Here is a 231,224-nt window from a genome sequence, read left to right on the forward strand (position 1 = left end):
TCCTTTTTCTTCTTCCACAAATCTAGTAAATTCTTGCTGCATTTTCATTTAATTCAATAGTCCGTAATATACAATAATACTGAGGGATTTACACTGAATCAAACAGTAAAACAACATCAGTTCAGAGACTGACAAAAAAATCAGGGTTTCCCCCACTTTCAGTTCACATCTTTGAACAATTCTGTCAAGCAATTATTTTACAATTAGAATGTTGGAGAAAAGAAGAGTGCATACTAGTTCTGATAAGTCCTTTGATTCAAAGTGTCAAAGTAACAGGATTCAATTTTCCAAATCGAATTTTAAAAAGTATCTATGCTCTGCTACATTATCAAAACAATTCAGATTTGATTCCATTCAGATACTGTACTTCATTGAACTGTCTTCTAATCCAAGACAAGATACTTCTAGAGGTTACAGTATTCAGATATAAAACAGAGATGCTTTGGATTTGGTATGGGCACTTAATTATGCCTGTCATGAGTTCCCTTGGAGAAATGTACCATTCAGACCACAAAAGGCATGGCCTGGGTTGGATCTGATTACTACATTGCTCTATGCTTTCTAAATACAGCTGTTAACTGTTTGCACTAACATAAAATACATTTGATCTTTAAAAACTATTTAGAAAGTGAGCAAACCAGACCACATTTAAGGGAGGCAATGCACATTATAGCTGCATAACAATAAATGTAGATAGCTGAGCCCTCTCTCAGTACTTTTGTAGGTTTGCTTCCAAAAGTTAGTATAAGTAAAGTATCTCTGTAGTGCAGTGGCAACAGAAAAAAAATGAAGGAGCTATTGGCAGATCATTTTATGCAGTTATAACTGCTCATAACTATAGACATACACCTGCTGGAAGTGTAGTGGCATGGGACCCTAACATAATGTAGAGGAAATTCCTTTTGAATATTATTGTTTTGGTATTTAATATTCAATTGGAAGGTTTGGCTACATATTCTCTATTGGATTTTAGTCTGCTGCACATCAACTCCTGTATCCCTGAAAGTTATAATGATACGGGGGTGTACTATCAACAGTCTTATATGGACTGCAGCCTGTGAGAATAAAATTGACATGGTATAGCTAAATGTCTATGGAGATTCTCAGTCACCTAGGTTATTGTTGAAGAACCGAAGAAGCTTCTTGGATGAGAAGAGAAATGTCTTCAAAGAAAAAGAAAAACAAGAAGGTTTACTTGCCTCTTGAAAAAGCAGCTTTGGGACAATTGACATGATAATTTATTTGAACAAATGGCATGTCAGCGACTGCCTTTAGAAGCTGCTCTGTCATTACCACAAGCATTACAGGTAGTCCTCAACGTATCACCACAATTAGAAGAACTTCCATCACTAAGCAATGTGGTTAAGTGAATCATTCTGAATCATTACTTTGTAAACCAACAGGCCATGCCCTCTATGAAGTGCCTTTTTTAGTCCAATGTAGCATCAATCTGTCATATGGTCCTCTGTGGAATGAAGGGCTACTATTGCCTAAGTAGAGAAGCTACGTTGGCTGTATTTCCCTGTGAATAGTGGCAGTATTCTTAAAGCAGCTATCTGGTTGCATAACTCTCATCATTCTCAGGCAATGCTGGAAAGGAATTCTAGGCCAGCTAGGACAATCCTTTGCACAACGGATGAGTACTGGGAAGCACAAGTGGGTGCTAGAGAATGCAATCCAGCAAGTGTTATGGGTGGCAGGAATGAGGATTGTTGGCTTGGCAGCAGCATAAGTAACTATAACCTGAATAATTTATCACATGACCAGGGGATGCTGCAACATTTTTTCAGTAATTTTCACACTTGTAATTTTGAATGGTTGCTGAATAATTGCTGAATAAATGGATGTTAAGCATCCATTAAGGAAGTGTAAAAGGCTTTTTTTCTATAATATGCTACTTTGAATGAATATTAAGATTTTAGTTTTTAATGCATTTCCAAGATCAATTTATGGAGTTGATTGAGTTTTATAGTACCAGATGGAGACCATGACATAAAACAATTTTATTGGTTATGAATTTAAGAAAAGCCTATTGCTAATAATGAGACAAGAAAGGCTAACCTAATGGGAATCAGAAAAGAGAAAGTTACCACTCCACCAACTCCATATTTCAAGGAGCAGAGAAATACAGAAAAGTTGCTCCATTATTGCACTAGCAAGTTGCTCTTTTTTATTCTCTACACATATTTGCATTCTTGTTTCTGCTTATAGTGGTTTCATTCATCTGCAGATTCCGAACTAAAATACTTTTTCACTCTTACACATATTATATGCTACTTCTTTTAGAAAAGCAGCTGAAAAACATTGTTTTAAAAATAAATATTTCTCCATTTCATTAATGGTATATGTTATATTGAACAGCCCTTCAAATATAACATATTGTACCAAACACTTCTGCTCTTATTTTGGAATTTTCGCTCAATTTCTAAAACCCAAATTTTATTTAGCCTTTGATTTCTTAATATTTAATTAAGCAAAGGAACTAATTCTAGTTCTATTCCGAACAATCAGCTCTATGCTTATTCAAAGAAGAAAAGAATCTGGTAATGGAAAATAACGACACACATTATGAAATAATTTTAAAGTAAATGTAGTGATTAAGGCACAATGCTGAGGGAGACTGAGTTGCAGGCAGTGAAGCCAGGTGAGTGACTTTGAACTAGTTACTTTTTGTCAGTCCTGGAAAGAATGATAATTCACTCTGAAAATCTTGCCAATAAAACTCAGTCAGGAATAACTTGGAATCCATCCCGCAAGTTGCTAAGTAATTTATCATTAGAATATTACCATTTGTTATTGTTCTATGGCTTGAAAATATAAACAAAAAAATGTGCGCATAAAGATTTTGTTACTTTATACCATCATGTAAATGTTTCTAGTTTTAACTACTCTATTGCTATGAGAAAATTTTTGAAAAAATACAAAATAAGCAGCAGCTAGACATTAGGAACAGCTGATAAGCATTATATATCAAGGAGACCAGTGGTTTTCAACCTTTTCTATACCACGGACCTCTTTTAAATACCTTTTGTGGCCATGGACCATGGCCACAGACCCCCAAGACTTAACTCAAGATCTAAATCATAACATTTCTTCAAGCCTTTGCAGATCTCCTATGACATCACAGCCGCCCCAGGGGTCCACAGACCATAGGTTGAGAACCACTGGAGTAGACCACTGTAGAGAAAAATACAAATAAAAAACTTGTCTTTCTATATTTATATTTCTTTGAATATTGCAAATCAATTTGCCAATTAAAAAGAGAAGAATACCTGGACAAAAGTGCAAACAAGCATGAACATATTTTAAAAATATACCAAAATGAATGGCATCCACAAATTTGTTTGCAAACTTAAATGGGTTATACAGAACTGAAAATGTGGAAAAACAATTTTAATGAATGCATATTTTTAAAAAACCTAAATATTTACAAAAATGAGAAAAGAAACTTAAAGAACAGGTTCTCAAATCTTAATAATCCACAAATTTTAAGATTTCCATTTATGACAGGTTTTTGTAATGTTGCAGCATCATGTGCAATTTAAATAGGATCAATTCCCCAAAGGAACATATTCTCAAAATGCTGTCTGAGAGTGACTAACAGATCAGAGGAAAGGTACTATTTCATATTAAATATGAAAAAGATTTAAGTAAGTAAGAGGATATTTAAAATATCTATTGATGCTATCATTATATTTCTTCTTCAGCCCAGACAAAATCAACTCAGATTTATAGGCAAAAGAAACACAGATGGGTTTGTGACAGGCGTGCAACTTGCCATGATGACATGCCTGCTTGGAATGGAATCTGCTGTCTGTCTAAAATACCACTGGGCATTGGGCAAGTAAACACCCATAATCAAAAGCCTTCAGCTTCCGAACAGAGTATCCTCTTATGAGAGGGTAAGAGTTCATCATCGGAAACTGGATCTCAGCATATCCTTCTATAAAAACATTTCCCTCAATTTGGAAATTATCTCTTCTTTCTACAAGACTCTCATTCTCTGAGACACTGAGGAAACTACCCTCAGGAGCAGGACAAGTGTCTAAGGAGGTCTTGTCCACACGTCTTGCTGTCTTTATGGGCATCTGCAACCCAACCATCTTGATTTCAGTGGAAGTAGTTTCTTTTTTTAAAGCAGCAGCTCATCAACTGAGCAAGTACTTTTTGTACCTATCAGGCAGACCATTAGTTGTTGAGAATAGGAGAACATACAAGTTTAACAAATATGTGCTATCTTATTAGGCACTCTTCTGAAATAAATCAGAAAATATTATCTTCTCTGTAGATAGTAGATATCTAACTATCATATACCATTTATTGGCAAGTTGGACATTATTTTACCCAAAACCTAGTTTGATCATATTTGGAATGTCCCACAGGTGCTTTTTCAAGGGGCAACTGAACTTTCTGGTTTTTCTTTGAAGATGTTTCACTTTTCATCCAAGAAGCTTCTTCAGCTCATTTGGAATTCTTTGCCTCTGATGGTGAGAGGATAATGTGCTTCTCCCCTCTTCTTTTGCTTAGAAAGTTTCCTTCTTCCTGTTTGTTCACTCTACTTATGAGTGGCTAATTGCTTCCTCTTTTCAGAGTTTTAGCTATAGTGCCAATGCTGAGACCATCAAGTTTAGTTTGAGGAACAGGCTGAAAAACTAAATGCTGCAAATTTCTTTAATAAAGTATATTCCTCTGGGTGAATATGTGCTCATAAAAAATCTTAATACATGTAATTAACTTTTCCTTCAGGACTTACTCAATAATGGTTATGTTGTAAACTCCTCTGCTTGGGGAGAGGAAGGAACTGAAAAGATTAACTTTGGTTCTTATTTATATCAGTACTACATGACACAGCATCAAACTGTGTTTTTTCCCCTCCAATTTTAAACATTGTTGCAGCACTATATGAACAACTTGCATTCAGAATTAAAAGATTAACAGATTTCAAGAGAAGTGTCTGCTTTAAGAAATTGTTGGGAACAATATACGAAGTGGCAAGAAGTTGAAAAATTTAAATATTACTATACTATAATATAGTTGCTTACAGAAACTGGTATGATGGTTCATTTGTGTATGAGAAATATCAAAATAGTATTTTTTAATGCAAAGTATGAAGCAATTTAGGAAGAGCTGTTCTGCTTATTCTAATACAATGAATTGCCAAGTTATAAATTTAATGCAGGGAAGTATTGTTAAAAAATGAAAGATGATTAAAGAGATAATCTTGAAAATATTCATAAGTGGATGAGTTATTGAAGTTTTGGTATGTGACCATTCTACCATATCTATACTTTAGGGAAATACCAATCTTATTTTATGCCTTCTTGTACTGTAATTTCTAAGCTCTTTTACATATCACATCCTAGAAAATGTGAGACTGATACAATTGGCAAATTGCCATGTAAATTTCATAAAATGTTATTGTTTAAGTAAAATGAATGTTATCTTTCAATTGATACAAAATTAAGGTTAGGGTTGGCTACAATTTTCAAATAAGGGTTCTGTTACACACTTAGAAGCATTATATAAAATCAAATAAATGAACAAATGCCTAAAGAACTCTATTAAAAATATATAAAAGTATAAATGTCTGCGTCTATCCATAAACCAAATTTACAAGGAGTGATCTTAGATTTACTGCCTCTAAGTACTATACATACCGCATTTTGCGGAGTATAAGATGCACCTTTTTCCCTCAAAAAAAGAGGCTGAAAATCTGGGTGCGTCTTATACACTGAATACAGCATTTTTTCCCTCCCGAAAATCCATCCCTTCACCAAAATAGCCATGCATCGCTTGTGGGAAGCTTTTAGAGAGCTCCTGGAGGCTGGAGAGGGCAAAAATGAGCAACCCCCCCCCAACCCCCAGGAGCACTCTATAAGCTTCCTAAAGGCTACCCATACCTCCCCCTTTTTTTACGAATGGGCCCGTTTTTGTGAAAAACGGGTCACTTTTTGCTCATTGTTTGGGGGCCCACACCCCAGGAGCACTCTGCAAGCCCCGTAAAGGCTATTCATGTATTTTTGGAGTGGAAAACGGGCCCATTTTCACAGAAAATGGGCCGGTTTGGGGAGGTTTGCTGAGTGCAAAAACTTTTTTTTAAATTTGCCTCTTCAAAACCTTGGTGCGTCTTATACTCTGGTGCGTCTTATACCCCCAAAAATAGTGTAATACATAAAAACACAAGGGTTAACTAACTGTGCTAGAATTTCGTATTTACATATAACATAGTCAATAATCTTGTCCCAAAAGGCTTTAACATATAAAGTACCATTTTGCTGTTCACTCCTATTATGTCAAGGTTAAGACACAGGGCAGAGAAAAACTGTTGTATATTCTAGCAAATGTTTTTAGTGTAGCCAAGGAGTGATATTTGGAATTTTTGAATGTAATCCTTTATTAAAATTATCAATGAAACCCCAAGACAGCTGTGTAATATTGTTTTTTAAATGATTTATCCAATTCTTTCCATAAAGATGGCTAGAGAAATATATTAATCTATGGGCTATGCACAACCCATATTATTCATGATGACCATCCTGCAATTATCTTTGGCATAAAACTCCCACTCTTGAAAACATTTATAGTATTGTGAAAGACAGCTTAAAAATAAGCCTACAAATATTTATTCCTTCATCTGAGTATCCATTTCAGAAAAAATGTTGTGTAATTTGTAAAATTAGAATGAAAAAATAAAATCTGGGAATATAAAAATTTGTAGTGAAAAGTTGGAACTCTTATATAATATTTAATTTTATACATACACCACGTTCTGTTTATTTATTAAATCAGCATATAAATGGCTTCAATGGCTTTTGATAGGGTCCTATCCCAAGTCTGGGATGCTATGATAAAACTCAAGAGACGCTTCAACAAAGTATTAGTTTACCTCTTGCTTTTTCATCAATTTTGGAGAGGCATTCAGTGTTTGGCAATGTCAGTGTTGGGTCATACTGTTGATGACTGTCTTCACTGTTTTCCATGATATATCCAATGCCTTGGAAATATTTTTGTACCATTCTTCTGACTGATACCTTTCAACAATGAGATCCCTTTGATATTTTGTAAGCTCTTTGCAGACCATAGCATTTGCTGTAAGAGGCAACTGAATAAATGTCAGAAAAATCCTAGTAGAACTACTGAAGTATGGGCTTGATCAGATTCTCTTTAATTGATGGCAGGTGTGTATTGACTACTATTTAACTTCAGTTTGAATGAGTGGTTAATTCTGAACACACCTACATTCGTACTTCTAAGAGGGGTGTGCACATCACATTACTGTATTTTTTTATTTCCCCCCCTAAAAGATTTTAGTTTGTTTTTCAATTATATTGTACAAATTATATGTTATATTAGAGGTGTAAAAAATTCTGAAATGATTCATCTTGGTGATTTTTTTACTTCTCAGAAACCTTTTAACAGGTGTGTGTATATGTTTTATATGCACTCTATATAGTACCAAGTAGACAAAATAAATGGTATAAATGAAACAAAAGCAGAAATTTTTTTGTTGGCAGTTAGACTCCCTAAAATGCAGAAAATCTGTAAAGATCTTATTCTAACTCCATAAATGTAAAAGAAAAAAACAGAATGAAGGTTGGGGAAAAAGATACAGAACTCAGGCTGTAATTCTCCCAATCCATAGCATCATTCAGGGATACCTGGGAAAAACAGTCTTGTCAGAAAGTCAAGTGAAACCATTCATTTTGAAAGTCTTCCAACCAAGAATACAGATGAAACTCGAAAAATTAGAATATCGTACAAAAGTTCATTTATTTCAGCAATATAACTTAAAAGGTGAAACTAATATATGAGATAAGACTCATTACATGCAAAGCAAAGTCCAAAGTCTCTTGTCTGATGAGAGCAACTTTTGCATCTATTTGAAAACCAAGGACTCAGAGTATGGAGGAAGAATGGAGAGGCCAATCAAGCACAGTAATCCCACGGTCATTGAACCAGGTTTTTTGATGCTTTTGGCAAAAGTTGCTCTCATCAGAAAAGAGGACTTTGGACCACTGAACAACAAGACTTTGGACCACTGTGCTTCATTAAGAACCAGGGTCAATGCAGCCATCTACCAGGAGATTTTGGAGCACTTCATGCTTCCTTCCGCAGACGAGATTTATGGGGATGCTGACTTCATTTTCCAGCTGCCCACACTGCCAAAAGCACCAAAACCTGGTTCAATGACTTGGATTACTGTGCTTGATTGGCCAACAAACTCGTCTGACCTGAACCCCATATAGAATCTATGGGGCATTGCCAAGAGAAAGATGAGAGACATGAGATCGAACAATGCAGAAGAGCTGAAGGTCGCTATTGAAGCATCCTGGTCTTCCATAACACTTCAGCAGTGCCACAGGCTGATAGCTTCCATGCCACGCCACATTGAGGCAGTAATTGCTGCAAAAGGGGCCCAAACCAAGTACTGAGTACATATGCATTCTTATACTTTTCAGAGGTCCGATATTGTTCTATGTACAATCCTTGTTTTATTGATTGCATGTAATATTCTAATTTTCTGAGATGGTGGATTTGGGGTTTTCATGAGCTGTATGCCATAATCATCACAATTATAACCAATCACGGCTTGAACTACCTTGCTTTGCATGTAATGAGTCTTATCTCATATATTAGTTTCACCTTTTAAGTTGCATTACTGAAATAAATGAACTTTTGCACGATATTCTAATTTTTTGAGTTTCACCTGTATATTGAGAAATTCCATGAGATAATGAGGTTGAAGCTTTCAAACCAGTGTTAAAAATATCCTGTAAAAGGAAGTTCCTCCTGGGATTAGTTTTCTAGTTCTAGAAACTGGAGCTTCAACTTTGCATCCTCAGAAACAAATGAAAGGAAGTCAGCAAAGCCAGACTTGTTTGGTTGTGAGGGATTCTCAATAGAAGGTCTATATACAAATACCTAGAAAGTATTATTAAAACAATTAGAATCAAATTCTTTGCAGATTATTCTGGGGCTAGTCTGTATTTTTATATCAACCATTAAAAACCCAGTAGAAAATTCATATGGATTTGTATAGTAATAACTATTTTGGCATCGTGAACGATGTATCAAGGGGAAAAAATCCTCACCTAAATACTGAAAGTTGCTACAGAAACGTTCAATTGTCCCAGGAGGATAGAGTCTTAAGAGAGCAGAGCATCTATGTTATCCAGCATATTGAATTTGTTAGTTAGACAGCAATTTAGGCATCCAAGAGAATGAAGGCTTTTCCCTTCAAAGCTATTCCAAGATTATTATTTTTTCCATTACATTGCAAGTTATACATCCAAATATTCCTTAGTGAATTAAAAGAATATTTTCTATTTGCTTTGAATTTGAAATAGCTTCTTTTCTCCCTTACATTTTTGTTTTCCTATTTATTGGCCTCATGCATTCACAAAACATAAAAGTTATCCTCACAAATTGTTCCATCATAGTGAAAATATGACTCATAAAAAAGCATTAGCTCAAATCTCCAATTTTAAAATAAAGGGGAAGTACAATAAAATGGTCTAACCAAAATTGTACAAAGGAAAGCCTGTTGTATGTTAGACTTAATCTTCACTGATAGATGGAAGTGACAATTGAGAAGCTGTTCAAGGTATAAGCATGTTTCTTTCTTCATTTAAATCAAGGGGAGTGTGACCATTTGTCTCAGCAAGTGACACCTGGTCAATGTTATCTGAAATCTAAGCTGGGTTAGGCCTGATGAATATCTAATATTTGAACATGTGACCACCAAAAAATACAAGGACTGGAGGCTAAACAGAGAAGTAAAATATAATCTTAGAATAAGGATGTCAAACTTGCAGGGTCACGTTGTCATCACATAACATATTGAGACTTTTCCCCTCTTCGCTAAAACGGGGATAGGCATGGTCAGGGCATGACGTATCCAGCCCGTAAGTTTGACACCCCTGTCTTAGAACATTAAGCCATTTCCATACCATTCCAAGAAACTATATGGATATTAAATTACAGTTAATTCAAAGGATATATTAGTTTGCCTAATCATTTGACTTAAATATATTTCACACATAGCTCAAAAAAGCTGCTACTCCCTTAAGAATCTGTGATCCATCCAGGTCATATTTTACAGACAAATAGATTTTTATTCAGCTTTCCACTGACCACATAGAAAAATCTGCAACAAATATTTATGTTATCAGTATTTTTGTTACTGTTTCATTTCAATGTGTCAAGTTTATAACTAAGAAAAGCTACTTCCATTTGTAACTGAACTTGCAATTCCTATTTGAAATTTTAATAACAATAGGGATACAAATACACACAGTATACCTTTAAAGCTATACTTTAAAACAAGTATTTTGCAATTTGATTTCTGATCATTGAAGACTTTCGAAACAAAAAAAATTATGTAAAACATCAGATATTTTCCCCTTATTTTTAAAATGTACTTGGAAAGGTTGAACATTAACGTTTAGGCTATTATTAAATAACTATTAATTCTTGCTCACTTTAATTGCTATTATTTAACACTCATTTTGGAAGTTTTTCCATTTGTTAATAGTGCCACAGTATGGTATGTTTTTTGATGTTACATGTTTACATTCTATTTTTAACAGATTTTTAAAAATTAACTTTACTAATGCAAAAGCATCTTTTAAACAGAAAATACTGCATAGTGGTCTGTGTAGGGCCAAAGCAGGACAATGACAGAAAGCTGGGCTAATTTACTATCTCTTTATACAAAAAGGGAAGTTCTCATTCCAAATACTGCTTTCTATAGGAGGACTAGAGCCTTCATTCACTGATTCATAATCCAGTATATGCGCAGAGAAGGCGGGCTTTCAGTAACAATAGTCTGGTGGAGCCTGAAGCTTCAGTCAGTCTGCAAACCTTCTCCATTGCAGAGCTACGTACAGCAGCCTACACAGGACACCAAGAACCAAGTTCACATACAGGCTTAATAAAAAAACAGAAGTTTTCTAGATCATCTAATCCAAGGGTGAACAAAGGGGGGGGGGAAATCAGAATTAAAAAGAGGGGGGCATTCAGCCTTTTTCATTTGTGACCATTAAAATGGTTAAGCACCAAAAAGTCAGAGGGGAAAAAGGCAATTACTCCACCTTCCCTCTTTGTGAACATCCTTCCAGCATGCTGCATTATTTCACCACTGTGACAGACAGAGCTATTTCTATAAAATCCTTATTATTTTCTATAACGCTGACATTTGCATTCCTAAAGACTGCATAGGTTATCTCTGGTGAGAAAACTGTTAACAAACTCTAGACACAAAGGAAAAGCTGCCATTTGATGCAAGAATTACAACAGCCTATAACCAGTATACCATAACCAGTATACCTCAAGCAGAACACCAGCAAATCCCCTTGCATCAGACTGCTTTGACAAAGCACAGTGCATGCCCACAAAGTCTCTGCCACACCCATCTTCTCGCTGCAGAATCTCCACAATACAAACCTTAATAGGCTTCCAGCAAATCCTCTATATACCACAAACACCTTACCCAGATCCCAAAATTCCCTTTCAGGAAAGTCTCTTCTCCTTCTCAAAAGTATCCTTCCTAGGCTGATACCAGAGCAGGGTTATGATGACCCACTTCCAAACTTCTACCAGTTCCTTCCATGTTCACAAGTTGAAACCTCATCCCCTCATAAACCACTTGAACCTCAAAACCTTTTTTCACCGGGCAAAAAACATGCTTCCCCGCCTGCTTCTTTCCTTTCGGGATCACTTGTCTTTCTCCACTTCTCAAACCCTTTTCTAAAATCGCACTGCTACCAATCCGCCCCATCCTCATTGCACAAGCTGCTTTGCCCACTTCGGCTGACAATTCCCTCCGCCCCGACAACACAAAAGAAAAACGGGACTTCCAAAGACCACCGCCCCGGCCGTTTGCTTTGAGAAGCCGTTCATTCCCACCGCACGTATTTCAGGGCCTCGGGAAGCCAAGTCAACTTACTTACTTAATGGGTCCCCGCCCTGTACGCGCAAAACACACACACACACACACAATTTTTGGCCTCAAGCGCCTTTTACACGACCATCCCTTCATCACAAAGCCCACCAGCCACGCCCCTCGGACACCTTCCGGGATATGCGTCCCTCCGCCAGCTTTCCACCAACTGGCGCTCCTCCAGATACGTCGGGCTGCCTTCCTCAGCGTACCCGGCTAGCAGGCCGGGCTCTAGACGGCGCTGGGCGATGCCGAAAGGGGCACCGGCGTCCGGAAACCGCCCCCGGACTTCCCGCCCGCCGTCCACTCACCGGGAGAGCCTGGGGCGGCGCCCTCCTTGGCGACCGAGGGCTCCTCTCGCTTGGGGGGCAGCGGGGCGCTCCGGGGAGGGATGGCGGGTGCGCGGGGCTCTTCCCAGTGCGGAGGTGGCAGCGGGGCACTGCGGGGAGGCTCCCTCTCCTTCTCTCCCTTAGGGGCGGCGCCCTCGGGGCTGGTGCTGGTAGAGACGACGGGGGGAGTCGCCCAAGCGGGCTGGGGGAATGGGGGCGGGCTGGGCGGCTGCTCCCCCGAGGCTCCCCGATCCACCAGCGGCGGGGAGGAGGTGGGCGCCGGAGGGGCGGTAGGCGCAGCGGCGGGCTTCCTCTCCCTCACTTCCAGCTGCTCGTCATCCAGCTCTTCATCGTCGTCCTCCTCGTCGTCGTCTTCCTCTTCCTCGTTCTCCGGGTCCCTCACAAACTGGTACTGGAAAAGGGGCGGCTGCGGCTGGCGCCGGTCCTGCTCTGAGGCGGCCGTGGTGGAAGAGATCAAGGGGGATTGGTCCGGGTCATCCATGCTGGTCTCCGGGCTCTTTTCTCAGGAACAATGAGCCAGATAACAACCGCCGAGCGATAAAAAGCAGAGGAGGGAAGAAAAGGGTTGGAGCTTGGCGAGGGGCGGAGGCGAAGGAGGGAGGGAGGGAGCCAGGCAAGACGGACGGCTGCGCAGCCACCGCCGCTGGGAGAGAGAGATGCTGCGATGCCGCGGGAGAACAGAGCAGCCACGCCAAGCCCGCCGCCGCCGCCTCCACGCCCTACTGAGTCACCGAAGGCGGTTACTGGCGCGCGCGCAAAGTTGCAAGTTCTGGGCGAGGCGCGGAGACGGCGGTTCCCCTTCGCCCCGCCCTCTCCATCGCCAGCCTATCCGAGCAGAAAAAGATAGCCAGTGGGCCAATGGAGAAACGGGGGAGAGCTGCAGTTCCCGGAGGAAGGAAGCCCTGCCCGCTTTTCTTCTCTACTGTATTCTTCGGCAAAGAAGAACGGTTGGGCTGGGCCAGATGAGGGTAGTGTTGCTGGTGGCGTACAGCGGTAAAGGGGAAAGACGGAAGTTGGGCGACAGGCTCGGAAGGGCTCTACGCGCTCACAATTGCACGCGGGGTGGGGGTGGGCAGGAAGAATTGGGAGACTGCACGTGCAACCCACGGCCAGCTGTAGTTATTTGCAATTTTGCCTTCGCTGCCGAGTGCTTTTACGGGGTGCCATAAAGCTAAAGGATCTCGTAGATAATATATGCACGTTAAACAGCTAACCTCAAAGTCATGCTTGAACAAAAAAAAAAAATCACCACTCAGAAGTAACCCCTTATGTATCTTAGTATACAGGTAGTCCTTGAATTAACGACCACAATTGAGCCGGAAATTTAAATCGCTCAGTGAGACGTTTGTTAAGTGAGTTTTGCCCCACTTTACGACTCTTTTTGCCACAGTTAAGTGAAACTGCAGTTAAATTAGTAATAGGGTTAAGTGAATCTGGCTTCCCCATTAACTGCTTGTCAGAAGGCCACAACATGACCCCAGGACATTGCAATGGTCATAAATATGAGTCAGTTGCCAAGCATCTGAATGTTGATCACGTGACCATGGGGGTGCCGCAATATGGGTCATAAAGTGTGAAAAATGGTCACAAGTCCTTTTTTTTCCAGTACCTTGTAACTTCGAATAGCCACTATAATATGAACTGATATAAGTTGACGACTATCAGTAGTCACTTTGTGACTGAGGCTGCATGCTGATGGGCAAATGTGATTACTATTAAAATTTAGGAAAGATAAATATGTGTGAGAGTGGTGGACTCTCCTTAAATTAGTATTTGTCAAATGTGTCAACTTTTAAGATGTGCAATTATGGAAGTTAAAGTTCACACATCTTAAAGTTGCTAAGTTTGAAAAATACAGCTTTAGATTGTGAGGCCTTCCAGAGCTTTCAATCTCATACTTTAACTGGTGAGGTTGAAATTGTACTGAGGCAGAAGTTTTCCTATGAACTGAAGATTTCACCAAAGCAATCTGAATCAAACTCTTAAACCATTCTTTATATTTAAGTAATATTTGTTGTATAACATGAGAAGCTGCATTAAATCAGATGAGCCAAGGTATTAACCTATATTCCAAATTTAGTATATTGATTTTACTGTAATTTGCAAAAATATTACGTAAAAACTACAATAGCATTTGTGCTATTTTCCAATATAGGTTTAGTAGCATCAGAGGCTATGGCATAAAGAGGTGTAAGGAAAGTTGGTTATCTTGCTATTCCAAAGTGGATATTCCACCTTAAAAATATCTGTCACAGGGGACCAAAGAACCTGCATGTTGGAGCTCAACAGTATAAAGCTGCAGATTTATCATAAGGAAGTAAATTCTATTAAACTCAGTGGAACCAACTTTATACATACAAAAATAAAGACGTTTAGGGCCAGCTGCCATTAATATGCTGGCATATTTCTCCATAACATCTGAAATTAATAGCACAGGGATACTGGATACAGTGATAAGTTGCTGATAAATCAAACTTGACAGGATAAAAACCTTATGAGTAGGTGGACCCAACTTACAAGAACTGAGAAATCTGTTCTAAATGAGCTTACTATAATCCCACAGAAGGAGCAGGTACATATTTTAAAATACTCTTAACAGTTATTGTCACGGGCAGTGCAAGTAACCTTTGGACCTATGACTATTACCAGCTTTAACTGGTTGTGTGCACTTTTAAAAGCAGGTTATGTAGCTACAGTTGCCTTTGTGAGTAATTGTAGGTTTGAATTACTGTGATTCTATGTGTTCCTGGTTTTAATGCTTCGCTTCTAGATACCTGCACAATAACTTAATTACTATAATTGAAAATTTTCTGTGAATTCTGTGAACTATTTGGAGAATTGTCACTTCATGGCTACCATAGACTAGCTTCTCAGCAATACTTCCCACTTTTTGACCTATTTTCTCTCCATCCCCCAAAATATATTATTTAGATGCCTACTGAAATTTCATCATTTCACTCAGGCCATTGTAGTATGAATGACGGAGGCATCCTTTTTAATCTTTTAAAAAGATTAAAGATTAACTGCTTTAATTTATGTTTTAAAATTGGTAAACTGAGATCCTTGTGGAAAAAGTATATAAATATTTGAGAATATAAATAAGAATGAAAGTTTGAATGAAGAAACATGAAAAGTCAAGTGTTAACCAGTGGCTTAAAATAATCAGTGCTAAACACATTAATAAATGATACTATACTTCTGTCACATGAGATGAATAAAAATAAATGTCTCTCAAGTTGGAGAAAGAGTAAGATATAAAGCATGTAGATTAGTAATTATAGAAAATAATTTCCTAAAATATCTCAAATTATGCATTTTGATGTTTCAGTTTGTTTAGTGCTTTTACCTATTTCTGAAAATTTAAACTTGGATCTTTCATAAAGAACGTATCTTGCTATTATGTTATAGATTGTAAACTCTTCATGGTATGCAGGCTATTTGAATGCATTGCTGATCTGCCTGTGCCTAATGCTCTTAGAAAATCTGCCACATCATGTTAATGAGTCAGAAGCATTGCTAAGCAATACTTTATTTTATTGGCTTTCCAGCTGCGAGAAATGCTTTAATTAATATTTCAGCATTGTGTACAGTTGGATTTGATAGCATAAATGGTCATATTCTTTGAAACCTAGTTTCCATTTTGGCAGGAACTTGTAAACTAAATATAGTCTTTGAAGTTATAAAATGATTTATCTAGTAGTACCTTTAGGACTGCTAGATATGGGCTGTATAAGTCTGGATTATAATTAGGTGGCAACAAATTGTAACCTAAAGTTGCTATCATCTAATAGTTGCCTACATTTTTCTCACCCAAATCTGATAGGCCTGCCTATGTTTAAATTCAAAGTAGTAAGTAACATTTGGTTGTCAAAACAATCCCAAAAGCTACTGAGATACTCTTGAGTTCTTTTTTAGTGGGACATTGGATTCAATGGATGAACAGTTGACACAAATTTGTATTGCCATGGGAAGTAAAGAGAAGAAAGAGGGCAAGGAAGTAAACTAACATTCTACTCCTGAATCTTTCAGATTGTTTTTTTAAAGCCTCAGCATTTTGATGTTCTGTGAGTAAATGGGACCTTTAGTCTGTCCATAGCTCATACTAATTTCTACAGAAATGTGCTATGAAGAAGATATTTGTTGTGATGCAGATTAGGACAGCTGCTTCTTTAACAATGTTGTTGATACTGAAAATAAATACATTACTACCAGCCAAAATATTCTTCCTTGAAAGTGATAAGAGAAAATGCAACAATGCAACAATACTGACATTTACTCAGCATAATACTCCGGCTTCTGAGTGCATTCATTAGCCTGGGAGAGCTGGGAAACTGTTTAGAAAATGTAGCTTCTGAGTATAGGACCTGGACTGGTTAGCATCTCTGCTACATTTTCTAAACAGTTTGCCAGCTCTCACCAGGCCAATGAATACTTTACTGTTGTTGCTAATAAGTCCTTTTACAGCTCATTTCCCACTATAATCCTGTATTGTTTCTTACGGTTCATGGATGTTTTTATTAAAACAAGCAAATATTCAATGGCCTCGATCCTAAGATAAGGAATTTCTAAAAAGGAAAAATAATCCCATATTCTCTTTCTTGACACACCCATCAGAGTACAGTAAAAATCCTATGCTGAGCTTCAGAGGTCTCTTGTGAGTAAGTAACAATAACAGAGTTGGAAGGAATCTTGGAGGTCACCTAGTCCAACCCCCTGCTCACCCAGGAGACCTGCACTAGGGATTTGAACCGCTGAACTGCCAAGCTTTCTGACTGACAAGCTCAGTGTCTTAGCACTGAGCCACCTAGTCAGGCAATTGGAATTGAACATACAGCAGAAGAAGAATCAGCCCACACAGGACTTGGATCCTAAAATTTTAACTTAAAGAAGGTGATGCCCATCCCTCAGTTTTCAGGATAGCTACTGAAGGAAAAAAGGAAACAAGACAGGATGAAGATTAGGCAATGAGGGAAAATGAAAGAAAAGCCCTGCTTAGGCTTTTTTAAAGGGTTAGAATCAACAGGCAAGCAGCCTTCCCAAGCAATGGCTAATCTTTGCATTCAAGTCTGAGACATTAGCTTTGTGGTCTTTTGCTCCTCAATCTATGATCAATAGCTATTTCTACTCTTCTCAGAAAGTATGAGAATCTCTCCATTTACCCTGCCCCAGAGTCTTTGAGGACTATCCAAGATGTCCATAAGGAGGGAATCAAAGAAGTCAAGTTGGTAGTCATAACTAAGCAGTCAAAGCCCTGCCCTTTTTTACACGTGTCAAGATGTAAAATTGGAACTTTAATTGCTTGGCTGTGGCCACTATCCTGATATTTTGGCACCTCTGCAGACCCTACCCCACCCCCAAGGACCATTACGGCATGTAAGAGAATTATTATGCAATCATATTCATTTCAACATTTTAATTACGATTGCCAACACAATATATGAAATACCATCTATTTACTAGGGTGTAGTAAACATGTCTTTTGATCCGGCAGACTATGTTGCCCATCAACTTGTTATATAAATTGACTCAGTAAGTTGGCTTACATCCACTTTAATTTGTTTTAAAACAGATGTATATCTTCCTAGTATTGTTGCTATTCAAATGTCTTTCTTTTTGTGCTGGCTATTTCAAAAGTAGTATTATCATCTGTAGCTGCAATATCAGAATAGTTTCCCATATAATTTTGCAACAAAAGCTTTCATAAAGAAAGGTGGAGAAAAGATTATAAGAGTATTTAGAGGACATCAGAGAGAAAAAAATTAACATTAAAGAATATAAAAGAGATCGTTGAGATAAATGCTAGCATTTAAGAAGGTATATTTTTATATTATACTTTAATGATTCTGTGTAGTGTTTTGAAAGATTATAAAGTGAACCTGTTTGTACAACTGAAATTATTTAACAATTTTTAAAATATGGTACATCTATAATCATAATTTTTGACACTTCTTCCATTACATGGATGCTCCTTTGGAGGGACAGTTCCTACCTCCAAGCTATAGATTATGACGTGTACAATATTTGGGCCTGAAGGATCTTCTCCACTTTATATCCAAATACTTGGTTATCTGACTCTTTCACCAAAATCAAATTTTGTGATGCCAAATATATTATTTTTCAAGCCCTTAATTTTTTTGTTTTCCCACAGTGATCACCCTATATGTTTTCAGATAACCTCCTCACTTTATACAAGCGCCGCAGATTTTCCTGTTACCATAGAGACAACAGCCAGACTGGGTATGCTCCGTCCATTAACCAATCGGACTGAGTCTACACTTATGATGCCATCAGGCCCTTGTGGCTCCTCCCCAGTTTCAGACACAGTCCAACCTGGACTGGCTGTGAGAATTGATCTCTCCTCCAAATTATTTAATTATAACCTAATTGGTGAATTTTTCCAAAAAAAATTCTTGTTCCTTTAAATTGGTTCCTTAAATAATCCTTTATTCTATAAATTAGAGGGAAATTCGAAACTGATCTCTGGCTGCCTCTCCTCAGCCGTCTGATTGCCTGCGGCCACGAGTTCACTCAGGAAGCCTGCCTTGCAATCAGATCGGCCAGCTCATGAGCTACGGCTCCATGGCTGTTTCCCCGTGGCACTCCTTGATTCTGGGCACTCGGAAGGACGCTCGACCGGCCGTTTCGCGCACAGCGGTTCCAGGCAAGTCCGGTGGCCATTCTGCAGATCACCTTGCCACACATAGTATCGCTGGCCATTTTGTGGGTCGGAAAAGCCCGCGAAGATCACGGAGGCCATTTTGAGGCTCGGAAAAGCCTCAGAGGAAAAAAGTCGGCCATTTTGGATGCTTTAAAAAAGGCTCGAACTCTACAGCAGCCGTTTGGAGTGCCCAGCAATACGGGATCACTCCAGGTGGACCGGATCAGGAGCGCCTGGCCAGCAAACGGGTGAGACCGTTGCCTATCTTATTGGGGTGTTGATTTATGTTGGGGAAATGGCTGATCCAGCTATGGATACGAATGCAGGATTAGAGGAGGCAGGGCCATCAGGGGCAAAGAGAAGTAGGAAGAGCAAGCCAAAGAGGCCCCTTCCTCAGGAGTAAACCCCAAGGTCTCTAAAGTGACTACCAGGGCGGAAGAGCGCAGGCAGAAGGCCCTTAAGAAAGAATTTCAGAGGGCCCAAAAACAAAAGCATACTCTTAACTGCCCAGGCCTCCTTCCATTCCCCCCTTCGAGGATCACCAAGTGGCATCCCCAGTTCCACCTGTCTTGCCTCCCATGGGACCTGACCCCCAACCACCACCACCCCAGCCTATTCAGAAGGGAAATTGTCTTCTTCGGAGTCCTCGTCTTTGATGGAACCTGAGAACAGAGGAAATTTATTTGATGTCCCTCTCAATAGGGAGCGCACCTTTGAACAGGCTTCCCTCCCGGTTACACATGGTTCTGGGGGGCCCCATACCATGTACACCTCTCCTGCTGATATGGCAACCATCATTGCTAAAACCATTAAACAGGTCATGGCTGCTGACCTACAACAGCAACCTCAATCTGCTCCATCACATGGCCATAAGCATAAATCTTCTGCTGCAGCTCAGCAACCTGATCCCTCTGTCTCTACTCAGGCCTCAATTGGCAGGGAGCAAGATAACCTGTGGGACTCAGACCTGTCTGATGACGAGGTGTCACCCCAGATAACCCTGCCTTTACCGGATTATTCAAAACTGATCGATTCAAGTCCCTTCTACTTAAAGCCATTAAAGCTGCTAAGTTACCATCTTCTGCTTCAGCTTCTACTTCACAGGATAAACCGACAGAACTGGCTTCAACTGAGGGTCCCAGTACCCATTCACTGAACCCACAATGGAAAAGTGGTGATCCCTGTTCCCAAGATATTCCTGAACGTCATCCAGAAGCAGCGGGCCCACAGCCGACCAACCTTGACAAACGTCTCTACAACATTGCACCACACCTCACCAAGTTTTTCGAGACTCCCCCAGTGGACGCACCGGTTGCAGCCCTGTCTTCACCTACTGTCATCTCTGGAGCCCCTGAGGAGGTTCTCAAGGCTGAGGAGAAAAGGTCAGATCAAACCTTAGTCAAAAACTATCAGGCTGGGGCCTGGGCTGTTAGGGCCTCTACGGCCACTTCATTTTTCTCCAGGGTGGCCCAGGTTTGGATTGAACAGTTTCAGGAGCGCATCAGTCCTACTGACACTAGATCACATAGGGATCTCAACAAGATCAGGGCAGCGGTTGAATTTGCAGCTGATTCTTCCCTTAATGGTGCTAGGTTCGCTTCTAAAGCCATGGCCTCTTCAGTCACGGCCAGGCGTCTGCTTTGGCTCAAGCCATGGCAGGCGGATGTCCGTACCAAGTGGCACCTAGCAGCCTCCCCATTCAGTGGCACCCAATTATTTGGTAATCCCTTAGACCCATACCTCACGGAATCTAAAGACAAGCGCAAGGTCCTTTCATCCATCTACAAGAAACAGAACAGTTGGCCCGCTCCCTTCTACAAGAGGTCACCCTTTTGGCCGGCAGACGGGGGACCTTCCTTCCCCATCCACAACGCCAATCCTACACTCCCAGACAGGGATCTCACCAGGACAGGTCCAATAGAAACACACAGTGTTTCCCCTCCAAGAAATCTTACCGTGGAGGAGGCAACCACCATTTTTCACGTAGGAAATGACTATCTGGACTCTCTTCCGATCGGAGGCCGCCTGGCGTTCTTTGCCTACTGCTGGGAGGAGACCACAACAGACAATTGGGCACTCAAAACTGTCAAATTTGGTCTCATGCTAGAATTCTTCTCCATCCCCCAGGAACACTTCGTGCCATGCCCGGTCTCTCGGTGTCCTCGCAAGAGGGGGCACTGGTGGAACATGCCATTCAGCACCTGTTGGAGATCCGGGCCATCCAACTGGTTCCTCCCCATCAGGAAGGGCAGGGTTTTTATTCCCGCCTGTTTGTGGTACCGAAGAATTCCAGGGGATGGAGAGCTATATTACATCTAAAAACATTGAACTGCCACATTGTCTATCGGCAGTTCAAAATGCATTCTCTACACACCATCCTCCAAGCGGTCAGGAAAGGCGACTTCCTCACATCGGTAGACTTGACCAAAGCTTACCTTCATATCCCCATCTTCATAGACCACCGAAAATATCTCCGCTTCTCCTATGGGGGGAGGCATTTCCAGTACCGAGCTCTTCCGTTCGGTCTATCCTCTGTCTCCGTTGTATTCACAAAAGTACTGGCAGCACTGGCCGCCCACATCAGGTCATCCCCAGTTTGGATTCTCTGTTACCTGGACAACATCCTCTTGTTGTCCACGTCTCTGGTTCAGGCAGAAAGAGATCTCGCCCTCACCATTCACACCTTGCAGAATCACGGGTTCGGGGTGAATCTCAAAAAGAGTCACTTCGTTCCCAGCACTCGCCTTCTCCACCTCTGGGTCTTGATAGACACCATGGCGGAGAGAGTGTTCCTATCCAACGACCGCATTCTCAGTCTGAGGGAACTTATCAGGAAGGTGCTACGTCTATGCAAGACTTCCCTTCTTTTTTCTCCCAAGTCTTGGGCAAGATGGTATCCTGCTTTGGGATTGTCCTGTGGGCCAGGTTTCAGAGCAGGAGCCTTCAATGGTTCATGCTTCCACATCAAAAGGCCAACAGGGGCAGCTCTCCTCTCAGGGTCCTCCTTCCCAGACAGGTATTACACTCTCTCAGATGGTGGCAGTCCCCGGCGATTTTGCAAGGGACCTTGTTCAGAGATGAAGTTTTTCAAAATCCTTCTGTATCTTTAGCCTATCTTCTGGAGTGTTGGCTATTCCTGCCAGCTTGGTGTCATCTGCAAATTTGATGAGTTCCCCATTTATTACCTCATCCAAATCATTGATGAAGATGTTGAAGAGTACTGGGCCCAAAACAGAGACTTGGGGTCCTCCATTGCATACTTCCCTCCATGTAGATGCAGTTCCATTGAGGACTACACATTGAGTGTGGTTGGTCAGCCAGTTACGAATCCATCTGGTGGTGATGTTATTTAACCCACATTCTTCTACTTTATCTAGTAGTAGATTATGGTCTACTTTATCAAATGCCTTACTGAAGTTCAAGTAAACTATATCGATGGCATCCTCTGGTCCACTAGTTTTGTCACTTTGCTCAAAAGGCAAGGGCTGCTGTTCTGTGCATCTCACTGCAGTGTCCAACAATAGTCAGATTACATTTTATGTATTCCAGTTACTCTGATTTTCCATTGTTTCTTAGTGAATGTTAGACAAATATAGAGCAGAAAATGAATCTTCAGTGACATGTTCTTTGTCATCTTGTATGGTGTAATAAGATGTTTGTCAACCAACTGAATGTAGTTTGGTGCTTTGTAGTTGCCAAGAAAATTCTCAACAACATCCTTCAATGCCTTCCAGGCAATTTTATCTAACCTTACTAACAGATCTTTGAACCTGTTGGTGATGTACCTGATCTGTGGACGCACAAAAATATCTTCCTTAATCTTGGCATCCGTTATTCTTGGAAACATCTGTCTCAAATAACAAAAACCTTCACCTTGTTCATCACTTTCACAGAATTTTTCATCAGTCCGATGATGTGAAGCGGAGGCAAAAAATACCTTTGTTGGGTCAACAAGTGGTTCATATGGCACATTTTCCTGTCCTTGAACCTAATTTTTTTGGCATGGCCATTTCTTTTTAATGTAATGTGACACTCTTGCATGGCTGTCCCATTTGCATATGTAACAACAGTACTTGGTATATCTGAGCTGCGTTCCAAGCAGAAGGGCCACTACTTTTAGATCTCCACAGATATTCCAGTTGCTGTACTGGATATGCTTCAACAACAGTTCCAGATTTTCATGTTTCTGTCATTTGTGCTACATAACCAACAGCTACTGAAGGATATATATTGCCTTTGTGTAAAAACAGATATCTATAAAACAGTGCATGATCAATGAAATTACAGATTATTTTCATGATTAGCAGCCCAAAATCTACTGAATACACCCAGAAGTGTTCAGGAAGCAACATCTTTATTGTCCAACAAAATTGATCAGGAGGGGTTCATTTTCAAACCTGCATCTACGGTAAGTTATAAATGGAACCAAGTCCATTGTGAAATTAAAATTTTTAAATGCCAATTTCAACTTTATCACTGCTTTTTTTGAGAGAGAGAGATATTTCTTAACTTTTCAGACTCACAGTTTTAGGATACACTGCAAGTATATATATCCAGTATAGGCCTTTATAGGCACACTGCATCTCAAAAGCATTTGGGAGAATGTGAAATGAAGCTGATAAATCCTACTACAAACCATTAGGTGCAAAGATATCCTCACTGAATGTTTGAAGTGAACCTTAAACTATTGAAGTGAACCCTAAAGGGATGCATACTTAATATGATGCCCAGGTCAGCATTTTTAAAATAGATCCATTCTGCAACTTTATAAGTAACTCATTTTGAACCCTGTTTAAAATTTATTTATGCATTAGATGAATTCATTAATTATATTTTTACCCTGTCTTCATTACTTTTATAAGTAACTCAAGGCAACAAAAGTACCCAATACTACTACTACTACTTCCTTTTCCCACACAACAACCCTGTGAAGTGAATTGGGTTGGGAGTAAGTGATTGTCCCTAAGTCACCCAACCACCTTTCATGTCTAAGGTGGGACTAGAGCTCATTGTTTCCTGGTTTCTAGGACAGAACCTTAACTATTATACCAAAATTGACCCTCTGAAAAGCAGAAAAAGGACATCTATATAGAAAAAGCAAACTCATGCATACATATACAATAGAAAGCATTCCTTATGTGCTCTGCTACTTTCCAATTCCATCTTGGTTTTGCTGCATTGCCTCACTGTTCTTTTCTGGTTTCTCTCACCTCCCTTCCTTACATATTAGGTTCTACAAGTTCCTGAATTTTATCCAGAAACCAGCACCAGGTGCTCTTTTTAATTATTCTTTTCTCTGCATGAGAGTACTTGTCATGTGCACTTCAAAGCAAAGAGCCGAGTTCAAGTTATCTTTATCTGGAAGCAATGCCACTTTGTATGCTTGGATCTCAGAGGTAATAAAAGGAATTTAGAATGGTGATTGAAAGAATTGCTTCCCTTCAAAGCAATTCCAAGGGCAGTAATTTGAGACAATTAGAATACCCCAGGCGCCTCTCTAGTGCAGCCAACCTAACTTGAAGCCTGAAGGAGCAATCAAAACAAAATTCTATTGGGAAGGAGCTCATATAAAAAAAAAACATGAGGCCTGCAGCAGGAAAAGTTTATTCTTTAATTGTCATACTTCCATTTCATTTTCTGAGGGAAAATGTGTTTCCTGGTGAATTTCATTTTAAATTACATAATACATTCTATCTAGATCCTCAACTCCCAACGTCCCCAAGAGGCATAGCCAGGGATGAGGGATGGAGGAAGTCATAGTTGAATATTATCTATAGTGAAATGAATAATAATGTATTCCATGAGGCTTATTCTTCAAAAAAAATGGGCACGCTGGGACGCTGTTTTGTTATTGCTCAATAGTCATCAACATAATAAAGCAAACAACCAAACCAGTTTGCTCACCATGTCTTGTAAACAGAGGCCTCATTTTGGTTTCTTTCCCTGGATACATTATGGATTTGTAAAGCATCATAAGTAATCCACCTAATTATTAAAACAATGTTAAGACCGCAGAAAGCTGATTCCTGTATGAAGGTTTGATATAGAGCTGATAGGGTGCAACAGCTATTAGAGATTAGATGCCACCAGTGTAGATATATGTGTTTATGAGTAAGTAATATCCTCAGTCAATTGTTAAGCTCATGGCATATGCAGGAGTGAAGGGAAATACTTTATGTAGGCTGCAAAAATTCAGGATCACAGCACAGTTAGAACTGTCTTTCTTTCCTGCCATCTAATGGCACACTGGATTTTTGCATATCGGACACAATAGCCCTAAGTGCAGCAAAATAGAGTTTGTATTTATATGAAAGCAAAAAATAATAATAATGAGTCTCTCATAATGTTCAGCTAATGACCAATACTTCAAGAGATTATCTTAATAAGCTTCTGGAAATACAGTCATAGAATCATAGAATATAAGTGAGGAGTGGCAAAGGACCTTAGAGAGAATCTGCTGAAATTGAGCAGACAGCCATCCCTGAGGTCCACAGATTATGATTTATCAAATTAATATAGCCAAGAACTCCAGTGGATTCTGGAAATAGTTTCCATTGGTTGTGATAGCTCCTTTCAATCTTCCCACTGGAAACAGTAGAATTAGCTGATCGGAGGTTACTCAGGAGTTACCCAGGGCAATAAATCAGACTAGGCTGGGGTTAGGAGCAAACAAGCCTAGTCGTGTTTGAAGGGTTAGGGGATACAAGGCATATCTGTTATAGTTCAAACAAATACTGTATTATAAACAATTCAGCAATTCCTTGAACAACTGCAGAAACAACATGTTTTGATCAGCCTTGTATTTATAACTTTAAGTCCTAGTTGGCAGGAACATTATAATATTGTATGATATTCAAAAATATTTGACTACTATGTCCTAATCAACTTGCACAACCTGTTTTACACAGGAGAGATAAATACATTGAAGCCATGAAATTGGATACTCATACAGTTATAAACTATCAACTCAAATACTGTAAGCTATTAAATAAGTCAGAAAGCCTGCAGATACTAACACTGCAGATACTCCTTTGAAACATTGGTTTAGTAGACCAATCTTTTCCATCCAAGTGCACTTAAGTTTATTTTATCTTCCAGAGTTCTCAGCTACCTAGAAATTGTAACCTCACAAATTTGCAAAGCACTAGATTGTGGAAAATTGGTTTAAGTCTATTGTACGCTAGTACTTCCTTTAAATTGTTCTATTTATATTCCTCAAATGTCTCTGCTATGACACATTTTGTGAATTATTTTAAATAAGGAAGAGTCAGATAGTATCTTAAATATAAACAGACTTGAGGATGTCATGGACTAAAAGTGCCTTCATCAGAGATATAAAATAATATTGTCATAATAAAAGGACTAAAGCAGTATTTAACACAGATGAAATGCATCCACCATTGATTATATAAAAAGGATTGGGAATTAAATGTACAAAATATCTGGTTCAGCAGCACTAGATGTTAGAAAACAAAGACATTACAGAGGTTTATAAAGAGACATGACTGAACAGAATCTGCCACCATAATAGTAAACAAGGGATTGTTTTGAAATGCATCAGCTGAAGACGTATATTAGAAGAGTACTTCTAGCAGAATTAAACTGCTCATGGAAAATTGTGCTGATTGAGCAACACATTTTGAGACAGATGGCTACAAATTAGGGCAAATTCAATAGAATGTTTCATTATACTTACATATGTTAAATACAAAGGTGGTATTCAGCAGGTTCTAACCAGTTCTGGACAACCGGTAGCAGAAATTTTGAGTAGTTAAGAGAACCAGTAAATACCACCTCTGACTGGCCCTGCCCCCACCTGTTTTCTGCCTCCCAAGTCCCAGCTGATCAGCAGGGAATGGGGATTTTGCAGTATCCTTCCCCTGCCATGCCCACCGAGCAACACAATGCCCACCAAGCAACGCCAACAGAACCGATAGTAAAAAAAAATTAATCCCACCACTGGTTAAATATCAAAAAAAACAAAATAAGGTAAAATAAGATAAAACTATTCGGAACAAACCAGCCCCCTTTATTCATTTGACTTGGTACAATTTACGTGACTTTCAGTGGCATTCCAAATGTTTAGTCAGTACTGGCTATGTTGAAGGCATACTCACCAGTGTTACTCCATTAACAGTTTACTGCCACACAGAAATAAGACTGACCTTCCTTAGCTTATCATTAGCCTAGACCAGTGGTGGGCAACCTTTTTTTTCAACTGAGCCAAATCTCGCCAAAACCACGATTGAAATTTACTTTGAGAGCCACATTTTTAAAACCGAAAATACATAGGATGGTACACTGTTTTTAGTTTCAATAAGTTTTTATTGAGAATATTCTGCATGCAAGTATCCACATAGGTCGGGAGGATACAAATAACACAACTAATAAAACAAAAACTTTAGAACGATATTATTTATCAATAACGTTAAATTCCGTAAAATTTGCCTTACAATGTAGAGAAAATTACATCCTGACATTGACTGACAAAGTCACAACCACTAATGTGAACATTGGCCTTGCATTTCCTTGGATAGTTTGAGTAAGTCAGGTTTGTATGTTGTTGTTTTTAATTTCATCTCTCTCTCCCACTTTTTCTTTTTTTCTTTTTCTTTCTCTCTCTCTGGCTCTTTGTCTCTCTCTCCCTCCCTCCCCCATCTCTGTCACTCTGTGTGTGTGTGTGTCTGTCTGTCTCTCACTCACTCTGTGTGTGTGTCTGTCTCTGTCTCTCCCTCTGTCTCTCTCCCCTCCCTTCCTCTCTCTCTGTCACTCTGTGTATGTGGGTGTGTCTGTCTCTCACTCATTCACTTAATCACTCACTCTGTGTGTGTCTCTCTGTCTATCTTTCTCTCCCTCCTCCCCCTCTGTCTCTCTGTGTGTGTGTGTCTGTCTGTCTGTCTGTCAGTCTCTCTCTGATTCCCTCCCTCACTCCCTCTCTCTGTTCCTCTCTCTGTCTGTCTTTCTCACACACACACACACACACACACACACACACACACACACACTGGTCACCTTGTTGAGTGTTCCAATCACATTTGAAACACTCAACAACTGGCCTGCATTTATGGTATTTTGCAGCATTCTGCAGTCATAGGACCAAAATTGGTTGTCACTCGCCCGGGCTTTTGCAGAAGCTTCCCTCCGAAGCCCGAGAGGAGGGAGGGGAGCGGGCACCCGGCACACAGAAGAGCCGCATTAAAGGGTGTAAAGAGCCGCATGTGGCTCCCGAGCCGCGGGTTGCCCACCACTGGCCTAGACCTTCAAATGTTGCTCTTTCAAGATTATTGCTTGCCATTTGGAGTGAATACGAGGATTTAGTTATTTAACTTCCAGTCTACAATTTGATTCATTTGCCTGCAACATATCTTGACTGCAGACAACGCTTCATTTCCTCTCATTAGTAGAAGATGGGAAAAGAAAATGAATTATTGTATTGCAATAAAATTAGAATACCTTGTGCTGCATTAAAGTATAATCTATTTCATACATAGAAAAGCCAAATGTAAAAGAAGACAGAGTTTCCTTTGAATGTTATACAGACGTACAGATTTTAGCCAGGCAAGATTTTATTTGTTCTTGAATTCTTTTCCTCTACAAAAGATGCAGTAAACTTACTCTTATTTCTGTTAGTCATTTGGAAAGATCTTCTTTTGTGTCTGACCATCATAGTGGTAAATGGCAGAATCAAAGAAAAAGAAAAAAAATATTTACTTTATTGTATCTCAAACTGCACTACTATATTTAACTGTAAATAACAGTTAAACAATTATAAGAAAATACCTTGGTTTATCGTATTGCATGAATTAAGCTGATTATGGTTTTTTCAAGAAATCATGATTAAGAAAATCAGGGTTTAGCAACGCCTGAGCTCCTAATAATAGTTTCCTTAGAAATAAAAAAGTAATCAAATTGTTATTTTTAAAGGAAGAATTTTGAACTAAATTACTGGAAATAATCACATTAAGTACATAATACTTAGTTTAAATATAAATGAAATTAAATCAATTATATTTTTTGTGTGATCCATTCCAAACCTCACTTTAAGAAAAGTAATAGTGATTGGGGGTCATACAACATGCTAAGCCATTATGTTCTGTTTACTATTAGAATGGCTATGTTTTTGTAACACATTAAGCTGAAATAGAGCAATCATATTTGACTGCAAAACCTAGAAGCTCTTCGGGGTAGCAAAGAGAAACAGAATATTCTAATCTTTTGCTGCGGCCTAGCATTTGCCTACACTTTTGCAACCAAGATATGGTCACATTGGACAAGAGTGATTAGCCTATTACACAAAATAATTCTCCTTTCAGTGTTTGATTCTTTAACTTTTATATCTATTGTTAGTCAGTAGAGAGTCACTTCCTAATTAATATATTTGTGGAATCAAAATTATTATTGTGCTGTTTGGCTTTTCTCTGTTATTTTTAACACAAATAAAAAAAAATCATGCTAACATTTGTTCCTTTTATATTTTTCCTCGCACAGATCTGGGAAATCTGAAAAATTGCTTAACATTGTATGAAAGTCTGGATGGTCCTAATGAAGATTGTGTCTCATTGTGGATGTGTTTTCGTACTTGTTCATAATGCTTGCTATCTTTTCCAGTATTTAATATTGAATTTAATTTCTAAATCACCAACTTTTGTTTTTGATTAACATAATTCTTCCACACTCATGCTTGATTCCATTTAGATCAGATTTTTTTTCTTTAGTCTTTAGCATATACTCCTCCCCTCCAAATCAGCCATTGATTTGTCATTACTTCAAAAAGTAAAAAAGGATTTTGTCAAGATTCTTGTTTGTAATAGCTATACTAAGATGTAATTCCCTCTCTGGCTCAAACAGTTTCTATAGACCTTCATCAAAGTTTATTTAACTGCAGAATCTTGAATTCCATCAGGTTTTGTATTATTACCATCTGAACCTTGAAATTTTATACAGTGTTGTCCTCTGCAATAACTAGAAGTTAGGTGATTGAATCATCAAATAATTTGGTGTGGCACCTTGTTCTCTAGAATGTAAGAATTGGAAGTGACCTTGGAGATCATCTAGTCCAGTGGTTCTCAACCTGTGGGTCGGGACCCCTTTGGGGGTCGAATGATTCTTTCACGGGGGTCGCCTAAGACCATCGGAAAACACTTTTTTTGATGGTCTTAGGAACCGAGACACCAATTTTATGGTTGGGGGTCACCACAACATGAGGAACTGTATTAAAGGGTCACAGCATTGGGAAGGTTGAGAACCATTGATCTAGTCCTCCTTGTGAATCTATTACTACTACAAGATCAACATCCTTGACAGCATGGAGCCTTTGTTTAGACACATCCAGCAAAGGAGAATCAAGCATCTGAAAGCAGGCAGTTTCTTTCTTTCTGAATAGCTTTCATCGGTTTTTGTCTGAAGTCGGAGTCATTATTGCTCCATGTCCTTTGGTCATTCTTTTTTAATCAGCAACATAGTAATAGGTAGGTTCATTGTGTCATTCCAAGATTTGTTTAACTGTAGTTTGCTGATAGTCATTTATCCAATTTCTTTTAGCTCAAGGACTGCCCTGGATTTTGTACAGGTCCAAGGGCATGCTGGACCTGGGCTTGGCTTTGAATGGGGTGAGGTGTCTATTTGAAGTACCAGCAAGATTCAAAGGCAGCTAAATTTTTTCTGCTAATGAAAAAAAATCCAAGTGGAAAAAAATGAAAAATGTTTAGCTTATCCAACCCAAGGAGAACTGAGAGCTGTAAAAGAGATGCTGGCCAACATTGTATAAAGCCTTTTCATCTTACTTTTTGTACTAAAAATTTAAAAAACTGCACTACTGCACTAAATCATGAATGGCAATAGCTGGAGTTGGTTTGTTCCCAGTGCTGTTTGATTTCAATCATCTCTTTTTTCTCCAACACAATTATTGCTATCCTCACTAGCTCAATTTCAATTGTCCATTTAACTATACCAAATGAACCATTAAGTTTCTCTCTTAGCCAATTAATTCCTATTATCAGAAATGTTCTTTTCCAGTTCTGCTGGAATCTCTTGTTTCTCATGTCTCCTCATCACAGAAGATAGTTTCATTGGGGCAATATAGTGATATTGATTGGAAATGAATCTCAAAAGGAGCAGAAGCTACAAAGGAGATCATGTAAAAATTGTTGTTGCACCACAGAGTAAAACTAGTTGCTAGCAATCACACAGAAATGCTCAGTAGGATGTGATATAATTTTATTTGTCAGGTTCCAGTGTTTTGTTCTTTGCAATGTTAAGAAGCTCTACAGGATATGTATTTTTAGGGATGTGTTGCCTTTAAGCTGTCATATTTCAAGGATGAGGTCATTTGTGTAAACTGGCCTAATGCAAAAAAAAAATGCCAATATGGTCAGTCAGACTCTGCAAGATAAGAAGAGCTGCATGAAAGCTGCTCCAGTTGCTCTCCACATTTATCAAAGGAATGCAGAGTGCAAAGGCAGTGCTTGAAAGCCAGAATTTCCTATTCGAAAGCTGTATTCCCTACAAAGAGGTATTCTGATGGTTTTGGCCAAGGTTCAGCTTCAGGAAAAAAAAGCAACTCAATACAATTAGTTTGCCAAGTAAAAGTAGTTACATAGAAATAATGCTTTGACTGGAGTTGAATTTCACTGTCGGGAATACAATCTCAGGATGAAAAAGGTAAACAAAGAGACATTGGAAATGTTATTCATAGCAGTATTTCTCCACCTTACCAACTTTAAGATTTGGGCCTCAACACATGTGACTGGGGAATTCTGGGAGTTGAAGTCCAGACATCTTAGAGTTTGAGAAATATAGATTTAGAGCAGGGGTGTCAAACTCACAGCCCACGAGCCGGATGCATCACACACTGGCCACGCTCACCCCATTTTAGCGAAGGAAAAAAGTCACAATACGTGATGTGATGACAACATGATAATGTGAGTTTGACCCCCCCTGATTTAGAGTTTCTCCTTAAGGAAGATTACTAGTTCGACAGCTCTGAATTTCATCAAGTTGTTATTACAATAAATAAATACAAATTACAGTCAATTCTTAAAGAGGCACGTTATTCCAGTTTTTTAAAATTCCAATTGAAACTTCCAATATATTGAAATGAAGGCCTTAATCCATCTATAATCATGCTCTGATTCTTTAAATGGGGAAATTTTAAGAGTTCCTCGGCTTCTTAGGGAGTTGCTTTCTGAAGATATAAATAGTGCAGAGGGAATTTCATTTTTAATATTTCGCTTTATTTAAATATGTTCAATTAAATACTTAAAAGTCTGTCATTAGTGTTCTAGCAAATACTCTTTATTTGCTCATCAGCCATATTCTGCCCTGTGAGCCTCATCCTTTCACAGTACCTTCCTGGCAGAATTTTGTCCTAATACAATATTATTAGCTTCCTGAGGTCCATAGCTGTAATAACAATTTCTATTTGTGACCTGCGAAGTCTGAATAGCATGCTGTGGCAGGTAACTCTTTTCAATTTGTTTATCAGCACTGTAGTACATGCTTCATAGACATACCGCATGTTTATTTTCTCTTTCACTAATTCTTCCCTTTAACCTTTAGTCTTTATATTTCAAATAGCAAGTTCCATATACCATGGTAGTGACCAGATGGGCCCACAGACTGGCCTTGTCACCCATTATGACTATGGTGAACTCAAGCCTCAATGTAATGCTTTTTAATACAATAGGGAAAGACTAGGTTATCAACCTTAGGTGCATTTGTGCCACACAAGCATTCCCTGATAATGGTAAGAACAGTACCAGTGGGTTTTGGGACATCTGGCCCAATTTCCACACGTACAAGCAAACCCAGTTTGCCTCAAGCAGACTCACACCAATCGTCATAAGTGTTAAAAAATGGTCATAAGTCACTTTTTCAGTGCTGTTGTAATGTTAAATGGTCACTAAATGAACTGTTGTAAGTTGAGGACTACCTGGAGTTGAAGGTCTTCACCAGAAGGCCTAGCTCAGCTTTGTCTAAGTGTGCCAGTTGAGGGTCTTTTTGATTTGAGAAGCCCTTGAAACAGTGATTCATGCCTTCTTCTCACAGTTAGACTACTGCAATGTACTCTATATGGTATTGGCTTCAGAGGTGGTATGCTGCTCGTTCGCACCAGTTCAGGTGAACCGGTAGTGGTGGCAGTGCGAGGCTCCACCTACCCACCCTGACATCATCAGGGACCTTCTGTGCATGCCCAGACATGCCACGTGCAAGAAAAGCGAGCATGGGGGCGCTCCCGCTCCTGAACATGTAGTGAAGAAAATAGAATACCATCTCTGATTGGCTTTCAAGACAATGTGGAAATTCCAGTAATCTAAAATACATAACTATTGAAAGGAAGGCAAGGTTCATCAGTGGAACTCATATATTGCAAGTGCTACATCATTTGCCAGTGGATTTTTGAGTCCAATTCAAGGTGCTGGTTTTAACCATTAAAGCCCTACAAGGCCGCATACCCAAGTACTTACAGGATTGTCTGACACTAAAAGTCAGGTGACTGTTCACCTTAGCTTTCTTGAAACAACCGATAGCCCAATAGCATCTGGATAACATTGAAATAACAGTGAAAAGCCCACTGGAATGTTTCTCTTTGAGCTATTCATAGAACTTCTTTGTTGCTGGCATTCCTCTTCTGTCGGAAAACCCACGGGAGAGTGGTGATGTCAAGCTTTAACAACAGCTCCAAAACGGCTGCTGGGTATTGTTGGGAATGATTCAGCATTATCATGAAAACCCTCCTGGGTTATTTATACTGTCCTCCCACCTTATATGCCAAGATGTCTTGCTTTTACATTTGCCAAGGGATAATTCTTCCTATTTATAATTTCTGCTTTTCTTTTGTAGTCCATTAGTAGCAATTGGATTGCATATTTCAGGGTATAATTCTTGATGCTTTCATGATGTTTTGACTCTTTAGTTGCAAAATACTTGATTATTGGCTGCCCATTGATCTGGCTCAAAGTTATCAAATTAGGAAAACTTCTCATACATTTCTTCTTTTTGATGGAAAAAAATGCAGACGTCGAAATCTAAATGTCAAATTCCAATCTCTCTCTTTCTCTCTTAACTAGAATACAAAGAGATAAGATATTTTTTTGGTTGCATGATTCTCCTTTCTTGGCATTAACAAATATCTTTTCTTTAATCACTGGAGACTAGACAAGTCAGGAGTGAGTCAGGAGCTCAAGCCGAATATTTTAGGAAGTGATTTGTCATTTTCACCCCCAGTGCTACTGACATTGAGATAATCAAGCTAGCAGATCATTTTCTGTCTCGGTATCCTTCTTTCTAACCTTTAAGGCTACAAGCCCATGCAAATCAATCAACCAGAAAAAAATAATTGAGAAAAATCCTTTGGAAATAAAGTATTGAAATTTGCATCTCATGAAAAGGGAAAACATTAAATTGAATGAACATTTTAAGCAAAATAAAATGGAATAAAATAAAGTTTAAAAGAACATAAGACATTCTGGATGATGGTTAAAAAAAAAGAGAGAGATTAAAAGTCCAGCCTTTGAAGGCAATCTCTGGGAAGAACAATAAAAATGTTCCTAAAAGCCAGACTTGTTTTTAAGTGAGAAAAATAGAAATAAATGATAAAAAGCTGATCTAATGGACTCACAAAGGTCACGTATCCTGAGCTGCATCTATTCTGAAACAGAAAGTTTATTTTGTTTTTTGCACAAAGGAATGTAGCCCAGTCTTTCCTTTGGCAGCTGGAAGACATACTACAAATTCTTCACAAATCTTGAAGCTGGAACTTTCTTTTTCTCTGCTAGACATGTCAGGCAGTTCAATGTGAAAATGAGCGCAGGAAAGAAAATTAGGATCATTTTGACTTTGTATCACCGGATGTTGTGTTCACCTTCCTGCAGATTATGCAAGGCTGTCAGAAGGGATCAAAAATTTGTAGGCATTTGAATATTTCTGCAAGGAATATGAACACTTATTTTGCTAATTGAGGGGCAATTTGCACATTGCAAGCAGTGGTTTGAATTTCTTCTCACGTCTTTAACTGAAAAGTAGCTTCAAAAACTGCATAGCCTATGTTGTTTCCCATGAATGGTGTACAGGATAAAAAGTAGTGAAAGCTAACAACCCATACTCCATAACTGAATAAATATTGAATAAACTTGTATATTCTTCATAGTGAGCAGAATTGGTTTAGATGCTTTTCAGATGTGTTGAATTACAGGTGCTATCTTCCGGTGTCAGCCATTTTAATGGGATATTTTGAAATCTTTGGTCTCCCTACTGTTGGTTCTTATGCCAAGTAATAGAAATGAACTTGAATTGCTCCCCAGATACTGCTTTTTGTAAAGTAAAACTCATGGGCAGAGTTTGCAAAAATGCTAAATTCATAACTTGGTGTAAACAAACATGTAACATGTTTATGCCCTGACAATTAAAATCAGCCAGCAGTTTCTACATCAAACCCCAGTGATGCCAGAATGACAACCTGCATGATGATACCATCATACAAATTCTGCACTTTGATTGCATCTGTCTGCCTGATACAGGTATGTCAAATCATGGCATTGGTGCGATTACATCATCATTAATGTATCATCACTTGCCTTCACCTGATTCCCACCTGTGGATGCTGGGGATTATAGTGTAAAGGGATGCCTTGGTTAATACTGCATGCTTAGAATCCAAGGGCTAGATTCTTATGACATATTAAATCAAACCCACAAATGCAAGCAAATGTACGCGTTCCAAGATAATGTTGCAGGATCCAATCTGGGTTGGTCACCAGGACCAAAGATTTAGTTTTCCAAGCTTTTGGACTCATGCTGGGGCCCATCCTCAAGTAACTTCTCTCTCACCATAATGTTCTCTATACATTCTGGCAGAGAGAAGTTCCCTGAGTATGGGCTCCAACACGAGCCTGAAACTTCGGAAAAACTAAACCTCTGGTCCCGGTGACCAAACCAGATTGGATCCTAAACCAAATCTTTTAACTTAGTCTAGCATGTGGTAGGGACCTACCCATGGTCTTTTAATGGCAGCTGAGGGGGGAGCTGAAGGGAGCATCAACAAAAAGGTCAAAAGGAAATTAAATAAATGCCATAAATGAGACTGATGGTATTTTTATGCAGCACTGAAATGCTTGTGACAGGTATTCCATTGTTGTCCAACTCTAAGAAGTGGGAAAAGTCTTGAAACAGCCTCCTGTTAACAAGAGAGGAAGAAAAGTTGGCATTCAGCTATCAAGTCAACCAGATGAAGTCATACGCTGGCATAACAGCAGCCAATGTTGACAGTTTTCAATAGCCATCTGTGAACAGCCAACTTGTTAGAAAAATATGCAAGCAGACATAATGGGCTTGTGCATTAGATTCTCCCTGATATTCAAAGAAAAGAAGCTTCCTTCCTGAATGGAAAAATAATACAAAGGACATATTCTTTAACAGACACTACTGATTTAATAAATGTTTATTTAAAAGTGAGCTTAAATAAACAATTGTTGTTGTTTAGAAAGAAGGAAAATCAGTTTTTTTTCTCTCTTTTTCTTTTGCAGCATGCAAGCACCACTAAATTAAGTGCTATAATCCAGTCAGATAAGAAGTTTTCATTTCAGTTTAAAATTTAAATTCAGCCATCTGGCATACCGAAAATATCCTTTTTCCTCCAACACTTGTTTTACTTAATATTTCATTTTCTCTAGCAGCAAAATTAAATGAAAATAAATAAAAATGAATTATGATAAAGTAGGCATAGAAATAATAGAAATCTGATCATAAAATTGGGGTTTTCCAACTATTAAAAAGTTCACACATTGTTACTATTTACTAATCGAATTGCTGAAGATTGAACAGCTGCACGAGGGTCTCTCAAGTTCAAATATTGTTGGAAGACACCTTCACCAATATATTATTATCCATGACAAAAGAGAGTATAATGGTAGGCTTCTATTGATTCTTGCAGCCAGCAATTAATCTACTAACGGGTCATCTAAAGGGGCAGGATAAAGAACAATGAAGAAGGGGGAGGGGGGAATTCTTGGGATCCGTGCCTAGCACTGATGCAAACAAACATGTACCACAATCAGTTCATTCATAACTGGATTTTTTTCCTCTTGGAGCCAACAAAAACAGCTTCTCCTCTCTTGTTCCTTTTAAATGTATGATAACCGAAGAGAATTACAAAACAACAACTTTTTAGTTGGCAGCTACAGAAGATGATCCTTTGAATATTCTTTTTTATATTTTAGAGAACCAAAGTGCATTCCACAAGCATTAAACAGCATAACTTTTGTTATACAGCTCTGTTAAATCAGCATTTTAAAATTTTCAGCTCAACACAAAGTTAGTGCTTTGTCATCAGCATGCCAATGAAGAAAAGATGGCCACAAGAAATGGTTGAACAGGAATACATGTTTTAATATTGTGGTTATTATTACAGGTAAGCTTCAACTTATGATAGTTCATTCGAAATGCACAGGTACAGTATACGTGGTACCTTGCTCAATAGTAGTAACTGTGAGAGGGATCTTGGGAGTCCTAGTGGACAACCATTTAAATATGAGCCAGCAGTGTGCAGCAGCTGCCAAAAAAGCCAACACAGTTCTAGGCTACATAAACAGAGGGATAGAATCAAGATCACGTGAAGTGTTAATACCACTTTATAATGCCTTGGTAAGGCCACACTTGGAATACTGCATTCAGTTTTGGTTGCCACAATGTAGAAAAGATGTGGAGACTCTAGAAAGAGTGCAGAGAAGAGCATCAAAAATGATTAGGGGACTGGAGACTAAAACATATGAAGAACGGTTGCAGGAACTGGGTATATCTAGTTTAATAGAAAGAAGGACTAGGGGAGACATGATAGCAGTGTTCCAATATCTCAGGGGTTGCCACAAAGAAGAGGGAGTCAAACTATTTTCCAAGGCACCTGAGGGTAGAACAAGAAGCAATGGGTGGAAACTAATCAAGGAGAGAAGCAACTTAGAACTGAGGAGAAATTTTCTGACAGTTCGAACAATTAATCAGTGGAACAACTTGCCTCCAGAGATTGTGAATGCCTCAACACTGGAAGTCTTTAAGAAGATGTTGAATAGCCATTTTTCTGAAACGGTATAGGGTTTCCTGCCTAGGCAGGGGGTTGGACTAGAAGACCTCCAAGGTCCCTTCCAACTCTGCTATTGTATTGTTTTGTATTATTTAATGACCATTCAAAGTTAAGATAACACTGAAAAAGATAACTTAGGACCTGCCTATGTCAATGGTCACCTATGACCATTGTAGCATCTCCGCAGTAACGTGATCAAAAATTGGGTGCTTGGCAACCAGTATGTATTTATGATAGTTGCAGTGTCTTGGGGTGAGGTGATCTCTATTTACATCTTCTCAGAATATTTCTAACGAATCAATGGGAAACGCTAGATTTGCTTAAAAACTACGTGAGTCGCTTAATGACTATGACAAAAAGGATTGTGAAATTCAGCATGCCTCATGTAATGACCTCATCATTTAGTAACAGGAGTTCCAGTTCCAATTGTGGTCATAAGATTGCCAATAAATGAAACCATATATATTTAGATATGCTAGCACATGAAGACTTATTATAAGATTTGTTTTAGAGTTCAATCTATCTTATATCCCTGCCTCTATAAACTGTTGGAGGGTCCTATTGGAGTGAGAGATGTAACTAGTGGTAGGATTCAGCTGGTTTGCACTGGTTCAGGCGAACCGGTTGTTAAATTACCACCACCATCACCCCCCGCTATCAAAGTGGATCCTGGGTGCTGCACTGCAATGGAGAAATGGGCAATGGAGCAGCCGGCACAAGGGAAGGAGAAGGCTGCTTTCCCTCTTTCTTCTCCCTCCTCCTCTGTATATTCTTTGTATAACCTTTGTATACTCTACTATTTTGTTGCTGGAGGTGTTTCAACAGTAGAAACAGCAGTAATAGAACAAATTCGTTGCAGAACTTTCTACAAATTTGATACTGTATAGCACATGTTGGTATCGCTACATCTATATTTAAAATAATAGCAGTTCTGCAATAGAACTTTTACTTTTATATAGGAGGTCCTAATACAATTCTGAACTTCATTATTTCAAAAAGGATTACAGGACCAAAGAGCTGTAATGTCAAGCACAAAGAATCAGGACCATACATTAAATTGCAGTCAAGAAGATTTATTGCTGTTATAGAGACTAATTTGATTTTGAACCTAATGATGGCACCAAGATTGTTGGTGGCGCAATATTGGAAGAAGGAAGAGTTGCCTACTATCCAAGAATGTTATAGAGACTAATTTGATTTTGAACCTAATGATGGCACCAAGATTGTTGGTGGCGCAATATTGGAAGAAGGAAAAGTTGCCTACTATCCAAGAATGGACGTTAAAAGTAGTAAACTTAGCAGAGATGGCCAAAATTTCAGCGTATCTGAAGGACCACTCAGATGAGAAGTACAAGCTGGACTGGAGAAGATGGATTGACTATATTCAAAACAAATACTGGACTAAAAAAATTCAGTTAGCTTATGAATGAAGGCATAAGGAATGCTACAATTTATTTAAACTTAGTTTAATAAAGGGGGAGTTAAAGCACAAGAATGGTTGCATGTTAAAATTAGTTAGCTTATGTTAGCGTATGGTTGTTAAATGTTTATACCCTGTATTTTGCTCTGGGAGGTCGGGGGGGAGGGAGAGAGGGAAGAGGGGTAGGGATGGGGGAAGAGGGAAGGGTAAGGGGGGTAATAATTGTAAAACTTATTAAAAAATTTAAATAAAAAAAATAAGAAAAATAAGAAGATTTATTGCTGAAGCCTACACACAAAAATCTAGTCAACTAATGTTTAATGTTAAATTGGCAATAGATAAGTGTCAATGGAATTCAAGAGCGGTTGGACTTAAAGCGTTTGTGGAACATAATGACTCGGCTGCTGACCATCTTAACTCTGCCCCTTGTCTCTGTCCTACATTGAAGAACAATCTAAGATTTTAGAGAACTGTTACCAAAACAGATTATAGTCACTCAATCAGGCCATGGCCTTTCTCCATAAGGTGATAGTAACATTCATGAATTCTTGTTTATTAGTGAAGATCAACTTGATTGATGGAGGGGTGGCAGAGAATTCACATTCTGGCTGAAAATCTAAATCTAAATCAAACATGGTTTGACAAAAATACATTTCTTACAAAAACATAAAATGACAAATAACATTAATGATCACCAACCCCTGGTAGTAAGCAATGCTAAAAGAAGAATCAGCACTCTGTAACTGCCTTTCCCAATCTGGTGTATTTGTGATGCAATGGATATCCCACAACTAGAGAGCGGCAGACTGAGAAAATGAATCTGCTACATCAGTAATTTATTACTGGTAATTTATTAAGCCTTTCTAGTTCAGCACTGTCTATGCTGATGATGGTGACTCTCCGTGATCCCCACCCCCACCCCTACGGCCAAATATTTTCTGGAGACGCTATTAATTGAAAAAAACACGATTCTATTAAAAGCTACCATTTCTTCTCCAACCATAGAGCTATTTTTAAATTAGTTCACAATTCTAACTGCAGAGGATATTTAAAGACAAATGCAATCCTACATTCCTTCCATTCCTACATTATATGTAAAATTGGTTTAAGGGAGCCATTGATTGTTTCAAAAATACATGCTGAACTTAAATTACCTCATCTGAAGTTTAATGGTCTACTTGCAATTGTTTCCTATTATGTTGGTGCATCACAGGAGAATGCATTCCAGAATTCTAAACCCACTTTTTACCATTCAGCACAGGGCTGCCCACATTACTGAAGCAGAAGGTGAAGAAAAGGAGGCAAGTAAAGAGGAAAGGAAAAAAGAAAGTGTGGAAGGAAGGAAGGAAGGAAGGGGGGAGGGAGGGAGGGAGGGAAGGAAGGAAGTCTTCTGAAGCTCCTTCCTCATTTTCCCCACAAGGAAATTTGATGGGGAAACCAGCAGGAAGTCAGAGGTTGCTCTTGCTCCCACTACCTTTTTGGCCATCCACTGTTATTCTGTTTCTATTTAGGCAAGGAAATAAATCCGAAATGATGATCCAATGGGACACAGGTCGTCTGCTATTGTCTCTGAAATTGCTCTCCTCTCTTTATGGAGCAGCTCTAGTTGAGCACATCTCTGAAGACTATAAAAATATTTAATCGGCACCCAAGAGAAAAGACTTTTTTTCATACAGATCAAATCATGTCCTTATGGAGTCTTTGCAACAAGTTAGAATCTGTTTTCAACCTATCTGATCTTAGGATATCAACGGTATCTAGGAGCCAAGTTGATTTATTTCTGGCTCAGCTGCATTACATCTAAAATAGCAACAAAGCTTGTCTTTTTGGTTGAACTGTTATAGCTCTGCCAAAATAGTGAACTGTCAGTTCTCTCATTGGTGGGAAACTCTTGCCTGATTTCCACATGAAATTCCAGCTACTGAAACACGGTTGTCAGCATTTCAAGGTTGATAGAAGTGAAGATAATGAATTGGCTTCAACCTACTTTTGAAAGACTGGAAGGTACAAGGTGGTATGAAAGTGCCAGAAATTTTTAGACATTATTTATCATATTTTATACTACATTATTATACATCTAGATCTTGGGGAGGACTTTTCTCAAAATCCTTATTCCATCTATAAATCAGGTCACTCATTTTTGTATAATTTTACTTTGCTTCCCCTGAAGCTACAATTAATAAGAGTCCCCTCCACCCCCAAAGGATATTGGTGATAAACAAGTGGAGAATTATCAGTCATAAAAAAATGTGCTGAATTTGACTTTTAACTCCTTGGGACCAAAGACCACCTTCTCTAAGAGGTTTTGACCTGTCATATACAAGTAGTCCTTGACCTATGATCACAATTGAGCCCCAAATTTCTGTTGCTAAGTGAGATATTTGTTAAGTGAATTTGCCCCATTTTACAACCTTTCTTGCTTAGCTTGTTAAGTGAATCACTGCAGTTGTTAAGTTAGTAACCTGGTTGTTAAATGAATCTGGCTTCCCCATTGACTTTACTCATCAGATGGTCTCAGCAGCTAATCACATGACCTTGGGACATTGCAACCATCATAAATATGAACTAGCTGCTAAGCATCCAAATTTTGATCATGTGACCACGGAGATGCTGCAAGTGTTGTAAGTGTGAAAAATGACCGTAAGTCACAACAGGGCGGTCACTAAATGAACTGTTGTAAATTGAGGACAACCTGTATAGGGGTTTTAAGAGAATCTGTTAGCAGTTTCTTACTTTTTGTAGTAAATGGATAGAAGCTCAGAGGATATTTATTTTCAAATTAATGAATTCCTTCCCCGTGGAGTGCCTTTGTCCATCAGCAACCCCTTGCAAATGTAGCAGTTGAAATGCAGATGTTGAAGGAGATGGTACAGATTCCATGATAGTGTCAAAGACTTGTAGGGCCACCCAGAGATTTCTGAGACTTCATAAAAATAATGTTATCAGTCGTCCTTGCCTTCATGTGTCACACTTTAGCCAGTCATGTGTTGGGTCATGGCCATAGCAGAGGATCTGAATAAATGTGACATCTAATATTCATTTTGCATAATATTTTTCTGTCTAACTTTGGATTTTGTTGCTAAATAAAGGAATGATGTAGTACATATACATTAAACATAATTACCATATGTGTACTTCTATAAGGGCAAATGCCATCTTAGTATCAACTGACATGATCTAGATTTCATAGTTTTAGCAGATGGGATCTATTTTAGCAAACCAGCTGCCTTATTCTTTGTTAGTGCTTTGACAGGCTCAAGCTATAAAAGAGAATGAGATATCTTTATTCATTTACTTCTCTGGCATTTTGCTTTTTTACTTCAAAACCTCATGAGCTGTTTTAGTTTGAGAGAAAGAATCTTTATGATTGAATTGAGATTTGGATTTAGGATGCCAGAGTTGAAGTCTGATATTCTAAACTTTTGAACAAGAATGAGAATGTCTCTAGCATTTTAGTAATGCATTAACTGTCTACAGAAATGGCATATGAAAGATGTGGCATCTGTTTTAGAAATAATACCCCCATTAGAAGTATCTAGCAGTTTGAAATATAGGCAGCCAGGCAGCAGGCAAGAGCCGTGGTGGCACAATGGTTAGAATACAGTATTGCAGACAAACTCTGTCCCCAATAGGAGTTTGATTTTGACCCACTCAAGGTTGACTCAGCCTTCCACCCTTCCGAGGTCCAGGATGGCCCAGTTTTGAACAGCTTAACAGCCTGGTAGTGGGTTGTGGACCAGGGGTCGTGGACCCCTACCCGAAAGTATCATAGAACTAAACCATATAGCTGTCATACAGGTCAAAACTACCATTTTGAATTAGATTTGCTGCAGTGATTACAGAATAGAGATTAAGTACATAGCCTTCACTTTCTAGCAACCTGGTTATGATGCTTTGGACTAACTGTAGCTTCCAGATTGTTTTCATAGGCAACACCATATCAATGCATCATAATAATCTAAGCGAGTAGTGATAAGGGCATAGGTTGCTGTCAGGAAAGCCTTTCTGTCCAAATAGGGCTACAACTAGTGCATCAACCTCAGCTGGTCCAAGTACCTCTGTCTCATAACTTCCTCCTGCTGTTCCAGCAGAAACTCTTTTTCCAAGAGAACCTCTAAAGTAAGGGCTTCTCCACCAGGTAAGCCCAGTGATAATATTCAATTTTTTTTACTACCCATTCTGTGGGTGTGGCTTGGTGGGTGTGGCAGGGGAAGGATACTGGAAAAAATCTCCATTCCCTCCCCAATCCTGGGGGAAGGATATTGCAAAATCTCCATTCCCAGCCAGTGGTGGTATTTGCCAGTTCTCCAAACTACTCAAAATTTCCACCACCGGTTCTCCAGAACCCATCACAACCTGGTGAATTTCACCCCTGGGTGAACCCCTTTTCATAGCACATACTAGGACTGTTTATGGACAAACAGCTCTATGTTGCTAGGATTTAATTTGAGTTTGTTAATCTATCCAGACATTAGGTGAAGACTTCCACAGCATTCCAGCTCAATTATAGGTGACAATGTACTGTTTACCTTGTGAATTGCTTCATCCACTGAGATCTTGCCTTGATAACATAATTTTTTCCATTTCCTAGATATATTATCTAAATTAGGGAGTAACATTTCCCTGAAATGATGAGGTGGGGAAAGCTAAGTGGCAGCTCCCCACAGCAGAGGAGGTATTGTCCACTCTCCAGTGTGGCTTTCCAGATAATGTGGATGACAGTATCTTCCTGTTTAGTCCTCAAAAGTTTCTGCATTAATATTGTCAGGTGTCTTTGCTGGGGAAGTGCCACTCTCCTTATTGTTCTATGAAGTCGTTTGTCTCTCTGTACCTTCCTGTTTCTGAGGAAATACTTGACATTTGAAGTTTTGCCTGTATCATTCAAAATAACTTCAGTACCATATCCTTGATGAGGCATTTATCTAATCCTGTATATCTAAAAAAAATAAGCTGCTGGAGGGATGTTCTTCCACTATGAAAGGATATATTATATGTTTATGTTGCACTGTGCATATTTCATTTTTATATATAGAATTTCAATTCACTATGATGACATTTCCCAGTGAATGGCAAAGAAAGCAATCTTTTTTTTTGGCAGTAATCTTTTCATTTCCCCCAATTTAACTACTCTCTGGGTAAAACAAAATAGCATTTACTTCAATTGTTTTATTAAAGTCTCAAAAGCTGATTCATCAAGAGTTGATGTTGATAAGTAAAATGGCTGATAAATGGCCAAGTTCAATTAGAACCCCATAAATCCATTCTTTTATTCATTCCTATGTGCTGAATTTTAAATTATAAGCTTCTTGCAGCAATCATGTGGCCTTTGTTCTCTGTAAAGCATTACGCACACTGATAGCAATAAATAATTAAGAATGGTAATCTGAATTGTTCAAATTCTTTCTTTAATGACATCCGAAAACAGGAATAAAAATTTAAATCTTAATATTCATGTAAAATCTATGGTCTTAATTTCAGGTTGAAAACAATAGGGATGGATATAAGCAAAGCACATGGCAAAGAAAACTCATACAAATTTACCACTGTTCACACATGAAACAATATATGTACCAGCATATTTTAAAAATTTATCAGGATGTATAATTTATTAACAAGGATCGGCTGATGCTGGGCTAATAAAAGAACCTGAATTGAAAAATCAATATCAGTTCTAGAAGAGAAAGCAGCTAATATACGTTAAACAAAGATAGATAGACAGACAGACAAATAGGCAGACAGTTCTTGAAAGGAAACCTGATTTAAAAAATGGCCTTTTCTGGTTTATATGAAATTTTTCAGTCATAAAATAGACTAGAGAGAAAGAGACACACAGACAGAGAGACAGCCCAAACCATCTCTGCATTGGAAGCAAAATGATTGCTCTGACTTGTATTTCTAAATAAAAAGGTACAGCATGCTGTTTAGCTTCCTGGAAAAAAATAAAGAAACTAAAATAAAATGTTGTATTCAATGAACTTTGTTGGATGATCCAGCACTTTAGTTTTTGAAGAAAAACAGAACATCTCTCTCTCCCTCCCTTCCTCTCCATATTATTACATAATAAATTCCATTATAGATATGGAGACTATATTTTCCTTAGAAAAAATAAAGGACCAATCTGAAAAAAGGGGAAAATTGCTGTTTATAGCTTTCTTTACAAAGGAAAATTCAAGAGAAAAACCAAGAAAATACATTGAATACATCTGAAAGATAGCTTTCTGAAATAAAGAATTGTCTTTTTTAATAAGAACATGTAGTCACTATAATTATAGACCATGTAGGTAGGAGGTCCAAAGGAGTCTGATTTTTTTCTGTCTGATTGAATTCAAGTGCTGTAGATTTTCATGGATATCCACCTTGTATCCACCACCACCCTGTCCCATCCATGTACACTGCAAATGCAGCAGACATTTCTCGCAACTGAGGACAGAGCAGTAACCCAGGACAGAGGTCAACTGTAAGAGTCCAAGGACCTCAAAGCTGTCTTTGGTTGCTGTGATAATTCAGCCTTTAGCCAAGCAGCCAAAGCAACCTTCCAGCTAGCCTTCACCCCAGATATTGCATTGCATTTAGACTTAGCCAATAATAAAGTAAGTAAACAGGCAAACCAGTTCAACAATCCAGGCTGCATGGGAGTTGTTGGACTCCGGCGGGAGACTTAACTAATAAAACCTTTACAAGCTGAAAAAAAAATGGGGAAATTTCCTCAGCCGTACAGAAGCCAGCATTAGAACTGCAGCTATCAAGATGCTTTCTACTTTTTGTAGTAATGTGGATGTGGGAAAGGGAGGGCAGGGCAGGGCGTATGTGTGAGAAAGGAAACTTGGCTCCTACAAAGATATTCTTAAATTAGTTTCCATTTAAAGAGAAGATTAGCACACACAAATTACAGAGATTTAAAAGAAAATGTAAGCCTGCTTTACTCAGTTACTCCCCCACCTTCAAAACCCAGGGTCAGACATACCATTAAAGCTGTTATTTCTGGTGGCAAACTCACTGCCTCTTCTATCTTTATGACAAGTTATTTCCTTACTAGTGATCTATTGTGCCTTCTAGCATCAATCCACCATTACTGGGCTGGTATGATAATGAGGCCTGGCTCTTCGGGTAGCCTTCAACTCACAATGGCAATTGGGACCAGAGTTTCCATTGCTAAACCATGTAGTCATAACATGTGATCACATCACTTAGTGACAGCAATGCTGCAATCGTGGTTATTAATTGAATCCCATTATGGTAATCCCTATAGTCCTGATTGCCATTGCTAACTTAATCTCATGGTTGTTAGATGAGGCAACTTCCAGCCAGCTTATCATAACCAGGTTAATGTGGGCATATCTTGGAGGGTGTATGAGGGTGTGTAGGATGTGCAGAAAGGGTCAAGGAGGGTGTGCAAGGAAGTGTGAAGGAGGTGCAGCGAGATTTAGGGAACGTCCTCAGGGGTACGCAGAGATGTAAGGGAAGAAGCGAGAGGATGCGGGGCATACAATGGTGTGACGGTACTCAAGGGTGCGAGGGGGGCATGATAAGGGTCCAATAGGGTACATGGGAAAGTCCCCAGTGACTTTCAACCCTCCCTGCCAGTTTCCCCACTGACTTTCTGGGGAAGCTAGCAGAGAAGGTCCCGAATGGCAATCATGTGATCATGGGGTATGGCAACTGATCGTAAATGTGTTAATTACGAGCGTTCAGATCATGATTATGTCAGGTTGTTGGGACATTCAGAACTCCAAGTACAGGTCATAACATAATTCACTCAGCACCATTGCAACTTCAAACAGTTGCTGAATGTCCGTAAGTCAAAGACTATGTGTATCGCCTTACTGATGGCTGAGTGAGCCTATATAGATGCTATAAATCTTTAATGAGGAAGAGTAGCTGCTTGCTTCTTGCTTTTCTGGCCTGGCTGCCAGAAAGTGCTGGCTGAACAGCCATCGTATTCCAGAGGGCACAGTGCAGCAGCATGAATTGCTCTGCTTTTAAGGTGCACTGGTGCTCTCACTGCTGCGTTGCATCAATTATTTTGGGTGAGAAACAAGCAGCATGAAAGCTGTGACGGTTGAGCAACTTTGAGGGCTTGAAGGATAGATCAAAGTGTGCCGTGTGGTTCATGTCCTTACTTAGAGCCAGACTAAGACAGTTTCCCTTCCCTCCCAAAACCAAGGTGGATATAAGTCAAATCGGTTTTGATATGTCAGACTAGTGTCTCTTTGAACCTTGGCAATTTTAAGATGTGTGGCCTTCATGGTCAGTTGAGGCATTTTAAGAATGCTGCCTCAGATAAAAGATTCCACTAACAATTCCTGAGCAATAATATATTCACTATTGCAAATTGCTTCCTTTTCACAATCTTCTATAAATCACTTGAAACCATCAATATTCTTTATACATTCAACTGGGCTTCTTTTCATATAGATACATTTGGAATATCACTTCAAAATTGTCTTTTTGTTTTGATTTGTGCTGATTTTCTCAGGCCATCTGCAATGGAAGATTCCAGAACTGCCTCTATTTCTCCTCTTCCCTGATTCTGTAGCTGCGAAATTGTTCAGCATCTTGCCTTACTTGCAATTAGAGGAGAAGCTGCTTCCTGTGGCTTAAGCCCACAAATCATGTCCCAAAGTTTGGGTAGAAGAAAGAAAGAAATTCTTTGACAGAAAAAAGACAGAAAAAACAAAAGGAGAAGGCAAGTAATAGAAGCATATTATATAATGAAAAGAAAATCTTTCACCCTAATAAAACACTATTAACCCTTGACCACGTGGTATAACATTCATCAATATTTCCATTTGTTATCAATAGCTCATAAACAAAAAGTGAACATTTATCCATGATCGAAGAAGATAAATTTGAGGTTGCATTTTTAAAATGAAACAGCCTCCTTAGAATGCAATGGCAGAGTTTAAGTGAAGTCACTGAGGCCTTCTTTTTAGCTTGCTGAAAAAGGTGGGAGCCAAGGCCAAGCGAGCCTTTAGCCAGTTGTAACAGGTCCACCCTTGCACCTATTCCTGGACCAGGAGGTGCTGAAAACAGTGACTCATGCCTTTGTCATCTCTCAGTTGATTATTGCGGTTTATCCTATGTTGGACTGCCCTTAGCACAAGTGTAGCTGTTTGCTTGCTGATTGGTGTTAGCCAGCTCAGCAACATACCTATTGTGTGAGATACACTGGTTGTCCCTAGGGCTCACTAACTGAATTCAAGGTGCTGATTGTCACCTACAGAACACTAAAAAGGCTTAGGCTCTTGTTATTTTTTAAACTATTATTTTCCAAATAAAATCTGCCTGGAGCAGCTTGTTTTCTGAGGTCAGGCTATGTCAGCCCACTAGATACAGAAAGACCAGGAAATCAACTGCAAAGGAAAGCTAAGACTATTTTTATCGAGAATGGCTGTAATAAAATCTTGAGAGCCTCACTGTACTGCACCTCCTCATTCTTATTATACCTTAGTGAATGAGGAGGGAGTTTGTCTGACCTGCTTCCAAATGTTACTAGGAAGTTCTAGGCAATAGAGACTGTATATCTCCATCAAGGTCATCTTTCTTACTCTCCTCAGGCTAGCCACTACCCTTTTATCCTTTAGGAAGCAGTCAAAACTACGTCTTCCCCTAGGCATTTGGAAGATTTTAATGGAAGGCAGCAACAGACTTTGAAGGGTTTAATATTTTATGATTTTATGGATGTAGTAAAAGCACTGCAACCCTGTACACATTTTCCTAGGAGCAATATTAAATTCAATGCAAAATCCTATTAATGATTATCTTTTCTTTCCACTACGGGGGTGTTATATAAGTATCTTGTGTGTTCCTTCTAAAATATTATTTTAAATTGACTCCCATCAATGGGCAACATTCTGAACTTAGGAAATCAGTTGTAAAGGGGAGTTTTTCTTTGTATTAGCGCTGTATTTTTCACTTCCACATTCTTGCTTTGCAAAGATTTTGCCAAGACAAGCCCAAATGTATCTCATGAGAAATGCTATGTTTGAATGCTTTTCTTGTTTCCAAGATTACAGTGCCTTGTATATAAACCAGTAGCACAAGCCAAGGAGACTCCCACACAGTTGCTTCACAAGCTGTAATTCTGTAATCATATATGCAGGGACCATTCTTGCTATGTGTATGCAAAGCTGTAACACTGCCATGCATTTTTACAAAATGACAGAAAGCATTTGAAAATATTACCGCATTTTTCGGAGTATAACACACACCTTTTTCCCCCAGAAAAGAGGGTGAAAATTTGGGTGCGTCTTATACATTGAATACAGCATTTTTGGTCTCCCGAAACCCTGCCCCCTTCACAAAAATGGACGTGCAGAGAGTTTGGGAGGCCTGCAAAGGGCTCCTGGGGGCTGGGGAGGGCAAAAACAAGCAAAAACCGGGCCGTTTTTTGCTCGTTTATGCCCCCCCTCCAGCCCTCAGGAGCACTTTGGAGGCCTCTCAAACTCTCTGCATGTTCCATTTTTCACAAAAAATGAGGTGTGCAGAGAGTTTGGGAGTTCTGCAGAGTGCAAATTTTTTTTATTTACCTTCTCAAAATCTTGGTGCGTCTTATACTCTGAAAAATATGGTAAGTTTATTTGCCATGTATGTATGAATGTATTGTATACACAACCCCTGGTATGCCCAAATATGGGAGGGAGCATATTGCTTCCCTTTTCTGTCTTTCGGCTCACCCTAGGAGCCATCCAGGCAGAAAGCCATTTTTTTAAATGTTGCCTTTGTTACATTTGTGCTGATAAATAAATAAAGGGAGACTAGTATAAATCTATTTCAAGATATTTAGCTCTCATCAGCTAGCCATACCCTTACTGGGAATTGAACTTGGGCTGTATTACATATCAGGCAGATGTGTTAGCCACTAAGCCACAGGCTCTCCTCCTTTATCAGCTAAGCCAGGGAAATAAGTATGTATTGTGTCACAACCCCTGGTATGCCCAAATATGGGAGGGAGCATACTGCTTCCCTTTTCTGTCTTTCGGCTCACCGCAGGAGCCATCCAGGCAGAAAGCCATTTTTTAATGTTGCCTTTTTTAGCTGACAAACGAGGCGAGCCTGTGGCTTAGTGCCTAACACATTTTCCTAATATGTAATACATCCCAGGTTCAATTCCCAGTAAGGGTATGGCTGAAACGTTGCCAAGACAATCTCAATCTTACACGGGAAAAGGCCCAAATACAACAAGACCAGCATGTATGTGTGTGTATGTATGTATGTACTGTATGTCTCTCTCTATCTATCTACACACACACACACACCGGTATATCATGCATATAGTATGTTATATTCTTAAATAAATGATCCAGGCTATATTTTCTTAAGAAAGGGTCCTTTAAGAAATTAGGGGTCTGTAACTATATAGTTTAAACCCAGTTATTATTCAATTCATTAACAGGATTATATGTGAATTCCTGGTGACACAGGATTCCAACAGTGATTTTCTGAGCCAAGGAAACAGGGAATCTGTGGCTGGGTGGTGTTTAGCAAAGCTCCCTAAAGTTAACATGATGTCTAGAGACAATACAGTAAACTAGAGAGCTGGCAATTTATAGTATCTGGAATTTGGGTGAGGTCCCATACTATGATCAAAATTCAGCATCTTGAAGCAAATTATGGGACCATCTGTGCTTGATGTGGCTTTTTTAATTTTTTAATTTTCCACTGCCATTAAGAACTTAATTTGCCTTGAGATTCTCTCTCCCTCCCTCCACACACAAACACAACTTCAATGCCCTCCTCCAAGAATCATTACTGCATATATGATTACAGAGTTACAGCTTTCCAGAGTGAGAACGTCCTTGGCTTGTACTGCAATCTTGGGAACTAAAAAGACATTCAAGTATAGCACAGCATATCTCACAACATACATTTGGGCTTCTGCTGGCCAAATCTTTGAAAAGAAATAAAGGGGGAGGGGTAGAAAAAAAAAGTAAATGTTGGACCATGCTGCCATAATTGCTGATACTCAGCCTTTTGTCACAAAATCCGTGTCTAACTCTTAACTGTTCCGTATCAACCTACTTAATACACATTACGGCAGGGGTGTCCAAACTTGAGAACTTTAAGACTTGTGGACTTCAACTCCCAGAATTCTGGGAATTGAAGTCCACAAGTCTTAAAGTTCTCAAGTTTGGACACCCCTGCATTATGGTGAACAGTAGATACACTGATAAACATGTATTTTTTTTCTTGGTTTGTTTCTATCACAAAATCCCTGTGAAATATAATTGGATGTGAGTGCAAGAAAATCTTCATTAACCAATTCACATCACCTTCAAGCTATGGCCTTTCCCTGCTTATGTGGCAGGTTTATGGGGTGAAAGAAATGATCTGCTTGCTGTAAAGGAAGGAACATAAAGATGAAAATATATCTTCAAATACAATCATTTTAGAAATATGATTTTAGTAACTTGCTTAATTTGTTAGAAATCCAGAGTCTGTGGTATAACGAAATGTTTCACGATTGGATGGACTTTCTAAATAACTTAGTTATAGCTTAAATATAAATTAATGCTGAATTTAAGTGGCTTAAACACCACCTGGTACATTGGGACTATACCTTTCATAATCCAACAATCATGCCAGGAAAGACTACAAAAGTTACATAACCATCCAAAAAATATTGATTCCATTACAGAAACCAGGAATTATTCCAGTTTCATTCCAGTTCATAGAATGGAAAGAATAACTGTGTAGCTAAGTTGTGAGTATCCTATCCATGTGTATATTAGAGATAATTTCTAATTTTGCCACTAAATGTATTCACGTAAGAGCAACATGATTTAAAAAATTAAACAAATGTGACTACTTGGGAGATGAAAGACTGTGTCTCCAACAATTGATTCAACTTCCTGTCCATAGGAAGAAAAAATAGGAGAAAACAAATTACTGAAAAATGGAAGAAAACTCACAAGTGATCTGGTGTAAACATAGCTAAATTACTTCAGAAAGCAACCCCATTTTAAAAGTAAAACAAGGGCAAATGATCGAGCATGAGCAGCAACTGTAGCACAATCAAATCAGATTCATGGTATTAAATATATTATGTTTTAAAAACAGAAATAACACGAAGAAGTTGTGTTGTTATTTGTGCAGCCAATATAAACAACTCCTAAGACAAAGAGCTCCTCCACGTGCCTTGTGTAAAAATTACAAGAACACGTGTTCCATTAATTTGGCATCCTCTGCATCATCTGCTTGAATTTCAAACACTCCTTCCAGGCCAGCAAGGATAGAGATGATAAGTTTGTATAAATTTTCCTTTTTGACACTGAGGCATGTTTCAGCTATCTCCTTCCATACTTCAACATTGGAGGCATCTTTTACAATAATCTGTTCCAATGTATCTACAAATATGTTGAGAAAGAAGACAGACAAAGAATATTTGGTTGTTCTCATCTCTGAATCAGTAATGCTTTAAAAATGCATACTTTTTTGGTATGATCATTCAGCAGGTGTTACTGTCAAGAAAATGTTTAAAGCAGATAAATTTTAATTTGAAGGGGAACTAGGTCCAACTTTGGAATTATGATTGAAGTTAAGGAGAATCTAACCCTTTCCTCTCTCCATTTTGTAATTAAAATCTCTCCCCTACACTTTATCTAGTCAGATAATTACAAGCAAAGAAATTTATATTGCATAGATGTCATAGGGCATGGCCTTGAGTGGAGGAGGAAAAGAGGTACCATGACAACAGTCGGGACTGAGTTCAGGTCAAGAAAATATCTTGAGAAAATATCTCAGACAAGCCCCTTCCTAGTTCACATGAAGATAAAGGGAGGGATGGGGAAGCACATTCAGACTTGCAAGATTCTGTTACTAAAGCTGTTACAATAAAATAAGTTTCTTAGCCTGGTCCACTTCTAGGGTTGCCACATTCCCACTGGAAAAAGTCAAGCTATATTTACCTTTGCCCTTTTTGGTAATATCCTCCAACAAGCGTATGCCATGTATTTGATGTTCTGTTCCAATGAGAGAAAGGATGGTTTCCCCAAGGGACATGATTGGTGGTTTCCCATCCCATTCTTGAGTAAGGAAACGGATGAAATCTATACGAGGACAGTGCTTCAGTAGAAAGATATAATCCTCTGAAATCAAACAGCACAGAGGTTAGAAAACAAAAAACAAAAAAAAGATCAGATATTTTTATATTTCCAGCTCGAAAAGCGTGTCTGTCATTTTTACTTTCCAGCATAAAATGAGCAGAAGTGTACCACCTTTGAAAACTCAATACTGTATGGAATTATTGCATTTTTAGATATATAACCTCAGAGCTCTTTTTCATTTGTTAATCATTTAAAGCAAAGATTAAAAAAACAATGAAATAAACAGCATTTTCTGTCTCTCAACTGTGGCCTCTGTCATGTATGTTTGTATGTGAACAATATCAACATCAAAGGCATGATTAGATGATGATAATAATAATAATAATAATAATAATAATAATAATAATAATAATAATAATAATAATAATAATAATAATAATAATAATAATAATAATAATAATAAATATTTATTTCTTAGCCGCACCCTCTCCCGAAGGACTCGGGGCGATAAATGTCCCACTGCTTTTTGTTGTGTACGACATGCATGTAAAAACAGGTAGAACTTTGATAGCACTGGTTGGTGTTGGCAATGCCACAGACATCCTTGATCTCAACCTTGCTTTGGCAATGACCAAGAAATACAGTGCTTTGTTCAGCACACAAATGCTTGATTCAATTAGCTAACTCCTGGAGGACCGGTTCATTAACACTGTCAGTCTTGATAAGGTGGACCTGCAATAAAATGTTTCTTCTTCAAAAATGAATTCCGGCAGAATAAATACATGGAAAGAAGACATTATATCATTTTTAAAGATGGCTGGGGATGTTACAAGTATGCTAAAATTTGCTGGAGAGAAAATGGTCATATATTAAAAACCATAGTAGCCATTTCATATCTGCTCAACTTATTCAAAGTTCAGTGGATTGTTTGAGGAGAAAATGTTGTCCTTAATTGAATGGGGCCAAATTTCTGTTTTCCCCCCAGGGGAAGAACAGAAACATACACACACTCACATTTGCAAAACATTTACATCGAATTAGATTTATTCATTCCATCCTTTTCTCACATACACATACTATAGGCCAGTGTTTTTCAACCTTGGCAACTTGAAGATGTCCGGACTTCAACTCCCAGAATTCCCCAGCCAGCAAATGCTGGCTGGGGAATTCTGGGAGTTGAAGTCCGGACATCTTCAAGTTGCCAAGGTTGAAAAACACTGCTATAGGCAAACACATGCATACATCCTGATAGCACTGAAAGCCACCCGAACATCATTATAACACTATCAGATATAATTTAAAAGAGAGACATAAATACAATGTAGCTCTGAAATGTACCTGTGGAAAGAAGTTTGAAATGATGTAGATAATCCATGGCTCCATAAATCTGGCCCTGTTTGCACAAGCATAAAACAGCTTTTTTGTGTGCCCCACACGCACTGTATGCAATTTGAGCCAAAGCTAGACACTGGGACCTGTTGTGCGTATCCACATCTGCATACTTAAAGATTGCATCACCGGCAGCCTCAGAGAATTCCAATCTGGGAGAAACAAAGCAAACAAAACATCGTTAGATAATATACGAATTCTGGACATTGTAAAGAAAAGTGGAATAATGATGATGATGATGATGATAATAATAATAATAATAATAATAATAATAATAATAATAATAATAATAATAATAATAATAATAATAATAATAATAATATCTTATTCTTTTAAAGGATAACATAAAAGCAAAGAGTTAGGATAAATAACAGAAAAAGTTATGGGGAAAAGAAAACAAGCACATTTGACGAATTCACAACCCAATTTTTTGTTCTCATACATTTCTCCTTTTGGAAAATAGGGTATACTTTACCAAAGCCCACCTTTCTACACCTTAAAAGTCTCTACTGTCTTTTAAGACCATATCTTAGTCCATATCAAGAGCAAGATCAGAATATGCACCAGAAAATATTCATCAGGAATAAAAATGAGAGAAGTGCCACCATGCCTTATAGCGATCCCTAATTTCATAAACCTCATTGGAGTGCATTTATAGGCTTGGTAGATGTTGCAGAGGGAATCATGAGCCCCAATAGATTTGCCTGAAAGGTGATACCTCTTTCCCATTCAGGTGATTATTATTATTTTTTACTTCTTAAACCAACCCTGGATTCTCTATGCTTTTCAGGGATTTCAACTGCAACTGGAATTTGAGACTGAGCTACAGGTTGGCTGTTGTGTCCAGAAACTTCTGGAGATGGACCCTGTTCAAGTTCCACTTCAGATATTATCTTAAAAATGGAAGATGAGCTGTAAACCATAAACCTCATTCTCTTATTAAATTGGACGCTTTCTCCTATAGCCTTTCTGAAACAAACTGTCATTGGGCTAGCTGGTTTTGTCCATAATAATTTTTATGCAAAATTTGCATATAATAAATATTCTATTTTTGCTGGTTTCTCCTAACTTTAAATATCCTGCTCTCCTTCTGAAAGATTCCTTATTCTACCCTGCCTTCAGCTCGCATGAATTGAGTTTGATGGAGATGGGCTAATTCAGTTTGAAAATAATGCCTGGTATCCTTTAAGAATTGTTGTCTAGAATGTACTGATAATTGATTTATCAGAAATAATAGTATTCTTCAGCACCTGCTTTCCTGAAAATATGTCATTTAGTTTATAAGTGAATATTCTGGCAGCCAATGCCCATGATCCTGCTATTCTTGAATATTTGTCATAGTTACCTGGAATTCCCACAGAATGACCTATAGACTACTTGTACATAATGTATATCTTCTGCTCCTGAGCCAGAATTCTGAATGACCACTTACTTGAACAAAGTGATCCAATGCATCACCAAGTCTAACCGTTTCTCAGCTAAGGCACATTTGATGGCTTCAACTGTCAACTTTGCAGGAAGATCCTTCTTAATAGCAATGGTTGTAGTTATAAGTGCATCACAATACAAAAGCAGAGGGAGGATCTTCCCTTTAACATGACCAACAGCTGAAGGGGAAAAGCAATATTTTTAAAACAATTGCTTGTTGCAGTTTGTTTTCTATGTCAGCAATTTTTCTCAAGCTCAGACCTTCTATCTAAGGAGGATTTGAACTCAGAATACTATAAATTAAGAAAATGAGCATATATTTCTCTATTTAACATCATTTGAAAAGTTTTATAAAGAACCATAGAAAGGTGTGAAACTAGGAAACATGTGTGGAATGATTAAAAATACTTTTTGGCTATCAATTGCAATTAATTCACATTCATTATGGTAGCAATCACATTAATAGAAACTAATTAAATATATGCCTCCAGTTCCCTTAAATCACAAAGCCAGAGAATTGTCAAAAAATATTCATACTTTTGACTATGGTTTACTGATATTCAAGACTATATACAAAAGAGGAAGATTGCATCTCATGGTTCATACCCCTAAATTTCTCCAAGGTTTCTTCATTGCGTAGGATTCCTCTAGGACAGTTTGCTGCATATGTTGCTGCAGCCTCATACTGACAACGGGAAAACAGTTCATTGAACCTAGCACAAGTCAAAGAATATAACATTATAAGTGATAGAAAATGGATGCAAAAACGCCTTTATTACTGGCAAAGCCATAGCTAACAAAGCTACAGAGGAAAGACCGTCTAAATGAAGTTAAATGTGTAAGGTCACTTGATATTCAGCCCTTGTGTGAAAAATTGGGAAATGAAAGGAATTAAAAATACATGTTTCAACTTTGTGAAAACTTCCCCATTGGAACAGATGAATCACCCTTCAGGTTTCATTACTTTTTCAAGTTCTCTTTTTCCAGAATAAATCCTTGTCCAAACTATCTCTAGCTTCTTATCATCTTGGTCTCTATCTGCCTAGGTAAGTTTTCACTAGTGATACCAATCCCTGATTTTGTCCTCTTGTCAGTCCAACTATAAATAGCAGAACTCTAGGATAGTAGCATATATCTTCTTGTTATTCTATCCAATACTGTATGAATATCTAATGCTTTCCCAAATAATTTTTCTTCATTATTAAGAGCAAAAGGAGCAGCAGTTATATTCTGCATTGGCTGAATAAAGGGGTATGGTCTGAAAGTCTTTGCTCCAAATCTTCTCTTCTGTTTTGTTTTGCCGAGAACAAAACAATACTTTTCACTGACATTTTTTGCCTGGGCAAGATATCATCTTCCTACTTAGCCTCTATGCTGCAGGTCTCATGAAAAGTCTGTATTTCTGTTTTCACTTCCTGTTACTCACTACAGTGCACTGTGCTCTTGTGGAGTGGATCCAATGTGTTATGACAAAGGGGATGTGATGATATTACAACCAAGTGTGCTTCAAAGATGATTTGAAGAAATGCTTCACACTTCGAGGGAGTACGACAACTCTTCGCTCTACAGTAAAGTAGACTGCCACTTTTCAGACTTCTTACAAAAATGTGGCTGCTGCAAGAATGACTACTGAAGCAATTTTTAAATCACTGCTTCTTTCAAGATTCTATAGTTATTTTAGTGAAGAACCAAGAAGTGTTGCATTTGTGTAAAGCATTTTTCACATCATTTTCGAACTGGGAGTTTGTGTACTCGATGTACTAAACAATTTCATTCATTGCCTAAATAAAGAGACAAGATCAGAAGACATACCTTTCAATATATTCAATCAGATCTTCTGCCTCTTTGCTTTTAGCAGGATCACGTTCAAATACACTTGAGACACTAGAAGCAATTGAACCTGAAAAGTCAGATCCATCCGCAAGAGGTTAATATTTTACACACTTAGAAAACAAAGAATACATTTTAACCAAATCAAGAACTGCAAGGGACACATTTGCAGTAGAAACATACTTTCTTTCACTATTTCAAACTGTGGCTTACATTTCAAAAGGCTTGCTGTAGCCTCTGGAGCTCTCCTTACCCTGCTGTTAAATCAAAGATAAGGAAGAAGCAGGATACATGTACGTCAGTTTATGATCATAATAGCGTCTAACCATTCTGGTTGTAAGTCATGACGATTATAAAGTGGGTCAGTTACATGACCAACCTAATTTTATAGCCTTTTCTATGGAGATCATTATGCAAAGACCATGGTTGTTAAGCAAGCCAATGCTTCTCTATGGGGCCTTTTTTTTGCAAAAACCAGAAATAATTGCCACATTTTGGCAAAACCATCATGTGACTGCAGGACAATGCAAATGACCATAAATGCAATCCAGCTATAGAGTGCCCTAAGTGTGGTCCTGTGACTGCGTGGATAGGGACCATAGGAATTTTGAATCTGGCTTGTAAGTAACCCCAGGTAGGTCCATCAGAACTTCAAATGGGAGATTGACAATCTCAACCTTACACGGGAAAAGACCCGAATACAACAAAACCAGCATATATATATCATGCTGTGTGGTCTTTGGTTGTTCGGGTTTTCTCCCGCGTAGAATTGGAAGTATCTTCACGACGTTTCGATGAAGTCTCATTCATCATCTTCAGGCTGGTGCTTCTGGCTTGGTGCTTCCGGCTTGGTGCTTCCAGGAGCAATGTGAGATCTCAGCCGGTTCCTCCTTTTAACTGCCAGTGGGGGTTTGTGCTGATTGGGTGGGAGCTTGGCTGCATTCTGATTGGGTGGAGGTGTATTCTGATTGGTAGGGGGCTTGGCTGTGCTCTTATTGGATGGGAATTTGGCTGTGCTCTGATTGGATGGGGGCGTGTTCTGTTTGGGTGGGGGCCTGGTTGTGCTTGTGTTAGTCTGAGTTGCAGAGGGATTTGAGCTGGTGAGCTGCTTTACTGTTGTTTGGCTTCGCGTTTGTGGTCGTGCCACATCTCCGTGGTGGGCATCAGTTTGCTTAATGTATGGATCGGAGGGGTTTAAAGTGGCTAATAATGCAGCTGTGGTCTGGCTTCTGGTTTGTGGTCCGGCTTCTGGTTTGTGGTCATTATCGGTGTGGGTTTGGGCTTGCTTTTGGCGTGGATGTGTGATAGTGACATCCTGTGTGGTTTTCGTGAGTGTGGGTCTGGTATCTTTCTTTGTGTTAGGGACTCGTTTGTCAGTGAGGGCGGGTTTCCAAATGGCTGGTAGGCGGGAGGTATCATCTCGTTTATTCATGCTGTGTGGTCGTTTTTCTATCTCAATAGCTTCTCTGATTATTCTGTTGTTAAAGTGTTCAATTTTGGCAATAGTTCTGGTCTTTTTAAAGTCTATATCATGTCCTGTGGCTTTGAGGTGTTGGACCAGGGAAGAAGTTAGTTCCTCCTTTCTGACTGAGTTTTTGTGTTCTTCAATGCGTGCCTTTATTCTTCTGTTGGTTTGTCCGATGTATGTGGTGGGGCAGGTGGTGCATGGGATTTCATATACTCCTTGATTTTCTAACTCTATTTTGTCTTTGGGGTTTCTTAGGATGGTGGATATTTTTCGGTTTGTGTAGAATGCTGTCTTGATGTTGTGTTTGTGGAGGATCTTGCTGATTCTGTCTGTGGTGCCTTTTATGTATGGGAGGAGGGCTTTGCCGTTTTCTTGTTCACTGTCTTGGATTTTAGTGGGGTTTTCTTTTTGGATTAGGTTAGTGATATTGTTTCTTTGGAATCCGTTGGATGTTAGTACGTTGGTGAGAGTGTGTAGTTCGGTTTTGAGGTGTTGTTCGTCTGCTAAGCATTTTGTTCTGGAGATGAGTGTCTTGGCTACAGAGTTGATCTGTGCTGGGTGGTGGTGTGAGAGTGCGTGCAAATAGCGGTTTGTGTGTGTTTTCTTCTGGTAGATGGTGTGTCCTAGGGATCCATTGGATTTCTTATAGACTAAGACATCCATATATATATAAACAAATTGTGAAACATAACATCAAGAAAGTTAATGTAAGTCCACATCATAAAATGTAAGCACTGAATGATATAATATAGCCACTGATGATATAGCGACTTTCATTTCAAAAGCTTGGTGGAAAAGATGATCTTCACCAGAGGGGGTATTCTGCTAGTCCACCCCGGTTCAGGCGAACCGGTAGTGGCGGTGGTGGGAGGCTCCACCCACCTGCTCAGATGTCATCACGGATGCTCTGCGCATGCACAGAAGGTTCTGCGCATGCGCAGAAGCGCCATGCCCGCACACTCTCGGTTCTGAACCGATAGCGAAGATAAGAGGATTTCATGCCTGATCTTGCATCCTGCAAAGTAAATGGGCAAGAACCAATCTTAGCTGGAGAGGTCCCAGAGAAAGGCCTGCGTCTATTCTCACTTCCCTTTGACTTCTTGAAGAGAGGGAACCAGAAGCAAATCTTCTTAGTCAGAATGCACGGGGTGGGCAGTTCCTAATTGGAAAAAACAGTTGCAGGCTTTAAATGTGCTCTGACTGATTAAATATGTCGCTGCAGACAAGCTGAGACGATGACCATTGTGTAAAATAAAAGACCAGTGAGTACACCAGTCCTTCATGACATTGAGAGATTACCCACTTATGCTCTGAATGACAGCTCCTTGCAAGGAGACCATAAAACAGTTTGAGTTGAGTGCTAGGAGCCAAGGGAGAAGACATCTTTACACTCAGCAGTGGCAAGGCCTTTTATACAGACATAAAGACAATAGAAATGAATCATTTTGGAAATGTTCAAATTAACTATTTTATGGATATTAGAGACCTTTGAAATGACAAGCTTAATTTTACACTTTGAATTTTAAAAAAAGTTTTCAACATTTAAAACAATATACAAATTCCAAAAAACATGAAAAAAGAAATTTTGATTAAAATTTTTTTTAACAGATTTGAAGACCAGAGATGTGGTATATTGGTTATTTGTTATGTAACCTACAAAAACCAAATATATAATTAAATAATATAAGAATGACTGGCATGGAACCAAACCCATTTTAACAGTTGAGGTTTGATGAAAGTTGCAAGTGGACACTAGAGGGAACTAAAGCACCAGAGAGAAAGGAGTTAAAATGGCTAAGCCAAGTATAAACTTTTCCTATGCTACAGTTTTTTTGAAATTCAGCCTGAAATATTTATTAATAAATATTTATCTCAGAAAGAATACAGATTTTAATGGATAACTGTTTAGAGGACGCAAGAAAAAATAAATTAAAAAAACCCTCTACCTGAAATAGACCTTATAGTTTGAAAACATGAAAGACAACAAAATTAAAATTACTAAAATGGGAATACAAAAGATGAACTAATAAAAGAATCTGGTTATGTAACAGCTACAACAAAAGAAAGTCTGGATTATGCCTCTTTATGGGAAGAAAAGGATCTGGATCTGGAGCAGCTCTGACAAGAAATCCTGGATGATGCCTCTTTATGCAATTTACAAAAAAAAAGGCTGGGGAAACTAAAGAAGTGATAAAAGATCAAATCTTTAGGAAGGATTTAAAGGTCAGATTGCGCAGAGCAAAAACAATATAAAGGACTATTTAACCAGGGATAAACTATTTCATATTTCTAGTAATGCCTAATGGGCTTTTTGCTGAACCTAGATTGAAAATATTGGTTTTCATATAGATAAAAGGCAATGAGGAGCGTTGTTTTTTTTATTTGAAGAGATAGTGAAAAGTTAGTATCTTATGTGTATTCAGTGTAATTAAGAGTGGAAGCAACTTCTTTAGCCTTTGTCTTCTTTTCCTATTACTTTTTTCTTTTTTTCTGCATTTTGATTTTTCTTTTCATTTAGTTTGTATTAATTTTTACTATGTTTATTAAAATTTTAATGACTTTTTAAAGGAAAGGACAGTCCCATAGATAACAAGGACCTATGCCATAAACGGTTTTATAGGTTACAATCAGCACACTACAAAATGCATCCAGAAACCTATTGGCAGCCATTGCAGTTCTCCCACAATTTAGGTATAAATCAAAAATCCCAAGAAACAATGGTAAAAACAATATAAGCCCTATTTCTGTAAATAAATGGCACAGTGTTTTTTCAGCATAACAGAAACACACTGACCTTAATGCACCACCAGAAACATGTATTTTTTCTGATTTTTTGCAAAAAGATGAAGTCTGATGTGTTTTTACCTTTTGCAAGTTTCTCACTTTCTATCATTTGATGAATGAGGTGCTGCAGTGTGTCAATACTCTTGTCTGAATTCTCCCAGATAGTGATCACATTTGCAAACAGAGTTAGCCGATAATAACTATAAAAATCAGAATATTGGTTAAAATGTGACTATGTCAGAATCAACTGTAGTTTGAATTCTCCAGGGTTTTCTGTACCACATTATTTTATTCCCTTGTATCAAAACACAGGACAAAACTTTCTGAGAAAAAGAATTTCTCCAATGTCTTAATTTGTCAGTGGCATGTAATATACACATACATAAACTACACTACAATCATGATTGCAAATAGTATTAACTGAATTAAAGCATTTCCTATACTGGCAAATCTCAATGCTAAAAATAGGTTTCATATGCATATTATGATAAAGTCCCTTGCTAGACTGTATTTGCGTCTATTTGATTAAGTGGGTTCATCCACAATCTTAACTTTAGCTCCACATTTAGTTAAAAAGAACAATGGTGGAAAAAATATTGTTTTTCTTTCTGTTTTCTCTTTGCAAACATTCAAAAGAATTTAATTGTCAACTGTGAAAAAAAAAATACTGGGCATTGGCCTGATTCAGCAGGCTTTTCTGATATTTTATGGACCATACAATCATGATATAATACATGAATAAGCTCTTACCCTATACATAGTAATTAAATTTATTTTTAATTATCAAAGTTATTAATATTACATCATATCATAGATCTATTAATTGAATACTAGTTATTCTGAGTGACTGGCTTTCTCAGATTTCATGTGGGAATATTTTGTACTGTATTGTGTGTTGCCAATACACTTCAACTGGTTGTTTCATAATAATCTATTACTGTAAATTGTTATTATGCCATTTAATAGTACTAGGAATTCCAGGAACTGAGCTTTACATATGCAAAATATTTATTTATTTGACCACCCTTCTCACAACGGTCACTTTGGATGGCAAAGAACTCCTGGCATCATGGAAAAAATAATAACTCCATTTTAGAGAAATACATAGAGAAATACAGTAATAGCAGCAGAGCTACCTAACATTCTGAACCAAATGTCTGGAATTAATATGTCTTTGATGCATTGATTTCCCCCATTAAACCTATTAATGGCTGCTATGTTTCAGTTGAGGTTTGTTGAGTTTTCTGTTGGTGCTTATCTAACCACAGTTGCTAAGACAGAACATACAATTTTAGAAATTACAATTCTAGGATCTATTCTAAGTCATTGCTCTAATCCAGGGGTGTCAAACTTGATTTCATTGAGGGCCGCATCGGGGTTGTGTTTGACCTCGGGGGCCTGTGGTAGGCATGGCCAGGGTGGGCATGGCCAGCTCAATGTCACTTGTGTCAGGGGTGCCTGTGGTGGCCCAAGTACTCTACCAGCAAAAATGGGCTCCCGAGCTCCATTTTCAGCTTCAACGGCTTCCTGAAACCCTCTGCCAGCCAAAACGGAACTCACAAGGGCTGCCCGCGGCCTTTGCAAGCACCATTTCCAGCTACAACGGAGCGCTGTTTTCGCTGGCAGAGGCACCACAGGCCGATCCTGTACTGTTTCCAGGGCTGCCCTGCGGGCCAGATCCAAGCACCCTGCAGGCCAGATCCTTTAGTTTGACACCCCTGCTCTAATCTGATGAAAATAAAGTGAGCAATGTTATTACAGCTATTCTCACTATTCAAAAAATGAAGAAAAGAGAAAATACTTCAAATAAGTTAGTGCATATTGCAAAAGGGACCTTTATACCAAAACTTCAGTCTTTCATTATTTTTTTCAGCTACATTTCGCTTTTGAAGAGCTTGATTCATGTCTCCTTCAACATTGGCTATGTTTTCTATGGGAATGTATTTTGTCAGCATGTCTTCTTTCAATTCCTTAAACCTTTTTTGTAGATGAGTTAAGTGATTAGAAAGGACATCTACATCAAGAGAGTCTTTCAAATTAAGACCTAATGAAAAAAGGAGGAAAGTTTCCATCAGTGATCATACTGACAGACTATAATTTCAAACTGTTCACATTCTGTTATAACAAAAAAGCATTCTGTTATTATTAGCCAAACTTCAAAGTCATCAGAGAGGTCTGCTTTTTTGGAAAGTATAACTAAAAAAAAGCTACAATTTTCAAGTAGAATGCATACTTTGCATGGCAGATTCAATTCTATTCTTTCATATATTGCACGTGATAGTTAATTTCAATTTTATCCTCAGTACTCATCTGTTTAAAAAAAATAGAAAGGGCACCATCCAACTGTCCATTTAGGCTTGGCCTTCAATCTTGGCTCAGCTAAGATTTAGAATGTAATGGAGAACATATAATTATTCAAAACAATCTTAGATATTAACATTGCAGTATAATACAAAAGCTGGTTAGTGCTCCTGGTGTCAGACAAAATTGATTTTTTAAAATTATAAACAACTCCATCTTACCTGGAATTTTTTTAGCAGGATTAACTTTCTTGACTGGGGATAAATCTTCTTTTAATAAGAGTGTTAACCTTAAACTTTTTAGTTTCTGTATTAAGCTCTCAGTTCTTTCAGAATTCTTCTCGATTCTTTTCACTCTTAAAAAGAAAAACAATTCAAATAACACATTACCTATTGACAATTGCATATAATTTCAATAACTGGAGAAGAATTATAAATGCCTTTTAGATATTTAAGTTTTAAGTATTCCCTTAAAAATTATGCTATTAATGAAAGTTATTTAGCTTTGTGTAACTTCATTGGGAATTTGGGGACAAAGTAAATGAAGGAAGATGGGGGGGGGGGGAATAAGTAAACCTTCAGTTAAAAGAAAGAATAGTTTGTGTTCATCTTCCATAATTCCTTAACTAGCAGTCTATCGGGATGATTAGTACAAGTAATCCTTGATTTATGACCAGAATTGAGCCCAAAATTCCTGTTATGAAGTGAAACAGTTAAGTGAATCTTGCCTCATTTTACAACCTTACTTTATATATTGTTAAGTGAATCATTGCAGTTCTTAAATTAGTAAATCTGGCTTCCCCATTGACTTTACTTATCAGAAGGTCAAAAAATATAATCATATGACCCTGATACACTTCAGCGGTAATTAATGAGTCAGTTGCCAAGCGCCTGGATTACACATAATTGTATCTTTTGCTCTTTTTATAGATCATCTATATATTTAGAACCTAATCTCTGTATATAAAAGTGTGTGTGTGTGTGTCTGTGTGTGTTCCAGCATAACTCTGGAACTCCTCAAGCAATTTCAGCCAAACTTGGTACACAGATGACTTACTCTCTAGAAACAAATACTGTGGGGGTAAGACACCTTGTGCATGTTCTGTTATGATACAGCCTGTTGTGCCTTAAAATGGCTTCCACCGTACTGCCATAAAATGTCTTCTACTGTGCAGCGCAGTGAAGTTGCCATAATAGCTTCATAGTACTCCCCAAGGGGGCTACCTCTTAGGTAAGGGGGGAAATCCAACATTAGAAATTACATTTGGTCCAGACATTTTCAACAAGGTTATTGATTATTTTTGGGGACAAATGTATGGCTTCTGGGGGCACAGGGAAAACATTTGTAACTAATTTATTTGTTGCCGAAATCAGGGCTTTTCCTGTCTAATACAATATTAGGATAAATAAATACCTGGGCAATGTCGGATTATCAGCTAGTTAGTCTATAAAATGAATAATTTTCTGTAGAGAATTTTCAAAAAACCTTCCTAAAATTATGCTCACATTTGGCCATCATAGCTCCCTCTAGTGGCCAAAGGATATTTATTGTTTGCTTGCTTGCTTGCCAATCAGAATTCATAAAAATCTGGGAATTTCAGCCCCCCACAACAAAGCAATCCAGGTTACAGGTTATTTAAAAATAATAAAATAAAACAACAGCTTTCTATTCTATGTTTCTCCATCAGAATTAAAAAGAAAAAATACTCCAGCTTCCTTATTTTAGCTTGTCTCCAGCAAACCTCTTCCTTGTCATTTAATAAAGAAGTCTCAAAAATGCTGCAGAGCTTCAAAAAGGGGTGACACGCTGTGACTGAAGAGAGCCTCTTTTAGTGAATACAGATAATAATGTCATATGTTGATTAAGAAATGAAAGATACGACTTATTGTCAATTTGAAAAATAAATTCCAAAATGGCTGCTTTTCTAACAATGAGGTGATTGCAGTCCTGCCCCAACCCCCAGCTGAATGGCTCACCAGCTGCTCCGAAGCACAGTTCCTGAAGCTTCTGGCAAAGCACTGCTGTATAGAGGATCCTGTGGAGTGATTCTAGAACTTTCCCTAACCCAGAAGAGTCACATAAAACAGATGCCTCTTTTTTCTGTTAGTAAATTGGAAAAAATGGCAATCCAGAGAAAGAAGCCTTTCTGGGCATGTCAACCATTGGCCATGTTCACAGGAAGTCTCCTGATTTGCAATCTTTCAGACTATTGCAGTTTTCCCCCAAATCAACCTCTGATTCTTCCATTATCATCATTCAATGGAGTATAACACTTAACTTTACCCAACCAAAGGTGCCATGGAAAAATTCTGCATATTGTGGTACACTAATATGCTGTAGATACGTCCCTTTCATGTCAAATTTGCTAGCTATCATTATCTGCTAGCGTCCAAACTCCAATGTAGTTCTACTTGGTCATCTGCGGTAGTGTCAGAATTTGTGACATATAAAAATAGCATTTCTTGCTTATTTGCCTTTCTTTTCGTAAATCTAACTTTTGTTAGAGAGAATATTCATTCTGTAAGCATTTACAAAGGCATAAGACACAAACACTTTTTTAAAAATGAAAAAACACCATATAGTATTAGCAATTTCAAATCACATCATGTCACTTTATGAGAGACTAGTTCAAAATTGTGCCCTGAACACCCCACCCCTGCAAAAGAGTGAAAGAGGTTCTTACTTTTCTTCCAGCTGAGTTATTCTTTTCTTACAATATGTTAAAGTTGAAGATTCGCAGGCTAATGTTTTAAATTTTCCATGAAGATAAAATGCATCATGCTGGCCCTTTTTTATTACTTCTATAAAAGCATCATATTCTTGCTTGATTGTGGTCAAAATGCTTTTGTATGCATTAACATGCTCAATTATCTGTTTTAACAACACAGAAATTGATTAATGTCAAAATTGTTTAATAGTGATACAATAAATAAATAGTGATATAACAAAAAGAGCTGACCTTACTGCAAGTTTAAAATAAACTCTTTCTGAATCAAACAAAAGAAAATTTTAACATACTATCCTGTTCCCCATCATTGGTAATTAGATACTTCTGGAAAATCCATCAGCAGGAAAGTAATGCAATTAATATTTCCTTTTATTCTTCAAAAACTGCATGCATACTTCTAAATTCAAAGTTTCAAAAAAGTTCATAGTAAAGCTATCTTATATTAGCACTTTGCCTCCTCTTAAAGCACACAAAACATCTTAAAAATCATAGAAGAGGATGGAATAACCAGAATGTCAAGAACATATCAATACTGCCAGAAGGCAGGACAAGATTTGTTTTAGGTGAGAGATTGAAGAAAAAGGAGTGTGTGTCCCGGCCTACAGTATTTATTTTCTATCTTTAGGGGGGATGCCACACTTTTCTAGGCTGGTCCTCAAAGTGAGTGAGATCAAAATAGCAAATACAACAACGATACAGCCTAGGATCAGGGGTGAAATGCTACCGGTTCGCACAAACCGGTAGGGACGATTGTCATTGGTTCAGCGAACCTGTAGTAAAAAACAGCTTCTGACGTTCACACAGATCAGCTGTGAGCCATGTGATCATCGGAAGCTTTTTTTCCACTTTTTAAAGCATTTTTTTCCTGCCAATTCACCGGAACTGGCAGGAAAAAAATGCTTTAAAAAGTGAGGGGAAAAAAGGTTCCATAACAATCAGCTGTGCTGTGTGATTGTAGGAACCTTCCCCCCCACACACACACTTTTAAAAGCATTTTTACTACCTATTTGTCTAAACCAGTAGTAAAAAAATACTTTAAAAAGTGAAAAAAAAGGGTCCCATGATTTGTTTATTTATTTAGAAGGTGACAAGCAACAGGGAGAAAGCAGAATTATTTAACTCATGTTTTGCATCTGCCTTTACACAAAGGGATAAAACAGTCCAATCTGTCAAAAGCAGCACCACAAAAATCAGATTAGGAACACAAATTGAAATAGGGAAGAAAATGGTAAGTGAGCACCTGTCTACCCTAGATGAGTTCAAATCACCAGGACCGGATGGATTACACCCCAGGGTTCTGAAGAAACTAGCAGACGAGATCTCATAACCACTGAATTATATCTTTCAGAGATCCTGGAACACCGGGGAACTACCAGAGGACTGGAAAAGAGCTGATGTGGTTCCCATCAAAAATAGATCCAGGAAACTACAGACCTATCAGCCTGACCTCAATACCAGGAAAGATTCTGGAAAAAATAATCAAGCAACGAATTTGCGAACACCTAGAAGCAAACAAAGTAATAGCCAAAAGTCAACATGGATTTGTCAAAAACAGATCATGACAGACTAATCTTATTGCATTCTTTGATAATGTGACAAAATTAGTGGACCAGAGGAATGCCGTCGATATAGTTTACTTGGACTTCAGTAAGGCTTTTGATAAGGTAGACCATAACCTACTACTAGATAAAGTAGAAGAATGTGGGTTAGACAGCATCACCACCAGATGGATTCGTAACTGGCTGACCAACCGCACTCAACGTGTAGTCCTCAATGGAACTGCATCTACATGGAGGGAAGTATGCAGTGGAGTACCCCAAGGCTCTGTTTTAGGCCCAGTACTCTTCAACATCTTCATCAATGATTTGGATGAGGGAATAAATGGGGAACTCATCAAATTTGCAGATGACACCAAGCTGGCAGGAATAGCCAACACTCCAGAAGATAGGCTTAAGATACAGAAGGATCTTGACAAACTTGAACATTGGGCACTATCTAATAAAATGAAATTCAATGGTGAAAAGAGTAAGGTTCTACATTAGGCAACAAAAACGGAATGCACAGGTACAGTATAGGTGGTACCATGCTCAATAGTAGTAACTGTGAGAGGGATCTTGGAGTTCTAGTGGACAATCATTTAAATATGAGCCAGCAGTGTGCAGCAGCTGCCAAAAAAGCCAACACAGTTCTAGGCTGCATCAATAGAGGGATAGAATCAAGATCACGTGAAGTGTTAATACCACTTTATAATGCCTTGGTAAGGCCACACTTGGAATACTGCATTCAGTTCTGGTCACCACGATGTAAAAAAGATGTGGAGACTCTAGAAAGAGTGCAGAGAAGAGCAACAAAGATGATTAGGGGACTGGAGACTAAAACATATGAAGAACGGTTGCAGGAACTAGGTATGTCTAGCTTAAGAGAAAGAAGGACTAGGGGAGACATGATAGCAGTGTTCCAATATCTCAGGGGTTTGCACAAAGAAGAGGGAGTCAAGCTATTCTCCAAGGCACCTGAGGACAGAACAAGAAGCAATGGGTGGAAACTAATCAAGGAGAGAAGCAACTTAGAACTGAGGAGAAACTTCCTGACAGTTAGAACAATTAATCAGTGGAACAGCTTGCCTCCAGAAGTTGTGAATGCCCCAACACTGGAAGTCTTTAAGAAGATGTTGGATAGCCATTTGTCTGGAACGGTATAGGGTTTCCTGCCTAGGCAGGGGGTTGGACTAGAAGACCTCCAAGGTCCCTTCTAACTCTACTATTGTATTATTATTGTATTGTTTTATTTATTTATTTATTTATTATTTATTTATTTATTTATTTATTTTATTGGATTTGTCAACCGCTCCCTCTCCCCAAGGGGACTCGGGGCGGTGTACAGACAGAATAAAAAACATTATATACAACAATTACAAAATCCCATAAAAACAAATTAAACACAAGTCTGTACAATAGTGCAAAAATTAATTAGTGCTTAAAACCAAATTAAAATACCCCAAAATTTAAAATAACCGGCCAGGAGAGTCAAGGGATTAGATCATAATTGTGATTGGGCCAGGCCTGCTAATTGGAACAGGTGGGTCTTGAGATCAGTAATGATTCTAATGTCAGGGGGGAGGTCGTTCCAGAGGGTCGGGCCCATCACAGAGAAGGCCCTACTCCTGGGCGTCGCCCGGTGGCATTGTTTGGCGGACGGCACCCGGAGGAGTCCCTCTCTGTGAGAGCGAATTGGTCGCAGGGATGTCTGGGGTAGGATGCGATCCCGCAGATAATTGGATCAGATGATTGCACGGCACCTGAACCTTTTCACCCCACTTCTTAAAGCATTTTTACTACCCTTTGAAATGAATAGGTAGTAAAAAATGCTTTAAAAATTAAAAAAAGTTGGCCATGCCCACCCAGTCACATGACGTCCCTCACCAAGCCACACCAAGAGAACCAGTGGCAAAAAAATTTACATTTCACCACTGCCTATGATCCTGTTTGAGCCACACCACAGTGTCCAGCAGAACAGCGTCCTGCTTGGCTGGGGGTGGAGTTGGACTGGATGACCTAGGAAGTCCCTTCCAACTCTGTTAAATCTGTTAAGAACCTCCAGATAATGTACACACCCCAGAAAAGTAGTACCAGCTTAAGGGCTGATCTGACTAAATCTGAAATAATTTAATTCTTGTTGTTTTTCCAACCATAGTTAATGGGCTTTTAAAAAAAGTTTAGGGGAAACAAATAATATAACCCCCTTCTTCTCATGCATTAGTGGAAAAACAAAATCTTTAAAATGGCCAGTTTGCCAAAAGCCTCTTTCATAAGTATATTTATCAAACTAAGATATTAGGCTGTGTAGAATAGCCAGCAAATCCAGATGCCTTGCTTAAGAACTTGTTTCTCAGAGTAACATACTGGTATTGTGGTCTAGTACCTATAGTACACCTGGTGGTCTCTGAGGCTGCCATACATAGAGAAAAGATCACTCAGCGTGAGATAGAAGGCTGTAAATTCATGTGCTGGGTGAAGTCTGTAACCTCTCACCTCAACTTGGTCATCTTACATCAACATTATTGTTATTATGATTTAATCAATTATTATTATTAAACAATTTTATTTATATTTATATAGCTGATCATTTAACAAAATATGATTGTGGGTGGTACACAATTAAAAAAACATTAAGAACATTCTACAACTGAAAAACATCAATCAGCCTTACTATTAACAGACTGCAGAGGATTCAGTGTCGTAAGTAATGAAGTTGCCTCACTAGTTCATGCTAGATATTATTATTGTACTGATTTCAGCATAAGTCAGACAATATACCAAAGCCATAAAGATCACACTCGCTGATCATGAAAATTGGAATATCTTTAAAAGAGTTTAGTTACCATTTCAAACACATTTCTGTATATTATGTAATAATCCTCTGCTGGTCCTTGCTCAGTACAGCCCACTTTTTCAATTTCTGAAATGATATAATTCTGAATGCTCTCCAGAAATTCTTTCTCAGTCTCTGGGATGATGGGAGGAAGTACTGAACGTTTATTTGCTCCAACACTGGCTGATTTCATGGTGCAGAAGACATCTAAATTTCCATTGCCGATAGCAACTAAGGTATCAGGTCCTTACTTTCATCAGAAGACATGCTTCAGTCAAAACCTAAAAATAATGCCACATCAATAAAAGAAATGAAAATTCCCTCTAACACATCGATTTAAGGATGCATTCTACATGGCTTATTCCCAGGTAAACTAAGGACCATAAAGTAAATCAAGCTGCAGTACCCCTAGTGCCATATGAAATTCAATATGGAGGTAGAGGTTGTGCGTAATAGCAAGATTTTGCAGATCTCAAACACCTCTTGTTGAATTAAATGATAATATATTATCAGGTAAGTATGGATTGCTGACTAACAAACTGAACCATAAGTTAGAAACAAAATATTTCCAAGCCTGAATCTTACAAACCTGAAAGGACTTTTAAATTTTATTTAAGGTTAATATAGGACATAATGTAGGTCCCCAGCTCCCCTCAAGGTTAATGTAAAATATAATGTAGAACCTAGGCTGGGGAGATTTTTGATAATAGCATCATGACCTTTGCCTAGCTAGGTCTCAGTAATGCACACCAGATCTGTGTATTCATCCACCACTGACTCATGACTGGATGCAATCTCATTTCAGAGAGACTTGGCATTTACCAGTAGCACACAAAGGTCACATAAGTGAACAGATACAAAATCACCGCCAAATATTTTGTGGTCAATTCTTAGTCTTTGGACTGGCATTGTATTGACGGGAAAACAGGCAGTACGACTACCTACCAATATCATAAGTTTAAAAAATTCAAACGATTTTCTTCTTTAAAAACTGAATTGTAAGAATGAATATAAATAACCGTATTTTGATATGTGGAAAAGTGAAAGTTTCATTTATACTATATTATTGGCAATTTTTGTTATTGGTAATGTGAACCGTATTTATCAGTTTTTTAAAGTGTATTGTTTTAATAATTTAATATATTTATGCTTTATTCTTAATATATATTCTGTTGTTTAGAAACTAAATGGAAATATTTTAAAAAAAACTCTTAGAGGACAGTCTGGAATCAATGTATCTATTTTACTCACTATACATCGTTTAACATTTTAGACCCTCCTTTGGAAACATTTCTTTAACACCATTTTTGACTAATAATACTTATGTCTGTAGAGCTTCAGCATCACAATTAAGGGCTCCGTCTGTCTTTTCCTAGCAGCCTGTGGGCTCTAAGGGAACTATCTCAACGGGAGGTCATCAACTCTTTTTCTCGCTCTGACGAGAGGCCGTTAAGAAAGCGGCCTATTCGTTTCTCTCCCGATGCTGCCAAGGAAGGCCCACCTCTTTCATCCAACTAAACTCTCCCAGTAGCCAACTGTTGGTAACAACAAGGCGGAACTGTTAATCAGGAAGGGAGGGAAAACTAGCGGCCTTCGAGGGACTGGTGGGAAGTGTAGTTTTCCTCCACACTTCCTTTCTCCCACTTCCGGTCTACTTAAAATTCGATTTAGAATCCTGATGATTCTTCCGCGACTTATCCGGACGTAGACTTTCTCCACTAGGCGCCGCCGTTTAACCAAAACTACTACTCCCATCATGCTTTTCAATAATTACGAAAGGAAAGGAGTCTTGGAGATTGTAGTCCTGCCGTGTGGCGACACATGGCCCTCCTTCCTTCTTTCAAGGCTCGGAAACCCCGTGCGCAGCGGAGCGGCCTCTCTTTTCGGCGTCGGCCATTCTGAGAGCGGGTGGTGGGTGAGCGCTTGGCCTAGTTCGATTTTTTTCTCTCTCTTTCAGGTTTGGCGCTGAACGAAGCCTTGATTTTTCGATGTTTTTCCCCTTCTAGGTACAACCATCACTAGGCGCTCTACCGCCGCCATGCAGATCTTCGTGAAGACCCTAACGGGGAAAACCATCACCCTCGAGGTGAGGAAGGCAGGCTGGTTAGTCTGCGGACCTCTGACCGGTGCTCTTTTCAAACCGGTTCCCTTCCCTTTTCAACCTTTCTGTTCCTTTCCTTTGGGGTGGAGGTGGGCATTTTGTCGCGGGAGTAAAAATGGTGCCTCGCTGCAGACTGGACGTTAGAAGGCTCTTCCTCGTGGGCGTTGAAGCGAGGGAATGAGCGGAGAGAATTGGTATTTTCGTCAGTGGAATAATGCTACAAAGAAGTAAATTAATAGGAAGACTAAACTTTTTGCAATGGTTTAAAGGATTAGGGCAAAGATGGCATTGGTTAGAAAATTGGAGGTCTATGCAGGAAATCCAGAAGAATGCAGTTTTCAAATTTCTGCTCCATTTTTTTCAGGCACAAAAGTACCGAAGCAATTGCAGATGTTATTTAGTGCTGTTTCTAGTATGTAGGTAACGTGGGCCAGAGTAAGTAGTTACGGCAAAGGCCTCTTAACATCTCGTGTCCCATAGTTGCCAAGCCGGGAGAAGACATGAGAGCAAACAGTTCCTTTTGTGTAGCGCAAATTAATTTAATCAAGTGAACTCTTGTTCCTTGTGTATTGCTAGAAAAAGCTTTACCTGCTTTTTGCCTGGAATTGTTTACATACTTGATGATATTGATGTTGAAACTAAGCCACTCTGAAAAAAACTTAAGTGAATAGCATTTTAAATTACAAAAATAAATACTAGGAATATACTATTTCTGTAATATTTACTTGTTTCCATGTTTAATTGCTTTTGCTTTTCCTCAACTTCTCTGTATGTGATATGTAATGACGCTTGTTAAAGTATTGTTGGTCATTTTCATTAAAAATATCTTAATAATTCCAAATATAAGGATATAAGTATGGTTTACATTGAATTTTAAACATGATAACTCTTTGGTAGAATTGAAATTATAATGCCAAGGGCAACGTGCTTTTAAACTGAAATAGTAATAAATTATCTAATAGACCTGTTTAATTTGAGCCTATTTTAATAAGCATATAAACCCTGAATTGAGAAATCAGCAATAGCTGTAAGTATTAGAAAATGAAGAATAAAGCAAAAATGCTGTGTAATTCAACACACAAACATCTGCAACACAACACCCCAAACAAAACAATTAATTGTTGATAAAAGTCTGGACAGTGGGCATGCAATAACTGGAGACAGCAGAGTAGAAGAAAACAAACTGGAAAAAGTTGCAAAACACAAACAGCTGAAAATGGAAGTAGAACAATTGTGATGACATATCATTACTATGATAACTATAGTAATAGGCACTTTGAGTGCAATTTCAAAGCATGCAGGACCTTTTGAACATTAGCATTGGCATGTCATGTCCTTTTGGGGCAGCTCGTCCACCTTTGGTCCCCACCTGTCACTTAGCTCTTACCTGTGTCTCCTAGTAGCTGTAGCATGCATGGTGGCTACACCCCGGGCAACAGCTTCGACAGGCTGGCCAAACCAGGTTGAGGATAGCTGTTGGGTCATTGACCTTCGGTGAGATAGACACTTGTCTATCCCAAGCATGTGAAGATAGATTCCGGCAGATTGAGCGAATGAAACCTACTAGAATAGGACAACGGTCATGAAGGTGGTCTCTGCAAGCGATGTGGTATGCTAAGCGCGGCACGGCATGAAAGACGCCCTGGTCAACCACTGCGCCCAGCTTGGCAAATAAACGATGTTCTCGGAGTCGCTGCAAGACCAGACGCAAGATGGAATCTGGGAAGCGAGAGTGAGGCTGACTGTGCACCTCCTCCCTCACTTTAATCCAATTCATGTGCAAGTCTTGACATTCCCTTAATTAGATGTCAAGGTCCTTTTCGAACAGGATGGACAAATATCACAGCATTGACAAAATCACTATCAGTCAATTGCAAAAGGGCAATTTTACTTGGAACAGCTTACATACCTAGGAATAGCTTATATACAATGATACTTTTTAGCACCATGAAACATCCGACTCCCTGGTCATTGGGAAGGGATTAATAGATAAAACTGCCAATATCTGGCTGATTGTGCAACCAACTGTAATATGTATACTATGTATCTATAGCTTGTTTGACTCTATAAGCCTTTAAGTGCAATTTAAAACTTTTACTATAGGTTGAACCATCTGATACTATAGAAAATGTCAAAGCCAAGATCCAGGATAAAGAAGGTGAGTACTATAACTTATTTGAGATTTGAGGATTGCTTGTGTCCTAAATTACTCTGGGCAGTTTACATCCCAAGTAGAAAACAATAAATGGAAACAATAACTAAAACTCATATTTGTAAAATTACACTGGATAAACTTCTTTTATGTTGCAATCCTAAATTCAGTATTTTACGATAATAGATCTGTGCATGAAATGGAAAAATGTTTTATTTTGAACCCAGAACAGACCAGTACATTCCAAAAGTTCTTCATTGTTTCAGACTAGCCATGATTCAATAGAAGCCTAGAATACTTTGGTTATCTGACTTTAGATCAAGTAAAAGCCTTATCCTGTAGGCAAATTTGGCAAGGCTGATGCAAATTGTTCTCTTTCCTTAGGGGCTGTCAGCATGGCATCTCACTGGATTGCCTGCCTGCCAGTTTCCCCTTGTTTCTCAGCCATCACTGCCAGTGTTTATGTTGGCATATCACGTTTGTCCACCTGTTTCCTGATTTTCCCAGCACCTTTCCCTCCTTTCCATAGTCACTGATCTTTCTCTCCAGCACCTTTCTTTCCTCCCTTTGTACAACACACCAGCACCAGCACCAAACACCCCAATGTATGTTAAAAGCATATTGTTGAGCAACGCTTTAGCAGTCTGGTGCTTTCTAGCCATAATAGACTCAACTTCCATCATCCACTAGCCCAGTGGTCAGCAAGCCGCGGCTTGCGAGCCACATGCGGCTCTTTACACACTTTAATGTGGCTCTTCTGTGTGCTGGGCGCCCGCTCCCCTCCCTCCTCTCGGGCACTTCAAAACAAGCGCCTCTTTCCCTTTTTTCTTTTCGACCCACAATGATTAGGGAGGATCCTGAAGTCGGGCGGGGACGAGAAGCAAGGAGGCAGAAAAAGAAACGGAGGCTAAGGAACTTCCCCCCCACCTCCTCCCAGCAAAAATCTAACCGGGGAACCGGGCGGGCAGTAGCAAATTAGCCGATCACGCCGCGTGATCAGCTAATTTGCTACTGCCCGCCGGCTCCCTGATAAGATTTTTGCGGGGGGGGGAAGCTCCTTGCCTCCGTATCTTTTTCTCCCTCCTCGCTTCTTGGGGCTAGAAGGCCTCCAAGGTCCCTTCCAACTCTTATTCTATAAGGTCGTTGCAAATTTGATGCAGGAGAAGTTTCTGACAAGTGGAATGACGAGAAGCGAGGAGGCAGAAAAAGAAACGGAGGCTAAGGAATTCCCCCCCCCCCGCCTCCTCCCAGCAAAAATCTAACCGGGGAGCCGGGCTGGCAGTAGCAAATTAGCCAATCACGCCGCGTGATCAGCTAATTTGCTACTGCCCGCCGGCTCCCTGATAAGATTTTTACGGGGGGGGGGGGAGCTCCTTGCCTCCGTCTCTTTTTCTCCCTCCTCGCTTCCTGGGGCTCCACCAATGGGGGAGCAAGGCCCGCCCAGCGCCAGGCTTTGGGCTAACACAGAGGTCTGCAAAGTTGGCTGTTTTAAGACTGGTGGACTTCAATTCTCAGAATTCTGGGAGTTGAAGTCCACCAGTCTTAAGAGCCAATTTTGCAGATCCCTGGGCTAATATGATTGATGCCCTTGGTGGACTTCAATTCTCAGAATTCTGGGAGTTGAAGTCCACAAGTCTTCAAGCTGTCAGGTTTGAAGACCCTGGTTTTTTTTTTTTCTCTAAAGGGTTAGGGGTGCAAGGGTCTTGCAACTTGACAGCTTTAAGACTTGCATGCTTCAATGCCAGAGTTTCTGAGCCAACATGACTGGAGGAGGAATTCTGGGAGTTGAAGTCCACAAGTCTTCAAGCTGTCAGGTTTGAAGACCCCTTGGGGTTTTTTTCCTAAAGGGTTAGGGATGCAAGGATCTTGTAACTTGACAGCTTTAAGACTTGCGTGCTTCAAATGCCAGAGTTTATTGAAACTAAAAACAGTGTACCATCCTATGTATTTTCGGTTTTAAAAGTGTGGCTCTCAAAATAAATTTCAATCGTGGTTTTGGCGAATTTGGCTCAGTTGAAAAAAAAAGGTTGCCCACCACTGCACTAGCCAGATGGCCCAATTTGGTTATTTCACACATATAAGAGGATTCTAGCCAAGATAATTATGGAAGGCAGTACTGTACCTAAAATCTGACAGTAATTCTTTTCTGTCATTTGAAAAAAAGGAAAAGAAATACAGCAATCATATTGTGACTGTATAAATGAATTGAATGCAGCTTAGGTAATTATTAGAGTAGGGCTGCTTTTATTCAGATCTCAGTCTACGGATCCAGCCATCGCCGGATGAATGGGATTGTCTTCCAGATATATGTGATGTTTAATCTGGAGTGCTCCTTTGTGTTGAAAAAGTGGGGGATCTTTACATGCATAAAACAGAAAGGTGATTTTTCTTCCCATGTGAATATAGAGCATGCTGTAATCTTTAATACATCATGGTTTTAAACTAGCATATGATAATACAATGCTGGAAGTATCACCTTTTAATATTTTTCATTTGCTAAATATTGTAAATCTAGTTTTGCTAAATATATATATATACTTAGTTTTTCTTTGTTTAAAAAATAACTCATAAAAAGGAATTATTAGCAAACAGCAATAGCACATAAAATTAACATTTAAGTTATTTGACCAGCATATTCAATAGTCCGGAGAAATTTATTCATAAAATGCATATGAAGATATTGCAAGTCATAAAAGTATTTGGTTCTGTGTATTATTTAATACATCCTATTGTGTTCACTTTTCGAAATGTATTATTTACTATAGTTTATTTAATCATATGTCAGTGGGGTTGTAGTACAAAGCAGGCGTGAATCTGGCTGCTACTGACAGGATAATGTGTATTTTGATACATTTCTTAAACTAGACTTGGAAAATATTGAATTTCTTTTACAAATTGTTTAGTATGACTGTTGCTAATTACTTCTTATTTCAGAAGAATTTTAAGACAATCCTAAAAAATGTTTCTTTTATCCAGAGCAGGGCTGTCAAACTCACGGCCCGCGGGCCAGATGTGTCATGCGCTGCCCACGCCCGGTTTAGCGGGGGGGGGGATAAGTTATGATATGTCATGTGATGATGAGTTTGACACTCCTAGTCCAGAGACTTAATAATTTGTGGGATATCATTCTGTAAATAAACTTGTACCAAGTTGTTTAGCGCCTGTAAGTAATTCTAAATTCTATTGAGTCTTCTGCTAATTCCAGTTCCAGCAAATGATTTATAATATAATGGCTCATTAGAAGAGAATATACTGTTCGTAGCTCAGGGTTGCACTGTAAAGGCCTTGATGCATTCTGAGCTTGGTTGTTTGCCTGTAGACATATCAGTGCCAAAGTAGTTAGCATCATCAGTGCTAGTAAATGCAGGGTTAGCTCTGTTTAGATACAGTAGCTTAATCTGCCAGTATTGGGGGTGTGGTTTTCTCCTTGGTTATAGATTACCTATGCTGCTTTTGCTTACTTTAAAGGTAATACAAGGTGGCGAACGTACACAACAACCCCGTGAGATCCTTGATTAGGATGTTGCTTTTCTGCTTGATTTTTGTTTAGTGTTAATCCCTGCTTATCTGGGAACAAACTCAACACTCACTAGCAGTAACGATGTTACCTAGTTGGTTTATGAATTGTCTTCAAGCAAACAACCAAGTTTAGAGAACATCAAGCACTCCATAAAAGTCTGTTTAATGCACTTGTATGTTTCAAATTTAAAAGGGGCAATTAAGATTAACAAAAGCTTTATAGTTATTGAGAAATTTCTCAAGAGATATTTGATATATTTAATGTGATATTTTATAAACTGATAGTATTTGAAATGTATCTGCCCTTCACAAAGCAGATAGGATTAACAGTGAAATAAATGAATTGAGAATAATTGCTTACAAACACAACAAAAATCTTTACTTTTTTTTCCAACAAGGAATTCCTCCTGACCAACAGCGTTTAATTTTTGCTGGCAAACAATTGGAGGATGGACGTACTCTGTCTGATTATAACATCCAAAAGGTATTTTAACATTTGAAACCTGTTAATATAATAATTTCATAATATGCCCTTGCCTACTGCATTGTAAATCGTGCAATAGACAAATGGCAAACATTCCATTTTCTTGTGGCAATAGTTATATATTGTATATGAATAGGTCCTGATTCTATTGAAGATACCTTTTCTGGTCAGCACAATTTGCTCTAGATGAGTTCATTTGCCATCAGTATGTATTGCTGACTTGAATATTGCTAAACCCAAAAGTTGTAAATTTATCATACTTTAGCAAGTAGGAGGTTATCTTTGAAGGAATGAGATTTGAAAGGCATAATGATGTATCACAATTATTGTTTTTTCTGCAGCATCTGTAGTAAGTAGGCAATAGTTTCTGGTTACCAGGAATTTTAATAATTTGCGCACCACCACTTCATTTTCAAGTTATAACAAACATAGCTAGATTTTCTCCATAACAATCTGTCCCTAATTTGATCCTTTATGTTTTCCATGGTGTACCAATCATCACTGAAACTTAAGTCCATCCATTTTACTCTCTTTGTCCTCTTCTTCCTTCCAGTTTCTTCAGCATTAGAGTCTTTTCCAGAGTCAAGTCTTCTCATAATGTCCAAAGTTTTAACAGAAGACAAAATTAATTATTTTCCTTTAAATTATTAAATTATCTCCTGGTGCATGATTTACAATGCAGTAGGCAAGGGCCAGGTTTTGCATTTGGTTCAGAGTTACTTTGGATTTTAATAAACAAGGTTTCATAAGTCTCAATTTTACTTATTTTATTGGCATTAGCATTTAAGCACCAGTTATGTTATACTGATTTTCCAAGTATGCTGGTTTTTTTAAGGAAGGGTAAAGCAAGCATACTATTTCAGAATAGCTGCAAAGTGAGCTGAATGACTTGACCAAGCTTCATGACTGCATAGAAAACTATCTTCTGATTTCCTTGTCTAATTCTGAGCTTTTTGCTGCATCACAGAAATGCTCAAATCTGGATGTTTTTCATCCTTAAAAATATTGTTTTCTTTTTTTAAAAAACCAAAATTTAGGAGTCAACACTTCATCTTGTGTTGAGACTTCGTGGTGGGGCAAAGAAAAGAAAGAAGAAGTCTTATACCACTCCTAAGAAGAACAAACATAAGAGAAAGAAGGTGAAACTTGCTGTCCTTAAATACTACAAGGTAAAATCAGCTTCACTGTTGCAAATTGAATTCAGAAGAAAGAGTTGGTAGTAATAAGCTGCAGATTCTTAGAAAAAAATATTTTTAAGCCTGCCTTTTTTAACATAAAGCTCAAGGTGATATATAATCATGTATATGTATGTGTGTATATATATATGTATAAATAATCATAATATATATAATTTATACAGGTTTTTTAGAGTCAGCTTTATATAGTAGTTAAGATTCCAGGTTAGAAAGGAGGAGACCACAAATTCTAATTCCACATTAGGTACAACAACCAGATGGGTGATTTTGAACCTGTCACTTCCTTTTAGCCCTATGAAAAGGAAGCAATGGCAATCATTTCTGAAAAATCTTGCCAAGTAAACTGCAGGGACTTGTCCATATAGAGTTATATTGTAAAATTCAACATATCAATATGAATAACATTCAATATCAATTATTGCTGGTAGTTTATTTTGCTAGAAAGCCATTCTCCTTCAGGTGGCAAATGCAATCTGTTTTGTGTATGCAGAACTAGAACTTTTGGAAGCTACTACCAAACTGAACGAATAGTACTAGTTCAAATATTTAAATTGTTTGTTTTATACTAATTATTAATAATTTATCCTACAACTTCATTCCAAAATTCTAGATTTACAGCAATATAAAATGCAAAAGATAAAACAATAGAAGATATGTTTTATTTGCTGCCTTCTTAGCTTGGGAACCACATAAGTGAAACATCAGCCAAAATCAAACTTTTGGCAGTTCCTATGTCAGGTTCATAACCAGAGAGGCAGTCTCCCAGATATAGGCCCAAATTGCTAGCCCTTTCAACTGTTTGATGGCTAATGCCGGTATGATCATTCATAATCTTGTATTTTATACCAGTTGGCAGCCTGCATGCTGCATTTTGCATCATTTGCAGTTTCTACCTACTACTTAACTTCTTAAGTTGCATGTACAGAACATTGCATTAGTTTAGACCACGTGTGTCAAACTTGTGGCCCACAGGCTGGATGTATCACATACCCATCACGACCAGCCCAGCTCCGCGAAGGGAAAAATCATCACAATGTCACGTGACAGCAACATGACGCCACAAGTTTGACTTCTGTGATTTAAACATACAAAGTCTGATCATTTGGGGAAAGATTGTGCAATTACTGAATGTTCCCCCCAAAAATTAGCAGGCTGTCTCGCCCTCTACTTTCTACTCTCCTCTTACTCAAGAATGGGTAGCTCTATTCAAGTCTTCCTTTCCATCGTGCAGAGTACTGAATCTTTCTAAAGACAGTTGTTCCAAAAACTTTTTATGTGCTAATTATAATTTTATAGATAAGCCTGCTTTTGAAGTAAATGCAGTACTGTACTATTTATTGAGGATTTCTTCTTACAGGTGGATGAGAATGGCAAAATCAGCCGTTTACGCCGTGAGTGTCCCTCTGAAGAATGTGGGGCCGGAGTGTTCATGGCTAGCCACTTTGATAGACATTATTGTGGCAAGTGCTGCTTGACATACTGCTTCAACAAACCAGAAGACAAGTGAATATGTCTGTTTTAATAAAAACCTTTAAACATTGCTGTGCTTACTTCTCATAATTGCAAAAATGTATAAAGCAGGGATTTATAAAAAAAAATTAAAGTGTACTTCTATTGTAGGGACATGATATGCTCATAAGTGAAAAACAGAGGACGGAGGACATTATTTTGCATAAAGTTACCTGCTAACTGTAGCTCAGACAAAACCATACTTGAATTTAAATACACTATAGTTCCAATCCCTTTTTTTAAAATTATAGAACTAGAACAGCTTTTTCAAAAGATGAGGATTTTTAATGCTACTTTTGTTTTGTCGTAGGTATTTTTTTGCCTGCTTTGATAGTTGTTTTAGTTCCTTTTGCAGAAGTTGTGTTAGCAGAAGATTTCTGTCCTTTTACCTACTATCATAAATCGCTTATCTTCTACAGCAGGGGTCCCCAACCTGTGGCTACAGCCCACGACCATGCTGTGGCCTATTGGCCACTGGCTCGTGTAAGTGGCCGGCCAGTATGTGCACATCCACCCCCTTCTCGCTAAGAACATTGCGGGCCCTGTTTGCACACATGCATGGACACATAAAGGCACCTCCCCCTCCCCCCCAAAAAAGAAAAGTTGGGGAATTGTGTTCTATAGTACATATTCTTAGGAAAAGGGGCAGGGTATCTTGCATTTTTAGCATACTTTTATGCCATCATGGCTGCAAAATTATATTCCAGAAATACTGTATTACTATTTGTTTATAGTGTTACTGCACCCTAACTATCGGTATTTTTTCCTTATTCATTTCCATGCAATGCTATAAAAAAGCACAATTACCTAAAAATTACCTACAATTCTAATTTTAATATAAGGCTGATTGGCCGCAACTTTGCAGCTCAAAGTTGGAAAACTATGTTGAACATAGTGTGAGAGATGACAGTCACCCCTCATGTTTCAAATCATTCAATAATGATTGAAGGTTGTAGGTTCTGTAATTTAAACATACACAGGTGTTTGATCCAATAGCTGTTGGTTTGAGTGCTATAGAAAATGTAAAATTTTGATAGCAAAACTACTCATGTAAAATTTTTAATAATGACTGACTGAAAAACAACAATTGCAGTTAACAAATGTGATGTTTTGGTTTTCCTTGTAGTGAACACTTAGGTTTTAAAATGTTATTTCATAACATAAATATACATTTCCTGAAAGGGCAGATTTCTTTTTTCTGTAACCAATTTTACATTAGAAGCAGTAGAAGTCTGAAATATGTTCCTGCTAATTGTACAGTGCAAGACACTATCCCAAAGATTCTATAGTCGATACTGAATGAAGATTCAAGTTTTCTTGCCTTCCATATTTTAGGCAGCCTGATTTAAAATCCTGGGTTCCAAGAAATTATCTGCTTTACTTCCCTTGGACTGAAGCAAACAATTTCATCTCCAACTTCAAACTTCACATTATTATTCAAACTAAGTCCACAGTCCATGCCAGTCTTTGCGACAGCAATATCTTCCTTATGGTGCTTCAAAGACGATAAGCATCCTAAATCAAACAAATGAGTAAAATTTTAGTAATTGCACAATTTATTAGAAATGTCAGTAAATTGAGAATTGGGAATTCTATAAGGGTGGCTCTTTATACATAGCATTCGTACAGAACTGCACACATTTATACTTAAATAATCAGACATAAGTGTATGAAGAAGGAAATGTAGCAGAAATATTAATCAGAATACCTTGAACAAATTAAAAAAACATTTCAACGAAGTAGAATCTGGTAACAAACATAGCTACCAAGTTAGATATGCACTTTACCCACCTGTCCAAATACATTCTCCGTTGCGAATTAATTTAAAGTTCATTTTTTTGTTTAGTTGTCCTTTCTGTACTCTGCAACCAGCCACTGGAACTTTATGTTTTCCTACATCAACCTCAAAGGTGGCTAAAACAGCCGCTTCTCCTGAAATAAGGGGAACATGAGAATCATAGTTAAAATGTAGACTCAAAATCCACATAAACATAACTCACCTGGCCTCTCATGTTAAAATCTGCTATCACCCCCAATTTTACTTTTTTAGTTATATCACAGCAAAAATTTTATTGGTTTGCACAATTTATTTTTGTTTTTCAAGGAAAACAACTAGATTTTTTAAAATCTGGGAACATAGAAAGTTACCTGCTGCTAGATTTCAACTATTGAAATGCAGCTTATAATTTTCTCCACAGTAGGTCTAGAACAGTGATGGTGAACCTTTTTTGGCTCGCTGGGGGAGCGCAGTGGGGGGTTGTGCGTGGGCGTGCCACACCCATAATGCAATGCGCATGCATACATGACGGGCGCAACCCTTTATTTGCATGCTATTTTTGCCCTCCCCAGGCTCCAGAGGCTTTATAGGAGCCTGGGGAGGGCGAAAACAGCCTCCCCCCCCCCCCCCGAGGCCCTCCGGAGGCTTCAGGGAAGCCTCCTGAGGGCTCCTGAATGCTTCGGAGGGCTAAAATCGACCCTACGAGCAACCCAGAAAAATGGGGTGAAAAATGGCTTTAAAAAAGGCTGAACCCAGCTTGCCAGCGCCCCCATCCATGCTGACCAGTTGACAGGGCAACGCCTCACTTGCCATAGGTTCACCATCCCGGGTCTAGAACAATTGGATTTTTAAAAACAAACATCTGCAACTTTCTGTGATTTATTTCCTCTAGTACAGTAATCAAGAATAACCTTAATTTTTCATTTATTTCACAAATACTCTACGTATTCAACCTGTAATAACTGTCCTGGTCCTAGAAGGCAGCCTAAGTTTGAATTCTGCAAGTAGCAGACAAAACTGAAAGCTACTAGCACAGCAAAGTTATGAAACCCAGATTTCTGTCCCCTCCCAGTTATCGACTAGATAACTTCCAGAAGTTCACTTCTGGAATATTTGAGATACCTAGCACATCCTCTTCTACACCAACGGGCAAAGTGTTGCTGAGCTCTTCCTGTAAATCCTCCACAAGCCTGTAGATGATGTTGTGTAGTTTCACCTTTACTTTCTTTTTAGCAGCCATCTGCTGAATAGATTTATGTGCTTTTACATTGAACCCATATATGATACCTGTCAAATAAATAAGAGAACAAATATGACGTACTGTCGCTTCTCTTTTATTAACTTCAGAATGTACCAAGTATCCTAAGACAAAGGTGCAAGAAAGGTTTTTACCTCCCAAAGCTAAACTTTAAAATCCAAGCACATTCCCTCATGCCTGTTTGTATATTCTTTCAAACACAATTTCACACAATTTACTCTTTATTTTTTTAAGAGTGGGAAATATGCTTCAGTTGCTGAAAGATTTACTGGGGTTTTACCAAGCGCTGTGTTCTGAGACTTGGTTCAGACATTTTGTATTGTAATGCCAATATGCTTAACTATTTTGTTGAAAAAGGAAGAATTTGCAATAAAATTCATTCACCCTAGCAAGCCTCACAGCAAAAATTGAACTTAAGCAATAAGCCTGTACATTCCCACTGAAAAATTGGATTTCTATATTCCCAATTTCTTGGCATTTAGGAAAATTAATTAGAGCTCATGGTTAAAATAAACTTTGTAAAGTTCAACAAATCCCAAAGTTTGAAATAGATCTTATTTATAACTGACTGGTTTTTTTCAAACCATTATTTCTGATTAATATGTAACCAGCCAAATCTCACGGAAATGAACTAAAACTGCAGTAGTTCTGGCTTTTTAGACAATTAGGGAAGTACATAAATTCATCATCCAATGAAGATTAGAGCCCTAAGTGGAACAGGAGATGCTAGAAATTGAAACTGGCTTTAGTAACAGTCAAGGAGCATAATCTTTACTGCTAATGAACACTGGATAAATAAGAAAGCCAAGGAATACAAACAAAAAGTATGTGCTTCCTTGACTCAGAAGGGACTTGGATTTCATTGATTATGTGAAGGTATGGGATGTGGGATGTCAAGGTGTAGGAAAATAGGAACCCAGAAAATCTCATTATTCTCATGCAATATCTATACACAGTACAGGTCAGAAAGCCAGAGTATAGACAGAATTTAGCAAAACAGGCAAAAGAGAGACACATATATTCTCCCTTTATTCAACCTAAATATGGAATATGTATACAGGTAATCCTCGAGTTACAAATGTATTAGAACCTGCCAATTACATTCATAACCTGAGGATTCATTAATAGGATCGTATTAAATGAACGTAATCCCTCCCTGCTTTACCCAATGCATTCACTAATTTAATTCACAGGTCATTAAGTGCACATGAGGTATCTCAGAGTAGGGAAGATTATAAGGGGCCTAGTGCTTCCAACCACCCAAGGCCTCTCCCGACCCACTGAGACACCCCCCCCCCCGGCAATCCTGCCTTGCTGGGTTACTTACCTTTCAAAGATCTCAATGATCAAGCAAACTGTCTCCTCTCAACCCTCTCTGCCGTGGTTTCTTCATCTGCTCCCAGTGCTCCAAAAGCCTGCTCAACTTGACTAACTCACCGAGGCTTCCTGTGCAAGATACCCAATCTGCTTTTGAAGCACTGGGCAGCCTCGGTGAGTCTTGCTCCCCAAAGGATTCTCGTCTCCATGCAAAAAGCTTTTGCAAAGGGATGGAAGGCTTAGGGAGAGCAATCTACCGCTGTTTGAAGCCTTCTGTCCCTTCGCAAAAGCTTTTGGTGTGGAGAACAGAAGCCCTTGGTGCACAGTCTCACTCCTTCAAACTCACCGAGGCTGCCTGATGCTCCAAAAGCGAATTGACTGTCCTGCGCAGGCAGCCTCGGTGAGTCAGTCAAGCTGAGCAGGGCATACTCATCTGGTTTTGCCTTTGTTCTCACCATTCCACTTTTGCACTGCCATGCAAACCTTGGAGCAGAGAAGCTGGAGAGGAGATGGCTCATTTGATGACAGAGAAGGAGCAGTCAGCCTGTTCTGGAACTCTGGTTCTTTGAAAAGTAATTGAGCGAAAGATCAGTAATGGGGTAGGGAGGAGAAGGCCCAGCCCGTTAGGTCCCTGTGTGGGATGGGAATAGGCATGGGGAATGTTCCAGTCTCTGCAGTCGGTCATAAGGGTGATCGACCACTGTGGTGCTGCAACATTCATAACTTCAGGACTGTGTTGTAAGTACTTTTGGGGGGGGGGGGTGTTCGTAACTTTGAACTATTGCTAAGTGAACTGTTATAACTTGAGGACTACCTGTAGAGAGAAAGGAGAAGCTGGATTGGAAGATGAGTTCAGGTTAGAGGAATAAATAAAATCATTTCTGCTATGCTGATAATACTAGTCTGATAATTGGAAATTCAAAGCATTGGAAATTCTAGCAATTAAAGTTAAGCAGACAGTAAAAATGGGACTAAGATTAACTACAAGGCCAAACTAACGACAACAGTTATAGCAAGCAGCTTTACAATTGACAATGAACTTATTGAAATAACGGATAGTTTTTGCCTTTTGTGATCAAGGACCACAATTAAGAAATATGCTTCGATTAGCACTTGGTACTGTAACCATGAAGGCCTTTGAAAAAATATTCAGACACTGGGACATTTCTATCCCTATAAAGGTCAGAATCATGTAAGCTGGGGTAGTCCCTGTGGCACTGAAAATTGGACTTTGAGGAAACAAGATAGAGTACTGATGTTTTTAAACTTGGGTATTGGAGAAGGATTCTAAAAATACTATGGATGGCCAAGAAAAAGAACAAATCAATATAAAACAACCCAAAATTCTCACTTAAGGCACAAATAATTATCTTATTTTTCGGAGTAAAAGACGCATGATTGTAAAACGCACCAAGATTTTGAAGAGGCAAATTAAAAAAAAAAAGTTTTTGCACTCTGCAAACCTCCCCAAAACAGTCCGTTTTTTGCGAAAATGGGCCCATTTTTTTAAAAAAATAAGGGCATGAATAGCCTTTACGAGGCTTGTGGAGTGCCCCTGCGGGCTGGGAGGGGGGGCAAAATTGAGCAAAAATTGGTCTGTTTTTCGCTCATTTCTGCCCTCCCCAGCCCCCAGGAGCACTCTGAAAGCCTCCTCAAACCTATGCGTGGCCATTTTGGTGAAAGGGCGGGGCTTCAGGAGCAAAAATGCTATATTCAGTGTATAAGACGCACCCAGATTTTCACCCTTTTTTTGAGGGAAAAAGGTGCTTCTTATACTCTGAAAAATACGGTAAGTTCAAATTATCGGACATTGGACACATTAAACAAGACTTAACTTTCTGGAGAAGTCTAGAATGTTGGGATAAGTGGAAGGAAAGTGAGGAAGAAGACAAACACTGACAAAATAATGTGCTTTAATTAGAGAAGTGCTATATGCACTGTTGGAAGATCTGAATCTCTTTTTTCCACATCACACAGACCTGTACAGACGAAAATTGTGTATGAACGCTGGTAGTATATGAATAGCTTATGCTACGCTCAGAAATTGGTATGCAGCATTATTTCAGTTTCCTGAAAAGGAGCCTTGTGTACCACCCTATAAGAAACATCAGATGTATATATAACTGCAATCAAATTGACACCAAACTTTTAAGGGGTGGAGTAGGAAAGTGCACATAGCAACTGCAAGCCACTCTATGCATTTATGACTGACTACCTAATTTACTTAATTAAACTAAAGAACAAGCCATTAATTCTAATTAGTCCAACAAATAGATAACCTCAGATAACAACTGGTTACCTTTAAACGATTCTGCTAGATTTATGTCATTTTCACTAATATCCCCAATTCCACAATGAATCACATCTAATATACATTCTTCATCAGCATCATAGGTTTTCAGAATATTCAAAATGGTTTCTATAGAGCCATCCACATCACCTTGGTGAAACAAGAAACCTAGTTAATTTCAGTGGAAAGAAGAAAAATCATACTCAAGCAAGTCACATAACTCAGGAACTTTATACTATTGTATTGGGAAGGTGTGCTTATTTTTTTTAAAAAATTAGGCAATTTATATTGCCGCCTATTTGCACATGGCGACTCAAGGCGGCTTACAGAATACAAAACCTCATATAAAAACAATAAAACTAATAAAAGAAGATAAAAAATAAATTTTATAAATTCAGTGTGGGGGGGATTCAGCAAAGGCATCTAATTCTGATCCAATTATACAAATATTTCCAAGGAGCTGCTTTTAATGTGTTAAATTTGTGATTGAAAGTCCATAGTCTGGACTCCTTCAGTGGGCCTAGATGGATGCTGGGGCTGAGTTTAAAAACTCAAACGAGTGTAGAGCTGAGCACAAAGATAAATAAGCAGTAGAAAAATGAGTATACCTTTGATAACGAGAGGCAACATGTTTTTGTCACTCTGAGTAACTTTTTCAGATTGCCTAGTCATGGACTCCTTTTGGCTCTTCTTTATTAAATATACTCTCTGTCTCCAGCTCATGTTCATGAGACCCTCTCGCTTCTTCTTGTAGTCTTCCTGATGAGCCCTTTGCTTCTCTTCTATAACTTTTTGATCTTCCTTTATCTTTTCCTGCTGTTTCACATAGTTTCTCCATTCAACAACTTCGTGTGCCCTTTGCTTGGCAGAACAAAAGTAATTAACCAGTTAATTTGCCAACATAGCTTGGCTCCTATCATTGCTGTTGCATAGTGTGCTCATGGCTCCCAACTCTGAATGTGTTCAGGGATGCCGATGCCACCACATTCCTTTCAATGTGTATTCCCATTGTGTGATTGCTTACTCATTTGTAATTCCTTGCTCTACAATCTCTCTGCTCTACAAGGGGAGCAAAAATCAAGCGAAGCACACAAACACCGATACCAATTATAATAGCAAAAGCACTTAGACTTATATACCGCTTCACATGCTTTACAGCCCTCTGTAAATGGTTTACAGAGTCAGCATATTGCCTCCAACAATCTGGGTCCTCATTTTACAGATCTTGGAAGGATGGAAGGATGAGTCAATCTTGAGCCTGGTGATCAGCAGAAGTAGCCTGCAGTACTGCACTCTAACCACTGCCCCACCACTCTTAATGGTGATCACATGACTGAGTGATGTTTCAAAGCTCACAAAAGTAGGCATTGATCATAAAATTATTTTTTCAGCACTGTGGTAACTTCAAACAATTACTGAACAAGGCAGTCAATAAACAGACCCGCCTGTACTCCAAGATATCAAATTCTCATGAAAGCATAAAATTACATTTTCATTTCTATCATTTGAATAATATCTAAATGTGCTTGGTTACCATCTTCGGCACTGGGAAAATGACTTTTATATAATTCTATATTGTATATAGAATTTCTATGCTATAATTTATACATATTAAATTTCTATATTGTAATTTAAGCATCTTTTTCCGTAGAGGCATGTTATTAACTTATCCCCCAAAAGCCTTAAACATATCCATAGACTATACCCAAATTAGTTGACCCTCTTTTAATTTTAAAAAAAAAAGTATTTATCAAATTTATATTACCACCCGTCTCATAGAAAATGACTGAGTAGCGTACTGTACAACAATGAAAAAACATCATATTGGTACATTTATTGTAACTCAAAAAAAGTGAGCACCTTTCAATAACAATAACATTAAAATGTCATTTCCCCCTATTAAAGATTTTTTTAAAATCCAAACGAAGACATTAATTACTGGTGAATAATCAGAAATTTAAACTGAATCAATATTATCTTTCTCAACTAAATGAACCATCAACAGAGGTACTAAAATATTGCTCCAGTTTTGAGCAAGTGCCACATGGAGTAGATAAAAGCCTGTCTTGCTTGAATTAAACTATTTCCAGATTTTGAAAAGAAAACATGTTCCTTTTCCCTGGTGTTTTACTTCTGCAGAACATTTTCTGGTGCATCTTGGATGAAACTTTGGATAAGCATGGAATAAAGACAATTTTAGGAACATTACACCTGGATACTAAAGCAAGAAATGTACTTACCTCAGATTCAACTTCAAGGATTTCGTCCCCTGCTGCAGGGACCTCCTTCCACCCCACAATCTCCGTGGGCAAACCAGGGGAAGCATTTTCCATGATTTTGCCATTCTCATCAAATATCACTCGCACTTTGGCCCAGGTTTCTCCAGCAACCAAAAAGCAGCCCTTTCTCAGAGTGCCTCTTTGGATAATGGCCGTGGTTACTGGACTGGGGTCAGGTGGAAGGCAAGTAAAAAGAAAAATGACATTTGATTTGATATTCACAATTAATGGTATGTTTTAATGTCTAAGCCTCTTTATAGAGCTTTATTATGTCAATATAGCTATATATATATATATTTCAGTTTGAAATCTACTTTGACACAAATCTATAAAACAGATCAGAATAATATGTTTTTCACCCAAACTATCTTTAGAAACATTTGCCAATAATCAGAAGGCTCAATAATCTACGAATGCTTAGGAAGCTCAAGTAGGGCTTAAAGACTTTCTTGGCAATTAATATGATGTTGAAATCTGGTGCTGCTTTGCTTTGCTGCAGGCTGTCTTGCCATTCATTTTTTTCATTAATATGTCCCCCCTCACTCCCAATTCAGGTGTAGCAGGGAGCCCATTGTGTGTGATTTAGATGGAATCTATGGGAATTGATCACAATAGCTTTTCAATAAGGCAAATTTCACACTAACACATTTTTGGAGTGCTATAGGAGAGATTAAGTCCAAGCGAACAGGTTTTCTGGAAGAATTATCTTCTGTGTAAAATCACATGTTTTAAATCCAGAAAGTTTAATTTAATTTACAAAAGAACTGTTTTTAAATTTAAATTTATTATGCATTATTTAATTGCACTGTTGGAAATTTTAGAGCAGGGGTGTCCAAACTTGGGAACTTTAAGACTTGTGGACTTCAACTCCCAGAATTCCCCAGCCAGCTGGCTGGGGAATTCTGGGAGTTGAAGTCCACAAGTCTTAAAGTTCCCAAGTTTGGACACCCCTGTTTTAGAGCAACTCCCAGCCAAAGATAAAATGGAATGAAAAGATACACACTCACCCTTTTCCTTTATCTGTGCGAGACTCTATTACAATACCTTCCATGAGGCCTGTGCTATCTGCCTTCAGTTCCATCACCTCAGCAAGAGTTACAATTGCCTCTTTTAAGTTCATTAAGTTATGGCTCTAGGTCAAAAAAGTCAAAAGTAATTCAGAAAAGGTAGGACTTAACAATCATTGTAAGTAAATCAGTATGCATAGAAGATTTACTGAAAATCTATTGTCTTAAAATCTAGGATATGCTGGAGGCTGACTATAGCCTCTTTTATCATATTTTCCAAGATCAATACCTAGGATTGAATAGCAAAATAAAGTATTTTTCCCTTATTAGGAAGTTTTCCTGTTCAGTGCTGAGAAAGAACTGCTTTTCTCCAAACAGATGGGTCCTAGAGTAGAGGGTCAAATGAAGGTTTTCCTCTCCTAAAAACTCTACTCGATGTTGTGTCACGTGACTCTTGACAATTCAAATTTTTACTGCTAATAAACAATGTGATACAGATTTACCTTAGGGATGGCACTGAAGCTGATTTGCATTACCTTTAATGCAGAGATAGGAACAGCCTGAACATCCCCTCCATAGTCTTCACAAACAATATCATGAGCCAGCAGTTGTTTCTTTACTTTTTCAGGATCAGCTTCAGATTTGTCACACTTATTGATGGCAACAATGATTGGAACTGAGCAAGAAAAAAATGTGGAGGGACAAGTTTCAGATACATATATAATTTGCTCCAGATGACTAACAAATCTTCAAATAATAAGATATTCAGTAACAGTAATGTCAGTAGTAGTACATATCTCCTCCCTCAACTACCCAAAAGAGAACAAAATCCATGAATACCATTAGCATTTTTAGCATGTTGAATGGATTCCACAGTTTGTGCCATCACACCATCATCGGCAGCTATTACCAGTACAACAATATCAGTGATATGTGTACCTCTTGCCCTCATGGCTGAAAAGGCAGCATGGCCAGGAGTATCCAAGAATGTTGCCTTCTCCCCAGAAGGCAACTGCACTGCAAAAACAATGGGAAACATACACAGTATCGTCTCAACAAGAGTTTAATGCTTCTCATATCACTTTCACTGAACAGCTGCTTTCATGAGATTTGTAATAATTCCTCATATAAATAAAACTCTAACAGAGACATTGCTTAAAATTGACAGTCACTTTTCTATAGTCCATGTTCAGCTGCTAAATCTTCCTGCAAAAAAATGCTTTACTTGGGGCTTTACTCCTAATACTTAAAGTTTACCTTCTTTACTTACTTTACTTTACTTTTATTTAGACTTTTATACCGCCCCCTCTCCCCAAAGGGACTCGGGGCGGTGTACAGTCAGATAAAACACATCAATAGATAGAAAATACAAACATAAAAGAGGAGGCAATAAGAAACTGTACAAAAAGCAAAGCAGTTAAAAACAATATTTAAATAACCCTAAAAATACCCAATTAAAATATCTGCCAAGAGGTAGAATAAGACTATGAATGGGCCAGGCAGGCTAAACGGAACAGGTGAGTTCCGTTCATTTCTCTATTTGCTAACTTTTGCCAAAGTGACATCCTCCTGTTATGTTGGACTATAATTTTCTCATATAACAATCAGCAAGATTGGAAATTACCATATTTTGGGGGGTATAAGACGCACCAAGGTTTTGAAGAGGCAAATTAAAAAAAGAAAGTTTTGCACTCTGCAAACCTCCAAAAATGCTCCGTTTTTCGTGAAAACGGGCCTGTTTAAAAACAAACAAACAAACAAAAAGGCATGATTAGCCCTTAGGAGGCTTGTAAAGTGTTCCTGGGATGGGGTTGGGGGAAATGATCAAAAAATGCCCCATTTTTTGCGAAAACGGGCCCGTTTTTTGTCAAAAAAAAAAGGGCATTAGGAAGCTTATAGAGTGCCCATTTTTTGCTCATTTCTACCATTTTTTTGCTCATTTCTACCCTCCCAAGCCCCCGGGAGCTCTCAGAAAGCCTCCTACAAGCTATGCACGGCCATTTTTGGTGAAGGGGCGGGGTTTCAGGAGGCAAAAAATGCTGTATTCAGTGTATAAGGCGCACCCGGATTTTCAAACTCTTTTTTGAGGAAAAAAGGTGCGTCTTATACTCTGAAAATACGTTATGTGTGTCCAATGCATCTCTCTAAGTCCAATACACCACTTAAAGAGGCTCCTGCTCTATAATCTATAATTGATTTGGCAATGAAACTAGTTAGGATCCATTTTTGGACATCAGTAAATAGACAGGATAACATGTATTTAGTTGCTGCTAAGACCAGACTGAGAAACTTCATATGACTTAGCTAAGACTTGGAACTTGAGTTCTTCAGGCAACTTTACTCCAAGGACAGGAGAGGTGACTTTTGTCATATTTCACACCTAGGTTTGGCAGTAAACCTCCCTGTAGTTAAACCCGAATTTAGCTCTAAGCTGAAGCTGGCAAAAAGCACTCAGGCGTTACAGCTGAATTAGACTGTACTGCACAAACAGTTGATTGCTAATTGCACAGCAAAGAATTCAGGGTCTTTATACTGTATATGATTCCAGCTTTTAAACTGTCTTGTCCTTCTGAATTAACAGATATTTCACAGGTGGCCTTGGGAGGTCATTGAGATACATTAAAATAATGGCTTGTCTTGCCTGGCAAATTCTAGTTTTACCTCACTAATCTCATGGCACTTTAATTTTTGTTTTCTCTTCTACATGCCACCTTCCCTCCTTCCAGCTTGTATTTTGCTCACTTTCAGGTACAGTCTTCTTACAGTCCTTTTATTTGCTATGAACCTTCAGCAAGAAACTACATTGTCATGATGATATCAAAATTGTATTATCATTTTATAGTAATTCAATTTTTGAAATAATGACTATTGCAGATGATTGACAACATTACAAAGTATGATCCAGATGTTGTTGTACTGATTTAAAATATTTAAATTATTTTTAGATTCACAAGATAAAAGCAATGGAACAGTAATGTTTATCTGCTTGTACCAACATATCAATGAGAAATAATGGGAGATGAAGTCCACCACCATTTGGAAAGCAGCAGACTTTTTATCCTTCATCCAAAAACAACTAAGAGTAATACTCAAATAAAACATACCAAGAAAGGCACCAATATGCTGTGTGATACTTCCTGCCTCCATTGCTGCCACATTAGTATTTCGCAGGCTATCAAGCAATGTAGTTTTTCCATGATCAACATGGCCCAATACAGTAATAACAGGAGGCCTGGGGATTAATAAAGCTGGATTTTGAGGAGGCCTGCAACCAAAAGTAACACATTCAATTTTAAATGAAATAAGCCTTTTTATGTTTTGTATTCTATGCTTAACAAAGCTCTTAAAATTCTCAATCTCTGTATTTCAACTTTTTGTAACAACAGTTTGGAACTACTAGTGCGTGCTTTAGATGCAGTTTTTTTTACCTAAGAAGGAAACATGGTTTTCCTGGCTAAATTCTAAATAGGGAACCCGTGAAGGTTTGACCTCCTAACTTTTCCATAAACAACATGTCATATTGGCAACTAGAAGGAAAATTGAAAATCTTGGGCATTTTGGGTGTATGTGTGTGTTTGAAAAGGTACTTTAATCTCTGGATAACTTCTGGGAAGCAAAGTCTCACCTCTAACTGCACCCATCCATGAAAAATGGTCAGAAAATGCTGCCTTTTTGCCATCAGAGGTTTGAGCTGCACTTTCAGGGTACTGGGAAACCCACGTGAGGGTTGGAATCATGCCCTAAGTACAGATTTGGGGTTTCCAGATCAACTGCTTATATAAAACTATGATCAGAATCACTGTAATGAGTTCTATTTAAACTCAGGAATAGAATTCAGACCACTGAACCATAACTCTTTGTAGTGTCACCATTGGAAGTGATTTTCCAGGAATTCAGAGAAATCTGACTCATTTAAGAAGGTGTTTTACCACTTCTCCAAGGAGCAACTTGTTTTGTTACAGTAGTTTCTACAGGATCGATCAGTTCTTAACACTTGTTAACACTAAATAAATTAGCATGTTTTATAAAATCATCAGTTCAAATTTCTTGAAAGTCACAAACTGTGATTTTCTTTCATAGTTCACCTTCTTTCAGCATCTCCCAGCAAGTAGGGGAACAGAGCCACTTTGGTCTATGGGTTAAAATACCGGACTAGAAACTGGGAGACTTTCAATTGTAGTCCCTCCTTAGCTGTGAAAGCCAGCTAGATGATTTTGGAGAGTTTCTCTCTCTCAGCCAACCCACCTCACATGGCTGTTGTTGTGGAGCAAATAGGAGAAGGAAGTGCTTAAAAGGTTATATGAATTCTTTTATTTCATATCAAAATGTAATAAAATGTTTAACATTAGTAGAAGGCAGATAAAAATTCTTGTGGGCTACTATTTATTTTCTATTCATATGAACTGAAGAAGTCATGGTAGTACTTTGGTTCCAATTTTTCGTCTCTCTAAACAGAAGTAGCTTCATTTTGCATACAAATAGAATGACAAAAAAGTGCATGCTAAAAATACAGGGATGTTTGGCAAAATCCTGACTGAAATATGTAAGAGATGATATGAACAATATTTGGGAATTTGAGATGTTAGGCAGTTTATGTGTATAGTTATGATTCTTGGCAGGTCACTGAAAAATGTATGAATGTGAGAAAATATGTTTACAGCACATTGTTGATTTAGAGTAAGATTCTGGTAAAGTAAATAGGTTTTACTTTATGCAAATATGAAAGTGAAGTTTGGCTACTAAATAAAGTAAGAACAATATATAAAGGAAAAATCACATTTAAAAATAAATGGAACACTTACCATTCATCATTGATCAAAGATGTGTGATGTCCTGTGGTTATTTCATGCATTAATGGATAAATGTTTACAGAATGGTTGGGATGATATTAAATGTGTTGTTCAGATAAAATATTAGATAGTATAAATATGGATGTGAAACATGAATGCATCAAAAACCTACCCAACAAGGAAAATTAAGTAAACAAATGCAAATTACATATATATGGCAAAAAGGAAGAATAAGTAAATGCATTTATCTACTTTGATTGAATGTTTACTGAAGATGGGGATATGGATGGAGAAATTTTAAGATAGCTGAAAGGTTGTAATAGTATTATGGTCTAATGAGGGGAAATAATGCTTCCTAAAGACGTTTAAATGGCTGCATATAAAGATGTTTGCTTTGCTGGTTTATAGAAATAAGAATTGGGTATGTCAGAGATACATAAAAAGTTAAATGCAGTGATGGAGTGAAAAATGGATATGGAATTAAAGTGGATTGAATACAAAAGTGAGTGATCAATATAAAAGAAATACATTGAGGGATGAAATTGCAAAAAAATACATGAAATAGAAATAGATGTGATAAGAAGATGGAGTGATAAATAGCTAAAAGGATGCAGGTCTTATGCAAGATAATTCAATACTGAACATACTTTCACAGCGAACATGATTAGTATACTCCAAATAAACATACATTAGAAATATAATTTATGTTACTAATTAAAAGTTCCAATAAATATTTTCATGATTTACTTTTATCTGAAAATTAAATTGTGGCTTTGAGAGAAACAGTACACTGCACATGCTTCCTAGTGATAGGATATGTGGAATAGAATGTTCCTTTAAAGGATTTAACTGCATTATAGATCATAGCTTGCACAGCAGTATGTTTAGATAAAACTGGACTTCGGTTTAGACACTGCTTAACAACAACAAACAGATTAACAACAGTCTCCATGGGCTCTTCATTTTCTGCACTTCACATACACTGGATTACATATATTATACAAGTTATGCTTAAATCCAGCAATAAAAAACCCACGTAAGCATAGACATTACCTTCTAACCACATCTTTATTTTCTTTTTCTTTTTCTTCTTTCAGTTCAGCCCATTTGTACTGCATGCCAGATTTTTTAACAATGTCTTTGATCCAATTTAATTCCAAGATTGAATCTGGTTCTAGTGAATCTAAATCTATATCTGTGTTCAGCAGAGCTTCATACACATGATCTGAGTATAAAAACACAACGTTCATTGAGCAATGATCCAACCAAGGAAGAAGCCTATGATATCGTAGCAGTAACTGGAGAAAATGTTTGTCATGTAATTTCCAGTGTCCAGACAGGATAGGCAGTTCTCAAATACTTTGATGCTTTGTCAGATTTCAATGCTGTTATCATTACCAACACATTGTTAAAATATATTTTATGCAATGAAAAAAGACTAAAAGGGAGACAATTGAAGAACTAGAACAAATTATAGACTAAATTATGTGCCTTAGCAGTCTCTGGTAACACACTAGGCCAGGCCTGTTTCTCAGGCAGTAAGCCACAAAATATGAGAGGAAAATACAAAAAGGACATGAAGGGGCAATGGTTAATCTGAACCACATGTACACAAAAATCAGAAACTATGACCTGATAGAAGGAAGAAACCAGAGATTTTTCTAAAATTGTGGACTGCCAGTGCTCTATGGGTTTTTTGTGTAGTATATACCCCCGTCTTTGAAACTAAATATGTGGGATTCAAAAATGAAGCTGCAACACAAGGATATCAATCAGCTGAAAGGAAGATCAGGAATTGCTCCTTTTGTAATTTCCAGGCATTATTTGAAAGAACCGGCTCACCTATATCTTTATGCATCGCTTTTGCAAGCTCCTCCACAGTCATTGTGCGCTTTATCTCAACCTCTTGCTTCTTTGCTTTCATCTGTACAGGCTTCAATTTCCCTTTGCCCAATTTCTCTCTCTATAACAAAGTTTAAGAAAAATATATTTAGTCACTGGATCAACTCATTTTCTGAGTTTCCACAATACACTTAGCCTTAAACGAAAGGGCTGGATTCTCATGACTCTCATAATCCTCACAAATCTGGGTTCTAACCAATTTTGTGGCCCCTGAAACTCAAATCTAAATACGACCGCTAAAAAAATGGCATAATTTCTTGTCATTCTGGAACAAATGACATACCAGTAAGTTCTAAATAGGCAAATAAGTTTAAAAATAAACAAAGAAATCCCCTACTCCTGAGAGAAAAGATGTGTAAATATATGTGATGTGCCTTTTCACTCATATTTCAACCTTTTGTCTCCCCACTAATGCTAAGGTTGCTTGCTTGGGCTCATGACAATGAAGCTTTGTTAATCCCTCTTCTTCCTTAATTGTTAATTTATTACTAAAGCTGACTGAAGTTTGGCAAAATGATTCCAGATTAAAACTTTTTAATACTTTTCTAATGAAGCCCACATATTCTCCCAGGAAGTTGACACATGCAATAGTATGCGAAGATCTCCCCATGATAATGTTCACTGAATAGAGCACAAATGCTTGAAAGGGGCACAGCATCAAGTGAACTCAGAATTCTTCCTCTTAACTACAATTCAAAACATTTATAAAAAATAAAGAAAGGAATCAATTGGTTGTTCCGCACTGATGCATTTTGGACAGGTTGCTCTTCTTTTTGGAGGCCACAAAAAACATGCACGCAATTGTTTGGAAAGTCTACAATATTTATACTTACCTCTACTGCATCTCTCTATAAACAACATTCTACTGCATCTCTCTATAAACAACATTGTCTTTTATTTCTTAGCTAGAGGCACACAAAAGTCATTCAAGGCAAGAATAAAGTAACTATTAATTACCTCCTTGGTGGTGAAAAGCCTGAATTGTGAGGTGATGTCTGGATGCCAGAGCAGTGGGTACAGCTGAATGGGACACATGGGGTAGGCAGAGGACAGGATAGACTTCCACTGTTTTCGGTAAGTGAGGGAGTGCAGCTGCCTGCAAGCACTAAATAAACGGGCCAATTTCTCTAGTGGCGGCATCCAATTCATGTTTCTCTCTGTACTGTAACCAAGAAAAAAAAATAGAGCTTGAATGAAACAATTTTCAAGTGGACAGTCTAAAAAGAGATACCCCCGAAAGCAAAAGAGGATACAGCTGCTGTAACTTCCTTCCACAATGATTTGGAAGAGAAAATGATGATATTACTCCATGAAACTTTTTCTTGTTAAGCCAGTATTCAAAAATACAGAGGCCAAAGCCAATTTTCTTTACATTAATCATAAAATTAAGACTACCAGTAGCTGGTAGCAAAGTGTTCAAATCTGTATTGTTGTCATTTTGTGGCGATCAGAATTTTTGCAGCCTGTATCCAGAAGTTTTTTGGATGAGAAGCGAAACGTCTTCAAAGAAAAGAACAAGAAAGTCCAGTTGCCTCCTGAAAAAAACCACCTTTGGGACTTCTAAATAAAACAGTAAACTGTCACATCTGGAACCTAGCAATTTAACAATGAAAGGATATGCCTATAAACTGCTGTGGTTGGTAAAACGCATCCCCTAAAAAGACACCACCCAGGAGCATCAGCTTAGGACAGAGGGGCCCTTGTGCCAAAATTACTATTATTATTCTTTTTGGTGATGCAGACCAACAAAGCTAACTTTCAGCAGAAGAGAAGCAAGCAATATTAGAGAAACAGAGAAAGCGCACACGCAGTTCTGAAAGAAGCCACTTTCAGACGTCCAGACGCTGAAATAACAGACAAATCCGCCGAGCCTTCACTGTGTTTTTTTCTTCTTTTAATATCTCACATAGGGTTTACCTTCCGTCTCTTTAAGCGCTTTATTACCGCCCAGCCAGAAGATGGCGCACGCCCCCCTATCAACTAGTCATTCCTCTGCTTCCAGCCGTTTGAGCGCGCCTCCCTCTTGCAAGCAAGGTCCATAAGCATAGCGTTAATATCCGCTACTGACTTTTTTTTTATCGTCCCGCTATTCACCCGTGACCTCTTCGGCTACCTGCTTTTCTAGATGAATCTGTTCAGCAAAAATTTAAAAAGTAGCAGTGCTAAAAAGGTGGACGAAGGAAACAAAATAAACACTAATCCGCCCAGGCAATTGAGCATGCGGAGTTTTCGCACACGCTCAGTATTAATTCCCAAAGACTTTCGTTTGCCCTCAGGTCAGATAAGGGCTGAAACTGGCTCGTAGTTTAAAGCAGGGATCTCCAACAATGGCCACTTTAAGATTTGTGGACTTCCCAGAATAACTCCCAGAATTCATTTGCCAGCAAAGTAAAGCTGGCTGAGGAACTCTGGAAGTTGAAGTCCACAAGTCTTAAAGTAGCCAAGGTTGGAGACCCTTGCTTTAAAGTGATTACGTACCTTTTTGCCAATGAAAAGGTATAAATTAGGACAGCCCCCCAATGAGAAAGATTGCCCGAAGGAAGAAACTTCTGAATGTGGGCTTAAGTGGGATAAACAGTGAGTAAGCCCATTTGTTTCCAGGTTGACTCCTGAGGACAACAGGTGCATTTAGGAACATGTGACTTCTTCCATTTAAAGCAGCTTCATTATTTCTTTAAACAACAATTTAATATTTAACTAATATTTCTTGCACAATACTTGAGTTTGTTCTTTGAGGGTGGGGAGAGTTGCATCTTTTTAAAGTCATAAATTGCATTAACAGATGTCTTTCATATATATATTTCTATTTGAGATTTGGCCTAGCAGGGCACATATTATTGTTAGAACTTAGAATGTTAGACTAATCTGCCGCAAGGAGAAAAGACTTAAAACATTTGCCAAAAATCGTATATTTTCTTGGATATAATAAAGTATTGGTTCTAGGGATGGAAAAGGACTGGAGACAGTCAAGTTCTCCTTTAGACACAGTACACCAGTGTGTGCAGTGCATAACTGCATCCTTAAATGAATCGATGTGGAATAACAATGATGATAATAGGGTTGGGGTCTTCCTCATGGCAGCACTGGAGTCTGTTTGTTATCCAGTGTGAGAGTTGGCAGGAAAGTATACTGACACAAAGAAGTGTTGATTGCATTTCCAAGCTCTATTCTGCCTTGCCAAGGAAGCAGAATAGGGCTCTGTCTGCACAAGACATTGGGGGAAGAGTGAGGTGAGGACTATCATTCATTCCAGCATCTGATAGAAGTTTCAGTTGAGTCCAAAATTTCTGTTGCTAAGGAAGAGATTTGTGGGGTTTTGCCCCATTTATGAACTTTCTTGCCACAGTTGTTAAGTGAATCACTGCAGCTGTTAAGTTAGCAATATGGTTGTTAAGTGAATCTGGCTTCCCCATTAACTTTGCTTGTCAGAAGGTCGCAAAAGGGGATCACATGATCCTGGGACATTTCAACCATCATAAATATGACTCAGTTGCCAAGTGTTTGAGTATTGATCACATGACTATAGGGATGCTGCAACAGTCATAAGTGTGAAATTGTGAAAATTGGTCATGTCACTTTTTTCAAAGATCACTAAATGAACTGTTGTATGTTCACAACCCACTAAATGATAAAATAGCCAACCAATAATGGGTGTTTCCCTTACTGTAAGTTTAATAATGAAATGAAATCATTGATTTATTTAATAAAACACACTAGCTGTTGTCGTTATTCAGTTCAAATGCAATTCATTTTACAACCCAAATAGTCAGTAAGTGCCAAATAAGGGTGAATGCACAATTAAGGCCATTCAGCTTAATATCTATGTTTCTTCAGAATGAATGCAAATTTATTCTGTTTACCATTAAATGACCAAGATTAGAACATTTTGTTGCTCTTAACAAACTCTTCCTGCTGCATACACAAAAAGTAACAGCATTCTAAGAGGATCTTATGCAAAGAGGTTTTCTTATGCAAATTCCATTTAAAGAATGGTAGCTGTATGAATTCATTTTATGAATTCATTTTAACAGAACTTATACAAATGAACCTATATTTTATAATGGCAAACAAAAAATCAAGCATTGAAACATATCCATTTAAGTCTAAATGAAATAACGTTTATTCAGAAATGAATCTCACTGTGTTCTGTGAGCTTCTTAGTAAAAATGTCTCGTATTTGAGTTTCAGAATTTTTTTGGGATGATTAAAATCACTTCTATTATTTGATTTGCTGTTTGGCTAGTTTATAATAAAAGTAATTTAGACTCTACTTGTCGAGAAGTAAGTCTCATTGAACCCTCTGGAAATTATTCACAATATAGGACATACATATGCTTACACATACACACACAAACATATATATGGATCTACATATCTACCAGTTTTGAGAAGCTAGTCCCAAGATTGCATCATAAATATTTCCATATGAAGCCTGAATACAAAATAGATGCAATTTTAAATATTCAGAAGTATGCTTATATTGAAATATTGTAGTATAAAGATGCAACAAAGGAAATTACAAATGATATGTGGGGTTTGAGTAATTTACTTTGTTTTAAAATTAAACTGCCTATTTGTAATAAGTTTTTATTCTAAAATAAAACATTATTTTCATATTTTTATTGCATGGTTAACCCATATGCATGAAATCATAAATTAAACTGATCAATTGTCTTTTGATAACTCACTTGGAAAATTCAATTATCAAGAGGGTGGTTTGGTTTGTACCATTAGGATGGTATATTATATACATATACAGGTAATAATGGAAGTTAATAGAAAAGGTCATTTTGAAAGGAGAAATGTGGCACTCAGTACTGTCTTCCTTCCACGTTGGACTTCAATTCTCATCAAGCCAGGCAAACATTACCAATGGCATTTGGCGAAACAGACTGTGAGGCACCAGTTTTGCAAATTGCAAATAATGACTGAATTCAAGTACAACTCTGAAACAGAACACTCAAACTAAAGTTGTAATGCTTATGGGGATAAGTAGAGAAAAGTAGAGAAGGAAACAAGGGGATCAGCCATACTGGACTTAATTCTCACTAACAGAGAGGAAATGATAGAAGGTGTTGAAGCCATAGGAACCCTGGGGGCAAGTGACCATGCAATATTGGAATTCAACATTATCCAAACACAAGTAGTAGAACAAAGTCAAACTAGAGTCTTGGACTTTAAGAAAGCTAATTTCAATAAACTTAGAGAGAGCTTGGGAAAAATTCCATGGATGAGAATCCTCGAGGGGAAAACAACTCAAGAAGCTTGGGAAATTTTGAAAAATGAGATTAGAAAAGCCCAGTCTAACACAATACCAATGAAGAAGAAAAACAACAGCTCCCAAAAGAAACCAGCATGGCTGCATAAACAACTATCTGACAAACTGAAAGACAAAAAAAGTAAGTATAAAAAGTGGAAGGAGGGGGACATAACTAAGGCAGAATATCAGCAAATAGCCCGAGCCTGTAAAGAAAGTGGCAAGAAGGTGACAAGCAACAGGGAGAAAGCAGAACTATTTAACTCATGTTTTGCATCTGTCTTTACACAAAGGGATAAAACAGTCCAACCTATCAAAAGCAGCACCACAAAATTAGGAACACAAATTGAAATAGGGAAGAAAATGGTAAGTGAGCACCTGTCTACCCTAGATGAGTTCAAATCACCAGGACCAGATGGATTACACCCCAGAGTTCTGAAGGAACTAGCAGACGAGATCTCAGAACCACTGAATTATATCTTTCAGAGATCCTGGAACACCGGGGAACTACCAGAGGACTGGAAAAGAGCTGATGTGGTTCCCATCTTCAAAAAAGGGAAAAAATTAGATCCAGGAAACTACAGACCTATCAGCCTAACCTCAATACCAGGAAAGATTCTGGAAAAAATAATCAAGCAACGAATTTGCGAACACCTAGAAGCAAACAAAGTAATAGCCAAAAGCCAACATGGATTTGTCAAAAACAGATCATGCCAGACTAATCTTATTGCATTCTTTGATAATGTGACAAAATTAGTGGACCAGAGGAATGCCGTTGATATAGTTTACTTGGACTTCAGTAAGGCTTTTGATAAGGTAGACCATAACCTACTACTAGATAAAGTAGAAGAATGTGGGTTAGACAGCATCACCACCAGATGGATTGGTAACTGGCTGACCAACCGCACTCAACGTGTAGTTCTCAATGGAACTGCATCTACATGGAGGGAAGTATGCAGTGGAGTACCCCAAGGCTCTGTTTTAGGCCCAGTACTCTTCAGCATCTTCATCAATGATTTGGATGAGGGAATAAATGCGGAACTCATCAAATTTGCAGATGATACCAAGCTGGCAGGAATAGCCAACACTCCAGAAGATAGGCTTAAGATACAGAAGGATCTTGACAAACTTGAACATTGGGCACTATCTAATAAAATGAAATTCAATGGTGAAAAGAGTAAGGTTCTACATTTAGGCAACAAAAACGGAATGCACAGGTACAGTATAGGTGATACCTTACTCAGTAGTAGTAACTGTGAAAGGGATCTTGGAGTCCTAGTGGACAACCATTTAAATATGAGCCAGCAGTGTGCAGCAGCTGCCAAAAAAGCCAACACAGTTCTAGGCTGCATCAACAGAGGGATAGAATCAAGATCACGTGAAGTGTTAATACCACTTTATAATGCCTTGGTAAGGCCACACTTGGAATACTGCATTCAGTTCTGGTCGCCACGATGTAAAAAAGATGTGGAGACTCTAGAAAGAGTGCAGAGAAGAGCAACAAAGATGATTAGGGGACTGGAGACTAAAACATATGAAGAACGGTTGCAGGAACTGGGTATGTTTAGCTTAAGAGAAAGAAGGACTAGGGGAGACATGATAGCATTATTCCAATATCTCAGAGGTTGCCACAAAGAAGAGGGAGTCAAACTATTCTCCAAAGCACCTGAGGGTAGAACAAGAAGCAATGGGTGGAAACTAATCAAGGAGAGAAGCAACTTAGAACTGAGGAGAAATTTCCTGACAGTGAGAACAATTAATCAGTGGAACAGCTTGCCTCCAGAAGTTGTGAATGCCCCAACACTGGAAGTCTTTAAGATGATGTTGGATAGCTATTTGTCTGAAACGGTATAGGGTTTCCTGCCTAGGCAGGGGGTTGGACTAGAAGACCTCCAAGGTCCCTTCCAACTCTACTATTGTATTGTATTGTATTGTAAGTTCTCTAACCTAAGGGCCCAAAACGTAAGCTTTTTTAAAACAATGACAGAAAAGTTACTTGTGAGTCAAAAATGAAGAATTTGATTATCATATGCCATTAAATAAATGTGTTAAATAAACTTCATAGTGAAGCATTACTGAAAACAGTCATTTAACTTTGGCCACTTAGTTGCTAGTTTTACATTAACGGAAACACCGGTATTTCATTTTATTACTGGATATATAATACTTTTTGGAAGATATATTTAGGAAGGAACTGGGTAGCATCTGCAGTGCCTACAAAATGTTGCAGGGGTAGAAAAGTACTAGAAGTTCTCTATGTGGGCTGCAAGCAGTTTGAGAGGTCCACTCTAAACCAAACGGTCATGGGCTAGTTTGGGCATAAGCATTGTTCAGTACTCATGGTTAAAACTAGCTGTAGCTTTTAATACAGAATGTGAACACAGTTTTAAATCAGCATTCTCCAATCGGATTCCCTTGAAAGGTGTAAAAGAAATACCTTCCTTTAAGACCAGTCTCCAGTAACTATATGGTCACAACTCTGAAATGCTATGCCAGCGTTAAGCAATACAAATCATAAAAATTGGAGACTTACAGATGACAAGGACATTAATCAGGGAAGGCCTATTTATTGATTGATTGAAAGGGGGAGGGACAAGCTAAAGAACAAGATAAAACTATCCCAGTGTCCCAATCCCTACCTGCTTCCAGAGAACCTGCTGGAATCCCAGTAAGGTCACTGGGGATTTATTTTTTAATAAATGCCATTGTTGCCCACAATACAAAGCTATTCCCAGAATACAGATGTTCGCACTCCAATCCAGATCAAACGGCTAGTAACGGCATAGAAACACCGACACATACTAATTTTGGCAAAATATGGAATACCTGTTTCCAGAATGTTTTTCTACTACGGTGTCTAATTTATATCCCTGGAATGTCCTGGTAGTTTTCCGCTTTTTTTAAAACGGGCAAGGTTGGCTAAGCGATGCCATCCAGCAGGCAAACGGGCAGCGCTTCAAGTGTTGACATGTCTTCCGCTTCCGGTGTTTCGGTCGCCGGTGGCCGCGCTAGGATTAAGAAGGAAGCTGTCATTGCTCGAGAGAAAGGCGTCTCCGCCTCCTGCTCAGTGTTCCCGAAAGGCTTGCGGCAAGTACGGTGGGCAAAGCTTGCAATGGCCGAGCCGGCTTCCTCCAGTGAGCGGGCTTCGAGAGGCGCTGGAGGCTCACTTGCAGGGCCTGGGCATCCAAGCACTCAGCGTGGAACATCCCGAAGTGAGTGAAGAAGCGGCGAAATGAAGCGTTCTGGGGAAAGGGCCCCCGGCAACGGCCAATAGAGAAGCCGATGTGCGGGAAAAGGCAGCTGCATCTGGGACGTGGCTGATCAATCCACCCTCCTTTTTAAAAATCACTTCCTTTTTCCAAAAATGGAGAGCAACTTAATACCAAGTCGATGCACGTGAAGCGAGTCGGCCTGAGTTAATGGAATTTCTTGCTTTGAAATAAGTGTAAAATTGCAGGCTTGTTAGTTTTATCCGCACACTAGGCAGAGCGGTATTACTAGAGGCAGCGAAGTGATAAAACATGCCGAGTTTTATGTCCTGGTACAGAAGACCTGCATAACACGTTAAATTCTAAACCATGTTAACATACGGCCATATCTGTGTCACTGATCATGTTGTCCTAGAGCAGGGACCCCCAAACTTGACAACTTTCTGGGAGTTGGAAGTCCACAAGTCTTAAAAGTTGCCAAGTTTGGGGACCCCTGTCCTAAAGTACAATAAACATTAAGATGTTACAAGCTACACACTAAGACATAATAGTTTGTTTGCTGTTTATAAGCCATCCTCTAAGGATTGGCGTCACTGAGGGGTTAGCCATGATGTCAGCTGATTGTCCAAATAAGTCAAATATATTCTTTTTTGATGATCTTCATTATAAACATTTGTTAATGTTATAATAATTAAAACAACAAACCAGATAAATTTAAAGTGCTAAGAAAATTATTTTGGATACGTTCAGAGGCTTCCTGATTTCCTTTGAATGATTGCAATTAATTTATATGTTAAACTATGTGAAATATGTGCCATATTAACCTGAGCAGGGAAAAGGATTTTAGCTTAAAAAAAAACCAATTTAGGTATGTATGTAATTATTCTGCTGAAAGTCACCCCTTAAAAGTGCAGTTATATGCATTTTGCAAAACATGTAGCAGGTATAGTTCAAGGAAATCAGTGTTCTTCATTTCTCTCTCCCAGGTATTTACAGTTGAAGAAATGATGCCTTATGTACAACACTTAAATGGAGCTCACAGCAAAAACCTTTTCCTTAAAGATAAGAAGAAAAAAAGCTTTTGGCTGGTGACAGTTCTGCACGATCGACAAATCAATTTAAATGATTTGGCAAAGAAACTGGGTGTTGGGAGTGGGAACCTGCGTTTTGCTGATGAAGCAGCCATGTTGGACAAGCTGAAAGTTGGCCAAGGATGTGCAACCCCCTTAGCTCTTTTCTGCGATCAGGGAAATGTGAACTTTGTTTTGGATGCTGGCTTTCTGGAAGGAGGTCATGATAGGATTTATTTTCACCCAATGACCAATGCAGCAACTATGGGCCTGCACCCAGATGACTTCCTAAAATTTCTGAAGTCCACAGCACATGAACCCATAATTGTCCATTTTGATGAAAGCCACAAATAGTTTTTTAACCCAATAGAGTAACTAGGTTGGAACTTGCACGTATAACAATATCCTACATTCAGAGAGGTTTTTCTAAAATGGAAGTCAACATTGGAAAATCACAGAGGTAGATCTCCACTCCTTTTAGTGCTGAGATTTATGAATAATTCATTCATGATTTATAAGATTAGAAAAATGTGCTCTTTGTGCACTTTGTATATTTTGTCCTTTAAAAAAATAAATTTAAATTATAATTTTAATGTATTTTATTTTATTGTGTACGTCATTCAGAATCAATATGTGAGATAGGAAACTATAATAAATATGATAAAATAAATAAACCCAGCACTCTTTCCCAAGAGAGAAATTACCCCATTATCGTGTGGTGTTGCTCCACCTACTTTTTGTCATCATTCATTGTGGCTCTAATGTCTCCAAAAGTATAAAGAGTGGTGGTCCTTAAAGGCTTCTATAAGTGTACCAAAGTTATAATAGGTCTTTTTCTAATATAAAGTTTAGGAAAACTCATTAAAGTGCAAAGTATGGAATGTGACTGTTCTTCTGAAGGGCCAAACAAGGTTCGTTCAAAATAAGAGAAAGTTGACAGCTATTTTGTTTCAAATTTTAATAACATAGTGTACAATGGCAAACATTACAAAATTCCTTATTAGGTGTAAGAAAGGAAGTTGCAACTTTAAATAACAATTTCTGTATAACAGTGTTTAGTTTGTGTCACAGCCACATGCTGTTTTTCCTTTTAAGGCAGTTCCATTCTTAACAATGTTTGAGTTATACACAATACAATATAGAGTTTACAAGGAACTTATATTGGCCCCATGTTGGAGCTGTGCCATCTCTCAAAATACAAGAATTTTAAGAAATAATGCATTCTAGAAAGAATGATTGTAGCTTTAGCAATCAGCAGCAACAGAGTGGGAATATTTTCATTGTATTACAGCAAATGTGCAACTTTTATTTTGTAGCTGCTGAATGCTGTTGTGTATAAAGAAAAAAAGCCCTTGCATTTAGTCCTAAAGGTGACTGATTTCAAAGTGACACATTAATTGACACTGCTACAGATTTATATTTTTTAAAAAATATTTTTTATGAACCATATTAATGAAAATTGGGACAAAGAACTATGGCATACATTTTAATTTCTTTAAATTAAAAATTTGTGAAATCTAGAGAGATAAGGAAAGCCAGTTATATTCAAATGTAGTCTGGAAAGGAAAGCTATAAACAAACAAGGCTTTGGTTTTCCTGAAGAATACCTGTATCAAGATTCATTTGTCTTAAGTTATCAGCAGAAAATTATCTGGCTTTTCACAAAATACATTTTTAAAGAGAGCTATGGAGACAAATAACATATAGTTCACAAATCTCAAACTCCCTGTCCAGAAATATCGGTGTTAGGCTTCATTAAAACAAGATGATAATTCATTTTAGCTGTGGATTATGCCTAAATATACATATATAACTTTGCAATACTAAACCAAACCTACTGCCAAAATTGGATAATTAAAAAAGGCATAATCTATTATTAATTTTTCCTAGGCAAACCTCACGTGACTAATATTATGCTTTTGGTCATCTTCATTATACCAAAAGCGTCACTTGTACTACTAAAAACTGTATGTAGAAAAAGTTTGTACCTAAATCTAAATATAAACTGTATGAATCATGTACAAAACTGAAAAATCAAGAAAAATAGGTACAATCAAAAATAAGTGCTTGAAAAACAGGTGTTTCTCAAAACTGCAAATATTTTGAAAGTAATTAATACAAAACAGTAGTTTATTTGATAAATATTCAGATGTACAAGATTAGAATCATAAATCTGCCTAATGTTGAGAGTTTTCAGGTTCCCATATTTCCATATCTGCAGGTAACAATAGTGGTTGCCCAAGATGGCATAGAACAACTGAAGAGGCCCTTCATTTCTGTGCTCTTTATAAAGAGGCTTGCATACAAATCTTTTCGTGCCACACAGCTTTTTATTCATCTAACCTAGATTTAACCTGATTTAGTACAACTGCTTTGGTATTTTCATGGAACTAGTTTTGAAAATTGTTCAATGCTTATTAGATGTATCTCCTCTACTAAATGTTTGATTAATTTTAGCATTAATATGAATTTCTTTTAAGTTTGTATGTTTTTAATGGTAGCTGTCTTAACTTTCTTGAGAAGGCCGAGTATAAATCTAATATATAATAAACAATAATAATGATAGTCAATTTGAGGATCTCTGGATAGACATTTTATCAATAAATAAAAAAGAAGTATCTCTCATTGCTGTGCCCCATATAAAACAGCCACTGCAAATAGTAATGTGATTTGGCTCTTGACCATCTCAAACTACCTATATCAAGTGTAATGCCATTCTTACCTAAATAGACAATGCTATCTAGGAAGCTTAAACTTTAGGATTTATTTATTCAAATTACTTTTTTCCAATAGGTTGAAATTGTATGAACTTATGAAAGACTTCCTGCCCTTTATTTCCATTTTCATATTTCATTCTCTGAGAAATAAAGGTGGCCACAAGTTCATTCTACTCTGGCTACTACGTTCATTCTTCTACAATTGTTTATTAATTTTCAGATTGTTCAATGTACCCAATACTTTATACTTATAAGATCAATTTCAGTGATTTATTTTTTGTCATTGAAGATCTTATATGGGGATAATTATTTTTCTCTCCATACACTCATACTAAATTCACATTTAATACTAAAACAAGAAAAGTTGTGTATTTATAGATATTAGCTAACTTGGATGATAAGATGCTGCCTTAGGTTAAATTGTACAGTACAGTTTGTTGTGAATTTTTCATATATCTTAAGATAATTTTTCCCCACATTAAAATCGGGGAGAGCCTATCATACACCATAAATTTTATGGCTGCAATTGTGCAACATACTAACCCATTTTATTGAATTATTCCAGTTGTTAATGCACCACCAATGCATTAATACTATTACTGGCTGGATGTGTAAATACAGAATCTATACCTTTGTAGGTTGTGTGAACCCAAATATTTTAATTTTTTCCTGTTAAATCCTGATTAGAAATTGATGATGGCTTAATTTGTTACATTAATCAGGAATAAATCTACCCAGGCACAGCTGTTTGAAGATTATACATTGTACTGCTCCCAAATCAGGATGTCTAGTTGTTCTGCTTAACTGACCCATATTGCTCTGTAGGTTGCTTTTCATTTGGCACAGAAAAGGGCAGGATTTATTTTTATCTAATAGAAATAACATTGATTGTCAGCAAAATCCTGTGAGTATAATTATCAATTTTTTAAAAAATATACAATGTATAGGCAATGGATCTGATTCAAACAAGATATTGCAACTCTACTTGTGACTAATTTGGCTGAGATACAAATAATGAAATTAAAGATACACATATATTAAGATTAAATAAATCATTTAAGGTTAAATATGATACATATTATGGAAATATTAATAATTTAGGGCCTTGTAAGAAAATAAACTTTGAAATTTAATAGAAACCAGAAACCCTTGTACATCTGCAAAGATTAACCAAATCTAATTTCCTGTATTGTTCACATATAAATATTAAGTATCAACTATTTTAATCAGCCTTAATGCATATTATAAGAAAGAAATATGTAAGTCATTAAAACAGCTTGAAAAATGTTTGATGGATTTTTCCTATAAACATTTTTTAAGCCATTTATGTCAAAATACCAAATTAAAAATATAGATTAAATACGTAAAATGAGAAAATTTATTTTGGATGGTTTCTATTGAAAATAAAATCAATTTCATCTAACAAAACTTCAGAAATAGTTTTTAGCATCTTTTTGTCCCCTCAAAATGAGTATATTTTTTGTGACACAAAGTATATGGAAAAGTAATTAATTTGAGGGTCTATTAAGTATTCAATTATGTTGTACCTATTCTTCTTGCCATATACATCAAAATAATCAGCAGTTTTGTTTTCCTAAGAGTACCATCATGCACACCAATAAGACTGAAGTGACAAGATGCTTGTGGAGGTATTTTTCCTACCTGTATTTACAACAATTTCCACAATTTACAACAGTCTTTTAAATTCAGATTTACAGAACTAAATGCTAGTAGAGCGGAAGTAGTAAGCAACTGGTGACCATGTTCATGAAGGAACTAGAACACAGTAATTGTGTTCCTGAAGTAATTCTTGAGACTGCACAAACCTTGGTCCTCGGAGGGATGAAAATTCTCTTTTCGAGCATAACAGTGCAATGTGCAATATAGTATTAAAAAAATCAGCAGCTGCTGGTACAGTTCCTTGATTCAAGGAAAGATGATATGCATTTCTTGACTGTTCTATTCATGAAGGACTGTAAAATTTTTGCATTTTTTAAAACCATGACTCCTACAGCCGAATACCTTGTTACTTCAGAAATAAAGGCTTCATACTGAGATACTGAAGGACACTTTTCTCTCTGTTCAATTTAAAAGCAGAAAGAGAAGAGAAAATGAAAGGAAAGATTAGCTATAGAAGAGATCTAAAAATTTGCTACGAGAAGAACTAGCAAGATGCAATAGTAGCAGTTTAAGCAGCAACAAGAAGAAAAAAAGGGGGAAACCTATATAGAAAATATTATATAGCATCACCATCTGGTTGTAATAAAGTACAAATATTGTATTGGGTTAAATTATAGAAATTGAACCATGCTGAATCTGACTTTATATAGGATTGCACCTAAGATGTTTGATTTTCTTTGCCTATACATGTATCATATGCAGAGTTGGACATGCTGCAGTTCTGTCAAAAAATGAGATAACTGGCAATACTAGATGTTTCTAGTCCCTGGAATAGCAGAAACATACTGCAAATATGTTTTTAGGAACCATAATAAGGAATGTCCTAAATATTCCTATCTGCCACTATATAGTACGATTTATATTATGCAAAAAATAAAAACAGCAGACACTTCAAGTAAGAGGCAATCTGCTTACAAAATACTAACTATAGAATCCTGCTGTTCTTGGTACAGAATTTGAGTTGCCCTGATCATAAGTTGCTATCTCACTGAAATGTAATGGGTACCCCAGTATTTACCTTAGACAAAATATAGCATCATCACTCAGAATAGTTGAACATAATAAGCATGAGCCCTGCTCCAAAAAGACTATACCAATGCAATACAGAAAACACAAAAATAAATCAATGTTCAGATAAGGATTAGGTACTATATGTATATAAAATAGAATTTTGGAGAAACACTTTACTTTTTAACAGGAAAAAGAAGATAAACTTAAGAGTGAATATTCCTTGCCTGGCAGGTAAAACTAAATGTGCCACTCTCATTTGGCTTGAGCAGAAGGCAAAATAGCGAGTCACTAAGCACTACTGGCAACTGTTAATGCAGTGTGCATGTGTTCTTATTTATTAATATTAATTTCTTCCCTTTCTTGGTAAATGAAAATGATCTCATTTACACACTGGGCAAAAAACTCACCACGTGGCCCACATCTCATGTTGTAGGGGCAATTGAATTAGGAGCTTTCTTGCCCCTTACAACTGCTTTTTGAATGTCTGTTTTCTGGTTTTGCTTCCACATCTGCAGAAGAAAAGCATTTCGTGTTACTTGTTTAACAGTTAAAATAAAATGTTCTCACATTGCAATAACATTGGCAAGTTTCATTTGTACAATGTTTACAAAAAATAAGGAGAGAAGTTAAAAAAGGGGGGGGGAGGAAAATAAGGAACACAGTTGATATATTTTACAGATTTATTCTGTTAATATTTTTCTTGCAATTAGAACTGAGAATTTATCACTTGGAAAAGAACAGTTCTAAATATAATTCTTCAGTGGAATAACAAGAACATTTATGGAATTATGTCCATCAGAATATGAATATATATATATATATATATATATATATATATATATATATATATATATATATATATATATATATATATATATATATATATATATATATATATATATATATATATATATATATATATATAGAGAGAGAGAGAGAGAGAGAGAGAGAGAGAGAGAGAGAGAGAGAGAGAGAGAGAGAGAGAGAGAGAGAGAGAGAGAGAGAGAGAGAGAGAGAGAGAGAGAGAGAGAGAGAGAGAGAGAGAGGATTTGTTCATTTTATCAAGTATGAAGCTGAAAATCATCCTTACGTGCAGTGATAATGGAACATGCAAAACTCAGTTATCTGAAATTAGTTCTTTACTTAGAAAAGCAACATTGCAATCAAGTATTGCACTGTAAGTAAGACAATTATCCTTTCTCAGCAAATCAACTTAGTAGCTTCTTTTCAAGTCAACAAGTGGATGCCTTTAGTATAAGCTCCAATTGGTATTAAGATAAATGAAGTCTGTGGTGCCAAAGTTATTGGGGTTTTTTTCCACCCAAACTGAGACTAGTTCTAGGCTACTTATTACTATCTCTGAAGAACTTGACTTTTACTAACTATTATTTTTCTCTGTCTGGATCTTCCTTACACCAAATTCTAGATCCTCCTTCCATTTTAAACCTTTATCATTGTTACAAGCGAGGAAGAACAAAGTTTGTTTCCTTTCTGCTTTGTTTAACAATAGAAGAAAATCAAGCTACAAATCTCAGTTAAGAAAATGCCTTTAGCTGTTGAAGTAAAAGAGGATCTGCTATTTCCAGAACAATTAATCAGTGGGACGACTTGTCCCAGAAATTGTGGGTGCACTCCAACACGAAGTTTTTAAGAAGAGATTTGACAACCATTTATCTGAAATGGTATAGGATTTCCTGCTTGTGCAGGGGGTTGGACTAAAAGATCTGCAAAGTCCCTTCCAACTCTGTTATTCTGTTATATATTCAATAAGAAATTTATTTTTTAGTGACTGATGAGAAGAATACTGTATTTTTGGAGTATAAGACGCACAAAGATTTTGAAAAGGTAAATTAAAAAAAAAGTTTTTGCACTCTGCAGATCTCCCAAACCCTCCGTACACGTCATTTTTTGTGAAAAACGGGGCATGCAGAAAGTTTGAGAGGCCTGTAAGTGCTGCTGGGGGCTGGAGCGGGGAGGGCAAAAATGAGCAAAAACCGGCCCGTTTTTCACGAAAACAGGCCCATTTTTTTTGCATAGCCTTTAGGAGGCTTGTAGAGGGCAAAAACGAGTAAAACATGGCCCACTTTTTGCTCATTTTTGCCCTCTCCAGTTCCCAGGAACACTTTGCAGGCCTCCTAAAGGCTATGCACGTCCATTTTTGTCAAAGGGGCGGGGTTTCATGAGGCCAAAAATTCTGTATTCAGTGTATAAGATGCACCCAGATTTTCACCTTTTTTGGGGGGGAAGGTGCGCCTTATACTCCAAAGTTTAGTTTAGTTTAGTTTATTTAATTTATAGACCGCCCCCTCTCCCCGTAGGGACTCGGGGCGGTGTACAGACCATTCGTAATCAAAACAATAAAATGACATAAGACATAAGACATGCAACATAAACAACTCACACACACGGTCTGTTATAAAATCCCAAAACCAATTAAATATTAAGAACAATTTTAAAACCCATTAAAACCCCAATATAAAATTTAAAAATTTAAAAAGCCATCCAGGAAGGTTTGAATAGATGTTAAATGCAGTTACGATTATGGTTGTAATTAAGCCAGACCTGCTACTTGAAACAGGTGGGTCTTGAGTTTCTTGCGGAAGGAGCGGAGATCAGAGGTGGTTCTAATATCGGGGGGGAGGTCGTTCCAGAGGGTTGGGCCCATCACAGAGAAGGCCCTACTCCTAGGCACCGCCCGCCCGCACTGTTTAGCGGATGGTACCCGGAGGAGGCCCTCTCTGTGAGAGCGGATTGGTCGCAGGGATGTATGGGGTAGAATGCGATCCCGCAAATAACTAGGTCCCGAGCCATGGAGCGCTTTGAAGATGACAATCAACACCTTGAAACGCACCCGAAAGGCCACAGCTCGCGCAGGAGAGGTGTTACATGGGAGTACTTAGTACTCCCCATAATAACCCGCGCGGCTGCATTCTGGACCAGCTGGAGCCTTCGGGTGCATCTCAAGGGGAGCCCCATGTAGAGAGCGTTACAGTAATCAAGGCGAGAAGTCACTAGGGCATGAGTGACTGTGCAAAGGGCGTCCCGCTCCAGTAAGGGACGCAATTGGCGCATCAGGCGAACCTGATGGAACGCCCCCCTAGCCACGGCCGTCACATGATCATCTAGCGACAGCCGGGAATCTAGGAGGACGCCCAAATTGCGTACCCTATCCACCGGGGGCAGTTGTACCCCCCCAATGGCCAGAGATGGAACACATTGGCTAAAGCGGGGCGCCGGTAGCCACAGCCACTCCGTCTTGGAAGGGTTGAGTCTGAGTCTGTTGTCGCCCATCCAGACCCGCACGGCTTCCAGACACCGGGACATCACCTCGATGGCTTCGTTGGGGTGGTTCGGGGTAGAAATGTATAACTGAGTGTCATCTGCATACAGATGGCACTCAACCCCGAATCCTCGAATGATCTCACCCAGCGGTTTCATGTATGTGTTGAACAGGAGAGGGGAGAGGACCGACCCCTGTGGCACTCCACACATGAGCGGCCTCAGGGTCGATCTCTGCTCTCCCGCCAACACACATTGCGTCCGACCGGAGAGGAAGGAGGAGAACCACCGCAAAACGGTGCCCCTCACCCCCATCCCCTCTAGCCGATGCAACAGGATACCATGGTCGATGGTATCGAAAGCCGCTGAGAGGTCTAACAGGACTAAGATGGAGGAACAACCCCCATCTTTCGCCCTCCAGAGATCATCCACCAACGCGACCAAAGCCGTCTCTGTGCTGTGGCCCGGCCGGAAACCGGACTGGCGCGGATCTAGATAAGTAATTTCCTCCAGGTGTCGAGGGAACTGCTGCGCCACCACACTCTCAACAACCTTTGCTAAAAAGGGAAGGTTGGAGACAGGACGATAATTGGCTAACTCAACTGGGTCTAGGGAAGGCCTCTTAAGTAGGGGCCTCACCACCGCCTCCTTCAAGGAGGCTGGCAGGAACCCCTCCTCCAGCGAGGCGTTCACCAGACCCAGGAGCCAGTCACGTGTAACCTCCCAGGTTGCCAGTACAAGCCAGGAGGGACACGGGTCCAATAAACATGTGGTGGCCCGCAGTCGCCCGCGTAGCCTGTCCATATCCTCGGCGGCAACAGAGTCAAACTCCTCCCAGATAGGTACCTCAAGACTCGCCTCCGGTGTCTCCTCACGATCACTGAAGGGGACCCATTCGCTCCGGATCTGAGCGATTTTGTCCTGCAGATATTCCCCAAATTCCTCTGCCCTCCCCTGTAAAGGGGCTTCCCGCGACCTCTGTGATAGGAGGGAGCGGGTCACCCGAAACAGGGCGGCAGGGCGGTTTTCTGCATACGCAATAAGGGTGGCATAATATTGACGTTTAGCCACCCTTAGTGCCACAAGGTAGGTCCGTAAATGGGCTCTTACCTGTGTTCGGTCAGATTCGGCCCGAGAGGATCTCCATCTGCTCTCTAGGCGTCTCTTGTGGCGCTTCATCACCCTCAGCTCCTCGGAAAACCAAGGGGCCAGGGTGGTTCGCTGCCACCGGAGAGGCCGCAAGGGCGCTACCCAGTCCAAGGCCCCGGCCGCCGCACTGTTCCATGCAGCCGCCAGGTCCTCCGTCCGGGAGCGGGTCAGGGCAACAGGAGGTGGCCCAAGCTCCGTCTGGAACCTGTCTGGTTCCATCAGTCGCCTGGGGCGGAACCATCTAAGATCCTCTGGTTCCGCCTCCCCGCGATGGGGGGTGGCGTCAGGGAAGTCCAGCCGGAGAAGCGAGTGATCTGACCATGACAGGGGAGTGATCACCTGATCCCCTATTCCCAGATCGCTCTTCCATCGACCAGAGATAAAAACAAGGTCCAGCATGTGTCCTCCTTCGTGTGTGGAGCCCTGAATTATTTGGGTCAGGTCCAAGGCTGTCATGGAAGCCATGAACTCCTGAGCGACCTCGGATGATTCACCCGTCGATGGCAAGTTGAAGTCCCCCATGACTAATAGTCTAGGGGTCTCAACTGCCACCTCCGCAATCACCTCGAGGAGCTCAGGCAGGGCCGCTGAAGCATAGCGAGGAGCCAAGTATGCAATCAGCAGGCCCAACTGACTCCCTAGGCCCCATCTCACACCTAGAGTCTCACATCCGGATATCTGAGGTACGATGAATTCTCTCGGTGTCAAGGCTTCCCGTATAATGACCGCTACCCCACCACCCCTACCCCGGGCACGAGGCTGATGGAATACACGGTATCCTGGTGGGCACATTTCCACGAGGGGCACACCCCCCTCGTGGCCCAACCAGGTTTCCATGATCCCTGCAAGGTCCGGCTCCCCCTCAGAAACCAGATCATGGATGAGGGGGGCCTTATTAACAACGGACCTTGCGTTACATAACATCAGTCTCATGCCACGGCTCTGTAAACCCTGACCACCTAGGATGCGGGGGTTGGTACAAACGACCGGGCGTAACCAACGCCCCCGGTCTCCCAACCGACTGCAGGATCTTCTTCTGTCCTCGCATCTACCCCTTCCTGCGACCGTTGGAATATAGGAACCCTCTAAAGGAACGTTATACTGACTCCCCTCCCCCGCTCCGCTCCCTTCCTCCTCAGCCCCACCTGTTCGTCTGGCTCTACTCCTATTCCTGGTCTGGCTAGACCCACCCCCCGCCCTGGATCCCATTAAAACATTTAAAAAACATTTACACAAAAACCCCCGGAGCCTCCTCTTCTTCCACCTCTCTGGATTAATACATCCATCATCCAGGTGGGCCCTTGAAAGGGCAGAGGGCCATATTTGCGAGAGGGGGGACTCCCGCAATAAAATCAGGTCTACCCTAGAGTAAAAATAAACCATGGTTCAGCAGGGCCTCAGATCGAATTGAATATGGTAATCAAAAAAGATGGGCGGGTTAATTTAATACTTTGTTATATGTGCCTCATTTTTCTCTCTCTCCCCCAACGTCTGTAAGCAGGAATGATCTTAATGATTCTGAAGCCCCAATTCTGACCAAAAATATACCATGTAAGAGAGCAGGTTTCAACTTGTGGTTAAGGCAACAGACTAAAAAGCAGGAGACCCTGAGTTCAAATTCTGCCTTAGCCATGAAAGTCAGCTGGGTGACTTTGGGTCAATCAATCTCTCTCAGCCCAACCCACCTCACAGGATTTTTGTTGTGGAGAAAATAGGAGGAAGATGTGTTGGATATGTTTGCCATCTTGAATTATTTGTAATAATAATAATTTAAAAATATAGTGTTTCCTCGAAAATAAGATAGGGTCTTATTTTCTTTTGACCTCCAAAATAAATGCTTGGCCTTATTTTTGGGGAGGTCTTATATTTTTGAGGTGCAGGAGGCGGCAAGCGTGGTCACCTCATGGCTGCTGCTGTGTTGCAGTATTTTCAGGGAGGGCTTATTTTAGTGCATGCACTCAAAAGCCCGATTGGGCTTATTATCCGGGGAGGTCTTATTTTCAGGGAAACAGGGTAACAAGTGTAGAAGGTATTTATTCAAGGAATTACAGGCAAGCCCATGAAAAGTTTTGGGAGCTAGCAGCTGGTCTGTTAAAAGTAGCAGGAGATGTAAAATAATAGCTGACATAACTTGGGGCAGTAGAGAGATAAATGTGATACAAATAAAATATATGAGAAGCGGGTCATAGAAAGTTTTTTTTATTGTTAATAGAAGAGGAATAGGTCTGATTCTATTCTGCAAGAATAATTCTGGAGGAAATTAGCCACTACAATGATAAATTGTTGTTTTCTTAGATTAATAATGTATTCCACCAAGGCACAACCTTTACTCAAGCAAAGAATAATATTCTTGGTGATTTAATTGAACCTATCAGCAAACGTATAGAGCAAGACAATAATCTCATCTCTTATTCATCTTTTACATTAAGAATATTGTTGAGATGTATAAGCCTCCCTCTTACTGCTCCATCTCTAATTTATTTTATCTGATTATGCAGCCATACTGTCTGTAACGCAAGTAGGCCTTAAGATGCCTTAAAGCTATGCCATGTTACTGCTGTAGAGAACACATCTTGTTCTGAATTACTCCCAAACAAAAATACTGGCATTCTCTAGGTAATGCTTTAAGGCCCAATTAGATGGACAATTAATAGCAAACCCATCAAGCAGGTAAAATCCTTTAAATATCTAGATCTTTATTTGTATTCTTCTAACTCCTAGTTTATTCAAACAAGAAAGCTTCAAATAAAAGCCCCCAAAGCATCCTTTTGCAACCACTAAATTTGTAGGTCAACTAGTGACAATTATGTTCCTGGAGCTATTAACTATTTAAAGCCAAAGTTCTGTGTATAATGCTTATATGGTGCTCAGTTGTGTATTTATAAGAACTCTTCTAGTTTAGAAGCATTCCAATAAAAAGTCCTTGAAAATCTTACCAGTACCATATTCACATTCCAGTGTGTTAACACCACTAGAAATAGACTGCTTTTTATTTGAAAATTAATTATGACTTCATTGTCTTACATTCTGGCTGAAGCAAGACTACTGAGAAATTTCTTAGTTCATCTCACCTTGCTGAATAAATTGTCTTCCAGCCTAAGGAGACAAATTAATGATGATTTTGCATATTGTGATATTACCTTGTCAGCACTACCTGCTTTGAAATTTGATTAAAACAGAGCATTTGGGATGCTTTGGGATATCCACAGTGACGGAGCCAAAGTCTCCTATCTCTTGTAGCATGATCATTCCTCCCTGTTTGATCCCTAAATGTTCTTCTAACATCTTTTATCTCCACATAAGAGATTATTTGCTTTGGCCTGAATTGGGGCAACAATGATAGGTTGATAACCTCACCATACGAAAGCCAAACTTGCTTTTGTTCAGACTAGGAGATAGAATTTATTTCATATGTGCTATTAAAATGTTCAACGTAGACCAATGGTGATCATTCTTAATACTTCCAATTACGAGGCGTCCTTGATGCTTTCTGAGCTTGGTTGTTTTCTTGCAGCCATTTCATTACCCAAACTAAGTAACATCATCAGTAATAAATGAAATGGTTGCAAGAAAACAACCACGCTCAGAAAGCATCAAGGACCTTTCATTTCAACCCTAAGCTGCAAATATTCTCCTTTATTGGTACTTTCAATAACTGTAATTGCCACTATGACCAGGAGGCTGTTAGGTTCCCCTGGGTGATTGTTTTTTTAGAAATCTCTAAGAAGATTGCACAATGCTTATCAACAGCTGCAACTTCATGTATTTATTCAATTTATGTAGCTGCCCATCTCACTTTTATGTGACTCTAGGTGGCTGGTTCTTCCCTCATGCTATTGTTAGCTCCTAGTTGCTTTAAGATGTTCTTGCAATTTTCTAACTTTATAATTATTACATTGTATTATATGCTGTTTTTTAATGTGTTTGATCTTAGATTGTAATTGTTTTTACTTGACTTATAGATCTAATTGTTTCTTCTCTGCCCAGAGAAGAGAAAGGGATTAGAAAGTAAGTAACTGTGATACATCCTATAGAGAGTTAGTTGGGTGTAATTAAGATGTTGGATTAGAAATCGGTAAATGAGAGCTCTAGTTCAACCTTAGGCATAAAGTGTCTATGGGTCAGTTACATTTTCCCAGCTCTAGGAAAAAGTAATGGCAAGATATTAAAAAAAAGTCATGAAAACTGCAGAGGCACGCACACATACCAAACAGTCTACCACGGAGGAAGACGGGGTCGCATTCAAAATTATTTATCTTTGCCTGCTGTCTCATCAGTTCCATATATCGTCACCCTGCCCTCTGCCCCACTAACCCCAGGAAACACTAGCTGAGTTACAAATATATTCCTATCTTGTTACAATTTAGAAGGGAGATTGAAACTTATTTACTTGGGCTTTTAAACATTTTAATAGTAATGTTTCTATATGTTATATCTTTTAATGTTATTTTGATTACATCTTTGTAAGCTTCCCCACATCATGAAATGAATACTTATATGTAAGTGCTGAAATAAATAAATAACAATATGGATGTATTGAAAACTAATCACACATTCTTGTTTCAAGTGTGAATTGTTGCAGCACAGTTCTTTTTGCAGTACAATTTCTCTTAAAAATTAGCTAGCTTTTCAAAAGGATTCCACCCCCACCCCCTTTGTATCTAAGCACAAGATGAACTTTTTTGTTATTATTTATCCAATTTATATAGCTGCTCATCTGAACAAATGACTGTGTGGAGAACAGTTAAAATAAAATACAAACAATTACTAATGGGACAAAAGTTAAAATACATAGTAGCTGAGCAATCACTAACCAAGTAGTGGATCCCCGCCAGTGGTGGGTTGCGGATTCTGTTCCAACCGTTACGGTTGGAACGGGCTTGCCAGCGTCCACCTGGACGCGTGCAGTGCAAGCATCCGTCTTGGTGCTTCTGTGAGCCTCCGCGATGCTCCAGTTGCTCAGCGGAACGTCGCGCAGACGCTGTATGTGATGTGCGCGGAAGCGCTGAAAACATAAAAGGACGGTAAACGAGGGCAGGTGGGTGGGCCCTCCAGAGAACCGTACTGGAACGGTATCCGGTGCTCCGGGCTGGCTCCGGTACGCCCGTACCTGGACGTATCGCCTGCAACCCACCACTGATATTCGCACAATTTTGGAGTCCCAGGTCCAGGCCTAGAACCAGGGCTTCGGGACCTTATGAAAGGCGGGGCCATTCTCCAGAGGAAGAATGTTTCATAAGCCAGGCACTACTGCAGAAAAGGCATGTCTAGTAAGCCCTACCAGCTGACATTCTTTGGCTGATGGGACCTGATCTGTCAGGTGAAAACAGCTAGGGAGATGGTCCCTCAAGTAACCTTGTCCTTTAAAAGTGACAATCAGCACCCAGAATTGTATCTGGAAGCACTCCGGCAATCAATGCAACTCATGGAGTAGTTGTGTTACAAGTGCCAAATAACTGGTACCATTTACTATCCGTACTGCTTCATTCTGCACCAGTTGAAGTTTTTTGAATGCTCCTCAAGGGCACACCTACATTCAGTGCATTATAGTAGTCCAGACAAGAGATCATGAGGGTATAATGACAAGTAAGCACCGTTGGTCCAGGAATGGATGCAGCTAGCACACAACTTGAAGATGTGCAAAGGTCTTCAGAACCACAGTTGTTACCTACTCTTTGAGCAGGAGCCATGAGTCCAGAAGGATCCCCAGATTACACACTGGGTGTTTTTGCAGCAGTGCCGTCCCATCCAAGATCAATGATAGAAGTCTCCTGGCACCAGTAAATCCAAACACCCAATGTCACTCAAGTGTTGTTTGAATTGAGTCGAAGCCTGCTGTACCTCATCTAGTTCCCTACAGCTTCCAGACACTGGGAAAGTGCATCTATGGTATCACTCACTCAAGCCATCCGATGGCTACTCACTCAGGGGCCTCATCTATATGTTAAACAAGACAGGAAAAAGGATTGAGTTGTGAGACACTCCACAAAATAGGGGCTATATACTGGATCTCTCCCCCATTAATAGCAACTGGAATCATCCCAAAGGAAGAAGAACCAGCACAACACTGTGCCACCCACATCGAACTGTAAGAACTGGTACAGAAGGATACCATGATCAAAAGCTGCTGAAAGGTCAAGAAGATGGATGCTCTATTCTCATCCCACGCTTGCCAGATTTCATTCAAGACTTGACTAATGCTGTTTCCATCCCATTTTTTTTTCTTTTTACAACCCTTTAATCCCAGGGTGATTAATATTCAGGGTGAGTTGGGGCAACCGAATGGGCCTGAACATTTACTGGCCAGATGCCCTTCCTGTCACCTATGCGGCGTTCGCAGGAGATATTTTCTCTTTGCATCCTAATAAATAAACATCTGCCTCTCCTTAGGATTGAACTCTCAACCTTCTGAGTGGGAGGTGAGCATCTTCACCCCTAGGCCACTGTGCTGTTCCCACTGTTTTCATCCCATAGGCCAGACTAAATCCTAATTGAGCCTAGGCCAAGGTCTTGATAACCTGTTTCATTCAGAGCCAATTGAAACTGCACTTCGACCATCATCTCAACAATCTTCCCTAAAAAGGGAAGGTTGGAAATCAGATTAAAAGTATCCAGGCTGGTTGGGTTTGAGCAATGGACCCCTAAAGAGCTCATGGAACGCCTCTCTCTCAAGAAATAATTAACCACCACCAGAACCCAATCACACATCCCCTCGACAACCTTGACCAGCCAGAAGGGCATGGATCTAATACAGGCAAAAACTCCACCCATTTCCTCAGGCTCAATAGATAACCATACAAGACCTTGCCTCCATAGGCATCACTGGCTCTGCTTCAAAGCAGAGTCCACCACAGAGAGAATCTGAGCAACTTTATCAGATTCCTAGCATATTCTTCACAGAAACATTTTACATTTCTAGCATATTCTTCACAGCAACCTTTTAAATACAGAATTTCTCCTTCCAAGGACGGTCTGGGTTACCCCAAATAGGGCAATCAAACAACTCTGCAGATGCAATAAGGACAGAGAAATATACAGTATTTTGCCATCCTTTCTGTCACAAGGTAGGCTCTAAAACCGTGATGGTGAACCTATGGCACGCGTGCCACAAGTGGCATGCGGAGCCATTTGTCAGGGCACGTGAGGCGCTGCCCTGTCAGCTGGACAGCGCGCATGCGCACGCTGGCCAGCTGAGTTAACCTTTTTAAAAGCTATTTTTCGCCTTCCCCAGGCTCCAGAGGCTTTATAGGAGCCTGGGGAGGGCGAAAAGAGCCTCCCCCGCCCCCCCGGAGGTTTCAGGGACCGTCCCTGAAGCCTTCGGAACGCTTAAAACCACCCTCCGAGCAAACCGGAAGTGACTTCCAGGTTGCTCGGAGGGCCGTTTTAAGCATTCCGAAGGCATCAGGGAAGCCTCGGATGGTCCCTGAAGCCTTCGGAGCGCTTAAAACCACCCTCCGAGCAAACCTGAAGTGACTTCCGGGTTGCTCGGAGGGCCGTTTTAAGCGCTCCAAAGGCATCAGGGAAGCCTCGGACGGTCCATGATGCCTTCGGAGCGCTTAAAACGGCCCTCCGAGCAACCCAGTCACTTCCGGTTTGCTCGGAGGGTGGTTTTAAGCTCTCCGAAGGCTTCAGGGAAGCCTCCGGACAGTCCCTGAAGCCTCCGGAGGGCCTCCGGGGGGTCGGGGGAGGCTCTTTTCGCCCTCCCCAGGCTCCTATAAAGCCCTGGGGAGGGCAAAAAAATATGTAAAAATGGGGGGGGGTCGCACGTTGTGCGTGCATGCGCACTGGGGGGGTTGCGCGTTGCATTATGGGTGCGGCACGCCCACACTCGACCCCCCTGCGCTCCCCCCACTTGTGGCACACGAGCCAAAAAAGGTTCGCCATCACTGCTCTAAAAGTTCTAGCCTGTGTTTGATGAGGTTTGCTCCTTGTCTTCCAGTGGTGCGTTAGCCACCTTTAAGGTGCTTAATCTCTCAGCTCTTCCACACCCAAAATCAGAAAGGAGACACTCTACCCCAAGCCAGATGTCAGTAATACATGATAGGTTGGCCCTCACAATCACAACCCATAACTCCAAGAGTGCCCTGCCCCTATTTCCTATCTCCCCGCACAAGTCACTGCTGAGATGATATATCCCACCCTCATCCTTCCAGAGGCTTCATGTTGCTTTTATCTCATTCCCAATATCTGCTGCAGCTTAAAATCATTTTGGCCATTCCAGTACTGAACAGTACCTGCCTTTTAAAGCAGGTAATAACACTGATTGCCGTGCCAAGGCCATTCCACTTTGGATAGTAGAGAAATCCTGTTCTTTCAAGCCAAGGTTTTCCCTTTTATCTACTAAGTAAAGGGCTTTCATATGAGGATCAGCCTGAAACAAAGCTTAAGCCATGGTGGTGACAAGGGAATTGTACAGTGAAGCAGGACACAGATAACTGTCTCCCTCCCTGCTGTTTTATAGCACAGCTTTATTTGCTCCTGTCAATTGTTGTTTGGGCTACTTCTGAATATGGATGTGGTGTTCTTTAGGAATAGTACTAAACCTATGTCAAAAGGAGCCTATCAGCTCTTAACAAACCGGAGCACTTTGACAGTCCCATCCGCAAACTAAATTAAGGAGTCTAATTGCTGGTTCTCACTGGCTGGTGATATTTGTTGAAGGGGGGAGGAAAATAATGTAAAATGTCATTGACAAGTTAAGAGTTTCTATATATATTGTAAACAGCAATCAATAGTATATGTTGTTGCTATTTTCATTCAATTCTAGATTCCACTTTTAGAAAACATAATGCCATCTCATGCTGAAAATCTCATTTTTAATTTTGATGAAATGGAAGAGAATCATGGCAGCGAATATATGGAATCATATAATTAAGTGAAGAGCACTCAAGTATTTTTCTGATACAGTTGTATGCAAAAGATCCCCTCCCCCCCCGTCAAACTGTACATTCCACCAAATCCCTAAGTGTAGAGAAGACAACATAATCTCTATGTTGTACACAGATAAGCATATTTTACTGATATTTCAATGCATATTTACTCTCTATATACAGGGTATTATTGAAAATCTGTTGGGAAATTTCAAATGCATAGATCATATAAAGATACTAAAGAATATTATAGGCTGTAAGATCTCTACAAGGAAGAGTAGGGTTAGGGTTAGACTCTTAGCAGGGATATAAGAACTTAACGCTGTAAATTGTGCCAAAGAAGATATTACAAAGTACTAAACAGGAGGATGCTTAAAGTGTATCTGTCACCGTGAAAGACCGAAATTGGTGAATGTCGACACATACCAATTTCGGTCTTTCACGGTGACATATATATAATGAGTCAGCGTAACGCTTTACTTTTGCTTTTCAATTCGTGGTCCTGGAAACTACTCGTTCTAACCGCGCAGGATCGCAGGTTTTTTAAAAAAAGAAGTCCGCGAATAGAAGACGCTTAAAAGGAAGCGAGGAGCCGAGGTGTCGAGAGGATAAGGGTATTTAGCAAATATTTCAGACATACACCAAGCGACTATGTGAATGTCGACATTCACCGGTGAATGTCGACATTCACCAGATTTCGGACTTTCACAGTAACATATCCACTGTTTTCTTCTTTTGAATCTGTAAATAACTATACATAAATAATTAACTATGCATTCCAATTTTCAGAAAGAAGTTGCATTTAACTTTGTTATCATATGGAGGCTATGTCAGCTTGTTAATTATGGTGGTCCAATCTTTTGGCTTGCCTGGGCTGCACCGAGTGAAGAGGAATTGTTAATCATGTTAAAAGTTTATGATCTTGTGGAGCCGCATTGCTAGCTGTCCAGGGCCCCATGCAACTTGGAACAATATATCTGAAACTTTGGTTCTCTAATGATGCACAAAAAAAGTAGATCCTTCTAAAATAAGGCAATAGAGATTTAATTTGTTGTAGTGGATAAGGCATCAGGCTAGAAGCTGAAAGACTGTGAATCTTGCCTTAGAAAAAGCCAGCTGGATCATTTTAGAACAGTCAATCTTTCTTAGCCCTAGAAAAGAGGCAATAGCAAACCACTTCCAAAAATTCTTGCCAAAGAAACTGCAAGGATTAATCCAGGCTGTCACCAAAAATCAAATACTGACTTAAAGGGGCCAAAAGAAAAAAAGAAATGTGAGCCAATTATAATGACATGTGCAAAATAGGTAAGCTGTACAATTATTAAGGTCGTACAGAAATGTTTACATTCTTTAATCCTATAGGTTTCAAGTAATTCTGCAAAGACTTTTTAAAGGCTGTGATTCTTAAATAGCATAACACAGGCTGCCTTACAGTAAGGAAGGCCATTAGGCTATCCACCTCATATGTGTCAGTTCATAGTTTTAAGCAGAAGTAGAATTTTTTTCCAGATGTAGAGACAATAGTAGCCATACACAAAATTTCCTGAAATCCTTATTTTATACCATATTAAAAATGTATAGCTTATTGGATGTAGCTTGAAATACAATATATGATTTAATTATACAGTGAAAAACAAATGAATTAAGAATTTGAGCATAACTAAAACAATCTGCTGAGGCCAATTTAAAAGATTTTGACAACATTTTCTAATTAGCTATTGTATTCAATAAGAAGAAAAAAGATAGTGCTTTTCCATTTTATTTTTTATTTTAACATGTCAAAATTTGTGCTATATAATAAAAATTCTAATGTAGGCCTACAGACAACACAACACAGGAGTACATAAGTGCTTCAAGCATGGAATGGAAAAGAACAGAAAAAAACAAAGAAATGCAGCAGGTTTGTCCTTTCAGTGCAGCCTTTCCTGTTATATATTGTTAAACTAAACCAAACACATCATTTAGGCTTTATGCCTTATATTTTATACTGAGTATGAAAATGACAGTTACACTGAATTATTCTGACTATGACATTTCTGTATGATACATTATAAATTAAAAGCTTCAATGCAGACTTCCTTCCACATTTTTTACTACCCTGAGTGGGAAAGAACAGGAAGGGCTCAATTCAGGTCAGGTGACATGAATACAATGAAACATAAAGCACATTTAATTTTTTTTGGAGGGGGGGGGGATCCAAACAAATATTTTGTGGAATTTATTTCTGGGTGTACACACATACAACTGATCTGTAAATTATAAAGCGATAAAGCAAATTCTGGACAACCAAACAATTCTACTTATTTTAAACCAGTCAAAATTTAATGTAGCTGATTTGGGCCTAAAATCTAATCCACATAAAACTGCAGCATCTGAAGAGAAGAGAAACTGTCCAAAAATTAGTAATTGCTGTAAATCTTAATTGCTATACTGTAATTATCTTTTAAAATGTTGTTTCTGGCATGGCACCATGCACCTGGCTAGCATGCATCTAGGAGTGTCCATAACATATTTTTAACAAATACAAGATAAAAAATCAGTTAGCTTGCATTAAGATTTTTGGTGAGGCATGCAGCAATCACACATTGCAGTTAATACTTCATGCAACCTTTAGCATGACTTTAATGTTACATTCCTTCTCATGCTAAGAATTCACATGCTAAGGGAAAAAAAAGGTGAGTTATTCATCCCTACTCAAGGAAATAAAAATCTTAGGTTTTTTCCTATCTAATTAATAAGGCAGGCTCTAAGTTTCAAGTCCACTCCTACTTTGTCGGAGAAAGTTATTTAACTGTATAGCTCAGCGATGGCGAACCTTTTTTGGCTCGCGTGCCATAAGTGGGCGGAGCACAGAGGGGTTGTGTGCGGGCATGCCGCACCCATAATGCAATGCGCGACCCCCAGTGCACATGCGCACACTACAGGCGCCACCCCCCATTTTTGCATGCTTTTTCGCCCTCCCCAGGCTCCAGAGGCTTTATAGGAGCCTGGGGAGGGCGAAAACAGCCTCCCCCACCCCCCCGGATGCCCTCTGGAGGCATCAGGGAAGCCTCCGGACGGTCCCTGAAGCCTTCGGAGCGCTCAAAATGATCCTCCGAGCAAACAGGAGGTGACTTCCGGTTTGCTCGGAGGATTGTTCTGAGCACTCCGAAGGCATCAGGGAAAGTCATGAAGCCTCTGGAGGGCCTCTGGGGGGCAGGGGGGGGACTCTTTTCACCCTCCCCAGGCTCCTATAAAGCCTCTGGAGCCTGGGGAGGGCAAAAACTGGCTTTAAAAAAGGGTGAACTCAGCTGGCCAGTGCGCGCATGTGCACTGGCCAGCTGACAGGGCAGCGCCTTGCGTGCCCTGACAAATGGCTCCGCATGCCACCTATGGCAAGCGTGCCATAGGTTCGCCATCACTGGTATAGCTTATCATACACAACCATATTCATACCAAATAGTTTGGGTATCTTCATCAGCTAATAAAGGGGATTCAGTATCATTAGGATCTGTATGCACAAGGCTTTTAAGTTTATTGCTATTCTGTGTGACATCTACTTTTTCATTATCAGATTTCTGATTTTCATAAGGTTGTTTGTGATCTTTCTGTGGCAATTTCACAAATGAATGAAGTGATTTAGCTGTTCTGGTGATGGATGTTTGAGGTAATCCACTAACATCACAGACTAGTTCAGTATTAAGTGTCAAAAATGGCATGGAAAAATGGCCTGAAGATGATATACCTACTTTATCATTATTTACATTACTGAGAGAAAATGTTTTAGTAATAAATTTGGTCTTTGTTCTGCAATTGCTAAGCCTTTCAGGTACATTCAACTGATTGGGTGTAGTAATATTAGCTAAGTCATTTTCGGGAAAAGTAACTGCATTATCAGGAGCATAATAAAAAATAGAAGATTGTTGTTGAGGATTGTACTCACTCGAAGATGATATAATACTTTGTTCAGCTGTAGTTGGAGTTGGATCAACAAATATTGGCTGCCTAGTGTCCTTAGATAAAAAATCATGGATACTGGTCCTCCGAGTAGTTCCTTCTGCTGTTGAAATCACACTGCTTGCACGAGGTAAAGTAGCATAGGGATTGCAGTCTTTTGATTGTCGCTGTGACTGAACATTTTCTTTAACAGACCTGACCTTTCCCTTAGTCCCTGCAGCATAAGTCTCTGAAAAGTTCAAATCTTTAGAATCTTCTGTTCTGTTTAAATTGAGCCTTGCAAGAGGTTCTTGCTTACCTAACTTTCCATCAAATAATTCTGTTGTGTTTCTCACACTCTGCGATCTGACAATACCACTACTCCCTGATGTCTGTTTGCTTAGTTTTTCTCTTCCTGTTAATTCAGCATTTTCCAAAAAAAAATTCATTACTTCATCTAAAAGATTATCTTTGCTTGAAGACTTTAGCTGCAAAAAAATAGATAGAAAAAGAGAATGAATATAAAAAACACATAGTATCTCCATCAAATTAATACAGATCCAGACTGAACCCATCTGCCTAGTCCCCATCTCTCCCCTTTTGGAAACCCTGCATTTCACCTAACAACCACATTGCCTAGGTCCCAATTAGCTACCTGTACCTGCAAACCTAATTCCAGAAGAACTATGGCATATTATAAAAAATGTTTTCTCTGATGCTGAATTACAAAGTATTGTTGTTGTATTGAGCTGAAAAAATTATTGAGCTTTTACTTTAAGAAACCTGAAAACATAGCATAAAACATTAATTCTAAATTGCCAGTTTATTTATTCTCCAAAATGAAAATATCACAGTTTACTGAGATATATACTGACAGCTGCAAGAACAAAATTGAGACAACAATGAAAAAAAGGATCCTAGTAAATTATGTCAAACTAGGAGACAAAATTGGAGAATATGTAGCAATGGCAAAATTAACATTATATATTCATAATAGATGTCTAACCAGATTTAAGTAATTGTAAAGTATGTTACTGTACTTTTTTGCAGGATCAATCCACAAGCTTAAAAATAAAGAATTGATTATCTATTTAATTATAGCAGCCAAAATAATAATTGTGCAACACTGGAAATCTTTATAGAATATAAAAACTGAATTATGAATAAGTAAAGCCTCTTCAATTGCCTTATTGGAAAAAAACACACAAAGTAATGAGATTTCAGAAGTAGGAATGACAATTTTATCAAACTTAGTTGGATTTTATGATTTACCTCAATAATAGATTAAAGTCCGGTGTACTACTTATATGAGATAAATGTTCAAATGTATAGTACATGACTTTATTTACACAGATAGATAGATATATAGTATTTTCTCTATTTTTAAAAATATATCTTAGAATTATGTTAATGCAGTTAACTTATATTGTAAAAGGAAAAACAAGCAAGAGACTACTTCTCCTTAATAAAGAGAGAGAGAAATGAATGAACTAATGAATAATATTCTGTGGTTGGAAGACACTAGACTGGTGATGAATCACTGAGTAAAATGCCATGCAAGGTTGGTGTTTGGATGCAAGATATGCCTTGAAGGAGCATTAAGCTACTTTAAGTCTATATGCCAGCTGATCATATTTGATGAGGTAGATGCCATAAGGTCCAAAGAAATTGAATACTAGTAGTGAGAAGTTATAGAAAAAACCTGAAATCTGAAGAGAAGCTACAGAAATTATAGTAACTGGGACATTTCCCAAAAGTAATGGGTTTCAATCCAATTTCAATCTCATAATTTTGTGATGGAAATGGTGCAGGGTGCTAATCTGGCCATTCTCTTTGAGCAGCAAGGTGGCTTGGAGAATAAGATTTAAGGGAAGATCTATCAGGAACATTTGTCTCCATAATTGAAGCCTGAAGCTGAGGGGTTGAATGGAGGGATTGAACCTGAGGGGTTGAATGGACAAAGGGAACTTGCTGAAGAAGAAGTGAAAGAGTTTCAGACAAATTCTAGGACATGGGAGGAGTTTGGAAGGAAGTTTAAAATCCTATGATACCTTCTACTTTAACAACTCATTTCTAAAAAGCAGAACATGCCTCAATGAATGATTATGGCAAATCTATTTTACTTAGGCTATAATGTAACAAAGTTGCTGAAAAAATTATTTAGGGCTGGGGAATAACTATTCTGTTGTAGAAAATCTGAGGTTAATTTTGTGTAGGCTTATTCAGGTTTACCATGCATAATGGCATTATCTTCTTTTTATAGCTATGACCATTAATAGAATCTATTTTTTGAACTAAATATCTCAGCTATTACTTTCCTACTCAGTTATCTTCAAATTCTTAATAAATGATGAATGCTGTCTCTCAAATTTAAAATTAGTTGTTTTTCTTTACCTGGATTTCAAATCACATTGTAATGATTTCCTTGAACTCATATTATGTTACGTGGGCTTAAGTTATGTCTCTTAAAATTAAGTACTTTTTAACATACCTCAGCTGAAGTAACTTTATTGCTTTCTTCCAGAAATTGCTGCAGAGTAACCATTTCACTTCCAGGGGATTCAGTTTTAATTCTCCATATTCCTTGTTTATCTATTTTTTCTGACATTGTATGATGAAGCAGGAGACTAGACTTAGTGTGACTTTTCAAATATTGTATGGGGCTGCTGCTACTGCTGGACCATGCTTCATGCTCATGAAGTAGGCTAAATTCTCCACTACTGTGGCTTTGAGGCCTGCTTTGGTTGTTACTTGCACCTGCTTTAGAGTAAACAGCACTGATATTTTTCTTAGGTAAAATAAATGACAAACATTTTGACAAGTACATTTGAAACAAAGTACAATATATTGCTAGATGTTTTAAAAGGACTGAAACATCAATTGCTGTACAGCAGTGTTTCTCAAACTTGGTGACTTTAAGTCCTGTGGACTTCAACTCCCAGAATCCCCCAGCCAGCACAGCTGGCTGGGGGATTCTGGGAGTTGAAGTCCACAGGACTTAAAGTCACCAAGTTTGAGAAACACTGCTGTACAGTAACATGCTTAAACACCTATTGAAATTTGTACAATGTATTTTCTTAATTTTACCCATTATCGCTCTTCATTATGACATCTAATGTTAAATTTTAAAAGTTTCAACTTCAACTCTCTTTTAAAAGTATCACTTTCCAATTTTCTATATACAAACACACACACACATCCAACACACAAACCTTTTCAGCAACCCAGATCACAGAATCATAGTAATAAATATTACCATATGCTATCTTTTATGTGTTATAAAAGTTTTTAAAAAAAGGAAGCATGGAAAAATAGTTTCAAGTTAATCAAGAAATATTTTGCTGAAAAGATTTATGATGTAAAAATATATTGCTCTTTATATAAAGTCTCAATTCCTGTGAATATGATTTGAAGAAGAAACATCACACTGTGCACAAAATAACTGAAGAAATGCCAATTTCTCATTTTGGCGTTTCTTCAGTCCAAAGCAGTTGAAACTATTCTCTGAAATATTTTGAATAACATTTAAAAAAAGCAATATATAATTTTAGAACGCAAGCATACTTAACTGATATAGTATTTATGGAGGGAATAATTTATATTGGAAAAACACAAATGCTCAAAAAGATGCAAAATCCAGTAAAGCTAATGAAAAGAATTCATTGAGGCAGTGATGTTTGTAATTGATCTGCTTTAAACACAGGTATTTTTTTTACAAAAAACAAGCTAAATAGATAGCCTAGTAGTGTGCTTCTGGAGCTTTGAATAGGAGACTTATTTCCTTTGCCTTTTTGTTACCCTTATTTGTATTGATTTCACTCTAGATATGTCTAAACATCTTTATACTCTCCTAATTTTTTTCTCCTTATGTGATATCTTTCCTTTCTTTTTTAATTTTCTCTATCCCCTTATATCTACATTTTTCTTTGCTTCACTCCTATGAATTCTCATTTTTCCTTTTTTTTTTGTCCTGTTATCTTTCTTATTTGCATAAATTCCACTATAGAAATATCTAAATATTTTTATGCTCTCCTTTTCTGAACCCAAGATGCTTTTCCAAAAGGCAACTGGATTTTCTTGGTTTTTTTCCTTGAAAACATTTTGCTTCTCATCCAAGAAGCTTCTTCAGTTCTGACAATTAGAACTAAAAAAGTTTCTTGGATGAGAAGCAGTGGTGGGTTCCTGCCGGATCGCACCGGATCGCGCGCGCTCCCTTTCAGCGCTCCACCTGGCTCGCGCGCTCCCTTTCAGCGCTCCACCTGGCTCGCGCGCTCCCTTTCAGCGCTACACCTGGCTCGCGCGCTCCCTTCCGGCGCTAAAACCGGAAGTACAGTCTTGCCTCGCCCCTGGCGAAGCAACGACGCCTGCCTGCGCTCCACCAGCTCGGCTGGGAACGGAGATGTTTCCTCAGCGGAGCAGAGCGCCTGAAAAGTCTCCGCTCCGCTGAGGAAACATCTCCGTTCCCAGCCGAGCTGGTGGAGCGCAGGCAGGCATCGTTGCTTCGCCAGGGCAAGACTGTACTTCCGGTTTTAGCGCCGGAAGGGAGCGCGCGAGCCAGGTGTAGCGCTGAAAGGGAGCGCGCGAGCCAGGTGTAGCGCTGAAAGGGAGCGCGCGAGCCAGGTGGAGCGCTGAAAGGGAGCGCGCGAGCCAGGTGGAGCGCTGAAAGGGAGCGCGCGAGCCAGGTGGAGCGCTGAAAGGGAGCGCGCACGATCCGGTGCGATCCAGCAGGAACCCACCACTGATGAGAAGTGAAACATTTTCAAAGAAAAAAACCAAGGAAGTTCAATTGCCTTTTGGAAAAGCATCTTTGGGACAACCATGACCTGGATGATTTGAGAATCTGCATAGACATTCCTTTTCTAAACCTTTATTCTCCTAATGAGATACCTTTCCTTTCCTTCTTAGTCATCTCTACCCACTTTAAGTCTGCATTGTCCTTTGCTTCACTCCTATGAATTATTTTCTTTGTTTGATCACTATTAATAGCAATACACATAGAAGTTCAATATTTTCAGCATTATTGTGAATAATTATACTATATTACTAATGATAACTGGGACATCAAATGCCCTCACTGTAGCTATACCTGTAATTTCTGGACTGCACATTTTATTTTTTACCCCTGACCTTTAGGGGGAGGGGGGAGTATCAAGAGTATTTAAAAAACTTTCCCCGTTAGTGATATGTTCAGTATATCATGATGTATTTGAATTCTACTTATATAAAGGAGAGTAGAGCAGTAAATAGAGACTTCAGAAATGCAAGTATTTATTATATTTGTTTGCCACATATTTCTAGCAAAGTCATCTATTTTAAAACTTTAGTTTAAATATAACCAAATGGTCAAAATCATCACAGTAAAAATTCCCTCATCTTTGAATATCACCCATTTTTCTCTGTAATATAAAGAATGAAGCACAGGTTCATTTCTCTAGAAGCATACCTTTGACATCATGGAGTGATGCATTATTATTGCTATTGCTAGTCGATGTTCTGCCACTATCAAGGCTGGCTGGTCTGGAAGCTAAATGTAAAAGAATCAGTAGATAGCATAAAACATCTATCAAATCAGAATATACTTTACATGAGATATTTCATTCACAGAAATGAATAAATTATCTCACAAATAGTTTGGCCCTGTTACTAAAAGGCTATGTAAGTTAGAACTAGTAGTGTGAATTGCATCCAAGAATACTGGTAACAACTGCTTTCTCAAAGAGCAGAGGTATCAACATATACCTGCAACTTATCCAGGTTACTGCATTCTGGATGAGTAATGTTTCCAAGTAGTTACCAAGGACAACTTCATGTAGATTGCACTGGAGCAATTCAAACATAAGGTGGCTAATGTATAAGTGACTGTAAAGCAATGCCTCCCAATCCAGGAGTGGGTGGAACTAACACACAAAATGGATATGTGCAAAGGCTCTCTGAATCACATGTCTAGAAGGACCTCGAAATCATGTACCAGGTAAATGCAACTTCATTTAGAATTTTTTTAAAAATGGAAAATCCCTGGACTTAGGGCATTTTGCACTCCATAGTCACTTCGTCTTATAAGGTTATATCGAAGCCTATTTTCCCTCATTTGGACTCCTCCATCCACCAATACCAAAACATAACTTCAACAGAATCCCTAGGAGGGGCCAGGATTGAGATATATAATTGAGTAGCATCAACATATTGACGGCATCTAATCCTGTGGCAATAGATAACCTCACCTAGTGGTCTCACATAGAAAATAAACAGCAGTGATGAGAGAAATGTTGGAGATGTACAAGCAAGATATGAGAATCTATATCTAACAATCCAGAGAACCAAATGCTTAAGGACAGAAATCAGTGGGTGCAAAATAAACAAAACTTGTTACAGAAGATGATTCTGGGAGACACAAGCCAACATTAGCACTGTGAGACAGTGTTGTTAATTTTAACACAGATGTAATCACTTTAGTATTTACAATACTTGATAAGAAGTTTGTATATGAGGTTGCACTTCGGAAATTCATATAAAAAAGCAATGCACAAAGTTCGTATGTCAAAAATGTAAGTATTTATATCCATTGTCTGGGAATACAACACGATCTTGATTAATCATCTCCTTGCAAAAGCCTCCTCCAATTTTTATCAAATTGGTGGCAGATATGTGTTGATATTAAAATCTCCAAAATTGCACAAACACTAAAATAGTGCACTAATTTACCATTTACTGTAGAAATATGAATATCCCTAAAATAGAAAAATATGTTTATAGGCAACTTTTTAAAAATGCCCTACAGAAATGGTCCCCAACCTTTCCGATTTTCCAAACCGGCAGGTGAGGGGAGAGGGGATAATTTTGCGTGAGCAGTGGGTGAGCACATATATACAGCTCCATTGCATGAGCAGCGGCACACAAGCCCATCACTCACACAAATGGAGCTGCATGCATACATGCACCACTTCCATTGTCCAGTTCCAAACGGGCCACGGGCCAGTACTGTGCTGAAATCTGGGGGTTGGGGACCCCTGCTTTAGAGCAGTAAAATATATATAAAAAGAGCAGTAAAAACAAAAAAATAGAATGTGTGTTTAGAATTGAAAAAAATGGTAAAAATAGCATGTAAAACATGCAGAAAATTAATTTTGTTTCAGGCATTTACAATAGATTCCTCATGGATATGACCTATGCAGAAATGCCACCAATAGAAGAAAAACACTCCTACATTTAACATCATGTACTCTTAAACAATATAAATATAGAGACAGTATTAATATAGTTCAGAATAATGCATTGTTTTGAGTTAAATCAATTTTCAATGATCAATTAAATTTTATAGTTGTAGCTTCTATTTCAGTACTCTTTGGTTATATCTAAATTGAAATTTGATTAAGAAAATAAATTAATGTATAAGTGAATATATTTTGAGAAACAGATTGCCTAACTAATTCTCAATACTGAATGCTGACATTTAGAACTGAAGGAGAACTGAAAAAAATGAACCTTGCACTCAACAAGGTTTTACTTAAACAACTGCATTAGGGAAATGGGGAAGAATTCTATTAGATTAAATGGAAAAAAAGATGACATGAGATGCAAAGTTGAAAGAAGAGAGAAAAACAGCCAAAAATGACAAATGCTCATTTGCAAAACTGTTTTTGGTTAAACTTCATTAATGTTCTCATAACCAGCACTCATTTAAAATACAAATCTTACCTTGAATTCTTGAACCTGTACTAGAATCGTCACTAATTCCTTGTGGACTTACATCTTCAAAAGATGTTGTATCTAGGTAGAAAACAAAAATCAAAAACTTAATATTAGTTTATCATCTAGAAAATACTATGAAGAAGTTTTTGCTGCAATAAATCCATGTTCTCACAAATAATATATCAGAAATATAAACCTTTTCCCCACTACCTAAATTTGTATTATAAATATTTGCTGAAAAATCATATGAAATATTAAGCATGAATAGATTCCAATACCACTAGTGTTGCTAACACAGCCACACCACACCAAAAAGTTTCTACCTATACCTTTATTATTAAGCAACTGCTTGGATCTCAAGCCTGCAGCAGAGTTGACAGTTGCAAAGTTGATGGATGTAGTAGAGAAGGCCATAGATCCCAATTCTTTTCTCCTTTTACCCGTGGATATATCATCAGGACCTTCCAGATGCTCAGAACTACCTATCCATTGTCCTCCTGCTAAGACCATGGACTGCATCAGGTCATTCATTGCTGGGATGCAAATGAAAGCAAATGAATCAGCATGATTCAATGATTTTTTTGCATTGTAAAATGCTTCACATTTATCTCTAATCATCATACTGAAAGCTACATTCCATGTTCATATATGTTACAACATGCATTTGGCTGAATGAATGAAAAATGTTAAAAAGCAAGGCTTTCTTGTGCAGATGATTGTAAATGTTTTTAGCTGCCATGCTTGTGCTGGAATGCTACATAAATATACATTAGGAGCTCTGATGTTGTAATGATAAATGTAATGAACAGGGTAAGATGAGCACAAGTGCTTATATAAAGTCAGTGCTGGCAATGATAAGGGGCCCTTTATTGTATAGGGATAGATAATTGTGCATAACACCAGAGAGAAGGTTCTAAATCAAATGTGCTCTATAATAGCTATCTACATATTGAATCCTTAACTTAAAAATAAAATAATACACTGGCAAAAACTTGCCATCCTGTTCCCCCCTTTTAGAAATTAGTAAAAGATAAACAAGCTACTATTTATGTTTAGACAGGTTTTAGTTTAAAAAAAACAAAGAAAATGGTATCTGAGTTTATAAGACAACAAATTTTAAAAAGGACATTCACTTTGCAAATGTGTGCCTGGTACCTAGTTATCCATATACATTTAATGCACATATGCTCAAATGCACATAGAGGTGTTCCTTGCTTAACCACTCATTCAGTGAACTTTCAAAGTTTCAATGGTGCTGAATAAATGGTACTTATGATCAGTCCTCAAAGTTCCAGCCATCACACTAACTTCTGGGCATCTAGCAATTGAGGTCATGTGATTGTCATTTGCTATCCCTCATTGCCAGGTTCCAACAAGCAAGGGAAAGCTGGCAGGAAGTTGCAAATGGCCGTCATGTGACATTCACTTAACCTGGACACTGGGCTTGATTAACAAAGATAATCAGAAGTACAGGAACTGCATCACTAAGTGGCATGGTCATGTGACATTGTGCTTTATGACCATATTACTTAATGATGGAAATTCCAGTCTCAATTATCATAGCTAATGGGGACTACCTATAATTTCCATAACGTGAGCATATAAATGCATCTTCAATTTGTGTTATTTATAGAGCCCAATAATTATGTATATTTGGTGTCAGTGCTTAGAAACATTGCTTCAGCTCCTTGTATAAAGCAGGACTTGCAGAATAGAAAAAAACAGTGCAGTCCAGGAAAGGGTTAGGAAAGTTAGTAATAGATGCCAGTGTAGCCATTTAAAAAGAAGCTGAACTTTCATAAAGTCTTACACATGGAGCGACGGTAGAAGGCCTTCATTTTGTCTTTTTCCTTCGGTCTGTTCCTCAAAAAGGGCAGTCTTTTCAGTGCAACCACTTTTATGTCATAGCATAAGGAAAAACAGAAACGGTAAATGAAAGATAAGGGGAGAAGAACAGATGTTAAATGTTGAAACTAAGGACAGAAATGAATGTTTGAGTTTCCACTCGGTGCAATTTACTATCAGCTATTAATTTTATGTTGCTGAATGACAATGAAATATGAAACCTCTGTAGTGAAACTTCTAAAATATCCAGAAACCCTGGAAAACCTGTGTGAGGAACAAAAAGAATTTCCATTGTTCAGGATTATTAAATGTCTCAAAAACCAATCTAACAAAACCCAAACAGAACACTAACTTTGAGATGGAAAGAAAGTTAAAAATCACCACATAGGTTTTTTGAGATTGAAAAATGTTTTTAAATGCTAATTTGGTTTATTAAAGATCTTTGAGCTTGCTCTTACTTGCTACTAAATTGTGGCTGTAGTTTTTTTAAAATAATTTAATTGTTCGTTTGAGCCTGTTTTATTTCAGCAAATTGTTGTGTATACCAGTTGCAAGGTTCACTTTTTAATATAATGTCAAGGTTCACACATTGCATTAAGCCATAATCTGCTCTGTTTTTGCCTTAATTAATGCATGGATCAGGGTCAGAGAATAAAAGATATTTTATTCTTGGACAGTAAATTGTTTGAAACTATTTGCTGTTGGCTTCATTCATTATGTTAAGTGTAACATGATTTCATTACGGCTTAGCATGATATATGAATCAAGCTATTGTAGTTTATTTCCTTATTATTTATTTATTAATTTGCTTACTTATTATTAAATAAATATGCTACTGATTCTCAGTGACCTTGGATGGTTCACCAGTAAAAAAAATAGCTTAAGGTGATTTCCCCCCCTATAAATCATGGTTAACAAACTTTGACATAGCATGTTGTATAAACTCAACAACTGCATCTGATAATAATGAACAAATGTGAATATATACTATATAATTTCCTGACTTAGTCCCAATTTTCTTTGTGTTCTATCAAGTATCCATTGCACATGGACACAAGACAAGGACCAATAAAAGTGGGGGGGGGGGGGGAATCAGGAATTGGCCAAATGAGCCAAGATTACTATGTTCATCTGCAAAACAGCCTTTAATATGTCAACCTTTTTCTATTAGTCACAGTTAAAACAAGCTAAGCATGACCACCGTATACTATCAAGAAAGGAAGTATAAAAAATTGTAAACAATCCAATAGGCTGTCATCTTAAATAATAACATTTGCATATTGGGGCAGGGTATGCTATCATTCAGAAAACTGATACCATAACAACAACAAAAATCCCAAGAAAAATATGACAGCGAAGTGATGTTAGAATCAAGCAGAGTGTACATTCAAAAACAATTTTAAATTCAGTGTTACAGAAGGATTTTACATGGATCTCTTATTCCAGACTTGAAATCCTATGCAAGAGGACTTGGTAACTAGAAAATATTTTTTTTCAGTATGGGTTTATTCCAGTCCAAACACAAAGCATATATGTAAATTATTAATCTCAGAAAAATGACAAAAACCAAACTGATGTTCAATAACATTATCTTCTAAGAAATTATATATGATAACCACAATCTTAGAAAATTTAATCTTTAGTTATGACGTGCTTTTTCTATTTTCATATGTACTGCATTTTTCAGAATTTTGCTTGAGTAAAGAGTAGAAAAAATTGCCAGGAGTTAACTACGAATCTTTCCCGTTTACCAATTCCAACTCTAACTGTCTCTCTCTCATCTAAAGAAAACAAGGACTGAATACTTCTAGTTATTATTTTCATCTAGAACTCCATTCTAACACTTCAATTCTGAATATGTGTTTGTAGGCGTACACATCATGTAAGACACATGCATGTCAGTATCAGTCAATGGTTTAGCCAATTTGATGAAGAAAGTGATGTTGCTGCCCTTTGAATTATTATTTTGATCCTTTTTCAGTCTGGATTTATACTTGGATATGACAAGCAGACCATCTTGATTATTCTGGTGAATTCAGTTTTGGGAAATAGGTGGGAAAAGCTACCTTGTTTATAGTTCTGTATATCTTGTCAGCTTTTGATAGCATTAAGTACAGCATCTTGTTGAAATATGTAAGGGAGAGCTAAAATTGGACATACAATTTAGTAGTGGTTCCATTCCTGTTTTCCTAGATCCTATCAGAAAGTGATACTATGAGATTTTGCTTGACCCTTTTGAAATTATCCTTTATGGTACCACAAAGTTCTATCTTCTCACCATCTTATTTAATATGAAGCACTGAGAAGAAAGATCTATAGTTTGGAACTAGATGCCATAAACATGCTGATAACATTCAGCCAACTTGTTTGGATTGCAAGTTTGGATTGCAGTTCTCCAAGGTATATGAAACGGAATGGGAGAAAACAAAGTGTGATTCAGGGCAGACAAGATGGAATTTGTATTGATTCTAGGAACTGGAACTCACAATTCAGCTGCTATACAGCAGTAAAAACTGATAATCTGTAATGGTGAAGCTGATAAGGAGCCTATCTCATCCATTCTACAAATTATATCAAGGAGAGGTAAAAAGTGAAAAAAGTCACTCAAATCTGTATTATAAATATACTGTACCTCATAAGAGAGTACACTCAATCAAGCAGTACATAAAAATGCAGGTCAGAATGTAACAATAAATCACAAGCTAACTATTATGAACCTATTATAAGGTCAAGTATTATTTCAGTTTTGCTGAGATGCACATAGAGTGAAGAGAAGCTTCGGTATTTGTTATCTGAAATACCTAAAATGATCCCAAATTGTCATTAATATAAAACTATAAAACCTAAGAACATTTTCTGTTCATTTAAAAACAAAACATTACTTAAAATGTTTGTATAGAAATATAAAAATTAAAAGGTAGAGGCACTACATTTACAACTTTTGGCAGTAGGTAAAAACTTCAAGCTATTAGTCATATATATATATATATATATATATATATATATATATATATATATATATATATATATATAGTATTTTTCTTACTTTATTAATGAAAAAACTGCTTTTGTGAATTAAATCAACAAAGAGTTATTAAAAACTCATACATTCCAACAATGCAATAATTGAACTGTTTTGGTACAATTCAAATAGCTTGAGAATTGTGAACAATGGCCATCAAAGTGTAATGGTCATAGACTGGGTTGTGAAAATAAACAATACTTAAGCAATGTGTCTCATTCTCCAATTTTATACATCCCACTGAGTTTACTATTTAAAGGTCTTAACATTGGTAAGTCTGAATTTTCTTCCTTTGGGGTTTGTGTGCTAAACAGATCCCATTTGCTACCAATATAACTTAACTTCTAAGATCAATCAAAATCAGCCAGTGTTGCTACTGAGCATATTGTTGTTTTGATGGCAGAGCACAATTAAAAATCTACAAGCAAAATGAATGCCAATTGTTTGTTTCCCTAAGTTTACATAATAAGCACAGATTGTGACTATTCTTAACTTGAAAGGTAGAAAGGTTAACATACTGGACTAGAAATTGGGGGAGCCAAATTGTAGTGCACCCAAGGCCCTGGAAATCTTTGGACCAGTTACTCTTTCTCAGTTCAACTACCTCTCAGTATGAAAAAACAAGAGATAGAATCATTATATACATTGCCATGAGCTCCTGAATGAAAGATGGTATATATGTGTAATAGGTATATACACATAATAGGTATATATAATTTTTATAAAAAGAAATCCCTCATCAATATGCAGCTGAGCTTTGCATATAATATATGTGAACCAAAACATTGTCTCTTCCATGCAATGTTGGGTGCAGGGCTGTACTTTATTAACTTCAGATGGCAGGTAGGTAATGGACATGCAGACAAATAGGATCAACTTTAACTTATAAAAGTTCACAAGGAAGCATTTTGCAGGAAAATCACATGATAAAAATGTCATGAGTGAATGAGAAAAACAATATTAAAAAAAAGAATTCGGGTAAAGGAGGTACAAATTTCATTAGCCAACTCGTTAATTTCATTTTAAATAGCGAACCCCTGAAAAACATTTAGGAGTATACTCTGCTGTAGTGGTTGCTTCTCCACTATCAACTACATAATAAGAATATTAAAATACTTTAAATCTAGTTTCCTCCCCCCACTACATTTTGAACTGGAAACATTACAGCAGATAGTACTCGCTATTTAAATTTAAAAAAATTACTCACTGCTACTTTTTTTAGTTCCCACTGTCTGGCCATCTTCAAGTGAATTTGAGCCCACAGAGGAACTATCTTGACTATCTTGATGTGGCAACTGAAGAAATCCTTCACTAGATTCTGAGCGGGTTGGTGTCAGAGTCAGAGATTTGAGGCGTTCTCGGTTGACATCTTTCTTTGATTTTATCAATTTCCTCATTTTCAGAGTAATCCAGTTGCCTCTCCTTTTGAAAAAGAAAAAGAATATTAAAGGTTTATACAATCTAAACAGAAACCAGTCAACTGAAACTGAAATGCTCTTCATCTGATGAAATTCTGACATTCTGACATCATGTCTGAAATTGGGACATGAACATAGGCCCTAAGTCCGTGATGGAGAACCTGTGGCACACATGGCACGCAGAGCCTTCTCTGTGGGCACGAGTACTGTCGCCCCAGCTCAGTGGCATTTCTTTTGTGAACTTCTGTTTCCCTGCAAACGATGAAACAGAAGCTCACAAAAGAAAAAGATGTCACCTCCGGCAGAGGTGCCGTTGTTGGGATGCCCTGCCTCCCGCTGGCCATCTGGTCTTTGGGTCTCTGCTGCACGTTTGCAGCATGTTTGTTCATGTGCATGCATGCTCTCATATGTGCCTGCATGTGCCTTGCAGTTTGGCCACGCACGCACAGTTTGGGCACTTGGTGCCTAAAAGGTTCACCATCACTGCCTTAAGTAGTGTGCTATGGTTTTGGAAAGCCAATTAACTCTGTCTGACCTATTTAACAATATTTTGGATGTTCTTGAGCAGTAACTTCCCTTTTTTTGAAGTTGGGAATGTATTTAAGCCAAATGATGTCTCCAAATTCAGAAAAATCCTAACTTTGACAACATTAACCCCTTCCAAGGACTATTCTTGAAGAGAAATTTCAAGGTATTCCACTTGAATAAAGGCTTTTGCCTTCATGGTGCGGGAGCTACAGAAGTATTAAACCATGTTTTGTTATATTGCCTTTATTACAAAGTTTACGGTTACAGATAGTAACTCCCAATATTTTTAGCTACTTTAATAATTGTTCAATCAATGTGATTTTATTTCTGATTCTGAATGAGGCATTTTATAATTTTATATTGTACTTGACATACATTGTACTTTAACCACATCGTTGTAACTCTTTATTTTTATTACAATTTTTATTTGCTGTCTCAGAGTTTATCTTTTTTGAATGATAAATAACCAAAATAAATTGATTGACTGATGAAGAAGAATGCTAAATTTAGAATTCATTAACCTTCAAAAATAAATATAACTTTTCACTGAGAATACAACTTAAACAATTCTCATCAGAATGAAAATGATGTCCATTAACTTAGTGGTCACATTACCTTCTAGGGGGAGATGGTTCATAGAATTTATACTGATCCATAATCTTTTCTTCTAATTTTTCTTTTTGTCTTCTCAATTCATTCAACTTGTCACTACAAAAGAATACATTTCAGAAGGATATATTTCTACAAAATTGCTTTCTCTTTTAATTTTGTATCTAAATATCTTAGTACTTTTTCATTACAGATCTCACTTTATAAATACACGTGAAATTGTTTTTTACACAGTTGATCCCGATTACTTCCATGTAGATTTTGCATTATAGAAATATATTTCTGCAAAAGGGAATTGTAGTCAGGGGCCTTTATATTGTATTTTATGTTTTTACTGTAAATCACCCAAAATCACTTATTGAGGTGGGTGGGGTAGAACTGTGATAGACCGACAGGCAGATAAATAGCACCAGGCTAGAAATAAAAAAAACCTGTGAAATCTAGTCCAATTTTAGACATGAAAGAGTGACTTTTGGCCAGTCATTCTCTCACAGTCCAACTTACTTCACAGGGTTGTTGTGGTGTGGAAAATAGGAAAAGAATATATGTTAGATTTGTCACTGAGTTATTTATAAAAATAATAAAGACATGATTAAAAAAATCTAAAAATAAAAATAATGAATCCATAATATGTTTTGTGAAAATATCCCCAGTATAGAACATGGATTCCCCTTTACAACTGTGTGTATAAGAGTTTATGTCTGTGTTTTAACAAAGCAGTAACTCAGCCCCCAAAATTAAATCACTTTTTGAAATGTAATTTTTAAAACATATATTGTTCAAAAATTGATATTACCATGTTTTACATTGACTATTCCCTTTGAAAAAGTATTGTAAATTGGGATTATTCTTTTTCAAAGTAAATACATGTGTATCTCATAATTCCTACTTTTACCCCGTGGTTTTAGTTTTAGTTTGTGTATTTCTCTCTTCGGTATCAAAGGGCGTATCTTAGTTTGACTAAGACGACACCTTCGAGTACAATTCCTTTTGCAGAAAAAGACATGCAGTCATGGATGATAGATGAAATCATGCTAATAATGAAAGGGGTTGGCATGAAAATTCTCTCTAATCCAGAAGTATTTTATTATTACTGGAATATCTTTTATATCTTTAGTCAATTCAATTCAAAAGATGTATTTTAAAGAATCTTATTATTCATTATAATAATACAAACATCAGGGGAAGAAACAGGTCATAAGAAATCTGTCAATTTCTTGAATTGCTTACACAGAATCTGAGTAAGACTCATTCAAATTAATTCAACACTGAATATGCTTTCATAGTAAACGTGACTAAAATCTGATTGGGTGTTAGTTAGACATTTTTCATTAGTTCTTAACAAAATGTCCCAATAACATTTTCATTATTTTTATTTGACAGTTCAACAGCAATTATGATTTTGTAGCTGGCTTTCCTGTATTGATACCCACATATATTGCCTTTGCTCAACATGGAAGAGATCTTTGCTTTCCATATTCTGTTCCAAAAGTGTTCTGTTTTGTAGCATTAAAGTCTGTATTTGGTCCAGTAGATGTCTGTTTTCTTCTTCCAAGTTCCCCTTTAGTTGGCTAAGCAACTGTTAAAATGTCCAAACACAACATTTAGTGCCAATATTGAGCCAATTTTATTTATACAGTGCAGTTAACTAAGACAACTAATGAAATAACAAAAGCTTGCCTTAGAAAATACATTATCTTCAGTTGCTTTTCTTTTAACCAAAAACACTCTACTGGTTCTGTTATCTTTTTTTATTTTTTTGGCTATCAGTGAATATATCTAAAATTACAGTCAGTGGGAATGGTATATGGCAAATTTCTTTTGGGAATATTTCAGGGCATCATTACATTCAGAATGAAACAATGATTATTTGTCATGAAGATTTCTTATTGTTAGGGATAACAGAAGAATCCAATAATGCTAACACATTCTGTTGTCCTAGAAAGAATAGATTGTAAATTGAATAAATTGACAAATGAGATCTTCATTTGTATTTAATTACATCCATATAGTAATCAACAGAGATCTGTTTAATAAAGGACCAAGGAAAACTGGGAAAAGGATGTTTTCTCCTTTTTATTCTCTCCTATTTATGTTATTTCCTCTTTAGGGCAGACATAATTCTTTTCATCGCCTTCCCTAAGAGATTTATTTAACACCTCTTCTGCCATTTTGGCCCCATTTGTTCAAATGGAGCCTATCCTATATAGATCTGGCTTTTCCCCAAAACATTCTCCAATACCTAATAAAGAGGAAATCCTCCTCCTGAAGCAACATCTCATCTGTACATTGAGAATTCCAATTCTACCTGTCTAATTGGTCCTGTGCATGGAAGAGGTAGCATTTTGGGAGAAAGCTACTCTGGTGGTTCTGGCTTTCACCTTGGCTATCTGAATTTAGTTACCAGGACCTCCCATCTATATTATAAGAATGCCATTAGTGTCCACAATAACTGCCTCCTCTCCAGCAAATCTAGCAGTCTATCTAGACAGTGCATAATACCTGCAACCTTCATACAGGCAGTCAAATCACTATGCAGTCAGCAGCAGATACCAGGTAGTTACCACCACCAGACACAGTCATCTAAATTCCTAATGATCAAATCATCTGCCACCAGAAACCACATGACCCTAGGAGAATTGTCAATGAAAGAGGAAACCTGTTCGGACTTTGTGTTTCTTCTAAGAGAGAGCTTCTCTCTTTCTTAGACTGATGTCTTCCTTCCACAGGACCCTTGTTCTCTGAAAAAGCCAAGGAGCTGTTATCCTGTGAATGAGATTGCTATTACATCTCTGAGCCCTTCACCTATATATCTTCCTCTCCCTATATTTTTGTAGAACTATCTTTCTCTCAAAGAGAATTGTTTCCTGAGCACCATGAGCTGCTTGCACCAAGCAGCCACCCATGATCTCTTCCAGTAATCCCTGTTTAACACTCCCCACTTCTCCTCTGTTCTTGTTTCAACAGTTGTGGATTCAAACTTTTACTTTTATTTTTTTAGCCTTAATTTTAATTATTTACTGAGTGCTTCTTCACACACTATTAACAATCTAACATATTCTAATCTAACTTGCTCTCAAGCCTTCAGAGCAAAGATCAGATAAGATAATAAAAAACAGCCACCGAAAATATTCTTTTACCTACAGAATCAAAGTCTAAATTCAGTCCCTAATGAAGTTTCAAACTATGTCCTCCCATAAATGTCCTCATAAAATCCTAAAACAGAATAAATTAAAGCCAAGAAACATAGAGACCATATTTAAAAATGTTAAATTATGAATGTTGTAATTCTAATTTACTCATAAATCCATATAAATATACCATATATTTAATTTCACTATAATAAAGTATTATAAGGATAAAATAAACTTCTTACCTCACACTGATTATTTAATTTTGTGTGAATAATATCCAGTTGTTGATATTGTTCTTTAAGTTTAGAAAATTCAGCCTCCAGTCGTGTTTGCTCTAATTTAGAACTGTTTAGTAAAGTTTTTAAATTCTTGTGATCAACCTGAAGAACTTCATTCTCTTTCAAAAGTTGTATATATGTATGATTTAATCTGTAATTAATAATGGTAAAAATGAAATAATATTACAATAAAATTTACTTTCACAAAGAGTCTGTAAACATTGCTGTTTATATATATATATCTTAAGTTTATTATTTTTATAAATAATTCAAAGCAGCAAGTATACCTAATATTACTTCCTCCTATTTTCCCCATAAAACATTCCTAAGAGATTTGCATCAAAGGTGGTATTCAACAGGCTCTGACCAGTCCTGGAGAATCGGTAGCGGAAAGTTTGAATAGTTCGGAGAACTGATAAGTACCACCTCTGACTGGCCCTGCCCCATCTATTCTCTGCCTCCTGAGTCCCAGCTGATCGGGAGGGAATGGGGATTTTGCAGTATCCTTCCCGTAGAGTGGGGAGGGAATGGGGATTTTGCAGTATCCTTCCCGTAGAGTGGCGAGGGAATGGAGATTTTACAGTATCCATCCCCTGTCATGCCCACCAAGCAACACCATGCCCACCAAGCCATGCCCACAGAACCGGTAGTAAAACTTTTTGAATCCTACCACTGGTATACATGTAGTATTGCTCTCAACAACAGGAAGCAAGCATGATTACTAATGCTATAACCTTTTTCTATATATACAATATTTTCCTCATATCTAAGATTAATTTCTATGAATATATATTAGAGATGGATTGCAATGTTCTTGAAATAACTCAGGTTTTAACAATGCTTTTGCACTGTGCTAAGTAAAATCCAATACTGCACTAATGGAAATGTCCTGTTTTTTCTCCTCTCCGATTCCCCTTTATTCCTCAAAATCTTCTTCACTGATTTTAAAAACAGTTTTTGACATATAAACTTGATTTCAAAGCAAGAGAAAGTTATGTTTCTAGTGGTTTTAACAATGGAAGCAATTACATCAACTGAAAGACTTCACTGTATTTCAGTTATGATCAAGGTCAATTTCAATCTCTATAATACAATATAAACACAGAGTCTAAGGTGACTACCTTACTGGTTAACCAGTTGCTTAAGAGTTGTTTGGAATTACAGGGGACCTGGAGTAACTTGTAAAGCATTTGTGACTGTCATGTGATCACATTTCAGGTACCTTGTAAATGGCTCACATCTATGACTGTTTACAATGTCCTATGATCATATGACTGTGATTTGCAACTCCCCCCCCCCCCCTGATTTCTGGCATTTTTGCCAGTTTCTGGCAAGAAATGTTCATTCAGAATAATGGGCTTGCCCTTATGACAGCGGAGTTCACTTAATGACCATAGTGATTGCCTTAACAATTGCCACATAAAAGGTTGTAAATTAGGCCCATCTCAGCTTATGATTGTAATCACTTACAACTAAAAATCTGGTCCCAAATGCAGTTATAAGTCAAGGACTATCTGTAATTCATTAGTATTGCTTTCTCACCTGTCATTTTCTTCACCAAGTTTTTTGTATTCCACTGCTACCATTTCATGTTTCTTGTTTTGTTGAAGCATCTTTTCTTGCTCCACCTTGAGGCCTTTTTCCAATTCCTCTAATTGTACTTTTTGCTGAAGTAATTGACTATATCTGTCAAGTGAATATAAAATTATAAGAACTATTCTCACATATAAAATTATAAAAATAATTAAGAAAGTATGTTCTTTTTTATTAAACTGTTTTATTTCCTAAATCAATGTAAACAATTCTATGGCTTTCCTAATTTAGCTAGATTTAGCACAATGTGAATTACCTGTCTTCTAAATCCTTATGTTCTACTTCAAGATTCTTATGTACAGATTTAAGGTTTCCATGCTTAGAAATGAGAGATTCATATTCAACTGCTTGCCGCTCATGAAGTTGTTCCAATTTTTCATGATCTTTGATTAGAGAATCATAAAATGATCTCAGGTCTTCCCGTTCCTTTATTATGGATTCATTTTCATTTTCTAAGGTTGATTGTTGAATCAGTAGCTGTGCATTCTGGTTCATAAGTGATGTACTTTGGGAATTAATTGCTGAATTCTCCACCTATAATGAAAAAACTTGTAATTAGCTAATGCATAACGGACTTCTTTTAATGTATGAAAAAATGTTTTCTTTGCCATCTTCTTTCAGCTATTTTGACCTATCAATCTTACTAGATCCAGCTAGCATGGATCCAAATTTGAGAAGATTGAATTTTGACAACAGAACAATTTTGCACCTTGTTTGCATTACAGAAATGATTTATAGAGGAGAAGGGAAGCCAAAGTCAACAAATATAGCAATTGGACTCCTCTGTTCTCAACCCCACAAGCTCATTTTCCCCAATTACTCTGTTAGAAGAATTACAACATTGTGTACATTGTGAATGGAGAAAATATTTATAGATGAAAACAGAACCTGAAGTTTTGCATTTTGGGTTTGCAAGGTTGTATTTTGCTCCTGTAAGGAAACAGTCTGTCTTTGAAGTGCTGTTATCTGAGCTTGCAAATTATTATTCTGTGTCTCAAGTTGCTTTAGCTGTGTTTTCAGGGCTTGCTTCTCTGCCTGCAGAGTTGCATTCTTTAGGAATGAAAAAAACAACCATATTAAATGCATGTACCTTTTCAGTAAAACAAAACAAAACAAAAATCTAAACTTTTAAAATTTTGTATCAAACATTCCAAAATGTGTGAACTTTCAAAAACAGTAAGTTAAAATCACAAAATATAAGCGTAACTTAAAAACAGATAATATTTACACTAAAATCCCACATTTCAATCTATAACTATAGAGGCATATTTGAACAACACAATATATGATTGAGAGCCAGTGATTAAGGAATAAGGGTAGAAACTGGGAAATCATGAGTTGTAGTCCCAACTTAGACACAAAACCAGTTGGGCTGACCTTGAGCAATTCACTTTCTCTTAACCTTAGGAAGGAAGGGAATGGCAAACCACTTCTGAAAAAACTTTGCCACAAAACTACAGGGACTGGTCTGGGGAGTCTCTGAAAATCAGACACAATTGAATGGATAGAAACTAATCAAGGACAGAACCAACCTTAGAACTAAGGAGAAATTTCTTGATAATTAGAACAATTAATCAGAGAAATGACTTTCTTCCAGAAGTTTGTGAGTGGTCCAACACTGGAGGTTTTTAAGAAGAGATTGGACAACCATTTGCCTGAAATGGTGTAGGGTCTCCTGCTTGAGCAGGGTTTTAAACTAGAAGACCTCTAAGGTCCCTTCCGACTCTGTTATTCTAGAAGAAAAAAAAAGTGCAGAAATGTTGACAAAGGTGGAACTGCAACCAGCCTGTTCCAGCCTTGGCAACAGTTCTGCAGTCTTTTTTTTCTGGCCAGCAGAGCTTCTCTGGATTAGAACAGATGAAGGGACTGTATGTTCCGTAAGGCTACTTCTCACTAGGAGGCCTGCAGGACCGAGACCAACTCTGCAAGGAACCTCATGAGTAATGCTGAGAGATTAGGAAAGGAACATCAAGCTTGAAACCTCAGTGGAGCCTTTAATTGACACTGAGTTTGACCAAATCCCACTTTCTAATGCACTTTGACTATAATTATTTAAAGGCTATTAAGAGATCTTTGAACCACCACTTTTATTGAACCACCCCGTCAACATTTGTATGGCCAGTGGTGCAACTAACAGGGGGGAGGGAGAAGAAAACTACAAGAATAAAAAATAATAATTTGCAGCATAAAGCAAAATTAAGAGTTGGGATTTTTTTAATGGAGAAAGTTATCAGAGATATTTTGATGGACTTTGTTTATAGAGTACTATGTTTCTTTAAATTAATTAAATTTAAATTAATTAAATTAATTAAATACTACATACTTCCATGGGGAAGTGTTTTGCTTGGGTTCTCCTAAGAAAATGATTGATGGACTCTTTTAAAGAATGTTTGAGAAATGTGAAAGGCTGTAACATAGAGGAAAGACTGGTGAATTTGGAAGAAAAAATTCAGAGGAACACATACTGCTTATGCAGTAGTCAAAAGGAAAGTGGAAGAACAGGAGGGAACCATGCTTGGACATGCAAACTACATGCCTGCATCTAACTAAAAACAAATTAAACAAAGTCCACACAGCTCTAGAAAATTCTAACATGTAGTCTGTACAAACATATCACCTGTGTAAGATTCACAAAAACCATGAAATGTTTAACAGTTTCTAGTAAAGCAAATGATATACTTACATTTCTTTCAACTTCAATTAATCTATCTTTAACCTTCAAAAGTTCTCTAGTAGTTTCCTGATTATCTCTTTCCCATTTAGTGACAGGATGACTTTCTTCATCAAGTTTTGAAGAATAACTCTGTACCATTTTCTCCTCCTCTTGTCTTTGCTTGAGGGCTTCATAATTCTTTTTCACCTAAAGATAAATTAGTTCAAATTTTAATATAAGAATTCTACATTTCTACTCTATTTTGCCTCAAAAAGTATATATATTTTAACTTCATAAAAACCAGTTAAAGGTTAGGTTGTAAATCAGGGTAAACTGATTGAATGGAGATTTGAACCTAGGTCTCCCCAATTCTAGTCCAATAATCTGATCACTATTAAGGCAGCATGACAATTATTAATTGTCTTTATTTCTATAACAGCCTCTTTGCTGTGAACTGCAAAAATAAACAGGATAAAAATACAAATAACAACCTGATATCAAGATCTGTCACATTATTATAGAAATGTTGAGAATAAGATTTAACACTTCTTGACACTACTTATTGTTGCAGAAAATACTGCATGCAAATATTTAGTATTTATTTAGCCCATATCATGATTTTTTCTAATGATTGCATTGTTAATTATTCTATTATTTCATTTATGATTCATCAAGTACCATACAGATCAATGCATGTTCAGACTACAATCCTATACCCACTATTTGGAATAAGCTCTACTGAACAAAGATACAGAATTTGGCTTTCAAGCACACAAAAGAACTATACACCTAAATATTCTTATATGACTCAATAACTTTTAAACTATATTTTAAATGATCTATAAAATTCAAGAATTAATATTAGTATACTATATATTATATATAGTATAACACTATATATTATATATAGTATTAGAAATGGTATGATGCAAAAATTAATACTACCCATTATTTTTAGAGTAATTGGCAGAGTCAATCAAGTAGAGTGAAACCCTTGCAAGAGAGGCAGAAAGAGTATAGTGAAAGATATTCTAGTAAGCTAAGACTTAACAGCTATTTCCCCTCTTTCCTATTCTGAAAAAAATGAAAAGTTTAACAGTGGAAAAAGTACAGGTTGTGAAAACTCTATTTTAACAACTCTTTTGCTTTCAAATTAGCAGTGTTTGTAAATAGTAGACATTTTAAATTTATGGATTTGCAGTTTAATAAGTGTAAACTTTTTATGAATTTAAAAATAAGTTGGTGTTATTGTATCACAAGACAGATGGGAACACGTCTTAACTTACTATTTTAAGCTCTTGGCGCAGCTGTCGATTGAGATTTGTTGATTCTTCTAATCGAGCTTCCAAAGCAGCAATTTTTTCTTCTTTTATTTCAAGTGATTTCTTCAGTGTGGACTCTAACCTTGACTCCAAAAGTTTGTACTTACTGTTTAATGAAACAATTTTAATGAAGTTCTCATTATCAGTAATTCACTTTTAATAATTCATAACCTTTATGTCAACTTAGTGAATTTGAAAATGCGAAACTGACAGTTTTGGAACATTTATCTGTATGGACAAAAATCACTGTTCCCACATGTCAAGAGTGTGCATATGTTCAAAGCTAGACCTGAACCTAGTAAGAATTTTTTAGTCACAGTCCCAGTGTTAAAGAAATATGAATACCTATTTTCATATTTCATATTTCACAGCAGAGATGGGTTTCTGCCAGTTTGCCCCAGATCAGGCAAATCGGGAGTAGCAGCAGTGCGAGGCTCCACCCACCCGCCCAGACACTTCTGCACATGCGCAGAAGTGTTGCATGAGAACACCGGTAGTAAAATAAATTGAAACAGCTTTTAATCTGCTCTGGTTTTAATATTGTTGGCCTTTTTTTTGTACTATATTTTGTATTACAGTTTGATTACTGTATTTTGTTTGTTTTAAAGGCAACAATTGTTTTATGATGTCTAACATTTTATTTGTTTTATTGTTTTGCATCTGACAGTTGTAAACTGTGACTCATGGTTTTAGAGAGAGCATTGCTGTACATAAATAATAGAATACTTACTGTATATTTGTTGGTGTATATACCAGAATTTAAAAAGTTGTTACATTGTAAAAAATGCAACCATGGCACTAATGTCTTAACTACCATAAAACTATTTCAATGTTAGTAAATTGAACTTCTATTCTTCTAAACAATACACTGTAATTACACTTATCAAATAACAGAAGATTTATTTTAAAATTGGTAAACCACTGGTATTTTCCTTAAAGCTGCATATTGAAAACTTGTTCAAGATATAAAATATAAAGCCATTTAACTTAGAGATAAAATATATTAAACATATATACTATATGTTAATTGCTGCTAATAACCGACTGCAGGACCAATTATTACTCTCAATTGACAGAAGAACTACAGTATTTTTCTGAATATAAGACGCACCAAGATTTTGAATAGGCAATTTTTTTAAAAAAAAAGTTTTTGCAATCTTTCACTTTGTGAAAACGGCCCCATGTTTTGTTTTGTTTTCAAAGAAAGGGCATGAATAGCCTTCAGGTGGCTTATAGTGTGCTCCTGGGGGCTGGGGGACGACAACAAAATTGAGCAAAAACCAGCCCGTTTTCTTACACTCCAAAAAATACGGTAGTCAGAAGCTGAAATTCTGCCTTTCTTAACCACCTTTCCCCCATTTTCACAGGTATATCCTCTAAGCAAAGGATATACCATACAAATATTACATTTGCAGATATAGCAAGCTAAGGATAATCAAATTAATTTCAGAACCGTGCTTCTTTTGCCTGAAACTGAACTGAAAACAGTTTTCTTATTACTACACTCCAGAATCTAAATATCTAAAACCATCACCATTTTTAAAAATGTGATACATTTTTCGTTACCCTTGCACAAACACCACAGAGAAACTTTATTTCTTTATTAATGTACAGCATTTCTTATAATAAAAATCTGATTAGGTGACTGAAAGAAGTGCCTATTTTTTCAGCAAGATATGTGAGCAATAGATCCTTAAAAAAACAACATGGTAGAAATATCATGAAGAGTTTCCATCAATCTAATCCAGAATGTCTTTTACATACTCATACCTGTCATCAGTACTCTGCTCATCATGTAAGAGACGTTCCTTGTTTAAACCTATCTTTTCAAGTTCATGTGTAAGTTTTTCTAAGTCATTATTCATCTGCTGTGTCTTCAGTTTTTCATTCACCAAATCCTTAAAACAAAATAATGGATTGAACTAATGTTTGTTACAATATATAACAAAAGAGACACAGATTTTTAGAAAGTGATTCCTAGAAAGGTTCCTATACAACTCACATTTGTTTTACAAATGTACAAAATCTGTCAAATTTGTTTAGTGTAAACAAAAGATGGATACAGAAAAGAGATAACTGTCTTTCAAACCACTTTCAATTCTCTCCCCCCCCCCCCCCCATTACAGTACTACATTAAGATCTAGTAGATCGATAGTCCCCAATCCCTGGGCCACTGCCTATTTGGAATTGGGCCACACACGTAGCTGGTCAGAGTGCACATGTGGAGCTCAAATTGTGTGAGCAGCCTGCCAGCAAGCACTTATGCGCATACACACGAACCAGTTGCTTATGCAAGTTGAGCTGCATGTGTGTATGCATGCCAGCCCGCGCTCATGCGGCCCAGTTCCCCTCTCCTCCCCCCAGCTGGGCTGCCAAGCCACAAAGGTTAAGGACTGCTAATCTAAACTATGCCTATGCTAAAGAGTTGTTTTCTAGTTTTCCTTGTACTGTATTCCTATATGTTCCTTTAAAATAAAAACCTAGTTCATGTTTTCAAAATAATCCAAACTTCTTTATACATGGAGAATTCCAAGTGAAATCAGCTTATGTTAGATAGAACTAACTTTAAAAAATAACTTATTTCAAATGGAGTTAAGGATATTGCAGTACTACCCTCTTCACTTTGGAAGGACAGTTACTGAAGCTGAAATTCAAATATTTTGGCCACCTAAGGAGAAGCAAGGGCTTATTGGAAAAGACCCTGATGTTGGGAAAGATTGTAGGCAAAAGGAGAAGGGGATAGCAGAGGATGAGATGATTAGATAGTGTCATTGAAGCAATGAATATGAATTTGGCAAACATTGGGTGACAATGGTGTGTGTGTGGCATGTTATGGTTTATAGGGTCGTAAAGAGTCTGGTTCAACTTAGCAACTGAACAACAACAACAAGCCTGTTCACTATGGGCAAAGAAATTACCAGTATGGTTTTCTAATACCACTGTGTTTAATTCAATATGTTGTTTAAAAAAACCTGACTCCATTATTTCTTTTTATTAAGCACAGCAGGATGATGTTTGATTGATTGGTCTCACAATTAAGTAGCTTTTTTGTAATGTCGATCAGAATAGATTACAGTATAATTTTCACTGTTCCTACTGTTGTTTTATAGCAAAATAGCTGTGACTTCAGGATAAAGCAAAGTTGCATATCCTCTTTGTCAATTAACTAAGTGCACAATGTTAGGAAGCAATAAGACCTAACCTAAAAAAGCAAGGAAGAAGCTATTACTTAATTTTGAAGGGAGACAACTTATATATGTCAAAAAGAGCCTTGGAAAAAGTGATTGCTATATGAAAGAAATGTAGTTAAGTATCAATTTATTCCATTAAAAAAATCCTTTCAAGAAATGCCCAATAGCAATAAGAAGCTATGGTGTGGAAAGAACCAAAGTGCAAGTACTCGGAGAATTGACAGATCTAACTAAAGAAAAAATAAATAAAATTATTCTGATTTACATATTATATGGAAGCCCATAAAATAGTACAAACTTAGTGTCTTAAAACATCTGCACAATATTTCTGAATCCGAGTTTATAAAGAGCTTTTAACATTCAGTCTAAATAAATTAAAATACAAAGAATTTCTGATTAGTAAATTATTGTGGAAATAACATTGATATATAACATTATAGCTACATTCCTGTTTATGAGAGCATATCATGCAATAATGAAATTACCTCACGTAATGTGACAAGTGTTTTTTTGTCAATAGTAGCTCTTTTTACGAGCTCTTTATTTTCCTTTTCCACTTCTTTTAGACGAATAGATGCTTCTTTACATAAACCAATTTCTTTAAAGAGTGATTTGTTCTCTTTTTCCAGGTGACCTATTTTCACATTATTTTCTTCTAGTGTGCTATCCATAATATCTGCTTGCTGCCGGAGTCTTTTATTCTCTTTCTCCAGCTGTTTCTTATCTTTTTCTAGCTGGGTTGTCTCTTGCTCCAAAAGTTTGTTCTCTTTTTCTAATTTTTCTAAACGTTTACTGGAGATTTTGAGTTCCTCAAGATTTTTTTGCAGGGTTTGATTTTCTGACTCTAGTTCTTGTAATTCACTTTCTAGATGTTGAATCTTTTTGTTATTGTTTTCTAGTGTTTTCTGCAACCTTTGATTTTCTGTATCCAAGCCTTGATAACTCACTTCTAAACGTTCTGTCTTTTTAAAGGATGTTTTCATAAGATCCAGGCTCTTCTGTAGCTGGCCTTTCTCACTTTCTAGTTCTTTATTTTCTAGTTCTAATTGAGCCATCTTCATGTTGGTACTCTTCAAAGATTCAACAGATCTTCTGAGTTCTAAGTTTTCTTCATCAAGTTGTGCATTCTCTTTCTCTAAGGACTCTAATTGAAAGCTGAGATTTTTCAGGCTGTCTAAAGTCTTTTTTAGCTTTCTGTTTTCAACATCTAGACTGGAATTCTCTTGTTCTAAAGAATCAATTTTTTCACATGTAATTTTTAAGTTAGTAATTCTTTTCTGTAATAGTTCATTTTCTTTTTCAAGATGATGAACTTCTTTCTCCAGCTCATCCACTCTTTCTCCCCTTTCTTTATGATGTTCTAACTCTTTTTTCATTTGCTTCTTTTCAAATTCTATTTTACTCAGTTTGCTGCTTGTCTCCTTGATAGATTCATGGAGAATTTTATTTTCCTTCTCAATATCTTTTACTCTTGCTTCAGCACTGATTTGTGAACGCTGTCGAAGTGAAGTTACAGTTTGATTCAAGTGTTCAATTTCCTGTTCCAGGATTTTAATCTAATTCATTGAAATGAAAAATACAAGTTTAAATCAGCTATGGGTATTTTGTATTTAGATAATATAAGAATTCTAAGAGTTAAGATTTGAAAGGATGCATTTTACAGTCTAAATTATAAAACTAAGTTTTGACCTGTAGTAAGGCAGATATATTATTTTATCACCCTATACCTATTTCAATTCAAACATCTCATTTTCAAATCTGTAGAGGGCAGGCATTTCAAGAAACTAGTGGAGTTCTTCCTTAAGCATTTTATCAGTTTCATCAACAGGAAGGTTTCCTTTCATAAAGAATGAGTGTCAGAGAGCTAAAACATTGGAAGGAGGACTTTTTTGATCAAAGATTGTAAGAGTTTGGCTTAGTCTTTAACTCTTTACACTTTAACGAAAAAGAAAAAAAAGAAAATATCTGGATAAAAATATCATCAACTCAAAATATTTCTTGAATTAGTCAAGGAAAAAGGCTTGAACTTTTCTGTTTGAATAAAAACCCAACAGTCACACACTTTACGGATAGTGAGCAAATTTTCTGGATAGACTGCCTCCCACTTTAGAACAAATTGAATCATCTGTTTCTTCAAGGAATATACATGTATTCTAGTTAATCTGATATCAAAGAGAAGGGTTGCCGGCTCACTGAAAGGCTAATCATTAATGCATATGGTTTAAACACAAAGACATATAAATAATAAAAAGAAATTAAAACTATTCATATAAAAACCACAGTAGGAAAACTAGACCAATATTCACTTATTTTATATAATATATTCTAAAATATATGATTAATATTGCTGATAGAAATCTAAAACCAATGAAATATCTGCTGATTTCTTTAAACTTTAGCATATAGAATCGCAGTCCGAAGCTCTCTCAAATTATTTTAAGGATTTAACTTTTTTAAAACATGAAAGAAAACTCAAGGAAGAATTCTAATTATTCATGACATTTCAGAATGAGTTTGCCCAATCTTAGAAGATTTTGCAATATTGTGAAGTTTAGGGGACAATATTTGTTTTTGTTGTTGAATTCTGAAAATATAGAATGTTGTTGACTGCTGATATTATACAGAAAAGAAGTTGTACAAAAATTATTCTCTTCTACTTATGACAGTTTGTTAGATTAAGAACATTTTATCAAAACTCCAGAGAATATAATCCTTATTATTTAAATGCACAAACCTCAATAAAAGAAATATCTGTGTATATTATGTACCTGTCTCTCTGAATTTTCTCTCAAAGTTTCAATTGTTTTTTCAAGCTGTGCTTTCTCTTTCATGAGATCTTTGCAAAGATTCTGACTACTCTGATGACTTTGTTTCTCTTCAATAAATTCATTCTTCAGTCCTTCCAGCTGTAAGGAAATTAATTAAATTTAAATTTTGAATTGAAAGCATATAGCTTTTTGAAGGAACAGATTAAATAATATTTTCCTATATCAAAATTCTATCAGAAATGAAATTTTAACAAAAGAAAAATTGCATCCAAGATTTTGCGCCATAGGTAATTCCTTCATTAAGAAAAGGTCCTCAAGGAATCTTCCAACAGAAACTGTCCACATCTCACTTTTAATTTCTTTCTTTCACCTTGCAGCCTTCTTTGTATTCAGTCCTCATAAATCTCTATCACAACAAATATTTACACATACTATTACTTAGCTTCACTTTCATTCATTCACCTGCCCCTCCCCTTGTGTTCTCTTCCTTCTCTATTTTCTCTGCAAAATTATATATTAATTGAAAGTCCTAATGAATGCTATTTACTTACAAAAGAATTGATACTAAAATCCCTCCCCCACAAAAATGAAATATTGTTCCACTAAGACATCCAGTAAAATTGACCAGATTTCTACTGACTAGAATATTGTTATACACAATAGAATAAACAGAAACGGCCCACAGGCAGTTAAGTGTATGGTAACACCATTGTTCTTTGGATATATTGACAAAAGCTAAATTTATAGAATATCACTTGTATATAACATCTTTCTAACAGAATCATAAAATAACTGATACCTTTTTATTTAGCCTTTGATTTTCTCTTTCCATTTTCATTAGTTTTGAGTTATTGCCTTCTACAGAACCCATTGCATGTTGTAATTCTTCTACTGTTTTTAATAAAGTTTGGTTTTCCATTTCTAGTTTTAATAATCTACTTGATGTTAGTTCATTCACTTCATGACCAAGTGATTTCTGTGGCACTGTTGAATTAAAATGGAAGATAAAAAGAATAAATTGTTATCTAAACTATTACTTATATATAATTGGAAAAGGACAGAGCTGTATAAAGAACAGAGCTTCAACTACTGTTTACTTTTTTCAAAAACAAATATAAATACTAAACCGAAATAATTACTTTAATAAATGTTTTTCCAACCTGAAATTGAGCCTCAATAGTATGGACCAAGCATCACAACTTTTTATTAATAAAAATATAACTATGAAGATTATCCTGAATGACAAATATTAATATCCATAAAGTATTTTCAAAAATAACTTTACAACCTAAACAAAATCAATAATGTACAATTGGATACTTCATTTCATTTGCTGTGAGATTGCCTGTATCCACTTTCTTCGATTCCATTGCCTTCCACATTTGAAAAAATATTATTTAGAGGCATTTGTTCAAGATGGGCAGATATAAAAATTGAAAGTAATAATTAATAATAATAATAATAATTAATAATAATAATAATAATAATAATAATAATAACAACAACAACAAATAAAATAATAATAAATAAAATAAAAATGCTAATAACAATCAAAATTAGCAGGCAGCAAGTATTCCTCTGAACAAACCAGTCTGGATACTACTTTTTTCAAATAGCAATGTATTTGGGTTCCTTGAAGGAAAATTGAGAAATATTTGAAACAGCCTTTAAAAAATTTGAATGTTAAACTGCTCATATACTAATTGGACAACAAATTAGTATAACTTTAGCTACCTTCAGAAATTTCTGATGATCTGTTTATCTGTTCAAGTTCCCAGCCTAAATGTAGTGATTCATCCATACTTTGCTTCTGAGCCATTTCTAGTGACATATTTTCCTCCATAAGTTCCTCAATTTTCTTCCGATCCATATCACGTTCCTTAAAAAATAGTTTCATATAAGCTTTCTTTAAAACTTCCTCTCAAAAGGCAATCACATATGTTTCAGTAACCAAATTTTAGCCTACTGCTTAAATCTTCAACTTTATTAGGGAAACTACATTAAGTTATCGGCAGCACAAAAACAACATAATTAAATCTAATGCATACATACAATGCTTATACAGATAGTCCTCAATTTAAGACCACAATGGACCCCAAAATTTCTGTTGTTAAGTGAGACATTTGTTAAGTGAGTTTTGCTCCATTTTACAACTTTTCTTGCCACAATTGTTAAGTGAATCACTGCAGTTGTTAACTTAGATTCCCCATTAGCTTTGGGAACTGTTAGATTGGGTAATGAAAGGCACAAAAGGCTAAGATAACAACAGCTCTTTATTTGGTCAAGTACAGGCATCCACTGAGTGAGAGGTCTGGCAGCTCCCTTTTTTAAGGGAAGCTGGCCAGCGCTTCAGCCAATCAGGTCTCTCTCTGTTCCCGCCTGAAAAGAGAGGACCTGACTGGAAACTACTATTGTCCTTGCAACAACTAGAGGGGTGAGTATCTAACAGGAACTATGGGAACTGATATCATAAGTTGGTGTGGTCAATGATGGTATGCCTTATGACCCCATTGCTTAGTGATGGAGTTCCTAGTCCCAATTACCATTGGCAATTGAAGACTAGCTGTAGTTTTATTCTAAAAAATAACTTTTTTCTATCCCATCCTGCATGCTCACCATCTCCATATCGTGGAGTTTAGCTTTTAATTGCAGATTCTCCTTTTCCAATTCATGCAATTTATCAGAACGGGCTCGGGTTCCCTCTAACTGATCTTCCAACATTGTCTTTGTTTCCAGTAATACTTGATTATCTTCTTTTAACTCCTACAGTAATAAGTGAAAAATATAAAACTGACAATCAAATAAGAAACAAAATAGTAAAAGCAATAAAATGGCACAATCAAACAAAATGTAAAAACTATTTGCTATATTTTACATAAATTAATATAACTATTTAAGAAAAATACATGTGACAGAATAAAATACTAAGGACATTATTCTAAATCTAGATGCAAAACTAATCCAATACGTTTGGGATTTTAGAGAACCATATTTAAAAACTGAACTCCAAAATTCCCACAAGTAAAATAAATAAATAGGGAAATGTGGAAAGTAACTGATAATAACTACAGAACAAAGGCACAAAATGTTTCTTGCTTTAAATGCATAGTATATTAACAATACCCTTTGAAATCTGGTTTATAGTTGACCCTTTAGACTGTTTTATATAATAAAAATGAGCTTAAAAGAGACAGAAGAGGATATAACTGTTTTGGCTGTTTTGGTTATGGATTTAAAATTGACAGGTCCTAAGAATAATATAGGTAATCTTTCACTTACGACCACAATTGAGCCCAAAATTTCTGTTCTAAGTGAGACATTTGTTAAATGAACTTTATCCCATTTTATGACCTTTCTTGCCACAGTTTGTTAAGTGCATCACTGCACTTGTTGTGTTAATAGCTTCCCCATTGACTTTGCTTGTAAGAAGATTGCAACGGGATCAAATGACCCTAGGACACTGTAACCATCACAAATATGAATCAGTTGCCATGTGCCTAAATGTTTATCATGACGATGTCATAAAGGTCATAAGTGTGGAAAACAGTCTTAAGTAACGTTTTTCAGTGCTGTTCTAACTTCAGTCACTAAACGAACTGTTGTAAGTCAAGGACTACCTGTAGTGACAAAGAAATTATACGGAACCTGCAAATGAACTTGGCTGAGATTTTAATAGCTAAAAGGGAAACACAAATAATAAACCTAAGATGACTTAGATACGTGGAATTTTTACTCAAGTGACTTGGAAAAATTTCTTTGGATTTACAAAGTCATATGTTATATTTATGAAGGAATTCCTGAGAAAAAATAGAGACATTATCTAAAAAGTACAAACTTCAATATCTTATTTATTAGCTTATAAGTTAGCTTATTTTACCAAGATAAAATGTATATTATTCTTTTTTTCTGATATTAATAGGTTTTCCTTGACTAGCAACGAATGATGATGCTTTAAAGATTTGTTTATAGATAAGACATAGGAAGAAAATAGTTTTTCTTGCTTTTTTAAAGAAAGTGATAAGCTGTAGTATTAATATTGAAGATAAAAAATGATAATAAATTAATTTGTGGGATATCATTTGAAGAAATTAAAAATTAAAATTTTTTAATGTTTCATCTGGCTCCTAATGGAGGTTTTTTTTTGGTAAAATGATGAGGTTTTAAAAGATTTGTTTACAGAATAAAATAAAACATGGCAAGAAGAATTTTTTGCTTTGTATTTTTTAAGAAATGATAAGGTACTTTGTAAAGGAAGGAAATATAAAGTGTTTCATTTTTTAAAAGTTAAAATATATGCAGTGTTATTTTTGATAGACCATTGTTAAAATTGCCTTTTTCTGATTAAAACTGAATGACATGGCTCTATCTGCTCATAGATAAAAGAAGAGATATGGAATTAGACTTTTGACTGAAATATTAGAGAAGATATTCAGTTACTGAAAATGCTTGTACTTGTCTTAATGAATGGAAAAGCTATTTTTTCCTACATTTTTTCAGCTTTTCTTTTCTTTTTTTACATTTTTACATTTTTTCTTCCTCCTTTCTTTACTAATAGGAGGATGCATATTTTTTTAGACCTGTAACATAAAACAAGATCAGCACAAACACAGAATTCTATTAAAATAATATCTTGATTCATGTTAGAAACATAATCAGTAAAAAATGAACATACATATATTTTTAAAATGTTAATTACCTCTATTCTAGCCTTGTAAAATTCAATATCGTGTAGCCTTTCTTTATATCGGCTGAGTTCACTTTCAAGCTTGTCAACCCGGATTGCCTTCTCTCTGAGAGCATCAAGTTCATCCCGATATACTCTGGCAGATCGGGCATCCGAAAGTAAACTCATATTCTAGCAAATAAGACAAAATATATGTTAGTGTTTATGAAAAAAGTGATTGTGCAGAAGGCAAGGATAATATTATCTATTAACATGAAATTGCATAGATATAAGTATGCATGGAAAAGGAAAACTAGTAAACATTAGCATTTATTCAGAATACAAAATCAATAAGTAGCACAATTTATATGTGGATTTGTATAAGCATTCTTCTTTCTAACAACAATATCATTGCATTCATTTTTGTAACCATCTTTTCAAGATCATTAATATTGATATGTTGAGCATTGATTTCATTCTTATAGAATAAATTTCATCAAAACTCTATAACTAGGAATCCTAATTCCCACAGTATGTCTGTAAGGGACATGGGTGGTTCTTAAATATGACAAATATATAAATAAGAATTCATACATGATGAAAAAGATTGGCAGTTATTAAATATAAACTACTTATATAATGTTGAAAATTATGTTTTCCTTAATGTAATTCATTTAGCTATACTATCTCTAGCCCTCCTTGAAATGGGCAATTCAAATATCTAACAAATTAGAGTGTTTTCTTTTAGAGGTCAAATATGTTAACTTTTAAAATATTATATTAGTTCTGATAATGAGGAAAAATATAAATAGAAAATGATCCACTTATAGACAAAAAGAATGTGTATAGAACAATGTCAAGTCATTCTTTTCTAAATTCTTCCAAAGATATAAATAAAAGTGGTTGGAAGCTGCATTCAGCAGATGCCTTCTTTCCTAAATGTAAATTGATTTGCTAAGGTTTAAATATACTACACGAAAAATTTCTAAAACAAAACCAGAATATAACAAATACACTGGTCAATTACCAGTAATTTTATGATTTTAAGTTTAAGATCCTATGGTCATTATTTAGTTGAAATCTGCTTAATTAAGACCCACTTGCTTGAAACATGTATCATTAATAGAACTGATAAAACACAAGCAAGTACATTTCATGTCAACAACACAGTTTAACCCATGATTCACAAACCTCTTGTTGAAGTCGCTTCAATTCAGTTTCATTCTGTTCATATTCTTGCTTACAATCCAGCAACTGTTCAGTCTTTTCCTCACTAAAAACAACAGAAATATTATATTTACAAATATTAAAAGCTTTATTTTAAACTCCAGTTAATAATTAAAGGAAACTGTACCAGCAAGTCATAATAAGTTCACTAAAATGATAAAAGTAAAGCAGTGATTAAGAATGGATTGAAATATTGCTAAATTCCTTCCCTCTGGTGATTTTTGCTCTCCTGATTTCCTCCCGTTACATCAAAATACTTGAAATCTGAAAAAGAGCTTGAGAGCAAGCACACAAGACAAAGAAAGCATATAAATTATGGATTCTCTAAATCTCTGTTCCTGATTATTGCTTTCTCCCAAAGCTGCTTTTTAATTTTGTTTACTTATTTTAAACAATAGTGAAACTTATGTACTTGCTCATTAACAGTTGAATCCCTAATTAATACCACAGGTGGAGAAGATTTATATCCATTATACACATACTTCATTATTCTCTAACAACAGCTCCTCAGTCTATCCTCCCTGCAGATGTACATCATAAATGAGTCAATATACTTCCTTAGAAAAAAACAGTTATATAGAACTTCATTATAGATTCTGACTTTGATTAATTTGAGTAATTTTTGAGTCCTTCAAAAGCAATATTTTCTCTATATTAAGACATTCTCTTTCCCCTTCCAATTATACAGTAATAGTTAACATTAAGCTTACAAATCTTGGATAATTTAGTCTTATTGTTGGATTCAGTTTCACATTTACTCCTGTATTTAATAAAAGTTAGATTAAATATTCAACAAGGAGTGTGCAAAATTAATTAATGTGGGAATTGACTGCTCTGGAGAACTCTGGGACATTTCATATCACTCTAGTCCAGCCCAATCTTTTGGGTACCAGGGATGGTGCCCAACCATGGAGAAAGGTTTTTCCATGGACCAGAGGGCGCAAAATTTTGTGTGCTGTCTACATCCTGCAGGTGGGGTTTTGCTTGTTTGTGTGACCCTGTTTCTGGCATGTCATGGTCCATTGACAGTCCACGAACTGGAGGTTGGGGACCTCTGCTCTAGTCTAGACTCCTGCACTTCCTCCTCTTCTATGCTTTTACTGGGATTTGGTAGTTTTCAGAAAAGTAAAACTTAGAAGTAATTTGATAATGGAAAACTTTTGCATATTTCTAATTCTACAGTTCAGTACCAGAGAGGTCACATATTGTAAAATGATTATGGCGCACAAGATTTAAAATAATATATACAGTTTCAGTTTTGAAACATGAATATCAAAATAGAAAATATTTTGTAATAAACATTCTTTATTATCATTGTTTGATATCAGTGAAGCATTAGAAGAATCTGCAATTGTAAATTAGATAAAACAGAGGACACTAGTAGTACCTTGAAAAAAGCTGCTCATGCAATGGATTTTCATCAACCCCCTCTATTCTAAAGCTTTCCATTTTCCCTCAGAAAGCCTGAAGGGAATCAAAAAAGTTCTGACATGGGGGATATGGGGAAATGAAACATATAGGCATATAAAGATAGTACAAACTCCTTGGGTCTTTCATTTAAGACTCATTAAAAGAAATTTGAGAAAGATTGATTGGGAACAGTTGTGGAGGGTTCAGAAAGCCCCTTTGTACTTTCTTATGACAAGGAAAGAGAAGTTGAAATAGAACCGACCATCACTGAGGAAGAGATCATATAGGCAATGAGCCAACTGCCAAACCACAAGACTCCAGTTGTTGACATCATCCCTGTATCATTCACAGTCATTAGATACCTGTGCCAGAAAATTTAGGAAATCAACACATGGCTGAAAAACGGTGACTCTAAAGATTGTTCCAATTATTGCATAATTGCGATCATCCCTCACATCAGCAAGATTTTGCTTAATATAAAACATGATCTAGTATAAACCATCAAAAGGGAAAGAACGTTGGTCTTACCTGAACGTTTCTTTTAAGGAGAGTAGAGGGAGGGTCACGCAAGGGTTTAACACAGCCTGATTGGTCCATTAGACTGAGAGAAAACTTCTTAACCTTCAGCTTCTCCTGTTGGTTCCCAGTTTCCGCGATGTCGAAGTCTGCATCTATAAGTCACAATAACAAGGACAAGCCCCCACAGGGCCACCCGGTCCTCCCCCTCCCCAGACCCTGTCTTATCTAACTAGGGCGGGATCGTGACCCCTCCCTCTACTCTCCTTAAAAGAAACGTTCAGGTAAGACCAACATTCTTTTTCCAGTAGAGTAGAGGGGTCACGCGAGGGACATACCCACGCTAAGTCCCAGGGAGGGAAGACTGGGGTCCAGGGGGAGGATCGTCTGCCATCCTCTGGAGAACCCTCCGACCGAATGACGCCTCAGGTGAGGCATATACATCCAGCCGGTAATGTCGAATGAAAGGGGTAGGTGAGGCCCAAGTAGCTGCCCGGCAAATATCCTCGAAGGGAGCCCTGGTAGCCCAGGCCGCAGTAGTAGAAGCACTACGGGTAGAATGAGCTGTTATACCCGAGGGAGGGGACCGCCCTGAGGCACCATATGCCTCGCCTATGGCCTGTCTAATCCACCGCCCAATAGTGGAGGAGGACACCTTAGCCCCAAGAGAACCCGGTTGAAAGGAGACGAAGAGCGCCTCAGTTTTACAAATGCCCTCCGTCCGCTTCAGGTAAATGCGAACGGCGCGCTGGACGTCCAACCTGTGCCACAAGTGCTCTTTCTCCCATGATGGATTAGGGCAAAAATTAGGCAGGACTATCTCTTGGGCTCTATGGAAAGGTGTGTTCACCTTTGGAATAAACGAGGGATCCAAGCGAAGGACTACCCTGTCCTGATAGATAAGACAAAGGTCACTACAGGAAGAGAGTGCCCCCAATTCCGATATGCGCCTGGCCGTTGTGATGGCCACTAGAAACGCCACTTTAAGAGTGAGAAGACGCATATGAACTGTCCTAAGGGGCTCAAAGGGGGATCCCGTTAGAGCCTTAAGGACCAGGGTGAGGTCCCAGGTCGGGAACCTATGCACTGGGGGCTGTCTGATATTGGCCGCCCCTTTCAGAAAACGCTTTACCAGAGGGGAGTGGGAAAGAGTATAGGACCCCTCCCCCCTAGGATGGTGGCCAAGGCTGCCACCTGTTGTCAAAGGGTATTGTGGGACAAACCGTCCTCCAACCCCTTCTGCAGGAACTCCAGAATGTCCGGAACCGTGGCCCTAGAGGGATCTAGCCCAAGGGGAGTACACCATTCGGCAAAGGCTGCCCAGGTGGCATTGTAGATTCTGGTGGTAGATGGCCGCCTGGACGCTTCTAAGGTCGCTATGACTCCTGAGGATAGCTTTTTCCCCCTCAGAATGCCCCGCTCAAGAACCAAGCGGTTAGGTGGAGCCCCTGTGGTTCCAGATGCTGCAGGACCCCCTGGTGGAGAGCAATCTCTCCCAGGGGTATTCTCCAAGGATCGTTCACCGACAGTTGGACCAGGTCCGCAAACCACGGCCTCCTTGGCCAGTATGGGGCTAGCATGATGACAAGGGCCCTCTCTGCCACTACCTTCCTGATAGTCCCGGGAATGAGGGGAAGGGGGGGGAGGCGTAAAGGAGGCCTGGAGGCCAACGGCTCCTGAGAGCATCCGTGCCCTCCGCTGTGGGAGTCTGGAACCGGGAAAAGAATCTCGGCAGCTGGGCGTTGCCGGGGGTGGCGAACAGGTCCACTAGTGGTGTGCCGAATCTCCGACAGATCTTCTGAAACAGCTCTGGAGACAGCTGCCACTCGCCATTGTCCAGAGTCGCCCAACTCAGCCAGTCTGCCTGGTGATTGGACACCCCCGAAATATGTTCCGCCACTATTGAGGCCAAGTGTCTCTCCGCCCACAAGCTCAATGTCTGCGCCTCCTGCCAGGGGACGCGGGAGTGGGTCCCCCCTTAGCGGTTTACGTGTGCTTTTGTTGCCACATTGTCCGTGAGCAGGAGGACGTGACGCCCCTGCAGGTGCTGGCGGAATTTCCGGAGGGCGTCTCGCGGCCTCCAGTTCCAGCCAGTTGATGTTGTGGCTGAGATCTGAGGCAGTCCAGCGTCCTTGGGCCATGTTGGTGCCCATTATGGTCCCCCAGCCGAAGAGGCTCGCATCCGTCATGACGGTCACCCTCTCCGGCTCCCAAAATGATCCCCCTTGCTGGAGTGCTGGGGACATCCACCACCTGAGGGACAGTCTCACGTCTGCCGGGAGGCGAATTAGTCGTAAAGAGTTGCTCATCATCTTTTTCTGGGCTGGGATCAATGCCCACTGAAGAGGGCGTAGATGGAGCCGAGCCCAGGGGACTATCCCTATACAGGACACCATCTTCCCTAGCAGTTGGGATAGGGTCAGGGTGGAAACAGACCTTCTTCTTCTGACGGAGGCAACTAACTGGCGTAGGCTGGCCAAGTGATCTGGGGACAGCCGCACCTTCCCTGTCACTGAATTTATAACTGTCCCTAGATGAAGGATCTGCCTGGACGAGGACAGGTGACTTTTGGGAAAATTTACTGAAAACCCCAGGGTCTGGAGCCAGCGGATGGTTAGGCGGAGGTCTGATGTCGCCCTGGGAAGGGACTCTGCCTGGACTAGGACATCGTCCAGATAGCACTGGAGTCTTACCGGGATGGAGCGCAGGTGAGCCGCCAGTGCTGCCAGAACTTTGGTGAATGTGCGGGGTGCTGAGGCCAGACTGAATGGGAGGGCTCGATAATGGTAATGCTTTCCCCCATGGGAGAATCGGAGATAGCGGCGGTGAGCCCGAAGGATGGGGATGTGGAGGTAGGCCTCTGTTAGGTCTACCGAGGCCATATAATCCCCTTTTCTGACGCCCTGTAGGATTGATTTTAGGGATGACATTTTGAACCGCCGGTAGACCAGATAGCGGTTCAGGCGTTTGAGGTCCAGAATTGCCCTCCAACCCCCTGAGGCCTTCGGGACTATGAATAGGTTTGAGTAGTAGCCCTGCCCCCGCTCTGACTCCGGAACGACCTCCACCGCCCGAATTTCCAGGAGATGGGATACGACGAGGTCCATAAGTTGACGGCCTTCCGGACTTCTGGAGGGGGGAAACAATCTGAAGAACCTCGGGGGTTTGGAGAGAAACTCCAACCTCAGCCCATGACGTACTGTGGCTCGGATCCGGGCGTCCGTGGTGACCTTGTCCCATTGGTCTGCGTACAGAGCTAGGCGGCCGCCGATGGGATGACTCGGGTTCGAGTCATTTCCCTCTGCGGAAAGGGCGGTCTCCCCCCCCGTGAAAGGGCCGTTTGGATTGCAGTTGGTAACGGGAACGGTCCTGGTAGGCGGGCCTGTGGAACTGCCTGTCTTGTCTATAAGGTTGGAAGCGCTGTTCCTCATCCCTGTCAGGGGCCCTAAATGAGGGTCTGCGAAATGGGTGGCTACGGGACTCGGTCTTTTTAGAGGTGGAAGGCATGACTTTCTTTTTGTCTTTGTTTTCCACCAATATGGGATCCAAAGCTGCTCCAAACAGGTTAGGCCCGGCGAAGGGAGCCGCTACAAGGTCCCATTTTGCCTTGCTGTCTATTTGCCAGTTCCTAAGCCAAAGGAGCCGGCGGGAGGCGACTGACGTGGCCAGGGTGCTGGAACTGAACTTCACAGGGTCCAGGGTCGCATCAGCGGAGTACTGACAGGCGGCCATGATTTTGGTTATGTCTTGGTGAATGCGGTCGTCTTGGATCGGAATTCGATCCTGTAGCTGGCGGAGCCACATCACCGTCGTGCGGTTAAAATACGAGGCTGAGGCTGCCACCCTGACCGCCCACGCAGAAGTGTTGAAATTCTTCTGCAGCGTCAATTCCGCCCTCTTATCTTCTGGTTTGAGTTTGGCTGCCGCATCCCCTGAGACCACCGGGGAAGAGGAGACCAAGGCAGCTATGGGTTGATCAATGGTGGGGAGCTGGAGAGCCTGCACAAAGGACTTCTCCAGATTATAGGCTCGACGATCGTTGCTGCCTGGTGAAGAGAAGTTTGAAGGGCGAGCCCACTGGTTAGTGACCACCTCCAGGAATAGTGGAGGAGCAGGGATTTCCTCCTTATTAGTGGCCGTGTTGGAGAACATGGCCATGTCAGGGTCTCGGGGGGGGGGAACCGCGGGATCCCCTGTCCCTATCTTAGTGGTCTTCCTGGCCTTTCGGAGTAAAGGCTTGAACATGGCCGGAAGAAATAAGTTGGAAGAAGGAGGGGAGTCAGGCGCCGCCTCCTCGTCTTCAGAGAACCCCAGATCATCCTGTCGGTGTCCCTCCCCCCTGGAGGAAACCTCACTCAGTAATGAAGGAGAGGAGGCCCTGGATCTCGACCTACTGAGGAGTTGGGCCCTGCTATGCTGGGGAACCCTGTCCCTTTGGACAATACCCCGGGAAATGGCTGCAGAAATTAGGCGTTTCAGGCTTTCTGGAATGTGTTCTAAATCAGCTTCATCATAATCTGGATCGTGGGCCCGCGGGGCCAACTTACTAGGCCTCTTGGCACGGAAATTTTCGTCAGAGGGGCCTTCTAATGGGTCAGCCATCTCAACTTCCCCCGCTTCAGGAGAAATAGATAGTGAAGGAGAATCCCCCTGCCTCCCGCTCCTGTCAGACCTGGTCGGGGAGACTGAGGGGGAGGAAGGGCTGAACCCCCTGTTGATTGAGGGTGAAGGGCAAGAGGCCTCTGCCAGAGGGGATCTGGATCTGGGCCCAGAGGCCTGGGCCTTTTTCTCAGCCCTGGCGATGGTCTTTTCCAGGGCCCTAGAACACCTGAGCTCATCTCTCTCCTTGGCTCTGGAGGGCCTGTTAGCCGCAGATGGCCTGGAGACTCAAGGCCTAGCCTGTTCTGTGGGGCCCTCTCTTGCCTCCTGGGCCTGGATGGGTGCGGCCTGTGCCGTTTCAGCCGGCGCCGCCATCGCCCCACTCACGTGCTCCAGTCAAAACTCCTTGCAGGCTTGCTAGGTTCGGGGCCTTCCCAGCTAGCAGGTCTGGCTGGCAGCGGGCCTTGAGCTTTCTCTGTGTAGGCCTGAGGTGGCTTCGGACCTTGCGTTGTATTTGCAGGCCTGGCGCACGTGGTGGCTTCAAAATGGCCGCCGGAGCTTCGCCCATTCTTTTCCACTCTTCAGGCGGCCGCTAGTTCAGCGCTCCACCCCAAGTCACCCCAGTCTCAAAGAAGGGTCCTGCGATCTTTTAGCGTGGCCGCGGCGCAGTCGCAAGTCCAAAAAAACGGCCGGGAGGAACGGCGCGGCTATAAAGTTTCAAGTTTATTTGATTTATAGACCGCCCCCTCTCCCTGAAGGGACTCGGGGCAGTGTACAGGAACCACATTAAAAACCAAATACATAATAAATACACTTAAAACCAGATTAAACCTAGAGCCCTGTACAAGTTATAAAAATTAAAACACGACCTAAAACTGACCCCTCGAATTTAAAAAATACAGGCATGGGGTGGGAAGTTGGAATTAGGCCAGGTCGGCTAAATTGAACAGGTGAGTTTTTAGCTTCTTGCGGAAGGAGCGGAAGTCTGTAGTTGTTCTGATATCAGGGGGAAGGTCATTCCAGAGGGTCGGGCCCATCACAGAGAAGGCCCTTCCCCTGGGCGCCGCCCGCTAGCATAGCCTAGTGGACGGCACCCGGAGAAGTCCCTCTCTGTGTGAGCGGAACGGCCGAAGGGATGTATGGGGCAGGATGCGATCCCGTAAATACCTAGGTCCTGTGCCATGGAGCGCTTTAAAGATGATAATCAGCACCTTGTAACACACCCAGAAGGCCACAGGTAGCCAGTGCAGCCCGCGCAGGAGAGGTGTTACATGGGAGTACCTAAAAGGGTCGAGGGGCCAGTCTTCGCGCCGTTTGTCGCGCTGCGGCTCACCCTTTGCCTGCTGTCTTTCGTTGCGGGCTGCAGGAGGAGGCTATCGTCGCTGCAGGATCGCCCGGCACGCCCGAAGCCCGGGAACCAGTCCGGAGCGTCCGGCCCGCAGGGAGGAGGGAAAACTGCCCCACGGGGCTCCCCCTGCCTGCTGAGGACAGTAACAAGCTGTCCTGCTGGGCGCAGCTTTTAATTTAGATAATTTTGAAAGTCCAATAAGTCAAATTTGCTCTTTAGTTTTAGAAATACTCAAGTCTCACTAAGAACCAAGCACAGTGCTTTGGACCAGACTGAGAGGAAACTGGGAACCAACAGGAGAAGCTGAAGGTTAAGAAATTTTCTCTCAGTCTAATGGACCAATCAGGCTGTGTTAAACCCTCGCGTGACCCCTCCCTCTACTCTACTGGAAAATTACCATATTTCCAAGCTGGCTTCTGAAAGGGTCATAGCACCAAAAGTCATGTTGCAAATCTGCGCAATAGAAGATTTGCAGATCACAGAAGAAATCTTGTGAATATCAAAAGATCATTTACATGTGTTTCGTCAATTACAAGAAAGCCTTCGATTGTGTTAATCATGAGAAGCCACGGAGAGCCCTACAGGACTTGAGTGTACCAGTACGTCTGGTCAAGTTGGTGCACTCACTATATTCAAATCAGGAAGCCACTGTATGAACACCATATGAAAACACTGAATGGTTTAAGATAGAGAAAGTGATGTGTCAAGGTGGCATTCTCTCCCTTTCTTATTCAACCTGTATGCCAAAATGATGATAAGGATAAGCTTGAAGAATCAAAAAATGGGATACAAGTTGTGGAAGAAAGATCAACAATGTTCATGATACAACTCTCCTCTCAGAAACCAAAGAAGGCCGAGAACATCTGATCAAGAAAATCAAAGAAGAAAATGAGAATTTTAGTCTCTTTCTGAACATCAAGAAGACCAAGCTAATGACCACAGCAAGGAATGGAAACATGAAAATAGACAGTGACAGTGAAGAGATAAAATGCATGGAAGAATTCACTTTTCTAGGATTGCAGATCGCTCAAAGCAGTGAATATAATCCCAAAATAAAATGTCAGATTGCACTAGATCATATAGCAATGATAAATGAAGCTGAATATGGAAAAGCGTAAGTTAGTCTGCTCTACTGTGTTCCTTGTAGCTAACTATTGTGAAAGTTGGACCTTAAAAAAGCAAGACAGGAAGAAAATCGACTCATTTGAGCTATGGTGCTAGAGAAGACTTCTGCATATTTCTTGGTAACTAACAAGCAAGTACTGAAATGAGAAAGGTGACCAACAAGCAAGTACTGGAGTGCATAATACCAGACCTATCATTGGAATGCAAAATCTCAAAACTGAATCTCTTACTATCTATGGAGATATTTCTTTTGCATCTTTCTTACTTTGGCCATGTCATGAGGAGAAATTCTCTAGAGAAAGCAAATATGTTTGGAAGAGATAGTGGTAAGAGGAAACTAAGCAGTCAAAGAACAAGCTATCTGAAGAACATCAAAGCTGATACCAGCCAGATCATAGAAAAATTCAAAGTAGCGCAAGATGGAAAGATGTGGAGAGACCTGGCCCGCAGAATAACCACGAGTCAGACAATTACTGAATGAATAACATCAGCAGCACTTTTTGTTATCCCAGCTTTCTGTGTATAACTTAACATGGGGAAGACAAACATTATCCAAATACTTTTAGAGTGATCTGACATTAAAGTGATCAAGCGAAGTCCAAAATCAAGCCAATTAACTTACATTTATGAACTCTCATTTCTTCCCCATACATAAGACTAAGATAGAGAGGTAGGTAGGTAGCTGGAAAAGCAGAGGAAATAACCTATTTTTATTTCCAGTATGAGTTCAATCTGTCAGTAAGGAGATTAAATAGGCATAGATTTTAATATTTATCGAATAGTACTTCAATACAACAGATAGATTATATTGGAAAACAGTGCTTTCATATAAACCAAGACATCTGATTATTATCAAGTAATCCTCTTCAATCCTCCCCACAAAATCATCTGACTGGGGATTTTTTCAGAAAAAAATAATGCAACACAAACAGCAGTATTGCATATGTGAATGTAGAGTATGGAATAGACAACATATGGATAAGAATTTGTGTTATTTCTCTAAAACAAAAATCTTCAGGTTAAGGGAAACTCATTTTTTCCCCAAGAGAATATTATTTTATCACTCAGATTTTTCTTTCTGAGAAGCTTAAAATGGGCAGTGGGATTATTCTTCACTGTCCTCCACAAAGAAAGCTGATTATTAAAACTGAATTCCAATAGGTTAATATGTGTTTGCTTTTCATCAAGTTAACTGAAATATATTCATAACAGTAAACATGTTTATCTGCAAGACATCCTATTTAAATCAGAAATTATAGAAATATTCAGTCAGAAATGTTTGTTTCATTTTCAAATTATAAAAATATAAGTTCCAAACATAAAAAATATTCAACCATTTTATATGTATACATCTATTGCACAACATGTATTTTATGCATAATATCAAAGCTGGAGTTAATGAACTTTTCAATGTAGGGCCTGTTTTAAATAATGACAGTTCTTATGTCAAACCACAGCTTCTCATAAGTATTTACTCAACCACCATGCTTTGTATCCAATTTAAGTGCAATAGAACTAATGGGAAATACTTTAGCATACCAGCACATTGGTTGCTACTGACAATCATTAAAATATATTAACATTTTATAGGCAAAAATGTTATTTGTAAATAAATAAAACATATTGGTAAAATGTAAAAATATTCTCAGAAATATATACACTTTCAAAGAGCTATTCAGTTAAGTGTAATGGGATTGTTTTTAATTATACATTCTACACCAATGTTCACTATTTAGGCTATTACATGTCAGTCAAATTAATAACAGCAATTTGCATTAACTTCCCTAGTGCAGCTGTTTAGAGAATATCTTGGCTAGGCTCATTTCAACAGACACCCAATATCTGAGTCATCAAAAATGTATCTTTTTTTTGTATTTTTGTACTCATCATGACTAATTAAAAAAAACATTATATTCTGTTCAAATAAAAAAGTAATTAAATAGACATAATGATATACTTTGCCCATTTTAGATGATCCAGTTAAAACTCTCTTGTAATAGTCTATTGGTCTTTGTCTGTATGCATGTGTAGGGGGGTAAGGGATGGAGGTGCTGGCTCTATATATAAATGTTCCCATTTTATGCTCCTCTCTCTCTCCCAAAACAATATTTGAAGCCCAGCCTACCATACTGCAGTTCAATACAATTCTAATAGTGAAACATGTCAAATAATATCCAAGTGAAATAATAAAATGCACCTAAGGAAGAGCTTTGAAATTTCAAGGGGCCTAGAAATGTTTCTCAGCACCAAATTTTGACAGGAAATTACAATGGAAAAACCTTATTACCATAAATTACTATGCCATTCTATGTCCAGAACAAATATAGAAAATGTGATCTTAGTATTAGAGGACAAGCATACATTAAGACTCTTCACCTCTGCTGTATTATTCATTCAGCAAGCACCATAATGGCTTAATTAGCCATAAACTTTGCAGCATTTATCTAATGCTTAAAGCATTTCACATGCACAATTGCAGCTAAGGATTGGAAACAGGCCTTTCAGGCAGAGAACAGGTGGCAATCTTAAACTCATTTCATTGCTAGACTGAATTTAACAATGATTCTGAAACTTATATGTTAAACTCCTATTTCACATCACTGTGTAATTAATTTGCCACAGATTTAGAAATCTCAATATACATTGCATTATCAAATCAAAATTAAGACACAACTTTGATAATAATGAAACTTATAGTCTTGGATTATATTAAAAAAGTTATTGTACAAACAATGCAGACTCTTCAAAAATTTTACTGATATGGACATTAGCACCATTTATAATCACTGAGTAACCTTAGGCACTCGTACAAACGCACACTCACCCACTGTTAATGGCAAACATGTCTGTAGCATATGGAACTCATGGGAGCTCACTATTTTTTTCCAAAAAATTTTTTTTTTAAGTACTGTGTTTGATAGTATAAGGCATTGAGTGGCACGGTGGCCTAGAGATGAAGAAGTTTGCCTCCCACTCGGAAGGGTTGAAAATTCAATCCTAGGCAGGAACAGACATTTCTCTACCAGGGCGCAAAGAGAAAATATCTGCTACAAACTCCGCATAATATCAGGAAGGGCACCTGGCCAGTAAATGCTCAGCTCCATTCATTCACCCCTACTCTACGCTGATAAAAAGGATTACACTCTGCATATACAGAGTCATGCAGAAGACTGAGTAGGTATCCCCAACGAGGGCTGCAACATGTTCCGCTAGCTGGCATGCATTCGTAAATAATTCCATTGGCAAAACACAATACTATTTTAACTACAACAAATGATATTAAACAATAGTCTCGTTTTACTTGTAAAGTTTGCAAGTTACAAAGTTACAAATATTCTACATAGAATATTTCAGAAAGAACCTACATAGTTGTTTTACCTATACCCACATCAGAAGTACCACCTAACAAGCGGACAAACAGAAAGTACCGTGTTTCCCCGAAAATACAACCTGTCCTGAAACTAAGGCCTTGCCACATTTTTCTGGTGGGCAAAAATATAAGCCCTCCCCCGCAAATAAGCCCCCTGGACAACCCCCCACCTCCGGCCAGGCAGAACGCCACTCACCAAATTAGCGGTATCCCAAAGGTGCCAAGCCATGAGAACCGGGGGGGGAGGTGATTGCATTGCTTGGCGCCTTCGGGATACCCTAGGTTGGTGAGCGGCTCTGTGCCCAGCTGAAGAGAGAGGTTGCCAGGTGGCTGTTCCTTGCAAGCGGGCTCCCAAAGAGCCGGGCACAGCCTCAGGGGCGAACAGCTGTGTTGCGCTGTCGCAGCAGTGCAGCACAGCAGCCATGAAGCAACCACGCTCACAAGCAGCCACCCGGCAAACCCCCCTTCCAGTCAGGCACAGTGCCATTCACTGACCTAGGGATATCGCCAAGCCACGTGAGCGTCTGTTCGCCGCCACCCAGCTCTTGTGGCTTGGCGCCTTCGAAATGTCAGTGAATGGCGCTCTGCACGGCTGGAGGATGGTTGCACAAGTGGCTGTTCTGCTCCCGCTTGCGCGCCTCCCAGGTTCATGATGCCTTAGCCCAGCTGCAGAGCCAGAGCACTTCCGCTGCTGCCGCCACCATCCCAGCATCGGTTTTTCGGCGGCTTCCAAACCGAGTCTTCTGGCAGTGGCCACTCTGGGCATATGCTCTATGGTTGTATGCTCTGAAAGTAGGCTCTGCCGGCAGCTGGCTCACAGCTGGGGGTGGTGGTCTGCAGGGAGAGTTGGGCCAGGGCATCGTGAGGCTGGGAGGGTAAAAAGAAAATAAGATCCTGTCTTTTTTCAGAGAAACACGGTACTGAATGTGCATAGATGTTCAGTTATAGGTAGAAGAAGAACAGGGAAATTATGGTATACCTATTTTTACTTTACATTTATAATAAAAATGCTTTTAAAATCTGTTCCTTCAGATTTACTTAAATGCATGCTTATACAGCAGTAATCCATAAGATCCAAAATATCTAAAAGGGAGTGTGCACATATGTATTTTACAACAAATATACACATACTTGGGTGGTAGGCCTCTTCTTGCTTATAGGCATTTGCTTAATCTAAAACAGTTACTAACTAGCAAGAGAGCCCACACAAAGTGCCTTAATTCAATTATGTGTTCTGTTTTTTAACCATTTATGTACAATTTAGAATTGTCCACTTCATTTTCCCTATCAAATCTGACTATATTGGCATTCAATATGCTAATTTTCAAGTCAACATTCCAAACTGCACCATATATTTATTGTTCACTGCAAATCATCTGAGACCTCAGCAAACAGCATCAACTGCATATAAAAGTACACACTCATATTCCCAGTCAACACACCTCTAACCTAGGCATATCATAAGAGACATCACACATCCTTATTGTCATATGTATTTTTTATCAGAAGACACAGATTGCAACCAACAATGTTATTCCTTTTGGGGGGAAGTTTTTTTTTTACAATTTTTTTTATTTTACTAATGTTATGGTTTTTTAAATTATCATTAGAGCTAAGGTCTATGTCTATTTCCATTATTTTATTTCTTATTCCTACATTTATACTTTATTCTACATAGTTGGTCTGTTAATCCCAGCCTTATATTTTTGTATCTATAATTTCTGTTCTCATTAGCTACTATTATCTATATTTTTATATTTTTCATTTGCAAATTATCTCAATAAAGAATTATATATCTTCTATGTATTTAGCACATAAGACATGTGAAAAAATCACATAACTATTTCATAAGCAAACAACATCCATATTTTAATATTTCTCTAGTCACGCCTTTTTGAACACCTCATGTTTTAAGGCAGGAAACAAACTGTTCTGTCCCGTGATTCTAATGAATATGTAGACACAGGCTTGGCTGTCTGCCACGACTAATTACGGAGATAAAGCCACCCCTTGGCTAGGAGCCTAGAATGCTATCTTCAAGAAACCAAGATTAGACTTACGGAATGCTTTCTCAACGGCTAGTAAAGTGGACTGTTGTTTCCTGCAAAGATTCCCCTCCCGTCGCTCCACCTATAAGCTCTTTGGGAGGGGCCACAACAGTAGCCAGCTGTCCCTATTTCCTTCTATGACGTCTTCTCCACAGCTGTTCCCTTCTCTTCTCTACGCACACGCATATCAGGGACAACCTCCCTCTGTTCCTCCTCACTGCTCCCTGACTCAGATGTCACCTGGTGGCCAACAGGCCTCTCTAGACCCTGCTCTGACTCCAAACACCCTCCAGAGTCTTCTTCATCCTCCAGAGCAGTTCCATAAGGGTCAATGCTGTCAGAGTCCACCAACAGCTCAGCCGGCCACTGCTGGGCCACAACAGGCATTATCTTCTTTCAGCTTCATTCCATATCATTCCATCACTTTTATTCTTAATTTTATTCATTACACAGAATACTTACATTTCAAGTCTTTTTAAAAATGTTCACTTACAGTGCTTCCAAATAAAATTAACAGGTATATTGAAAAATTATACATGAGTAAGATTATGAACAAATTGTTTATAAAACATGCATTTCAGACTACCTCAATTTGGTAATGTTTAATAATAATCCCCCATGTTTTTATTTTTTTTAAAAAGGTTAAGACAATGAATATACTCCTGTCAATGACAGTTTATAGATAGCCCACAACTTAAGTCCATCCTTAACATCTGTTCAAAGCTATGATTATTACATGTCTTAAGTTACACCACCACCACAATCATGTAATTTCATTTTGGGCACTTGGCAACCGACTAGTAACTAGTTGCAATGATCTATGGTTTGCAACTTTTTTGCCATTTTCCAACAAAAAACATCCACTGGATAAACTGAATTCTGACTTACAACCACAGACCACTGTAAAAGCAGTGGAAAAATCAAGCTGGAGTTAGGACTGCAATAATTTATTCTAGACTCAATTATGATTATAAATAGAGGACTACCTGTACCAAGTTCCTAATAACTTAAATCTTATTTCAGACTAAATTTTATATCATAACTATTACAAAAGTAGAAGGTGCAAAAAGCCAATCATACTAATTCTGTTTCTAAAGGAAAGAATTAATCTGCTGCAACTTGACAGTTTTGTTAAGATCTTACAAATATTTCGCTATTACAAAATAAAGGCAGTATAAAACTCTAATAATAAATTAATAAATAATTCCTGTCAATCCAAGCTGGAGAAAATCTACTTTCTAGTCTAAGGAACAAATGCTTCCTTGCAGGAGGACAACTGCCCTTGGAGTTCTAATAATTATTCTTTATTATGTACTTACAGCTCTTGTCTAAGCCTTCTAATCTTTGCTTTGGCATCTGCTAATTCCACTGATAAGTGTTGTCTGCTTTCAGTGCATTTCATTCCTGGCGATCCACAAGGTGATTGTGCTGCTGATGCATGAGATAGAAAATGAAGAGAGTCTCGTTCTTCAGAAAGCTCTATGATAGTCTGACATAAAAAAAAAATTTCAGTTAAGTATATGGAAGTAGAACCCTTCAGATTTTGCAAATTGTTACTTAACTATTTTATTTCATAGTTAACTATTTCATTTCATTGCTAATCAACAAAATCCTAAATAATAAAAATTTAAAAATTCTGTTAATACCTCAGAATGCTCATCTCGCTCATCTATAAGTCGTTTTAAATGTAATGCCATGTTTTTTAGGAGAGGTTCAATATAATCTTGTGCCAGAGCACTGTCATCCATCCACTGGAGATCAAACACATTTTCCTGATTATGGGTTACCTACAAAGAATAAATAACAATGATGTAAAACTATTGTATTTAAATAATTAGATTGCTAAATTTGGACTAATTAAGTGTAACTAAATGTGAAAAGACATTGGAATTCAAGCTTGTTTTAATGAACAAATTATGTGCATTTTAATTTATTTTAGAAATATTCTGCAATTTAACTTTGAAGGTTATCATTTATCTTATCTTTTCTAAAATTGTATTTTTTCCTTGTCTTTTCTCTAATTAGAAATTAACTCACATCTACTAATGATTTCTCTAATTTCTCTTCCAACTCACTTTGCCAGGGAAAAACAGCCTATGCATTTGAAGTCATATCTTAATCCTGTAGACATTAAAATGCAAACAATAAGTACTGGATAATTATTTTTAATAATTGTTTTCAATTATTATAGAGTGCTCTATTTCTGTTTGGAATATGCTAAAAAATTAATATACTAACCTATTTCCCTGAAAATAAAGCCTCCTGGATAATAATCCCAATCGGGCTTTTGAGCACATGCGCTAAAATTAGCCCTCCCCTGACAATAAGCCCTCCCCGAAAATATTGCATCACAGCAGCAGCCGTGAGATGACCACACTCGCTGCCTCCTGCACCTCAAAAATAATAAGACTTCCCCAAAAGTAATGCCAAGTGCTTATTTCGGGGGTCAAAAGAAAATAAGACCCTGTCTTTATTTTTGGGGAAACATAGTACCTAAAATATATACATTTTTATTTTCATATGTCCTTCAAAGAGCTCATTTCTGGCATGTTATCTTCCTTACCTCTATGCATAAACAGAAAGGACATATCCCAATAAGGGATAAAATTATTCTTGTTTAATCTAATGAACTCACACCTACCATCAACTAGAGAAGAAATAAAGTGTTGTCTTTGCACTATGTTTTCTGATCTTCTACGCAGCCACAACTAGTACATACATCATTAATCTATTTATTTATTTCTATCCCGGCTTTATTGTTTTTTATAATTAGCTTAAAGTGCTGAACATACTTTAATCCTTCCTCTTCCTATTTTCTCCATCACAACAACCCTTTGAAGTTGGTTGGCTGAGAAAGAGAGTCTCAGACACCCAGCCTGTTTTTATGCCTCAGGCAGGATTAGAACTCAGTCTCCTGGTTTCTAGCCTGGTGCCTTAACCACTACATCAAATTGGCTTTTTTTCTGGAGATTGTAAAGGGTGCTGCCTAATCCTTTCAATCTTTCTTCTTTTAATGTATTTTAAATTTATATAATAGAATTATATGGGCTTATCTTGATTTTAGCTAACTGAATTTCAAACAGGACCATATTCAACATCTTCATCAATGACTTGGATGAGGGGGATAGATGGGGAACTCAGATGACACCAAGCTGGCAGGAATAGCCAACACTCCAGAAATTAGGCTTAAGATACAGAAGGATCTTGACAGACTTGAACATTGGGCGCTATCTAACAAAATGAAATTCAATGGTGAAAAAAGTAAGGTTCTACATTTAGGTCCTAGTGGGCAACCATTTAAATATGACCCAGAAGTGTGCAGCAGTTGCCAAAAAGTCAACACAGTTCTAGGTTGCATAAACAGAGGGATAGAATCAAGGTTACGTGAAGTGTTAATACCACTTTATAATGCCTTGGTAAAGCCACACTTGGAATACTGCATTCAGTTTTGCTCGCCACAATATTAAAAAGATGTTTGAGACTCTAAAAAGAGTACAGAGAAGAGCAACAAAGATAATTAGGGGACTGGAGGCTAAAACATATGAAGAATGCTTGCAGGAACCTTTGTCAAGTTTAACAAAAAGAAGGATTAGGGGAGTCATGATAGCAGTGTTCTGATATCTCAGGGGTTGCCACAAAGAAGAGGAAGTCAAGCTATTCTCCAAAGCACCTGAGGTTAGGACAAGAAGGAATGGGTGGAAAATAATCAAGGAAAGAAGCAACTTAGAACTAAGGAAAACTTCCTGACAGTTAGAAGAATTAATCAGTGGAACAACTTGCCTCCAGAAGTTGTGAATGCTCCAACACTGGAAGTTTTTAAGAAAATGTTGGATAAACATTTGTCTGAAGTGGTGTAGGGTTTCCTGCCTAAGCAGAAGATTGGACTAGAAGACCTCCAAGGTCCCTTCCAACTCTTCTATTCTATTCTATTCTATTCTGCTCTGCTCTATGCCAGAAAAAGTAATTCCTAAATTGATTTGTTGCCTTATAGAATTGCTGTCCTATTGAATTTCATGGGATTTAGTTCTAATTACATAATTGCTTATTTTTGTGAAATCACTTTTGAGTTACCATAGAAACTGAATTTTCATTAGTTTTGAATGAGATTTATAATGGAGAACGTAGATATGCTTTATTTACATTTAATCCTTTTAAGAAATTGTTTCAACTAACATCCTTGTTCACAGAATTTAAAATAAAGAAAATATTGTTAATTCACCTCTTTCAATCTTCTCTTCAGGTGAAAACATATCTAGCTTCTTTCATCTTTCCTCAGTTAAATGGACCACTGTTAATTCTGTCGCTTAAGCCTCTAACCACCATTCTTTCTTGTTCCAGGTTAACAATTTATTTATTTACTGAGCGCTTATAGACCGCCCCCTCTCCCGAAAGGGACTCGGGGCGGTGTACAGTCCATACAAGAAATACATCATATAAATAACAAACAATATATTGACAAGACTACTCTTGGTGATATATTCTTATCAAATAAGACTAAAGCAGTGCTACTCAATATCTCACTATAATTAACTCAAACTTCTCAGACTTGATCTAACATATTTAATATTTCAAGATACATACAAACTGGTGGGTTTCATACTAAGAATTCAAATAATGTACAATTTTCTACATTTAAAGAAACAGTTTGGCTTTCTGAGAATATGACATCCAGACAGTTTTATTGATATATAATCTATGATTTCCATAAACTGCTGAAATAATAGGATGACATCCAAATCAACAGGAGACTCCCACAAAAACTTCAGAAAACAATCAGATCCAGGAGATGGACTGTTCTAATAATGCACCAATCATATGAAGCAAGAGCTCCAGAGGAAGGCTATAACTATACTTTATTGAGATAGGCCAAAGTATCAGAATCTTGTAAGTAGGTCTATGTTTTCCCCTCTCTTCCATTTATACCTGTGAAAGTCAGAGGCGAGCCAGTTTGATCTTTCTAAAACAAGTAACTGAGCTTAATGCATATTTCTACAGTTGTTGCCTTAACAACTTTTCAATGGCTTCTCCATGGCTGCATCTCTTTGGCTCCTTGCATAAGCTCATCAATCCTATGAGAAGGAATGGCTGATCTTTTTTATTTAAGTGCCTATATAATTCTTTCAAATACAATAAACATTCTGCAGAATAAATTATTATCAATACGTTTGACTGCCTTTTAAATATTTTTAATAAATTAGGATTTTTGTAATAATAAACAAAATATTTACCTCTTGTATATGGGCAGCAACAGCTGCTCTTACATCAAAATCTAAACTCTGTATTCTTTCAATGAATTCTTCTTTCTTCTGGCACTAAATATAAATTTTAATTAGTATTTACTCTATAGGTAGCTAAACAAAATAAAATAACATCCTTCAGCTTTTTCTTAGTAATGTAATACACCTGAAATACTTAATAAACACACTTCAGCATAAAATAAATATTTACAGGAAGATTTGTGATTTATTTATCCCTGATCATGCATTGTATTTTTTCAACTCCTTTAAATTTGGCATATTGTCTTCCTACTCCCAATAAGCACCAGCCATCATGGCTGTCTGCTAGATTAAAACTGTGATCAATAGATCTATTTAAAAAGTTTCTACTGTACTGCATATATTCTCATTTTATTAAGCTTTGATTCCAAAAACTCATTTCTACATCTTTTATTGAAGGGTCTATCTTTAATTTACTTGAATACCTTTATTTAGAACAGGAATGGGAAATGTGAGACCATTAAGGTGTTGCTAAATTATAACTTTCACATTTTTTTTAGAATTTTTTTTTTATTGGACAAGTGTGATTGGACACACAAGGAACTTGTCTTTGGTACATATGCTCTCAGTGTACATAAAAGTTTACTGCTTACTGGCAATACTGGCTGGTTCTGCTGAATGATACACATTTTCGATCCCTGATTTAGAGGGTATAAATGTCAATCCCTGCCATATGAGGAGATCAATGCCACAGAAATGCTAAACTATTTTTATTAAGATTGGCTATCAAAAATGCTTTAGCCCCTTCGCTCAGGCTACCTTCCTTATAATATCCACTAACTCTGTTTAATTATATATAAGACTAGGAAGATAAGTGTCACTCAAATAAACATTGTAAGTAGTTTTAAAAATTAGCAGACCTTACCTGAACAGCACAACCAAGGAGAAGTAGAAGGAGTTTTTTTACTTCTTCAGTGCCTTGTTCTGAAAATAGTTTTAAAAATATTTTAAAAGAATATACTGGTTTACATTTTCAATAATATTGAACATATTCTGTTTCCCTTTCCCACATTATAGGTTTTTGGGTTAGCAGTGGTTTAGCAGACATATGGCTGCTATTGTAATATGATGTGAGGAAGTTGGAGGATAAGCTACAATCAATGGGCAGAATACAGGTAGTCCTCAACTTACAACCACAGTAGAGCTAAACATTTCTGTTGCTAAGTGAGACAGTTAAGTGAATTTTACCCCATTTTATGACCTTTCTTGCCACAGTTAAGTGAATCACTGCAGTTATTAAGTTAGTAACATAGTTGTTAAAGGAATCTGGCTTCCCCATTTGACTTTGTCAGAAGATCACAAAAGGTAATCATATGACCCCATGACACTACAACTGTCATAAATATGAGTCAGTTGCCAAGTGTCTGAATTTGGATCACAGGGCCATGGGATTATTGCAACGATTGTAAGTGTGAAAAACAGTCTTAAGTCACTTTTTTCAGTGGCATTGTAAATTTTGAACAGTCACTAAATGAACTGTGGTAAATTGAGGATTATCTGCATAAAATAAATATTCCAGTTTTCTATATTTACTATACTATATTTACTATATTAAATAATCAAAATATTCTTTCTAGAGTAGCTCTGCACACTATTTTGTAATCCACGAATAGTTAATTCTTACCCAAATTCAGTTCCACATTAAAAACAAGAGGAATGTTTTGTGAGGGACCTTTTTGGGAAACTTTATTCACCCAGTCACGTTGAGAACAAAAGAACTGTCTGACGGATTGATTTTGTCCCATGTGAGGCGGATTCTCTCTGTCAAGCAGTGCTTTTCCTCTCAAGGCAGCTATTAATATGACAGTCTCTCCAAAAATTGAAGCAGGATTTCCTGCTTGGATTTCATGATGGCTCATTTTCAGCCAGCTCCCAAGAACCAAAGGAAGTCTTTTCAGCAGGTGGCAGCAGCTTGCAATATTCCCTGCTTCTCCATTGACTTTCTAGGGAAGTCATCCGGGAAGAGTGTCCATGGCAATCACATGTTTGCGGGGCGCTTAGCAACCTGTCTTAAGTATCAACAGGTTGCCAAGTATCCAGATTGCAATCCCTTGGCCATAGGAGCTCTGCAATAGCCCTAGGTTTGGGTATGGGTCATAAATTCTTTTTTTTTAGCACCATCATAATTTTGAATAGTTTCTGAACAAATGGTTGTTAAGTGAGGACTACCTGTACAAATATACAATGCATCTAAAGTCAAAAAACATTTGACAGTATTATAAAATATTACTAATACATATTTGTGATTGCCAGATTCAGGGCAGGCACAGAAATAAATTTTGACTAAGTATTTAATTCCATATTCAGAAACCTATTTACATCTAATAAGATCACAGATATAACATAAATTTACTACAAACAATAATAAAGCACAGCTTCTCCAAAGCAGGGCAATAGAAACGTATATATACTACAGGATTTATATTCAAAGTTTTTCTTGTTTCTCTGAATCAAAATATAATTAGCTATTGTTTTAAAGGTGATAAAAAAGATCTAAGATCTAATAGATGTAAGATCTATTTATATAATATTCCTCCCTAACCTGAGAATACCTATTATTTCCTTGCCAACTTCAACAAATAAGAATTACATATTACAGTATGCCTATTTTAAACCAGATGCAATGCTTACCAGAAAAGGGATTTTTTCCAATTATTAAAACATTTGGCAAAGGCATCATGATCAATTGTTGCAATGTCTCCTGTGGAAGAAGATTTAACTTTCATAACTTTTATAACAATTATACAGAGGCTGAACTTTCTATATGTTTCTGGCAACATCTGACCTTAATTGACTATATTAAAATAAGCAATAAAATTATCCCTTATTTACAAGTGTAATATTGAATTAATTTCAAGAAACCATAACTTTACTTCATGGTATTTAAATGGTTCAGGTTTTACTTTTTGTAAAAGATGAAAGGCCTAGAATATTTTACTTATCCTTTTTATTCTGCAAATATTTTTCTTATAAATTGATATTCTTTTTTCTATTAAACAATTGATATGTTGTTTCTGCCTTATTGTAAGGAAAATGAAATTGAAAAATTGCCTGTTCCTAGTTGGTGTTGACAGCCAGTATTTCTAATATACATAACATTTAATTAGTGTTCTTTCTTAAGACTTTTGGACACTTTTATGATCATATTATTGTTTATGTCACATAGAAAATTAATGTTAAAACAAGAAAATCTAGAAAACCTATTAAGGAATGTTAAAGAAAGTTAATGTTAGGGAACATACATATTCAAAACAACCTATGTCAGAAGTGAGCAATATTAGAAATAAGTTCCTCTTTAAGGACTTTAGAAATATATTTTTTTATTTGTACAGAGCAATGATACTGGGAATGAGGTGAAAACAATTTTCATTTTTTCTACTACTAGAGATTCTTGTTTATTAACAGATATACACATATTAATACTTGTAACTTATTTCAAGCATATTGATATTAAATAATTCTTTGAGAGAATGATAAATACCCAGATTCCCATACCTAATTTAATTTAAATTCAAGGAAATTAAGTAAGTTAATTGTAATGAATTACAACCATATATAGCCTAAGTCAGCTGTTCTCAACCTGTGGGTCATGACCCCTTTGGGGGTAGAATGACCCTTTCACAGGGGTTGCCTAGGACACGGGTACACGCTGCCCTCTTCTCTCTGACAGCCGCCTGGTTAAAAAGCCATCTCCCACGGCATTTTTCCCTGGGGGGCTCCACAGAACATCCCAAGACCAATGCCACCACATCTGCCCTCTTTGGAACAGGTCCTCTTCAGAAGGACGAGGCCCCGCTGGTCCCTTTCGCGTTCCTTGCCTTCTAGCCGTGGCCCCACGCCGTGGAAAACATAGGCACGCCTCGCACAATTACAGCCCAGAGCAGTACCAAAGCCCCTCTCCCAACTGGCCTTTCCTCCCTCGGAGGGCTTCGGGGGGAAGCTTCTGCAGAAGCCCGGGTGAGTGAGAACATGTTCCCACCGTTACAAAGTCTCTGAGGCTGTAATTGTATGGGGGGGGGGGTGCGCGCGCCTACGTTTTCCACGGCATGGAGCCACGCCAAGGTTCTGGGCGGCCGGTGATGACTCCGGAGCCCATCCATGGGGGGCAGGGTCCCCCTCGTGTTCGTCTTCCCAGATGGGCTCCGGAATCATTGCCGGCTGCTCAGAGCTTCGGCGAGGCTCCACGCCGTGGAAAACATAGGTGCGTGCACCACCACCCCCGCATAATTACAGTCTCGGAGTCTTCGTTAACTGCACGAACTTGTTCTCACTCGCCTGGGCTTCTGCAGAAGTTTCCCTCCAAAGCCCTCCAAGGGAGGAAGGGCCAGTTGGGAGAGGGGTTTTGGTCCTGCTCCAGGCTGTAATTGCGCAGGGCATGCGCACGCCTATGTTTTCTATGGTGTGGGGCCATGGCCGGAAGATGAAGAACGCGAGGGGGACCAGCGGGGCCTCATCCTTCTGAAGAGGAGCTGTCCCCGAAGAGGGGAGATGTGGTGGCATCAGACTTGGGATGTTCTGCGGAGCCCCCCAGGGAAAAATGCCGCTGCCAGGTACTTTTAACCATATATTTTGGTTCTATGACTGTAGAATGCTGCAAAAAATCATAAATACAGGCCAGTTGTTGAATGTTTCAAATGTGATTGGAACACTCAACAAGGTGACCACAGTATGTGTGTCTGTGTCTGTGTGTGAGTGAGTGAGAGAGTGAGTGAGAGAGAGAGAGACAGAGGGGGAGGGAGGAAGGGAGAGACAGGCACAGAGAGAGAGAGACACACACACACACACAGAGTGAGTGATTAAGTGAGTGAGAGACAGCCAGACACACACACACACACACACAGACAGAGAGAGGGAGAGACACACAGACAGACACACACATACAGTGAGTGAGAAACACACACACAGAGTGACAGAGATGAGGGGAGGGAGGAGAGACAGAATGATACAGAGAGACAGACAGACATACAGAGAGAATGACAGAGAGAGACAGAGAGAGAGAGAGACAAAGAGCCACAGAGAGAGAGAGAGACAGAAGGAGAAAGAGAGAGAAAGAGAAAGGAAGAAAGAAAAAAAAAGAAAAAGAAAGAAAGAAAAAAAAAAGTGGGAGAGAGTTGAAAGAAAAAAAGAAAGAAAAAGAAAGAGAACTTATGACCACAATTGAGGCCAAAATTTTAGTTGCTAAGCAAGAGCGTCGTTAAGTGAGTTTCACTACATTTTGTGCAACTGTGCAACGAGTTGGATGCGCCGAACAATGCTCTGCTATTTCACATTGCGCATACTGCCGCAAAATGTAGCAATGTAGTTTACTGTTGTTATATTAAGACTGTTACCCATGCTACATCATGCTTCAAGACAAAATTTCATTTATTTGTAACTAGAAATAAATATTTCACAATATATAATTACATATTGTTTTTGTGATTAATCACTATGCTTTAATTATATTCAATTTGTAACAGTGAAAATACATCCTGCATATCAGATATGTACACTACGATTTATAACAGTAGCAAAATTACAGTTAGGAAGTAGCAGCAAAAATAATTTTATGGTTGGGGGTCACCACAACATGAGGAACTGTATTAAAGGGTTGCGGCATTGGGAAGGTTGAGAACCATTGGCCTAAATCTTCAGGGTATATAGGTGTTTTAAGTTTTCCTTCTATATGTAGATTCCTAAGATGCATTAAATTAATTGTTATGTAGCAAGCATATTGATTTTTCTCAATATTGTGAAATGTCTTACCTTAAGAAAGAAGACTAATTAAATGCTATGTATTTTGGGAATACTGGCTTTCTACAACAACTAGGAACAGGCAATTTTTCAATTTCATTTTCCTTACAAAGAAAACTACATCTTATATTTTTAAACCATTTTACCATGTCTATAAAATAATTTCTTACACTGACTATGAGAATGTAAAAACCTGTGAAGCTGACATGCAAAGATGATGTTGTACTAAGTTATTCAGGACTGAAACTGAATAAAAGTGGGTTGCAACTAAATAGTATCATTTCTGAGAACTGCCAAATATCCTTTAAAAAGGCAACTATCTATTCTGCAAATTATTTCCCGAAGGTTGCCCTAATAAATTATACCACTACTAGACCCTAATAGTTCTTATAAGGAAAAAAATAGTCTAGAAACCAAAAAAAAAAAGTTGCCATGCATTCTCTCAACATCTGGATAACTAAGAAAAAAAATTGGTGAACATACAGATCTGAGAGACAAGAATACAAATAGTTCTCAATTTATGACCAAAGTTCTGATGGACGATTCAAAAAAGTTACTTGCAACCTGACTTTGAAGTTCCAACTTTGGTTCCTCCAGTCATGTGACTGCATTTTGGGCACTTGGTAACAAACCCAATTTATAATCATTTGCAGCGCTTTTCTATTATGTGACTGTAATTTATATTATATTTTTGACAGAAATTGGTGTTTACTTCCGGTTTCCCCAAAACCCCGTCTATAATGAACAATGGGTTCATTTAACAACCATGGTGTTTGCTTAATGACTGCCATGTTCATTTATTGACTACCACCATGTAATGTACTGCAGGACTGCAAGAGAATCAGGACTGTTTTAGTACACATATAGGTAAACACTATAATGCAGTGATGGCTAACCTTTTTCTAAAGGTGTGCCAAAACTGCGTGCACATACGCATGTGCGAGCGACCCCATCTGCACGAGCGACCCAGGCTCTGGGGGCTTTCCTGAAACCTGGGGAGGGTGAAAACGTCCACCACCGGAGGCTTCCAGGAGAGGCCGTTTTCACCCTCCCTAGGCTTCAGAAAAGCCTCCATAGCCTGGGGAGAACCAAAACGGCCTGCCCAATCCTGTGGAAGGCTGAAAATCAGCTGGTCAGTATGCCGGAGATGAGGGCTGCCGTGCCGGCAAATATGGCTTTGCGTGCCACAGCTATAATGTCTGTATTGCAACATATTATGTTGTTATATTTTAAGATTTGAATGCACATTCAATTATGTGTGGCACAGCTACAGATGATTAGCACATTCTTTTTTAGTATTTTTATCTTTGTTTTTAAATTTATTAAAAGCATTTTGAATTGCATGAACATATAAATTGAAAAAATAAAATAAATTGATTAAAGAACCAAAAACTCTTATTTTATGCTACTCTCAGGAGTGAGCTTCAAAAATTTTAGCAAGGGGTTCTCTGCCCAGTTGCTGGGTGGGCGTGGCCATGGTGGGCAAGGTCTAGCCAGCCTCCTGCACCACGGTGGGGGAGGGATTTTCCCCTCCCTGGGCTCCGGAGGCTTTGATCAAGTCTCCAGGAAAGTGAAAACGGCCTTCCCAGGCTCTGGAGGCCCTCTGGACGCTGGAAATGGGTCCGTTTCCAGCCTTCCTGAACTTATGGTAGGTCTGTTTTTCGCCCTCCCCTAGCCTCCATATGCACACTGCATTTACCTGCATCCAAAACAGTCTGGGTGGGGACTCCCGGGAGGGGAGGGTGGGGCCAGACAGGAGTGGGATTTGGGGGTTCTCTGAACTGTACAGAATCTTAGCTAGAGGTTCTTCCAAACCCTTGCGAACCCCCAACAGCCCACCCCTACTACGCTTCGATTCATAAATTCAACATGGGCTTGAGCAAAAAGCAGTAAAAAATGATCTTGCTCTCAGGTATACAATCTAAAACAAGTAACAGAAAAAAATGGAGTTGGGGGGGAGGAAGTAAACTCTAGTTCTTAATGATATCTCTGATTATCTCTATCCCTGAAATTTTCTAAAACGACTTCAATATTATAATCAATGTAATTAATGTTTCTTTGAATTGCCAAAGCAAAAATATAAATAGATTAACCATTTATACTATGACAAGCTTTAGCTGTCCAGTCATTGTCCCTTCTTCCAGGACAGATAAGTGGATTTAAATATGTTTAAAACATGTTTAAAGGAAATAAATCACACACCTGATAATATGATTTAATTTGTCTTATTAAAATAGACAAATTTTGAATTCGAAGTGATGCATCATTGTTGATCTTCTTATTTATTCTTTGACTTGCTGCTTTAGGATTTCTGAAAAAAAAATGAAATAAATAAGTACTGTCAATTTATTTGAATTTCACAAAGAAAAATGTACAGATCAATAAACAATAAACCCTAAAATACTTAGAGAACTTAATTTATAATTTACATAATGTTGGAACTACACAGCAGGCACATTAAGCTTTGTTTACAATACAGATGCTATGTATTACTGAGTACATCAAGCCTTTTGTTGCTTTGAGTTTCATTTTTTTCAAGAAAGTTACAGGAGGAGAAGCTTAACATGATTTCTACTACAGCTGAATGCCCATAATATATGGAACAAAACATAGGCTAAGAGAAGCAATTTAAAGAAATAAACTTGACTATCTATACAGGGAATACTCAACTTATGACCACAATTGAGCCCAATATGTAGTTAAATGAGAAATTTGTTTTTGTCCTATTTTACGACTTTTCTTGCCACATTTGTTAACTGAATCGCTGCAATTGTTATTTTAGAGTAACACAGCTGGTAAGTGAATCTGGCTTCCCCATTGATTTTGCTTGTCAGAAGATCACAAAAGGGGATCACATGACTCCATCATAACTGTGAGTCAGTTGTCAAGGATCCGAATGTAAATCACATGACCGTGGGGATGCTACAATGGTCATAAGTGTGAGAAATGATCATGTCACTTTTTTCAGTGCCGTTTAACTTCGAACCGTCAATAAATGAACTGTGAAAAAGAAAGTACACTCTCTTTGAGCTTTATGGTTTTATGTAACAGGATATAATAAAAATCATCTGGTAATCATCTGGTCAATGCCTAGAATGCACTACCTGACTCTGTGGTTTCATTTCCAATCCCCATAACTTTAAACTTAGACTGTCTACTGTTGACTTCACCCCATTCCTAAGAGGGGAGTGCATAAGTGCACCAACATGCCTACCGTTCCTGTCCTACTGTCTCCACTTATTCGTATCCATTTCCTGTGTTCATAATCATGTTTATACTTATATCTGTTATCTTATACATGCTTGACAAAATAAATAAAAATAAATAAAATTAAAATTACTTAGCAATTATTAGAAATAGGTAAATACAACCTCAGATAAACACATGACATATTATATCATTTATTTTACAAAAAGAAAGTCAAAAAGGAGACATTAGCAATGATCTTAAAGAAGCAACTGTTATCAATCTGGGAACGGTTATATTTCCAAACAACTTAAAATCCATCATTCTGCAGTGAGGAATATTATTCACAAGTGGAAAACATTCAACACAGTTGCCAACATTCCCAGGAATGGATGTCCCAGAAAATTCACCCAGAACCTGGAATGCTCAGGAAAATTTTAAGAGTTATATCTCAGACTCTATGGACCTCAGTTGGCATGTTAAACATTAAGGTTCATGACAATATGATTAGAGAAAGACTGGATAAATATGGTTTGTTTGGAAGAGTTGCCAGGAGGTGGTCTCTTCTCTCTAAAAAGAATATGGCAGCACAGTTTAGGTTTGCAAAGTTGCATCTGAACAAATTGGAACACTTTTGTAACACTGTCCTTTGGATAGATAAGACCAAAGTGAAAATGTTTGACCATAATGCACATAGAATGAATGAATGAATGAATGAATGAATGAATGAATGAATGAATTAATGTAAGTGCTGCTCCAGGGCTTAAACCCTGAGCTTCTTGGCTCCTGCCATTTTTGTACTATACAGCCATTTCTCACTATAGTACAGTAGACACATTTTTATATAATGGTTCTATTCCAAGAATACAAACTCCATCTCTCACATGTATCATATTTTTCAGAGTAAAAGATGCACCGGAGTATAAGACACATCAAGATTTTGAAGAGGCAAATTTAAAAAAAAAGTTTTTGCACTCTGCAGACCTCCCAAAAACGACTTGTTTTTCGCGAAAACTGGCCTGTTTTTTTCTCTAAAAAAGGGCTGCATAGCCTTTAGGAGGTTTGTAGAGTGTTCCTGGGGGGTGCCCCCCCCAAAACAAGCAAAAAACGGCCCGTTTTTCACTCATTTCTGCCCTCTCCACCCCCCACGAGCACTCTATAAGCCTCCTAAATGCTATGCATGGCCATTTTGGTGAAGGGGGCAGGGTTTCAGGAGGCAAAAATGCTGTGTTCAGTGTATAAGACGCACCCAGATTTTTAGCCTCTTTTTTGAGGGAAAAAGGTGCGTCTTATACTCCGAAAAATGCAGTTCGTACAGTTACCTATAGCGACCATATGTCTTTTATCATGGGACATATAGTATAGTTTTATAGGTATAGAAGTATATTATACATATTTTATTTCAGAAAGCTCTCCTTTAGATTTATTTCTTTTCCTGGGTTTGCTTTTGAATTTTCTTTGTAAATGAAAGTTATAAATAGGAACACATTTTGTATCCTTGGAAACTTCTCTGATTGGCCTTCTTTTCAGGTTTATTCTTTATTTCTTCCAGGATAAAATGATCACTCTAATATTAGAAAGAATTTGAGAATGATCTGTCTATTGGCTCTCTCTCCCACCAGCCCTGCCTGATCCAACCAGGACAACCTGCAGGAATACAGCAGGGACTGTCTTCTTTTAGGACTTGTGGTTGTTGCCTTCTTTTCTTCTGACAAACTCACAAAGCCCAAAGAAGCAAAATGCTATCTCCTTTCCGTTAAAGTGAAAAACAAAAGAACGTCTTCATCCCATTATCTTGTCCATTTGGAGAAAGTTTCTGAGTCAAAACACAATTTACTACGAGAATATTTGTATAAAATGGTATTTGGACTTTGATTAAGAACACCCAACAGCAAAAATAGATAAAGTTAGGCTTATTTGAGCCTAGTATCATCTAGTCAAACTTCCTGCTCAAGGCAGGAAACCTTATACCCATCCCAGACAAATGTTAGTCTCTAGTCTATGCTTGAAAACCTCTAGCGATGGAGAACCCACGACTCTGTAAAGCAATGTGTTCCATTGATTAATCGTTGTCCCTGTCAGGAACTTTCCCCTTTGTTCTAGGTAGAAATTTTCTTTTATGAGCTTCCACCCATTGCTTCTTGTCCTGCCCTCAGGTGCTTTGGAGAGAAGAAGGGGTTGATTTATTCTGCAAAGCTTCTGAGTGCAGGACAAGAAGCAATGAGAGGAAGATCATTAGATCTAATCTAGAACTAAGGAGAAATTTTCTAACAGGGAAAACAATTAATTAGTGGAATGGCTTATCTCCAGAAGGTGTGGGTGTTCCATCACTGGCAGTTGTCAAAGAGACTGGACAGTGATTTATCCTTCTTGAGCAGGGGGTTGCACTAGAAAACCTCCAAGGTCCCTTCCATCCCATTTATTCTATGTCCTATCGTCTTTAAAGTTCTTCATGGCAAGGGGTATTTGAGGGACCCAGGAGATGGGGCTTTTCTCTATAGGACCTGCTTTATGGAATATCTGATACACCTCACTATAGTGTCCATTTTTCCATTGTGGCAACGTTCTGGTGAAAACTTTCACCATGTTCATCACTGACTGCACATAGATTTTCAGGAAAGAAGTCCATGCATGAATGCAGAAAATGTATCTTCATTGACATGTTGTAGTTCATGGTCTTATATGCTGTTAAGATGTTTGTCAACCAGCTGAATGTAGTTTAGTGCTCTGTAATTGCCAAGAAAATTCTCAATAACATCCTTGAATGCCTTCCAGGCAATTTTCTCTGAGTCCACTAACAGATCTTCAAATCGTGTGTCACTGATGCAGTATCTGATCTTTGGACAAAAAAAAATGCCTTCCTTAATCTTAACATTAATTATTCTTAGAAATATCTGTCTGATATACCGTAGCTTTCCATATTGCAAAAGCTAGTTCGTTAGAAAATTTAATAGGAAATTAGGTTAGAATTCCTGGATTCTTTTCAAGAATAAAAGCTGGAAGAATTAACTTTTCCGTCATCCTGTACATGGTGGCTGATTTTGATTTAGAGGCTTTTATTTATGGAAATAGCAGCTAGCCACAACAAATGTGACCAGAGCTCCAGCTAGGAGGAAAAGAACTGGTAATTGCTAAATTATCTTCAGCCTGCAACATGGTAGGTCCCTTACTTATGTTAATGATAAGCTTTGCTTTGTGTAATGAGCATGATCATATTCCTTCTCAGTGATCCATTTTCTGCAAAAGCATCTAGAGATGAGCAGCCGCTACTTTCCCCAAGTAAAATCTACCCTGGATGAGATTGTTCTTTAAATCATTATTAAGTAGTAAGTTTTTCATTTTAAGTTCTTTGGTATCCTGTCCATATAAATGGTGGCAAGCTCAAGAATATACTTCATATGTTTTCCATTAATGTACTACATAATTTCCATCAGAATACAACTTGTTTGTTCATAACATAAGCAAAACTTAGCTGTCTTGAAAAATGTTATTCTGACTTTTTTTCCAAAATACAATGGCATAGTTTAAAAATTGTGGTGTGACAATTACTACCGATGTTGATACTGCACAGGTTTTCTCTCACCGTGTTTGAGCTTCAGATTTAGTCTCATTTTATGTACATGAATTAAAAAATACTCATTTGGGAAATCATTCATAAGCCTTAAACTAACAGCATCCCAGGGTCACATGATCACCCTACACAACCTTTCCAGGAGACTTTCATAAGCAAATGAAGGAAGCCAGATTTGCTTAATGATCATGGTGATTCACTTAATGGCCATGGCAAAAAGGTCATAAAATCGAACATGAAAAACTTAACAAGTTTGTCCATTGCTTAGCAATGGAAGTTCTGGTCAAATTGTGTTGGAAGTTCAGCGCTACCTGTACATTTATTTAAAGAACGAGATCCTTCTTATCAATGGAATGAGTTCCATTAGCAGAAAGAATGTTATTATATCCTCAGCCCTTGTACACCATCTCTTAAAACAGAGGAGCAGAGAGAGGGAAAAGATATTAGATGAGCAAAATTTCACTCATTGACATTACATTTTACTCAACATGTCTAGCAAATGAATGTCAAGGTTAATTAATATATAAGATTATAATTTAAATACAAATTTACATTAATTTAATTTCTGCAAGATTACGATTTTTTAAAAATATATGCAATATTGTACTATATCTCACTTAATTTTTACCTGTTGCTGCCTTAGTTTTAACAATGTATCAACACATGTATATAGGATACTTTCATCATAATAACACAGCATTTATTATTTATAAAAAAAACTAAATAAAATTATTAGAATAACAGAAGTGGAAGATAACTAATATCTGAAACCATATAAAACTACTCCATGGAAGTTAAACAGCGCAGAACCAAATAAGTCAGTGATTTTATGTTTAAAAAATCTTTAAAATTCACTTTGGATAGCAGATATATTTTTCTATGAAATATACCCTGCCCCTTCTCTCTCATATATAGGTATAGGTATATATATATATATTTGTTAGGGCCTTCCAAATGCCAAGAAGACTTTGGGTAACTTACTACATATCCAGTATATGAAGTTAAAAGAACACGACTAAAACAACATTGGATAATATAGCACTAATATTCTAAAAAGTGAACAATAAAACTACTGCTTTGAAAATATTTTAAATACCAACATAAATCCCTTATTTCTGCATTGTATTTAAACAGCAATATGGATGAAATAATTTCTGAACAGTAAATTCAGTAATCAAAATAGATAAGTATTTTAAGGCAATGGTTGCTACATAGTTCAATAATTCATTCTTTAAAGCAGAGAATAGTACAGCAAAATAGGGCAGATTTGTCTAGAAGTCAGTAATTAGCGCAATTGTAAAAGCTAGCCTTAAGCTACTATACTTTTAAAAGCAACCTACATATGACAAGTTACATTAATTTCAATTGGGGAGAAAACAGGCAAGAATACCCAGAATGTTGTTTGTTAAAAAAGAAAAAGTACAAGAAATAGAAGAAAGTCTGTCATTTCTCAAAATCTATCATCGTTACAAGACAGATTCAATCATCGCATAATTAGGGATTGGTTATATTTTCATTCAGCAAAATATCTCAAATAGATATATAGCCATTACACTACCAGATTTCTAAATATAAACAGACCACAAACCCCATTATATTCATTGAAGGTATTTAATAACAAGACATGCTACTTTACCATATGAACTTTTGAACATTTAGTATAACTAAAGAAATATATTTTATATAAATAACATAAACTGTTCTATCATTCATACCTGTTAGACCTACATATATTCCCTCAAAAATTCCAAGTAAAATAGATCCTAAAATAGTCTCTGTTTTGGTTTTTAAATATATTTGAACACAACTTCACAGAATGTGTACAAACACAATATCATTGTTTTATACATATAGAAGATACTAAAATCAATTAACAATCTCACTGGATATATTAGTAGCTTCTTTCTTTTTTCATTAGTTATCTAAGTGCATATACTTTAGGGTGGCGTACATTATTTGAGATCATGAAAGAATTATATTACAATATTACCACTTTTAGAAGAAGGAAAAAAGAAGCATACAGTATAATCATCAGGGGAGTCTTCGACTAAAGCTAAATTAAATATACCTAAAGATATTGAAAGGCGGAATTTTCAAAGGCATTAGTGGTCTGAGTAATTTAATACTGTGGTTTGATTTATGTTCTAGAGTCCAACTCATGAACAATTTTCAGTAGCACGGCAGCTTTTGCCAGTGTATTTATACTTATTTCTCATGTGATCTCTCTGGATGTTAAAATCCGATTTAAAAATGAAATATTTATCCAGCTTATTTTGTTAAGATTCTGCATTGAGCAAAAATGTTGTACATTTTGTTGTACATTTTGTTGATTGATACAAACATAAGACCACTTGCTTGAAAGTATATTCAAAAGTGGATATAGATAAACTTACAGTAGTGCTTAAAAGATTGTGAACTCTTTTAAATTGTCGATATTTCTGCATAATATTTCCACCCCACCTCACAGGGTTGTTGTTATGGGGTAAATAGGAGGAGGAAGGTGTATTGGATATGTTTTCCACCTTGAGTTGTTTGTAAAAATAATAAAGGCAGGATATAAACAATCAAACAAACATCACCAAAAACATGATCGGTTCTACATACGAATTATAAAACTAGATAAACAGATCCAATTAAACAAATGAGTCAAAAACGTACTTGTTCATTAATTTATTGAGGAAAATTATCCAGAGTCAGTTTGGTTAAGGTGCTGGCCCTGGAAACCAAGAGACTGTGAGTTCTAGCTCTGCTTTAGGGATGAAAGTCAGCTGGGGGATTTTCAGCTAGTCACTGTTTTAGTCCAACCCATCTCACAGTGTTTTTGTGGATAAGAGGTTTGAGTTCTACATATGTTTGCTACCTTGAATTATATATTTAAAATGTGGGATAAAAACATTATCATCATCATCATCATCATCATCATCATCATCATCCTTCCGGGAGAGGGGGCGGTCTATAAATATGAATAATAAATAAATAAATAAATAAAATCATCATCATCATCACCACCACCATCTCTCTAGATTATTGTCTTTTCCTCAACAGCAAGTGGCAACCAAGCCTAGAAGGATATTTCAACAGAGCCATTTTGTATACCAATTACATCAATTTATACTCAAAGTTTGGTCACTTTCTGTCTGGATTCTGGCAATGCCCTCTATCTGGAACTCTTCCTTCAGAACACCCAGATAGTTATGTACATACCACAACATGTCCATGTACTGCCACTACTTTTTTAGCTGCATGGGCTGCTAGTAGGCTTCTAAGAGTAATGCAAGCATTGGTAATCACCCATAACTGTGATGGTGAACCTATGGCATGCTTACCAGACATGGCATACAGTGCCCTCTCTGATGGCATGCAAGCTGTTGCCCCAGTTCAGCTCTGGGACGTGTGCCTGTGCGCTTTGGGCACTCGGTCCGGAAAAAGTTAGCCATCACTGGATTAGGCTGTTTCACCGCTGGCTCAAACAGGAGATCCGACACCCATGATGACGAACCTATAGCACGTGTGCCAGAGATGGCACGCAGCATCCTCTATGATGGCAACACAAGCCGTCACCCCAGTTCAGTTCCAACACGCATGCACGTATGCCTCCCACTGGCCAGCTGGCCTTTAGGTCTCTGCCGTGCATGTGTGTGGGGAGGGGCATGTATGGTAGCACGGATGCATGCACAAGGGGGGGCGCATGCATGGGGGAAACATGCACATGCACAGGGTGGTGATGCATGCAGAGGGGACATGCACGCATGCACGGGGATGCATGCATGGAGGACGCATGCACAGGGGATGCATACGTGGGACACATTGCGTTTTCTGGGTTCGGCCATGTGCGCTTTGGGCACTCGGTCCGGAAAAGGTTAGCCATCACTGACCTATAAGGTCTCTATGACACATAGTCATGGAGAAAATCCATGTAGTCACTAAGAGTTGACACAATTTGATGACATATAATCAATTCAGTCTTTAAAAAAAACTATGGACGTCTGTGAATGGGCTTAGTTTTGAGCCATCAAGGTCTTGATTAGTGGATTACATACTTTACAATATTAAAAATTGTAGAACAGGAACAACAAATAGGAACACAGAAATTAGTAAGAATACTGAGGAGCATTTTATAGTCCTATAAGCAAACTATTTTAAAAAAATATCTGGCAATGAACATTTTATATTTCTCTATTATTATTGCGAATATAAATCAAGAATATTAATAGCTTTATTTAATATTACTCAGCAAATTGATTATCACCCAAATTGCCTTTATCCAGAGACAACATGTAGTAGAATATTTGTTAGAACTATTTCTATAGTGTAGGCTTCCAAATGGATAGCCATACACAGAATTATTTTTATACCTTCCTTTGCTGTTCAACATTTACACCTCATTTATAATCAAAGAGTAAACAATGAGAAATATTTCTAGCTATTATTCTATTTGAATGAACTGATTTAATTTTTATTCCATCTCTAACATAAAAAACAACATAGTCCTTCTAATCAAAGTACCAAGGAAGCAGCAAACAGAGCTCTCCTTTATTGGAAGTGTTGGAGCAAATGAAGGAGAATTTGTGTCAGGAACACTTCAATCTGGAATCAAGTTTAGGATTGGATTTGATGGAGTAAATAGCCCCTGCCAACCTCTTGATAACCTCTTATTGTCATGAAACATGGTAGTCCAGAAAACAGCAGTTGAATTCCACTTCGCTGGAGGAATTGTCTTCTCAACCATAAGAGATAGCAATGGCCTCCTCTACCAAAAAAGAACATACGGTAATCTCTATTCCCTCCCCTTCCAGCTTCCAGGAGTCTGACACGGCAAATCAAATGAGGGTTCCAACAGTGCAACAACACTACTGACATGGTGGAGGTGACCAAACTATAAATTCTGCATAATATTTCAGTTGGCAGAGAAACTGATATTCATAGGATCCAGTATGAAGGATTTCTGTCTCTCTATACTTCATTTTTTCTTTATATTCCTTAATCTTTTTTTTTAATGGAATTTGGAATGCTATGAAGTGCCGGCTTCTATTATCACTCCTGTTATTATTTACAAAATGATGGATAACCCACATCCTGCATGCACCTCCCAAATGAATTTTAGCAACAAAATCTTGTGTCATTTTTTGACTCTGGAAAAGGGGAGTCAAGGATTACTAGTGATTGTCTGATAGAGATCTCCCATTCATATGCTTACTCTTAACCTCCCAACCTCTCTAAATGTCAACCAGGCTCTTTCTGTTGATGTCAGTGGATGGTAGCTGAAGGTTCTCCTGAAAACTGGGAAGTTTAATTTTGTTCTCAACCCCTCAGAAGATGCCCAACCAGACTCGACATTGATTTTCTTTATTGGAATCCAAGGTCACTAAATTCCCTTATAAGTGCCAGGTAATCACAGATCAATACATCAATTAATAGATACCAAAATTAAACATACTTTTCTTCTCTTCCCACTACCATAATCAAACACATTTAAGACCAACGAGGTTAAAAAAGAATCAAGTATGAACTCAATGTAATGTCTACCATTCTTCCAATCACATGTTCAAGAGTACATTAAATATTGGTAGTAGTTATGATTTGATATCAAAGCAGTTGAAATATGTCTTGCATTGTAAATACTTCTATGGAGGTTTAAGGAAAGCAAATATTTTTCATAAGATTCAGATTTCCTCCTCCTGCCTTAGGGTATATATCCGTGATGTCGGATGGCATGCATAACCCTCTCTGTGGACATGTCCGCTTTTGGCAGCTGCTCTTGAAGTTTCCGGCACACGCAAGCGTGTGCCAGCCAGCTAGTCTTTGGGTTTCCGGTGCTCTAGTGCATGCGAAGACCAGTGTGCATGCGTGTGCCGGAATCCCAAAGACCAGATGCCAACACACACCTGTCATTAGAAAGACCAGATGCCAACACACACATGCACACTGGCCACTTGATCTTTGGGTTTCTGGAGTGTGCGCATGCGCGCACAAACGTTCCAGTTTGGGCACTCGGTGCCGAAAAAGTTCGCCATCACTGGTATATATACTCAATATTAGAAAGGAAAAAAAAAATCAGCAATAACACTTAAACTTATATGCTGCTTCATAGTACTTTACAGAACTCTCTAAGCGGTTTACACAGTCAGCATATTGCTCCCAACAATGTGGGTGCTCCTTTTACTCATCTTGGAAGCTGGAAGGCTGAGTCAACCTTGAGCTTGTCAGGATTGAACTCCTGGCAGTGAGCAGAGTCAGCCTCCAATACTACATTCTAACCACTATACCACCATACCAATTTATTATTATAATAATTCATATTTAAAAGCAGACTGATAACTTTATTTAATTATCTGTTAGAGTAATATCCTGTCTTTCTGCCAGAAGCCCAATAAATTTTACAAGCATTGGCAGTGGAATGCTTATGAATTCAAATCAGACTCCTATGCTATGCTTCTTGGTCTCTAAAATAATATTATATCATTAGAAATCACTGAAATGTTGTCCAAGATCTCACATACTATCATATCTTCTTCTGTGCCCCTTATCATCATGTACAAATTCACAAAATGTCCAGGGGACAAAAAAAGTTGCTGACCCCAATTAAAACAATACTGTCAGAAACCTTACAGTAATACACTTTTATTTACAATTTTTTAAAAATGCCTGTTATTCTAGCTTCCTCAATTTGGTTTGCAGCACTGAATTTAAATTTGACAAATTTCTCGCTTTTCCATTGCTAACTGCAATTGTGCTTTCTTGTGAAGACTTTATTTAGGTCAAAAAGATTTAGTAAATTATTGTGTCATATATCCAGAATAATGATTCATGTATGATGATTCCCACATGTTGAATCACTAGTTTCTAAGTGATGCTCTTGGGCAAACATACAGCACAAGGAGCTAGTATATCTAAATCAGCCTTCTTCAACCTAATATTCCAAAGAAGTATTGTCTTATCAATATTCATTAATCCAACTAGTATGGCCAAGTTGGGGAAATCTCATCTAAATATAAATATAAAGTTTCTATGTAAAATTGGATCTTAGTCACAAATCTAAGCCCTTTGATCCTATTATAGATAAGTTATATTCATCCCACCAAATATGTATTTTAACTGTATTACTGAATAAAATACAACCCCATGGAATCATTCTCTTCCATTTATTTGATAAGCATGTTTTGTACACTAACTTACTTTATTTTTCAGTGAATATAATAAAACAAATTTTAAAAATCACCTATAAAGTCTAATGTGATTGTTTTACTAAGTGAATCAACTGGAGAACTAATTAGACTTCATAATAATTATTGCAAAATACTTGTATCAAAATGAAAATGTATTGGAGCATGTTAAATCCTCCATACTTTTGTTCTGTCTTTCAATATATATTATAACCCAGAATAAATATATTAAAACCGTAGTTAGCCTAATCAATGAAATTTAGTTCCAAACAAATACTTATAGAATCAGGATATAGATAAATCATGCTACATTTTAATAAACAACTGATTAAAATCAGGCATTTGCTATTCCATATGCTCTCTACAGATGCAGGGATGGGCCACAAATAACAGGCAGGTTATTATTATGTACAGGCAAGGTGCAGTGCTTAACCCTTTATTTCTGCCTGATTATCACTTCTTGCCCCCCCCCTTTTTCCCCCCACTGAAATCACAGAGATTTGTAAGACATCAAAAATACAATAGCAGAGAAAAACAGCATATCTATGTTATAAAATCAAATAACAAGATATAAAATGAGAATATGGTAAGGCACTATTCTGTTCCTACATAACCTGAAAGAAAATAAGGTCAGAGAGTGAGCTACCTTCTTGGAGGAATTCTTAAAGCAAAACATCAAAAAGCAATGAAATCACAGAGCAACTTACATTTGCAGCATAACTTCATTTAAGAAAACTCCATCTAGAAGTGCAACATATTCTTCCAGGTTGGTTGCATTTTGTCCAGCTAAGGATCCAAATGTCTTAACCTAGAACACAGAGCATATTTATCATCACTATGACACGAATTCTGCTTGTACTTGGCAAGAAATCATTTATATAAATTCCATTACTGATCAACAAATGCTTACCCAGGTAACAAGTGGGCTCGATACGAAGACCTCCAAAAGAGGTGTGAATATCTCATTTTCCATGTTTTAATAAAATATCTGAATTACAAAAGGTTAGACGAGAAAAGTCTCTTCTTTGCGGTAATTCCGTGAAATGCCCAACGTCTTGAGGAAGAATATACCCTGGCTAGTTCCCAAATAAAATTCAAAAGTAGTCAGAGCTGTGGCAACAAAGATTTCATTATCCACCTCGTCCAAAAACGGACCGATCGAGAGGCCATGGACGTTCTTGGGGTTTTTCGCCTAGGGCTCCGATTGACTCTTTCTTCCTCCTCTTTCCGCGCTGAAGGGGAAGGAGAAAGGAGAAACCCGACGACGATCCCTACATCAGCCGCAAACTCTCCCCCCCACCCCCCTCTCTCTAGGCTGCACCACCACAAGCAGGCTAGCCGCAGGCATGCGAACGGGAGGAAATTTCAAGGAAACTCGCCCCGACAGCTAATTTTAAACCCCCAGCTAGCAAAAAACCGAACGTATGACAGGAAAGGCAGAAATCGCATTCTCCTTCCCAACCACTCGAGAAGTCCCTTAGATTCAAGCTGAGAAGAGGTCGCCCTCTTTCCTACCCAAGCCCCCCCGCAACACACACACACACACACACACACGTACGTTTCCCCCTTTCCCAGGCAGATAGGACGCCCGCCGGTTCCTGCGCTCACCCCACCCAAGGGCCTCGCACTGCCCCTTTCTGTGCCACCTCTATTTCTCGCCTTGTCCCCGCAACCTTCCTTACTTTAGGGGTAACTGAGCAACACCCATCAAAAATGAAGCAGAGCCCCACCCCCTCGCCTAGTCCTTCGGCGCTCGCAATTGATCGCTCCCTCCCGCTCGGTTCCAAGGCTACCGGCAGCTCCAGCCTCTCCCTTCCGCAGCTTCTCCCACAACCTCGGCCCCCTCACTCACTCCCACCCCACCCCACCCCACCCGACTTCTTCGCTCCCTTAAGCCCTTATTATTCGCTCCTCCTCTACCCCCCACCAACCCCGTTTTATTCCCCCCCCCTTTCTAGTAGTTCAGTTCCAGGAGCGGTTCTTCCAGCCACTCCCCCCCTTCAAGCCTACCACCCTTCCCTTCCCTTCTAGGGACTAATTTTCTGCTTGCGGGTGCGCACACCCACTGCCGTCTCTCTGAAGTAACGGCCACCGATCTTCAACAGATTCGCATGGCTCACACGCGCACTCCCCTTCCTTTCGCTTCTGTAAGGAAGAGGAGAGAGATCCCTCCGCAAAGCAGGGGAAAGGGGGGGGTTTGACTTTTTTCTTCTTCCTTGCAATGTGTAGGTTTCGACTTTATTCCTCCGCCGCTGGACTGACTGATGTTGGAATTAAGGGAAGGGGAGGGACCAGTGTTGAGGAAGGCAGAAAAACCGCTGCAGGGCGCGCGCGAGGAGCGCACCCGGGCCGGCCGCAGCTGCAGACCCAGCGAAGGGCGCGCGCCGAGCAGCTTATAATGGAGAGAGGAGAAAAATACTAGCATGCTTGGGAGGAGGGTAGCATGATAAAGAGGTAGTCAGATTTTTTCCCCTCTATATGACATGTCACCCAGCCTGGAACTCTGGCTTGAGTAATTGTGTAATGTATATGAATGTTCTCTCTGGATCCTGCATTTGCTTCCTTTACGCACTAGAAAAAGATGGGTGAAGAAAATCAATGTTATATGTAGATCTTTATGACATTAAAAAAATCGTGGGTGAATTCCTTATGTGGAGAAGGCTGGAAAGATTAAATATATTTTTGTCCATATTAGAAAGGACTAATTCTATTTCCATCATAACCTCCAAGCAAAATTAGTACACTGGAAGAGTTCTTTTCCTGTCTGCATTGCATGGATGTTGATGTGCTCCATGACTATATATCCCATGGCTATCATTCTGTTGGATGGTCTTCATTCCACTTGGTGGCTCTCAATCTATTTCTTAGTTTACTGTATCAGATCTCTGGCTGCCTTTCTGTTACAGGACATTTCAGTTTTAAGCATCTTGTGCTACTTCTGGAGTTAAATATTTTACTTTCAATATTGCCATTATGGTCCAATTGGTGACTATCAAGTCCCTTGTACAGAAGGGCCATTTTTTTCTGATCTCTGAGCTGTCATTCTGAGAAGCCATTATTCCACAATTCTCCAGTATTGGGGGAGTTCATTAATATTTCATTTAAAAGTTTACCAAACTAGGAAGAACATATATAAAAATATTATAGAAAAGAATAACATTTGACACGTAAAATAAGCACAACATTTCTATCACTGGCATATTTTAAAATAATAAAAATGAAAAGGCTAATACAACATAACACCTTTGCCTTATTCAACTGTTTCTTAGGACATTCCTTGGTCTACCATACTGAGAAGGTATAAGCAAAAGAAAAAAAGGTAAGTCAGATGAGAGTTGGCAGAATAATCAATACCTCTCATTATAATCTAGGACACAGAAGAACAGAGATAACTACTGGCAGAAATGTCTTCCCAAAGGTGTCATCCAATTAAACTAATTGCTGCTAGATTCAAGACACACACAAAAACCCACTGTATTTTATTGCACTTTAGTAACAACAAATTTATTATAGCAAAAAATTTCATGAATTTATAGATGAACTTATCAGATGCATGAAGCATCATTCTAACATATATATATATTGTACATGAAAGGGCAGACGTCTACGTAAATATGTTACTGTAAAGGTAAAGGTGTAATGGAAAAAACCCAGTATGATAATTAGAGCAAGCCTGTACTCAATTTACCATCACAGTATTTTTTTCCAGAGGACTAAGATTTACACAAACCCACTTTATAAGGCTATTTACTTGCAGACAGAAAAATATTAAAATGTCATAGTAAAAAGCACGCAATAAAATTAAGCAGTTCATATACCAGTATTTAAAGAGTAAGTTTTTATTTTAAAGTGTTGTCATTAGAAATTTTTAAATCCTTAAAACTACTGAAATTTAGCAGCAGCAGCCTTTGACCTATGATATAAGCTTTACCCCTGTTAGGTAAAAGAAAAGCTAGACACACAGGGAAAAAAATGAACTTCTAATTAATCAGTCTCAGGATATTGTGAAACAAGATGTGGGGATGATTAGCAGATTTTATTATTTTAAAGCAAATGTTAACCACTTTTGACAGGAGGTTAAATAAAGACCTTTTACCTTTCCCACACCAAAAGTCATGCTTCTAAAAGTAACCAGAGCCAAGACACAGACAAAAACACTTATTTACTTTTTAAAGTATTTTGTATACTTATATTCATTAACATAAACTAATGAAATAGTTGGTATGGTTATTCCTCATGTACTGAAGGATTTTTCACTCCTGTCATATTAAAAAGTATAACGTAGATGAGAGCATTTAAAAAAAAGTTTTTATTAAATGATTTTAAATTCATAAGAAATACATTTTAAAAAAGATATAATAGGCTGATGAAGTTGGGGCGGCTCCAAAACGGAAGGATATGGAAAGAGAAAGTGTTTCCAGCTGGTGAGGAACTTTTACTGTTTTAAAAGAGGCTGCCTCTAAAAAGCTTAAAACTAATTTAAATTGGAGAACAGAAGAAATAAGCGGCAGAATCCTGTTAAAACCTTCTAAGATAGAGTAGAAGTGTTTGTTAGCTGGAGATAATGGCAAAAGTTCAACAGCAGAAAGAAGTTTTAAATCTGCAAAAGATATTCTCAGAAATACAGAAATTATCAGATACACGTGAGAGGATAGAGAAGAAGTTGGAAGACTTAGTGCATCTAACAGCGAAATATGATGAAGAAGTTGAAGATGTTTATCAAGTGGAAAAAGTGGCAGTTAAAATCCTAAAAATCAAAGAGGAAAATGAATATAAAGAAATTAAAATTGCTGATATTTATGGTGATTGATTTGTCTCTGAAAAGGGAAAGAGTGGAATACTGAAAGAGGAATTAAATGGAAGGGAAATTTACCCCAAATGGCAAGATACAGAAGAAGAGAAAAAAGAATTTGTGGATTTAAAGAGAATTTTTTTTAGCAATACCATTGATAAACTACCAACAATCAAAGATAAGCTGATTAAAGAAACAGAAGAAGGGCATCGAAATTACATGAGAGATTTTATAAGCAAAGAGTTGCTAAGAGGAGTCCATACAAAGTTGATTAAGGAGATTATTAGAGGACTGACGCCACAAATGGCAGAAGATATGAGACTGTTTTGCTACTGGAAAGATACAGGTTGATAGATGGAAGAGTATAATTTAAAAATAGTTAAACTTAGTCAAATTTAGTGACAATAGATATAGTTAAATAAATAATTGATAATGATAATAATGTATACAATGTGTAGTGTTATGATAAGTAATAATTGGATATGAATATTGAATGGTACCCATGAAAGGAAGATTAGAAATCCTTTTGGATTATATATAAGGTTAATAAAAAAAAGAAGTTAGATTCAGTTAAGTCTTGATTATTAGGGGGAAAAATGATATGATACAGGATATAGTCAAATAAAGGAGGGATAATGATAACGTGTGTATGTATGTATGTATGTATGTATGTATGTATGTATGTATAGGTACAACATAAGAAAATGGGATGTAAATTGTAAACAGTGATTTGGAAAGAAGGATTAGAAAACTTTGTTATTAAATATTATGGATGTTTCGTTAGAATAGACATAAGGACCCAGTGTTATTGGAGGATTTTAGAAATAGTAAATGAAATGCCAGTATGTGGTTATGTATTAAATCTTGGTATATTTTATGATGAAGGATGTTTAAACAATTATAGTCAAATGAAAATGGAGGTATGATGATGGTAACATGTATAAATATCTGAGTTAAAATACTTGAGTTAATATGAATTATGTTTGTTGACTGTGGAAGAGATGCCCGTAAGCCTTTTTTTAACCAACTGATACACTTTCTACAGTATGTAAAGAAGGATGTGTTGTGTTTGTTTTGAAAATTAAAAATACAAAAAAATATTTAAAAAAATAAAAGAAGAGGCAGAAAAAATGATGTAGAAAGACAGAAAACATGAGAATAAATATAAAGGTATGGCTTCCAATCTTGGCATTATATATACAATTCTAATCAAACTCTAATATTACATCTTAATTTCAGTCTTTCTATAACCTTTCTCTAATTATCAAAGCTCAAAATATTTTAATGCAAAAATCCATAAGAGGTCATTGATGAATGTCAATATCTATCTTACTCTAATCAAAGAAGTCAATTTCACCATTTCAGCAAGTTCTACCGACTATCCTCCATGGTACAGGATCTTCCTATCTTTTGCATATAATAATATTGCTGCAGCAGTCATGAACTAAAACAATCTTTCATGACTCTTCTAAATGTATCCATCAGTCCTGAAAGGAAAAGTTATGGCTTCAAATGTTAATCTTTAAGGTCCTCTATCAATGTATATATTTGAAACCATTTTTAAAGCTTTTTTATATGTCTACCAAACCTAATAGAATGTCCTTTCATTTTGTTGACATTCTAACACACATGCGTTGTAGATAAGTTGTCTGGTGTCATGTAACAATACGTCATTTCGTAAAAAATCTCTTTTAAGTTTATAACAATGTAAATTCCTGCCTTTTTGACTATATATTTTTCCATTGACCCATCCATAATTTTTATACCCAAAATTCCTACCATATATTCTTACCATATATTCTTTAACCTGTTCTTCTATTTCAAATTCAACAAAAGTTTATACATTTTATCAATTACATGTTCATCATTAGTACACAATTGCATTTCAAATTCTTATTTTGCTCCATATAATATTTTTAACCATTTAATTTTTTTCTGATAAATGTAAATCATTGATAACTACACCTTACTGCCATTGCTTGCTCTTTTGGTTTGATTTTATATTTGATTGATTACATTAAATGATAATTCTGCAATAATTCCTGGTAGTTAGCCATTTGTCTTTGTTTCACTTCTATAAAATGCTTCTTGTGCTGAGATTCATAGAGATGTTTTCAGCACAGCCATTATCTATTCTATAGTCTCAGTATGAAATGTCTAATAAAGTGATTTTGAAATCACTTTAACTTTAACAAAACATAACATAAATATCCATGCCTCAGTTATGACCTTCTAAATCTGTTTCTATTGCATGTTTTTCAGTAACAACCATTCTTTAATCCAAATCAAAGAACAAGCTGCAAAGTACAATTTCAAATCCGGTAAAACCAAACCTCCTCTTTGTAAATAAGAAAATTATTGTTGCTACAACTGTTCTGCTCATTCAATCAAAATGGAATTGACTATAAAGAAAATACCACTACCTCCCCCATTCTTAATCCTCATAATCTGCCTACAAGGATATGCTCAGTAGTATGGCAACTGCGACATCAAACACAGTGAGGACAGTTGCACTGCTTCTATCCAGGCCAGAGGTCATCAGCAAGTATAATCGGTGTGTTCCCAATATTGAGCCCCAGCCTGAAATTCGATTGAAAATGGACCAGGTAATCTGTTCACTCCAGCATCCTCTGAAACTGTAGCCTGACTACCTTCTCAGAACTTTCCCCAGAAAAAGGAGGTTGGGGACTGGGTAAAAGTTGTCCAGGACTATTGATACATACAATAGTTTCACAAGGAGGGGCACAACTCCAACACCTTCAAGACATGCAAAACCAATCCCACCTCAGAGGAGAAGTCACCATTGCATGGACACAGCCACATGTTCATCCCCAGGCATAGTTATAAAACAGTGGACACAAAGTTCAAATAATAACATCTGTGTCCTTTCTCCTGGCCCAGCACCCACTACCCAGACATCTCTCACTACTCTTCAGGAAATTTTCTGTTGGATAGCCAATAGACCTTAGAAGCCAAAAATCATCTAGCTTCACCCATTCCACCACACTTCCCAAAACATCTGGGCATTGAACCTCATTCAACTCTTGCTAATACAATTCTTCAGCCAAAGCTGCAGTAAAAATCCATATCATAGACCAGGGGTCAGCAAATTGCGACTCTGGAGTGGAAGTGTGGCTCTTTCCTCCCTCTGCTGCGGCTCTGTCACTGGTTGGCGCCACAATTTTGAGAGGAGCTTCCAGTGCGGGTGGGGGAGAAGCACAGTGCACCAGGAGAAGACTCTATGGCAAGGGGAGGGTTTTCCAGTTGTCTCCACAATTGATAGGGCTTTCGGTTATGACAGGTAGAGGAAAAAGTATGCCGTGCTAGGAGGAGACTCTATGGTGGGGGAACTGAACTTCCGGTCAGCTCCAGAATTGAACAAGGGGCTTTCGGTTAGGACCTTTGTGGCTCCCTGTGTTTTCTTTTTTGTGGGAAACGGGTCCAAATGGCTCTTTGAGTGTTTGTTTGCCGACCCCTGTCATAGACCATCTCAATAATCAGGCTGAGATCTGTCTCCTAGTGCCACAGCACAATAGACCTCTCCTACTGGGCTGTCTCACAGTAACTATAACATTGAGATCAGGCTCCCATACCAATATTGCAGTAGTGATTTAAACCATCAGCTTCATGGTGAATGGTTTACATTCATTCTTTCTTCCAGAGCAGCACTTGTTATACTCCTTTTGCATTTTTTCCTCCAGAGCAACTCTGGAATTTATTAGGTTGAAGGAGAATGGTTGGATCAAAATCACACAGTGACCTTCCATGCTGAGGGGGAGCTAAAAGGTAGATTTCACTGGACAACAAAGATTTTGCATCCTGAACATGTTTGGGTGTTTCTTACAGATTTTGGGCTGCTAATCATGAAAATAACTGTAATTTAAGCTATCACATACCATTTTATAGAAACCCTCTGTTTTTACTCAATGGGAATGTACACCTTCAGTATCTGTTGGCTATGCTGCACACCAGTGTGGGTTCCTACCGGTTCGGACCAACAATTTTAATTGCACTTGATGCAGCGGGCATCAAGCATGCGTGCCAAGCACACACACAAGCAAACCAGCAATAGTGGCTGCCTGAACCCACCCCTGCTGCACATATGAAAGAAACATGAAAACACAGAACAGTGCTTGAAGCACATTCAGTACACCAAGTACAACTGGAATATCTGGATATCTAAAAGTAGTGGTTCTGCTGCTTGGAATACAGCTTGGATATACCAAGTATTGTTATTATGTGAATGGGATAGTCATGCAAGAGAGTTGCATTACATTAAAAAGAAATGGCCTCTCTCTCCCTCGGCATGGCTAGACTACATGGCTCTGTCTAGGAAGTTGGTGCCATTTTCAGAGAAGCCACAATGAAGATTTTCTATATATGATTTTCTGCTTTTTAAGTGTGTTAATCTGCTGGAAGATTTCATATAAAACAATTAGAATTTACTGTTTTGGCCTGAATTGTAGATATATTCAATTGTGCTCAATTTGCTATAAATTGACAAAAAGTTAATTTTCATGTGACTATTTATCAAATAATGTTGACGTTTTGCTCTGAAAAACTTTGTACACCAGCTGCCACCATTTAAAAAAAATTAGCTTTGGCAGACAAAAAACCATGTGATGTTACTATGGAAAAAGTCTGCTGATCTCACCAAAGCAAACAGAAAAAAAGCTGTTCTTTCCCTTACTGAAGTTTGGTAACAAAATTATTTCCAACCTCTATTCCAAGTAAATATTAAATTTGCTGTTTAGTTGGATTGGTTGTTATTTAAAACTTAGAATAATGCCATTAAAAAGATACATGAATTCATATTTGAAAGACAACACTGACTGAGGAACAGCAAGCATGAACAGGGCCAATTCTGTTTAAACTTTCAATTAATTTTCTCCCTATCCATAAGCAGAATTGTTAAAAAGGAGAAGTTAGAAAACCCACAATTTCCTATCTTCTTGTATACAAAAAATTCAGAACATTTATTTTCAGTATTGGAAGACAAAACATATAGCCTAGATCTAGCAGGACAAAGGAAGCAAACAAAGCCAGGAGTAGTGTGCCTGGAGGGATAATAAGGGAACAGATGACGGGTATGAGCACATATAGAAGTGTAGTGTTCTGTATAATATGCAACTAACAAGAATTTTAAAAATTGGATTAAAATACATACTATGCTTTATTCTAAGGAATCTTCAGTGTGCCTTAAAAAGAGGGAAACTTAAAATTAATCAATCAATTTAACAAGATAAGCAGGGCAGCATCAGGCACATGGGAAATTATTTAAAGCTGTAGATTGAAGGTAATTGAAGCCTTATTCAAGTCAAATTCAATTCCCAGTAATTTCATGGACACATCCATACAATTTTCCTGGCAGCAATGCATAATTGGTTTGGCATTGCCTTTGTCTTATTTTGGAATGACTTTCTTTTATTCCCACTGTATCCTATCACCTGATAGTTCCTGAAGGCCTTCTATCCAAGAACTAACAAGCCCATCCCTGCTCATTTACCAAACCTAGTTAAGGTTAGCCTACTGGTTATATTTATATATTAATTATAAAAAAATGTTACTTGATTTTATTTATTACAAAGTCATCTATGTAACTCCACTCTGAGTGCTTAGGTTTGAAAACACAGTATGACATCCTCATTAATCCATGATACCATGTTTTCAGCAGAATAATCAAATTTTCATTTCTACTGGAATTCAGATATTCATAGCCTCTTGAAACACCAATATAGCTAAGGCTATCCTTGTATTTGTGAGTAAGTTGCTCTAGCGCAGTGTTTCTCAACTTTGGCAACTTGAAGATGTCCAGACTTCAACTCCCAGAATTCCCCAGTCAAGTCCGGACATCTTCAAGTTGCCAAGATTAAGAAACACTGCTCTAGTGATCAGGGTCAATCATCAAGAACGATCATCTTATAATGCCTTATGTTAGACATTCTGTGAACATAACCAGCTGCAAGCTCTCTCTCTTGGATTTCACTAGATGGACAGATTTCACATAAAATAGTTTAGGACTAAGGTATATTATCTCAGTCTAATATATTTTACATAGTTGTAGGAAGAAACTGGAAGAGAGAATGCTATGTTTACCATATTAGGTTTCTAAAGAAGAAGAAACCAAATCAATACTGCATGTTAAATAATAATAATACTTTATTTATAGCCATAGACCAATTATAGTTAGTTATATAAATGATTTCAAGGCCCATGAGGAGGCATATTTCCCAAATTAAAGATCAGAATTAATCAGCAGCACCCACACAGTGATATCAATAAAGAAAAAATCAGCAATCATTTTACAGATTTTTATTAAAACAACTAATAAATAAAAATAAAAACCAACCTTCCTAGATGATTAGCTAGAAGAGGCATTTTCAAATGAAGGGACCAAGTGTGATAATAGGTGTCTACTGAAATATTATGTAAATTGTAATAGTAATATATATCCCAAATTCTGCCATGATGTCTCATGGGGATCTGTGAAGGGTGGCACTATGTTTGTTTTTAGGAGGATGAGTGAAGACTAGCAGGGGCTTATGCCAAGAGTATATATTCCTAACAAGGTCCCTCAAGGTTTGAGGTTTATCTCAACTGCCCTGCTAAAACAATCAGGCATCTATATTGGGCAGCAGTGACACAGAAGATGCTGGAGACAGATTATTATTTAGTGATAATGGCAAAAGCATCAATTCATTCAAGTCTTTCAAAAGTTTTTGAAAGATTTCTGAACTCAGAAGGTTTCAACCTCAATTTGGTATGCTTGGTACCAATTGGTACTGCCAATAAGCAGATAGTAACATATTCAGAAGAGATCAAACTATGATGGTAGAACTATACTGAAACATTAAACAACAGAGATGTCAATATTCAGATTGGATACTACTTTAGATACTCTCTACAAACAAGAACCTCTAGTATTTGAAGATCAAATTAGATCAGTGCTCGGGCCTTTACCAAGTCAAAAGGCTACATAAATACTCAATGAATTATGGCAATCAACAGAAGAAGAATCAGTAAATGGTTTAAGCAAACTATGCCAACAAATCTGGAGAATGACACAGTGGTGAGCAGCTTGGAAGAGATCAATCTACATTCCAATACGTAATGAGACTAAACAGAAAATGCAAATTAACATATAATAATCCTTAATTCCACATACTCATAAAATGATATTTAAGATTATACAATGCAGATCAGAGCCTTGCACAGAAAAAGAGATGTTAGAACTGGTTTTAGACAAGGCCAAGCAACATGAGATATTACTGAAAGATGTACAGTAGATAATTGAGAAAACTAAACAATACCAAAAAGAAGACACTATGTGCTTCATTGACTTTAGAAAGATCTTTGATATTGTCAGTCACAGCAAAACATCTCATTGTCCTCATGAGGAACTTATCTAAAGATCAAGCATTGACAGTACAGCTAGAGGTTGGTGAAACCAACTAGCTCCAGGTTGGCAAAGGATTATATAACCTATAACCTACTGTATAACAAGACTATACAATCTATAGGCTAAATATATTTTGAAAGTTCTGAGTAAAATCTTATTTTTTCTATAAATTTAAAACCAAATTATCATTATTCTTTGGTTTAGAAGAAAAGCAAATACACAAATTTAAATATGGTTTGTGCTTTGTAACCAACATTACATTATTTTCAGTATTAATGCATGAAGTAGACTGGTTCTGCTTAAAATCCTATGCTGGATGGGACTGGCAAAGTCCTGTCAACTCTCTCAGTTCTCAGTGTCAGACTTTAGATTGTAAACTCTTTAGTTCCTATCGATATTTAAAAATACTGTGATTTATAAATGGCAGGAAACTAACTTTTCTAGGCCACTGAGAACAAGAAAAGCAGAAATGAAACTAAATTCAAAAAAGGAATTAATATTTAACTGAAATTAATTAAATGTAACTCTAGTTTGCCATATGAAGATTGTGAAATCTTCTTTACTTTTGTTTTCAAAACTTAAGTTGACTAAAGGACTGGAATCTCTAGGCTTTAAATCAGACTTCTATAGTGGGGTGATCTCTAGAAGTGTTCGACTAATCCCATCATCCCCAAAAGATTCCTGCCAGATTTTTTCTGGATTGAATGTCATCCTTCATGGAATATTTTAGCACAAATTATCTTTGGTTGCTATGCTGATCTACCAATTGTATTTTTTAATTTTAATTTTTTTAAAAAAATATGTACTTCTAAAATTATTTGGGGAATTTTATTTTTCCTTACTCCTTTAGATTTGAGCAAACATGTAATATTTCTTACTAACCAGATAGCATAATATAAAACAAACCTAACGATTTATTATATATTTATTACATTTTTATGCAACCTGTTAAGGTGACTCTGGACAGTTTACAAGTTATAAAACAGGCAGAAAAATAATTAAAATATTCAAACATTAAAACTACACAGATTAAAATTTTAAAAACTATGCTGAAAGTAGAACTATGAGATGGATGGGACAAGGATGAGGTCTTCTTATGCTGTCAATCAGCTCCAGCAGTGAGTGCCCCCCTCGGGGCCCCAGTCCAAGTAGCATAGCCAAATTTTAATACCCTTCCAGATGGCCAAAAAATGGAAGCAGTTCTCACTTCTGATGGGAGAGTGTTGGAAAAGACTCTTCTCCTTGAACCTGCTTGTTGGAATTCCTTCAGAGACGGGATCATTTGTAGTTAGGATCCGAACAGTCCATTGGCTAGTCCCATTAGGCTCCTTAGATACCTTGGACCCATGCCATGTAGGGCTTTAAAGGTGACAACCAAAACTTTGAATTAGATCTGGAAGCAAACAGGTAACCAATGCAGCTTGCACAATAGTGGTGTTACATGTGCAGCCCTAGGGGCTCCCAAGGCTATGCATGCTGCTGTGTTTTATACCAGCTGTAGTTTCAGAATACAAGTAGTCCTCAGCTCGACCACAACAGAGCCTAAAATTTCTGTTGTTAAGTGAGACATTTGTTAAGTGAGTTTTGTCCCATTTTATGACCTTTCTTACTACAGTTGTGAATCACTGCAGTTGATCAGTTAGCAACCTGGTTGTTAAGTGAATCTGATTTTCCCATTGACTTTGCTTATCAAAAGATCACAAAATATGATCACATGACCTTGGGACACAGCAGTGGTCATAAATATGAACCAGTTCCCGAGTGTCTGAATTTTAATGACATGACCATGGAGATGCTGCAAAGCACGTAACTGTGAAAAATGGTCATCAGTCACATTTATTAGTGCCATTGTAACTTTGAACGATCACTAAATAAACTGTTGTAAGTCGAGAATTACCTGTACTCTTTAGGGGAAGCCCCATGTAGAGTGTGTTGCAGTAATCCAGTTGAGAAATGGGTATGCTAGGGCATAAGTGACCATGTGCAGGGCCACACCATTCAGGTAAGGGCACAACTCCTATATACACATACATATTTCCCTATAAATAATTAATAAGAATAAATACATTTGAAATAAGAATAATAATTACATTTGAAAATATTACATGAATTCCTGGCACTGCACTCAATTCAAGAATTTATGCTTCCTCAATAGCTTTTGTTTTTTTAAAACATGGAGCGTTGTCCTGATTATGACTTATATTCATAAATTGATTGAAAGTGAGATAACATAGTTACTGGGATATATGAGACAAAATATTGGAAGGACAACTAACATTGTATTTCTTTAAATGTTGTAAAAGAGGAAAAGGCAATAAGAAGGGAATCCCAGAAAAAGCAATGCAGAGCATCATTTTCAACCCAGATTAGAGCTGTTTAAAAAAAATACAGGTCATAATGGGGAATCCAGATAAAACATATAATCCACTCTAATCACTCTGCAAATGTTTGCATTCTCAGCTATTTTTATTCAGACTCCTTTTGTCATGCACAGTTAAAAGTTGTTTTAAATTTTAGAATGCCATATTTTAATTTCTTTCTGAAATACTAGTTCTCTAGGCTTGTGACATATTGGTTTTGTTTTATGTGCTTATATTTGAAAAACTTCTATCAGCATTGCAATATATATTCTTAAATTTCTTCTTCTTTGCAAAATACAGGCCCTCAACTTAATAACTGTTTTATAACAGTTACAACTGTAACTGTTTATGACTTTTCGAGATTACAACAGCACTGAAAAAAGTGACTTCTGACCGATTTTCATACTTAACGACTGTCGCAGCATCCCTGTAATCAAGTGATCAAAATTTTCAAAGTATTTCCTAAAAGGCCATAAAAGTGTTGATTTCAGCATAATTAGATTAGATTTAATTTAATTTTACCTGCATTAAATTTAATTCTGAATGAAACTTGTAAATTCCTACATAGTGGTACAATAAAGAGCTTTTTCTTGTGTTTTTAACTTTGAATTAAATTACATATATTTTCATTTCAAAATAGCTTTGAACATTTAAAAAACACCTACTAGCCCCTGATGATAGAACACGTGTGATTTTCTACCTCAGACTCAAACTTGAAGTTATCTTAAATATGTATTTATTGAAAATAGCCTTTGGACATTTTGTCCCTCCTTTTCTTTATGTAACATATAATTAAGAAAACTTGTGATGTGAGGTCTCTGTGTTTATTTATTTTAGTTATTTAAAAGATTTATATGGTGTTTCATCTAAAGCAATTCTGGTAGCTCATGTTGCTTTTTTATCTTACCTTGATGCATATAATTGACTACCATGGAAGACATGGGACGTTCAACATGATAATGCTCTTGACGAGGTTTTTCAGACATCAAAGTAAGACCAAAGAAAATTACAGTATAATTTTGGCAATAAACATACATTTAAGGAAGCATTTAATTTGAGCTTCAGTAAAGATTTTGTCATGGTGTCCATAAACACAGTGGCATCTACACAGTGGTGGGTTTCAAAAATTTTTAGAACCTCTTCTGTAGGTGTGGCCTGCTTTGTGGGAGTGGCTTGCCAGCCATGTGACCGGGTAGGAGTGGCTTGCCGGCCATGTGACCGGGGGGTGGCGTGCCAGCCATGTGACTAGGTGGGCGTGGCCAACTTGTAAAATATGGTGAAACTTACTTAACAATGCTCTTGCTTAGCAACCAAAAAGTTGGCTCAGAAACTCTGGCATTTGAAGCACGCAAGTCTTAAAGCTGTCAAGTTACAAGACCTTTGTACCCCTAACCCTTTAGAAAAAAAACCCAAGGGGTGTTCAAACTTGACAGCTTTAAGACTTGTGGACTTCAACTCCCAGAATTCCTCCTCCAGTCATGTTGGCTCAGGAACTCTGGCATTTGAAGCACGCAAGTCTTAAAGCTGTCAAGTTACAAGACCTTTGCACCCCTAACCCTTTAGAAAAAAAACATCAGGGGTGTTCAAACTTGACAGCTTTAAGACTTGTGGACTTCAACTCCCAGAATTCCTTCTCTTGCTCTTCATCTTGATGATGTGTGGACGGGCTGGGGGAGGGAGCTGGAACCGGTTCTAAATGGCACTGTAGATTTGTGCAACCTCTTCTATAGAAGAGGTTAGAACTGGCAGGAACCCACCCCTGCATCTACAAGAGGGGAGCCAGGGGGCACAATAATGAAAGTAGTCTAACAAGATTGTAATGTGAATCCCACCTGTCTTTGACAAAAGCAGTAAGCCCCTCTGAATGCCCATGAATAAAGGTCTAATTTAGCTCTTTCTAGTCTAGTGTTCTCCAACAACCTTAAATTCAAATTATGTTACATAGGCCATAGGTGGCCTAGTTAAATACATTTGAGGTAAAACTCTAGCCTAGTGAGTCAAAAATGAAGAAAGTGATATATCATTAAACATACATTTATTAAATTAAACAACAACATTTATTAAACAACAACCTCAAAATGGAATGAAGGTACATCTTTACCATTTCATTTTAGCCACTCAGACTATAGAGATGGCTTTTCAGTGAGTGTTGGGACTGATACAGTGTTTTAATATAGTGTCAGACATGTGGTGGATGATTTTTGCATAGAGAGAAGATAGGAGCAGCAAAATCATGACTTCTATCAAGGAGAATGCAAGGCAGCTCAGATTTCTGCTCCATTTGCAATGTATGTGTCAGGCCAATTGTAAAGTCTGAAATGTTTTTTTGTAAATTTAGCAGTGGATAAAAGGATGATCCATGGTGATTTCTCGGCCTTTGTAAAAGTTCCTGCAACATCCTGCCCTATACTCAGTTCTCAGTAAGCACCCTTTCCATTTGCACCTTGACTATGTAAAGCCTACTCTGATTCTTCTCCCAATTCCTACCAACTATGTGCAACACTTACTTTGGTTGTAGAACTAAGCCTAAGAGAAATATCAAGGTGGGAATATTGCATCAAACTCCTAAAGAAAGATCTGCTAGATGTAAGGGGGTTGAAGAGAGTAACAACTCCAACAAATACATTAATCAAAGAAAGGATCCACATCCTCAGTTCATTGGGGCAGCATTGATAATGATGTTAAATGGGAAAAAAATAGGAGAAATAGGGAATAGTATAAAGCAGGAAGATATTCTGTGAGGGAATGCCAGACAGCGATGTGGGATCAATCCCTAAAAGAAAAAGGCAGGGCCATCCTTGATTGATCTGCACAGATGTCAAGGAGAAAAAGAAAGAGAATAACCAATGAAGCCCTTGTTGGTTCTAGGCTAAACTGGGCTCCAGTCTGATCCTGTTGACAATTCACAGCAATTCTCTGAAAACTGGTGTAAAAAAATGAAGAAGTCAGGAGTAGCTTAGGTTGCCATACAAAAATGCCATTCAAAATGCTTCTGAATCCAAACTTCAACCCAGCACACCCACACATATAAATACACCCACATGGTTATTCAGAGCCTTCCTTTAAAATAGTATTTAAAAAGTGCATGCAATCCTAAATAGATATGATGGAGGGAAGGAGTAAGATAATGTGACATTTATTTATTTATTTATTTATTTTCCATGTTACTAAACTACCCATCTCCCTCAGATATATATTAATTAGTAAGCTATAGCTGGCTAGATTATTTTGTTTTTCTAAGAACAGTAAAAGTCTAACAACTGGAATCATTCATTTTCCCTTGGTAAAAATCTTAGTTTGAAGTGGATCTGTTCATGTAGTTTTCCTGACAAAAATTTCTGTTATTATTTTTATTACTACTACTTTGGTTTGTTGCAGAGTCAGCCAGATATTCAGACTGGATTTGGCATTTTTGTCCACCTATCAAGCACTTCCCAAGGACCTGGGATAGACAAATGTGGATGGGTTAAAAATATAATTGCAGGATGTAAGCTGTTCCAAATAAAGCTGCCTTTTGCAATTTATTTATTACAATTAATATTCAATTGAAGTTAGCATTTATTATCAGAAAATGCAACATCTGATATTAATGGAAACTTAAACAGAGTATTGGGGGGGGGGGTGTATCCTTGAGGTAGAAATGCAATCACTGCCCAAAATATATCTCCAGATCAATGAAGATATACTAACCTGTCAATGGAATGCTCAGCTAAAAGTGGCATACTATAAGGAGAACTCTTTTTAAAAAAATCAGTGCTAACCACCAAGATCTTTGAATCTTTTTGGGGACAATTCAGAATAATCACACTGTAAATTGCCCTACATGTTTTTAAATCTTCAGATCATTTTTATCTAATAGCTCACACTTACTTGCATGATGAATTTTTTCCATTCCATTTTATTTTTATTGCTTTTCATCTATAAGAGAACAACGAAACATAAAAAGGACAAAATACAAAAGAGGGTCAAAATAAACCAAAAATAAACCAAAGAAAATAACTTCTTTTATTTTTAGGATAAATGCATATACAATGAAACTCATGTCAAACAGCAAATAAAAATGTGGGTCAAATTTGGGTTCATTTAATAACTTGACAAATAATACCAACGGATGCAAATTCTGTTGATTAAACTCTAAACTGGCAAATATTTTTTTAAAAATAATGAAATTAGTTTAGCAGGAGATATCCATGGGTAGTGTTTGAAAAGACAATCTGAGAAATTTCCTTCTACACAGGAAGGGTGGAAAGGAATCCTAGATAAAGTTATGTGCTTGAAATGAGTGAGATCTGAATCACCTAACCTGCATTTATATATTAAAATGAATCAAATTAATAAGGCAATTTGGAATCTTTCCTCTCTGTGGTCTAATGATTAGGATTCTAAGCAGCTTATTCCAAGATATTCTGTAGTACTTTTTAGCTATATTTAACATTCTATTATGTATTGCTTATGAAATCAACTGCTATTACATTCCTTCAGGTCAAGCTTGAGAGTTGTGCCATAAAAACAGTGTGACAACAAGGAAAAAAATCTCTGTGCAGCTGTTTCCGCAAAGACAAGTACAGCATTCTATTATACTCATAACGTGCTATAACTGGATACTGCTGGGAGGGGAACAAAAGCAATCAGCCAGAAAATACAAAAACAGGAAAAATTATGAAACAGCATTCCTAAAAGCAGGATAAGAGTACCGTACTTCAATAGGCTGTTATAGTGTTACCTAAATTTCATCACCATCATCATGATCAGTAGCAAAAGAAAACAAAGATAGTACTAATAGTAATAGGGTGCAATCGCAAAACAACTGGGGTGCCAAATGAACACCGTGGACATTGATAAAATCAGCACCAGTCAATTGCAAAAGGTAACTTTGCTTCTAGTCCAACCTCCTGCCCAAGGCAGGAGTTCTTTCACCATCTCAGACAAACAGTTGTCCAATCTTTTCTTGAAAACCTGCAGCGATGGAGCACACCCACCTCCAGGAGGCAAGCTGTTCCACTGAATACTCATTCATTCTTACTATCACAAAATTCTGTCTTATTTCCAGGTTGAATCTGGCTCTGATGAACATCCATCCAATACTTCTTGTGCTGCCCTTGGGAGTTATGGAGAATTAATTGATGTCCTCTTCCCTGTGATAACCCCTCAAGTTCAAAATACTGCTATCATGTGTCCCCTGAGCTTTCTCTTCATTAGGCTAAATCAGTGGTGAAATTCATTTTTTTTATTACCGGTTTTCTGGGTGTGGCTTGGCGGGCATGGCAGGGGAAGAATACTGCAAAATCTCAATTTCCTCCCCACTCCTGGGGAAAGGATATTGCAAAATCTCCATTCCCACCCCACTCTGGGGCCAGCCAGAGGTGGTATTTGCCAGTTAGGCGAACTACTCAAAATTTTCGCTACCGGTTCTCCAGAACCTGTCAGAACCTGCTGAATTTCACCCCTGGGCTAAACATATCTAATTCATGTAGCCTTTCATCATATGATTTAGCATCATCTTTATTGCTCTTCTCTGCACTCACTCTAGGGCCTCAGCATCTTTTTTGAATCATGGTGACCAGAACTAGATTCAGTATTCCAAGTGTGACTTTACCAATACAGTATAAGTTGAACAAATTTAACAAATAATAAATAAAGTGGTGCTATCACATCCCATGATCTTGATACTGTCCCTCTGTTGATGCAACTTTGGCTTGCATTATCTGTTTTTGGCAGCTGCAGCGCACTGCAGCTGCAGCATACTTAAGTGGTGTTGCACCAGGACACCTAGATCCCTCACATAGTTAACTACTGTTGAATCAAGTACCTCTTGTTGAGTCAGATACCTATACCTATGCATTTGGATTTTCTTGCCTAAGTGCAGGACCTTAGTTTTCTCACTACTGAACTGCGTCTTGTTGGATAGGACTTAATGCTCAAGTCTATCAAGATACTTTTGAATCTTAAGTCTATCCAAAGTGTTGACAATTCTATTCAGCTTGGTGTTGCCTGCAAATTTGAGGCGTTCCCTTTTATCTCCACATCTAGATTTTTATGAAGATGTTGAAGAGCACCAGGCCCAAGACAGAACCTTGTGGTGCCCCACTACATGTTTCACTCCATGTAAATGTAGCTCCATTGAAGAATACATTTTGAATGCCTTTGGTTAGCCAACTGAAAATCCATCTGGTGATAGTACCATCTATCTCATATTATTCTATCTTACCAAGAAGTAGATTGTGATCTACTTTGTTAAATGCCTTACTGAACTCCAAGAATACTATATTCACAGCATTTCCCTAGTCCATTAATTTAGTCATTTATCAAAGATAAGGTTTGTCTGGCATAATCTGTTTTCAACAAACCCATGCTGGCTCCCAGTAATTGCCTTATTCATTTCTAGTTGCTCACAAAACCACTGCTTGATTATCTTTTCCAGGATTTTCTGCAAGTTAATTGTAGTTTGCTGGATCACTGTTTTGCCCTTTTTGAATATTGGAGCCATATCAATTATTTTCCAGTCTTCTGGCAGTTTTCCTGTGCTCCAGGAGGTCTGAAAGATTTTATTCGGTGGTTCCAAAATCACATCCGCGAACTCCTTTAGTATCCTGGGATGTAAAACAACTCGTCCTAGAGATTTGAACTTGTCTAAAGGTGTTTATAGGTGGTTAGGTGTTCTCTTCTCAATTCCTTGTCTATTTTGACCTGCATTCCTGTTCTCTCTCTCAGTGCTGCTTTTGATAGGTTGGGCTATTTTTAGCTTTTGTGTAAAGACAAATGAAAAGACGAAATCAAGCAGTTCTGTTTTCTACCTGCTGCCTGTCATCTTCTTGCCATCTTCTCCCATTACTTGACTGACCATTTTCCTGATTTTCTTCTTCCTTCTTATTGTCAGGGTGTGAATTCCAGCCCTGTAATTAATGAGATATGAAATCGTGGCTTCTCCTTGAAGCATACGTCTAAATAAGCAAAATAAACCCAAGGTATATTCTAAGAAAAACATTTTATTGTAAAGAAAGTAAAAATATAAACTTACAAACTAAATGACTACATCTTGGCAAAGTTCCTGTCTGCCTTGGCAGACAGACAAAAGAAAAGAAGTAAAGTGAAGGTATGGAATGTGTGACGTGTGCAGTGAAGCTTAGATAATACAATACAATACAATACAATAGTAGAGTTGGAAGGGACCTTGGAGGTCTTCTAGTCCAACCCCCTGCCTAGGCAGGAAACCCTATACCGTTTCAGACAAATAGCTATCCAACATCTTCTTAAAGACTTCCAGTGTTGGGGCATTCACAACTTCTGGAGGCAAGCTGTTCCACTGATTAATTGTTCTCACTGTCAGGAAATTCCTCCTCAGTTCTAAATTGCTTCTCTCCTTGATTAGTTTCCACCCATTGCTTCTTGTTCTACCCTCAGGTGCTTTGGAGAATAGTTTGACTCCCTCTTCTTTGTGGCAACTTCTGAGATATTGGAATAATGCTATCATGTCTCCCCTAGTCCTTCTTTCTCTTAAGCTAAACATACCCAGTTCCTGCAACCGTTCTTCATATGTTTTAGACTCCAGGCCCCTAATCATCTTTGTTGCTCTTCTCTGCACTCTTTCTAGAGTCTCCACATCTTTTTTACATCGTGGCGACCAGAACTGAATGCAGTATTCCAAGTGTGGCCTTACCAAGGCATTATAAAGTGGTATTAACACTTCACGTGATCTTGATTCTATCCCTCTGTTGATGCAGCCTAGAACTGTGTTGGCTTTTTTGGCAGCTGCTGCAGTTTAAATGGTTGTCCACTAGGACTCCAAGATCCCTTTCACAGTTACTACTACTGAGTATGGTATCACCTATACTGTACCTGTGCATTCCGTTTTTGTTGCCTAAATGTAGAACCTTACTCTTTTCACCATTGAATTTCATTTTATTAGATAGTGCCCAATGTTCAAGTTTGTCAAGATCCTTCTGTATCTTAAGCCTATCTTCTGGAGTGTTGGCTATTCCTGCCAGCTTGGTATCATCTGCAAATTTGATGAGTTCCCCATTTATTCCCTCATCCAAATCATTGATGAAGATGTTGAAGAGTACTGGGCCTAAAACAGAGCCTTGGGGTACTCCACTCCATACTTCCCTCCATGTAGATGCAGTTCCATTGAGAACTACAGATAAGAAACAGTTCATTCTACCGTATAACTCAGAATGTGGGCACAGCTGGCAAACCAAATAAATGCAGTGACACTTATATATTGAAAGAAACCATTTGGGGGGGGGTATTTTTGGGATTTGTTGCAAGACTTATTTCATTCTGAGCTTTATCCTTCCTGATTTTGTCTTTGTAGATTCGGACTATTTGCTGGCATTTTGCTCTAGTTATGTCCCTCTTTCCATTTGTCCTTTTTGTCCTTCCTTTGTCAGAAACCTGACAAAGTTTTCCTCAGAAGGATGGAAGGCTGAGTCAACCTTGAGTCGGGCAGGATCACACTCCTGGCTGTGGGCAGAGTTAGCCTGCAGATACTGCATTCTGAATACTGTGCCACACTTTTTGTTTAGCTTACAAAAAGTGTGTTGAGGGGAGATATAATAGCAATATCTGAAAGACTGTTACACAGAAGAGGGAACGGATTTGTTTTCTATTCCCCCAGACGATGGGTTCAGAACTAATACATTAACTATGCAAGGAAACTGGTTCAATTAGACATCAAGAGAAAGTTCTTTTTTCTATCAGCAGTCAGCCAGCGAAACAGGAGACTACATGAAGTGGTAAATTCTTCCTCATCAAACATCTTCAAACAGATTGGCTGGCCATCTGTCAGACCCAGACCCTAGTCTGGGTGCTGAAATGAGTAGAGAGTTGAGCTAGATAAACTCTCAATATCCCTTCCATTTCTCTGATTCTGACTACAGAGATGTTTCAGTACTTAGAAAATGGTTTAAAGTGAGAATAAGTGCCATCGGCATTAAGGTATTTTATTTTTGTATAAATATGTAAAGAATTGCATTGGAAACTATAAATTTAATATTTTAAGATATCCAGTTAAAATATGAAGTTAAATGGGTGCCAGTATTTTTTCTATTTTCTCATCATCATTGCTGCATTACCATTGTTATTACAATATAAATTTTAGTATATCATAACAAAATGGAATAATAAAAAAAGAAAAATATATCAAATAAAATATACTTAATATGAATTAAAGCAGGTTAAGATAATAAAGTCAGAATAGATTGTAGGTATTAACACTTTTGGATTTTTTCCACTATTTCTTGGATGGAAAATAGGAAGATTTAACAATTTTCTGTGTCTTTCTAGGTCACATATTATCTTCTTTATTGTTCAAGATGATCTCCTAACAGATAATAATGGAGAGGGGAAACAGCTATTATTGTTACACGCATTGCACAAGTGTAATTCCTTTGAAGGCTCTTTTTTATTTGGCTGGACCTAAGTTAGAGTGCTTTATTGATTCAGCCTGCTCTATCTGACTTGATTTAATTCATCTGGATCTGTCAGATGTAACCTGCCTTTTCACTTGTGGCCTCAAGCTTTAGCAATCCAGATGCCTATTTGTCCCTTGGGTTAAACATAGTATCTGAAAGCATTTATTGAGAGTCTTCAAAGTCTTCTTCCTCAACTAATTAAATAAAGCTTAAGAGGTTTTTATTTATCTTCTCATCATTAAACAGCTGCATTTTAGAGCAATCACCTTTTTTCTGGCTGAAATATGGCACTCCAGAGATCAGTTTGGAAATGATTGGAGGTTTTGGAGGTTATAAACTCAAAGGCCAACCACAATAACAGAATAAGACCGTACAAAAGAAATGATTTTTGACAGTTATAAGAAAGAAGAAATATTACTTATGCAATAATGCAATCTGGTTCTTTAAATTTTG

At 37.9% G+C, this 231,224-nt stretch overlaps 6 protein-coding genes and 1 long non-coding RNA gene across 21 annotated transcripts in view; 2 read left to right on the top strand and 5 right to left on the bottom strand.

Annotated features, from left to right (window-relative positions):
- Positions 1–13,066, bottom strand: part of RTN4 (reticulon 4) — a 50,850-nt gene extending 37,784 nt beyond the window's left edge. Inside the window, exon 1 of one of the 4 annotated variants that reach the window (XM_081943088.1) lies at positions 12,253–13,066. In XM_081943088.1, coding sequence (XP_081799214.1) covers positions 12,253–12,772 — 520 coding nt within the window. In that variant the 5' untranslated portion in view covers positions 12,773–13,066. Of the gene's footprint in view, positions 1–6,886; positions 7,032–12,252 lie in introns of those variants that run through there. The other 3 variants (XM_081943089.1, XM_081943090.1, XM_081943091.1) reach the window with 3 other exon arrangements.
- LOC309387025 overlaps positions 1–19,934 on the bottom strand; it is a 317,032-nt gene extending 297,098 nt beyond the window's left edge. The window contains exon 1 of the long non-coding RNA XR_014174528.1: positions 19,871–19,934. This is a non-coding gene — a long non-coding RNA (uncharacterized lncRNA). The remainder of the gene's footprint in view (positions 1–19,870) is intronic.
- A 31,706-nt stretch (positions 19,935–51,640) lies between these two features.
- CLHC1 (clathrin heavy chain linker domain containing 1) lies at positions 51,641–73,469 on the bottom strand. 3 transcript variants are annotated; one of them, XM_081943102.1, is made up of 12 exons: positions 73,286–73,469; positions 71,795–72,065; positions 67,369–67,556; positions 64,907–65,040; positions 64,227–64,428; positions 62,466–62,584; positions 58,115–58,202; positions 56,909–57,015; positions 56,307–56,481; positions 54,824–55,026; positions 53,348–53,527; positions 51,641–52,786 (listed from the first exon to the last, which is right to left on the bottom strand). In XM_081943102.1, exons 2-12 carry the CDS (start codon positions 71,975–71,977, stop codon positions 52,590–52,592), a joined length of 1,776 nt encoding a protein of 591 aa, XP_081799228.1. In that variant the 5' UTR covers positions 71,978–72,065; positions 73,286–73,469; the 3' UTR covers positions 51,641–52,589. The 3 variants fall into 3 exon arrangements, with proteins under 3 accessions (XP_081799228.1, XP_081799229.1, XP_081799230.1); XM_081943103.1 differs by lacking the exon at positions 73,286–73,469 and adding an exon at positions 73,106–73,273; XM_081943104.1 differs by lacking the exon at positions 73,286–73,469 and adding an exon at positions 73,036–73,273.
- A 149-nt stretch (positions 73,470–73,618) lies between these two features.
- RPS27A (ribosomal protein S27a) lies at positions 73,619–82,776 on the top strand. Of its 2 annotated transcripts, none has more exons than XM_081943107.1 (6): positions 73,619–73,699; positions 73,791–73,870; positions 75,989–76,043; positions 79,955–80,040; positions 81,078–81,209; positions 82,594–82,776. In XM_081943107.1, the coding sequence occupies exons 2-6, from the start codon at positions 73,823–73,825 to the stop codon at positions 82,741–82,743; spliced, it is 471 nt and encodes a 156-aa protein (XP_081799233.1). In that variant the 5' UTR covers positions 73,619–73,699; positions 73,791–73,822; the 3' UTR covers positions 82,744–82,776. The 2 variants fall into 2 exon arrangements, with proteins under 2 accessions (XP_081799233.1, XP_081799234.1); XM_081943108.1 differs by having other exon boundaries at positions 73,629–73,695.
- Positions 82,777–83,788: 1,012 nt separating this feature from the next.
- Positions 83,789–107,603, bottom strand: MTIF2 (mitochondrial translational initiation factor 2). 3 transcript variants are annotated; one of them, XM_081943099.1, is made up of 14 exons: positions 107,449–107,603; positions 100,323–100,522; positions 99,306–99,426; positions 98,517–98,688; positions 95,778–95,938; positions 93,514–93,690; positions 93,210–93,349; positions 92,674–92,798; positions 91,628–91,832; positions 89,996–90,248; positions 89,397–89,537; positions 85,645–85,809; positions 84,537–84,677; positions 83,789–84,260 (listed from the first exon to the last, which is right to left on the bottom strand). In XM_081943099.1, the coding sequence occupies exons 2-14, from the start codon at positions 100,512–100,514 to the stop codon at positions 84,091–84,093; spliced, it is 2,163 nt and encodes a 720-aa protein (XP_081799225.1). In that variant the 5' UTR covers positions 100,515–100,522; positions 107,449–107,603; the 3' UTR covers positions 83,789–84,090. The 3 variants fall into 3 exon arrangements, with proteins under 3 accessions (XP_081799225.1, XP_081799226.1, XP_081799227.1); XM_081943100.1 differs by having other exon boundaries at positions 100,323–100,527; positions 107,449–107,598; XM_081943101.1 differs by lacking the exon at positions 107,449–107,603 and adding an exon at positions 103,745–103,767 and having other exon boundaries at positions 100,323–100,527.
- Positions 107,484–110,580, top strand: LOC309387024 (prolyl-tRNA synthetase associated domain-containing protein 1-like; the record flags this gene model as incomplete). Its single annotated transcript, XM_081943109.1, has 2 exons — positions 107,484–107,834; positions 108,818–110,580. Coding segments are annotated over 2 exons (789 nt in total), but the record flags the coding sequence as incomplete, so codon positions are not given.
- A 1,089-nt stretch (positions 110,581–111,669) lies between these two features.
- Positions 111,670–208,405, bottom strand: CCDC88A (coiled-coil domain containing 88A). 7 transcript variants are annotated; one of them, XM_081943085.1, is made up of 33 exons: positions 207,718–208,403; positions 207,515–207,615; positions 195,090–195,198; positions 189,786–189,855; positions 188,020–188,078; positions 187,107–187,190; positions 183,525–183,665; positions 183,198–183,367; positions 167,427–167,508; positions 166,269–166,427; positions 164,189–164,335; positions 163,307–163,451; positions 162,372–162,556; positions 161,573–161,710; positions 159,290–160,360; positions 157,384–157,511; positions 155,578–155,719; positions 154,322–154,498; positions 152,527–152,688; positions 151,895–152,172; positions 151,588–151,731; positions 150,010–150,196; positions 148,067–148,212; positions 146,640–146,732; positions 145,286–145,500; positions 141,022–141,105; positions 139,541–139,744; positions 139,218–139,289; positions 136,966–137,046; positions 134,014–134,282; positions 131,530–132,010; positions 114,717–114,818; positions 111,670–113,696 (listed from the first exon to the last, which is right to left on the bottom strand). In XM_081943085.1, the coding sequence occupies exons 1-32, from the start codon at positions 207,778–207,780 to the stop codon at positions 114,754–114,756; spliced, it is 5,652 nt and encodes a 1,883-aa protein (XP_081799211.1). In that variant the 5' UTR covers positions 207,781–208,403; the 3' UTR covers positions 111,670–113,696; positions 114,717–114,753. The 7 variants fall into 7 exon arrangements, with proteins under 7 accessions (XP_081799211.1, XP_081799210.1, XP_081799208.1 ...); XM_081943084.1 differs by having other exon boundaries at positions 111,670–114,818; XM_081943082.1 differs by lacking the exons at positions 111,670–113,696; positions 114,717–114,818 and having other exon boundaries at positions 130,805–132,010; positions 134,014–134,279; positions 207,718–208,405.
- Positions 208,406–231,224: the final 22,819 nt, after the last annotated feature.

This window comes from Natrix helvetica (assembly GCF_964273705.1).
Source record: "Natrix helvetica genome assembly, chromosome: 2".
In the NCBI taxonomy this organism is placed as follows: domain Eukaryota; kingdom Metazoa; phylum Chordata; class Lepidosauria; order Squamata; family Natricidae; genus Natrix; species Natrix helvetica.

Excerpts from the sequence above, each read along its gene's own strand:
- CLHC1 (XM_081943102.1), bottom strand. The coding sequence starts at position 71,977 with ATGAAATCAGCCAGTGTTGGAGCAAATAAACGTTCAGTACTTCCTCCC. Across the intron at positions 65,041-67,368 it reads ATAACTCAGCTGGAAGAAAA|AGTGAAAAGAATCGAGAAGA; the intron begins GTAAGAACCTCT and ends TTTCTTTTTAAG. Across the intron at positions 52,787-53,347 it reads TATTACCAAAAAGGGCAAAG|ATACATTGGAACAGATTATT; the intron begins GTAAATATAGCT and ends ACATATTTGTAG.
- RPS27A (XM_081943107.1), top strand. The coding sequence starts at position 73,823 with ATGCAGATCTTCGTGAAGACCCTAACGGGGAAAACCATCACCCTCGAG. Across the intron at positions 73,871-75,988 it reads GGAAAACCATCACCCTCGAG|GTTGAACCATCTGATACTAT; the intron begins GTGAGGAAGGCA and ends CTTTTACTATAG. Across the intron at positions 81,210-82,593 it reads CTGTCCTTAAATACTACAAG|GTGGATGAGAATGGCAAAAT; the intron begins GTAAAATCAGCT and ends TTCTTCTTACAG.
- MTIF2 (XM_081943099.1), bottom strand. The coding sequence starts at position 100,514 with ATGAATTGGATGCCGCCACTAGAGAAATTGGCCCGTTTATTTAGTGCT. Across the intron at positions 93,691-95,777 it reads GCATATTGGTGCCTTTCTTG|TGCAGTTGCCTTCTGGGGAG; the intron begins GTATGTTTTATT and ends TTGTTTTTGCAG. Across the intron at positions 91,833-92,673 it reads CGCACAGATAAAGGAAAAGG|TCCAGTAACCACGGCCATTA; the intron begins GTGAGTGTGTAT and ends ACCTGACCCCAG.
- CCDC88A (XM_081943081.1), bottom strand. The coding sequence starts at position 207,780 with ATGGAAAATGAGATATTCACACCTCTTTTGGAGGTCTTCGTATCGAGC. Across the intron at positions 207,616-207,717 it reads CGAGCCCACTTGTTACCTGG|GTTAAGACATTTGGATCCTT; the intron begins GTAAGCATTTGT and ends TCTGTGTTCTAG. Across the intron at positions 157,512-159,289 it reads CACTTGTCACATTACGTGAG|GATTTGGTGAATGAAAAACT; the intron begins GTAATTTCATTA and ends TTTTGTTTTAAG.